The sequence below is a fragment of the Anser anser genome, assembly GCF_964211835.1.
Source record: "Anser anser genome assembly, chromosome: 5".
NCBI lineage: Eukaryota > Metazoa > Chordata > Aves > Anseriformes > Anatidae > Anser > Anser anser.
The window spans coordinates 61408387-61680046 of NC_139725.1; the positions used below are offsets into that span (position 1 = coordinate 61408387).

The window sequence follows — 271660 nt, forward strand, 5'->3', positions numbered from 1 at the left end:
AAACCCTTGAATTGTCTTGAATGTTATTTTTTCTTGGGCTGTATCAGACAAGAACCTGCTTGTGGAGCTGTTGGGCCGCCTTGGATGATAAATTTCACCTATAGAATCACATTTATCATGGTCCCTCTGGTAGGAAATACAGCTTGCTTTCAGGGTAGCTGGATGGATTACAGAGATGCAGAATTGGAACAATTCAGCAATCAGCAACTTGGTGCAAAGGTCTTCACAAAGAAGATGAAGAGATGACTAAGAACAGAATCAACTTGCTTTAGAAGGAAAGATTAATCATATTGCAAGAGAAGGATTGCTTCAAGTGTAAGCAAGGAAATTGTGCTAGGAGTAATAAAGTTTTCCAGATAAAAAGCACCAAATAAACTAACTAGCAGGAGATAGATTTCAAACACGTTTTATCTGGGTCCAGAGCACTCCTCTTTGAGAAGCAGGGGCAGACATATTAAGGCTGAGCAATCCCAAAGGATGGATTCCATGCTAGGGGACATTGCCTCTGGTTATCACTTCAAATTTTCCGATTTCAGAACATTCAAAACTTTCCATTGCTGTCAAGTCTGTTTCACTGTGATGGAAAGTTATTTTTGTCTATTAAAACTGGTTTCTTATAAATAGCCAGGATTGGGCACAGCCTGTGGTTACGGATGTATATCGCAAAAACTCACTTTTGGAAGCTTGAGCTGTCAGATGAGGGAACAAGGGCCTGAGCTTCCCCATTACTTCTGAGGTTTGTTTTAGGGCATTATCTCAACAGCTTAGTTTCAAAGGCTGTACAAATATTATGTTCCTAATAGAGCTTAAAACCTAGAGGTCAGAAAAAGCCATGCACAGATGAGATGAATGGCTTGGGGTGACATAAGCCACAGGAAGAGATCTAATTTGATGTGGAATACTCCACCAGTGAATGCCTGTGGTCACGGTACTTTGCCCTCCTTGCCACTGCCACGCTGCAGTCCATCACGTGCCCTAAGAAACCAGGGGTTTTGAGGAGGGATTTCAGGTGTGACAAAGCAGTGACACTGCTGTGTGGAGGGGATAAACTGTGGCTGATGCTGTTTTGGAGTGAGAAGCTTGTGCTTGTGGCACTGAATGAGGGAGGTCGGGAGAGGGGCTGAAAATAGCTGACATTTTTTGCATGTCACCTTGCTTGGCACTTTTAAAAGGCTGAAAGGTTTGATGAAAAGAGTTTTGGAAGTGAAGTAGGTGTCATAAAAGGGTGAATGTGGGAGCAGCACGTAAGAAAAAAAATGGCAAGACCTCTCAGAAGGATTTTTTTTTTTGATAGAAAAGCTGTATATGAGAAACTATACATCACTAATGTCGGTTTACGTTTGGTGTTTAGTTTTGGTTTAATAACTGGCATGGGAGGAAATTGAAAATATCTGAATGCTATATCTCATCATTTCTTTCTGAAGGAGGTGTTTCATCTAGGAAACGGGTTTTGAGGGAGCAAGTAAAAGAACAAAAGAGAAAATCAAATAAATAAAAAAAAAATCAAGAGGGGGTTTAGAAGAGAGATGACCTAAAGGATGAGGAAAAAACAAAAAACAACAACAACAAAAATGAACCAAAAACTTCACTAGCAAAACATAGATTTTAACATGGATTTTTTTATTTTTGCACAATGTGCCCTAAATTATATTTCTGAAGAAAATAGCTAATAGCTGTGTTGATTTTAAGATGGTAAAAAGACTGTGGTTTCAGACTGCTGTCATTAGAAAGAATTGTCTAGAATTACTACTAAATGACAAAGCTGGGGCAAATTCTGCCCTTAAACAATCCACTCCACTGCTTGCTACACACATAGATTTGTTTTCTGACATCTCTCCTGCTGAGAGCCATAAGTTACAGAATCATCTGTTACAGATCATAAGTTACAGATCACCTACGCTGATAGGTGATCATCATCAGGCGTTGAAGATGGGCAGGTAAAGCAGGGGTAGTGGCTGCACATGGTCTTTGTTTACGCTAATTCAGGATAAAGAGCCTAGTGAAATTAGACAGTTGCCAGTATACAACAAGTCAGTAAGTCAAACTAAAAACAGAGCTCTCTTCTCAGCAGGGTGACTGCCTTGTCTTCACTACAAATTCACGTATGCTTAGATTAAGTATTCTCTCCGCACTCCCCTGACCCCAAGAGGATTTAGTCTCTTTTACAAAATGAGGGTATAAAAAAATGTTATGCCACTGTAACAGGTACAACTATCTTTTGAATGAATTCAAATCACAGAATGGTTGAGGTTGGAAGGAACCTCTGGAGATATCTGGTCCAACCTCCCTGCTCAAGGAGCTTCCCCTAGTGCACATTACCTGGGATTGTGTCCAGATGGCTTTTGACTATCTCCAGGGAAAAACAGCCTTTCTGGGCAATTGTTATTCTAGCTCAAACTAAATTAAATTAAATGACACAAAGAGTAGCTTCTGTAGTAACATAAATATCACTTCAGACTTTGATGAATCCAGATTAGTATTTTTGGTTGGAAAGAGATATAATGAAGCCATGGCTACTTGGAAAAATTCAAAAGATAAGCTACACCTTACTTAAAGGGAATTTATTTTGATCCACAACTTTTACTGTAGTTTAATAGCCTCTGCAAACTTCTCTCAAATACTGTTTTAAAAGATTATTTCTGCAGAATTTAACTTACAACCATTTTATGACTGAAGAATTTATCAAGTCCCATGGACCTCATATGCCACGTGTGCATTTGCCTTTTCTGTGCACGAGGAGGAGTGTGAAAGACACTGACAACTTTAGAACATGGCAAAAGAGCTTTAGTAAATAATTTTAAAACAAATCCTTATTTCAGAATTATTTTCACAGAACTATAAAGCAACACTTGAACCTTAAAAAACATACATTTTTATTTTACTGTATTTTCAATTTAGAAAAACACGTGAAAAATGAAGACTATACATTCAGTGGGGAAATCGTGCAGCATCTTGAAGATACTATTACTGCTATTAAGAAATTGGTAAGAAAACATCATACTTAGTTTTAGATATATGGCAGATAAATAGCTTTTAACCATGAGATCAGTCTTTTACAGTTGTAATTTTATGAGTATTCTCTTACGTAAGTTATATTCTACCTTACAAGAGAGAAGGGCAGTTTGGGGTGAAGCTGGTGGGTGCCCACATGCACTTTGCTGCCTGAGAAGTGTGGCTGTAATCGAACAAACCAACCTGAGTGGAGTAGACCACACAGCTCGTCCAAGCCTCAGCTCACCTGCTGGTGTTTTAATGTGGGACCAGTAGATGCCTTTTTTCACTAGGGGCTAGTGAAATTTGAGGCCTACCCAGACTTGTGTTGAAGTCAAAAGAGGAAGGGGTCTTATACTCAGCGGAGTAAATTAGGACTTGGGGTAGGAGTGTGTTCCAAGCTCTGTCCTGTCTTCATAGGTTGCTTTTGCTCAAGAGATGGAAGCTGTAGACCCCCAGGGGCTTGGTAGTAGCATCACAAAAATCACCTGAAGGCAGCTTGTATGGAGCCTTTTCATCCTAAGGGCCTTAATGCCATCTGTGCAAGGGAGAAAATGAATGCTTCTCTCTTGGGGATACTGGGTGCATACACCCACTGATGTCAGTGAATTCAGCAGATGGTACAGGGTCCAGCAAGGAGGTGGTTTGCCCAGTCCAAAGGGATTGTTTTGGAACAGCTAGCCTTTCTTTGAAACAACTGCATTGTATATGGTAGTAGTAGATCTTACAGCAATTATCAGCTAAGGGTGGCTGTTCATGGATAACTAACTTTTGCTGTAAGACCTCAGAGGTCATTAAAGCCAGAATAGCTTCAAGCAGAAGGTTTTTTAACAAGTATCTCCATAACGTGTTTGTCTAGGTAGGTGTAAATCTTGTAAAAACTCTCCCTTCTCCTTCAGTAGGCCTCTAAATCATCTATTTCAGACCAGCTCTGCATTAGTCTTATGAGTGTTTTACATAACATGCTGAAATCATAAAGCTGTTTTCCTTCTCACTGCTTCAGCTAATTGAGGATGTAATTCATACGAAATTAAAAACCTTCTACACATTTATTATATATCTCTAAATATTTCATCTTCCCAAGGAAGGGCTAGTAATTTATATGCATGCGTATAGAATTTGCTCTGCAGACAGCAAAATTCAACAGCATCTTTTCTTCCCACAGTGTCTTAGCTGGTGATTTTAACTGCTAGTAAAAATGAAGGAGAAAGATAGGTTTAGTTTTATGCATAAGCTGTGGTGCCCTTGGCAGCATCCATTTAAGAACTGATTTATTTTCCCAGACATTGGGGGGCTTTAACAATCCACCTACAATTCTCAGTCACACACCTTTGTGGGTCTTTTTTCAGTTGTTTGAGGGCTCCTCTGACCATTGGTGCGGTCTTCAGGTTTTCTCGCTCCACCTTCACCATAAGTGACCCTTCTCATACCAGCAACTATGAACCAGAAGATGACTTTTCTGGTGTTTCTGAAGGCCAGCTATAGTCTCTGTTCTTCAGTATAGCTTCAGGCCACATGGAAATAAGGCTCTTCTGTTGCTTTAATAACACCCTTCATTCACAATGGCAGAAGCTGACAGCTAAAACTTTCCCTGCCAGCACAGCTTTTGCAGCAGAGACGTGGGCAACAGCTTCCTGAAGACTGTTAACAGCCAAGCGTTTCTAGAGCTACATAGGTTTGGTCAGCTACCTGTGAAAGAAGTTACTTGTTATTTTGAAGCGTGAAAGAAAGGAGGAAAGAGAGCAAGTATGAGGAAGGGAAATAAAGTATCTAGGTGTGGAAAATATTCAGTATCAAATAGCTTAAAAACAAATATGAAAAAAAATGGTTTTGTAAGGAAGAAGTGCTTTTTCATCTGCTGTTGTATTAGTTCTCATTTGTGGGTTTGTTAATTGTCAGGAAGAAATTCGAAGGCACACCATTGAATGCCTAGAAGAAGAGACTATAAAAAACAGCAATCTTCGCTTCAGATTGCAGAATTTTCCAAGAGAGATTACTGCAGAGATGACAGGTAGTACTGACCCAACCAGCTGTGAGAAAGGAGAGAATTGAATTTTCTGTACGCTTAAACATGTTTGAAGTATTACTATAAAATGAATCTTACTGCTAAAGGTAAATTGCTTTCAGTAACTTCTTAATGAACAAAGATGGGTGTTGGTTGATGTGTGACACCGTAAGGGGTTGTTCTCTTACAAAACAGTGTAAATGAGAGACATCTCCACTGAAGACCATGCGTGAGCACTGGAGGAGTGACTGGGGAGCTGCAGCATTCAGTTCTGATCCCAGCTGTGCTACAGCCTTTCTCTGGTACTTGTGATAGAGCACTTGAGTGCTCTGTGCTGCGAGTTCCCTCCTGTGGGGTTAATAATGAGGTGACATTAATCATAATCATAATAGTGATCCCCCACTATTGGGTGGGGTTCATCTGGCCAAATGCTAATCAATTGGCTCATATGGTTGGTAAAGAGAAAGAGGCACTTGGAGGCATGATTCATCTCATCCTAGAATAGATACTTAAAGCAAGTCAGAAGAATCATGAACTTGAAGTGCCTCATTCTCTCCACTGGCTATGAAGGGATGCTAAAACAATAGCTCAGATGCAGGTGTCTAGAAGAAATAAAGGTTGAGTTCTGTTTATCTGTTCTTTTTCTCAGGTGTGGTTTCACTTTTAAGATGAATATGCCAGGGCATGCTTTGCTACCTCTTTCTAACTGCAGTCCCAAGGGATAGTGGTCAAGTAGCTGATCTAGATGAATACTGGGATTTCTTCTTTTGGGTAGAAGCAAGGGAGTTGGGTTTGTGTATCTGGATAACCACAAGGCTGCATGGTTACAGGTGTGGGGGCTCAGGGGGAGGGGTGGCAACGAGGCGGGGGAACAGGACTTCTTTTGGTGTACTATGGAGTTATATCAGCTTTAGATTCATCGTGAAACAGCAGCCAGAGCTTTGGTATTTATTTTCCAGCTGCATTCTGTGTTTGTTGGTTAGTTTCTTACAGCAAGTTTCCTCCCTCCCCTTCTCTCTGCCTATAGCACCGGTTGCTATGCAGTCGGTTGTTTGGACTAGCTGCAGCCATTCTGCACCGAGTGTTTTTTGCGTGGGTGGTTGTACACTAATGTGGCTGTTATCTCAGAAGCTGAAAAGATGCTGTAGTACAACGCCCATGCACAGAAGAGCTTTATCCGCAGCACCTCTTCATGCAGGCTCTTCAGTTTCACAAAGCAGTGGCTGAGGAGAAATGCTACTGAATTTCGAGCAAGGTGCTCCTGTTCCTTCTTCCTGGCTGCTAAAGCTGGTTGTGCAGGAGATATTTTTTTTTTCAGTGAAGTAATTTTTATCAGCTCACCGTATGTCTAGGGAATTTTGTAGACATATAGTATGAAAAAGAACAATTGTTCTCTGAGAACACAGTAGATTTTTTCTTGTTGATAGATGCAGATGACTTAGGGAAAATGTGATAAGACTAAACTGCTGAAATAAAGTGTGTGATTTAGGGGGATGTTATTGAGTGAGTGTCTTAGAATCACAGCTATCCCTTGCCAGGTGACGGTATCTATAGTAGTGAGCTAAAGATTATGAATCAGTCCCTTTATGCATTACCTCTGATACGCCTTTTTATATCTAAGAGGCTTCTGTGTGTTTGCTATTTATTTTGTAGCTCTTGTTAATGCAGCACGTGAATCTAGTGCAGCTCAGATAAATCAGCTGCAGTCTGCATTGAAGAGCATTGCTTATGAAATTGAATTACTGGATGAGAAGCAAACCCTTTGTGAAAGACAGAACGCTGCACTGTGGTATGTATTTATTTGAACAAGGAAAACCATACTGGCAAGATGATTAAGGCGAATTGAAATGTTATCAAAACATGGTGAGTAGTGCTTGTCCCTCACCCCTGCAGCTAGCCGCAAATGTTTCTAGGCAACTCTTCACTGCAGCAGCAAGCCTGATTTTTAAGATCTTGTTTCTTGAACAGCAGAGCCTGCTTGCTGCTGCCTGCCCCCTGTGGCCCTGATAAGCTTGCTCAGAGAAAACTGGCTGCAGCTTTGCTTCTCACACTGGCAGGGAGAATTTTCTCTTTCAACAATTTATGTTAAGGAACAAGTACAAAGATTGTAATTTTCAGGTTTGAAAAAAAAATGTGGAAGGAACTCTGAATCAGTAACTGTGATAGAGATCCCTCTTCCTCTTTGAGAGTTATCTGAAGAGGATGCAGAGACTTGGGAGATAGTTGTTTTCTCCCTGCCAGATTTCATGTTACTGTCACCTTCTGGCATGCTGCTATAGAGCTGTTCAAAAATAAATCACAATGCGTTTTCTTAGGGGAAGTCTTCTTCATTCGTTTGGTGCTTGAAAACAGCCCTTCCATTTTTAATAAAACTCATGGAAAACAATCACATTGGAAAAAGTAAAACTGCATACCTATTACAATAAATAACTGAAAGCTGTTCCATTAGAATTAAAGGTCTTAGATGGTGCCAGTGGGTGCCAGCCCTTTATATAGACAGGGCTGTAGCTTGGACTGAGTTGCCAACATATGGATAGACAAGTATTATTTCAACAAACATTTGAACCAAATATCTGAATGAATAGTAGGAAGTATTATATGCATTTTATTTTTTTCAGTGAGGAGCAAGAGTACTTGCAGACACAGCATAAAAGAAGAGTAGACTTGCTGAATGAAAGGATGGCAACAAAAATTAACACAAATGTTCTGTTAATTGAGACTTACAATAAAACAAGGGAGACAGAAAGAGAAATAATCAGAGCAAAGGCAGCATTAGAGGAATTAAAAGAAAAAATAGCTCAAAAAATAAGTAAACTTGAGAAAGAGAATGAAGAATGTGATGGAAAGGTAAAGGTTTTGAAATGTATTTCACGGTTTTACAGATGGTTATATAGTGCCAAAAATGAAATGCTGTTTGAAATTGTGCTGAATGTTGGGTTTAGCTTTCTCATACAGAGCTAACTTAGATCTCCATAGCAGCCAAACACAAAAACGACTCTTGTCATTGGGTGTGCACATGCACAAACTGACTGTTTTGACTTCTGCATACATGTGCTTGTGTATTTGTGCGTGAGGGGTGTATATGTACACGCAAAAATGTGCACAGCAGAATCGAATGGTATAAGGAATTTGTTTCCTAGTAGCGCATCTCAGAATGTCGTGTCTGTACTGGTTGTTTTTACTGGGTGTTGGATAAATAATCATATGCTGGAATTTCACCCCTCCAGACACACTTCTTAAAATAAAGGTACCTATATTTACCAGCAAACTCTGTGATAAGTTTTCACTGTTTATTTATTTATTTTATTCTGCCCTACTTTCAGTTGCATATATTTGGTATCGTTTCTGAATGCTAACATAAAAATAGATGAATAGATTAAAAGAAAACTTCCAAGTAGAAAATATTTTTTCTGCAGAACGGAACTGTAGCTGTGTTCCTAGGATGGTATAATCTTTTTCCTACACTGAAATAAAATCACAAAAGCTTTTGAGAGAACAGATGCTAATTTGCATCTTTTATTAATTATTGTTTCTTTTTCTTAAATAATTTATTCATTAGGTACATAGCTGTGTTTGTTTGTTTGTTTGTTTTACAGAATTCTTTCTTCCACTGTAAATTTAGTGCTTGCTTAATTTTGGAAGGCTCCAGATGCTTTAATATTAAATTTTAAACAATGCATAGTTAATTGCTCAGGGTGAATTAATTGTATTATTTTTAATGTAGAACAGAGAAATGAAGAACATGCTTGATATTCAGGAGGCAAAAACTTCAGCAAAAAAGGATGAATTTCAAAACTTGAATATAAAATTAATGGACCTACAACATTTGATAAGTCTGAATTCAACAGTAAGTTAAATGCAAAATAGTTTTGGTTCATTGTTAGTGCAAAGATCAAAATTTAATTTCATAACTGGTCAAAGTGAGGGGAATTTAGAATAAAATGCAAACTACCTTTTAAGAAGAAAAATGAGCTTATATGGTATATAAGTGACTGGCATTATTGACTAATTACTCAGTTATAAGTCTCTGTTAAAAATAGAAGATCCATATAGAATGTTTTTACCAACAATGAAATAGTTTGCTGCTCCCTGTGCTGGTTGATTTATTCATCAGGACAGACTTATGGGGAACTTAAGAAAAAAAAAAGAAGAGGGGAAGGGAGGGGGGAAGGGTTCAGTGAGAGGGTTACTTGACCCTCAAGTCAGCTATTTGGAGCTAGCTGAAAAAGAAAAGTGGCAGTTGAGATATTTGGTGGGCACAAATGTGAAAAAGAAAGGTAATTATTTATAGTAGTTCAAGGCCGACATCAGAGAAAGAAATTTAGAAAAGACTTTGCTCAACTGTTATGAAAGAATTTGCATTGGAAGGTGTTGTAGGAATTGGAATGAGCAAGGAGCTCGTGGTGACGGCTGCACAGAACTTCATGTGAATGCGCTGACTAGAATAAGGCAGTCCACAGTGGTGGACGTGATAACTTTAAGGAGGCTCAAGATCTGGACAGTCAAAGTTAATAGTGCTAAAAGACAACTAAGCTTTCTTTGTCTGCCACTTATGTAATGTTGGCTTCCAGACCAATCCTGCCTACTTTGGAACCGCTTTTCCCTTTTCGGTGGGAGAACTTATCAGAGAAAAGTAAGGATAGATCAGTGTCCTTATCTTTCCTTTTATGATTTCTTGCAGTGTTAGCTCAAACTGTGTGCGTTCATTTTAACATCTGCTGAGTTACCTGAGCACTACTGATAGCAACCATACTACAAAACTTAATTTGTGTGATGGGATGATCCAAACTGAGACTAAAGCATCATTTTCTGCCCTAGCTTTGCCAGCTTCTGTTAGAAGCATTGCTGCCTTTCCAGTAACAGTCATTTCTGCCTATCACATTGGTGAAAATAACAGAATTGTGCACTGAGGTGCCCTTAAATGACAGATTTCACAGGCTAATTTTTTTGAAGTTTCTTATCTTACCAACCTGCATTGATTTATTTTTTTTAACCCTTTAAGTGATTAAATGCAAAAAATGCAGCCTTAACCACTGTTTCCTCAACATTCTTGCAGGCAGTAGAAATTTTGACTATGAATATGTCAGACTAGCTAGAAAATAGTAGAGGAGAATCACATTCAGATGTTAAGATTTTTTTTTATTTTATTTTTTTATTTTTTTTTAAAAGACCAGTGGTAGTAAAGGGATTCATTATCTGCTGTTTTGAAAATTATTTTATTTTGGTATAGTCTGTTTTTTTTTGTTTTGTTTTCTTTTCTTTATAGGCTATATGTAACGAGAGAATTCTCATAGCAAAACTGAAAAAAGAGAGTGAGCATTTGGAAGAGAAAATGGAATTTAAAAAGAGAGACATGCTGGGAGCCTTGGAAAAGAAGTAAGAATTATTAGATGATTTGATTTGATCTTTCTGCTCTACCTGCATCGGTGTTTTCACTGGAAAAGTTTGCACCAGCCATGTTCTATAAAGCATCTGAATTATTTATCCGTAAAATAGCTAACAAATCCAAGGTGTCTCTTGATAAATATATTTCTATTAGCTTTATTTCTATATTAATTATTTCTATATTCTAAACATATTTCTAAATATATTTCTACCATAAAGACTCAGAGGATGGCTGGGGTTAATCTGAATTAGCTATCAGGGAACAAATATTCACTAACAGTGTCTTTTGGACTAGAGCTGTGTTCAGTTACACAGTGTATGTGGTGGATGGGTCAGCTGTTGCTCTCTGCACATGCTACCATCTTCCTGTCAGCCAGAATACTTATTTGCTATGGCACAGAGACTATTTTTTCTGTATGTTCCCTGAGGTGCAAAGTGTAGCAAATGATGTGAATAAGCAAAATAATCTGAATGTCAGTCTATGGGCTTGTTTACTACACACGTGGAGCTCAGTGTGGAGATCCTCAATTTAGCATTATGCAGGCTAGCTCCAGTGCTGCTTCTCCTCTCTTCCTCTGTATCAGATTCCTTTCTTGAAGCACTTCTTCAGGTAGACTCGTGCTTCTTGTGTGACTCCAAGTTTGTATAGTAGACAAAGGAAATGGGTATCACTTGTACTTACTGCATCCACTAAAACATATTTGCACAATGTGCATCAGAAGTAAGAATGTAAATCCATGCTCAAACTTTCCCTTTTTAACCTGTAGAATGTTGCTGGTAAAATTTATTTACCAGAAGGCCTGCCCGCTTGCTCTTTTGAGTACTTTTTCTATCAGTTTGTGTATAGAAAATATTGCCCACAAGCCTTCCTTGGCTTGTCTTTTAAGATCTAGCAATAGAGAGCCTAGTAGTTCTGTATGTCCTTACCTTCTTTCCAGGTTTTGTTCTCACCAGATAGATTAGAGGGAAGTAATGAATAAGAATATCTGAATGGAATAGAGCTCAAATGCATGCAGACATTGATGTAACTTACATTCACGTGAGGGGCCAGAGAATAAGAATGTGTGATTTTTAATATTCTTGTTTTAATACCCCCCCCTAAATATGCCTATGTTGGCTTTGTTTAACAGAAATCAGCTTGATTCTGAATTATTGCTTTTACAATCAAAAATTGCACAAGAAAAAGAAGATTTTGATAAGGAACTTGAGAAGGTAAGAGATCTTCATTCTGGCTCAGAGTTCTTACTAGGCTAGGTCTCAATAAAGCTTTCAATAACAGGCCTGTGCAAAGTGTGACATGAAATACTTCAGGTGCTTTGTTTTGGCCATACCTCTGTGTTTGATAGGTGCAAGGAGGTAGAAGAGGCACAAACATTTGCAGGACATGTAGCCTTCTGCTCCAGACTCTGGGGGTAGTGCCGGAGGTAGTGGTGAGATCTGCTCTTCAACCGAGACCATGGGCAGGTGTTGAGATACTTACGGGGGCGCTAAGAGGTGGGGTGAACTTGAAGGTGTGGTCTTGTGAGCTGGGATGCAATGAAATATAGAGGCTTGTGAGATTAGGATGTTGATTTGAGAGCGAGTATATGCACAGTAAGAGAACGGGCAGGCAGATGTATGCAGGAGGATGGCGGTGAGATTTGCTTACAAGGATGAGGATGGTATCCTGATCTGGAAAGCTGCGTGAGGAGTTTCATAGTGATTCTTGCTGATTTACTCCATGATTTCTTACATTGTTATTAATTTATACTGCCTGTGTGGAAAAGGCCACTAGTGGTGGCACTCCATCTGCCAGACCTGTGAGGGAAGGGCAGCTGCCTGAGACTATTGTTATGCAGACTACACACATCTTTCTGGGGATGGTTTCCAAGTTACGTTCACGAACTCTCCTCCAGATGTGCACACATCAGACAAGGTGTCAGTCCATTAAAAACTCTGCCCTGCTGGCATTAGGCAGCGCTAATTCTCCCCATCCCATACACACCTCTCCTGCACTTTACCGCACTCCTGCCAGCACAAGCCAGGACCCCAGTCACCTGCTTCCTACTTGCTTTCTTTCTTGTCTTCCTGCCCATTCTCCTTCAGCCATGCCCTGTGACTTCCCTCCACTTTGATATTGCATGCCCTTATTCTATGATATGCATGTCCTTATTTCTAGGCTAAGGAGTATCTACAGAACGCTGAATGCCTGAATAAAAAACTTAAATCGGAAAATAAAACTGCACGCCAGAAGTTTGAACAAGCACTGAAAGAAGAAAAACACTGGGCTAGAAAAAGGGACGAGATGGAGGCAAAGTAGGTTTCAACTGTCAGCTTTTGGATACAGATTTTTAAGTTTGTCATTTTATGACTAATGCTTTTCTTGCTACATTGTGAGATCATGTTTCGGATGAAGAATCTAACATTTTTTGTTTTCTTCTGGTAGTTTGAAGAGATTATCCACTTTGTTGGATGAAAAACTTGAATTTCTGGCAAATCTTGTGATGGAAAAGAAGAACCTAGAGATGGAAATTGAAAATCTTGAGGACAGCCTGCTGTATGTAATCTCTCAATATTGACAGTATTAAATTATCTCAGTGCCATTTACTCAGGAGCAAAGCTGGTGTGAGAGATTCAGAAATGTAACATTCAGTAGGGAAGCTAAATGGCTTTATGAACTATACAAGCAGACTGGTGTGAAACTTCATGCAGCTGCCAGTTATACTAATTCAATCTGTGGTTTCTAATCGCCAGGTGAGGCATTATACAGATAACAATGAATACTGAAGCAGTGCAGAATGTAAAACTTCACAAACAATGGCTGTGACTGCAAACTCTATATGGTGGTACCAGGCCTTGATCCAAGCCACTACCATTTTATGGTGGTATCTGAGAAAATCTGCTTTTACTCAGAAAAATCTAAATAAACACAGATTTGCACCACGCACAAAAGTGCTCTGAAAAATAAATCTGTGGGGGTGTGGTCAGAGCAGAACTGATTTCCTGTGCCCTATGCAGTGATGTATGGCTGGGAGGAGCATGGTCAAAGCACTGTAGCTGGTGGAAGAGATTTTGGACTTTGCTGCGATAGGTGATGGCATGCTGCATTGGATCCGGTTTGTCTATTTGCTAGAGAATCAGGACAGGAAGGCTGAACGTTATACTCTAATAATCAAATTCTCTCATGTAAGAAGGGTAAGGCTGGCAAAGGGGAGAGCTTTTCTTTTTCCCTCCTCTGGAGAGTCATCCTCTGCAATATAAAGGGAAAAGGTTCAGCCAGTTAGTGTCCCCCAAACATAGCAGTGCCAAATGTTTGCATACACTCTGTATTTTGTGTGCCACCAGTTGTCCTGGTTCTGTGCAGCATTTCATAGTGTGGCACTACAGGGGCTGTGCTCCTAGGGTCTTTCTGTTCTCTCTCTAAATCCTCCTGAGGAATGTTTTTGTTAATATGGAGTTGTCCTACTTATGAATATAATTATAGATGAAATGTAAGAAAATAATTGCTCACCTCCCTTTTCATACTGAACACGAAAACATACAATACATTCATTCTGCTTTGTAGGAAAAGAAGTACATTTCTATTTTGATAGGAGCAGTGTCTTCATTTTTCCTAACAAAGGAGATATTGTTGCCATGTAAATGAGGAATACAAATAAGACCATGAGGTAGCCATACAGTGCTGAAGAGGATGAGAACTTGTAGTGGAGTGCAATGAACTCTACACTATATAAAACTAAATTAAAAATATACTGAGGTGAATAATCATCACATAGTATCTTGACACTAATTGGATATCTACAGTAACGATAGGAAAGGAAAGGGTTTTAAGAGTTTTCTCCCAGAGTCAATCAGCTCTTAATTTCAGACTTTTAAACTGGAATACATCAAACTATGCAAAATGTACCACAGCTCTGACCTCTTAGAAAAACTAATTGAAAAATCCCCTTTTCCCAGTCCCTGTCATACATTTTTAGGTTTTTATTTTATGTTTGTATATAGTAGACTTGTTATTTGACTCTTCACTGGCCTCATGAGAAACAGCATCTCAATATATCAAGTCCCAAATAATTTAATTTCAACATACAACACACAGACCTCCCAGTCAATTTTACAGGACCACCAAAGAATATTTGGGGCACATCTCACTACTGTTAAAATGTCTTGGAGTGCTGGTTTGATACTTGTAAGTTTTACGTTTGGAACAATAAGATCTTTGGAAGAAATCCCTATACAACTTCTTCGTAAATGCTTCTAGGGTTTGGAGCAGGTGCTTCCCACCACCTTTGTGTCTTGAAGGAGTGAGAATCACTGTTTTCACACTGCTGACCTTTTTTACTGTATTGAACTCCCTTGGAATGTATTGAATACATATAAAATTCATGCATTTTATTTTTTACCACACATAATACACTAAAAAATGCTCACTAAGAAATTAAAATAAATTGTTTTGCCCACCTGGATGAAAGTTCTACTTCTGAACATACTCTTTTTTTATTATTTACTACTAATACATTAGAAAAATTGTTCATTTCTGAAACTTCTGCTCTTGTGCTTTTGGATTTGTTTATTGTTTCTGACTTGAAAAAAGTCTCCTGGATTTGCCTCCTGGATTTGCCTTGGTTCCAAGACACTCTTAATTTTACGTTGATGTTTCTAACCAGAGAAACAATATGTAACACACACCTATGGTTGAACACTAGGATGTATGTATTTTTGAGATATGACCCACAGGTACTATCTCCAGCTTGTAAGTGTTGCAGGTTGGTTGGTGGGAAGGAAATTTTGAAAAACTCCACTAAAAATTTGAGATAAAGTGCTCTGCAAATGCTCAGCATTATTTCTGAAAGTTTCCCTTTTTTTTTTTTTCCCCAGAATATCAAAGGAGATGTATGCAAAGGAACTGGCATCTCTAGAGCAAGATTTGAAGACAGAAAATAAGATGAGGTACAACTAACTAGTAATTGGGCATTGTGTTCTTAAAAACATAGCAGCACATAAATGAATTACTACACCTTGTTACTGCTCTTATATCACTGATATAAACCCAAGGCCTCACTCTGTAAATATCCAGTGATATAATGGCAATAAAAACACATCTCCTCAAATATACCCATGGTTTCATTTGAATAGTATCGCTCTACTGCCAAGTGGTGATAACTACTGAACTTTGCTTATATGTGGCTCTTAATCATTGTGTCATTAAATGTTCTACTTAATTTCATAATCTATTTGAGAGTTGCCAGCGTATGGGCACTTCTGAAAACTGTAAAACTGTTCATTGTTTATTTTAATTAAAGTGTAATTAATATTCATTGGTAGCTGAATTGAATATTACACCATACTTTTGTCACCAAAAAACAATCATGCTCAATCCAAAAAGCTGTTTTTGCTTTTCCCTTTACTCTCATTAAAATGTTACTCTAAAATCTTTCTCTTTTGATAGCCAAGAATATTTTTTTCATGACTTCTAGATTGCATTTTGATGTAGATAGTTGTTTCTATATCAGTGTTGTCATTTTATCCTTCTCATAGTTTACAAACCCTAGGGATTTATGAACATGAAATCATGTTCTTTCCAGCCTTGCAACTTGCTAAGCAAAATTAGCCAAATTATATGGTCCAGACTTACATAAACTAATTTTAAGTACCTTACAGAAGCACTTAAGTGAGAGTAGTCACCTTAAGATTCCTCCTGTGTGTTCAGTGCAGACAATTTTAAATAGAAATTCAGAGGTGTTTTTTTGTTGTTTTATGTCTTTTTATGCATCTCTGCTAGATTCTGTCAGGATACCAGATTTCTTGCTGAACCACTTTGATCATAGTCCTGAAGTTACAGTAGATATGTTTGAGTTTTTCAATATCTTAAATTAGGCTCGCTATGCCTCTGATAATGCTAATGTCTCCCTTCAGTGTTTTTCACCCGGTTTCAACTTATTTCTGCTTATGTATCTGTCACTAGAGTAATGCTTCAGTGGAAGCTACTGTACTTAAAAAAGCAGAGAAAACTCTTTTTCTCAGAGGAGGAGAATATAAGCAGAAAAGCGAGTGAAAGGATAGAGGCTGTTAAAAAAAGGCATGCTGAACTACTTCTGAAGGTATGTTAAACAGCAGATATCATAACCCGTTACATTCAGTGTTGTAGTGAGTTCATGCTGTACATTCGGAGTAAACGGGTACCTAAGTAAGTAGCCTCTAAAGCTCATTGCAAGCTATTAAACATGATATCAGGTCTAATGATCTTCAATATCTAAAGACAGGTCTGGACATAGTGCTAGGCAACGGGCTTTAGGCGGCCCTGCATGAGCAGGGAGGTTGGACAAAATCACCACCAGAGGTCCCTTCCAACCTCAACCATTCTGTGATCTGACCTTAACTCCAATTGATAACAATTCAAAAGCAATTATTTATCTCAGCAGATATTGTGCTTTAAATGCAGACTGCTGTCATTTTGTTCGGATTGCGTATTTCCTAGTGGTCCAGGTAGACACTATGTATTTTAGAAATTACTCACCTTTGTTTTGTTTTCCGTTATGAGACTGAAGACCTTGAGAAAGAACTTCTTCAGTCTGAAAACCGAATCAAAGCACTGAGAGAAGCAGCAAATAAGAGGGAAAATGATTATAGGAATTATAATGAAGATTTCACTAACAAAATAAAATGTCTGGAGGTAAGCTTTGCTATTTTTATTTATTTAATTACCTTTAATTTTAATTTTATTTAATTACCTTTAATTTAATTACCTTGGAAAGATTTCTGGTGGATGAATTGGCAGTGTTTGATGTATCACGTTGGGGCATAGCTCCAATAGCTACACTCCAATGTGACCCATCTGTCAGTAACTGTTTCAAGACATTTCTTTATTTTTCTTTGTTTGTTGTTGTTGGGAATTTTTTTGATTGTTTATTTAATGCTCAAAAGCACTTACGATGAGACCCTCAGATTATTGAGACCCTGGAAGTAGCACACACCCATATGTATATATTCATGTACAATATAGGCACCAATCTCAATAGAATGCCATGCAGTGAATATTCTTCTCAGAAGGGTTGCCTCCCATTTTGAAATAAATATATGTGCAGGACTAATTCAGTCATGAGATGCATCCAATTTAGCTTTATTGTGAGCTGCCCAATGTGTAACTTGTTAATGTAGAATTTGTTCTGTCATTTTTGGGTAAACAGGCCAACATATGTAGAAATACGACAGCTTGGTTTTAGACATTGTTCAAATTCTACTCTGAATTATTGTTGTTGCAAATCTATCGGAGTGATTGGTGGTGTGCGATACATAACCTGAGGCTACTTACTGTTGGTCTTCTTTAAAATACTGATGAGCTTTCTTTCCCAAAGAAAGTAGGGCACGGAAATGCTGAATATGAACTATGCAGAGCTTTCAGAAATTTCAAGTGCTTCTCCGATCTTTGCTATGCAGCGTATGCTCTGTCCCCAGGGAAACTGTCTGACTCTTGGTCAACAGTGTGATTTGAAATAGGATGAATCTGATGCCAGGAGTGTAGGAAGTATCTATGTATCTTATGTGGGAAAGGTATATTTAGAGAAGGCCTTGGGGATCTTCGTTTTTCTGGTGGAGGGTTACGACTCCATATCATGCAAAACAGTTAGGGCCATGTTGTTACTGAAGCTTCCCTAAAAAACAGGCCTGAGACTGTCACTGATAAGTAAATAGTTGTGCCGGATTCATTCTCCCACTCTTTCTGGCAGTTGAACTATTCAGAATATACAAAGTCATTGCTAAATATACATTGACTCCCATTCTGTCTTTTCTTTAATATAATCTACACTAAAAGAGTTTTTCCTACATCTAATACAGTGCTGAGGAAAACATTATCAGAGGGTTGCCCTTTCCTTCCTGGCCTGGACAAAGCAGGTTTGGAGTAATTGTAACTTATTTTCATTCAATGATACGCTCTACCATTTTCTCCTTTTTTTTTTTTTTTTAACTGTTTTTCTGCTATGCTTTCATTTCCTACCATTTTGATGAAACAATTGTAGCTGCTTTGTTTTTTTTCCCTATTTTCCTTTTGGGGAATAAATTCCTTTATAAATGCTTTCAAGCATTTTCTTGCACTTGTAAAATGACTGTTTGACTGTTGTCTCATGGAGGCAGTCTGTGTAAGGGGAATAATTTCCTTTATAAGAGTAATGACAGATCCTATGCTGATTTATTCTGCTCTGTCAGGAGCATCATGGTGATGCATGGTGTCAAAGTACTCTGTAGAAATGAGGCTTAGATCACCTTCCTTTCTCTGCCTTTTTAATACGCTAAGGGTGCCATTTCCATTTCGTCTGTTCTCCTCCTTACTATTCATTTTTTTTGCATTCTTTTTATCCATCCTTCTGCTACAGTCCATTTAAAAAAACAAACAAACAAAAAAGCAAACAAAAAAAAAAACCAGCAAAAATCACCACCACCACCAAAACTTATGAGCATATCCAAACATCAATACTTTGAGATTTTTCTGGTATTTCTACTCTTTGATCGCACAACTGGATATGATTTTCCTGACTTCAGAGTCTCACAGGGACCAAAAACATGTAGTGCAGCATTTGACATGAATGTCGTGTAAATAAACAAGTTCAGTGTCCCAATGTTACTTCACATCCTGGGCCCAATTTAATTTCTAGTATGGCTTTATTTCTCGTGTATCATCTTGTCTCTCTCTTAACATCATTCTTCAAGTCCTTCTGTCTATATAGGATGTTCCTGTTCTCCCTTTCCTTGTTTATACCTATTGCAGCAAAAGAGAATAGATGTATTTTTCTACTGAAAAGTAACTTAACTCCTGACTTGCATTCCTTTTGCCCTAACCAAGATGAGATTCCACTATGCTGATGGCTGCCCATACCCAGAATTAGTCTTTTTGTTTTGCTTTAAAACCAAATGTCATTTAAAAAAAAAAAAAAAAGCTAAGGAATGAGGCAGAAAAGGATTAAAATGTACACATTTTTAATGGTATTTAGGTGATGATCTGCTTAGTCTTTTAGACCTGATAGTCCTCCTTCCCCATACTGGTGTAACAGCGCAAAGATTTCCAGGCTGGTAAACCCTATTGGAGGAGGATGTACACCTCAGATTCAGGAGCAGCAGCATTACGTTTGTCTTTAGCAAACATTAATATGAATAAAAAATAGGCTTATGGTTGTGCATGAAGCAACATGTAATATGTTAAGCTGCAGAATTAAATACTGCCAGGAAAGCACCTGTGAAATAAATGAAAGCACTCCATATTGATGATAAAATGAAAAAAAAAAAAAGTTGCATTTGTTTTGCTTCATTGATGGGTTAGCAGAATCAATTGCCTAGTATAACCAATGCCATTTAGTATAAATAATGCTAGTATCAGAAAGATAACACCGCAGGCTAGGATAGGGAAGGAACCAGTTAGCAACTGTACCGAGAGGACTCAGATGTCTTCAGATCATCCAAGTCTGACAAAATTCACTTTCAGGTAGTTAAGTTGCAGAAGCCATTTCAGAGCTGTTCATGATTTAACTGCACATCAAGAACAGGTGAAGCTCAAATTATCTTCAGTTCCCAGAATAGCCATGCTGGGTAACACACAAAGTTGATCCTACAAGGAGCCTGTCTTCTGCAGTGAACAATAGAGCTGCTTGGAAAAGTAATGTAAGAAGAGTCAAATATAGAACGGCCCTTCTTCTGTAGTATCTCTATGACAAATGAAGTGTCAGGAACTTCTTCGGATGGAGATGATGGTATCTGCATTTAATAGCTTTTGATGGAATTTTATGCTGTCCTCGATCTCCAGAGTAATATCCTTCTGTCACTGATTGATAATTTTAGCTCACGTATACATTTATCCTCCACAACATATAATTCGTTTAATAAGGACAAAAAAAATTCTTCAGTTTTAAACCTGCTGTCTTAAACATTTATCGTCATCTTGCAGTTTTATGTTCTGAGAAGCAGTGAATAGCTGCTGTCTACTCATCTTCTCCAGCAAAGGCATGTGATTTTACACACCTTTTATTGTATGTCCCCTCAGTTGTCACTTCTCAGGGCTGAAGAATCCTGGGTACAAAAACGGCTGGAAAAATCATCCTACGTAATAGTTACCCATTGTTTACTGACCGAACAGAATAATGTTCTCAGTTAGTTTGAGGGAGTTTTCTCTCAGACTGGAATTAATCTCTATTTTCCTTAATGACTCAGGTGATAGGGCCGAGTGAATGCTTATCACATCTGCAGAGGACAGACTCGATAAGAGTGGGAGCACCCTCTGCAGGACAGAACTAGAATTCAGAATGATTTTAGCAAATTGGAGCAGTAATTTAGGGGAACAAAAAGAAGGCAAATTAAAAAAAGTCATGATAAAAAATGTGTGTGTGTTTAGGTGGAAACAGTTGTTCTTTCCAAACTCATCACTGGGGAAGTCTTCAAGCTAGCAGTGATAAATAGGATTAAAGCTAACAATTTGAACATAAGTCAGCAAAGACATGTGGTAACGAAAAAGAGAAATATCGAACTGGTCTCTACAAAGTGGCATATAGACTGGCATGGCATATAATGCAAGTTTGCAGCTCCACACAGTTTTGGTAGGACACAGGTGGAGCACATCATCTGGTACTGATCACCTAATTTAAAGGAGGATGTAGATTACTTGGAGATCCAAGGAGAGTTCAACAAAGATGATCAGGAAAAAAAATGAAGAAATGTGCAGTTCTTCCATTGAAAATAAGTAAATCTAAGAAAAGACGGTAGCTGCCAAACAAATAAAAATTGATAGCAATATGACATCCTTGTCCACTTGTTGAGACAAATAGCAGGCAACAGAGTAGATTTAACTTAAGAAAAAGTTAGGGCCTAAGAAAACACTGACAGCACAAATTGCAAAATCCTGGAATCAATTGTGTGAGACACGGTATCTCTACCACTAGGGTTTTTAAGGACAAGTCAAACATCTGTCATGGGCACTTAGGTCTAATTGATTCTGCTGTAGAGCAGAGAGATGGACTAAGATGACCTCTTGGGATCACTTCCAGTATTCCTTTCTCTGTGTTTTTTTTTTTTCCCCTTGGTTACATTGAATTATTTATGCATTAAATGCTGCTTAGAAAGATTATTGATTGATATTTAGTTTCATTAAAGAATGACATCAAAACTGCAACTGAAGATCTGCTTAAAAAAGAACAAGAATTAAATGTAAGCAGGCTAACCTTGGAAGAAACCCGGAAAGAAAAAGAAGAGAAGTATACAAAATATGAAGAACTGAAGAAATCATTTTTAGGTAAGCATTAAGTAGCTCCTCTACATAGCTGGGCTTTCTCTTGATATTTCTGAAAAGAGCATGTCATAGCCCTCTGTCTGCGTGTATCTCATGTAAACTATGAAACAAGTATAAACCGAGCTCTTGGCAACAATTAGAATCCATAGACATGGCTATAACGTAAATATGAAGTATTTTGAAATGCCAGACCAGTCAAACAGCTCACTTACTGATAGAACCTAGTTTTCTTTATATCAGTTTAACTTTAATGTTCAGTCATTATACTGTCTTAAAAACCCTTTCCCTGCTTTGTAGAAAAGAAAGATGAAGAGTTAAGAATCAAAAGAGCCATTCAGCAGTCAATCAAGACTACTAGGAAGCTCAAGGAGGACATGGTAACAGCTTAAAACTTAACTGCTAGTTCTGTAAAGTTTCCACCAGCAGCTTTTTCCTCCCAGTAAAAAACAGGCACCCATGGCGATGGGAAGACAGGCTGCGGGTGCACCTTCCTTTGTCTTGCCATGTTCCTATCCGGTGGATGCCTGAGACCTCAGCTCAGCGTGTGGCCCAGCATTTATATCAAGCCAGCCTTAAGCTTGAGTTTGCAGCCCCTAGGCACACGAACAGGCCAAGAAGAAGCCGTTGAGCTTCTGCAGTTGAGCAGTGTCCCTACAGAGCTTGCACAGTGAATCTGCCTGTCGGCCACCTTCAGACCTGTACAGCTGATGAATTTGAGCACAGTACCACAGTGCACATCAGACCTGCAGAGCCCTCACTGGCCATTTTCACAGCGCATGCACAACCAGTCTCAGTGTGTAGCAGGGCCACTTGTCTAGGGCTGTGGGCCTCAGGCAGCCCGGCCAGAGCTTCAGGTGAGCTATACATCCTAGTCAGATTACTTTTGCTTTCTGTTCCTCTGGCAGAACAACACTTTCAGGTGGAAAAGGAATGTAGTTGCATCTTCTGGTGTTAATGGGAAGAATTTAAATGTCTTTAGTTACTGAAGGGCATGAGAGAAACTTGATAAACTACATAAAAGGCTCTGTTTTGAAGTTGATCAGATTGTAGGATCCATGCCCAAGTAATGGGCAAATCTCTCTGACAGCTGTTCCGTAGAAGCCATGTGAACACAGAAACTGTCTCTGTTCAGAGAAGGGAGACCTCTTTCTCCAACCATATTAGAATAGCGAAGCACAACAAAACATTTGTGTACACCCAAACACCCAGTGACAGTAATGTGATGCTTCTGTCATTGGGTGGCCTTGCAGCACGAAGGTCACTTCATGTCAGAGCAGGTTCCTTTCTAGAGGACCATGAGCTCTCTCTTACCCTCTCTGTATCTCTTCCTACTTGTTGGTAAGAGAATACAGATACCTATCTCAGATGTTACTTTGAAAATTTTAAATGAAAGGTGCCATGTAGTAAAAACTCTTTTCACTTTAAGTACAAAAATCCTGTATAAAGGTCAGGTAGCAGTGAAGATTTTGTTATTTACAGCTGGAGCTAAGGAATAAGCTGCGGATCAAGCGTGATGCTGCAGTTAGTCAGCTGAAGAATCACACAGAGAGTATGAAGTTGCTGGAAAGAGACATCTATGAGATCAATAGAAAACTTGACATTGTGAACACGGAGAACTGCAGATTCAAATTAGTGAGTATATTGAAGCTTAGCAGTGTTTATTCCCAATATGAAGTTCTCTGTTCATTGTTTATTTCACAGAGAGCTATCCACGGAAGCCAATGAAACACAAAAACAACAGGGAAAACATTGTCTTGTAAAGGAATGCGTAGATCTGTGTTTACTTGGGAGGGAAACAAAGAGGAATATCCAAGCACAAGGCATCTGCCTAAGACATAATCAATATCATGTATCTGCTGCGTTCAGTCAGGGATTGTAGGAAAAAGCCTTCCTGTCACATGAGATGAAAGTGAGATGTAGAATAGGCCTGTGTTGTTTGGAATACTTGCTTTTGGAAGATTTCTGTATACCTTTCAGACCCTGGGCCATCAGAGTAGTAGAGTCTCCTTCCCTGTAAAATACGTATAGGATCGTAAAAGTGGTCTTATTGCCAGCTGTTTTCAGGCTGCCGTCCAGACTTGAACCCACATTTGCGCAGACATGTGGACTGAATTTCTGAGATGATGTTAACCCTGTGCACTGTTTGGTGCCTGTGAGCAGAGAGCTCTACTGCTGCAAGTACTGAATCTGTGCATGCTAGCGCTGCAGATGCTGGGTACAAGTGACTCTGTAGCTCTGATTATATCCTCATGGACAAAAAGGCTTCACTCACAGGCAAACCCCCCTGGTTATGCTATAAATCTCCCTCTCCTTATGTTCAGTTCACCAACAGAAGCTGAGAAGCTTTTTCTGATGCCTGTATCGCACCAGGAAGTGCCATTTATTGTGTCTGACCTGGGCTAACTCATTTCAGCCAAACCTGGTAGAGCACAAGCTGAGTGCCAGTATTGATCCAATGTGAATGAGTCCACCCAATTTTGGGGAAGAGAGGAAGAAAGCGTCCTGGTTTGGATGTTACCTGGGCTGTTCTGGCTGTTTTCAGCGTCATAGCCCATTTTACTTGGTAGCATAGACATAGCTGGCTTGTATTGATTTTGACAACTGTTAAAATTTAATCAGCAAGATGGATTGGATGCTATTGTTGAGAGGAAGCATGTCCAGAGGAATACATCAACCTTTGTATTTCTGTAAGTTAAACATCAGCTTATTCTTGCTGGCCTCTTCAGACACAGTGAAACTGTTTGGAAGTTATTTAGAAAAGTTGGAAACTGTGGCAAGTACTCAGTTGTAATTATTTTTTTTACAGTGCAATGTGCAGATGAAAGAAGATATTTTTGCAATGAATTCTGAAGCAGAAAACCACAAGTCAGCAACAGTCAAAATTCTGAATGACCTAGCAGTGCTTCATGGTAATGTGTTAATAACTATGTCAAAACAAAAAGTAATATTTTTAAATAATGTCTTTCAGTCCTTGTGTCTTTTTCGAAGAACGATCTACCATAGTTTAACTGTTGACTCTGTTGTAGATCTTCTTCTGAAGGCATGGTCAGAGGACAGCTTTATTCAAAAGGTGAATTTCAATTTTCTATCGTACTATTTTGCATAAATACATTTCACTTGTGATGTAAAAATGATTTCATATTGCAAATAGGGCACTGCAATTTTTGAATTCAAAGGGGGGGCAAAGTATTAAACCTGTGGTTTCTAACGTTATATAATTTTTTCCTGGTACTGTTCTTTTTGCTTGTCTTTTCAATCCTTTCTTAAACCTCTGCAGTCTCCGTGTATCTGCTAACATTCTTGCTTCTACACGCTGATCATCAACCTTGTAATTTTTTTCCAGTTGGAAATGGGCTTATTTTCAACAGGAATTAAACCAAACTATCATGTAAGAAAGTTTTTCACAAGTTCTTCCATCAGAAAGGCAAACTTTTTTTTTCTTTCTTCCTTTTTTTTTTTCTTATGCAAGGATTGGATAATTATTGAAAATTTCCTTTGGAAATGGTGGTCTGGTGGCTAGTCAAGCTGTGAGAAAACAAGATAAGATAACTTTCTCAGCATTCTGTGGTTTGTGTTTTTGTTTGTTGTTGCTGTTGTTGTTTTTTGGTTTTGTCTTTTTCATTTTGAGAAAAAAGGAGTTTTATCCCATGTTGTTACAGGAATTTCTGGAGAACGAGCAGGAAATTCTGAATGCAGTGACAGCCCTAGCAACAAAAATTCAACATCGAGAGGAAAAGATTGGTGATATTAATAGCAGGTTACAAAATAACCTGGAAGGACTGGATTCTCTGTTTGAAAAAAAATCTAGAATGGATGATCACTGTAAGATACATCAAACTTTTTCCTCTATTTTTTTTCAATCCCAGAGGAGTTCTGTTGAATATGTTAATTTTTAGTAGCCTGTGACAAAATACAAGTAGTACAGCTGTGTTAGATCAGCTCACTCTGCTGTAGATTCAGATTTAGTGGAACAGTTAGTGCATTTTTTTTTTTTTAGGAGAACTAGCCATGCTTTATCACACAGCCTGGATATTAACTTTAATTTCCTCTTTCTAAAGGGTTGTGATAACAACGGTGAGGGGGCTGTAAAATTGTCTGAGCATCGCTGATCTTTCCAGAATTACGTTTGCTTTTCCACAAAGGATAAATAAAACTAACAAACTCCAACTCCTGCAGCTCGTTGTCATATGGTTACCACTGTAGGACTACGTGGTTAATTAATGTTTATGTTGTCTAGAATTTTACCTGTGGGCAATTTGTGCTGCTGTTTCCATTTAAATGAATGCCATTCTATACTGCAGTCTAGCAGAGGTATGGGGTGGTGTTATTACACAGGGGCCTTAGATGCATACATGCCAAATTGCTTGCTTCAGGTCCTTGTTTTAACTCAAATCCTGTAAATTTCTGCTTTTCTTGCTGGTTCATTGAGGCCTCATTTGTAATGAGTCGCAGGTTTGGTCACTGTATGACATTGCCTTGGTACTGAATGTTGTAAATCGGAAAAGCTACAGCGCTCAGGATGCTTTGAAGTAATTGGGTCTGGGTTATATGACAGGAAGCCAGGAAGGGGGGAATTTATAGAGGAAGGGAATCTCCCTGGAAGGAAGCCAGGCAGAGGGGGGGAGGATGGTGAACATATGGCAGAAGAGTCCCCCAGTTCATCTGAAGGCCCATGTCAGTATTATTTTGTGGGTGAAATGTGCAGGGCAGGCTTCTTCATAAGGAGCCTACAGAAACGCTGCTTGATCCTCCAAAACTGCAAGTATTTATTTAGCTGCATCTGTTGAACCCCTTGACTGCCATTACTTTTTATTTTAATTTAATTTTATTTTATTGTTTTTTAATGATAGTGAGAGAAGAGGATTAAAAAAAGCTATTAACTTGCCTTTTACATTCCAGGTTTTGCTGAAGGCTAAAACCCCTGAGGCCAGAAGGAAGGTCAGTGCTTGGTAATGCCACGCATGGTTTACAGGCTTCCTATAAACTCTGCTTTTAATAAGTCCCTGATTCTCCAGCCTTTAAAATTAGTACATGATTCTCTAGACCGATCAAAAGATGTACTCATTAGTACAGCTAATGTTACCTCAGAATCATCATTACTTTTCTTTTTAAAAATGTAGGGTCCAACTTTTAAACCTAACATATGTAGTCTGTATGTGGAAACGCACACGGAAGCATACAGTCCTCAGTACTGCAGAAGTCTTTCCCTGCCTGTTGCTGTACTGGCTGCTCACATGCTCATATGTACTGATGTGGTAACCATGCAAAACTAGACACAAAACTGTCTTTAGGACATTTTAAAGAAAAACACCCCCACGAATCTGTTATGTACGTGGTATCTTAACACATGGATTTGAAGAACATACTTTTAGTTCTGTCCTCTACACCTGTTTGGCTGCAAACTGCATTTTCTATGTAGCAGTGTAGATAGAATTTGATTTCCTTAAGGAGATCAATTATTTCCTTAATCCCTAAACAACCCCTTACTTCTGCATACAAGGTGGGGTTTGTTTGCACTCAATTTTTAGAAGCAGCAAACCTGTCAATTGGCAATGCACAGAGCAAAGTTATCAGGAAATGCGTATCAGATGTAAGAAATTAAACCTATGGAGAAAGGTTCCTGAATAGAGCAGCACGTGACCTTGAGGCAGGCTGGCTGAGATGGCACCCACGCAACCCCTAGGCTCTCAGCAGGCTCTGTCCCTTCCCGCTGAGCCAGCAGGGGCTTTACTTGGGGGTGGGTCGGCCTTAGGACCGTGGGTAGGTAATAGACTAGAGAAAGGGCACTACTGTCACAGTTAACTAGCGAAAGATGCGCTGCTATTTCCGCTGCTACAGCCAACACATCATGAAAAAAGCTGCCTGGAACTATTCCTTCAATGTTTAGTCCTTCGGTGCTGCTCTGCTTCTTCTGGACCCTCTATAGCACTAAGTGTTTTGTGACTAATGTACTGTATATGTGCTTTGGGTGTCCTCCCATACAACATACATAGACGATAAATGGATGTAACAGGCATGAAGCATTCTCATAAGGGGAAGTTAAGATGTCTCTCGTAAAAGATGTGGAGAAGGGGAGAAGGCTCCATCCATTTGTAGTTGCCATAGCTCAGACTTAACCTGCAGCAAGAGCTTTGCTGACAACAGGTGTAGACTACTAGGAAAAGAAAATCTTTAATCTGATCCTAGATGGAAATTTATAGTCAGGATATAAGAAAATGGCTTTAGTGGGAGAAATGCTACTGTTTAATCATTTCCAGGAGTAGGAACATAAACTACAGAGAGCTTCACAATGCATTTTGTCTCCTTTCTCCTAGAAGTCAGAATAAAGTGCAGTGAAGAAACGAGGAGATGCTTCCATCAAAAAAGAACATCTTGAGCATGATTCTAGTGCTTATCGTCAGCTAAGTCTCTTTCCCCTCACGGAAGGTAGAAGCTAGAACACATGATGAAAAAACCAAGTGCTGTTTCATTTAAGCTCTGCTGTTCAATGTTCAAGTGCTCTATGTTTTATCTGAGCTCTGTTTGTTTCATTGAAACTCTATTGAAAAATAAAATATTGTTATATTCAAACACCACCTAAAATATTGTAACAGGAAATAAACATATACAAGCAAAACACTGTACTAGAATGTGTCAGAAGCTTTTTATGCAAATTCAGGGCAATAAATACAGACATTCCCTTTGATCTACACTAGATGTTTGTGAAGAATACAAAGTGCAGCTTTTAAATATTATACAGTCTCAGAAATGTTTCACCCAGAAGTCTTGTACACAAATAGCTTCTGCTAAACCAGAAGTTTTCAAATGCATACCAAGCACGAAACTTGCTTACTCCAGGTCGTTGCAGGACAGCACTGTTGGCACAGGATCTTTCTAATGCCCATTTCCCCCCTCTGAGAGTATGCGTGATGGCTCCGTGTACTTGGCTGTCAGCACGTAGAAGAGGGCAGGCGCAGGGACGAGGGCAAGCAGCGGCAGGTCCTGCTCCAGCTTGTCCAGTTTGGAAATGGAGATGATTCCATAGGCGTGGAGCAGCCAGTGGCTGACGAGGACAACCAGCCTTTTCTTCCTGACAAGGAGATCCTTGAAAGACTGGCAAAATAAACACAGCATTCTGTTAGGACGCTGTACCTGATGTTTAAGACACGTTACAGGTAGCACACAGAGACACTGCACGAAGCCTCGGGGATTGAAGCCTTTCCAGCACATAGCACCGTTTCTCAGTACGCCACGAGAGGGAAGTCTCACAGGAGCTTCCTCCAGCTAAGAGGCAGTCGTAAAGGAAGAAGCTTAAATACACGATACGCTGCCAAGACAATGCAAGAGAGCGGTCTCTGCTCATTCACGTATTTTGTGACGAGTTTCGATACAGAAAGCACGTTTACCTACCTCCACTTCAGAAGCAGACATGTAGACAGCCAATGTGACCAACGACAACACCAGTATGATGTATGGAAAGGCGTAATCTAAAGGCAAACATTAAACACGTTAGCAGGAAAAATGCGTCGTTATACATTCAGGGGAGACTGGAGGACACTAAGCCACTGCAGCCCACCTACTGTCAAACATGTAAGCAGGAAGGCTCAGGCAAACGGAACTAATCACTGCTTCCATCTTAGGATCCCAAATTTAAGCTAAATCAAAGACCAGCTGAGTTCCCCAAACTTTAATTAATTTCCGAAATCAGACGTACTCTACCTTAGCAGAAAGTCAAATTAACTCCTGAATTAACTTCCTCTCGTACCCGACTCTGTGCCTTTTTGGGAAAGGGGCAGCCTCCAGCTGCACAAGCAAAGACGAGGCAGTGCTGCTCGGGAGCCTGGTTAGGACAGGGCTACTAACCAGCCCCCTCTTCAGCTCAGGCTCCTCACAACCTGCAGACACCTTAAACAAAACCCTCATTCACGAAGCAAGAAGTATCACGTCCCTTCTCTCCCTCCTTTAGGTCATTTGTTACTGTGTTTACAGGTTTGTTTATTAGCGTTATTAGGACAGAACTCACAGAGCAGGCCTCCTCCAACCGCCTGGAGCACCGTGAGGACAGGGAAGAAGTAAAGTGCTGCGTAAATACTTTTAAATCGATCGGACTTCCCTAAGCCACAGGCAATTTTCTTCACCAGCAGAGGTCGGAGTAGCATCATTAGCACAAGGCAGAAGGCGTAATATATGAACACGATGGTGTACCTGCAAACAACAGAGAAATTCTTTAAAACGTGCAGTTTGCTTGTCCTGCAGACTCAACTCAGAACCAGGAAGTTTGGAGTTAGGTAGGGACAACTCCGCAGAATTTACAACCAAAGGATGTGACAGGAAGGGGGCACAGAGACACATAACTGGACTGACTTTGCTAGGGGAGATTATCAAATGGGGAAAAAAATAAGTCTCATGCTTCATAGATGAATGCCTTAGACTGTGTCACCTTCTTTGGTGGCAAGAAGGAACAGATCACAAAATGCTCTCTGAAATACTTATTTGTCAAGCTTCCCTGCTGCATGTTGGGGATGTAGCAAGAGGAAAACACGGGACAAGACACTGGATTCACAAAGTCATTCGGTGTTGGCAACTGTTTCACACAAAAACCAGCTCAATGCACAGAAAGACTTCAGGGGTTTTGATACTCATTGGTCCAGGTTGGGTACATTGGAACAATTTCTGCCGCTTTGAGAAGAGGCATGGGCAGAAACAAACACATACAGAAGGAAGAAACAGCTCTGAGGACAGAAACCTTTCCACTCACAGGGGATAGACGGCTTCGTGGGTGCAGTGCACTGTGGTGATGTAATCGGGGCTCGGATTGTAGAGCATCGTGTACCAGTCCGAAAGCTTCTTCACCTTGCAGGATCGGATGTGCAGGGAGCCAACAGGGTCACTGACGAGCAGCGTAACAATCGCCGCAACGCTGCACTCGAACAAGGCAGTGATGTGCTGCAGCAGCGCGCTGGAGCTGAGGAGAAGAGGAATTTGCTTCTGTTTTATACCATTAAAGTAAATCTAAAGGCTGACCGAAAAGTGTAGGTGTGTACTGGACAGAACCTTCTGGCGTGGTTGTGACTTGCTGTGACCAAGGACAGGACAAATAATAACAACATTCTGCTTGAATAAGAAAAAACAAATATTTTAAGCTGAGTGTGAAAATTCATTCATAGTATTCCAAAGGATTTAATGTGTAAAATAACTGGAAACCATTCCAACTTCTTCCACCAAAGCCTGCTGTAGCATGGATAGCAGAGAATACAATGAAACCATCACAAGAAGCGTTCTCCTAGGTGCACTGATGCAGGAATGCTGGAAGCAGGAGTCGTCTTCCAAGAAAGCACACGGCAGCATCAGATTAGAAGCACAAAAGCGAACAGCCAAGGCTAGCACAAAACACAGCCTTCCTCCTCGTGTCCGGTACTCCCCAGAGCTGAGCTATTCCCTCCTGCAGCAGCGCAGCTTCCCCGTGCCCAGCCCAGAGACGCTTACAAGTAAATGCAGCACAGGCACGAGCCTCCTGTCAGCTGAGGGATATCAACGCTCACAGTGCTGCAGTCTCAAAGAACGCCTGAGTAAGAATAAGGCACCACGCATCTCAGCACAGATAATATCGTGACATACAATACAGGCAAAGTTATCAAAGCTGAAAGTCATTGGTAAAGATGGCACATATCCAGGCATTAAACTCTCTCAGACCCTTGTTTTCAGGCTTTAGTATGCTTTAAAAACGTTATTTTTTAAAAAAAACTACAGACAAGCTCTTAATGGCCACATGCAGCTGTGATTTTAAATCCCTGTTTTTACAGAATTTTATTGGTGCACCCCACTGAAGTAAAGGTACATGAGCAATGCCGTCAGGACCAAAACCTGCCATGCACATTCCTAAAGAGAAAAGTCAGAAGCATTCTTTGTGCCTCTGCAGGTGGTGGGTCAGTCTCGTGGGAGAGGGGGTGACACGAGGCAGCACTCTGGCCTGCCACGGGGAAACCTGATGTGGGTTTCTCTGCAGGCAGAGATGGGTGGGAAGGGCCGAGGTGACCGCCGTAAATAAAAACCTCAGCCACCTGCCCAGAGCTTCTGCGCTGCTGCATCAGCTCAGCCAAGAGGCGCTCTGCGGGGCAGCTCAGTATCTCAGACCACGCTCACGGTTACTGGATTTCCTTCTTTAAACGCCTTTTCCGAAGGAGGGGAATGCTAACCTCTTTTTTCCTGAATACCACTCAATAAAGAACCAGTGCAGGACCAAGGGCAGCATGGCCATGAAGCCGAGGTACAGCCAGTCGTAGCGGTCGGGAGACCCCACGCATTCCCGGCAGATTTTGTTCTCGTCGGTCCGCTGGCCCCTCGGGCACACCTGCAGGAAGCACAGCACGGGGGTCACGGGGGGAGCCGAGCCGCGAGGCGCTGCAGCCGCCGGGGGCGGCTGAGAGGACAAAGGGCGGCGACCCGGGAGCCCCCGCACCTACCCCGCAGTCCCCGTAGGTCTCCACGGAGCCGTTGACGGCCAGGACGGTGCGGCCGCAGTACAGCCCCAGGCAGGCGGGGTGGATGGCGACGGCTGCGGGGAGAGCACGGGCGTTGCGGCACGGTACGTTACGTTAAGTTACGTTACGTTACAGTTAGGTTAGGTTAGGTTAGGTTAGGGCCCATCCCGGCCCTTTCCTTCCCCTCCCGCCCCGTCCGCCCCGCGCAGCCCCGTCCCTACCGGAGCGGATCATCCCGGTATCCTAGCAACGAGCCCCTTCCGCCTACGTCACTTCCACTTCCGCCGCGGCGCCAAGCCCCGCCCACCCGAGCAACCCGCGGCGGGCGGGGTGCCGCACCCCTTGGGGGCGGTGACGTAACCAGTGGGCGTGGCTACGGGCGGTGGGCGGTGTCACCCGCCCGGTGGGCGTGGCCACATACCGGACGATGGTGGGCGTGGTCACAGCAAGGGGCGTGGCTTACCGCGCGGTGGGCGTGGCTTACCGCGCGGTGGGCGTGGCTTACCGCGGTGGGCGTGGCCTCCGCCGTTTCCCGCGCTGCCCGCGCTGATGGCGGCCGCCGCGGGTGCGGGTGGTGGCGGTGACCGCGGCGAGGAGGGCAGGGCCCCGCGGCTGCCGCCCCGCTCGGTGCCGCCCCCGCCGCTGCACACCGTGGAGATGCACACGGGCGGCGAGCCGCTGCGCGTCGTCCCGCGCCTGGAGGCGGCCGAGGCGGCGGTGGCGGCAGCGGGGCTGTCGCTGCTGGAGCTGCGGCGGCACATGGCGGCCGCGCAGGACCACGTGCGGCGGGCGCTGATGCACGAGCCCCGCGGGCACCGCGGCATGTACGGGGCGCTGGTGGTGCGCGGCGGGGCGGCCGTCGGCGACGCCGACCTGGCCGCTCTGTTCCTGCACGGCGCCGGGTACAGTGCCATGTGCGGCCACGCCGTGCTGGCCCTCGGGCGCTTCGCCCTCGACTACGGGCTGGTGGCCGCCCCACGCCGCCCCGAGACCGCCGTGCGCCTGCGCTGCCCCTGCGGGGTCGTCACCGCCTTCGTGCCGTGGGACGGTCACCGCAGCGGCAACCCCGTCCGCTTCCACAGCGTGCCCGCCTTCGCCGCCGCCACCGGTGGGGCTCGAGATGGCGGCATCGGTGTTTGGGAGGCTGGCGGGGCCGCGCTGGGGTGCTGGGCGAATCCTTCGCCAGTTCTGATGTCCCCCAGAGGTGGGATGAGGCCACCGGACGTGGCATACGGTGCCACTCTTGGGTCATCTCTTTCCTCGCTGGGCAAGCTCGCAGAGCACGGCTGGGTGCCCTCAGCCCATGAGGCCACCGCTCAGCACCGTGCCCCCTTCTCCCCGCCCTCCCTTTCTCTGCACAGACGTACCCATCGATGTCCCCGGTCACGGGAAGGTGGTGGTCGACATCGGCTACGGTGGCACTTTCTACGCCTTTCTCAGTGCCGAGCAGCTGGGCCTCGACGTTTGCTCCTCGAAGACCAGAGACCTCGTCAGCGCGGCGAGCGCGGTGACGGAAGCGGTGAAGAAGCAGGTACGGCACAGCACTGCGGTACGGCTCTGCTGCGCCTGCTGCTGATTAGTAAGTGCTGCATGTGTTCACAAACCTTCTCTCTGTGCTGTTTCCAGTTCCAGCTCCATCACCCTGAGAGCGAAGACCTGGCTTTCCTCTACGGCACCATACTGACGGACGGGAAGGACGCCTTCAGCGAGGAGCCCACCACCAACATCTGCGTGTTTGCGGATGAACAGGTACAGGAACGGGCTGTTCTCAGGTGCACCGGGCACCGCCTTTTTCCCTTCATACCCCAAACCTGCATATTTTGTCTTTCTGTTTGTGATATATCCTGATTTTTACAACCCCCTGGGCTAGGAGGACTTCCCCCTAAGCACAGTATAAAGGTGAGAGAAGCAGAGCTGGTTCATCTTCTCTTGTAGGTTGACCGATGTCCGACGGGTTCAGGTGTGACAGCTCGCATCGCCCTGCAGTACCACAAGGGGCTCATCCAGCTGAACCAGAGCAGAACCTTCCGGAGCAGTACCACGGGGTCCTTGTTCACGGGGAAGGCAGTGAAGGCAAGTGCTTTGTGCTGGAGTTTCCCCCTGGCTTGAGGACTGCGGGGAAGGTGCTGTTGCTGTGGCTCAGCGGAGGGGCAGAAAAGCCTTTCTGTGCCTGGGGAGGGCTTGTGGGAGATGCCTGGGGCTCTTTGCACAAGCAAGGATTTTTTATTAGGGAAGGATGTAACGGTAAGACCTTGTTGTGTTACATGGCTTCACTGCAAATCCTCACCCATCAGAAAAGGCCCGGGTGAGAAGTATCTCTGATGCTGATGTAGATAAATCCATGTGGTTTATCCTCTGTGTCAGCGGGGGGTGGATTCCTCTTCCGTCCCCTCTTCTCTGCTCCAAGTGAGCGTGTTGCTCAGGGACGTCCTGACCCTAACCCTCTCTGCAGGAAACCAAGTTTGGGGACTACAACGCTGTTGTAGTGGAAGTCTCGGGAGAAGCCTTTTACACCGGTACGGCCACCTTCACAATGGAAGAGGAGGACCCGCTGAAATACGGCTTCTTCTTCAAGTGACCGGAGCCTCTCAGTGACGGTGCTGCGCTTCACCTGCCTGCGCATTTCTGTTCTGCTTCTCCCCGTGGCTCGCTGCCATGTGCCAGAGCAACGGGACCAGCCTTCGGTGGCACGACGGTGCCTGCTGTGTTCTGAGATAACAGGTCGTGCTTCTCTGCTGTGGCTATTGGTGGAGGTCCACGGCTGCTCTGGGAAGCCACAATCTTTTTTTTTTTTTTAATAATTTTTCACAGAAAATGCAACTGATCTTTGGAGAGCTGTCTTCAAATTTATGTGCCTTCTCTGCTTCTGTAAATTAGTAATTTCTAAGCCAGATTCCTATTAAATGCCAGCTGGAAACACTGCCTTCCCCTCTTGTTCTTGCTCCTGGAACCCATTTCCAGGACTCTGCCAAGCGTGTCACTGCTGGTAGGACTGCCTGACCCTCCCTGATGCCTCTCACTCAGGTGACAGCACTGCTCTGCCGCATGCCCCAGTGTCCCCAGTCCTGGATCCTTTTATCTGTGCCCTGGTTTCATCCCTGACAGAGCCCTCCCGTCTCCCAGGTCTGGGCACAAATGTGTGCTCAGGATTCCCAGCCTGCTGCGTGCTGTGTCCTCGTCACACTGCTTCCTAACCCCTGCCCTCTTGCTCATCTCGGACCACGGTCTGCAAACACCATGGGGTTAACTTTCAACGGGAGTAGCCGGATTCGAAGGTTGGAGCCACTATGACCTTTGATTGCAAACTTATTTACTTATGATTTTGTCTGAGCGCGGGGGCAGCTTGCCCAGCAGAGCACGGCCAGGGCTGGCGCCGAGCCCCGTGAGGGATGGCTGCGGTGAACAAACCAGGCAGAGACCGGGCAGGCCGTCACGGTGGCAGAAACGGAGCTTCAGGCCGCTCAGGGCCCGTAATTTCCTTTGTGTCTCTGGACAAAATGGTGTTCGTTTATTGGAGACGCTCATGGGAATTTGCCTCATTAAATTCTTCTGAAAAGGAGAACGATTATCTCCAGGTAGCCCGTGCAGTAAGTCAGGCTGGTGAGCTTGGGAAAGGTTAGCATGGGGAGGACTGCGAGGAATTTCTTCTGTCAGAGTCAAATTGAAAATTACAGCTTTGGAAAGGGAAGAAGCTGAAATCCACAAGTTCGGAGAGCAGCTGTGCTGCCAGTGTGCTTTTTCAAGGCTGGCGTTTGGGACTTTTGCTCCCAGCTTTGCTGCTGATTTCCTGCAGAAGTTCCCCTGCCCCGATGAATCCTGTGCAGCCTGGGGTGCAGGCGGGCAGCAGAGACGAGCACATTGTCTGTGCTTGCAGGAACAACTGGGGGGGTTTGGGCTGGGGAAGAGGAGGCTCAGGGCAGACCTCATTGCTCTCTGCAGCTACCTGAAAGGGAGGTGTGGGGAGCTGGGGGTCGGTCTCTTCTCACAGGTAACTGGTGACAGGACGAGAGGGAACGGCCTCAGGTTGTGCCAGGGGAGGTTCAGGTTGGAAATGAGGAGACATTTCTTCTCAGCAAGAGCAGTCAGGCGTTGGGACGGGTTGCCCAGGGAGGTGGTGGGGTCACCGTCCCTGGTGGTGTTCAAGGAGAGGTTGGGCCTGGAGCTTAGGGACATGGTTTAGTGGTGACATTGGTGGTAGGAGGGTGGTTGGACCAGATTTGCTGGAGGTCTGTTCCAACCTCAACGATTCTAGGATTCTATGAAAGACACCAGCGTGTTTATAGCTTCTGGAAACATCCCTTGGGATCTATACCTGTACCCACACTCCAGCTGGGTCTTGCAGCCCAGCGCATGTCGGAAGCACTTCAGCCACCAACCTGCTGCCTCCATTACCCATTGCCCTTCCCATCCCCAAAAAACATTCCCCGGGCGGGGGGGGGCCGGGCTCTCGCAGCCCGTGAGGGGAGCAGCCTGAGGCCCTGTAACCGTGAGGGGGAGCGGGGCCATGACGGGGAGCGGGGCCATGACGGGGAGCGGGGCCATGACGGGGAGCGAGGCCATGACAGGAGCGGCTCCGCGAGGGGACCGCTTCCCCCGGCTCCGCGGCCGTGGGGCCGCCGCTGCCCCCGCCCCCGGTGCGGTGCGGCGGGGCGGGCCGGGCCGGGCGGGTTTCCCCGGGCAACGATGGGCGGCCGGGAGGACGTCAGCGGCTGGCGGCGGCGGGCGGGCATGGAGCCGGCGGCGGCGGCCGCGCCGGGCAACCTCTCCCGAGGCGGCGGCAACGAGAGCGGGGAGGCGGCGGCGGCCGCCTCCGGGGCGGGGTGGTCGGCGGCGGCGCTGGCCTCGCAGGCGCTGGCTCTGCTGCTCATCTTCGCCCTCTCGGCGCTGGGCAACGGCGCGGTGGTGCTGGTGATCGCCCGGCACCGGCAGCTCCGCACGGTGACCAACGCCTTCGTGCTGTCGCTGTCGCTGTCCGAGCTGCTGGGAGCCCTCCTCTGCCTGCCCCTGGCTTTCCTCAGCCTGCTCAGCCGCCCGCCCGGTGCCTGGCTCTTCGGGCAGCGCCTCTGCTTGGCCAGCGCCGCGCTGCACGCCGGGCTGGGCATCGCCGCCACGCTCACCATGGCCCTGCTCTCCTTCGACCGCTACTGCGCCATCGTCCGCCAGCCCCGACACAAGATGGGCCGCCGCCGCGCCGCCCAGCTCCTGGCCGCCGTCTGGCTGGCGGCCCTAGCCCTGGCCGGGCCCTGGTACGGGCTGGCGGGCGAGGGGCATCGGGAGGCACGTCCCGGGGCGTACCGCTGCGTCTACGTGCTGCCCTGGGGCTCCTCGCGGCTGGGGCCGCCCTACGGAGCAGCCCTCATCGTGCTCTGCTACCTCCTGCCCTTCGCCCTCATGTGCTTCTGCCACTACAACATCTGCCGGGCCGTGCGGCTGGCCGAGAGCCGCGTGCGGCCCCTCACCACCTACGGGCACCTGCTGCGCGCCTACGGGGAGATGCGCACGGCCACCACCGTCCTCATCATGATCGTCTCCATCATCTGCTGCTGGGGGCCCTACTGCATCCTGGGGCTGGCTGCCGCCGCCGGCCGCCTGCCCTTCTCGCCCACCATGGACGCCGTGGCCAGCGGGATGGCCTGGGCCAACGGGGCCATCAACCCCCTCATCTACGCCGCCCGCAACCCCAACATCTCCGTGCTGCTGCGGCGCAGCCGCGAGGGCGGCTACAGGACTAGGAACAACGTGGCCGCCTACCTCTCGGCCCCGGGCCGCCGGCCGGAGCCTCGCAGCCGGGCTGACCGCGTGCGGGAGCGCTACGTCAACCGGCACAGCGGGCCCCCGGGCAGCGCCCCGTCCTCCTCCAGCCCAGCGAGCGGGGGAGAGGTGGCCATGTGGGCCTGCAAGAACCCAGCCGTCCTCTTCTGTCGGGACGGGCAGCCGGACACCGTCTCCGAGGCCACCATGCAGGCCAAAGCGGACACCGTGGACACCAGCCTCTGACAGGGTTGAGGTCCGGGATGGAGGCGTTGGGCCCCAGGGCTGTCTCCCTCGGGAAGCAGCGGGAGCCCCAGCACTTGCAGCACTTTGCAGCCAGGCTGCCAGGAAAGCGGAGAGACGGGACTGCAGGAGCCATAGTCGGATTTCTTCGTCTTGCGAGCTCTGGTTTGGTGGCCCAGTCTGCAGGCAGCGAGAGATCCCGGGGAAAGGGTGTGCCCCTTCCATTTCAGCAGGCCTGATGCACTGGTGATAGCTGCTGGGCCAAGCCAGCACAAGAGTTTGGCTGCAAGAACAAAGCAGCGATTGCTCCAGTCCTGCAGAAAGCGCCAAACTGAAGCTGAGGAGCAGACACACAAACACAGCCCAAACCGACGACTGACTGTGTGAGCTGTTTGTTAAGTGCCAAAAGAGCAATTGAAAGCTGCACACTGGCAGCGGGAAGACACTCTAAAAAAAACCACACTGTGAAAACTGCATCATGGCAGGAAAATGTTGCTTTAACCCATTATATGTGGAAGTGCAGAAAGTCACAGAATGTTGGACAGGCTAAAAAGTGATCTATTATGATGATTTTTACTTAAACTCCCATGCATAACAAAACAGTAATTGTTGTGACAGCTGTCTACGGAGAGGGAAAATGTGTGATACTGGGAGGGAGGGAAAGGAAGATTAAACTTGTCAGCATTTCAGCAGCCTTTTCTTTTTCTTCACAGATACAGTCAGCTTAAAATACTGTGAATGTGAGAAATGAGAGCTCTTCAGAACTGAGGAAAAGGGTGTGGGTGTAGACTTTGGTATCACTGAGCTTGTGCACAAGGTGTACACTTTCTTTTTGAGCTCGTCAGAAGTGTCTCACATCTCTAACAGTTTAACCGTATTTAGAGGAGTCATGCAAGAGAGGTGAGCATCCACAGGAGAGGTAAAGCAATGCCATGTGTTCTTTGTGTGCTTAAGCATGTGAAAATGTGTATATGCAGAGAACAGATATCATTGTACCGATGGCAGCAATCTGATTCTGGAATGTAATATTTAAAAACCAGCTCTGACACTGAAACAAAATGAAAATTACACCAGAAAGGAAATGGAAGTGCAATTGCACAGCATAAATTCGTATGAATTTATCTGTATAATTTCTTTTTGCCCACAGGCTCTGAGGCCTAAAGCCTTAAATTAGTATTTTGAAATTAGTATTTGAAATTAGCCTTAAATTAGTATTTTGAATCAGAACCTAAGATTGTCCTTCTTTATCTTTGCAGGAGTTAAATGTGAAAGATGGGCAGTGTTTTTCTTGTACTGTCTTTAAAATTATAATGTTACTGTTTTACCAGCTTTTTCAACTGTGTGACTCAAGTTAACATACTATCCTTATTTTGCAACTGAGACAAGAAATAAATTGTCTTTTATGCAGGAGATTAAAGTGTCTCAGCCTGGCATCATTCTCAACCCAGCCTTGAAAAGGGAACTTCTCTAAAAAAATTGCTAGATGAATGAGGGTAGACAGAAACCTAATTGTGAAATGCGACCTGATTGTTTGTGAACTTTTAATGCAGCCATTTTTTATGCTGTAAGCGTTATTCTAAACCTCTTTCTGTGATGCTCCTGAAGTCCACAAAGAAAAGATACGACCCTTGGATACCTCTCAGTACTCACATTTTCCCCTGTATGTCTTGGATTTTGCAAGTTGAGCAGTGCATTTGTACGGTTTCAGGGAGAAGCTGGACTGCTTTCCATGGAAGCTGTTTGACAGCGAGCGAACACTGGTGACTTGTTAGAAGGGTAGCACAGGAACTGCTTACATTTTTATTTCTCTGGCCCTCCTGTCTGCAGCGAGGTATGGCTCAACAGCTTCAAGAGCTTTTGCCTGAGTCCCGCTAGTCACTGACACTTATATTATCTACAGAAAATTCAAACTGTGATCCAGGAGATGGCAAAGAAAACCCGTGGGGATCCTGCATTCCCAGAAGGGACGTATCTCAGTGGGTTCTGGCAACGCTCCCTAGTGTAAGCTCTTGTGCTCTGTAGTGCCGTGGGGAGGACAGAAGCACAGGAAAACTGTCCAGGCTCGATAGTCATCACCCTTAGGCGTGTGAGGTACAGACAGCAGGCACGGTCAGACCGCCTGTAGTTCATATATCGCCTGCAGAGCAGCACCCTAACGCCAGCCCTCTGGCTGTGGTATGACTGGTGTGTTCTGCATGCATGCTTACAACCACAAAAAGGCCATGTAGCATGAGAGGGGGTGTTACTGCTTGCCACCTGGACCCTCTGCAGCGCTCAAGCAGAGCCTGTACTTTGACCAGAAATTACCATTTTGAGCCTTTCTGGTTTTAGTACCGCTTAGTTTTTTTCCTGGCACCTTTTGCATGCAAGAGCTTTTCTACCAAATGGAACACAGTAAGAGCAGACAAATTATGGGATAGTTCTTGGCTTGAGAAAACAAGGAAGGTGAAGGTCCAGCACTGCTGTGCTTGGCTCTTGGTGTGCTGTCCAATGTTAGGCTGCATTGATCTTGCTGCTCAGTGTCCCTGAAAAGGGACCAGCCCAGCCATCCCAGCTGACTCTTGCTAGCCAGCTCAGGCACTGAACGACAGAAAACCATCGATTCCCTCTTTCGTATGCTGGCTGAGGTTTCTACTGATTTAGTGCCCTGACTGGCTTACCACAGGTCAGAGAAGCAGCCCTGTGGCAGTTGCTTCTGGCCAGGGACAAGACTGGGGCAGCCAGGACTGAGGTCAGCCATGAGGCATCGCGGGAGCTGCACCAGGAGGGAATTAACAGGGCTTTCTAGGAAGGTGGAAGTGACGCTGCACCAGCACAGATTTCCACTTATTTTTAACAAGCACCGGCCAGTGCCTGTGCATTAGCCTTGTGTGTGCAGAGCTGAATGAGGGCAGCTGGCCTTTGAGCTGTCCCAAATAGCCCTTTTCTGTTAAACGCTGACCTGGGGCATAGCAAGGGAAGATTATTGACCAGATCCATTTTGCAGGGGCTGATACAGAGCTGATAATCACAGCTCGGTTGGGTAATTCGGGTACACGAGTCTCTACAGCCACATTTTTCAAAGTGTGCTTTAAGAAACAAAACCGGAGGGTGAAGTGTCTTAACCCACAAACAAGAAAAACACCAACACACACAGAACAAAGGCCAGAGGTTGCAGGTTGCCCGCCAGAAGGGCACTTGTGCTGCTGCAACCCAGCTGTGCTGAAGGTGGCTGCTGCCTCACCGACGGTGCGGTGACGGGAAGATCTCAGCCATGCTAACCCAGCACAGCGTGCCTCTGTGCCCTTGTACCCCGCGGGAGCTCTGTGTCTTCTTCCAGGAGAAGGAACTCTGACGGCCACCTCGCTACTTCACCGCAGCTCTGAGAACTGTGCCCATCGTCACAGCTCGTTCCCAGGGAAGAAAACATCGCAGGAGGTGGCTCCTGGCCAAGCCACTATGGGGACATCAGCTCCACATCCCTTATGTGCCCGTGCTGGTGTGACCCCACTTACAGATCCCTTCTTTGGGCTGGAGGGGCACCCAGATGGCAGCGAGGCACTGGGGGTTTGGACAATGCAAAAGCAGCTTTGAGGGGCCAACACTCCTGCCATGGCTCAGCAGTCCTTCTGTCCTTCCTCCTCTGTTGAGGTGAGGCTGGGGGCGAGGCAAGCCCCAATCTTGTTTGCACAAGGCTCTGTGAAGGGAATTGGGACACCTTTTAGCAGCCTGGTTCAAAAATCACGTGGACAATTTGGTGCAGTACACTCAGCATAAACGAGAGAGCAGTTCACGTGGCTTGAAGACCAGCTCAGCCCTGGATACCAGCGACAACATTTGTCTAAGTCAAATCTAAAAATTCGTCCTTAGGCTCCTTTGTCACTCAGCCAGCACTTCCCGGCATCCTCACCCTTTTTAAGAGTGCCATACCATTTGTGCATGCCACTGATGTGGCTTACGCATTACTTCTTAGAAGGGAAACGTTAAGTCTTTAGGAATGGGAAGCATTTAAAGGGTACCGTTCCAACTGGAGTCTGGAAGTTTTGCCATTGATATAATCATCAGATTCATTCATGTCATTACTCCCCACTCCCTTCCTGATCCCTGGATGAACGCTGCATTCAAAGGCAACGCTCTGTGTACAGCTGATGAACTACAAACAATTAGCTTGGAAGTGACAGCCTGATGGGCTCTAATAGCTGATAGCGATCACCAGAACAGGGATGAGATCCAACAGCCCTTCTCTTTCAGCACTAGCGTTGGATTGTGTAGCCAGCAGATGCCAGCAGAGCTCTGAGCAGCCAGCACAGCCTTTCTGCTAATGAGCATAAGAAAAACCTACTTCTGCTAGTGATTTCGATCGCTCTGCCTTCAGGACTGCTGTGCCTGAATTAAGAGCAAGGGCTGCAATAAATGCAGTGGAAGGTCTACGTTTACCCCTCTGGATCTTTGGAAGGTTTGTCATGGAGGCTGAAATGAATAATTCAGAAAGCACATCAGAAAAGCAGCATTTTTCACAGCCTCTGTGCTGCGTGCTCTCTGGAGCCACACAAGCTGCAGCCCTGATGCTGGCAGTGCCTGGTTCATCAGTGGTGCCTCTTCCCTCTCACCTTGGTGTTTTTATTTGGTGACAGATTATTAATAAATGGCTGCTCCTCTAGAGCTGCTTGCAAAGCAATACACAGGCACACGGTGCAATAAAATGGTCCCAAATCCCACAGGAGGAATCACAGGCAATGGGATACAGGCCTGGGTGACCTGTGCCCCGGGGCTGCTCTGCTGCTGCAAGCCACGAGCTCTCCGTGATCCGTGGGTGATTCCCACGGGGGGTGCAGCAGGACAAGACATGGCTGTCCCACAGCCCTCTTGTGCCCAATGGACTTTGCAAACGAGCAAAGATTTGCTAATCCCACGCCAGGGGCAGCACGCTGCCCGAGTCTTGGAGCATCTGCATCCCCCCAGCTGAACCACTTGGGGAAAAGCACTCTCCTTCTAGATGCATTTTTATTTTCTAGGCAAGCACCACTATGGAAAGCGGGAGAAGTGACATGGAGAAACGAGCTTTAAGTCCCTCCCTGTGGCACAAAATGGATGAGTTAAAAAAAAATAAAAAATAAAGTGAAAATAGCACAAGCCCCAGGGCATGACACCCAGGGCCTGCATTAGTCCAGCTGGGGAGAATGGATGCTCCACTCTGCTCAGCCATAAAGTCCCCAGGAGGCTGTGGCTGAAGCTGGAGATTTAGGAAGGGGGGGCTCAAAGGTGAAGGGAACATGTGCACAACGTGCTCTGGGAAGCCACGTCCGACCCTGAACCGCCTGCAATCACGCAGTCCCCTCCTGGCCAGGCAGCGGTGCAGGAAGGCAGCTGGTGGCAGCCACCAGCATCCCTGTCCTGGGGGAGGGTGGCCAGCTCTGTGCTCGGCCCCACGCTCCAGTTCTCACTCAGGGGTGGGTTTTTGGCTAAGCCTTAGCCCCAGGCTCTTCTCATGCAATCTATAATATCGACAACCGAAGACCAGTCTGTATTTTTTTTTCTTTTTCTGCAGGGATTATCGTGCCCATCCTGCCACCCAGCCTGGAGGGGCTGTGCTGGTACTCGCTGCGCAGGCAGACACCAAGCCCCGGAGCCTTCTTCGGGATGTTTGGACTGGGTGAAGCAGTACAAAAACATGCCCGCGGGCTTGTGCGGTGGTTGTGAAAGATGAGCTGGATGCAGCTACAGCTCGGCACGGGAAGGAAATGTGCTCTGAGAGGAGCCATTTTTTTCCTGCTGTTTCTTTCCTTGCTAGCGTGGAGCTCCTCCAGGTTCAGCTGCTTTTGAAATGACAGGCATTGGCAGAAGCCCCCAAAACAGAGTGGGGAGCGTTTTCTAAATACTTTGGAGCCTTCATTTTATGCATCTGTTATCGTTGCCTTTACAAACCATGGGAAACAGGGAGCTGCAGTCAGGGAGCGCACAGGCAGCGCTATAGCACGGCGTGATTTTGGGGATGTCATTTTGGGACATGATGGGACTGTCATTTTGGGACTCCTCTTCTGGGGGAGTCTGGGAGGGGAAATGCTCAGCATTTCGAGGAACATTCCTGCTTCTCGCAGGGGCCACAGCACGTCTTGTTTAAGGCAGCAGGGTGAGAATTTCAGCAACACCCCTGCAAGCTGGGGAGCTGCCTGTGCTACGAGGAGCAAAACCCTCGGAGGAGTCCTGCAGATTAAAAACCCTCAGGGTCACGGATGTGCACAAAAGCAGTAGGTGGCTTCCTCGGAAAACCCTCACCCAGCCATTCCCTCATAACCACGTAAGTGTAATTTACTTACTCAACCTAGCAACTGCTCTCAGCATCAGGGGAAAAATGCCTGAGTAACCAGGTCACTAATTTCTCTGGCACAATCTGATGTGCCGTGCCAGTTTGTGCTTCCCTGACCTGCTGCCGGGCTCAGCCTGGTGCATTTTACAGAACATTGGGCAATTTGCTGCCCAGAGGTCACGTCGCGCTCTCAAATCGCCCATCTGAATTGTGCACGCTTTCCAGAAAATGTAACTCAAACAGCATTCATCTCCCCTGCCATTAAACGGGGAAGATTCGCCGTAGAAAGCCCATCTCGGCTGATTGCTTCGCTCTGAGCCCTCCAGCCCTGCTGTCCTGCGGCTCCATGCTGTGGTGCACAGGCAGGAATGAGAATACTGGACTGTGGGTTAGTAAATGAAGTTGGAGAAAAAGGTAATTTAGTGACTGATCATCACAGAGCCGCCCTGGAACCAGGAAACTGAGCTTTAATGCTGAGCTCATGCTACGTGACAACAAAATCCAAAAAGAGCTGGGTTTTAGCAAGGAGAGGCTGCTCAAAACTGGCTCCCAGCACAGACCCAGCGCTGGGACAAGTCCTGGAGGTAACCATAGTGGAGTTACTCTCACCACTTACCACGGCATCGCTTACCAGTGCCATCCAGATCACCCGCAAGGCGCTTTGAGCTAGCTGATCTCCCGCATGCAAGCACTTGCACTGCCCGTGTGCGCACACGCTGCCCAGACCGGTGCTCAGGTGAAGGAGAAAACGTCGGCGAAGCCCCACGTCGTGACCTGTGGCTGTTTGACACAGTAAGTGATGAGGGGTAGAATTAAAATTATCCCTCCTCAGCTACGTTGGGGGATATTAAGTGGTAGCATTTTTGACTGTTGCATGGCAGAAAGGCACCAGAGACAGCTTGGGCTGGCTGTAAAAACGCATAGTGTGGCCAGTGCCAGAAGCTGCTGGTCCCCAGGCTCTGCCAGGGTTTCCCCTCTCACCTGCACCAGCCTTGTTCAATTCTAAAAATATAAAAAAAACTCAGAGGTTTGGGGCCAGAGCACTTCTGGTTGAAATGGGGACCTCGCCTTCTCACAGGTGTTTGCAACCCCAAGCACCAGCCTACTCACGCCTTTCCTCCAACATCTGTCCCAAACCTCAAAAGCCCATTTTCCCCCAAATATTCCATTTTTCTCCCATCTCCAGTGACACTGAGGAGAGGCTGCTGTGCTGCTTTGCACAATAACTCGTGGCTTCGTGCTGTACACTCACCGGAATCGCTTTTCTTTATTGCATATTGCCATCTTAGAAAATGTACAGTCTCATGACATTACACAGCATTTCCCGCTAGCTAGGACTAATAACATTCTTGCACCTAACAGACTACCTTGGTCACTACGAAGCTACTAAGGTCCAAGACATATACTTCAGTTTACAAATTATTATGGATTTTTTTTTCATTTTTGGCATTATTAAAAAAAAAATCATCTTTAAAATACACACCCAAGAGAAAAGAGTGGCTACTTACACCAGCACCAATCTAAAAGTAGTTTTTGACAATGGCACATGGAATTACCTGCACACAGCCTTTGTATTTATATATATAACATTTTTTTCTTTTCTTTTTTTTTTCTTTTTTTTTCTTTTTTTTTTTGAAGAAAACAAAGAAATGGCAAACTCAGCCCAACAACGAGGCTGTTGTAAAACAAAACAACAACAAAAACCAGGTCTGGGAGGGCAAGAGGAAATTTGTCAGAAAGGCCCCGATGGGGCCGCGAGGCAGGAGCAGGGGCCGGGACCCCAGCAGGCGATCGCCCTTTCCCATCCGACCGCCTTGCGAGTTTGACATGAGAAACCATTCCTTAAACCATCAGAGGCCAGACTTTTTTTCTTTTAACCTTTTTCATCTTTTTGTTTTGTTTTGTTTTTAAATCCCACCCCACCCAAGTCCATTCCCTCAATTGTACCAGCCCCGTTTTTTCAGCCATAAATAAAAAATATAAATAGAGGCACTTTAGTTAAGGAATAGTATTATCATTACCTTTTGTCTTTATTTCCCCCTCCTTCTGAAAGCAAAGTGCTTAACTCCACCTTTGAACATAACCCGCAGGTTGCGCAGCTGCTTGGAAACGAGGTGCTGGACTTTTGCGCTTACCTGCTTGATTTATTACTGCTTTAATGCTACTCAGAAAGTCTTTTTTTTTCTTCTTTTTTTCCTTTTTTTTTTAAATCTACAGTGCGTCAAAAGTTGCAATGAAGAAAAGAACAAAATGGTAAAACCACAGCTCTTGACAACTCTGTTTAGAGTGATATTTCACAGCTTTCACACAGCACGCAGACCCCGCGGCCTTCAGGTGCTTAGAACCATATTTTTATACAAATTAGTTTAAACAGCACTTTCGCTATACAGTACATATAGTTCACTGACATCCCATACCCCATCAGCAATACCGATTATCTGACAAAAAAAAAAAAAACTTATTTCAAATAGTGTTAATATCTAGTGCAACAGGGACAAACTCATCTCTCCACAGGAAAAAGAACAAACAAATAAAAAAGGATCACAAAAGTATTGGTGGTATAAAAAGGTTTTGTCTTGTTTCCTCAAAAAACACACCACAAATAAATAAAAGCAAAAAGTAACAGTCCTTTATATACTCAGCATAATTTAAGAATAGAAATGTTAATATGTTAATGGCGTTTGCTTTTTATTCTCCAATTTTTAATTTTCTAAACCTTTAAATTATTACTCCCTGAGAGCTTTGAATTCTTTTTATTATTTTCTTTTTTTTTTTTTGGACTGACATTTTACAGGTAGTTCTGCTTACAAATTTGCAAGGACATTGAACAGCAAACCAGTCAAAAAAAGGACACCGCGAAGAGACACGTTTCTTGGCATCGTTGCTTCTGGTGTCCGTTAAAAAAAAGAAAAACAAGAACAGAAAAGAAGGCGGGCGCAGGTGCGAGCCCGCGAGTTTTGCACCGGCCCCGTTGTACGCCGGGTGACCTTCCGTCCTGACCGACATCTACAGAGGATACAGTTTGTCCCATTGAACAGAAAGCAAGAATAAAAATTACAACACGAAAGTTTATGCTCCTCGTCGCGTCCGAGAACCAACCCTTCCCGCTGTCTCGGGCCAGGAAACGTTATAAAAGTATAAATACACCTGGGTGCTGTGTGAGCAATAAGCGCACTCGGGGAAACTTTTCCTTTAGCAAGGTAAAAGGAAAAGAAGAGCGTTTCCCAAAAACGACGGGAAGAAGAGCATCGCTGGGAGCGCTCGCGGCCCCGAGCTTGGGGACCAGCATGTAAGCACAGAAGTGCAAGTTTTGGGAATAACCACGACAACAAAAAAAAACTCATCAAGTCCAGTCAACTTAGCTTTTTCCTCTTTTCTGCTGGGGTTGTGTGCAAGGCGTCCCAGCAAATGGCCCCGCTCAGTGCCCAGGCATCGGGGCGGGAGAGCAACGCGGAGCAGCTCTCCATCACCTTTGTGGACCACCACGAGGAAGGCGGGTGTCTCTGTGCTCAAGTCCTCTCTTTCTCCACGGACGTGACATTGTGCTTGTGCCTTTGGAGAGCCACTTGTCGAAGGGGACAGAGGGGAGGGGATGAGCACCCGCACAGATGCACAGCTCCACCTGACCCGACCGTACTCATGGTACTTACACACACACTCACCCGCAGGCAGAAAGAGCGTGCCACTGTTTCGCTTGGAATCGCAAGGCAGTATAACAAAAAAAAAAATTAATCCTAGCCACTTCAAAAAAGACTGCTAACCAGGTTTCTAAACTCGTGGTTTTCGTTGTTTTCCGTCTCTTCTGCCGCTCAGAAGTTGAGCTTGGTGACGGGCCGCTCGCGGCCGCTGTCGGCCAGCTGGTTGGCGATGCGCTTGCGGTTGCGCTTCAGCTTGGAGAGGTCCTTGTCGAAGACCTCGCCCGAGCGCAGGGCTGAGACGAGGTCGTCGAACTCACCGCCCTCCTCGCCGCTCTCCTTCGCCTTCCTCGCCTTGCGCTCCCGCTCCCGCTGCTCCTTCAGCTGGCGGGGAGGAAGGACATCTCACTGTCACGCATGCACCCGGAACCCCAAACCATGAAATGACAGTAGTTTCCTACCCTCTTGCTTCATTTAGCGAGAGCTGGGTGCTCTACGAGTGCAGGAGCACCTTGCTTGGCCATCAACGCTCCCTGTGCCACCAGGGACGGCACAGCAGGGCTGCTGTCCCCAGGTGTCCCCCGCCAGGCGCTGCTGGACCCGCGGATGCCTGCTCACCTGGGCTTCCATACGCGCCCGGCGCTCCTCCTCCTCCTTCCTTCTCCTCATGTTCTCGTTCTCCTGCTTGGCCTCCGTCACGGCTTGAAGGAACTGATCGAAGATGCCGAAGAACTCGTCGGGCTGTATTTTGTCCGTGTCTTCTCCAAAGTGCTTCACGGCCTTGGAAAACTGGGGAGAGAGCAGACAGGAGGCTGTCAGGCTGGGGGGAAGACCCACATGGAAAACCTTCATGATGGAGCAGAGCGGAACATGTCCAATGGTTGGTCATGACGGAGAATGGAATTAACAGCAGGACTTTGATTAGTCAACCCTTGGCTTAAACATGACACGAACCATCTAACGTCTTGTTGTCTGTGCATTAGCTGACCTATAAATCCCCCTGGAGAGGTCCCATAGCCCCCTCTCTCAAAACACCGACCCTTCGCACCTCTGGCTCTGCTCAGCCCCCTCGAGCCCCCAGCTCGACTTCATTAACCAAGCAGTAGTAAAAGCAAGGAAGCAAAATATTGTGGGACTGAAGACTGAAGACATAAAACTAATAGTAAACACGGCAGGGGAAGGGAAACTCGCACTTTTAAGTTTTCTTTGAAGTATTTTTGGGGTATTATTTATCATTGCCACATGCTCTGCTATTGAAACCAAATGTGTTGGTGAAACTTCTAAGACATTTCTGCCCAGGCTCAGACACAGCACTGGGCAGGGAAATGGGAAGTTTTCCAGCCTTTTGTGCTGTTTGCACAACATTAGTGTAAGCGAGTCAAATAAGGTTGTAACAAAGGTCAGGACAGGAGATCCACTCTCTGCTGATGCATCCCAGTCCCCAAGGAGCCCACAACTCATCCTTGTGGGCTGAAATCCTTTGTTCTCACTTCCAGTTTGAAGGAGACTCTGTGCACAGAAAGTTCATTAATATGGAGATGGCGCGGTCTGGAGATAAGCAAGCTTTAAAGAAAAGGAAAACAAAATCAAAGCACAAACAGATTCATAAGTTGCTTTAATTTTGCTCTGCGGACTAAGCCTGCCTGGATAATTAAGTTTTATTTTCAGGGGTGTCTCAGGCTCTTCAAAAGACATTTAGGGCATTTTTATTTCTTTATTAATGAGACTTAGCACTTCAGGATGCAAGAGGGGATCTGAAAGGTGCCCTGTATCAATCAAAACCATCAAGTTTATTCCTGTTGATTTTCATTAAAATACTGATGTTATCTGCCATTTTTCAGGAGATTCTGGTAGGGGAAAAGGCTGAAAATGTTATCCTCATGGGATATAAAATTTCTAACATAATTATGTTTCTGCTTTCCTAAGAGAAAATAATAAAGAGATTTGAACATGTGTTTCAAAAATGAAGAGCTGGTGCATTTTCCACAGCCCATCCCATCTGACGACCATGGGAACAGCCACGCACTTGCTTCAAAGTAGGCTTTGCTGGGTTATGGGGGCTGTGACCAGAGCTTCTCCTCCAGATCCAGCCAACGTAAGATGACACAGCTTGTAGACACTTGTCGCCATCTCCTAACTGACTGCAGGCCAGATCTGCCTGGCTACCACCAACAATTCTGAAGGGTGGCCTCACCTCAGGGTGCAGGCACGGCCTCAGGAGGGCAGTGGTCACTCACGGTGCCAAGCACGGGTGGTCTGGAGGACCCCATCAGGTCAACACTGGTATAACCAGGGAGAAGGAGGTGGTGGCATTTGATAACTTCTGTCTTTGGAGAGGTAGCTCATGCAGTGGGATAAGGATGGGACCTCTCTCTGTTGGGTTCTCCCTGCCAGGTCAGTTAAGATGAAAGCCAAAGCAGGGGGGAGGTACTGGAAGACAGTTCTGCGAGGGCACAGAAACCAGCTGCATGCCCCTTTGCTGAAAGAGGGGAAGCAAAGGGTACCTGGGAATCATAGATGTCAGCCAACGGCTTACCAATTTGCTTGGATTTTAGCCAGCCTGCTGGGAAGAGAGGACAATGTGGCAAGAAGTCACCGCATGTGGCTCCTGGTGGCTGCAAAGTGCTCACCAAGGCACTGCCCTGGGGAAGCTGAACCTTTGAAGTAGCATCTCTAAGCAGGCCTGGAGCTGGCCTCAGTTCATGTCACTGAGCTCCTCAGACACAGTGATGAGCAGCCCAGAGTCTTCATGCCAGGGTCTCAGCAGGACAGCCCTCCTTCATCTCTTGGGGGATATCCGAGATGTCAGCACGCAGCACATGCTCTGGGAAGGGCAGGGCTGTCCCTCCCCTGCTATTCAGATCTCAGGGAGTTTGGTGGCCTTACCAGCTCTTTCGCCTCTGCCAGAAGATCTTCAACATCTGAGAAGCTGAAGCTGGCTAACGTGATGAACTGGCTGACGACAGACACAAATTTGTCTCCTGTTTGCTGAACTTGAGACTTCTGAAAGTCCAGCTCCTTTGGGGGGGAAAAATAAATAAATCTGGTCAGGCCCTGGCTGGTGAGGGACACGAACACCACCGGCCTCCATCAGTGCCGTTGTGTGTGTGCCCACCTCAGTGCCACAGGTGCCACTGCACCACTACTGCCTCCTGCCACGCGTGAAAACCTCAGATTACCCCATTTTACAATATCATGGCTGCTCTATGCTTTTGAGGCCAAATCCTGCAGGAGAGTTGCTGGGAGCAGCATTATCAGCAAGACAGCGAGTCCTTCAGGATACTTCCACTGCTTCTTCACCTCTCCAGGTGAGCTGCCCAGCCCCAGCCCCTGTCCTCTGAGGTTTTCCAGCCAAGGAGACCCCACAGTACATTCCAGGACCTGCTCCATCCACGTTGTCACTAGATTTACTTAGCCTCCCCGGTGTGTCAGACACAAACCATGCACGTGCCCAACCAACATGCAGGAGCTTCAGTGCCAAAACGGCCCTGGGAGGACAGGCACACGTGCAGAGCAGGGAGGGAGGACCAGCAGATCTCTAGGAAATGTGATAAAAGCAGCTTTGCTGGGAGCCCCCCCGCGGAGGGATGCCGTGGTGCTCAGAGCCAGGCTGGACTGTATTTGATTTAAATAATACTTACAGCCTCCACCGCTCTCAGGCCGCTCCTCAGCGTGTTTATTTCTTTCTCCAGCTCAGTCATGCTGTTGGAAATGGCAGGACGTCAATTTTCAGCCTTCCCCAGCACATTCTACAGCTCTCCCACCAACACGACCGTGCTTTTCCACTGCAAAGCCCCCGGTGCTGCAGACGTTGCCTCCTGTTTGCAGGCTGGCGTCTCTCGAGCAGCAAATCATCCTGACAGCCTCGCAGCGAGGGCAGCTGCCTATCTGAAAGTGGCTGCAGCTGCTTGTTTTAAAGCAAAGCACTTTTCTGTGCTTTTAATCAAAGGGGCTGTGCTAAAACACCCCGAGCAGATGCTGATGGTGTAGCAGAGCAGGCGGCGGTGGGATGGAGGAAGGGGCACTCCTCATTCCTGCCCCTTCAAGGTGCTGCCTTGCAAAGGCAGCTCTGCAGGGCTCAGCCCCAGGACTAGGAACAGGAAGGCTGAGCAAGCTCACCAGGCACAAGGAGAGCTCAGGAGAGCTCTCAGTGCCAGCAGAAGGTAATTGTCCCATTGCACAGTGGGCAGTTTTTGAGGGAACCACGATTAGGCGAATACCCCAGAAAGCATCCTTCCCTACGGACTGGAGCAGCAGTCCTTAACAGTAAGGCAATAAAGGGAGACAACCCAAATAAAGAGAAATAAAAATAAATCGTGTCTGGCGCTCAGGCTGTTTACATAAGGCTCAAGCCCCCAGCGAGCTCTGAGCTCCAGTGCTTACGGGTTTCTACCACCACGTCTAAGCGGGAGCTTTCTCACAAAGACTCGATGACCACAGGCTTGACGTCTTTCCAGGGGTGTCTATCCTAGGGCTGGGGTCCCTGGAAATGCTGACGCAAGGTCACGGGGCAAGTGTTCCTGGCAGGTCTAGTCTGGGAAAATGAAGTTTTAGGAGCCCTGTGCTCCAGCAGTTCATTAGCAGTGCTGGGATCGACAGAGGCGGCAATTCTGCTTAACAGCTGCAGGGCTGGGGGGAGTTTAGGGTTTTCCAGAGGGCTAGAAACTTTTTGGTTTTGCTCTAGATTGGACCAAACCCAAATCTTACATATGGTGTCCAGTTTAGAGCAGAACCGATAAAATTCAGGGAAAAAACCCCTCTCTGCAGACGCTTTCTTTCCCATGCGCGTATCTGTACAGCAGCTGCGGAGGCAGGAGCACGAGGAGGAAGGCGCCTGCGGCGGCCGGGGAGCGCACCCCGGGGCCGCCTTCCCACCCAGCCTCAGCGACGGCCTCAGCTGATGCCTACAACCAGCAGCCACCCATTCCTCGGGCAAATATTTCGTCTAACCCTTACAGCCGAAAATTGTTGTGTTTTAGACACAAAATTATTGTGTTTTAGACACGGGGACGCTCGCCTCCCCGAATGTTTTTCACATCACAGATGTGCAGCGAGCAAGCCGCCCTTTGCTACAGGAGCACTTTGAAACTTAAAAAGACCTGCAAAGCACCGCAAACTCCTGGCACGTTTGCTGTCATCTCCAAAAAGGTGCCGTTTAAGGCCCTTTTCATGTCCCTGGATTATAAAGGTGAATGCTCCCAGCCGCAAGCATGCTGCCTGCAGAAATGTAAGATCTTTGACTCCCAGTCACAGGCTCAGATCCCGGGAGCAGCACAGCACGTTCCCTCCTGCTGAATTTTAAAGCTGAAATAGAGCCCCCATTGATTTCGGAGGGACTTAAGCACATACTTGAGGGCTTTGCAAAGCACCAGCAGATTCCTCGTGCACTTAACCCCAAGCACGTGTTTAAGGGCCTTGCTGGATGGGGGCCTCTCCAGACGGCAGCAGCCTGCTCTAAACAGGTCACAGAGAGGCATGCAGGGTCTGTAAGCACGTTGTGGACACCAGGAGCTCCACGTTGGTGGCAGAAGAAGGGCCAGGCAGGACCCCTCCCAGCAGTGCCCCACACAGCAAAGCCCCCCCGCTGCACGCAGATACGCAGCTGCCCTTTATCTGCAGCCACACCACAACCGCTTCCTACCAGATTACTTGACGTACCATTAGAAATTAATTAAATGCTTCTGCGGTGAGATAACAGCAGGAAACGGCTGCTGCGAGCAGCTCTCCTCCCTCCGGAGGCTGCCTGCCCTTTAGCTGCAGGAGCTGGGATTTAAAGCTATGAGGTGATGCTTGCTGCAGCACCAACTTTCCGCTTCTGCCTCCGCGGCTGCCCCGGCTGGGTGCAGAGGCACGGGGGTGCGATGCAGAGAGGCAGGCTAAAGCAGGAGGAGATGCACCCGCCGTGGACCATCAGTGCCCCCAAAGTCCCTGCTTACTTGACTTTGGCCGCCTGCGGGATGTCTCGCAGCTCCTCGTGCAGGCGGAGGACTTTGGGATATTTCTTCTCGACGATTGTGATGAGATAGTGCAGAAGAGTAATGTTCCTAGGACAGAGGAGCAGCGAGGTTAGCGTGGTGCTGGTTAAATCCCAACCCTGGTAACTGTTCTGGGATTTCTGCAAGGATGCTGCTCGCTGTGTGGATCCCGGAGAAGGGGATGTGGGTTGGCTCTGTCCCACCACAGCCATGGTGCAGAGCAGCTTGGTCCCTGCAAGCAAGGGGGCTGCAGACCACAGCAGGGACCCAGGGGAGGTGCCCTGAACATCAGCATCCCCTTCCTCCATCCTTTCTGTTGATTTGTAAGGCTGGGCAGGTTTAAGACCTGACCCAGCTCCTCTTGCTCCACACACGGAGCTCAGCGAGGTGGAGTGGCCGTAGCAGCTCGGGGTGGCTGCACAGGGGTCCGCACAGAGATGAGCCCTGGGACCCTTCCTCTGGCCACTGAGCCACGGCACAACAGCTTCTGGCTTCTCCAAGGGGAAAAAAGCACTGGGAGGAAGATCCTCCACACTACAAAAGACTGCGTGGAGCAGCCCAGAAAGGAAAGCCCCCATCCAACCCCATGCAGACCTCAGCTCAGTTCCCTGTAAACCTTTCATGCTCCAAACCCAATGGTTGTGCCATCGGACATGCTGGCCAGGCAGCAGGAGGGAAGGGATTCCTCTCACCCCCCTGAGTCCTCAGGGCAGTGCTGAACAACCTCTGCATTCCCCCAGCAGGGCTGGAGCCTGCAGAAGCTACCGAGGAGGAGGAGGGCAGGGGCTGCTCACTTGTCAATGCTGGACTTGGTGTCCGCGATCTTGTTGAGGCTGGAGATTTTAAACCCGAAAGCGTTTCCCCTCTGCCCTTTGTTCATGTAGTTGCCGAAGGCCAGGACCACCTCCAGCAGCTGCTGGAGGCTGCTGCTCTGCAGCACCGCCTTGGAGCCGGCGCGGATGGCTGCAGGGAGAAAGGTGAGGGACGTCACCTGCCACGTGCCAGGAGCCCTCGTGGCCAAAGAGCGGCCACCAGCTCCCTCCCTCCCTCCCGCTGCATCTCTGCCATCTCCACGAGGAGCAGCCAGCAGATTGGGTTACTTGCCTTCCACCTTGGGCTTGACTTCTGCAACTCTCTCCGCAAACTTCTTCTTGAAGTAGAGGGACTGCAGCCTTTGCTGATAATGGTTTATCCTGCCAGGGGAAAGCAGAGGTGCAGGCTGAGCTTTGCGTGCTCCAGGTGGAGCTCTGCTGCTCAGCTCTTCACAGATGGACTTACAAAGCATTCCTGAGCCACAGTGATTGAAAAATAATGACCACATTTCTCCCTGAAACTATGCTAGGATGGAAAAAAAAATGACAATTGAAGCTGCACCCGTCACGGGGCGGATCCTGATGACTTCTTAAGCACATGACTAAGTTACCCTGAACTCTGCAGGTTCAACAAGTGCATTTTTACATCCTATTGGTATGAACAAACAGTTCATTCATGACCACTCCTGAGCAGAGGCTGATGAGATCCAGGCTCCCAGTGGCTCTGCAGTGAGGTGGGGCTGGAGGAACCAACACATCCCAACCAAGCCCAGTCCTGAGCAAGTTTGGGATGGCTCTGCTCATGTCAGTTGTATTTAGGCTAAACAAGATCTCACTTGTAAACAAACGGCAGCCTGATTTGAGTTATTTGGACCAGGATCCATGGGAGAGGTGCTCACAGACAAGGTCACAGGCCAGGCTGACGTTGTACTAATTAGTGGTGGCAAAGACATCACACTCAGTTACAGACGACAGGGCAAATTAAACAGCTATGCCTGAAATATATTTGCATTAGCACATTGAGCTTTCTGGAAGATGAAGGCACAGAAGCAACATTTGGGCAAGAGACTGTGAAGACGAAAGGTGACCTGCAATGGGAAAGCTAATTCTGAGCATCTTCCAGCCCCAAGGGGTCTGAACTTCACAGCTCCGTCCTGCCTGCCTTTGACACTCAGCAACCACACGGTGCATCGCCGTGGGACTCATTGGCACGTTTCTCAGGGAGAACAGGAGCGTTTCTATTTTTGATCTCCTGGAATGATTTTGGATTGTAGAACCCTCTGACTTTTCAAACGAGTGACTTGCTCCAAGTTCAGCTAAGAAATTCCTTGGAGAAAATTTCAAAGAGCTTAATACTCAGTTGGATTTCAATAAGGAGCTTCAAGATTTTAAACCAGTACCCCTGGAGGATGTGCATGCAAAAGATAAGGTTATTCATCTCTCAAGACCTCTAAGTCTTAAATGACTGCTGCCAGGATCAGGAAGAACTGACATTTGCTCTCTGTCTCATATATTCTTGTGAGCCCCAGGGCCGAGTCATTTCTGAAAGTGAGGAGGGACTTACCTACACAGCAGGGCAAAATTTACATACATCAGTCTTGAGTATTTGCTAGGATATTAGTGTGGAGGGGAAAGGAGCATCACTGAGGCATTGTTATCATTCACGCAGCACTTCCCACCTGGACCATAACACAGATGATGCACTGTTTTGCAGAGCTGTGCCAGACTGAGCTTTTCTTCCCCAGGCGCGTGGAGAAGTGTGTCGGGAGATGCCCTGGGAGCACACCACCTCCCCAGAGCACCCATCTCCCATCCCTCACCCTGCTCTGTCCAGCTGCTGCTGGTCTGGGATGCACAACCCTGATTTGGGGAGCGCGGCATCACGAGAGATCCTAATGCACCTCACTTGTCCTCCCATCCGTCTGGCTCGCACATTTCTTGATGTGAAAAGCAGCAAGCAGAGCGTATTTCCCAGCCAGGCTCCATGAAATCCCACGGGCCACCCCACCTGCTCATTTCGAAGAGGAACCGGTCAGCCTTGGCCATGCGGTCCAGCTCATGCTTATGCTCCTCCAGCAGGTCAATGTCACCCTTTTCTGGAACAAACTTCAGGAGCTAAACAAGGGAAAGCACATTTGTAGATATGAGCTCCATGCACAGTTCTGCAGTTTTTCATACAAAATGGTGATTTAGTCACTTGAAACTACTATTTTTCAATATGCACAAAGTGACCCCAATGCACCTATTGCACCTGTTTCAGCTGTCCCTTTGTTCTTCCTCCCTCTGCCCCATCACATTGGTGTCTCTTGCTTCTGCCCTGGCACTACTCTGGCTTTACAACAGCTGTACTATGTCTATACCAAGGTTTCCATATTAACCCTGACACTTGAGATTATAAAGGATTGCTGCAACTCCACATATTGTAGATGGAAATTTCGTGCAAGGAATCCTTTCATGCTTCTGCTGAAGGTGCTATTAGCAGCCCAGTTTTAAGGACAGGTGAATCAAATGCTACTAAAGGGACTTAGAGGGGGTGAAAATTTGGATTCCGTTTTTGAGGACTGAACAAGTTTTCAAAAGTAATTCCCACCGGGCATGAACTTCAAGCTTCAGCCACCAAACAGCTTTGCCTTCAGGCCCCAGGACAGATCCAGGTACCGGCATGGGATGCAAAGGCCATCCTGCTCCCAGACTCGATGCTACAACCTAGCTGCTTTCCTGCTTCTCCAGCCAGCCCCTTGGGTGGTTTTCAACACATGGTTGGCAAATAACTCAGGGCACAACGCGTGTCTCAGAGCCACAGTTCGATCCCAGGCACCACATACAGTGTGCTTGCATTTGCAAGGCACGATGCCTACAGGGAGGAGCACGGGATGCGCTGCCCACCTGCTCCAACATGTCTTTCGGGAGGTCCTCCTGCTCGTCCATCGTCAAAATGGCTCGTTTGATCTCCTCGTTTGAGAGTTTCAGCCTGGGAGGAGGAGAGGGCAAGAGGGTTAACTGCAGCCATGCAATCGGAAGGCTTGAGGAGCGTGTCCTCAGCCACCCACCAACACGGCCAGGAGACAGGGACAGCAGAGCTAATGGTCAGCAGCAGGGTCACATCGAGCACATGGTTTGAAGCACATGGCTTGAAGCAGCACATGTGAGACGCGCAGTGGAACAGCACCACCCCCTATATTTCACAATATTTTATATAAGTAATACATTATATATGTATTTTTAAAAGCATGCATGTGTAACTCTGTCCCGTAGCAGTGCTGCTCTTGCAGTGCCAGCATCCCCGCTGGCTGTGGGGACAGCAGGGGTGGCACTGCCTGTCACCAGCACGGCACAGCTGGGCACAGGGGCATAGCTCAGTGCTGCTTCTGATCCCACTTCCACAACCCTTAAGGAAAATTTGGCCAATTTCTGCTGCCTTCTTGGCTGTCAGTGCTGCCTCCCCTACACCTCCTAACTGCCTTGGGATGGAGTCTTCCTCTAGGAAGAAGAACCAAAAAGAAACCCAGAAGTTGGGCAAGCGGACGCTCAGCAGCCTGCAGCGAGTGGAGGCAAGAGATGGAAAGATGCCCTTAGCTCCTCCTGGGCTGAGCAGCCATTAATTACAGTTTAATTGGTCCACAGCACTCCCCGTGACCACTCCCTGCAGGGACTAGGATTGCAAAACCACAAATATTTTCCTTCATGTTTTTGTACTGCAGTCAATAAAATAACCTCGGTGTGAAAGAGGAGAGCCTCTCCTTACCCCTGCCCCCCCCAGCGGCTCTCGGCCAAGCATCGCCATCTCAGACCTGGCTCCTTCTGAGGCTTTGTCCAAACCCTCAGCCGTTTTTTCTTCATCTTGGAGCACTGCTGCAGTTTCTAACAGCTCTGCTTGTGCTCACGCAGGTAAGACAAAGCGCTGCTTTCTGCAGCCTGGTGGGTATCCCCGAGCAAGAGGAACTGGGCTGAGCGCTATGAGCACCGGGCGGTAAGCTCGGATGGTTTCGGGTGCTGGTCTTACAGCCAGCCCCAGAGCTGAGAGGAGATGCAGGAGGAGTGTCATATGCAAGGAGATGTCAGAAAACGGTCTTGCACAGAAATTCAGAGGACAGCATTTGAAATCCGAGCTGCACAAGCCAACAGACCCAGGTATCGCTGAGTGCGGTGTGGCAGGGAGGGCTTTAATGAAACCCATCGCCCCAGTTTTGTTGACCAGCACTGCCAAAGGATGATGAAATACTGATATAGCTCAAAGGAGTGAGCTGAAACTAGAAACACAGCCTGCGGTGGGATGTGAGACCTCAGGGGCTGTCCTGTTCAGTGGACCAAAAAGAAGATCAGGAGTAAAAAAGATCTTGATCAGTCCAGGTAATTAGAGGAGGAGGGAATTTTTCATCCTCGCAAATGCTCAGGTAGCAGACCAAGACCTCAGAGCCAGCTTTTGAAAGACGAAGCTAAAGCAGAAAGGGTGCTGGACCCTCTTAGACCAGGCTAGTGAGGGCTTGGCTTAACTTGAAACTTTTTGTTCAAGACTGGAAGTGAAGGATTAGCTTCACTGAGGTAGGTGGAAGAGAAGCGCCAAGCAAACTTTGGTTCCTTCTGAGCTCAGGTTTCTCATCCCAGTCCTCCGCAAACCTCCTGCCCCTGTATCCAGTATTTGAGGGAGTCCCACGAAAGAGGGTTTGTTAAAAGAGCAGTGAGATAAAATCTCACCTGAGCCAGGGACGAAACCACAAGGATCGCACTGAGCAGCGGCCAGGACAATTGGTAGGGTCCCAGCACAAGCAGCAAATCCAGGATCTACACACCAGTGCTGGAAACTGTCCCCTCTGCTGCTTGCAGTGATGAGGGCGTCCTGGAGATGCCCTCCTTGTCCCATCCGATGGTGATGGCCAGGATGGACGTGAGCTGACATTGGGTATGAAGTCTGCACCCAAGCAGAGGTGCCAGGGCACCAAGTATCTATCAGTCCTCACCCAGTGAAAACCAGATGCTTGCTGGTTTGGAACATTCAGGAGATCCCTGGGAGAAAGAAATGCTCCCAGGAGAAGGCAGCTGGTGGGCAGTTACCTCTCCCCAACGCACAAATGAACCTGAAGCTCCCCTGTGACTGTCTGCGAGTGGGTGGCGAGGGGCGAGGGTGACTTCTGTAAGCCCTGCTCATTAAAAGCAAAGTCAATAATAAAATATACAAAAAAAAGGCTGAAAAAAACTTTTCTCAGAAATCACCAAAACACCACGCCAAGAACAAGAGGCTGCCTCAGGATCGGCAGAGAGCAATCGCGGGGCGCCAGAAGCAAACAGCTTCTCAGACAATGTGATGGGAAAGGGGCCAGTGAAAGCTAGAAGCTTATCTATAACCACAATAATTATCATTGTTGGCAGCAGCTGTCGAACGCGAGCCGTCTGAGAGGAACGGGGTCACAGTGCTTGCTGTCACGGGGATTTAAGGCCAGCGGCTCGGTGATGCGAAGTGACAGCCCGCCGGGCCAGCAAGCGCGGGGCTCGCTTGCGTGGCTTTTGTAGAGCCCGGCGAAGGATGTAATGTGTGAAAGGGAAAAACAAATTCCGCCGGGAAGGGGACGCGCCCTCTTGAAAAGCCACATTCAGTTGAGAAAAATGCTCAACACTGCCTCGCCGGAGAGAGGAATCAAACGAGCCATTCAGCGCCAGCACGCTCAGAAGGGGACGGAGCACGGTCCTGATTTGCATCTCGCAGAAGGCAGCGAGCTAAAAATACACACACGTACACCCGCAGCAACGGCGAGGACGGGGTGGTTTCATTGAGCAAGACCCAGCACTGCACTGACGTTGGCATAGCCGAAGTGCTCTTAAACAAAAAGAAAAAAAATCAAATGTTAAAAATATTCTTCTGCTGCATTACAAGCTGAAGGAAAATCCAGTGATCTCACTGTGCAGTAATTTCTCCCAAAGCAAGGGGAGCAGGCAAAAAAATAAATCTACAGAGAGAGATAAAGTATCTCGCTGGCTGTAATCTTTCCACGCTGCAAGCCAGACAATGGCTGTGCAGCTTACAAATGTCTGGGCTAAGCACGGGGCCAAGCGGGCAGGTCTTTCAGATGTCAAAGTCTGCTCGCCCCTGCTTCGCCCAGCCCCTGCAGCACGGGGAGCAGGACACTGCTGCTCTGCCCCACTCAGAGACGGGCAAAGGGTTGGCTGGAGAAGTCTGCTGGAGAAGCAGGGGCTGAGCTGAGCCGGCAGAGGTCCCCGGGTGCAGGCAGGATGCTGGGCAGGGAGCTTCATCCTTTCCTTTTTTGTCAAGAGAAAATCACCCATTTTGGGGAGAGAAATCTGCTTGTGGTCACTTGCAGAGATGGGGAAGGAATAACTGGCTGCCGCTGCAAATGCTAGATAAATACCCTAAGTCCCCAGCAGCGTCAGGTTGGCAGAAGCTCCTGCAGCAAGGGATTAATCCCGAGGCACCTCCAAGGCCGGGGTCAGTGTCTCCTCTGGGGCAGGGCAGCTGAGAGCCCGGGTGGGTGCAAGCTGCTGGCGATGGCCACAGAAACCACAAAGAGAGCAGCTCGGGATCTGCTGAGAGTCAGGGCTCACTCCCTGTTGGCTTGTTGCACATTTATTTGGCTGATTATACTGGTGCTTAGGAAATGGTGATGCTGGGCAAAACCATGCAGCTCCACGCCCCACTCGCTGCTCTCCTCGGGAAGGACCCAAAGGGCAGGGTGGGCAGGCAGTGGCCTCCCTTTTTGCCCATCCCTGTTGGACTAATTACTGGTGACTCGTTTCCAGCCACTGCTGGAAGAGAAGGACTGGCTGGTGAGACGAAATGAAGACCTTTATTCAGCGAGGCACCTCAGACACCTTTGAAGTTAAGCACTCGAGTGGCTCTCCTTCACACCAAAGGGGCTGTTCGTGCCCTTGACCTTCAGCTGCATGCTCAAGCATCTTGATGGATTACACCCAGTCCTGCTGTGACTGTGCTCAACACAGGGGAGCAACCCAGGCAGTGCCCCAGTCCAGCTGCTGTGCTCTCTAGCTGACATAAATGCACTCATTCACATGCTGCTTTAAACTCTGCTCACTGTAATCCTTCTCATTTTCACTACTGCATTTGAGGAAGCAAGAAAATCCCCAGAAGCAACCCAGAGCAGAAAGCAGGCACCGTTCCCCACCCGGAGGTGCTGTTTGAAGGCACCTGCCTGCAGCTTGCCAGCAAGAAAGCCCTGTGGGCTGACCCGCTGTCCGGACACCGCAGGATTTGGGAAAGCCCACCCTGCCCACCGCACTGCTCGGGGCAGGCTGGTCCTGGGTGCCACAGAAGCAGAGCAGCTGCTTGGTGCCCCAGAACGACCACTTTGAATGGAGCTGGATTTTACTGCTGTTGGATTATTTTTTTTTCTGGGTGAGCCAGAGAAAAGCTGCATTTTCTGCTGGTTTTGTCTTTTTTTTTTTTTTTTTCCAAGTACCTGTGCTGCTGGTTCATCCTTCCACACCACTGCAGGCTGGTTTATTTTACCTGGTGAAAAAATGCCCTTCTTATCCTCTTGGCAGAAATGAGATTTGGGGCTTGGATTAAATGACTTGTAACAGCATAGGGCTGCCCTGGCTGGAGCGGGACATACTGGAGGCTGTCATCCTGGCAGCTGCCAACAAGGCAGCTTCTGTCCCAAAGCCATGCATGGCCCATGGCACCCACGCAGGACGTCCAAATTACGCTGCCAGCTGTGGCAGGGAAGCTGCTTGCAGTCCCCAAACACTGCACACACACACACAGCATTTTCCCCAGCATACAGAGACCGTATTTAGCAGCCACCAAAGCTCAAACAAAGCCTCAGCCCTACCTGGAGAGCAGGATGTTGCAGTTCTGAGCTCTCCGGCCGTCTATGACCGAGAGCTCCTTGACTTTGTGTCGGGAGCTCAACGTGTCGTCGATAGCATCTTCCTTCTACAAAAAAATAGGGGAGAAAAAAAAAAGCATGGAGAAAAACCCCGGAGAAGACATTTAGTACTCTCAGCACATACCAATGCGATACACAGCGGGCCCCCATTAATCAGGAGTGTCACCACGGGTTACGGGTAAAACCCATAGCCTGTAACTGAAATACAGTGAGCTGCTTCAGAAACCAGAACTGGCTTTGAAGCCACTGGCTAGAAATGTAAATATTTTCTCAGACAGAGAAGATTTAAGAATCTGCAAACACACAGGCGCTGGTGAATAAATAAAGCAGGGCTTTCTTAGCGTACATATTTGTGATACTTCATTAAACCCTCGCATGAAATGTTTCATTACAGATGGCTGCACACACTCAGGCCCACTCTTGCTCCGCACCCCAAACATTTGCAGGCGCCCTTCACGCACCAGTCCGCAATAACAAGTTTACCAATGAAAACGACCAGCCTCACAAATGCAACTTGCTGCATTCGCTTCTCTTTCAGGGAAATGCTTCCAAAACAAGGGATCTGAAAGCACAAATCCTTGTGGCATGGGCTCCTAAATCTCCCAAGCAGCTCGAAAACATTATTGTGTCCAAATGAATAACAACGTGCAAAGGTGCGGCTGCACACAGACGGGCAGATCCAGGTAACAGTGATCTTGCAGGGTTGTCCAAGGAGTTCAGGTTGACTCTGGTTTTAATTTACGATATTGCATGTTGTAGTCAGGTTAATAAATTAAAACCTGGCTATTCAATCCTTCTGTCAGGAACATAACCCTGCGCTGCGAGGTCCCACGTGCTGCAGATGAGCACTAAATGTTTCCGAGCTCAGGAGACGTGGTGCACAACCACCCTACAGGTTTACGGTGAGCAAAGAAGTCTCCATTTTTCACTCCTTTTCTTGCACTGACCAAAAAAAAGCACCTATGAGAAGAGGGAAACTGATGGGATGGGTGGTGCAGGGCTCTACTGAGCCCCTCCTGCAGGTACAAGTTTATTTATCTCAACCTTTTGTCCCTCAGGGCAGGGACTCTGAGTGATGCTCAGTAGCTGCAGCTCCCCTGAGTAAAAATCCAACCCCCGGCACGCGTCCCCGTGTCCCCAGCCGCTCCAAGACCTGCGGATGCTCACTTACCTGCCGGGAGTTACTGCTCACAAAGAAGTCCTACAGCCATAGCAGAAGCATGGAAAAAGGCAGTAAAAACACATGCAGTTGAGTGACCTCCGCAAAACCAAAAGGAATCAAAGCACAGTTAAAAGGAGAGGGGGTCACGCAGCGGGGTGAGCAGCAAGGGGGAACGCGCGGGGTCTGCCAGCGCCGAAAAATGAGGGATGCAGGTGCGGGCACGGTGGGGATGAAGGGAGGAGGAGGAGGAGGAGGTGCGGGAGGGGAGGAAGGGGGATGCTTCGCGGCTGGGTCACGCCAGGGTGCTTCTGCGCTTTGGGGACGCAGGGGACCTCCGCCAAGCCCTGCCAGCGCTGGCCCCAGGCAGCGCCACTCAGCCCGCCGTGCCGGGGGAGGAAATTGCTGGGTTTTTGCGAGTCTGAGAGGACGAAACATCACCGCCAGTGCCAGGAAAAACAGGGCTTTCAAGTGGAAATAACGAGATTCTCATCCCGGAGCAAATCTCGCCGCAGCAAAACTTTACCATTTGCCATGGCAACGCGTTTCCCCTTCGCCTTTCTCCTCCTTACAGGGAAAATAACCCTTCTGCGGGGCTCGGCAGCCTGGCCAAACGCTACCCTGATGCCCAGCCTGCACTTAGCTCGTCCCGAGACCCCGTTTGCCTGCCGGGCTCCCCCCACCCCGCAGCCCTGGCCGGCAGACTGGAAGCACGTGCAGCAAAGCCGGTACCGCGAGACCACACACACACAAGGGAGTTTTCCCTCCCCGTTTGCTGGGCTGCGCCTTTTGTTGGTGGTTTTTTTTGGCTTGGCTCAAGGTCCAGCAGATTGGTGATGGGAAGGGAGATAGCAAAGGTGCATAAATTGTTTGTTGCTGTTGTTTTTTAAAAAAAAAAAAGAAATTAAAAAAAAAAAAAAGAAGGCACGCAGCGGCCAGAGGTCCTCTGGAGGTAGGTGGACTCCAAACCCAGGTCATTTAAAACAGCGTTTCCTTCCAGCCCCTCCGCTCGGAGGTGACAGCCGGCCCACGTGCCTGCTTCGAGTTAAGTCTTCTCCAAACATCACCACTGCCTTTTGCAAGGGAACCTTGTTTACGCAGGTTTTCCCCTGAGCGGCTGCCAGCGCTTTATCAGCCCGGGAACCGTGCGTGGGTTTGGGAGGGAGGATGGGAAACGGCTCTGTCGGACATCACGAAACGTCCTGGGCTCGACCTGCAGGGGGCTGAGCCCAAGCCCCCCCTCGCCCTCTGTCCCCGTGGCTTTTTGTGTGCGAATGGCTCCCGGCAGAGGTGCAGGACGGACAACGTGTGAAGCTTTCCTGGAGAGCAAAAACGCTGCGGCCGAGAACAAAAGCAGAACGAAACGTGCTGGGAGACAACGAAACATCAGCCAAGGAAACAAGGAACCAACCCGTTCCCGAGTGTCCCGGGACAGCGGAGGTGCCAGGGCTTCCTTCAGCAGCGGCTTTGCAAGGAAAGGGGGGGCCGACAGACCTTAAATAAAGACACCCGAGCTGCTATTGCCGTACTTCAGAGAGATCAGATGAGAAATGCAGCCCTACAATTCAGCTGGACACGAGGCTGCTGCCAGGGCAGAATTGGACTCCACGGGCTGGTCGAGGTGGTAAAGGAGCAGTGCTTGATACAGCAACCTCTTCCGAGGCAGCTCCTTCGTGAGACAGGCACGAAGCTCTCCCCCAGGCAGGGATGGGTTTGTTGCTGGCCATTTAGCTGGCAATCAGCCGTCCTTCTATCCCCATGCTTGCACCTGCCCCAAGGTACTGGAGAGCAGAAGGATGGGGTGGTCCTTCTGCCCTCTGCCTTCTCCAGGAGAGCTCCCAATGCACAGAAAGGGCTCATTATGAAAAAAAAAAAACACCTCCCTCTCTGCCTCAACAAGCCTCATCCCTGCCTCTTTCTCTTGCACAAGCCACAGTCCAGCCTCTGCTGAGGGATGGCAGTGAAAGGAGGAGTAACTTTCAATCTGCTGCCATTGTCCCCACACACATCCCCAGCCCCCGCTGCCCCAGCCCATGTGCAGGTCGCTCTCACCTACATGGAGCAGATGTAAGTTTCCTTCTTTCATCCTTTTTTTTTTTTTTTTTGAAAACAAACTTTCTTAGCTCACTGCTAAGCCCCCAGTTCAACTGGTATTTTTCCACTTGGCCCCGGCTCTTTTACCACGCTCGCTGTGCCTGCCGTGCCCCAGGACTGCCCCAGCCACGTCGCTGCCGCTCCCCAGCATCGCCCCCAGCCTCAGCTCCCAAAACACCTCCGACAGAGGTGCAGACCCCTGCGCGGGGATCTGCTCTCCTGGTAGGTTTGGGAAGCAACCCAGCACAGGGCAGGGATGCTCCCAGGGGTGAATCCAGGGCGCTCCCGTCCTCTCCGCGGGGAAGGGCCCTTTCCCCAGAGCCGCAGAGTTCCCTCCAAAGCCTGCGTTAACCTCCCAGCCTGGGACGTGGGAAAAGCGTTCAAGGAGATGCTTGGAACTGAGAATGTAATTAAGTCTGTGCACTGCTCAGACGGGGATTTCCAGGCGCCACAGCAGTACAAGCAGCCAAGTCCCATCCGTACCGGAGCCACCACAGCTACTCCAAGGGGGTCTGAGATGTCCCTGCCCCACACACACCTCCGCAAGCTGCCCCCAACGCGCTGGAGCATCAGTAATGCCGTTCCTCAACAACAAAAAAAGGGCAAATGCTGATGCCCCAAGCCCTACCGACATCATGTCTCAAGGGAAGTGAGAGATGTGGTCACTGAGTCAGTGACTTTCAGTAAAGGGTTCAAGACAGGGAAGGAGGAGGAGAAATCCCTGCTCGAGCTTGAAAATGCTGCAAGTTATTAAGAAATTAGTTTAACATCCTTCCCCCAAAGGACAAGCAATTCTCATCGACTGAACTTGGTGGCCCAGGTGATGATGAGCTCTCCCAGCTCCCATCCAGCAGACACCTTCCAGACACTAAATCTTTTTAGTGGTGGCAAAAAGCAAGGAGTATTTATTACTTTCATGCATCTGTAATCATTCCAGGGTGCGTACCCCAATAAAAGAAAAAAAAGTGACTGACTTGCAGAGCTGCATTTCTCATCTTAACAGCCCAGCCTCGCACACTCGGGAGGTGCTCTGCAGTCTCTGGAGAGAACAAGACCCTCGTGGAAAGCCAGGGATTTCCACAGGCATCACCTGTGTGGCACTCTGGGGACTTGCAGATGGGCGAGGACACGAGCTGGGGACCAGGGGCATGGTCCCAGCACTCCGCTCGCACAAATGGTGCTGCTATGAGGTGCTGGTGGGACACAATGAACTCTGTCTTCTGTCAGTCCCACCCCAGTCTCTGGCTCCCACGTTTGGCTCCCTTTCGGAGCCTGGGACACAAACCCATGCCACAGCTCTCCTTGCAGCGTGCAGCATCTCCCCCTCCTTGCTGGCCCCACTTCACCCAGCAGGACCTCAGCCAAGCCAAAGTCTGTTTGGATTTCTGCCTGGCAGTAACCTGCAGCACACCAGGTGATTCACTGACTCTGGCCAGAGGGCAAGCTGTCCCACGGACACGCTAGGTTTCGATTCTTGCCTCCTTTCCATTTCCATCTCCTCTTCAGATGGGCCCTATTCCCAAAACACACCAGGGCAGCACCTATTCCTCGGGGGTTACTCTTGATATTTGCACCGCTCTAATCCACCCTGATCTTGCCCTCCATTAGCCTCTGGAAGAGATTAAGCTCTCACGTTGTCTGAGGAGCTTACATGATGGGTCTGCTCCTTCCCAGCCCGTCCCTCCTGAGCCTGGCGAGAGCAGACAGCCTGGCCTCTCCTCCCCGCAACGCAGCCAGACGTTCAGCAGGTGAGCACAATGTTTGCAGCCTCTCTCTTACTTTCTCCCCTGCTTTTCCTGAAAAAACTCATGGCTTTTGACCACTAACGGTCCTGCCTGGGGTAAAACAAGTGTCTAATTTTCTTCATTGGTTTTGATGCCTTCCAAACTGGGGCCATATTGCTTGAGAAGGAGATTAAAAAGCAGAGACTTTTGTCTGCAGTGTCATTATTTTGGTTTGGGACTTGCTTTTTGTTCAAAGCTCACATTTTGCTCTGGGCTCACTACAAAAATAAAAGAAGAGATCCACCCATGGTAGATGTGGGTAAAACTGAGTCCTTCTTGGCCAGAGAGGGATATAAATTTTCCACCCAATACAGACATGAAGCAGTCGCTGTTAAGAGTGATCCCAAAATTACTCAACCGTGGCCACATCTGGGGGCTATTTTCATGCATTCCCTGTCATTTTTGTTTGTTTCGTGATCCATCTTGGTGCTGGCGCTGCGACACACGCGGTCAGGTACGTGGGCAGGGGCGAAATCGGTCACGTCTGGCTGTGAGCTACCATTTCCAGGCAAAGGCACTGGCATGCAAATGAGAGGACAAACCAGATCGAGTCGATCTGGCAAACGGAGTGAAATAATGGCAGGAGGCGCGTCCCGAGACCACACGTGAAACCGAGCGGCTTCATAACCACGGCGTCTGCCCCAGAGGCCTGCGCAAGGCCCCGGCCAGCCGTTACCTGCTGTCTTTGGTAGGCGGAGAACGTCCTTTCCAGGTCTTCGAGGTCCAGGATTTTAAACACTTTTGCATCATCTATGTCGGTCCACACGGTGCCTGCCAGCTTGTTCTGAAAGACAGCGGGAGCACAGCAGGTTGGGGTGCCTCCTTTGGCACCTCTGGTTTTGTTGCCTGAATTGTTCTCCTTCTGCAGAGCACTGTGGCCCTCTGAAAGCACAGATGGGAACCCCTGGCTTACCTCTGGCAGCTTGGACCAGTTGAAGGACTTGAGGGCGTTCGTCGGCTGCGGGATGCTCTTCTTCTTCAGGGCAAAGCCCAGCGGTGCTCCTGGGGGGGGCATCACCCCATCCAGGGGCGGGGGGCCAGGGGGTGGAGGGGGGCCACCCGGAGGGGGCGGTGGTGGGGGTGGGGGTGGGGGACAGCCCCCCGGTGGTGGCGGTGGTGGTGGAGGAGGGGGAAGGAGGGATCCTGGTGCTGGAGAAGGTAAAGGGCCACCAGGAGCTCCTGGTGGCAAGGGAGGTCCTCCAGGGCCGGCAGCACAGATTGCTCTCTGAGAGAGAAAGAGAGGAGGAACTGGTCACACAGAGGGAAGGCACCATCCAAAAATGCCTTTTTTTTTTTTGTTTGTCAGAACTTAATCAGCATAGGAAGTCACTAAAGGCTTCAGCATGCTTGACTGAGGTCCAATGCAGCCAGAGAGGTGAAATCACCCCATTCCCAGGGATGGACATCTTGGGGGCCCTCCCAGCAAGCACCTTCTGCAGCCCTCTGTGCAGCCTCCAGAAATCACCCCTCAGCACTTCCCGGGGATCTGGGACATGGGCACAACGAGGAAGAGGTTTGGGGCCTTACCCTGCTCATCTCATGGAGCTGTGCTGTGAGATCCGCCACCTGCTGCTTGACCTGCTTGTGCTCACTGGACTCCTTCTCCAGCTTCTCCTTCATCTTGTTCAGTGTCTGCATCATTTCTTCCTTCTCCTGGGCCTTGGCATCGCACTCCCGCTCCTTCTTCTCCAGCTTCTGTTGAAGCTCGGTGTGCTCTGAAACAGTCCCCAAAAGCAACCCTTGAATCCACTTTTGGGTGATGAACACTTCGGTAGCGCAGAAAGCAAGCAGTGTGCAGGATTATAAACCCTGTGCTACTTAAGAGAGAAGTTGTGCAACAGGAGAAAGGGAGTGTGTGTTGGGCACGTTAGACTCTGGCTAGGGCTGCCCCTGTGTTGCGGACCCCATGAAGAAATTAATATCTATTTCTATCATAAGCCCCATAGCATGATACAATCTCAGCCACTCACGCACAGTCCATCCAGTTAAATAAATAAATGTGAGCTGTTTAGCTTACCGTGCACGCTCAGGTTAAAGTTAGTGCCTTTCATCTTTCCACCGCTCACCTTTTCGCATTTTTTCCGCTTGCTCTTTCCACTGTTTGACTTCATTTTCATTGACTAACCTAAAAGGAGGAGACAAGCAGTGCTATGAGACAACCCCGGTGCAGTCAGCGAGCAAACACCACCAGGAAGAAACACGACTGAGGAGCACTGTGCAGGGGAGTTGGGGCTGCGTGGGGTGCAGCTCCCGTGGGGGTATTTCAGAGAACTCCGCTCTGCCCCCAGCGGCTCCTGGCCACGGGGTTTGCATGCTGGGATGCTCTGCTGCCTCCACAGCTCCAGGGACCCCGACTTGTCCAACCGAGGAGCAGAAATGTCACTGTGAGAGCAGTGAGTGATGAATAAGGAACAGTGACAGTCAAGGGAAATAGCTCACTGAGCATGTCTTCTTGAGTAGGTCAAAACGATCCGAGCCTGCCAGGGATGATTCCCAAACCTTGCCTCGCCTGCCCTCCGTCTTGAGCAGACAAAGTCACGGCAGCGAGCCCCGAGAGAGGAGGACGAGCACTTACATTCGGACGACGTTTTTGATATTGAAGTTTTCCAGGGGAGTGGCGTCGGGGTCCTGCCCTTTGTCACTCTGAATGACGATCTGCTGGACGATCCTGTCCAGCAGCAGCCAGTACTGGACAGTGTTACCGCTTCTTTTATCTGGACGGGAGGAAGGGAAGAGGCTGGGAGAAGCCGCAGGGACATGGCTGCCACCCGGGCAGGGGACTTGGGCTGTGAGGTGCGAGTTTCTTGCCCCCCCAGTACTCACAAGGCATTTGGAGACAGTGGTGCAGGATGGACATAAAGTGCGGGTAGGCCTCTGTGTGAGTCAGCCTCTTCCTCGTCAGCTCAAACATCTGAGTTGCGCTTTTGGTGTCTATGTGAACCTGCAGAACAGAGCGCAGCGTGCTCAGGCCACTGGGCTGATGTGACCCCAGCTGGATCAGCCCTGTGGCGAGGGACAGCAGCACCAGCATCTGCTACCGCACCCAGCCTTGAGATGCTGCCAGAAGCTGTCTGAATACGGCCCTGGTCTCCTACGAAGCCTCTGACCTGAGCTTCCTGAGTCTCACCACCAAACCCTGTGAGCCTCTTGGCATGGAGACAGCCCCAAGTGCCCCATGAAGGGCACAAGGCCAGCAGGCAGGGGAGAAGAGGGATGAAGCAAATGAGCAGCGCAACAGGAGACAGATTTCCAACCTCCAAATCTGACCCAAAAGCCTGCACTTTGTCCTGGTCTACGCAGGCATTTTTTAAAGGAACCATGACATCAAGAGCCAGGCTCTGCAGCAGTAACATTCACACTCACCAGCTCAAATCTTTTGGCAAATTCCAGTTCATCTTCATTTCTAAGCATTTCGAAAAAATCTAAATGCCTGAGGAAAGAAAGGAGAAAAAAAAAAGCTGTTAAAAGTAGATATGAATGTGGCCATGCATAGCAAGCAGCCAGTTTGGAACAGCTTCCAGAGCATCCCACTAACAGGCAGTGGTCCAGAGACAAGCAAAACTTGAAACACCAACAGGATCTTCAGCCTAGAGCTCCTGGAGCTCCACGTGTTTGTCCTCACCCTTGCCAACTCGAGAAACCAATTCAAAAACACAGAGGGCAAAGTAATTACAGCCCTTCCAAGGACTCTTTTGGAAGAGGAGATGAGGAGGAGGGCTGACAGCACCCACCAGGATGGCACATCCTTCCCAGCTCAACCCTGTGCTAGAGTGCAGCAGAGCCAGGGTTCTTCCCCTCCCTCTTTGGTGACACCAAAGCATTTCCTCAAGAGGAGCCAGATCTATAGTCTAGACACACGTGGCTTTCCCCAAATGCCATGTCCAAAAACCAGAAAGCGTGCACGTAACAAAAGGGGAAAAATAACCATCAGGCTGCAGGTCACCACTCACCGGTCTAGGGTTGAGTTTTCATGCTCTCTTAGTTTGTCAATGACTGGCTGGATCCCAAGCATGAGAAATTCGTATCTCAGGTGCAGTCTGAAATCCAGGCTTTCCTGCCAGGGACAGTTGTTGGGTCAACACAGCAAGGTGCATTTCCTCAAAAACCTTACTGAAAAGCCCCGAACCCACCAAAAGACCACCCTGTCCAAAAGACCCAGAGCTCACCACGCCTGCTCCCTGGCTCAGGACCGCGTTGATGAAGGACATGATCGCTGTCTTGAGGCTCACTTCATCCCGATACCGCCCCGTGCTCTTGTCCAGGTCATTGATCAGCGTCTGTCAAACCCACAATGTTAAGTTAAGGGCCCAGGTGCTGCATGAGCTGCCAGAGGACACATGCGTGCACAACTTCTCCTGGTGCTTCCAAAGCCCCCGCAGCAGCTCACTGGTGATGCTTTCTAGACCAACAGCTGCTGCCTGATGTAGCCCAGCCCATCCCAGCACCTGTGTCTGCAAAAATCAGCCCACCCAGACGTGCTGCAGCCTTGCTGCAGTGCCAAAAACCCTACAACAGCGAGCATGCTGGGGGGGGGGGGGGGGGGGGGGGGGCGGCCCTAAATAACTGTTTTCCCACTCTTTGCTCAGCCGTGGCTCTCGTCAGATAGGGCATCGTTCTGGGGTAATTCCCAGAGTATCAAAATTACAAATGGCCAGGACAAATCGCGCACACGTGGTGTTTAGATACCCAGGAGGAGGAAGGGCCAAGAACTCCAATTTGGGCTGTCTGGCGAGGTCCCCTCTACTCTCAGCAGCGGCTGATGATCCACCCAGACCCAGAGCCGAATTTTGGGAGCCGAGGGGTGAGTCAAGAGGCACCCACCTGAAAACGAGTCCGTTCGCTGGCGTATTTCTGGTAGTGCAGCATAGCCTCCAGTACCTTTTTGTGGCCGCCGGGAACCAGGCACACAGCGCCCATGATTTCCAGCACTGCCACCTTCGTCTTAATATTCTCCGTGCTCAGACTCTGAGCGATTATGTTAATGCTCTCCGAATGGGCCAGGACGTGAGCCCGGCCCAGGGAGTTGTTCATTAGTGCTTTTATACATCCAATGAGCGAGGTATGTATTCGAGACTCTGCTGTCTCATAGTCCATACTTTTGAGGAAGTTCAGAATACACGACAAGCCATCCAGGTCGATGAACCGGGTTACAAACCTGCCAGAAGGAAGGACATTTTAAAATCAAATGCTAAAGGAGCACTTAACCCACAAACAGGGCTGACTTGTCTGCTCTTGCAAACCCAGAGTGCTTTCACATATTTTTTCCTGCAACGGATTTTGCATAGCAGAAAGCCTGCAGGACTTCTACTGGTCCTTTGGGACCAGTTTTGCACAGGAGGGGAAGAAGCTCCCTGGTCCTGGAGTTGTCTTCTTACCCAGTTGCAGCCAGCCCACAGAAACCCCAACGTCATGCCCACAACACCTGCCAGACCTGCTGCCTCACCACCCGCACCCTTCTCCTCTGCTGTACACATCTCACACCTTTTTAAGCAGGGATTTCACATTTTGATGATGACTGATATAATTCTGCTAAACTGAATGCAGACTGCGAATGCACGCAGTGCCCGATGCAGATTCAACAAAGCATGCAGACATAACCCACCCTCCTTCATTGCACACCTCTCGTGCATTTTAGGACCTCCCTGCCCGATGCCACCCTGGCTGGGTGTATTCTGTTTTGGAAAAAGGAGTGGGCTTGGACAGCAAATGATCTGAGAACATCCCAGCACTAGGATGAGTTTAATTTAGATCCACCAGTGCTTATGTGCAGCAACAAAAGGGATAATTGCACTCCCAGTGAAAACTGATTTCTCTGCTTGAAAGCCCGCTCGTACGCCAGCCAAAGTCAATAGGAAATTTGATGTTCACTTCCCTGGAAACAAAGGTAGGTCCAGAAGGTAAGGTTTTCTATAGAAACCTGCTGCATCCCTCTGATTTCCAGTGAGATGAACTCACAAACCACTTTTAAGCACTTTGGAAAGTTTAATTGCAAACTACGACAAAGCTGGGTACCGCCCCTGCTCCCTGGGGACGGCAGGAGCCAGCGCCCAAGAGGTCGAGGCTTCACGGAAATCGGGTGCTCACCCCGACCTTGGGAATTTCTGACCAAATCCCACTGCCAGAACCATTGCAAAAGAGAAATGGAAGAGTGCAATGCATTTGCAAACAAGAGCTGTGTCTTCCATAACCAGACTGGGCAATGCATTTCTTAATGAAATGTTTTCCCATCCGAAAAGTCAACCAGAGGCATCTAAAAGATTTTTCAGATGTGTGCATGCAGACTCCAGAGAAACTTAGGAAAAACTAAAGACTTTTAGAAAGAGCCCCACCCTTTCTTTATCCTCCCCATCAATACCTCCTAGCAACTTTTTTTTTCTTGCATTCCACTAAGGCCTGAAGATTCATACGATTTTATTCCTTCAAAAAGCGCAAGGAGAGTTAACTTGAAACAAAGGGCTTGGTTGACCAACAAAATTCAGATTTTTTGGAAAAACTCTGGAAGGCATTTTTATATTCTGTAGCAATTAGAATGACAGCTAATTTGAGAGGGGGAAAAAAAGTGGTCTGATTGCTCTGAACAGACGTGAAGGTGCTGATGGTTCTCAGCCACTATAAAGGCTGAAGAAAAGGAACAAAATGACAAGACGTGATCCAAAAAGCAAGTGCCATTTCAGGGTCCCTGCCTCCCAAGTCCCCTCATCCTCAGCCGGCCCCATTTCCATTTCTTTTCTAAAACCCCCCTGCCAGGGAACACAAATCAAAAGCCATGACCAGCGCAATAAAGCAAAGAAATGGAAGAGAATTGCCTCATTGGTTTTGTCCTCAGTGCAGTCTTCAAACTTTCTATTGTTTTGTTCCTCTCCTCCTCGTCTTCTTTTTCCAAAGCAATCAGCGATTTCCTCTGCAAAAGGAAAAAGAGTGGCAAAAATCTCAAAACATCCCTGCGTCCAGGGGATGGTCCTGGGGCTGGATGGGGCAAGGAGAATACAGGGAGCTAAAGCAACACTAAATTGGGGTGAAGGGCAGAAATGAGGGGTCTTTTAGCCTTCCCCAGTACCCATGCATCCCATGTGCCCTTCCCGGGGGGGTGTGGGGATGCCCTGCAGTCCGGAGGGACGGGATACGGCATCCACGCCTGGGGTCACCAGGGTGGGTGCCAGGTCTTGCAGCACAGCCTTGCCCTACAGGAACTGTATTTCCTACAGAAAACAGCACTATTTTGGTCTCACCCAGCACAACAGCAACCACCCAGCACAGAGGGTGTTTTGGGAACAGGGTGGTAGCAGGGATCCCGCTCTCATTGCAGCAGCCACCAAACAGCACCGAGGCTGTTGGCCTCACCACTATCACAGCAGCTCGATGCCCTCCCTGCTGGCACTGCACGATCAGACAGGTTCCTTCAAAACCAGCCTGAAAATTGCTGTGTGCCTTTAGCCTCGCTGCTTCCTGGTGTGCAGGGAGAGGAAAGGTCCCCGTGCCTTGGAGAACGTCTCCTTTCTCCAGTTGTATCCAGTGGTCCAGTGGACAAAATAAACTCTCCCTGCATTTCACCTGGCTTAAATAACTTCCATCAGTGTGCTGGGGGGTCTGCAAACTGGAAAGGCTGAGAAGTGCCACATTACAACATCGTGGCTTCAGCACTCGGCTCTCTCAAGCACAACACTGACCGTATCACAAACTATCACGATATCACGACTGCTCTGCTGCCATTTACAGTTTTCACAAGTGCCAAAGCACTGCAGAAATACTCACAGCAGCCATGGAGTTCAGCTGGTCGATATAAAACTCTGGCCAGCTGGTGGCTCCTTTATTTTCTTCCTGGTCCTGCAGAGAGGGGGGAAAAAAGTGAAACGAAGAGAGTGGATTAGAAGAAATTGCATTAACACCTCCTGCCCTTCAAAACCAACCACCTATGAAGATCCCTCGTGCACTTACATAAATTTATATCAATATAAGCTAAATTTTCTGCACTCTGAACTCACCACTGACAGCTCCAGATATGGGAACATTACCTGATCTACTGAAATAGCACATTTTATATGCAATGTATTACACCGTCTGCCTGTGACTAAGCTCTGCCCCAGTGTCAGTGTATCAGTTTGGGAATTTTACACCCAGATTTCTCTTGTATTGAGTCTACCGTGCCCTTGAAGTTTTGGCCATACAGCCTCGATGATTGTGCTTTGAGGGAAAAAAAAAAAGAGTTTTTACAAGCTATGAAGGGTAAACAAATGTGATGTGAACAAGGTTCAACTCCTGGGGGAGGGCTGTGACTTGCCACCAAGGGAGTCTCTTGGCACAACAGCCAAGAGATCCTGGGGGTTCATTAGTTGTTAGGAGGGAACATGCACACGGCAATGTCCCCCATGAAAGGACATCCCCCCCCCAGCCCAAAATCTATGACAACGATTGAGGCACAGCCTCCTTTGGTCATGCCGGTTTACAATGTCCTGTCTCTGCTGAGACACACAAGTCGTTTTCAAGTTCTACCATGTTCTTGTAGGACATGACCAGTGGACTGCTGAGCCCAGGTCCAAAAAATAACAGGTAGTATGCGTATTTTGAAGGAATAGTTCAAGACCAACCCTCTTCCCCACTGTATTTTCCCAAGATTTATACCAAAAGAAGAAAAAGGATAAAATAATAAATCCACTTCAAGTTGGACCAGGAGAAGCAGCCCCTCCCAATGTATCAGATGGAAGTTGAGATGTTTGTAGGGGTTGTCCCTCACTGCAGCTCCCTGCGAAGGCCAGGGACAAGCCACCCTCCTGCTCCCACGTCTGTGCGTGCAGACTACCAGTAGTCTGGCTGATTCCTGCAAGTCAAAGGAGCAGAGTCCAAAATATTTACTGTGGTTCAAGAGGCATAAATGGGAAATGTTTGTGCATCCAAACTTCCCAAGCTACGGCTTGCCAAGATGAGAAAAAGAGAGAGTTAGCAAGCCTTCAGCGTGGGTGGCTCTGGGATGGGGACAAGAGTTGAGGAGCACCCAGGTGGCAGCCTGGCATCTCCCGCAGCGTGCCAAGGGCCGAGAGAAGCTGCTTAGCCATGCCTCTGGTCAAGTTTAAGGCAAATGAAAGGACTTTCCTGAGTGAGACGCCTGTATTTAGACCTCCCTGCCCTCTGCTTTATTAGTCTGGGCTGCTCGCCCCTCCTTCTCCCACCAAGAACCCAAGTTTTGAATGAAACACTTGATTCACCTTCCCTCGACATTTATTTTTTTTTTAAACCCGAATGGGAATCAGCAGAATTTTTTTTTTCCGAGATGTTAGAAAAACAACCCAAAAATGTGTCCTACCAGTGCCAAACCTAATAAACCTGCAGGAGGTCCCAGCGCCTGCCTCTGTGCCGCCGGGAGGACCGCTAATATCCATGCTCTGCCACTAAGTTTTTGCTGGCTACGAGAGGTCCCCCGGGACCATTCCCGACTCTGAGCCTGCTCCAGGGGCAGAGGATGGCAGGCAGGGCGCCCTCTGTACCGGTTCTCAGCTGCCTGTGGTTAAAGCTTCCCCCATGGGATTTGGAGAGCAGCACCCGCTGCGCGTCCGCTCTCCCTTGCCGAAAGGTGCCCGGGTTGTTGTTGTCCCGTGCAGATGGGAGCGCAGGCACCAGGCTGGGGCCACAAAACACCCCCAGCCCTGACGGAGCTGCTGCCAGACGCTTCGGGTCAGCCTCCAGCACCTTCTCAGTGGTGGGCCCAGCACCGTCTGCATGCACAGGACACGACAGAGAGCACGACCGTGTGCCCAAGGCACTTAAAAAAAGGGAAAGGGGCCGGGGATGCTGCAAGCCTGCGAACATCTGCCGGCCCACGCCTCCAAGCCACCCTGCTGCGAGAAGGCTCTGCAGCAATCCTGCACAGCCTGCGGGTAAAGCTTTCCATGTTGCCAGCGTTCCCAGCTCCTTTTGGAGGCTGGCAAGCAGGCTTCGACCCAGGGACTGGCGGAGCTGGAGCGGCCACGTGCGCCTCGACCACTGCCCAAAACGGGACTGGCTCCTGTCACCTCCTGGAGACATCCCTGGAGGTCCTCCCCATCACCCCAGCACCCCCGTAAGGAGCACCCCGCTCCTACCAGCGCTCCCAGCAGCAGCACCGAGCCCAGGGAAGGATGCAGGGTCCCCGCCGTGGCACAGCACCACGAGGTGACCGGCTGCACCAGCACGGCCCCGGACCTGCTGCAGGGTTGGGGCTGAAAGGAAGCGGCGGAGCGAAAAACACCGAGGTCTCCGGGGGGCGGGAGGGGGAGGCTGAACAACAAAATTGGCTAAACTGCTCATTTATAATTAACTTGCTGCATTATAAATATTTCCCTTTGCTCGGCTCCCTCGGGCTCTTGCATTTCCTCCCTGAAACCCCCAATTTAAGGAGCGCTCTCAATTAAGCGCGGCAGAACCTCATTAATTCACATGAGCAGCCGGGCAGGCTCGTCGGAAGGCAGCTTCCCATGCAGAAGGGGAAAGCACAATAAAGCAGCCAAAGATCAGGGCAGGGGCTTCCTTCAGCTCGCCGCAGGACGCTGCTCAGCGGTAATTATTGCGGCTAATGGTCTACAGCACACCGATAAGTGTCTCTGAGTGCAGTCGGTGGCAATAAAGGAGCCACCCGGCAAAGCGGGGAGCCCGGAGGGAAGTGACTCATGCAGCTTTGCTCGGAGCCAGGATGAAGGAGGAAGCTCTGCGGGCACCGAGCTCTGACGGGGTGAATTCACAGAAGTTTTCCCAGCACCCGGGCTGGGCTTTTTGGGGTGTGCATTTTGCAGCCGGACCTTAATGAGGATACTCCAGATTCAGCTCTCCGGGAGGGTCCATCCTATCCTGCCCTGTGGGATATGGGACACAAACATCCCCCAAATTCTTCTCGGCACCAAAGCCCTCTCCTTCCTCTCTCATTGGGAAGCTCGGCCAGGAAGGGAAAGGTGATGTGAGCAGGTAGGAAGCCACAGGGGAAGGAAGGCAGCAGCTGGCAGGCACCAAGTGTGGCCGGTGTGTTTCCCTTCCCAACGTACAGGTCTGAATGACCTTCAGGGCAGCTCTGTGCGTGGCACAGCTAAAAACAGCCACCGGTGAGCCCAACGGCCTTGGGAGAGGGGAAAAAAAATAAAGTCCAGTTCTGCAGGCTGCCAGACACTGCTCTGCATTATAAAGCATCACTGTCAGCCTACTGGGCAAGGAAACATCGGCCAAGCCCAAGGCTTGGGAAACCTCCAAACGTGTTCCCTGTGCTTGCTGTCTTCTTAAGAAGCACCAAAACAAGGGCTGATCTGAACCCAACATGCTGGATTAAGTTCTTCGAGGTGAACCCAAGCCAGAAAACAAGAGCTGGCTTGTGACAGCCAGCTCCATGCCAACCCCAGGGACACAGCTCTGGTGGGTCACCTCCCTCTTGGGACACCTTGCCGAGCTGGCGTGCTCCAGAGAACTTCCCACCAGGACAGCCGTAACAAAGGGTTAAGAAGAAACTCTCCCAAAAGGGGCAGGGGCCAGACCATCACGAGTCTGGGATAAGCAGGCAGCCTCTGTCCCCCGTGGAGATCTGCTCGGGAATACAGCTGCCGGGGCTCACCAGGGTTCAGTCCTTCTAGAAACCTTGCTCCTGCTGCAAAAACAGAAACAAGCGCATCCATTTTCAAGCAACCTCCTGACGATGCTTTTATTTTGCACCCGTCTTTCTGTTCCGTACCAGCAGAGCAAGGTAAAGCTCAGGGCCACTGCAGCCCACCCAGCTTCAGCATCCCCAAGGCTAACCGAGGGCGCTGTGCGAGGAGCAGTCCCTGCTGCCCAGCCCTCCTGCCAGGGCGATAAACACGGGTGCTGTTTGCAAGGTCGAAAAAGAAGCAGGCAGCAGCACGGGTGGGTTTAAGCTGCCGGATTGGGGGCGGGTTTAAACCGCCAGGTTTGCGGTTCCAAACCAGCACAGCCCCACCGAGATGGATGAGCCCTCGCCAGGTGTGCGCCGGCAGCGGCATCCACGCACCAAAAAAATAAATAATGCAGCTAATGCCGCTTCCCCGTGCTCTGCCAAACACTTGTGGAGCGACCCTGGCAGCCCTGTGGCTGCTGGGAAGGGCTGTCATTTAATACGGTTCTATCAAAGCTGCTATCTCGGGTCCGAACCATCCTGTTGCAGCACAGGCTGCACTGTTTTTCCGTAATGCTTCCTACTCCCTCTCCTCTACAGACGCACACATGCCCTTGTACGCTTTTCCCAGGGTTTAAAAATTATGCTAACAATAAGCAAATATAGCATGACCAGATGCCTTTCATAGTCAGATGGTTCATTGTTTAAAAAGCTTCACTTTAAAATCCAAAAAGATTGCTAACAGATGCATTTTTTGGCTGGAGACAGAGAAAAACCTCGCCTGAACAAAAGCGTGTTGTGATTGGAACTAAAAAGGGAATTACCTTTAAAGATAAAAACTGTAAACATTTCCTATTGAGAAATACCCCCAGCCACGTACACAGCCTGGTTTCTCCACTGTTCGGTGGGAAGGGGAGAAGTGTCAGCCCGCCAGCCTTACACCCGGGACGGCGTTTCAACCTGCCGCGGCCACAGCCGCGGGTGTTCTCCGGCTGCAGCGGGGCTGGGAAACACCGCTCGTGCAACCCAGGGGCTGAGCGGGGCGAAACACCAGGCTGTTTATACCCCTTCCCCTGGTGCGCCACCTCTGTCAGATTTTGCTCAGCTCTGTTACTGCAGAAAAAAAAAGTATAAAGAAAAAAAAAAGGGTTTAAATGAAGGAAATGGATATCAACGCAAGCCCCGCCGCGGTCGAGCACCGGGACAAAGATGCACGTGGAGGAGCGAGCTGGAAAGCGGAGCTCTCCGGAGGGGCGGGTGGAAGGCACAGTCGGACAGGAAAGAGGCCATCTGGCTGGGAAAAACAGCATCATTGGAGAGTCATCACTCACTTCCCTATTTCTCGTGTGTTTTCCCCTTTCTTCCTGCAAGCACACCGGTGCTGCCTTTTCCCAGTGCAGAGGGACCCTGATGTTACCTCTGGCACCTGAGAAAATTGTAGATGTAACGCCGACTTCGGCTTGCCACGGGGACAGCTTCATACAGGAGAGAGCTACACGCCCTGCCAACAGGTTTTCAGCACAGGCTTAAAAAATGTGCCATCGTTTGTCATCTCTGCGGGTCATTTGTCATCCCTGTACAACCTCTGCCGGGTTTTACAGATGTTCAACATGAGCAGAGAGTTTTCCATCGAAAGGAAGAGGGGCACAGTCAGACCCTGTATGTATTTTACCTGATTTTAGCTATCAATTCCTTCTGCACAGTTATTTATGATGACCTTCTGCCTGAATACCCCTGAATCTCCATTTATTTTTGAGGATCTTCAAAATCACCCAGTGAGCTGCCCCAGCAGCGTGACATTACATGCTGGGGCTGGCAGGAGCCAATGCTCCTGCAACAAAGAGGTGCTGCAGAATAAGTGCTAAGTGTTATTTATTAACTCCTTTTGGAGCTTGGCCTCTGTTTAAGAAAGGCCATCCCGAGTCCCCCTTCGTTTTCAAACTGCTTCAGACCCGCAGCCAAAGCCACGCCAAACCTGGAAACCCTCCGGCTTCCTCCCCGTGCTTCGGAGCAATTTCCTCTCCCGGAGAACAGGAGCAGCAGGGAATAAAATGCTTCGGGATGAGGTACGGAGCGAGTCATCCTCCAGAAATACCACTCTAAAAGCGGATCTTATCCCGCTGTTAATGCACCTCCACTTTTGCATTTCCTTGCTTGATTTCAGCCGAAGAGGAGGCTGACAACCTCAAAGAAGGTCTCTCCAACAGGCTTTAAATCCCCCTCCAGGTGTGCGCACGGCAGGGCTGCTGGATTTAAAGGAGGCGACCTACCTGCCTGGGTCACTGCCTCCTGACTGCCCAGCCTCCATCTCAAGGTGCTTTATCTCTCTCTGCCCCCAGAACATGCCAGGACAGGACCTCAGGCAGTTTATCTAGGGCAGCCCTCAGCTCCGAGCAGGGCCAGGGTTGTGCCCCTTGCCACAACAACCCAGCACAGCAATGTCTCGTTCTGGCCAGCTTTTAGCAAACCTTGCCTCCCATGGGAATACAGGAAAATGGGTAAGGACTGGGATGCGCCCTGCAGAGCAGACCTGAGTAAGGCTGCTGATGCTGGTGGTGCTGGGTACAGGGCTGCAGCAGGGAAAGGCACCGTCTCCCCAGGCCAGGACGCGCCAGGACCTCCTGCAGCACCGCCTCTGCACCAAGATGTGCCAAGGAAGCTCCTTCCACAACACGTCATTTGAAAGGGGACAAGCAGGCTGCCCCAAGGATACCTCTCCCCTTCCCTTTAGGAGGATGGGGACAGAGGTTTTGTAGGATGAGCATGGAGAAAAAGTGTTGGCATCATGGACTGTAGGCACAACATTGGATATTTTGCAGCAACTGCAGCTGGGAGCACTGCAATCAGCAGGGAAACTGGTAAAAAAAAAAAAAAGCTAAAAATTAAGATTGCCCCAAACTGGGACTTTCTGACTCAAAGTCCGACTGAAGTCTTTTGACTCTTAACAGCTTCCCTCGAGCGGAATCCAAAATTGGCAGCAGAGGAAAGAGCAAAAACTGCTCAGAGGAAAATTCTGGACCCTTTGCAACTCACATAACTGCCTACGACTGATGTCAGCCTTCGCCGGCTCCCCCAGGACCCACCGGGCGAAACAAGGGCTTACAAGTTCTTGTGTAGTTCAAAAAACGACTTGCTATTAACCACGGACAGGCCAAAATATTCTGGCGTATCCCGAATTTCCTACATCACAGCTGCTGAGGCAGCAGCCGAGGCAGCGAGGTAGAAGCCCAGCCTTATCTCCAGCTCCGCAATTACTCAGCTGGAGAAGTCCAGCCCCTCGGTGCCAGATGTTGCAGGCTGCCCCGCAGGTGGTTTGTCCTTGTAAAAACAAAGAGGTACACAAGTAGGATTTCCATAAGATGCTACGACAGTCACAAATGTTCCTCTTGTCCTCTATCCACGTCCATCACGTGGGAGCATGACTGCCTGGAGCCTGCCCCGCGCAGGGAAATGTTCTGCAAAGCACCTGGCTCCCCACGCTCCCCGCCTGCTGAGCCGCTGCTGGTATGGTTTTGCTCATTTTTAATTAAAAAGCAGGACAAAAGCATTCGTCTCTCCTGCCAACCAGCCACCCAGCACATCTGCATGAGCCCTGCAGCTTGCCCAGATGGTTTCGTGAGCAGGGCAGGTCCTCCGTGACCGAGGACCGTGAGCAGCAGAGCAGCAGCCAGCAGCTGGCCTTGCATGAGCACGAGATCCAAGGACTTTGGAGGACGACGCGGGGCACTTCTGCGGCTCCTTCCTTCAAACCCACCAGGGAGCAACGACGTTCTCCATTTTTAAAAAGCCTTGCAGTGCCTGTGTGAGCGCAAATAGGCGCTGGAATGGGAAATGGGGAATATCGGTCCCATCTAAACCCTACCCCAGAAGATTAGATAGCACGTAATCTCCCCACACAATAATAATTACACGGCTCTGCTTGATTTAATTTCCTATTGTCTCCGCTTATTTAGACACACTGGAGTACGGCTACACTTATCCTAGAGGCAGTGAAAAGCGAGCATCTTCTGCCCATGTTCTCCTTGATGAAGAACAGTGCCTGTAATTTGTTACCATCTCTTCGCCCCTTCAATTTAAATCTCGGACACGCCAGGCCTCCGTATAACAATAATACATGGATTTCAGGGGCATTTATGAGAGGCTTAAAACTTAATCCTACATGAGCAAGGTAAGCCTGCTCTTGGCCTGAAATGAGGCTGGAAAATCTGGTGCCATTGCTAGAGCAGGAGAAAACGGGTATTAATAGCAGCAAGTGCCATTTGAGTGGGGCCAGGCCACCAGGAGCATTTCAGAGACAACTTCTGCAGCAAGGTGGGAAGCTTAAGGGATGCAGCAGCAGCTCTGGGAATGGCTTGCACTTCCCCCCAATGACAGAGATGTTGCTGCGATGCTGAGCTCCTGGCACTGCTTTGCCCTGGGTGTGCTTTGATCAGTTTCCAAACTTTAGTATTTTTGCCCCATTTCTCCCCATTGCCATAAGACCTGCAGGACCTCTCTGCTTTGGGTAACACAAGGAAGGAAATGAGTCCCAACACAGTCAGATGAGTTGAAAGTGGTTCTGCAGCCCCCAGGGCATGCACTTCTTTGCAAAGATACGGGGCAAAAATCTTTGGTTTACTGGGAAAAAAGCTGTTGGGGCACAGAAAGCCCAGGCCTTGAGTGAACACAGATCTTGCAGGGGTCAGCCCGCTCCCAGTTTGGGAAATAGGGGAAATTGCAGGGAAACTGAGCGCCTCACAGAGATCCAGCGCACACCCAGGAGGGCTTGGGAGGAAGGGCTCTGCATTTTGGAGACGTGGGTCTGAGGACCTTGCTGGCCACCCCCACTTCCCTAGGAGCACCCCAGGGAACAGATGCATTCCCGTGATGCTCCAAATACCACTTTGCATCCCCAGAGAGTGCCGCCACAGAACTTCCACACCTCCTCCTTTCTAGTACAGGTAAGAAAAGTACGCTCAGCCCCGCCGGCAAGCAGACGCGTCTCTTACTTTTTTCTTGCTGCAGTAGATCTGCCACTTCTTCTCCGCCGGCAGCGCAAACATCGCTTCTCTGTGCTTGTCCGTGAGGTCAAGTTCATCCTGGAAAAGGGGAAAAAAAAAAACAGCACAAAAGAAGCAACGTGAGTGCACAACCCAGAGATCACCCGGACACAACCCCCCGGGGAACTGATGTCCCAGCTCATCGCCCTGCACCTATCGATTTGCCGGGTCAATGATGCTAATTATCATCTCGCAGTTGCTGACCTCTCCATGACTCTCGGGCAACAGCCGGCTGCCGGGAGGACGGGGCTGCAAATCTCTGCCTCATCCCTCCCAGACATCCCCTAAATTACTTGATAAGGCAGCAAGCCTTTCAGAAAGGACCCTCGCGACGCCAAGCGCCCCATACACTACGGATGCCTGCGGGTAGCTTCACACAGAGATCCGAAGCTCCTGGAGGCTTGCCCAAGCTTGCTGGGCTCGAGGGCTTTTTTTTTTGACTTTTGGTTTGTTTGCTAATAATTTTAAAAAGCTCCTAATATCTACAGTTCATAAAGATACCTCCTCCCCATCAAAAGTATGGCAGTACGTATGGGCTCCATACTGCTCGGCAGAGGTAAAGCCATTTACTGATTGAGGCCTTCAAGGGTTTATTTGATTTCATTTTAAAGAACACATCCGTTTCGCACTTTGAGGTCTCTGTTAGCAGCGTGTCCTCCGCCGGGATGCCCGAGTATTATCAAAGCCCTGCTGCTTCCTGGTGCTAGATGTAGGTCAAAGCTTTTAACAGGGAATGAACTAAATAAAGCATTCAGGCAGGGCTGTGAGGCTCGTTTCTAAAGCCAACATTGATCCTACAGCCACGGATGTCTCTATAAACCACCCCCGTCGATGACAAGCCTTTTGCTGGAGGGGTGTTGGTGCAGCGCTGGGAGTGCTGGAGATGCTGCAGACGGTCACAGGAGAACCCTGACATGGCCTCCAGCCAAATCCCAGTCAATGGACTTAATTAAGAGGATCCCCATTAAAAATTACACACTGAATTCTAGCAACTAAAAAAAAAAAAGAAACCACATGGAGACCCATTAAATTCTCCTTGCCTGAATAACGGTGCTTAAGAACTAAAGCAATTATGTTCACACAAAGGTCTGCGTGCTGGTGGCCCCTGGTACCCCAACCAAAGGTAAAAGCCCCATTTGGTGAAGGCTGAACAAGACACTCACGGGGAGACATGGTCCCTGCGTGAGCAAGCCCACAGGCCATGAGGAAATTCAGCTGATCTAATTAAAACTCATGTTGCATCTAGTATTCAAGGAAGGGAGCCTTCAGCTATCGTGTAGCCCAAACCAACACAGCACACCGCGACAGAGCCCTCAGCATCTCGGAGAGGACTTCGCCTATATATCCACTGCAGGCAGTGATTTCACTTCCCGATGAAATTACGCCTTGAGAAGAAAGGCGCTGTGGAGCTTTTTTAGTTATGTACACATGGAGGAGCTTCGCCTCTTCCTTGACTTCCCCCACCCATGTCGACTGACCTTTCAAACCGATGTGTGAGTGGGCACCCCCCGCCTGCCGAGGACGGCCGATGCTCGTGGAGCTCTGGAAGCAGGCTTGCGAGGTGACCTTACATGGGAAATACCCAGCTGCGATTCAGCCTGTCCAAACACAGCTCTTTGGAAAAGGGCATTTGGGCATGTGAGAGAGGATGAGGGGTCCGTGACGGATAGCCACCTCCGCAGTGAGGGTCGCCCCAGCCAGCTTCCTTGCCACCCGAACCCCGGAATCACATCTGTGCCGAGGTTCTTAGAAAAATATTTATTGAAACTTGTAAAATGCCCAAACCCTAAAAATAAGACTTGTACAAACACGAAGATTTATTAACCAAGAAAAAAATATAAACTGAGCTGAAGCCTCAGCAGGAGTAAGAAGGAATAAAGCGAAGAATGTAGTGGGTGCTGGTATATGACAACGTGCAAACAAATCCAAAAAAGGTGCAGAAATACTGCTAAGCCTCACACAGCATGTTTCATTATGCCCCAGCTCTAACACGTTCAGTCATCACTCAGAAACACCTACCTAATGATAACTTGCAGGATGCTTGGGAGAGGTGTTTAAATAAATAATATGTGGCAACTGGTGAATACAAGGATCCTCCTAACCAAACAGTGACTAACCGCTGTCATTCTGAGCTGTAGCAGCGACTTAACCGTGAAGAATTGGGTCTTTGCTGTTACGACGTGCATGGGCATTCCTGCACCCACCTCCAGCCTTGTTGGGCTTGAAGCACCACGTGTGCTCGTGGATGAGTATCTCCGTACGCCTTGGCCCTGAGTGGGCTGCTCAGAAACTGTCCTTCAGACTCCAAAAGACCAACAGAGGATAGGAAAACCAAGCATTTTCCAGTCGTTCACAGACAACCGTACCAATGCTGGTCTGACTTAGTCTTTTGCAATCGCACTGCAGAGTCGTAACACGGCCGAGAAGCTGTGCACAACCTCAAACCCATATGCACCTTCAATTAAAAATCACCAACTCAATAATTAGGTGATTCTAACTGGCAGTTAATTTTATAGGCCATTTGCAAGCCAGGCACTCCTGCTACAGCACACGATGCTGGCGGCTGTCGAAGAAGACGACCCCTAGGTCAGTGTCCATCCCTATCCACCGTGTACACACGGCACTCACCCCTCAATTCAGCTTCGCCTTCACAGCTCTGCCCCTTTGCACCTGGCTGTCTCCCATGGCCAGAACTGCCAACTTTACTATTTTAAATATTCTTTTGGAATCAGGTCAAAGGCACGTAAAATAACAGCCTCGTTTTGCCACCAAAAGGAAGTCTCTGCCCAGGGTGTTTTTACTGGAAAGAGATACGCTGCTCTTAAATATTTATCCCGTACAGTTAAACTCTTAACCTCTAGATCAGGAAACATGTTTCCACATTAAATCTTCATTTGAATATGATTTAAAAAAAAAAAAACTCATAGGGGAGATTTGACTCTCTGAGTTTATGTGCTGTTTCTAGGAGGTAAAACACATCCGTGCTGCTTGCTTTGCTGACAGCTCACGCCTCCCTGCTCAAGCCAAGCAAGCCTCCCCCCCTCTCCATGAACAAGCAGCATCTAGCGAAGGCAATTCCATGCTGCTCTCCTAAAGCTACCCGAGATACTCGTGGTTTAGCTCAGCACTCTGCGAGCAGGATGCCACAGGCTGAACTGAAGTTTTCATCCCTCCCTACACCTTCGCCCTGGAGGATGTAAAGTGGTGCTCGGGAGAGATGTGCCCATGGTCCTGGCCTCCCCAAGCCAGCACGAGGAGCCCAGGTAAGAGGGATGCACGTGTGGATGGAAGGACCAGGGCTGGTGAGCAAAAATCAAAAAAGAGTCCTGCTGAGTGGTGCGGGAAGAAGACGACAAGGCAGCTCCTCCAAGCAGGTGCTCGCTTGGATGTCTCCCTAGCGGGAGCTTGCCAAGAAAAGAAGTCAAATCCCAGCCTGTTCCAGCAGTGACAGCATCGACCAGGCACGGTGTCTTGTGTGCAAGTCGGAAAAGAAACCTTCCCTCAGAGAGGCCTGGAAAGCTGGAGGAAAGCCTCGAGCCTGACCTCCCTGTAAAGAGAGCTGCGAGGTTGTAGGCTGGCTGAGGTGGAGGTCATCTGCTCCAACGCCTTGCTCAAGCAGGGCCACATAGAGCTGCTGCCCAGGACCACGTCCAGGTGGTTTTTGAGTATCTCTAAGGCGGGAGACCCCGCAACCTCTCTGGTTTGCAGTCAGTGCAGTCTCTGACCACCTCGTAAACGCAAACCCAGATCAAAGAGAAAAGTGAGGCGCTGTGGCTGAATTAACCGATTGATCCTCCGAGCAGAGAGGGCATCAAAGTCCAGCCCCAGGCTGCGGCAGACGCTCGTGCCACGGTGGAAATTGTAACGAGCATCCTCCATGGCTGAGAGCCATCAGACTTTCACTGCGGAAGTGGCAGGAAGCGAGGAGCTGGCTGGGGCTGCTGGCTCCGTAACACGGGGTCAGAGGGGAGAGCAGCAGGGTGAAACAGCTTTAAGGGTCACGCTGGAGCACAGGAGTTTGAACACTAAAGCTAGGCAGGACAGCCCAGGCACGAAATTGCAGAGCTGGAGCCTGAAGTCTGAGTTCCTCCCCTTTGTTATTTCCCTTCTCCATGGGCTGGGAGAGGTGGGACATGATGTTGGGTGCTACAACAGAGAGGACAAGCAGGTGGGATGCTGCAAATCTCTGACTTCAGAAACAAGCCCCAGCATGGGCTCCCAGAGCCCAAACACTGCCCACCCCGGTGCGACTGCCACTAGGTTTTCCCTTACAGCCCACAGATCCCCTGGTTCAAAAACCTCTGCCAATAGTAGGGTGCTAGGATCATATAAGGGACGGTTCACTAGGCAAGGGCTGGTACCCCCGTAGTATTTTCAAAAGGTGGTAGGAAAAAGGATGAAAAATTTATTAGTCTGATGTACCTTTCTGGCTGATTAGTTGTGCAACTGCAATTCTTAGAGGAGGCAGGGGAGAAAGGACGTTGTTCATTGCCATAATTGAAATAAAAAATCATGCAAGGGCTGCTGGTTTTTTGGGGGTTCATATATACATATCTGCGTGTGCACATACATATATGTATATATGCACATATAGAAAGACATCACAATAAATAAACAACATAACAAAAAGCAAATGAAATAACTCCTGAGGGACAGATGTACAGAGTTTGGAAGCTCCTGTGTAAGGCTGCAAGGACACCAGTGGGACTACAGCACACAGCCAAGGTCTCCTGCATCCTCAAGCAAATACAGGGAGATCCATGACTGCTCAAAAAACAACCAACCAAAGCTAAACCTAAAACAATAACTAAATAAATAAATGAAAACAAAGAAAGAAACAAGTGGGAACTTCCTGGCAACATTTGGCACTAACTGGTACAGCAGGAGAATAAAATAAATAAATCGCCTGTTGAAGTCTGCATCGGCTTCCTTTCTCAGGGGTCATAATCTCTTTTTCACTCTCTTCCAGGCATTCTTCTCCAAGTTCATCAATGTGATTTATCCAAGAATGTTGCAGTGTCAAGGGAAACAGCAATCAGCATTTTTCCTCCCGTCCCTCATCTAATCTTCTTCCGCTGAGCGAACGCGCCGCCTCGCAGGGAGGCTGCTGCACTCACACTGGCGGTCCTGGCTGTGATTTATACCGGCGTGCAGAAAGCCTCGGCCAAATAATCCACCCTATTTATCTCAGTATTTTCTTATTAAGCTCTTTTCTTCAAGAAACAGACCTACTCATCGGTGGCCACTACGGCGTGACTGCATGCAAACACGTAATCACCTTCGAAGGCAGCCTGAAGGTAATGCACCCAGCAGCACAGCTAACGATATTTGGATGACTACAATTCTCAACACAGGCAGATTTAGCTCAGCTTTTTATTTAAAACAGGGAGGGATTTCCTTTTTAGTATTCCTGCTAAGAATATCTCCTCTCTAGCATATGTATTTCCATTCGCAGTGCCCTGAGAACATAAAAGCAACCCCCCAGACAAGCTGACCCCAGCCAGTGCCATTGCTGTACATTTTCAATTTATTTGTGCCAACCTGCAGCGGGAACTGCAGACCGTGACCAAAAACCAGCTATTTGTATTTAGTAATGAATAAGCATAACGGATAGAAGATTCGTATTAATTTTGCCTTTATCATTTAATGAATTTTTTGAAGAAAGGAAATTGCCTACAGCAAGGCAATGAGCAGCAGCAACAAGGAATAATGTCTTCAAAGCCCTAGCAGCTAGTCGGCCTCCTCCCTCATTTAATTTTTATTTCTAGATTAGAAAGGACAGACTGCAATCCATCCTGCTTTGCAGCTTTCAGTTATTGACCTAAACACGTTGGATAGACGTAAATAAAATATGTATTCCTTTCTTCTCCAGCAGGGAAGATTATGGCCGTCGATATCTGATTTAGCTCCTCAATAAGCTCCAGCTGCGGCTGGCTCACACTCCCATCGGTTCAAACACCTACCTGAGGCAGACAGCACGTACTGCTTTAACGCTATTTCATTTAATTCATTATTTTAATTATCTAAACTAAGTTTAGATTTTAAGGGTGTTCATATTCCAATGCTGATGTGTTTTAAAAGAGAAATACCTACTTAGTTGTCTCAACCTTTTGTTGTTGTTGTAATGTATAACTGCACACATACATAATTTGTTATTTATTGAGCTCAGCCTTCTACGACCTTTTCACCGACATCATCTGGAAAACCTTTCTCCCATTTTAATTAAACACTTCTACATCTTGAATTATTGTACAAAGCACTCTAAAAGTGAGGACTGTGTTGATCTAAGCAGTTTTACCCAGACAGGCAAGCACTCTCAGATCTAAAGCCCTGCAGGTGGATTGCCAGAGCGCTTTTTCCACACAATTGGACATAAGCTGTGAAAACAACAAAATAAGATGTATTGGCCCATTATTTGTTACTGTGATCACTACGATGGTTAAATTGAAGTCAACCTCAGCTGAGCATGACTGCCCTTCGGTGGGTGCACCTCATACTGTAATAAAGCCTGGTGTTGGCAAATAAATAACAGGAGGTTTTCAGATGTGCATTCCCCACCTATTTATGGACACAAAGAAGCAGCTCCCTTTTCAATCAATTTTTAGATATGATCTCTGTTACTGAAATCTGTGAGAGCTACTGAAGTCAGAAGTCAAGCCAATGGGTCAAGTGTCGCTTCAGATGTTCCCTGCCTGAAAGGGATGCTTACCTATGAGTGCTGTGCATGGTTGGTTTGGGGCTAAACCACTCCAGGGTTTCCTCAGCCCTAGGAAGGGCATTGAAAAGGGGCCCCTTATTTACCTGTGGCTTGGAGATACATATATATATCTATATATGCATGCACACACACATATATATACATATATATATGTACAAGGTGGATCCCCCCCAGCAACCAGGCTCAGATACTTGGTCTGCTCAGTAGCTGCCCCTAGATCCCAGTCCCCCCAGTTGCTGGCACTGGGATATATGAGTTCCTGCCTGCCACTGTGCCCCTGTGCTCCTCTGAGCCTGTGCAAATAAACCCGTGATGGGCTGGTGGCCCCCGTCACAGGCCTGGGTGTTATTTGGGCTCTCCCTCCCACCACTGTCCCTCCGAGCTCCTCTGCGGGTGTGCTGATGAGCTTTAGCACACAACCTAACAACAAATGTACTCATTTGTCTCTTGTTTAACCAGTACCTTCTGTAAGTTAAGCTCCAAGCCAAGCCTGGGATGCTTTTCATAGGAAAGAAATGTTGTCCCTCCGCTTCACATTGCTGATGTGCCACTTATCCTCCCTGCAAAGCTTTGCTTGCAAGGAACCAAAAAGAAAAGCAGCTGATAAAACCACTCGGTTTTAGGAGTTTTCAGGGAAGCTAATCCCCTCAAATAGAGGTACTGGTCCATGTGCTGGAGTCCATGGGATTCAGGGCTGCCAGGCACACAGGCAGGACCCTGCAGACAGCGCGGGGCTGCACAAAGCCTCGGAGGCACAACCTGACCTTGGCCAGGGCTCCACACTGAGGAAGGCACAGACCCTGCTTTCGGCAGATACCGCAGCGGCACGGACAGCTTTCCTACCCATCTGCAAGCAGATACGGGGCAGGAACGGGCTCTTTCCAGTGGGAATGCTTCCCACTAAGGTTAGCAGTGAAGAAAAATACATGTGGAGTTCAAACCTGCCTGTAATTCCTGCAATATCACTCAGTGACAGCACGATCGGGACAAGCAGAATGTGGCAGGTGCCACCAGGCTGGCACCTCTGGGGTGACTCCTACCAGGAATGCTTGGAGCTGGCTCAAACCGAAACCCGAAATGCCCTAATTAACGTCACTGAAGCGTTACCAAACGAGCTATGCAGGCATCTCCCAGTGATGTGGCCTCCTCTTTTACGAAGTGCAAAGTGGAAAGCACTTTGCAGGTAGACCATATATTTTTCCACTTTAGCTGTGCTTCTCACGGAGACAAAGGGTTTTCTTATTTGCTCTCTGCCTTCAGCTGGGGCTCACATTGTGCTGTAACACGGCTCCTTCATAAAGTTACTGCTCGGGAACAGTGCAGCCTTTAGGGCCGGGCGAGCCCCCACGCTGGTTGTAGCTGTAACAGATATTACAATTACGCGAACGCTTCGGCTGAAACATAGTGCTCCTCAGTGAATTATTTTGTTCAAGTCTGTAGGACATGCGTGGGCAGAAAATCCCTATTTTCTTGCTGTGCGACGTCTGTACCAGACGCTTACCTGCCAAAACACAGGTTCAAGGGATTACGCGTGAAGGCGTAACGCCGTGAGGCGCCGAGAGCAAGCGGGGTGGCTGAGGGGAGAGCGGGCGGCCCGGGGAGGCCCCAACGGCTTGGCCTGCTCCTTCCTGACTGAAGGGATGACCAAATTGCTTGGTTTTCTTCCTTACAGGGGGTTCATACGCTGGAGGGAGCTTCTGGGTGAAGGAATTGGGATAGGGTTAGGAGGTTAGGGTTAGTAGGCCGGTGCTGCGCCCGGCCCTGGGTGGGCTCTGCAGAAAGGGAAGTGTTGTCCCGGACATAGGGCTGTTGCAGTCCTATCTTTTCTGGGTACCCGCAGCACGTTTTCTGTGGGGATACACTGGAAGACGGCTTCAGCACTGCTCAGTGGTTCTCAAAATCCCGAAGTCCCTAACAGCGCAAAAAGACCAGGCAGCAAAAAAGGACAGCTGACCTGCGAGCGTGAAATGTGAAGCCCTGCTCTGCAGCTGATCCCTCAGCTGTTCCTTAAAAGCCATGTTGTTTTGCAAGGCCAAAAACCTCATGCATTCTCCTTACTGGATTAGAAGCCGGGGGAAAAGCACATTACTGAAGTTCCTAAGTAAAACCGAGTGATGAATTCCCTCCTGGGCACGGCTACCACCACACTGCAAGTGCTCAGGCTGACCGCAGCACCCCTTAACCCCGTGGCAGCTCAGCACCCACGGGGGTGGCCGGGCTGCTCCTGGCACCCACTGCTCACCCCGAGCATTTGAGGCACCACACCAAGCTCAGGTGGCCGAGCAGTGCCAGAGCAGGTCAGCCAGGCCTGGCCTGATCTCCTCCTGCTGCTCCTGAAGGGCCTTCTTTATCGGACCAGGGGTGAGACCACACATCTGGTTCCCGATGCTTTCAAAAGAACTTCAGGCAGGAGTAGATGTTACCAAAAATAAAAATGAAAAATAAGGAAAAGACAGTTTTGAAAAAGCACAGACTGCAAGGGCTAGAAGGGAAGGCAGCACACTTGTGGAAGCGTTTTACCTCCAGACTATTTCTGCTCGATTTGTACTTACAGGCTCACACAGGCGCTGTTTGTCAAGCCGTACAAGAGCCCAGGTTCTGACAAAAAGACCATACACCTGTTCCAGTCAAAGAAGCAATAAAACTGCACCTGGAGCATCTCAGCCAAGTGCCCTACATTGTCAGCCACAGACAAATTCCCCGCTTTGAGCATTTCAAAGGCAACATGGAGTTAATCTCTGCGACCAGGGTTGCTGCCTCCTAACAAACAGCCTCTACCCAAAGACCACCTCTGTGGCCTCTGATGAAATGCATCAGTTGCCACAAGTACAGCAAAATACAAACGCTGTAACAAATATTCCAAACTACCAGCATCTTTTCTTTTGTTCCCCAGCCTCCCAAGTTTCCAAAACTTTCACGTTGCAGGAGGGGAAAGCATAAATCACAGCACGTAGAGACCACATGTTAGTATCCAGCAGACCCCTCTGAAGGCAGTCACAAACACCCTGCAACATCAGCCAGCTGACATGTCACAGGGGGCTGGGGACACTGCACAGCCACCTGCCTCCCAGTGCCACCTCCACAAGTCTCCAAAACCCTCTAACTGCAAGAAATTGAGAGGAGGGACCCAGGGGGGGGTACCTGCTCTGGTTTTGTAGGCTGTGACTGAAAACGGGCTGCTGCACGTCATGGATGCAGGGTTAGGTGGAGACTGCACAAATTTCTTCTGTATTGCTAAAGATAATGCTAGAGGTGAAAAGTCTGAAAGCCCAATGGGGACCAGTCACTGGAATTTCCTAAAAGTCCAGTTAATTGGGAGGACAAGTCTTGAGGGACAGCCAAAGCAGCATCACCCCTGAGCCCTTCCCTCCACCGGCAGAGATACAGGGTGGGAGAGAGTTTCAAGACCTGGGAGAGGTGGCACCTTGTGCTCCAGGGGTGAGCAAAGCTCTGGTCTGAGGAGCCACCAGAGCACTGCCAGGATGATGACACCGCTGCAACCTGCCCTACTGGGAAGAGAGCCAGGTTATGGGGCAGGAAGGTGGACACAGCAACGGGTAACTTAACATGGATACTGGTTACAAACAGGCTGCCTCATCCGACGAGAGTGATGGAAAGCACGTGTCCAAAGGTGTCCCATCCTTCCCACCCCTCGTGCCCTCCAGACACACCCGAGGGGTCTTGGGCCCTCCTGGGGACTGCCCAGGCTCGCGCTGACCTTCCCTGCCCGAGCCGTTCAGCCCCTCCGCTCCTCCACCCAGCCGTGAAGCGCGCGCCCCGCGGGGCCGGGGCACAGCACCACACACAGCGCTTCATTAAAAGCCTCAGAGTGACAAGGGGTGTTAAGCAGATATAAAGGACATCAGTCATTTACCCATCTGGTGGAAAGTCTAGTTGCTGGCAGAAAATAGAGAGGATTGTTATGGCGAGATCCACCATATGGCACCATTATGCGGAGCTTTGCAAGTGCTTTCTCTGAGCATGCAAGCAAGATTTCAGCCTTTGAAGAAACGCTGTATTGTTAGCCTGGATACACAGGAGCCTCTTGAAAGAAGCTGTGGCAGATGGCACAGCTTTGTTCCCTGTGTTCGAAGGCAGCTCGTCGGGCCGCAGACGTTTCTCCTTGGCGGCACAGGGGACGGGCAGCTCCAGCGCTGCGTCCCAGGGCTGGTGTTGGCGTCACTCTGAGGATGCGCCTATGCCACCGCGTGCCATGGCACGCCATTCTGATGGAGGGCTGCTGGCTGCTGGAGGCGTAGAAACGGCCTAAATCCAGTGGATGCTGCCAGGGAGTACCATGCTGCTGCACGAGCCCTGCAAGTGCTGCTGAACCTGGGATGCAGCGGTGGCAATGCGAGAAGAGCCGTGCAAAGCTGTGAAGGCCCATCCCAGCAAAGGGAGCTGCAAATCACTAAATCCTGCAGAATTTCTCTGCTTTTGTCAGTGCCTCCCTGCCAGCACCTGCTCCTCCCTGGGTGGCTGAGCCTGGCCGGAGCCCCAGCAGGACAGGGGACAAAGGGAAACCTTTCAAACGGGGTCGGCGCCTGCTTGAGCGACATCCCGACAATACCCCCACGATAGCCCATTCAACCCTGGTGGGGGGAAGGAGGGGAAAGGGAAAAGGATCGCTCCGGGAGGAAAGAGTGATCATTCACTGACCACAGCAGCAGCATTTGCATGCACTCAGGGGCCAGGGGAAAGCCGCCGCCTGCTCCTGTTGCTGGCTGGGATGGGGCACCCCATCCCCGCAGCCCGGGCTGCAAATGGGGCACGTTTCCCAGGTGCTCCTCTACGAGAAGCACTTGCAGGGCCACAGAATAAAAACAAAACTATTCTGCAGAAGCTGAAAGTCAAGCAGCTAAAATCCGAAGTGTCCATAGAATACAGGGCAGGCCACAAAACACATGGTAGGAAAGCAAATCGAGCTTCTGACTAACCCTGGGGACATGAGTGCTGTCCTAAGCCCCTCGGGCAGCACAAGCCCTCATCCTCTGCTGCTGGCACAGGGCAATCACGATTTCTCTCGATGAGGATGCTTCCAGGCTCAGATGAGCAGGCACACCTAGAAATGCCCCGACCTCCAAGGAGTTTTTGCAGGATGGCTCAAAAAACAAAGAGAGTTTGCCCTTCGATGCCCACAGCAGCCTGGGGTATGCAGAGCAGGGACCTTGCTGAGTTACTGGTCTCTGTGGAAGGACTGTCCCCACGGGTGACCAAACCCAGGACCGAAATCCACCCTGCATGGCTTTCTAAGCCCGGGCTGAAGGGAACAAGTGGTGCAGAAAAGTCGCCATGAAGCCGCAAGGGAAGAGTTGGCCAAGGACCAACCCGAGCTGGCAAAGCCTCCAGGTCCCCTCCAGCCCTTTTGACTTCCCTCACCCCGATGACCGAGACCACCAAGCACTTTTGAGGCAGCCCTGGTCCCGCAGAGCGGGCACAAGCCGCCCTGCCCCAGTTGCTCGAGTGTGACGGGGCCGGCAGCGCTGGGGCCACCAGCACGGGCTCCGCAGGCAGAAAGCTCAGCCCAGCGCCTCTGAGTGCTTTCTCTGTCTCTCTTCCAAACGTTACACAGTGGGTTTATACAGAAACAGTGGGACACTTTCCAAACCATTTAGCTAATGCTGAAATTTAATACCCGGCACCAACAGGTTACGGAGAGCAAGAAGGAGCCGGTTGTAATGGGGAGGGGGTTTGCATCTTCACTCCCCAAAATGCCATTTGGGGAAATCTGCCCTCCTACACCCACAGGGGTCATCTCAGACTCTCTCTCCTTCCCACTCGGCACTGACGCAGGTAAAAATTTGATTTTGGGGGGGGGGGAACCCAGGATTTGCAGCTGCTTGCACAGGAACATGGCAAGGACGCGCTGCATGCCCTCCCTAAATGGCTTCAGGTCCCTGGGGGGCCAGCACAGCTCCTGCTGACCCCAATCCTGGAGCAGCAGCTGCCTCCCAGCCTTCTTCTCACCCACAGCTGGGAAAAAAAGCAAAACCTTGGCAGCACGGAGCAAGGGAAACACCACAGCAAGCCCGGGTCCAGCTGGTCCCCACCGCTGCTGCTCTGCTCCCGCCTCGCTGCACGTGCAGCGATGCCCCGCAGTGCAACCTGTGCGAGAAGCATCTGCTGAATTTGGGGGAGATGCTTTGAAAATCATCCGGCCCCCAGCATTTTGCTGCAAGAACACGTGCTGTGGTGCAGGGATGTCTCATCCCCACTGGGATATGCCATGCGCTGGGTGTCCCAGCCTGTCCTCTCCTATCGCCCGTGGAGGTTTCATCTGGGCAAAACCTGCTCGCGAGCAGCGTGGATCACCAAAACCACACTGCCGGGTGTCTGGTGGGACATCCTATAGCATGAAGTGTGACCTCCCGGATCCTGTTACACAACAAAACACCGTGGAGAAGCACCATTTTCTCTGCTGAACCGACTCAAAGTGGAGCATTTTTGGTCCATCCAAAAAGCCATGTGGAACCGACAGAGGAAATTGAAGTGTGTTTTTCTGAAAATTTTCAGAAATTTTTTATTTTTCTGATCCATCTTTTTCAGAGTTTTGGTGCTGAGGGACAAAGAAACAATATCCTAACTCTCTGAACATCGACTTAGACCATACCCAAGGACTCCTGCAAAGCAGACTGCCCAGCAAGGAAAGCCACTTTGCACCTAGAGGGGACAAGCTGCTTTTCCAGCTCTGACACTGCATCACCCTGGACCCCAGGAGGCAGGCAAAGCCAGACTAGCCCCCAGCTGCTGCCTGCTCTGAGAAATCAATGATTTCCACCAAGAAAGGGAAAGCACCCTGTCTGGCAGTACTTCAGGGAGGAGCAGCGCTCAAGGTTCAGCACAATATCGTTCCCAGCAGCAGCCCCTGATGCATCTAAGCTTGCCTGAAAACACAGACCCCTGCCTGTCCTCACTGGGGAGGCTAGAAAGAGGGGGAAAAAAGAAAAAGAAAAGTGAAGAAGTGTTCTACTTACCACCAGCTCGGTGAACATGACATCCAGCTCCTCCACTGGAGGCATGGGCAGCGCGGGCTCCATGGTCTGCAGGGCGAAGCTGCTGTCATTGCGCAGGCGGTACGTGATCTCGGGGTGGTCGCTGCTGCGAAAGCAGCAGAAGATGAAGGAGATCCCCCGACCGCTCCTCTTCCTCGGGGCCATGGCCGAAATCCTCCGCGTCCCTCCCTGCTGGGCACTAGATCCTGGGGAGAGAGGAGAGAGGAGGCTCCAGCAGCTGCCCCGCAGCACCGCGCTCCCGTCCCGCGGAGAGGAGGAGGAATCGGAGCCACCCACGCGCTCAGCGCTGAGGGGAAGAACGGAGACGGTTTACATGCCAAATATTTCTGCTCAGATTTGACATTTACAGTCCTGGCAACCTTGAAGACCGCACGAATTCAAAAGACGCCTTTGCTTGCCTTGTGCCGACGCCGTCGGAGCGGGCAGCGGGGCAGGGGGACGCGCCGGTGTCCCCCCGCTCGCAGCCCCGCAGCAGGACAGGTCCTGACCCCCCGCCACCGCTGCAAAGCCCTGCAAATCCCGGCACAAATCCCCGCTGACGTCCCCGTGCTGTGCCGCTCCTGCCTGTCCAGCAGCCCCACCAGCCCCGTCACAGGGGGTGGCAGATTTGGGGTGCTGCGGCCAAGAGCAGCTGGATGTGCTTGGTGGCACCAGGGACATGGCCCCCAGTGCGAATGGCTCAGTGCTCAAAGACCTCGTACAGCTCAAGAAGCCCTGAGCTGCAAAGCACAAAAATACCCTATATACCCCCGGCCCGCTCTTAAACGTGTCCCTAAACATCCACTGGCAGCTGCTGGTTGGGTGGCTCTTTTTCACGGAAAGTTTTACTGGGCTTTAATTAGATAAACCCTACTTGGAATTCCAGTAAATATTTACAAGACGTGGATTCAGCTGATAAAAATCACACTGCACCGGTAGCTCAGACTTTCCTACGCAGTGCTTGCGTGGGACATTACTCACGCCGTTGGTTCGGTTGGTTTGGCTGATTTCTCAAGCCCGCGTTGGGAGCGATGCTCGTAGCAGGAGGATGAATGTGCAGCAGCGAGCGAGCCCGAAAGAAACGCCAACCTGTGCCCTGCCCGACAGCTTACGGCAAGGACCAGCCAAACACTGCACCAAAACCATGGCCATCAAGCATAAAATTCAATAATACAAGGGGAGGACCAGCTATGAGGAGTGAGGACAGCGAAGAAACACCCCAAGGAGAAAAGTCAACCAGCAAAGCACAGTGGTTTTTCTTTACAAAACTTAAATATTCGACTTCTAAATCGACACGTTAAACGCCCACATGTTTTATCTCTGCGAAACAAGACACTGAGATGTTCGGAGAGAGGACAAAAAGCTGCACGCTGCCAAAGTTAATGCAGGAGGTTGAAATATGGATGACTTGGATCTATTAACAACGTTAGGAAGAGACTTGGACAAAAGGTCAGCATTTCGACAGAAGTCTCCATTTCCCTGGAGAATTCCCATTTCCATCTAACTACGTAAGTGTCAAAATACCCAAATGCCCCAAAAAACAGCTGCTGGGCACCATGGAGAGCCACCGCTGGAGGCAGGTTGGCATCAGACCTATGCTGGGACCCTGCACCACCACTTGCACAGCCCTGAGCAGCAAACGCTGCCTGCCCAAAAATAAGAGACCTCGGAGAAAATTCAGGCTTTACTCCCATAGCCTTAACTCAGGACCTGACCCTTGAAATTATTCTCGACTGCATATTTTTAGCACATGGTGTAATCATCTGCCGAAGCGGGAACGACGGGAAATATTTACTCGGTCTTCATGTGGGATAATCTCTGTGCCCAATCTGGAGGGCCTCCCTTCTCAGAGAGCCCTAAATCTCATTCCACATTCGGCGTCTTGGATTTGGGAAAATGCAGCCACTGGAGGAATTTCAGCTGCCGCGAAATCTCGCATCGCAGCTCCCAGGCAGGCAGCACCGGAGCAAATCCATTTGCAGTCCGCTGGCACCCACGAGGCTTTAGGAGGGGTTTGACACCTGGTGGGCAGTTTCTTTCCCAAGGGGAGGGAGGGAATCAAAGAACTAGAGACACGTTTTCTCCAACAGGGAGAAAATAAAAAATGCACTGCAGGTTTGGGTCCTGCAGGGCCACAGCACAGAGGGAAATGAAGGCAGGGAGGTGGCTGCACACCAGTTTGTGCCTTGCATGGGAGCTCGGTCCCAACCCACACGTGCTTATCTGTGCAAAGCTTTGTTACTCGGTCTTCCTACTGAATCAGGGCACAATTCTGCTCCCACAGCCAGGGTACTTCACGGACTGGACCAAACCGACCCGTCCTCCTCCTCCACAGGGCGTTTTCCAGCCCCTTTTCAACACCACGTCAACCTCCTCCTTGCAACCTGCTGCTGCCTACAAGCTCTGACTTGGGCTTGCAAAAATGTACAGAAAGCTTTTATCAGGAGAACACCTGCTCTTCAGGGACACCCGCTCCTGTTGGTGTTTTATGAGGAGCTTGAATGACAGACCAAAAGGCAAGGTTTTATTTCGGGCTTTAAAGCAGACAGCCGTGTAGTAACCAAGACAAGGTGTTTTTGAGCCGCTTCCAGCTCTGGAGCTATTGAGGTTCCTAATTTTCATCCCTAAACAATTAAATAAAAAACCGCCCTGTAATGCAGGCTGAGTGGGCTGTGGGTTATTAGCAACAAAGGCTAAAAATGGTTGGGGAAAGAATATGTTAGCTACCAGGCAAATAGCATTAAACCTCGAGAACACTGATGAATATTCATTAATGCGATGGATAAAAATCAAAACACTGCTTCCTGGCAGGTCGGCGGGAGCGCTGCAGACAGCCCAGATTGCCTCAGCAGAACACAGTCCAGATACACAGCCTCCTCTTTTCCCTGTAAATTCTGCAGAAATGGGTTATTCGAGGAGAGAAGAAGTGACAATTTCTTGCAACCCAGCGGCTTGCACTAAGGAAAGGGAAAGGAACCAGTTCCATGCGGCGGCACTTGTTAAAACAGCCTGCTCCCACCTCCCATCCATACGTCTGAGCACTAATTACATCAATAAATTCAAGTCAGATTGTGATCTAATGGTGCCTTCTGGCCTTTACTACTGAGCAGGCCAGAATAAATTAAATTTAATTGCCCCTGTACATATAGAGCCAGAGAAGATAGGCTGGGAAGGGTCATCGAGGGAACTTCTCGCCAAGCCCCAAATCCCAAGACAGGACTGCTGGGGCTGAGTGGTTTCTAAAACTGCTCTGATTTTCCAGAAACAGGTAGAAATGTGCGTGGGACAAGCTCGGCCAGGAAGGGCCAGGAGAGGAGGATGCGGGATGGAGACCAGTCGTGCAACCTGGCTCTCGTGCACCGCCTCGGGCCAAGGTCACCTCTGCTGACCTGCCTCAGGTGGGCACTTGTGCAGGTTTGTAAAGGATGAGCTTTATTTCTACTGCAGTTGTGCAAGTGATGGGGATCGCCCCAGCTCACCGAGGGCTCCGAAAGACTTCTACTACAGTATTCATGGAGAAAGTACAGCCACCACCCTAGGGGGCGACTCCCTATGTCTCTCACCCGGGCCCTTCCAAAGTCATTTCCACTCAAACCTTGCCCAGCAACACAGCACGTGGACAAAACCCCGGTTTTGCCCAGGAACCTGCACAACTGGCAGCTGTCAGCTCGAGCTGAAGCTGCTTTTCTGCAAGCTCGTGCCCTCCGCAGGAACCGCGCGCTGCATTCCTGCTGCCTGCTCCCTCCATCACGGCCCCACGGCTGGTTTTGCTCCCCGGGGGAGGCCAGATGATGTTTGGGAAAGATACGGACAGAACCTAATTAATTACAAGAGATTTGCTTTTGGCAAGCTGGAGGAGATAAAGGGAATTTGTCTTCTCTGAGCTAACGAGTCACTCATGCAACCAGACGAGGGAATCGTGCCACTCTCCCCCAGTCACAGGCACTGGTGGCCGATAACAGGGTACCTGTGGCAACACCTTTGGCTGGCACCACAAGACACTGCCCCTTTCCACGAGACCTGAGTAAGTTCTGGCCCGTTCCCAGGGTGGGGGGAAATACAAGCTGTCTGTGGGGTCGGCTCATACAAACTGTGGGGCTGGGGAGCACGAAGCAACACGTGTCCCAGGACAGGAGCCAGAGGACAGGAGAGGAGCCTGGGAGGTGTCTGACCCTTCGGCAGGTGTAGGAGGAGAAAATCCTTCGTGTATTACTCGGGTGAAACCCTAACACTCTGCAAGGGAATGGCTGCCAAGAGCATTTGCTAAATTTGGAACTGACACTGGACAAAAGGAGAGCTTTTGCTCTGATACAGTGACGTGTCTCAAGCAGTGACTATTTCTCGAAACGAAGACAGCTTTTGGCTGTGGGGTCGTAAAGCAGTGATTGAGATAGGGATCTGGTCTTTGGGGTCTCTCCGCAACCCAGTAAAACAACGACTTCAGAAGCATCTCTCATTGGCTTGTGGTACCCCTGTTACCTGGTCGCCTCTTCTCCCACACCTTTGGTAAGGAGATGGGGGTCTCTGAGCTCCAGAAGCTGCCCTGGGGTCTGTAGCTGGCTCCTTCCAGGTGGGCAGGGAGATGCCTTGGCTGCATCCCGAGGCGATGGGGCAGGTAAGGGGACGGCTTCCACCCATCCCGTGCTGGTTTCTGCTTGTGCAGGCTGCTTGGGAGCCACATCTGCGAAGGACTGGGTGACTCCAGGGCAGGGCGCTTCCTGGAGGCTGGCACCTCGTCCTTGTGAACCGTGCCAAAACCCCGCACAAACGTCACGACGGAGTTTGGACTGTGATAACAGAGCCCGGGGCAGGCGAGGCAGCAGGATACGGCCCTGGCTGCGACCGAAGCAGGCGGGATCCCAGCCCTCCTCCTCCAAAACTCCAGCGGTGACCTTGCCGGTGGCTCCGCAACGCCTGCCGCGCTGTTTGATCGCGGTGCCAAGCTTCAGGGAGGTGTTTTAATCCCAGCACCTTCCCCTCCTGTCCGTGCTGTTGGGCTGGCTGTTGTACGGCTTCTTTTAAAAAAGCCGCAAAGGGCGAAGCGAAGCTTCGGGCAGGAGCCAATCCAAGCGCTCCTCGCGACCGCTCCCTGCTTTGCCAAACAGCCATAAACCGGAGATGAAGGTGGGTGCGGGGAGGCGATGCTCCTTCGGAAATACGGCACAAACCCAAAACAACAGCAGCAGCCACGGCTGCCAGAGAGGCAGCAACAAAGCTCTCTGAAGCCCACGTTTGGGACCCTGACATGAGTGCCACCATGACCGACCAGAGCATGCTGCTGTTTCTGGTCCCCCCCCAAAACACCCCACCGCCTCGACATTGCCTTAAGCAGTGCTCCAATGAGATCGGTCGTTAGGAGAAAATTGGACCCTGGTGTCGCTTCCGCCTTCGCTTTAAGGAGAGGAGAATGGCAATTACTGTTTGCATATTCAGCAGCCTCCTTGGCAAGCTCAATTAGCCCGCGTGGAGCAACGTGCTGCCGGAGCCTGCCCGCGACCGATGCCCCAGCGAGCTGGTTTGAAGCCAGCACCGGCACTGCAGCTCTGCGGTCTGCGGCACCAAAACACCCAGCGAGGGCACAAACGCATGCAAAGGAGCGTGCACGCTCCTCTTCGCGCCCGCCTCCAAACCCACACGGGAGCTAGGAGCTAAATCATCAAATATGAATATCAGCTTGCTGTTTTTCTGGCTCCTCTCCCATCCCCTCCCAAAACGAGGATACAAGCGAGCTCTTTCCCAATCGGGAGCTGTATTTCAGCGCGTTTCACAAGGCGAAACTCTTTCCGGGCAAGTGCGGCGATGCTCGCTGACCGGCTCCGCCGAGCCCTGGCCGATTTCGGCACCTCTCACCCCGCCAAATGTCTGCCCCCGCCCTGGAGTTTCGGGCGGCGCAGGGTGCTCCTGCCTGATGGGCATTTTTGGACAATTCCCCATCACTGCCGAGCGGCCTCGCTTGCTGGCGGTGGCTGGGAGAGGCTCTGCTTCCGCGGGTGATTTTGCAAGACCCCCCCCCCAAGCGCTGGCGCTGGGTGTGCTGCGCCACATAACCACTTGTTGCAGCACATCCAAGGCAGAAATTTGGCACCCAGCACGTCGCTCCTGTTGCTCATCCCGTCCTGCTGCTGAGCAGTGGCACACGCTCTCTGCTCTTCCCCGTGCACACAACAGCCGCGCCGCGCGGCGCTGAGACGCACGTCGAGCGCATCAAGTGCCTTGCATCACTTTTCTTTAAACAAACTGCTCGAGACGATTTTCCTCCCACAGTCCGGCGAGTCTGGACCTCCGCAGAATGAAAGCTGGATGCCCGTTGTTCAGATCGGCTCTAAGTTGGAGGCATCCCCCCGAGAAACGTCAAAAACACGTTCTGATTTTCCACCTTACAGAGCCCGGACTGCCGGCACCCTGCGTGGCTCTGCTCGCTCATTTGACTCGTTCTCGGCTTCGGTGCTGATTGCAAGCCCTCTGAAACGTGTGTGTGATGCAGTGCCCATCTGATCAGACGGCCCAAGCGTTATTATTTATTCGTTTGCATTATTTTTAAACTCGGAAATCAATCCCCTCATTGGAGGAGCAGCTAAGAAAGAGGATCGCATCGGCGGGAGCCACCTCCCCACCCACTGGGCAGCCTGGAGGACTGGAGCCCGTCCCCAGCACCTCCAGCACGCAGCCCAGCGCCGCCCCGGTGGTTTCTATTAAAAGCAACCAGGCTGACTTTTTGGCCACAAACTCCCACGTGCGTTTCCTCAGACCCCTTTCTCAGACAGGGAGCCGTTTTCACGCGCAGACTGCATAGGAGAGGAATGTTTGTGTTTGGTTAAAATACGTGCGCATCGGCAGGAGCTGGTTTTGATGTCATAGGGGAAAAAAAAAAAAAACAACAAAAAAACAACAAACTTAAACCCACAAAGCATTTGGCCCCAAAGCCTTGAACCATTTGATGACTGGCTTTTTTCCCCCTGAATCCTCCCATGAGACAGGGCTCGGGAGCCCTCCCGTGATGCCAGCGCTACACCTCCGGGAGCAGAAAGGGGCTTCCAAATGCCTTGCTAGCAGCGTGCCGGCCCTGTACGCAGGCACACCTGGACGTGGCCTTGCTGCTCTCGGGGAAAATTGGCTGCCAGAAGGAGCCTGACTCATCATGAAATCACAAGAGCTGTAATTCCCAGCATAAGCAAATCTCAAATTCTTCAGTTTCGTGGATTTACATTTATACGCCAAATCCTAAATTAACCCAGATCCTCCTCCCTCTTTCCAGAGATCCTGTTGTACTCTGTGACCCAAAAAATGAGGGGTTTGCAGCTCTGAATTTCACTCCTGCTGCACAATACCAGCGTGATAGCTGCACGCCGCCTCTGACTTTGGCAGGAGCCGGCTGCAGTTGCAGGCTCCCAGCCTGGTCCCTGTGTGTCCCATCTGCCAGCACTGCAAAAAAAAACAGCACTCGCATAAAACGTGTTTACTGCCTTCTGTATTCTTTCCTTTTATTGTGGCATTCATCAAAAAACGGAGCGTACATCTGGGCCTGCTGCCTCGCAAGAAGACATTTTACTCTGCTCCCATCCAAATGAGCTTGCAGAGGCATTTCGGGGACTTGATGGTGAAATTCAGATTGCAGCATGAAAAATTAAACCAGTTTATTCACCGAGCCAGCACGCAGTTATATATGTTCAGGGGCAGGGAGGGGATGGGTGACCTGTTTCACACATTTGTAATACGCCAAGAAAAGCCTGCTTTTTTTTTTCTGTCTGTACTCTACTCGACGACGTTACTCAGAGAAAAGAGCAGCAGCTTCCACTTGAGCTTCCATGCGAGTGTTCGCCTGGCAGCATCACGGCACAGCTCGAGCCGCTTCTGCTGCAAGCGAGTGAAGCGGAGCGCCCGGCCCAGAAGCACACGCACCGGGGGCTCCACAATCCGCTTTTCTGGGGAAAAGCATCCGCACAGCGGGGCGAGACACGATCCGCCTTAGAGCTCTCCAGCTGAAAGCAGATCTCGGAGCAGCGCCGCCCGCTTTGGCAGCCCAGCAGAAATGCAGAGCAGGGGCTGGCTGCTGGCTGCTGGGGGACCATCCCTGTCCCGCACACGGGAGCTTTGGAGAGGTTGGGTGCACGGAGAGGAGGCTTGCAGGGGTGCCCGCACAGCCCCTCGCCCCATCGTGGCTGCAGGGGTTGATGCTGCTCAGCGCACAGATGCGTCCTTCCAGGGAAAATGCTGCTGGAGCAAAACTTTTAGTTTTCGAGGATTAAAAACAAACCTTGCTGGAAGTATCCCAGACTGCCAGACAGCGGGCGGTGCGGCAACACCAAAAGAGGTCACAAGTTCTCCATTAAAAGGGGAAACGTAACCGGGGGTGAGCTCAGCACCAGATCCTCTAAATGGCTACAGACCGCTTCTGACTGGAGCTCCATCAGATACACGAACACGGGCAAATGCCTTTTATTTCAGGAACAAGGACAACAGGCGCGTAACCCCCGACAAGACCCAGTTTGGGAGCCTATATAAATATATATATATATATATTTCCCAATACTCACTAGGGTGCTAAGCGACCCATTTCTACGAACGGCACGTGAGCCTTTTTCCAGCAGACGGGCAAGACCTCCGGTCCTTCTTTCGCTGAAGCAAACATAAAAGCAGGTGGGTTGGTGGCGGGAGGAAGAAGTATATTTCAACTCCCTTATTACACCACAAGATGCCTTGGGCAGCTCAGAGGGACGTGACAGCTCCATCGAGCATCCCGGGGCAACAGGAGGTCCTGCTGCTGCCTCATCCCGGCTCCATCCTCAGCACCCAGCGCTGTCACAAGCTGACATCCAGCCCCGCTCCATCTCCACCCCTGGTTTTGCCCAAACTCAAGGGAAAAAGCTCACACTAAGCTAAAAAAACACCTCCATGGGGCTGATAACATGAGATATGAAGCCCACACCTGCATATCATGGTGACCAGAAAGCTCCCGACGCAGCAGGACCACTTTCCAGCCAGCCAAAGCCTTGCCTGCCCCCAGAAGGAGCGCTCCCATCTCAATATTTCTCTATTTACCCCCAAAGGATGTGGATCTAAGTCTGTGCGTTTTTGAGATCACTGCAGGCTCCACCAAGCACTTACTTTGATGATGCAAAGCTTTTGTCAATAAAAGCTGAACAGCCTGGCAAGTGGGGAGAGAGGAGCCGCACTTCCCACTGTTGGAGGATATTTGTTTGCCAATTAGCCTTTTCCTGGAGAACAATAGTTCAATAAAAGCCTTGCTTTATTTTAATTCCTTTTTTTTTTTTCCCTTCCCCCCCCTCAAGCCCTGCTCCTCCAGTGAATATTTGGGCTCTGACTTTGATATATCGTATGCAAAGCCTCTCTGCTGAACTTTCCATTTCGCTGCTCCCCATTTCAGCGGTAATCCCTAGGGTGAGACGGGCTCTCCCGCTGTAAAACGGGGGAAGGAAGGCAGGTTTTTCCTCTCTTAAGCCTCTTAATTAATTTGGCACCACACACGGGATTTTTGAAGCCGTTCAGCTGCAAACGCCTGCCTGCAGTACAGCAGCTCAGCAGCGTCTGGGGCCAGCACCACGGCAAAGGAATCGAGGAGCTACCAGCCAAGTCCCCGCTGGCCAATTTTGGGTCACGTTTGGGGATTTGGGGATTATCCATGCTTAAGGTGAGGCAACTAGAGCTGCTGGGTTTTATGCAACTTGCGGTGTGCAGCGAGCTGGCTTTTGTTCTTTTAAAATGAAAGTGGGTTGAAGCTGGTACAAACAGGAGACCTTACTGAAAGGGACCCTGACAGGCAGGTAGATCTCCGAGTAGTTCATTAAACTTCTGGTCCAGAAAGTGCCCAAACCCAGCCAAACAGATTCATTAGATCTATCAATTGCCCTACATGCCACGAGCCATGTGAAATGCTTATTTCCCTTTAAAGATTTTAAAATACTGACAGTAATCCAGAGTGATTTTTCCCCCTGAAGTATGAATTTGGGGTCGAGAATTCTTTGATAAAAATGTCTGAGAGCAGAAATTCCCCACTGGCAACTCTCCTTGCAGCACGGCACTACTACCTCCCACTGCTCCAGCAGATGAACACTGAAAAATAATATACGTGAGCTCGCATCAGACACGACATGATGCTGCACAACTGCACAGAAATGGCTCGGGGAAATGAGAAGGGCTCCAGCATTACGTCTGCTCCTAACCGGCCTGCTAAAAGCAGCAATTTTTATCACATTACACTAAAAGGCTGCTTGCATTTAAACATTAAAAAAAAAAAGAAAATAATAATAAAATAAAAAAAGCAGGCAAAACCAACAGGCGAGTCTAATTGGAAGGCTTGATTGTATTTTTTATGCAACACAATCTAGATTACAGCAAAACCTCGGCTTTGAGTAGGAGGGATGCAGGCTTCCCATCAGAGCTCAAGCCCATCTCCTTATAATTCAGAGGAGCCAGCTTAATCAAGGCACACTGTTTTAATTGCCTAACTACCCTCCTCTCAGCGACTGCAGAGAGCAAGGGCTCGCTCTGAACCCAGCCAACCCATCCACCTCTGGGGATAGATGGAGCGATGGCCCTGTCCCTGCAGAGCATCCCGAGGGGAATGTCTGTCCGGTGGAAATCCCAAGGGGATGCATTTAAAAATCAATATTGGCCATTTTAATGCTTAATCCAGGGAAGTATCAGCATCAGCAGCATCGATATAAACCAAATTTAAACACACTGAGTACATGCACAGGCTTTGGTGTTTTGTGCACTGATTTAGCCAAATCTGTTTCTACCCCATTCAAGTCCAAATGGGGCATCTGCAGCGCTGCTAATGCTTCAGACATCCTGTCGGCCTCATCTCTGTAACTTCTTTGATGCAATGATGCTGTTTAAAACCCAAGCCTCTTCTCTTCGTGAGCAAACACTTCCAGTAAGGGACCCCCCCGTGAAGGTGCAAGATTGCAATGACAGCAGCCACCTCCCTGCCATGGCTACATACAGAATTTTGTATTATTCTTATTATTACCGTTTTTGCAGGTTTTCATGTTGCACTCGGCATAAATTGCAATACAAAAGTTCTCACTCACTGTGTAGATATTTACACAGTGATCTCCCTGTTCATTAAATCTGGAAAACAAACAGCCTCATGACTGCAAAGAAATGCTTGAAAAAGTGACCCAAGGGTACCCCTATGAAGCTCAGACACCCTGAGAGAATATAACTGTGCTTGAAGCTTTTAATTTAATCTCATCTTTTGGAGATAGAAGACTCAGTGTTCCCTTCTTGGGACCAGCACCATTCCAGACACCCCACAAGCGCAGAGAAACCTTTCCAGTCACCACCGCAGGCACAAGCCAAAGCTCAGAAAGCCACAGTATCACCAGTTTCTCAAAGGACACAGCATCACATTCTGCCCTCATCCATCACCCTGCCTGGGCAAACGCCTCTTCAGCTCTGCAGAGATGCCCCGTGGTGTATCACCCCCACTTTGCTCATCCTCACACATCTTCAAACCACGTTGCAGGTGCCTTCTCACTTCGGGTTAGAGTCCAACTCTCTGGCCAGCAAAGCAAAAACCCTTCTCCCCATTGATACCAGGCCAGTTAACTCGCAATCCAAAGCGATGAAGCTTCTTTGAGGGCTTCCACGCCCTGGTGGTGGAGGGGTATTGTTGAAGTCCTCACACCTGCCCCCTGGGTAAGGCTTCATGGTACCACTGGTGATCAGGAGCTTGGCGACATTCCTTCAAATTTCAGCAAGGATTCCCGGCTTTAGGGTGATCTGTTGACTGACATCAGGTCTAGCCAGCTCTCCAGTGAAAAAGGGTCTCCCCAGCACCCCAAAACACTCCCCATATATTTCTTTAGCAGCTCTGAAGCAAAGCATCTCTCACAGCAAAGGCTCTGACTGAGCTTCTGGCTGCAGCTTTCCATTCACTGGCTCACCAGATCTTACATTACAGCCCAGACAACACCGCTCATGATGAAGCAGGGCCCAGCAGGTCTAACCGAGCCTGAAACCCAGCAAACTGACCTTTATTCCTCGATCTGAGCTTCACCGTGCCCACGCCACAAGGGTCAGGAGCCCGCCATTTGCTGCGTTCGCCCAGCTCACACCACAGTTAACGGCCCTAATAACAAAAAGGCCCAGCAAAGCGAGCGGAGACGCTGCTTCCTGGCTCAGGGGCTGTAACAGAGCGACACCATCTCTGCTCAGATACCCTCAGGTAACGTTTTTGACGCTTGGCCAGGAGATGGAGGTCGCCACAGGGCCTGGCTGGGTGCTGCTGCTCTCTGCTCGGCCTAGCACCAGCCCGAACGCTGCCTCCCCCTGGGCGCCGCTTGAGGCACCGTGCTGGGAAGGCCCAAAGAGCCTCTGTCCACCCTCTGCTGCAAAACAGGCTTGTATTTACCTCAGCCTCAATGCTTTCCTCCACGACCAGCCTCGGCAGCCCGCTGCACTGAATTCACACTGCAGTTTGGATGCCCCAAACACTAATGACACACCTCAGAGTGAGAATTACCCTGAGATCAGCCACTACCTCAAGTCGGTCCACGGGGGAAGTAAATTAAATGGCTTTTGGATAACAAATCTTCACAGCATTTTCTAGCACAAGAGCTGTAACATCACCATGAGAGCTCAAAGAAGCTGTCCATTGGATTTAGGCACCTGAAAACTCCAGATTCACTCCGCTACAGCCAGAGATTGCCACAGGAAGCCAGCACACCCTGAAATAACTGCCTCTAAAGACAAAATCTTTCAAAATCCCATTAGTGCAGGTTTTTAGAGTTGGCAGGAGCTGCCTGTCCCCATCAACTGCAACACGAGCTGTAAGAGCAGCAAGAGGGAGAAAAAGCATCTTCCAGGCAATCACAGGCAATTTTTGCAGAGTGCCTCGTGGGGGGAGCAACCTCTGCCCCAAGAGGAGCACCCAAAGCACACCAACACCAACTCTTTATTAGATTTCAATAGTCTTAACGACACGTCACATGGATGAGGAATGAATGCTATGCAAATCCAGCCTGAGACGGCTCCCTGCCTAATCTACCTTTAGATTCAAATGCTTATTACCACGGCGTCTAATCAGGTAACGCGTAATAGGTGGGTTTAGTTTGGGCTCCAGACCATCGGCTGCGTTCTTGTTTAGGAAAATGAGGTACCAAACGAAACAAAACAAAACAACACTGCAAAGAATTCAAGCTGTGGTGGAAAGCAGAGAGCAAAATCCAGGTGAGGAACAAAGTATTGACACCTACCAGTAAAAACCAGGCAGATAAGCAAACATTTGGCGGCTCACCAACACCACAGTGAGCACTGATCCCTGCTCACACCCCGTGGCATCCCTGCGGGGATGCAGGTGGCTGGGCTTTGAGGGTCTCCCCCCTTTCCCCTGTGGGATGTAAGGTGATGCAAGGCTCTCTCACACCCACGTGGAACCCAGCTGCTGGCAGATGGCTCCCAGAAGCAGTGAGCCAGTCACACCGTGACTTCCAGGCTACCAAAGCACCTTATGGCTGCCCTGGGCACCTATGTCAGGGCCGCCACAGCCTGGGTAAGACGTGCCAACCTTGAACTGTTTGCTGGTTTGGGGAAGAAGGGGTTCCCTTGCTGCATTGGGACCTGCAGCAGGGTGCAGGGACCATGGGGATGGCATTCCCAGAAGCCACCATCTCCCTGTTTGCTGGCAGCAGTCGTGCAAAAGGGCTGACCAACATCCTCTCTGCCCTTACCTGAACCAGGAAGCAGATTCATTTCACTTCCAAATCTGCATACAGCCAGGCTGTCCAAGCTGTATGCCATCCCTGCTACCTCCAGAACACAGCCCACACCCCAACCTCTCACCTCCACCGTGTGGCCATGACACGCACCAGAAGCAGCCCTGGGACACAGGACTCGAGCTTGACAGGTCCTCCTCTCCATCTGCTGCTCATCAGCCACGCTAAGCTTTCCAGCGACGGAAGGTGGCAAGATTTTCAACGCTTGTTTTCAACATTGTCATACAACTTCCACCTTCAAGACGCCAACTATCAGCAGCTTGTCCTCCCCTGCCTCCACAGCGTCACAGGTAATGGGGATGCAGGACACGCAGCATCCTTTGTGAATGTGTCCAACACTGCATGTATTAAGAAGCTCTCCTGCCAACAGCTGCTCTGCCTGCCTTGACAAATGGCACACAAACCTGCAACCAGCTCCAGCAAATGGGTCAAGAAATGCAAATATTGTTACCGTTCTCTAAAGTCACTACAAGCCTGCATTGACCCTGCCATGCTAAGGAAACCACACCTGGCAGGGGAAGCAGCACCACAAATACCAGAACTAACAAAGAGGAGGCTTGTGTCTGTGAGCCCAAGCAACATAAAGTACATTTATATTAAGGCTGCAAGATGAACTTACGTTTATTAGGCATCAGAGAACCCACACGGGCAAACATCCCCCCCGCAACACCTACGTGTCTGTGCAGTCCTGCAGCGTGGGCCCTCCGGTGTCCTGTAATGTGGTAAATCCAACTAAAAGCACTCTTTATGGCTTGGATGTTCATAACATTTTTGTGTGTTCCCTGGCGTCCAGTACAGCCTGAGTTTTCATTGCATCCCTTCCCTTAATAAAAACCTCTGCAACACCCTGATTGCTGTTTTGACAAAACTTGTAGCAGCTCTACATATTGGAGATGAAAATCAATCTGGAAGCGAGGACAAAACCCGCCGATGGACTTCATGAATTGTCAGTGGGGGAGGAGGAGCAGATGTACAGAGCGACTTTAAGGCTTCCTTTCATTAGGAACTACACTAAAACCATAGGTTAATTTTAAATGATGCACTTTATTACCGTGGAAAGCGAGGCAGCTGATATTCTGCCTCGCAGGCACATGTGCTCTGTGCTTCATAACTTACCAACTGAATATTCAAATGCTTTGAAAGGAGAAGAATAACAAACCCAAAGGAACCGGAGGTTGCAGCTTAGAGCATTTTCACAAGCCTTTTCAGTGACCAAGCTGGATGGTGGTGAGGGCTGGCCCTCCAACTCTGCTCCTCACCACCTCCTCCAGCTCATGGCAGCACCCAGAGCAAATCTGGGGGACTTTTTTTCCATGTTCCTGCAATTGAGGTGACAGTGGGGAAGGCTGGATGTGCTATGCTCCCACGCAGCCCAGCCCATGGCACCGATGGAAGAAAGCCTTTGCTGGACTCCCCAGCCAAGGATGTGGTGGAGATGCTAGTGGGGACTCCTTCCTAGCACCAACAAACCACACAAATACTATTTACCTGGTCATAGAGCCTAAACACCCGAATGTCATACCTATTTGTGAGCCAAAAAAGAAAGAGCTGACATTCCCATATTTACAGCCAATTCCACTTCTGGATCTCTGTCTACAACAGCCTCTGGGACCAGTTCCTTCCCAGAGATGACTGTCTCAGAGAAGTTCCTTCATCCCACTGCAGCACGGGACCCATGGACAGTCCACACACACGTATTTCCAAGGGGAAAAAAATCATTCAAAGCCTCCAAAGCTGCATTTTTGATCATTTATTGTGAGGCTGTGGATAACACACATGCGAAGAGCATGGTTTGCTCATGTAAAAACAGGATGGCAACCTACTTGAGATGTAAAAATAATTTGATGAATAAGTATATTTAGATTTATAACCTCACAGCAGCTTTATTTATAGGGATGCCAATCACTTTTACATGGATATAAAACGGGCTGGCAGCATGCCTTCCACTATATCCAGAAACCCATCTGTAACAAATCTAAGCCGTGATATCTCTGCATACATTTGGCCAAACAATAACACTGCCTGCCATCTTGACTTTAAATGTACAGATGGACCGGGGGGTTTGGCTCTCCAAGCCTGCCACATGGCCAAAGATGGACACATTTTGCTTTTACCTACTAGAAACCAGTTGGGGAAAGTAGGAGACGAAGGAAAACCAGTCACCATCTGGGCCACGTGGATATTAACACTGACATAATGCTGGGTGGAAAGCGAGGTGGCGTGCAGCTGGGTACAGGTGAACCTCTCGCTCAAATTGGAAGCAATAAGCTGGGAAAAAAAGACCCACTGGAGCTTTCTAGCATCTTTGAAAGGCGAGGGATTAAGCTTGGGCTCTTGTGTATCATCTTTTCAATCCACCACTTGAGACACAAAGCTAGGACGGAAGAAGATGCACAAGAAACTAATTGAAAGCCATCGCTTGATTTTCAATCTCAAAGCAGACAAGGATTTCTCCTGATGCTCCTCCTCTGCCACCACTGCAGCTTCATCTAAAGCCTGCAGACGTCAAGGAGAGAGGCTGCCATTGATTTCCACGGGTTTGGCACCACAGCCAGCTGGGGATGCGAGCCCAAGGCATCCCAAACTACCCGGTGTTGTCATGGTGGGGTTGGTATTTTTTCTCGTTGCTTTTACCATCTGGAGAATGGCTTTCATTCTGAAAACTCACGTCTGCTTCACAAGAAACAAAGCAAAAACTGCCCTGCATCCAGTGGTACTTCTGGGATCTGGTTGTCCCAGGCACTGGGAGAAGCAAGGGATGGCTCCCCACAGGATACCATTCCCATGGAAGTTGCAGTATTATGGCAAACGCCAAGGCAGAAAATGTTACTCTGCACTATCACTTTGAGTGGCTCTGGGAACAAACCCAGCATTCATTAACAACACTTATTCAGCAAATGATTTGAACAAGCTGAGAAGGGCTCTCTCACAGCCTGACAGCATAAGTTGATAGATTTCTGCCTCTGCTCCTTAAAAAAATGATGAGAAAACAACGCCCAACAAACACGATTGCCTTCCAGTTCAATGAGCAGATTTACTTGACACTGCTGTGGGGATGAGGCAACCTCTCGAGGTCCCTTCCATCCCGATTTCAATGCCATTTTATACCACAATCTGTTTACAGGCTGGCATTTGCTCTGATTCATACTCAGAAATAAATATGTCTAAAAAGTAATTGATGGAAAGGAAAAACAGAAACACAACAGCAGTTTTCTCCCCTCTCACAAAGAAAAAGCAAAGGAAAACAACCAGACGTGGAGCCATGACATCCTCAATTCAAATGTTTTCCAAAACATTTCCAAATGTTTTCCAAAACTTCCAGCTGAAGCTCTCACAGCTAAGCTGCGACTCCGTCAGGGCCCGGGGCTACGTGTGCAGCTCACGACATGTTTCAGCACAGCGTGACGGTGTGCCGGGGCATGCACCAGGATGGTTGGAGATGCCTTTTTGGCAACTCGCTTTCCAAAACACAACCAAGACCCCTGTGCAGAAAATGCAGCGTTTCAGAGGAAAACTGCCACCGCTTTCTCCGTGGGGCCTCTTCCATCGTGATGGAGCTCGATTGCCACGCGGACATTCAAGAAGGGTCGGTGGATGCATGTAGCCAGATGTCCTCACCTTTATGGCAGGCTTTTGGGTTTATTCCGAGCACCTTAGGAAATCATTTCTCTGCCTCTGATCCTTTCAGAATGTTTAGAAAATGAAAAGAGAAAAACATGCATTTTCTACACTTCGGCAAGAAACCCTGAGGTTCCTTCTGAACACCGATGTGTGTGTTTGTGGTTATCACACAACCAAAGCTAAGGCGTTTGAGGGAGGCGCTGGTCTGAGTGCCATGGGAGGAGGTGATCCCGCTCCTGCAGCCAAACCTCCCCCCTGCTGCCACGCCAGCTTCCACCCGTGCCAAGAACCCTGTCAGAAATGGCAGGGTCCATGAGCCAGAGCCTCAGAAGTCCTTCAAAGTCCAAAGCTGATTTCCATCTCTTTCAACTTGCTTCTGGACACAATCAAACCCCAAAGGAGGCTGCTTTCCAAAGGAGCCCTATCAAGTGTACGTGGGCTTTAGATTAGACTTTCTGTAGAAAAGAAAAAAGCCTTGCTCGAGGATGATAAAGTCTAGACACCACAATATATTTTCCATCTGATGCAGCAAGCCTAAAAAGCCCTCCCTTGATCTCAGACTGCCATGATCAAAGCCATTATCCCATTCGGAGCCCTTCTGAAACTTTAGCTGCCAAATGTGCAAGTTATTTTTAAAATCTAAACCAGGCCAAGCCTCTTGTTTGGAGTTTTACGAGGAAAACGGGGTGTGCTCGTCCCAAACCTTCCCCCCACATCTGCGAGCGGCCGGCGGTCAGCCCGCACGCACTGGGGGGACACAGCCCATCTCCCCATGGTGGTCACCGGGGGGAATATTCCCCATCCTTGATCGAGATGAAAGTTTTTGGAGAGCACCCGCATCAGACGGTGCCGTGTGGTGAGCACCAAGCCTGGTGTGCAGCAGCCACCGCTGCGGAGGGGACCCGTGGTCAGTCCCCACGGCCAAGGCTTGCAGCGGCCAGGTTGGGAGAAATCAAGGGATGGGAGTGACGAGGAGCGTGGGGACAACTGGAAGAGTATTTTAAAAGCACGCAGGTACCAAGCTGCATCTCCCGTGTCCTGAGGCAACGATGGGTCTTAAAACAGAGGGGGACAGGAGGTGACTCCCTCCATGGAAGGGAAAGGAGCAGCACAGAGCACTCACTTGCTCCAAAGCTATTTAATAGCCAAATTTATGTCCCTGGTGAGTGCTTCACTCAACTAGGCAGCTTATACAGCATTAACACTATAAACGAGCCGAGTTGCCTCCATTTGCTCCCAGCACCCACTTTGAAGGCACTGCTCACTTCCCTTCCCTCTTCACTCCCCATTTCCACTCTTCCTCCACTCCCAGCACCTCTGCGCCTCCTCCCACCTCTCCCTCAGCCCAACCTCTGCCCAAACGCCACCACAGCAGACCTGGGAAAGCCACAGTGAAGCAAGCAGGGAAGCATGGAGAAGGGCTAGAGACCCTCCATCCCCACTGGCCTTGGGCAGCCAACAGCAGCGCTACGCTTCGCATGTTGTGGGTGCTTCAGGAGGTGGTGTCAGAAGGAGGAGCCCTCCAGAAGCTTTCTGCCTGGGTCAACATCATGGAAAAATTCTGGTTGACAGCCTTCCTTAAGGATATTTCCATCACACTGGACATTTCTCACCTGAGCAGAAAGGGTGAGGGCAACAGCAACCCAGCACCGGCTGCGAGAGCCGAGCAGAAACCCTCTAACGTCACTGACACCTCTGGTGGGGAAACCACGGCCATCAGGGCCAGGATCACGCCAAAACTACACAAAGAGCAACGAGTTAAAAGCTGTCAGAGGGAACAACTTCTCTTTGAAAACTGGCCGTGCTGACAAGGAAATGGAAATGCTTACCCCCAACACTGGCTCTGCTGTGGCACAGGGCCCAACACATGCCCCAGTGCGGTAGTTTGGGATCATCTCAGAACCACAGGCTGGTTTGGGTTGGAAGGGACCTTACAGTCCATCTCATTCCAGCCCCTGCCATGGGCAGGAACCCCTGCCCCCAGCCCAGGCTGCCCCAGCCCCATCCAGCCTGGCCTTGGGCACCCCCAGGGATGGGGCAGCCACAGCTCCTCGGGGCGGCCTGCGCCAGGGCCTCACCGCCCTCAGCATGAAAAACGCCTTCCGTATAACCACAGGAATTACAGCTTACCCGAGTTAGTGCAGAGAGGAGATGGACTTTGAGCTCAGCCTGCCCATGAGCAAGTTTTCCTAGCTCTGAAGCCACCGAGGCCGGGCAGATGCTGACGGCCCCACCTCGCACTCGCACCGGCCTCTTCCCTTGCATGGGAAGGCAGCGAGCGAAGCCACGCCACGCATCCGTAATCCTCGACAGGGGCTAATTAAACTGCAGTTACTGACCTCAGGACAGAAGCCGGCCAGAGAAAATTTATGGTCTGCATCACACGGGCGAGCGGAGGAGCTGATGGGACGGCGGCTTCGGGGTTTAAAAGGCTGCAGGACTACATCCATCACCGGGAGCAGCGCGCGCCCCGCACCCTCGGCCCCGAGGGTCACGCACGGGATATCTGATGCGATAAATTAGGCGGTCGGCGAGCCAGCATCGTGACTCCTGACTACTAACATGGTTTCCCAGGAAAGCGAAACCAAGAAAAAGAGGCAAATTATCGAGCCCCACGCATTGTCCTCTGTGCCACTGCCAGCATCGCTTTGGCCCCTCTGCATAGGCTGCTCTCGGGACCACAGCAATAAATATTGAAGGAAAACAGGGACATCATTCATTTAGGCCCCGGGCATGAATCGGGGGTGGCCCCAGCACCACACCTGTCTCGTGGTGAGGTTTTCCAGCCCTCTTTTCCTGTTTTTCAGTGTTTCTTCTGCGTCGTTCTTGCATTAGGGAGGGGGGAAATGTATACCCCACTGTCTTCCCTTCCAAAACCCTATGTGCAAATAAAAGCTGGAAACCAACCGGATTGCCAGGCCTGGCAAACTTGTAGCACTAATTCCTTTCCAGGCAGAACTGTGACTTTTATAGGGGACACCACCGAGTGAAGGAGGCAAAGGCGTAACTGTACAAGAGAAAGCAAACGCCCTTTATTCCTGCAAAGACATTTTTCCCCCCTCCGAAATGACCCTGAGCAACACAGACCCTGCCAGTTTACAGGGGTATACACGAAGGCTTGGCTGAAAGCAAGCTCATTAAGCTGGCTGGGTCGTTAAGCGCCAATCAAAACAGGCAGTCCTCTGATCATCACATGAGGGGTTGGGAACCAAACACTTAAATCAGGGAAATCACCAGCAGGGAAAATCTTTCCAACCCCCCCCCCCCAGGCAAAATCCACCCCCATCCCCACCCCCTTTTTTTATTTACTTACATAAGCAGCATGACAGATAACTTGGAGGAAATCAGATGCTTAATGATTAAGCGACACTCAGGCAGCACTCTGAAAGATAAATACGCCCTTTGGAAACCCTGCAACAAAAACAGAAGGTATAAACAGACAGTAACTAATTATTCTGATTAAATCTTGGAAGACCTGAAATACCCGACCCGGCCAGACTGCAGCAGAACAAAGCCAGTGTGTGCCTGCGCTGCTCGCGAAAAATCAGTCACACCCTTTCCAAAAGAATTCGCAAAAATAAATGCGAGTGCTTTTTGTTTGCATGCGTGTTCCTTAAGGTCTGCGCCGATAGGAAACCTCCGCAGTACCCCGGAGGGATCCGTTGCCATCAGCTAAAATTAGACATCAATGAAAGCAAAGTTCCCCGAGCGGGTAAACACGGGGTTGTTTCTCCAAGGTGTGAGCGGAGCTCCCACCACTCGCTTTGGGAGTGGCACGCTGGGCTTTTCCTCCCCTAAAGGCCATCGAAACCAAAAACGGAGCTTTCTTTTCGGATTAAAAGAAATTAAGGGAAATAAATAAGGCGTGCTCCCGGGGAGAAGCAGAGGGGGCAGGAGGTGTGCCCTGCTGCCGGGCTCGGGTGCAGCTGAGCCGCACGGATGGGATGCGGCGTGCTGGGATGCGATGGGATGGGATGGGATGCTTGCTGCGGTGCCGGGGCACCAGCAGAGCCCCCCAGCAGCTTGCCCAGCACCACGGGCACAGAGCGAGGCTCCTGATTTATCGTGGTCCATGAGCACAGCACCAGGAGGAGCCTCTCTTCCAGCAGACACGGCACCCAGAGCAGGGCAAGGGGATCTGCTCAGCAGACATCGCCCTGCTCTCCTCGCCTCGGAGGAAAAACTTCATTTTCCTTCCCTCTTTCTCTCTGCCCTCCCCCACCACATTAAATACCAGCGAAGCTCGGGGGAATATTTAATCTCAAACCTCAGTAATCAATCAGCTCGCCCTTGCACGCGAGAAAGAGTTGCAGCACTAAGCACCAAATCCCTTTTCTATTCACTAATACCACGTTCTAATTACATACATAAAATTTGCCTTTTAACATAAATCTCGAACGGATCCCACCAGCCCTGGGTGGCGGGTGGGGAGGGACACGGTGCCAGGGGAAGAACACGGGGACGGGGGGAGGAAGGGGAGGAGAAACCATGGTGGCAATTATTGGAAATGACAACTTCAAACGGCTGCTCTGGTTTGCCGCGGGCACGACGATGCTTTGACCTTGGGTTTGCTCCTCACACTGTCGCAGAGGATGGGCAGCAGCCACCCCAGAAACCTGCTGTGATCCCACAGCCGGCCCCAGCACCACGAGCTGCATCGCTTCCATTGCCACACGCCAACACGTGTGGTGGAAAACAGGGACAGCAAACAAAAGGTGGGCATGGATTAAAAGGTTTGGGCCAGGCTGTGATACAAACAACGGCAACTGTGACTCTCCACCAGTGCTGGGAACTTACTCAGAGCCTCTCCAGCTAGGTTTGAGGAGGTTTAGGATCACTCCCCGCTAACATTTGTTCCTTCCCAAGTGCAAGCATCGCCAAACCGACAGGACCATTGCACGGCTGCCAGCACAACAGGCAGGCATCCCTCCCTGGCACCACGTCCCAAGTGACAGGGCTCACAAACAGGGATGTGAAAAACCTATATATTTTAAACACAAACACACGCACAGACTTTTCCAATACCGAGGAACAAAAGACGGGACATCCCGCTGAACCATCGTGTGCAGCTCAGCCGCTCTCCGCAGCGACGAAGGAAATCAGAACCAGAGCCCACGCGCACACCCGCTCGCCGCGGCGTGTTTTGGCGCTGGGAACGTTTCTGGGTCCCCCCAGCGCAAGCTCTGATCTGCAAGAGCTGCAAAATGATCTCGCAGCCACCCCAACCAAGGAGCAGAAGGTCCCTGGGTGCACGGGCAGCCCAGAGCAGGGGGCTCACCAGCTCCGAGGTGGGCACCTCGGACCTCAAAGCAGCGCCGCAGCACGAGGAGAGGACAGAAAACACGTCCTGCACATGGCAGGGAGCTTCTGCCCCTCTGTGCAAAACGAAACACCCCAAAACCCCACAGCGTGCAGAATGAAGCAAGGTCAGCTCCTAGGGCTTGGCCATCGGATGAACCCACCCGTGACCGCCGCTCCTGCCCCGCTTGATCGCGATGCTCAGATAAGGCAACAGAAACAAGCTCGGGTTTGGGGATGGCGGTGTTATCTTTGACTTCCTTACACGTAGCAAAATTGTGGTTTTGAACCCTGTTCTCTCAGGCACGTCCCACGGCAGGCTCCTTAAGCAAACATGCGTGTATCGCTTTCAAAAGATGCACGCTCCCTGGCTCGCAGAAGTGGTTTTCGGAAGGGGATGTGGTGCGGCGCAACGGGAATTTTCCAATTCCTCCTGACAGGAAATGCCACGCTGAGATCTGAAAGGCAAATTTACCTGCAACCGAGATTTCTGCGCCCCGGTTTCCTTCAAAAGGCGACCGCTCCCTCCCCCCTTTATTTTTGGCTTCGCTTTCCCCGAGACTTGTAACATCAGGAATTGCTTGGCACAGGGACAAATTCCTCAAGCTCCACACGCATACCTAGAGAAACTGTTTCACTTACAGCCGCCCTGATCCCTTCAGCCCACGCTGGTAGATGCTCGTTTGGGAAGGACCAGGCAGGGCCGGACACCCTCAACGTGCTCCCCAAAGAGGATGGTGCACCAGGGCTGGTGCAGTTCGGGATGGAGACACTCGGTATCTGGAGCAAGCAAGCTAAAGCTCCCAGGCACAGAAGCAAGGATGAATTCATTGATTCATGGAAAACGTCCTTCTAAATTACTTCTTTTGGAGCAGAAGGACTAGACAAAATGAGGGCTATGATATGGCAGCAGCGCTGCGGGAGCGCCAGCTCTGGAGAGCACTCGTCTGGCTTCAGCTTCCAGGTGCACGCTCCTCGTTGGGCTGAGAGCTGCTGGATGCTCACCGCCGCCTCCCTGACAAAGCGACGTACTCTTGAATTTTCCAGTTTCTCGAATAAAAGGCAAGAGGAGCTCTTGTATTATCCGCAGCACAAAGCATTTTCCCCAGCTCCCGTGCATTTGCGGCACTTCTGTGCACTCTTACATCAGTAACGTCAGCCCCTTCCAACGCCGATGCCAGGACCCGTGGGACCGGCACAGCCCCTGCTGCCAGCCCACTGCGTGCCCACAAATGAAGCTGCTGCCTTCCTGGGCAGATACAGCAACATTAAAGAGCCTTTTGTAGCAGCGACTGCAGCTTACCGAGACTCAAACCACCGTCTGCAGCTCCAAATCACCTTCTGGATCCATTTACCGAGCCCCCCATTTTCAGCTCATCTGCCAGTTTATAAGTCAGCATCAACCTGAGATCTATTTTTACAGGCATCGGCAAAGTCACTGAGTAACGACGGATGTGCTCCCGCAGGATTACACCTGCAACAAGTGCTGCGGGAACACCCCTGCCTCTTACAAATTCCCCCCGCTGGCGATATTAAAACCACCACGAACCCCAGCGCCCCGTTTGGGGATGGTGGGGAGGAAACGTCGCCTTTACGTAGCGAAAATGGAAAACTAAATGCATTCGTAGCAGTGCAGCATGCAAGCTCTTGCACGCCTGCTTGTTCACTCAGGCGCTTCCTATTGTGCTGCCTCTGAAACCACTCTCACCGTGAACACCTGCGAGACAAAGGACAGCAGTGTGCCAGGCCATGCCTGGTAGCCGTTATGGGAAGACGAGGGTGGAAATAGCAGAAAAAGGGATTAAAGACGGGGAGGGAAGTGGCTTCGGGGAGGAAAACCGCAGCGCTGGGCTCCTGCTGCGCTCACAGAGGAGGGCACCAGGGACGATCGCGCTCTGCTGCGTTTCGGAACTGAGCTCGGTGCTCCTGATGTCTTGAGCGGGTACCCAGGTGAGGCGCACGAACCTACACACGTCCCCAAGCGCCACGTGTTTCAGCGCACAGCCGAGGCAGTGCACGAGAGGCAGCTCTGAGCCTGGAGCCGCGCCAGGCTGGAGCACGGAGGCGTCGTGCAGGGACACACAACGCTGCACGACAACGTGCAGCCTGCAAACACCAACTCCTGTGCTCGCCGCGAGCGCTTTCCAATGGCACGGGGGAAAGGCAGAGAGTCCTGCAGCAGGGACGGGGAGGGACGAGGACGGAGCACGAGCCCCCACCCGCTGCGGGTGGCACCCCGGCCACGAGCTGCTCTGCTCCCAGGCACCTGCAAAGCACAAACCATGCTGCTCTCGGAAAGCCGCCCCCCTTGTTTTCTTCACCACCTAACTCACACGCCATCGAAGAAGTCAACGAGTTGACCTTTCAAGGGTAAAGCCGATTCCCCCCGCTTTTATCTAAAATTTGCCTCCCCCGCCTACTTTTAAGCCAAATCAAGGATAACGCCCTGCTCTCTGTTCAGGTCAGCGGCTTCGTCTTTAGGTACCATGACGTGTATTAATATCATCCATTTATACGACATCCGCGGCTCTTATTGCCCCGCGTGGCTGCTGGGAGGGCCGGGGCTGGCACCGCGCTGCCAGCACACACACAGATAAGGGGGACCCTGGCCGCCGAGGACGAGCGTGGTCACATACTCCAGATAAGCAAACGGGAAACTGGGTTTCAAAGCACAACGCCGACACGCGGTGCATGCAGTCATGGACGGCTCGCAACACTCTCACCACTTATTTAGCTCAGAAGTTGCCTCCATCGGAGACCCCGAAGCTGTTTCGTCGAAGCCCTCCCGCCGAGCTGCCTGCTTGGCCGTTCTGAAACCTGCAGTGGAGAGGGTTGGAAAGAAACGGCAGCTCTCTGTTCTGAGGCTGGCCCTGGTACGTCTGGGGGAAGATGCAGCAGCACTTTTCACCTGCTGTGAATTTTTGGTCTCTCTAGGCCTCCTGAAAGCCCAAATGCAGAGGAATCTCAGATGCTATCCCACAAGACAAGCCTCAGGAGGTGAACTATATACACAATATTCCCCCACTGGTGTTTAATTTCCCTTCTTACCTTCCCAGACAAAAAGGCCCTATCTCTGCTCAAGCTGACCAACAGCTTTTTATTCCTTGGCATCCACAACTACTCCACTGCTACCTCTGGGAGGCCTGCGGCAGCAGAGACCTTCTCTCCATCCTGCTCTCCTCTCCATCCTGAAGCCTCCAGCTGTGCCCAGGTAGCCGCGGCGTGGCCACCAAACCCTAAAACATGCCAGATCAACAAAAGGTTATGGCCACACGGCAAGGCCAACTGCTTCTAAAGCCCACATCCCCCCGAGCTAGAGATGTCCACGCCGCTGCCTATCAAGCACCCCACATCTTGGCCACCAGCACGGCCCAGCCATGGGCTATCAGGAGGCAGCAGCACCTTGCCCGTGGGGTGTCCTCTCCCCACCAAGTCCTGGCATGGGATTCTCCTCCTGGGCCTGTTTGGAACCGCTCTGCATAATCAAAATCAGAGCTGGCCGCAGTAACCACATCTCCAAGGGTGTATTTAACTCAAATGGAAGACAAAGGGGTTTGGGCCCACCGCAGATTAAAGGAGCTCAGCCTGGTTCCATCAGGAGCTCCCGGCCGCCCCGAGCACGTCTCAGACACACGCGCTCCTTGCGGCTCCGCGGCTCGGTGGCCTCCGGAGGAGGAACAGACGGGCTCCTGCGAGGCTTTGACAGGGGAAACGCACAGCGAAGAGGCGGTGGAGTAGGTCCGACAGGTTCTCCAAGCCTCGAGCACGGCGCAGTCTCACCAGGGTTGCTGTCATCCGTCTGGACCCCGTGATGAGGCGCGGTGACCTCCACGGCTCCTCCAGCCCCAGGGGAGGAAGAGGAGGAGCCGGGACCGCGGGAGGAGGATGAGGACATTTCCCTCCTGGTCTTCAGCCGCTCTGCTCCAGGGCAAGGCTTGTTTTCCCTGCCTAATTCCCACCCATAACGTTTCATCCCCTGGCTCCTCCACCGCAGTCACAACACGCAGATGCGACCGAAGACACGGTTATTTTTACATTTCCCCCCCGGGAAGCCACATCAAGTGCCACGTCACGTCAGATCACGGCGCGGCAACAGCTCAGCCGGCAGCACGGTGCCGCCTCGCCCCCAGCTCCATCGCAGCCCAGCCGAGCACCAAAACCATCTTTTTTGGGTCTTTTTCTTGAGGTTTTTGGGTTTGGCCACGCCAAGATGCACCGAAGCCCACGTACCGCGTGGAGGAGGACCGCTGTGCCAGCATCAGGACAGGAGCCTGGCACAGCCAGGGATTTCTTTGAACCCTGATCTCTGGGCACTTTTACAGGGGGAGGAAGATCCCAACACTTCCACAAGTAATTGAAGAGCTTCTGGGCTTTAAAGAGCCGTAGTGCCGTGATGCTCCCGCTCCGTGCCAGGGCAGTGACGTGGTGACAGTCGGGTGGGCACCAGGCGGGTGGGGATGGGGAAAGCCGGGTCCTTTTGAACAAAGGGAGCAGTTTGCCCCGAGTTTTATTCCCCTCCTTCCCTTCAGGTTATGCTTCCCACCATCCGGGCGCACCAGAGCAGCCTGGTGTTCACCAGAGAAGGTAGCAGGTTCTGGGCTGCTTCTCCGCAGTTGCTTTACAAATAGAGTAAATAAACAAAGAAATAATGAACGTCTGCACCCTAAAAGCATCCCACAGCCCTTCCCCCGCCAACATTTCCCCAAGCAGAGCACAAATCCAGCTGCTCCACAATCTTATCTCGACGCAGAAACAGTCTGGGACGAGATACAAGGGTTCCCTGAAGGCACGGTTTATTAAAGGCATCTTTATTTAGCTGCTTTTCTTCAAAAACCCTGCACGAAAGCGCCGCTCCCGGATGGGTTTTCATTGCAGCAGCAGGGCAAGCCAGCAGCAAACCCCATCGAGGCAGGGATATGGGGACGGGTCCCCACTGCTGCCTGCCACCCACACACGGAAAGCTGCTGGGCTCCTTCCCAGGCTAAAAAACAGCCCAGGACCAGAGAACACGGCCAGTCCACGGCACTTCCAGGCATTCAAAGGCTGCAGCAACCCCGCTCAGAGCCACCCGGAGCTCAGGGGACGTGCGCTGATGGGTGTTTGGGCTCGCCGCGCTAATGCAGCCCATGGAAAGCTCCCAATCTGCTCAGCAGCTTTGCGTCTGTCCCCTCGCTGCGTATACTGTCACCGGGCTTTGCACACCCGTAGCCAAACGCACTTCATGCCGGGCTTCAAGAAACACAGAGCTACAACACCACGGAACAAAGAGGCACCGGTTTGCACACATCCCCGGGAACTTCCCTGCAACCACCGCTTCTTATTTACCCAACACGCGATCTTTACACGTCGAGCTATTTTAATCCCACCCGCTATTAATGGATGTAAAAGGCGGTTGGGCAAGGCGCTCGACAAAAATCTCATTCAGAGATCAAGACAAGCTTAATTGGTTTCTAGCCAGACCTGCACAAAGATGGGTTACTCCACGAATACAGTTGCTAATCTGCCCATTATACTCCGTAAGCCCCCACTGACAAAGAAAAAGGGAAAAAAAAAAGAAGAAAAAAAAAGACAAGATGCACAAAGGAACGCGGGGTTTTGAGCACGCCACTTGGAACAAGGAGCAAATTTGGGGAAAAAAGCTGGGGATCCTGCAGGAACACGGGGTTTGCTCTCCTTTGAGGAAAAGGAAGAACCAAGTAGTAAACAAGACAACAAAACCCGATCTAATGCAGATCAAATGTGTGTTTTCCCCCTCGCACCACGCGCAGCCACCGTCCATGTCGGTTCGGTGGAGAGCGTTCCCAGCAGCTATTGTTCCTGCAGGTCTGCAGCAGCAAGGGGAAAAGCCAACGCGGCCGAGGAAACGTCACTTCACGAGTGACGGAGCTGAAAGGACGGAGAGCCTCGTGATTAAAAAGCGCACAGGACCGAAACCCTGGAGAGCTGAATTCACTTCCTCGCTCGGCTGCAAAAAAAATAATAAAATAAAAAATAGCGAGTTTCCTGTGTGATCACATCCTAGATGATTTATTCACGTATCTGGTGTTGAAAACCGAGGGGAGGGGGGGGAAGGAAGCAGGAGGAGGAAGGGGAAGAGTCGATCCTGCGGGCTTTTAATAGGCTTGGGGTTAGCTGTGCGCCGCAGCGGCTCAGCTCCCGGCCCGCGGCGCGGATCCTGCTCTGGGAATCGCCAGCCAGGGCTGCGACGCCAGCAGCAGCAGCGCAGGTAGTGAGGTGATGAGAGGGCTCTTTGCTTCCAGCCTTGTGCAACAGCCCGAGACTCCCTGCTCCGGCGTAGGAGGCCTGTTTATTTCTTCGGATGCCAGCCAGTTTTGCTGGGTGGGAAGAGCTGCACCCCAGGGAGAGGGGAGCTCCCGGTGCTGCGGCGGGCTGGAGCCCTGCGAGGAAGGCGATTGAAAGCTTTAAAGGGCTCGGCTGATGCCCCAAGCACCCACTGTCGTGCTGGGACCTTCACAGCACTGCCCTTGGGGCATTTCTGCAAGGGGCAGATTGCAATTCTGCACAGCTCCGCAGTGTGGGTGGGCTCGCTGTAGGGCAGAGAGCTGCAGTGCGACCCAGAGGCTGGATCCAGCCTCCCCGAGGCATTACCTAACAAGGCGAATGTTGGATGTGATTTTTATCCTCCCCTTGGAGAAACGAGCACCCGTTTTTCATGGGTCCTTCTCTCCCCGCCCCGTGACGGCTCAGCCTTTGGGCCCCTGGGTCCCCAGCTGCTCTGACACCCCGCGGCACAGCGACGCCAGGCGCAGCCGCAGTCTCTCCTCCAGATGCAGCCCGAAACACGATGCAAAGGGAACAAAAAGAGGACATGAGGCAACCGAGCGACAGCCACGACACACGGCAGCACCCTCTGCATTCAAACTGCTTCGGCGTTAGGTCAAAGTACAACAGCAGGGTTTCCCCACGCGCACCGCAGCGCCGGGCCATCACGCGGCCGCGCTCTCGCACTCCCATCAGCTGGTCCAGCCTCGGCCCAAAGTCAGCGGAGTTTCATCTGATGCAATTGCTGGCACCTTCTGGAAATCCACCCGGCGATTATTGCAAGGTTAAAGTCCGTCTTACTCGCTTTTTGCTCATGCGGAAACGCGTCAGGCTATAGGATGGCTTGAAGGACCAGGGACAGGCTGTGTTTTATGGACCTTTTTAAGGAAGTCGTACCGTGCCGGCTAGGGGAACCGCTCGGCCTCGTGCCTACACAGTCCACGGCAGACCCCGTCACACGTCGCATCTGAACACACCACGATCACTGCTGCTTCGCTCACGATGAAGAACTGGCAAACGCTGAACTCGGTGAGGGGAAGAGCAGCATTTAGTACAAAAGTAAATGCGTGAAAACCATGAGCACCAAGACTTGCCTCCAACTCCAGATCCAAAAGTAAGCTGTCTGTAGGGATTACAGCGTTTAGCGCGCTCCAGAAAATTTTCCTGACATCTTGTTGCTCTGTGTAATGGGGAGGAGGGACTTCTTGCAGCTCCAGAGCCACCAGCGATTTCACATGTGATTTCCCAGACAGCAGTCTGCACCAAAGATGAAAGGAGCTGGAGTTTAAAAAGGGAACTGAGTTGTCCCCGGGGAGCCTCCAGCCGCTTTGTGGGACGCATCCGTAACGAGGGGACGGTGACGAAGGGAGCGCCGTGTCAGGTCTCAAAGCCAACCTCTTCCTGCCAGAGAGTTTCAGTAAGCAAATGCCTTACGTAAAATAGCTGTCAGGACAGACATTTGAAGCGTCGCCTCATGTAAACAGGGTTGCTCTGGAGGCACGGGGGATTAGAGCAGTTCAAACAGTCCTCGGTGTGACTTACCGGAGCGGATTTGCAGCTTCGGCTTTCCTGCTGCCCAGCTCTCGCTTGGCCCCGCCGAGCAACACCCAGGGTCCCACCCCGAGACCTTCGACCCCACCAACATCCCCACACGCGAGGAGGGGTAGGGACAGCGATGGGAGAAGCCCCGAATTCCAGAAGAAAACCCCAAGCAGGGCAGGGGCACGGCAGTCGTGTGCTGCGCACGGTGCGAGGAGCATGGTGCCAACCCAACAGGGCAGCCAAAAACCCAAAATCTCCCCATCCAAAAGGAGGGGAGAGCTTGGCACAAGCAGACTTGCAGCCCCTTGCAAGCATCCTTGAAGGAAAGAGCTGCGCTGGTCCTCACCTACCACAGGCTCTCCAGGACGGAGCACCAGAGCCCACAAGGGTGCTCCTCTAAGCACCGGTCGTTTAGAAGATGCTGAGGCCAAGCCAGGAGCAGGCATCCAGAAATAAAATAAAAAATTGCAGTTTTGCTCCTCTCCAAGAAGCATGCGTGTGCTACTCCTGCCTGTTGATAGCTCACCCTCAAAAGCTCATCGCTGAGGACGTCCCTGGGCAGGCGAGCTGACCCTCACTGCCGTAAAGCAGTGAAGGAACCCCCACCCCACAGTGATTTCCCCCAAACTGACACACACACAGCGAAGTTTTGCTGTTTGGTAGGGAGCCCGGCTGCTGCTGTTTGATGCAGAACCCCCCCCAAAGCCAGGCTCTGAGCGGCACGGTCCTGGGCTGCCTTTCCCCCGCCTCCCGGGGCCGATGAATTAACTGGGTCTTCCCCGTCTTTATATCACCAGCGTTTGGCTGCTGATGGGTCGCTGGGAGCTGTGCACAACCCATTTCCAGCCAGGGCTTTGCTCACACGCAAGAAGGGACGAGGAGTCCCATTGCAAAACTCCCGGTGACAGCCTGGGAGTTCACCCTCTCGTAAAAATGCTTGAACCTTGCCGGCGCAGCCCGGCGCGGGGCAGCCCGGGCTTCGGGGCAGTTAAGCCGTGCACACACGAAGACATGATTCAGGTGAGCAGCACGTAGCTGGGAGTGCATAGCTAAGTAATGCTCACCCGAAGGAATGCGGGAGGCGCAACAAGAAGCCACTTGTCTGGCACGGCGAGGAGCCCTGCAATAATCCGCGCGGCCCCGCCAGCACCGAGGAGCCCGGCGCTCTGCAGGACGAGGCCAACAGCACCACGATCCCACCAGGATGGGCAGCGGGCAGGCTCGGGAGGACGAGGACACCTCCAAACCAACAACGCGCCACCCCTCCCTGAGCACTTCACGCAGGCGCCGCCGTGTGTCCTCAGCGCCAAATCCGGAGGAGCTCAGAACCAGAGCTCCAAAACAACTTGGAAGCAGCCAAAAAAAAAAAAAGCAAACCAACTACCCTGTCCTTCAGGAAGGCACAAGGAGTGAACAAACGAGCACCAGCAACCGAGCTCCGATGCTCTAACGCCGTGCCACCAGCCAGCTCCGCCGCGGTGACGGACCCGCGGTGGCACGGACCCTGCCACCACGACGGCCCCTCCGGCGGGTGTCGGTAATGTTTTGCACAGTCTGTCAAAGCCTGTCAACGCAACTCGGTCACCGAGCAGCTAATTTATTACCTTAACGAGTCACGACAATAATGACTCATCAATGAGCGCCAGCAGGTTGGGCCACCCCATCCATCTGGCTGATTTAGGAAGTGACTTCCCAGCGCAGGTGCTCCCGGCAGCACAAAGCCCTTTCATTCAGCAAACTCAGAACAAAAGCCGGAGGCCGAGGACTGAACGCCAGAGGAAGCACTAACGAAGCAGGGTGAGCGGTGATTCATGCGGAGCACGCAGAGGTTGCTCCGGAGCGCGGCGCGGCGTGGGGCAGGACACCCTTAGAGTGACCCCACCTAACTTCACCACGAGGAAAGCACGGGCAGATGCTGCTCGGATGATTTCAGGCATTATTTTGTGCTGCTGTAATGCAGGTGGCTGGCGTTCAGACCACACCGCTCACAGAACAAAGCCCTGTCAGCTCACCTCATGAAAGTCTCCAGGTAACCAACCCCGTATTTATGGTGTGCCAGGCTGCTTCTCTCATCTCCACCTCCTTTGTTTTCCTCTCGGAGGCCACAAGGATTTGAAAGTTTTATGACTCACTGGGCTGAGATTTTCCACGCTACCCCAGAACTCCTGGTTCTTCAACATATTCCAGAGCACTGTGACACCCCACGAGGACAGCAGGCACCGGGCAAAAACCATCTCCCGAGAGGGCGGGTGGGAGACATGGCACCGACACAGCTTTATCCCAGCCAGGCTCAGACCAAGACAGCATCAGGAAAAAGAAGAACCAAAGACAAATTGCAAATGCACTATGCAAAAAAAAGCTACAGCTGGCATATTTAACTGCTTCCCAAACTTCTACTAGCTGTTCCCCTCATCCCCTAGTATGGTAAGCATGCAGAGTAACCTATATGCTAAGCCACAGAGATTCAAGTCAGGATAGACACTCAGTATTTTTTCCCTGACTTGCACCCTTTTGTTCAGATCTCCTCCTTTCTCAGCGCAGAGCTGATGTTTGTCACGGTGCAGAAGCGAAAAGTACACACATCATTATCTTCTAGAGGAAGGAAAAAATCAATATGGACACGATTTGAATTTTACAGTGTTCGACTACCAGGACTTGCAAAAAACCAGCTGTCCCAGCAGGTCCATGCAAGCTTCATAGGACAGCTGTAAAATGCAAGATCTTCTTTCCCCTTTTAAAGGAGATTTACTTATACAAAAATGTGTGTTAAAAAGAAAAATACATGCAGGCTGAAGCCCTGTAGTTAAGGCCCACTCAATTACAGCAGAACGAGCGCGCCCTGCTTCACAGGGCCTCACCAGTCAATCCACGAAGCCGAGCTGAGATATTTAATTACCAGCATCAAGTCAGAAACCAAAGCACCCAACAAAATCCTCATTTGTGCGAGAAGCCTGCAAAAATCCCGTTGAGCAGGCTTTGGCAATCTCCAAAGCTGACAGCCGGATGCCCTTGCTTATCTCCCGCTGAAGCGCGCGCGGAAAAGCCCCGAATACTTGCAGTGCCGAGTGAGCCGTGCAGGCAGCCTCGCCAGCCTCTTAGAAAGACTCACGGAAATAGGCGAGCTTCATTTATTAATACTTCAGGGATAAAAGCGGCTGTGCAGCAGCAGCTCGGAGCGTACGAGTGCAGAGGGAGGATGGGCAGGGGACGGCCACGCAGCGCCCACCGCCAGGCACCCTCACAGGTACGCGCGCTGCCTGCACGGGTGCTGGGCTGCCGCAGCCCCTGCGGGAGGGATCGACGCAAGGGTTGTTTCCTTCAGTGGGATCCCTCAAAGAAAACCTTTTAAGCAGAAGCTGGGAGGCTGCTGGTGACCAACAGCATCGTCGCACCCGCTCGGGCGCCCCGCCGCCTGCCCCTCGTGTTGGATTTCAGCGGTTTTGAAGCTGGGAGCGAGCCAGCGACACGATGGTGGGCGCAGGTGGGAACGGGGGGGCTCCGGGCCAGCAGGTAAGCCCCACCCGAAGGCTTTCTGCAAGGGAGGAGTGGCCCGGCGGCGGTGACAGCTCAGGAGAAGAGGGGGAAGAAGCCAAAACAAAGAACAGAAGCAGGGGGAGATAACCACGACCCGGGGCTGAGTGGCCGTCGTCCCCTGCTCTTCCCATCCGCGGAGCCCTTCCTGCTGCCTCCCGAAAACAAAGGGTCAGATAAGGAGCCGGCTCAGGTCGAGACCGGTCTGACTCCGCTTCCAGCCCAGGGCAGCGGATTCGGGGCTGCTCCTACACCTCACCCATCCTGTTTGCCTCCCCGGGGCAGAGGCCGGGACGTGGAACCGGCTGCGTGCCCGGCCAGCCCCAAACACCGCAGGGCCGCACGCAGCGACCCGGCCGGACAAGGAGGAGGACGAGGAGGAGGAGAAGAAGAAGGAGGAGGAGGAGGAAGCCTCCACGCTTCCTGCTGTCCCACCTTGCGTGGCCGGAGATCCCAGAGTCTGGCTCTCGCTCCCTGTGCACGCAGGAGGCGGGTGGCCGCCGGCAGCGGCTGGCTGGTCCCCGAGGAGAGCGAGTCACTCATTAACCGAGGAGCGGCCAGGTGGAGGTCCGGCCCGCGGCCAGGAGGAGGTCGGGCCCGCGAGGCCACGCAGGAGGCCGGCAGGGGAAAGGAAGCCGGTGGGGAAGAGGCTCGCAGCCCGCGGGGCCCATCGAGTCCTCGCTGCGGGCGGGCAGGGAGCGCCGAGCGCTCCGAGGTATCGCCGCGCAGCTGGGCCCAGGGAGGAAAGCAGGGCTGTGCTGTGGTTTGTGAGGCGGCCTTAATACATAACACCGCCGGATTTTGTGTGCAGTATCAGGATCAACCTCTAGAGAGGGGGAAAAAATGGGGGAGAGAAAAAAAAAAAAAAAAGCCTCGCCTGCTGTCCTTCTCGGTGCGCCAGGGTGAAGCTGGCTCGTTGCACGGTGTCGAACGTCTGCGGCACTCGGGGGCCACCCGGGGGCCCTGGCACCCTCCTGCCCACCTCCGATTTGCACACTGAGCTCCTCGCGCCCCGCTTTGCAGCGTGCGGCCCCTCGCCCGAGCTGCCGCCCAGCCGAGCCGCTCGGCTCCAGACAGCGGGAGGGCTCTGCTCTGGCTTTGCCTTAAATTAACCTTGATGCGAAAGGGATGCCCAAAGCACCGAAAGGATGCAGCGGGGCCGTCTGCAAGCAGACCCCGAGGATGAAATCCCAACGCTACTGCTGATAGCTTTTCACCCACCCAAGCAGAATCCGACCGCAGCCACCAAGCGCTCGCCTGCAGCGGAGGCATCGCCCTTTCTGCACGCGCCCCCGACCCAAATCCCCCGAAATCCCCCCCAAACCCCCATCCCAGAGGGTGCCGCGGCCGGCCTGCCCACCTCACCCGAGCCACAACCCCGCTCATCCCCGGGGCGGCCGGACCCTGGCCGACCTCCTGCCCCCGCAGCACAGCACCGCCCGCACCGGGGGGCCTCAGCACCCAGCACCCCCGGGGGGGGGCAGCCCCAAGCCGGCCCCCCAGCCCCAACCTCGCACCGCGGGCACACACCCACGGCCGGGGGGGTGCCCGGGGGCCGCATCCTGCCCCGGGGAGGCACCGCAGCAGGGCAGGAGGCGGTGTTGCCATGGGGAAGGCGGCGCGGCGGCAGCCCCCCCCCCAGCCCCCGGCCGCGGGCGGGCGCCCCCCAGCCCCGCTCCCCGCTCCCCGGAGGGACCCCGAGGGGGACCCCACGGCTCGGCACGGCTCGGCACGGCTCGGCACGGCGCACTCACCGAGCGGTCGCGGACCCCGGTACCTGCCGGCGCGGCGCGCAGCCCGCCCGGCCCCTGCCCACAATGGGCCGCGGCCGCCCCGCCCCGGCCCGCCCCTCGGCACGGCCCCGCCGCCATGGCGTCACTCGGCCCGCCCCGGCCGGGGGGGGCGGTGAGGGGGCCGCGGGGTTGGGGTGGTGCTGGGCGCTGCCGTCGGGGGGTAGGGGGGGTAAGGGCAGCACCGTGGGTAGCAGGAGGACATGGAGGGCATGGGGCGGAGCTGGTGAAGGGCCTGGAGCACAAGTCCTGTGAGGGGCGGCTGAGGGAGCTGGGGGGGTTTGGGCTGGGGAAGAGGAGGCTCAGGGCAGACCTCATCGCTCTCTGCAGCTACCTGAAAGGGAGGTGTGGGGAGCTGGGGGTCGGCCTCTTCTCACAGGTAACTGGTGACAGGACCAGAGGGAACGGCCTCAGGTTGTGCCATGGGAGGTTCAGGTTGGAAATGAGGAGACATTTCTGCTCAGCAAGAGCGGTCAGGCGTTGGGACGGGTTGCCCAGGGAGGTGGTGGCGTCACCGTCCCTGGGGGTGTTCGAGGAGAGGTTGGGCCTGGTGCTTAGGGACATGGTTTAGTGGTGACATTGGTGGTACGGGGGTGGTTGGACCAGATGATCCTGGAGGGCTTTTCCAACCTTAGTGATTCACCAACAGCCTCCACAGTGCAGAACGGGTGTGGGAGCACCCAGAGGAGGGCACCGGTGCTGGTGGAGGGGCTGGGAGGCTCACCCTGCGGGTCTCTGCTCTGTGGTCACTGATAGTGGGCACATGGGGACAGCACGAAGCTCACCGGGGAGTGAGGACAAAGCCCCAAACCATGCGGGTAGGCAGGCACCGAACGGGCTTCTGGCGAGGCACCCAGTGCCCTGTGGCTTTCAGCACCCAAGGGACCTTTGGGCAATGTCCTCAGTAATGGGCTTCAGCTTCTGGCTAGCCCTGCAGGGGTCAGGCATTGGACGGGATGATGGTTGCAGGCCCTTCCAGCTGAACTATTCCGTTCTGTACTAACCCATTTTGTTCTGCTCAGCCACCTGGGTGATGCCAATCCGAGAACCGGAGGGTGGCATTCCCTCCCACAGAGCTCCAGCGGATGAGCCACGGAGATAAAGTTTCATCAGGCTGGTGACACGGGTGGTGACGGGCATGCAAGATCGGTATCCCAGCTGCTTTTACAATGCATGACGATGTTCTCCCAAGCAACATCATTCCCCGATTGTCAGCTCGGACTTAATAAATCACTTTTCCAGGGGTTCCTGTTTCACGTAAAGCGGCACGGCTGCCTGACCGGCTGTACGTGGCTGGACTTCCACGTGCACTCGCATAACCCCTGTGTGGAGATAAGGCTGTGGGCTCCCACCCACTTCATGCATAGGAACTAATTATTGCTCTTGTTGCAAATCAAAACTCAAGATCAAATTAATAGCGTGTAACATTATAGCCTAAGTAAACTTTTCCTTTTTTTTTTTTTTTTCCTGGATAAGAGGTCAAGCTATTTATATCTTGTATGAATTTTTTTCTCAGCAAGAACTGTGTGGGAAGCTCTGATGGGCTAGGAGGGACTTAGAGGGATTGCTCATATGGGCCAAGCACAAATAATTACTAAGACAGCAGAAGGGCCAACGATGGGAACATAAAGGAAGAGCATCCTTAAGGGAGCTGACACCAAAGTGCGGGACGAAGAGTAACATGAGAGCGACTTCATGGGGTGGGCTCTTTGCAGCTGCAGCCAGACGGACTCCTAGGTGGCCATCTGCACGAGGGAGAGACAGGAACCAGTGCGTGCACGGGGTCCACCAAGTGCTACGCAGGTCAGCCGCTTACAGCCCTGACAGCAGCTTTCCCTGCCCATCCAGGCACCATCATGGAATTTATCTGCAAAATAAACCAGGGTCAGACCCAGAGTTTCAATCCATCCCATATAGTTTCGGTCCAAGACGCCACACTGGTTCATGTTTATGACCCCTTATTCCCAAACAAGTCATCTGTACCCTCCCTGGAGGAAAAAGCATGTTGGGAATGATAAACCCATTACAGACATTTGTTAGGATGTCAGCTAGGCTTTTTTGGTTTTAAAGCAAGAAGGTACATTTATCTCAAGAAACCACACTTCATAAAGCGGATTTTCTCCTCACTGTGCCCAGTCCTTTTCCTAGCCTCTTGTCTCTTGTAGCAATGAGCTCCATAGGTAAATGTGAGTTGCCAGGAAAAAACATTATTTCGCTTTACTGGTGGAGAATTTCAAAGTCAGCTGTATTCCCTGTCACTGCTACTGGGCTGGCCTCACCTCTGAATGGTTTAAATCTCTCTCCACAGCCTAGCCTCGGGCAAACAAGCCCCAGCCCTTGAGCTGCTATCCCCAGGGATGAATCTTTCTGCAGGGAAACTCTGACTGGTCAGACCCTGAAACAAGAAATAATTCCTTCTGAAGCCATCGACACCTTTCCTTCACCGTGCTTGTCTTTCCAAAGAGCTAGCGCTCCACACAAGAGGCAGATAGGTCCAGGTGCCCAGGACATGTGTCTGTGGCAGCCCACAGCAGAAGCAGCAGCGTGGCAATTCTGTCCTAATGCTTTGTAATGCAGTGGTTGGCCCGCGTGGATCTTGGTGAGGTCTGGGGGGGGTTCCTAGTAACGGGGCACTTCTTTGCAGAGGGATGCAGAGGCAGCATCCCAGGCCGAATGGTCAGCAGAAGGGCTCACAGCACATGCTGGCAAAACGAATCGTTGCAAATTGCCACCGCCAGCTTGCTTTTGCACAGGGACCCCTGTGGAAACACCAACGTGCAGTGTGCAGGTGCTCTCCTAGCGGTACCTTGGTGTAGGAGCAGGGGGAGGTGGCAAGTATGGGGGCTTTTTTGGTGTCAGGGGCAGGCTCTGAGGAGCAGCATGCCCAATGGCAGTGCCGTGAAGCTGGTGGAGTGCGTGGACAAGCGCATCTCTAAATGTGCTGGGGAAAAGCCAGCACAGCTTTTGGAGACAGAAATTATGACTCACGAAATCTATCGCAGTCCTTGGAAGCAGGCAAAGATTTGGAGGACAACAGAGATCTAATGGATATAATAGATATGGATTTCCTAAGGGCTCTTGAGGACAGTAAGGAGCCATGAAAAATTAAGCTGTTTACAGACAGTAACCACAAGGGACAGACAGGGATGGTCGGTCCCTGCGGTAGAGGGATGCCCAGGGGAGCTGGGTGAAGATGTGTGCAGGGGCTGTGCTGCTCAGCATCTCCATCCGTGATGCGGGCAGGTCGGGAGGTGACGATGCAGGTAAACCCTAGAAGGCCCTCAGGATGCTCAGTGAGAAGATGACAGATGTGAGGATAAATCTAAGTGATGAGCTGCAGGAGAAGCACTCATGCGCACCGTGATGGGCTCTGAGTGACCCTCACCCTGCGACAATGGGATCCTGGGGTTAGTTTTAACAGGAAATTTGATGAAAGCATCAAACTCATTGTTCAGCAGCAATCAAGAAAGCAAACAGGTAGGAGTTAATGAGAAAAGAGGAAAAACAACTGGACAGATTCCTAGTTTGCTCTCATCTTGAGTATGATGAGCGGTTCCTTTCTCGTTTCTCACTAGAAGACCAAAGATGGGGAACATCTAGGTAACCAGCCAGGATTATTCAATACAATATTTCTATATAAGCTTTGGGCTCAGGAAGTCCTGGAGCTTCATGCTATTGCAGCCTTGGAGATTTTACTGGAAAATACCCCTCTACGCTTCTCATGCCCTTTGGAGAGGATGCTGGGTGGGATGGTCCCCATGTCCGACCCAGCATGGCTGTCCTTATGCTCCTGCCTTCACTTTTTTTCCTCCACAAAATGTCCTCCCAGGCCTCCCCTTCCCACCTCTCTCAAGGAGACACGTCCGCCAGGCAGCGGTGGTTTGATCTGGAGGCTGCCAGCCTGGGCAAGCAGCTGCAGAGCGGCTGGCACCTGGAGGGGCGTCTTCCTCGTGGAAGCAGTGCAGCCATTTTCTTGTAATTGCCTCCTCGGAGCTTGTTTGGAGGCTGCTTATCAAGCCCCATTGTGTTGCTTTCCTGCTTGTTTTTCCAACAGCCGCCTATTAAATTAAGCTCCTGTATTCAGGCAGGAAAGCCCAGTAGCCAGCTGCCCACAGCCTCGCTGGCTATGTAGGACACATGCAACAGTCATCCCGGGAGACAGATGAGCAACCAGCCCTCGGAAGGGGACAGCATGGGCACCCAGCCTGCCTGGAGGATAATCCCTGCAATGTCCTGTAGCAGGAGGTGTTCGATGTGGGTGGTTTTTTTTTTTTTGGTACAAAACTGAACCAGGACTTCCTCTGAGCTGAGGGAAAGAAAGTGAGTTTCTTGTCCTAAATATCACAGAATCACAGAATTGTAGGGGTTGGAAGGGACCTCAAGAGATCATTGGGTCCAACCCCCCAGATATGTAAGAATATGCTTGGCATTGTTCAGATAGCTGCTCGCTGGACCTATAAATGTTCTCTGAGCTCAAATTCGTGTGAGATCGATACCGTGTTGTCCCCTGGGGGAGAGCTTTTGTGTGTCTGCTCCAGTGGAACTTGAAAGGACACCCTTGGTCCAGCGGGCAGTAACGGAACAGGGAACCCATCCCACCACAAAAATGAAATAAAATTGATTTTGGAGGAAAAAAAGATGTCTCTCGTCAAGGTTATAGTTTTTTGTGTTGTACAGATGACCTGCTCAGCAGAAAAATGGGCTGTAGCTTTTATTTCATCACTGTTTTGGTCTCGGCAGCAGAAGACTAGCGCCAAATGAGCAAAACCACTCTGTGCTGCTACCGTCATCCTGCTCCGCCGGAGCTTACGGGAAGGTTTCCATCGACAGCAGTCAGGGCTGGTTTTAGCTGAGAGGTAGGAGACAGCGCTGTGCTTTGGCTGTCTTTAATAGGGGGCTTTTAGAGCACATAGAGGCCCTTTTGTGGCTTGGTATCTGAGCAGGGAGGTTCTGCTTGAAAACAAACCGCACCCTGAGCCAGCCTTATCTCCAGCAGTGCCGAGCCCGATCTCGCCCCAGGGTTCACAGCAGCTCCCAGCAGCTGGCAGGGGAGGCAAAGCTTCGGTGTGATGTTTTGCAGCCTCAAAAAGGAAAATAAACACATTCCCAAGGCAGGGCTCAGCCGAGCCTGTTGGCTGGAGGTGCCAGCAGAGACTTGCTGGATTTAGGTCCTGATTCTGCAAAGTCCTTAAGCTTGTAAAGAATTTGTAATTTGCTTGTAAGCAAATTCCCCTGCACGTTAATGACATTTAATCACTTGCATATACGTGCTTCACGGCATATGAGGGGGTCCCAGCTGCCGGCCACAAGTCCCACCTTTGGAAGTTACTTTTCTTGTACTGAATTGCCATGAAAGGTGCCAGACTAAAAAAACTCCCTGTTTCAAGGCAGAAAGATGAAAGTTCAGTGCCCCGTTACCTTCCTTATACCCAGCGGCATTTATAGCAGCCAGGGAAGAGGGGAAGCCTACATGGCAAGCTTCTTGATTTGCTCACATCTAGCAAGGGCTGAATGTATTGCCTTTGCAGAGGGGCTAGTGGGAAGCCAGGTCATTTAAAGCCTCAGATTAGGGCAAGAAGGGCAAACAGGAAGATGAAAATGGTCTGGCCAGGTGCTTGGGGCGGTGGGTGACAGGCCCACCTCTTGACTGCCAGCGAGCTAAATGAGGACATTGCTTTGTCAGGAGGGTCCTGTGCCCCAGAGTGTGGTGGAGACAGAGCAAGGAAGTACCAAGTCTCCTTAGGCTTGTGCTGAGCCCCCATCCTATTAACGGGGCATGAAGCAGCTCACCCCCAGGTCTCCAGGTAGGTCCCAGCCCAGCTCCACCACCCGTTAGGGAGAGGAGCTTAACCAAAGGGAACTGGGAGCCCTCACGAAGGGCCTAGCTGTGCTGGAAATATCTCAATCCTCCTGATTTTGGTAGGAGTCAGTCTTCTAAGTACCTACATTCCTTTTGCAAAACGAGGACTTGCCTGGCTAAGCCAATTTTCGGTAATTTGTCCTCAGTGACCCAGGCGGCGTGACCCCCGCAGCCTGTGGTCACCTGGGGACGGCAGCCAGACACCCCGAGACCTGGCCGAGCGCGCTACATCACAAGACAGGCTCTGTCCTGCCGGCTATTTTGGTCACCCTGATTTGTCCCACATCATTAAATTTTTACAACGCCTGACTCCAGACGACTTCGAGTTTGTCTCCAGTAAGTGCAGAGCTAAGAGGTTTTGTTCCTCCGAGCACGGGGCTGGAATGTGAAGACTCAGCGACCAGCACCGGCAGGAACATTTCCCTGCTCCGTGAGGGCCGTGCAGCTGGCCTGAAGTGCCCCCGCTATCTTTCAAAGCATTGCTGGGGCTTTCACAGGTCCTGGGGGTGGATTTCTTTCCAGCGAGCAGTATTTGGGACAGACCTGATTGATAGGAGACCTGTAGAGCTGCAGGCAGCAGAGCGATGGGTCCTGGCGAGGTCCTGTCAAGAGAGCTCTGTGCCGGTGCCCTGCGTGGATGGAGCGCGGTGGGATCGCTGCAGCCCCTCCAGCCCATCCCCTGGGATCTCCTGTGGTCACAGCAGCACCGAGATCATCTTCCCAGGCCAGGCATAGCCGCTCGTGGGTCGGTATCCTCAGCATCACAGAGCTGGCAGAGGGAAATCCCGGCCACACTGACAGCAGCGGGGACGTTCCCCGTTGCAGCCTCCTTAGTCACAGCCGGATTACTAACCCCGTTCTTATATTTTCCACGGAGGCGGCATGAGTAAGAGCTGACTCCTAGGGCTGGTTGTTGCCTCCAGAAGGCCGTACGGAGGGAAGTGCTGACGGGACTATCAGGCTGTTCCAGGCCAAAGGGGAGCCAAAGGGTTGTGCGAGGAGTGGGATGGGGATGGGGCCTCTGGGGATGGGATGGAGCCACCCCACGGGGCCAGGACAGAGGGGGCTGCCCCAAGGGGACACAGCATCCTCCGAGCTGGTGTCACTAGAGGAGGTTGGTCACACGTAGCTATGCCTTTTTCACCATCCCTGACACACCTCAACCCCTCCAGAGAATACATTTGGTGCACGGCCTGGTCCCTGAAGATGAGACCACAGCTCCTGCTTCGAGCCATGGCAAGCTGTGGGGAGATCAGGTCTTGGGAGCTTTATTACCCCTCCTGGGTGCCCGGCTCATGTACAACACAAATGATGAGCAAAGGCCATGGGTTTCAGGAGTGTGTATCCCATGGTTGGGGAATCGTAGCTTCACCATGCTCCTGTCTTGAGCCTTCCCGCAGCCGACCGGGTGTTTGAGATGCTGTAGGAGGGTGGCAGCAGCCCCCCAGCTCCCTCCGGGGCCATTCCCCTCCCTGTGCCGGCGTGGGGAGGCGAGGCAGGGGGAACAGGAACATTCCCGCTTGGGCTGAGACGATGGGAACGAACCCTCGCTCCCCCCAGCACCGACCCGCCGAGGCGGTGGGAACATGAGCTCAGCCCCGAGGCAACTTAACGGGCTTTAAAAAAATAAATAAAAAAAAAAAGCCTTTGTATCAGCCCCATTCTTCTTCCCAAAGCCGGCTGGCACCGCTCCAAGGGGAAACCTTTCATTCTGCGAATGCGCCACAATGATCACCCCGAGCAGGCTCGGCTATCGGGCTCCCCCCCCTCCCCGACCTCCCTCCCCCTGGAAGATCAGCAGGATGCAGGAGGGGTGTTTAAATCAATTCACCCCCCCCCCCCCCCCGAAAAAAGAAAAAAAAAACTTTGGGCTGCAGCAGCTTCCCCACTGCTAGGAAAAAGCCTCCCCGTCCCAGCAGCTCGGCCCCGTTCTCCTCCCGGCGATGCTGTGGCTGGCGGAGCAGCCCCCGGCTGTTCCAGCAGTCCAAGGCTGGGGCTCGCCGGGATTTACGAGCTTGCAAGAATCTCACCATTGGGTTATCTCCCCCCCTCCCCGCTTTTTATTGCTGTGCAGATAGGGATTCGGCGATAGAGCCCTTCTGGGTACCGCAGCAAGCTCGGGCTGTTTGGCAGCTGCAAATATTTTCCCCAGCACTGCCCAGGTCCGTGTGTGCACACATCCTGCCCGCGCTGCTGCTGCCCCACACAGAGCAGCTCGCCCCAAACCGGGTGTCCCTACAAGCACAACACCAAAAGCTTGCCAAGCAGAGCGCCCGCTCCCTACTCCCATCCCTCGCTCATGTATCCCCTAATCTATCCCCATCTACCACAAAGTAGGTTTTTATCGCTTTTAAATTGCTACTGATTTTTTTTTCCCCTGATTTTTTAAAATTTTCTTCAGATTATACAAATTCTGCCCTTCTGCAGTGCTCTCCAGTCCAAGGCCGGGATTTCTGAAAGGGATGTCGGGGAGTTAGGTGCTGCACCTCCAGTGGGAGCCAAGCACTTTTCTCCTTACCGAAGTCCCAATTTAAGTAGGTCACCAGTATTCTTGTGCAGCTGTTTTTTTTAGGAGTCTGAGTAAAGCTTTCAAGTTACAATTCACTGGTGCGAGGCCAGATTCAGAGGCTGTCAGCTCCTTTGTGCGTCCTCAACATGTCCGGGGCTGTTTGGTTTTATTTGGGATCGCTGGCTGCTCGCAGGGGTTGCTGCAGAGCTGTGCATTTAGCAGCCCCCTCCTGCCAACAATGGCACGAGCTGGCAGCGCTGCCCGATCTGGCCCCTTTGGTGACACACAGCCATTGCCACGTCTCAGCTTGTCACTTAGGAGCGGGGCCGGCAGAGGCTGGAACAGCTCAGCATCCCCACCCACATCCCCAGCACGACGGTGCAGCTGAGCTGGATGGATCCCTGGCCAGCCCAAGGCGAAGGTGATGGGAACACAAGGCTGAGCCACTCCTGCCACCAGAAGTGGTGACACACAGCTTAGGGACGATACAAGCAACGGGCTGCCACCAAAAATCCGCTCCTATCCTTTATCAAAATCAGTGCCGCTTAGTCGGGACGCTCCGGGCATGATTCAACACTCATTATCTCCATTGTGCTGGAGATTAGGCTGCAATCTTCCCAGATAATAGCGTTATTAGCTCAGTATTATTCTTTCTACATTATTTATTTACTCTCAGTCCAGAACACTCAAAGCTTCCACTGGGACACTAATATTGGTTCAGTGGACAACGCACACCGCTTTTTACTCTGGCAAAGCCAAGATAGCTCCTGTGTAGGAACAACCCCAGGCCAAATGTGCTCTTGAACGAGGAGCTCTCTCCGTCTGTAGGAAGCTGCACGTGTTATGGACACCCCACCAGGTGCTAATAGGGACAGAAGGGGGTCCTAGGGCTTTGGCACAGGGAAGGAGCTGTCATGCTCCTTTACCCCTACACCAGGTAGGAGGCTCTGCTCCCAGCCAAGGGACAGCCAGCAGCCAGGGTGCGGCTCACCGCAGCTCTTCCTTGGGGTCCCAAGGCCCTTCTGCCTTCACCGTCCACCCTGGCTGGCAGCAACCCTCTCGTGTTGGTCTAGCCCCTGAAACAAGGCCTGGAAAAGACATCGGAGTCCACCAATTACTCACTTAATGGTAATGGCATGGGTTCCTGACCGTGGTCTTGCTCGTCTGCAAAGACAAGGAGCCCTGGCTCACGACGGCGCATGGGGCACAGCGAACCCGTGGCAGCCCAGCAAGCCGGGCTAGGTCCGAGGGCTGGTTTGAGTCACCCTTGGTGAAGGCTGTCGAGGGTTACTGCTGGTGAAATCACCCAGCCATGATTTTCTTCTGAGTTGGCATCACGGAGGAGGACTGCTGTAGATGAGTCTTCCTTCACCTTTTCCCTTTCCTTAATGACCTCGGCACGAAGACCAGGAGCTGACCACCTGATCCTGCCAACAGCCAGCTCTTCTCAGGGACGCTATGTGCCGTTAGCACACCACCCAGCTGGGATTAGAGGGACCAGCTCGAGGCTGGCTGTATTTTGGGTCACTCTCCCCATGGGTTTTGGTACCCATGGCCTTCAGCATTGAGCTCTGCCCCGTGGTGCCACGCAATGCTCCCCGGGGAAGAAGCTCCAGCACCATCCTACCACCCACTGGAGCAAAGCACACCTCGAGATGGCTGCTTCATGAATGCTCTTGGTAGCCCCAAGCAGGCTTGTTTTTCCTCATTCACTCCTGTAGAACATCACAGCAGAGAGGTTCCCACTCCAGGAGTGAGTGCCTGCGACCTGCCCGCGACACCCCAACAACCCTGGCAGATGCTGTGGGCTACCTTTGATGTGTGTTTCTTCACTGTTCAAACCAGTCCCCTGTGGAAAAGCTTGGACTGGAGGCTCTTTGTAAAAGCTGCTGTTGTTATTGGGCTACCATCCATCTGTTTGAAACTCAGGTGCCCTGAGTGACTCTGCTGACGGGAAGCAGAGGCTGGAGGCTCCTTTGGACGTGCTCAGAAATCGTCCCCACATCCAGGACTGCTTTTAGAGATGTTTAACGCCATCCATCTTCCGAGCCTCTCAAAGCACAGCCTCGTCCCTGGGGTCTGGTGTAAACACCCGGCTTCGGAGGCGGTGAGAGCGATCCGGCGGCGCCGTTACGAGCAGTCCTGTGTCAGGAGTGGTGCAATCAGTGACTGCGTGGAAACGCCCCAGAGGAGAACCTGTGGATCTGGCGATGCATCTCTGCATTCCCAGCCCAACCCAGGGGCATCCTGCCAGCCCCGTGCTGCCACAGCCCTCCTGCCCGCTGGCCTGGGAGAGCAGGGATGGAGTACAACAGGGAACGTGCCTGTTTGTCTTTGCTTGCTGCCTGTACTCTACATCAAGAGATGTCTGGAAACAGGCTCTGGATAATATTTCCTGGACTGCTCCCCTTCCCTGCTGACAGCCCAGGTCCAGCTTTCTGGAGCTGCCAGCAGCGCAGCACCCAGCACTGCCCCTAACTGAAGCTCTAGTGAGCCCAGAAGGGATGAGCTGGCTGGTATTAAACATGTGCCTGCACCTCTTGGTGACCACAGGAGGGGCATCTCATTCCTCTCCTGCCCTGGGGGCCACTTGCTGATATCTCACCTGGACTCTGCCACCCAAGAGCTGGCCAGCACCGCCAGCTTTGCTCTGGCTTTGCCATCAGGACTCGCCTTCCTTGGGTGCTGATGTCCTGGCAGCACAAAGTCCTCCTGATGCTTCCTGGGACTGAGGCAGCAGCTAGCTGACTTGCTCAGGACCAAAGCGTGGATCCGCACCAGAGCAGGGACATGGCCATCCCTCGCCGTGCTGCGCTGCTGGCCCGGCCTCCTCCCAGATGAAAAGCAGCCCAGCACAAGGCTGCCCACGGCTGGGGCTGCCAGGGTGTTATCGGCTGCTCTTGTGGCTCTGCAGAGAAGCTAGGAGTCTAAGTGAAGGGTTACTAACTGCATCGTGGCCCTGGGGAACCGTGCTGGATGAACTGCCGTATAATCACGGCCCAGCCCAGCCTGCAGGACAGCATTGTAATATTTTTCTCTTATCACTGCGCAGCTTTGCAGGCTCTTACTTGGTCTCCTTTATCCATGTGAACGTGGCCAAGAGCAGAGCAGCCTCTGCCTGCAGAATGGCTCCTGGTGTTCCCTTTGTCTGTGGGCTCTGGGCTGTTCCTCTGTCTCCTCTCTCCCTTTCTGCCAAGAGACAAGCTCTGCACGGTAGGATGTACATTTACAGCTTGATCTCGGGATGAGCTCAGCCAAGGAAAAGGGCATAATTTCCTCAATATTACAGATACTCTTTCTGTGAGCTGGAGCAGTGCAAGGTGAAGAGCACCCTGAGCTCACAGGGTGGGTTTGCTGCGTTTAACTTCAGCCAGGATCTACTCAGCAGTGCCCACTGAAAGCTGCTCTGAAATAATGCCGAAAGTAGATGGCGTTGGATCATCTTGGCTGATGTATCTGTTCCTCCTGAAGAGCTGACCTTTTTTGTTTGAATAAATCCCCAGTAAATCAGCTTGGAAGAGAAACAAAGAATCTGAGGGACATGAGAAATGCAGCTCTGCATTTCGCTTTTCTTTTCTGCTGCTTCTGATACGAACGCTCCCACATGACTTCGGGCTGAAAACAGGCTGCAATTGGCTTAGATTTTAAAAATATTTAATTCAGGGGTGTTGCTTTGTGTGCGTGGAACTGAATTAAATGATTTTCTAAACCAAGCCCCCAGCTTTGCAAAAAAAGTCTCTCCACAACAGATGAGCCCATTTCTAGCCCAGCCCTTTCCACTTCTGGTTTCGGACAGGTGTGCAGCAGTCACTCCTAACACGATTTGCACACCCTTTACACCCTGTTGACTAAGTAGTTTCAAAACAAACCCCAGACGAACCTCAGCTCCCTCCGAAAAACCACCTTCTCTTCATCTTCCTCAAGGAGAACCCGTAGGAAGATGTAAAATTATCCAAACGAGAACTTTGGCATGGCTGGGGTACGGCAGGCCGCGTTAGTCATCAAAGTCACAGCTGGAGGTTGGCAACCCGCTGGCGACTTGCAAGCGAATTATTTTTATTTTCTGTTTACAAAATAAGAGAAGGAGATTACTGGGGAGGCCTCGAGGCGGGCTGCATCTCTGGTGGTGGTAAAACCGAGATGACACAGAGCTGGCTCGCACCAGATGAAGGTGTGCTCCTTCATTAAGCCTGACTCATCCCTCCCAGCAGCAGCAGGGCTGCAGGAGGATGCGCGGAGGCTGCGCATGCCCTGGAGCCGCTGGCTGCCGGCAGCTGCCAGGGGCTGGGCAAAGCCCTGATCCTGCACTCGCAGGGCTCCGGCTGCCGCACACACAACTGGTGAGACTGGTTGGAAATCGCTGGCTCAGGACTGGGTGCGTGCCCTGGCTTTCCCGTCTTCCTCGCTGGGAATTGCTCTTTAGGCTGAGCTTGTGTGGGCCGGATAATTTTTTTTTTATTTTTGGTACTAAATTAAGCTGGAGGAATCATTTACTGCTGTTTGAGACTCCTGGACACACAGCACTGTTAATGTCAGACTTCACAAATTGTAAATTAAGCTTCCACAAATTACAAGATTTTATATATATATATATATATAAATAACACACATTGGCTCCTTCACTGGGGTTTTGTGCTTTCAGAACACATCTGGGCTCTTTTCCCTGCACACACAGCAGCAGAAACAACACCTTCTGCAAAAGTGGAAGCCTATAATGCAACTGTCCAGCTACAGATGCAGGAATACACGACAAAACTGCTTTCTGCAGCGCAGCAAGCAGCAAAACCCTCCCAGTTCTGCACTTCTGGATTCAACCGATGTCAAAACGAACCGTCCTCCGAGAGGACCCGGTGTGTGTGTTGGTCCCTCGGTTTCTCAGTGTTCAGGTGCCGGTGAGGAAGAGCAGCACCACGTTCCCCAAACTGGCCACTTGAATGGGACAAAGGAGCAAATAGCCATCACCCTGCAAAGCCCCGAGTCTTTCTGCTCGACTCGCAAAGCAAGCTTGAGGAACAAACCTCCTTCCCAGTCCCTCTGCCTCCTCAAATCCCTCCTCATTAGGGAAAGAAAAGGTCAATATCGAACGTGTTGAAATGAAGCACAGGGAACGAAACACCTCCCTCGCCTGCCGGAGGGTGCTGAAAGAGCCAAGCGTGAACCTATGTTTTCCAGAGCCTCTATCAGCTCAGGGTGACTATTTTGGCTGGCCAATATGCAGCGAAGGAGCCTGATTTCAGGAAGCAATTTGCAATTGGAAGTAAAAGAAAGCACCTGCGAGTGGGTCATAGCTCGGCCTCCCCAGACAGAGGTTTGGAAATTGTCTGGCAATTTGAGAAATTCGAGAGGAGGTGCGCAACCTTACCATGAGGATGTCAAGGAGATCAGAGGCTCACCACACCAGCTAGCCCTTGGCGAGACTTCCCCAGCTCTGCCCAAGGAGCCTGCTTCCCTCCTCGCAGCATGTCTTTGCTGATCCAGCCATGTAGAAAAGCCCCACCTGGGCCTGTGCATTCCTCAGCACTACCCCATCTTTTCAAACCCTGCACAAAGAGACAGTCTTTCCCATCCCACTGCTTCACCCAACTCTGCGCCTCCCTGCTGGCTCACCTCTCTCCAGTACATCAGAGCTTCTTGCTTCATCTCCACCACCCAGCAGATGCTCTCCAAGCCTAGCATGGATGCAATCAATGGTCACCATCTTGCTCCGCTTTCATCCCACCACCTTCATGTTTTCTCCAGTGCTGCCCCTCATACCTCCTGTTGGCATCTCACCAACCCCTCTGAGACGTGCCCACAGAGATGCTCTCTGCAGGGGTGGCTGCAAAGACCGTGGTGAGGCCGTCTCCTCGTGGAGAGCAGCCTCTTCTGCGTCCTTGTGTCTGTCCATCTCTATGCATCATTCACCTGTTCTCTCAAATCCTTCAGTGCCCTGGGTGGAAGGAAATGCCCCTTCGGTCTGTATGTGCCCAGCACTGCTTGCGATGCCATCCTGGGTCCCATGCGGAGCTGGCTGGGCTCTGTGCAATGTGGACGTCAATGACATGAAATGGTGGAGCAGCAGGCTTGAACGATTGCACTGGGTATTGGCTGGAGCTTGCTTTCTCCTACAGCTGGTCAAGGACTTCCTGCCGAAAGGCAGCTGTGAGGGAAATGCCTGCTACTGCAAACAGATACATCCGATGGGACTGTGCCAGTTCTGCTGACATGTCCTTATTCCTTATCTTAACACAACAATAAAACTTTTTTTTTCTTTTTTTCCCCAGAACTTTTGTGACAAATAGAGTTCCTTGATAAATATGAACACATTCTCTTTTGATCAGATTTGGTTTCAGACCAAGTGTTTAGACAACCTGATTTTTTTTTCCCTAGGAATGGAAAATTTGATTTTTGACCAACCTGCTGCTTGCAAACTTCAATCTGTTTTAGAAGGAACCTTTATTATTATATATATATATATTAATTCAGTGAAAACAGACATAATGGATATGCACCCAAATGCTCCTTTCTTGTGTACCAACAATCAAGACAGTTACCTTGGTCTACCAGGTACAACGGTGCCCCCGAGGGAGGACATACAGTTCATAATGCTTCCCAAATACAACCACAGTGATTTATGACCACTGAGATCACAACGATTTTGATGGGTAGCAAGGAGTGATGGTTGATGTCCCTTTAAATGCTTATCATCTCTGGCAGCTTAATTGAATCCTGTTAACAGATGCAGTGAAACTGAGAAACCTTTCTCTTGCTAGCAGTCTCCACTGGACCAGTGAAGCCTGGCATTGCTGTTATTTCCCTGTTTTCAGCTCTTTTCGTCTGAAGTCAGAGGGTGTGGAAATGATCTTCCTAAAAGAAACATGCTACAAAAGGAGCATATGATTCATGTAGTCAAGGGTAGGACAGCCTGTGTGCAGGAAGAGGCTTTTTAACAGGGTTCATCTGTAGCAGCAAACTGGATGTCCACAGTCTGGAGTGACTTTTAGGAAAGATTAAGGTATGCATGCGACAGGTCATCTTGCAGCAGCAGAGCTGGGCTAGTCTGTCATCCAGCCCCATGCACCAGGGTGTTATCTTTTTGTCGGGAAAGCCATAGCACTGGGTAGAGCTTAAATTATACCCCATGGAAGCTGGCTCACTCCTCTGACAGAGGTCATAATGAGGGAGTCAGGATTCCAGTTATAGCTCGGCACAGCAGATGCAGCTGGTTTTGCAGATGATAAAAATACAGCCTTGTCTCAGGAATGCTGCAGAAGTGAGGCGCGCGTGCGGTTTTTGTCAGAGCAGTTCTTTAACTCTGGCAGTACTGTACAACAGTTGTTCCCATCGGGAAATCAATATTTACAGAGTAAACAGTGATGGGACGTGGGCTGGGTGCCATCCAAGCACGTAACAGGACCTGCTCTGTCCAATGCCTGCACCTCAACCCCTGGAAAATGTTACTGTTCTCTCCTCTGGGGTTGGAGTAGTTTTGCATTACCAGAGATGAATACTATTTTATTTTTACTCTGCACTGTATGCTTCTCAAGGCCTGCTTGTGAGGAAGAAGGCAGCTATTGGAATATAGGAAGTTACAGTGTATACACTCCTATAGCATGCACAGCTCACCTCTTCTGATCAGAATTCAAGGCCTGGTGCACAGAATTAGCCATCTCCTCAAATAAGGGCAATTTATCACATAATCAGAACCATCACTTCATATATGGTATCACAGAATCACAGAATATCCTGAGTTGGAAGGGTCCCACAAGGATCATCAAGTCCAACCCCTGGACCATCCAAAAAATAAAACCCTATGTCTGAGAGTGATGTCCAAACGCTTCTTGAACTCCAGCAGGCCCGGTGCCGTGACCACTGCCCTGGGGAGCCTGTCCCAGTGCCTGACCACCTCTGGGTGCAGAACCTTTCCCTCACACCCAGCCTGACCCTCCCCTGTCCCAGCTCCATGCCGTTCCCTCGGGTCCTGTCGCTGTCCCCAGAGAGCAGAGCTCAGCGCCTGCCCCTCCGCTCCCCTCGTGAGGGAGCTGCAGGCCGCCATGAGGCCTCCCCTCGGCCTGCTCTGCTCTGGGCTGAACAAATCAAGGGACCTCAGCCGCTCCTCATACATCTTGTCCTCCAGACCCTTCCCCATCTTTGTAGCCCTCCTTTGGATACTCTCTAATAGTTTATGTCCTCCTTATACTGTGATGCCCCAAACTGCACACAGTGCTGGAGGTGCTGCACCAGCACAGAGCAGAGCAGGACAATCCCTTCTCTTGACTGGTGGGCGCACTCTGCAATGGAGAAGGGGATCACATACAGAGGGGTTTCCTGAGCCAGGGAAGCTTCAATATGATCAGGAAGACCAAGCAGAGGAGGCCTTCTATAGATAGATCAAAGCAGCCTCATATTCACAAGCCCTGGTCCTCACGGGGACTTCAACCACCCCTGATATCTGTTGGAGGGACAGGGCATAGGCAATCCAGGAGGTTCCTGGAATGCATTAATGATAACTTTGTTTTCCAAGTGTTAAAAGAGCCAACAAGGATAGGTGCTATGCTGAACTTCCTTCTCACCAACAAGGAGGGGCTGGTGGGGAACATGAAACTCAAGGGCAGCCTTGTCTGCAGTGACCATGAAATGGTGCAATTTAGGATTGTGAGGGCAGCGATGAGGGAGAACAACAAGCTTGCTAGCATGGACTTTGGGAGAGCAGACTTTGGCCTCTTCAGGGATCTGCTTGGTAAAGTACCAGGGGACTGTAAAAAAAAGAAAGGGGTAGATTTAGATCAGATATTAGGAACAAATTCTTTGCTCTGAGGGTGGTGAATCACTGGAACACATTGCCCAGAGAAGCTGCGGATGCCCCATTCCTGGAAGTGTTTAAGGACAGGTTGGATGGGGCTTTGAGCAACCTGATCGAGTGGAAAGTGTCCCTGTCCATGACAGGGGGGTTGGAATTAGATGATCTTTAAGATCCCTTCCAATCCAAAAGGTTCTGTGATTCTATATACCAGAGATGTCCCCCAACTCCACTGCTTGCAGAGACCTTCACCTAGGGGACAAATCCTGCCCTGCGAGGAGCTCATCATTGCTGGGCTGAAGCCCAGCTGGGACCAACACAAACCCAGCCACACAGGTACTGTACCCAGCTGGCCCACGAGGCATTGCTGATGGAGGAGATAGCTGCAAGCACGGCAGGACGTGCTGTTCTCATTTGCCTGGGTGCTACTAGGAGTATACCCCCTGCTTGGCAGCAATGCTCAGAGCTGGCTGTGTAATACTGCCCGGCACTGTGTTCCTTCACGTTTGCAGAAGCAACTTGCAGCTGTAAGAAAAATGTTTTTTCTCTAATCTGTATTTACACAGAACGGTGATAAAGAAATTCCTCAACAATCACTTAATCTCTCTTTGGGCTGACACCACCATCTTCACTCAGCCCAGCTCCAAAGCAGCAACACATGCAAACACAGCACGCTTCTCTGCAGCCCGGGGAAGGACTATCACATGAAAAACGAGGGCTGTACCCAAGTCCTCTGCACTGCAAACATCCACTGACACAGGCAGCGGGATGCTGAGAAGAAGGGCAGCCCCATCTTCTGGAAGCTGGCATGTGTTTGAAGCTCTTGCATGTTTCTGGCATGTGATTTGGAGCAAGAAGCCTGCTCTCAGCTTGCAGACATGCCATCCCTGCCACAAGCCGCCCTACTCGTGCAAGCAAGCTCTCAGCAAGCTCTGCATGAACTAACCGCCTGGCCCTTAAGGATTGGAAAAACAGGAAGCCCTTTCAAAGGTGTCTAAGGATTTGATGTTGACGTTCGAATTTCCCTTTCATATCACTGTAACTTTTTTGTGCACATGCTGTATCCCTGCACTGCGAAGTTGTCGTTTATTTCTAGTCGGAGATTTTGTGCTTTTGAAAATAAAGCCACGGAGAACAGAAAGTAAAAGTGTTCGAAGACACTTTAGTGCATTAGACAATGATTTAGTATGAGAAACTGAGCCTTTCCAGCCCTTAGGGGAAAACGTATCTTGTATACAAATAACTTAGCAAAGACAAAACTGTTCTGCATAGTGAGAATTTTGGTACTATATAGTTTCAGGAAATAATATAACGTATTCATCAGTAAAAACAGAGTTACAACACCATGACGATGACCCAAAAGAGTTGAAAGGGACTGAGGACAACATAGGCTTCATGGCACAGCACTGGGAAATCAGCGTCCCTGCTCAGCCAGGCCCAGCAGCAAGCAGATGGGCTGATAAAACACAGCAAAGTTCCTGTGGGGGCCTCTCCGGCCACAGCCCTACCTGTGAATCGGGCTCTGCTTGCCACCAGCATGTGGTCATGGAGGCTGTGGGTGCAGGAGCAGGCAGAGTCCCTCTTGTAGACAGGGGGCAGCTCCTGGAGCACCAACTGGCAGCAACAGTTCTTTAAAAAAGCACCCTTGAAGCTGCATCTGGAGCTGGCCACATTTTCCTACAGGCAAATTGTGCACTGGGAGGAACTGTGAAAAAATTTCCACATGGAGTCTATGAATGTAATCCCCTAGGTGAAACTCCATCCCACTTGTAACCCAACTCAGCAAATGTTAATGCCCTGTCCGTGCATTCACATTCCCATTTTCCCGAGACAATGGCCTTCTTTCCCCTGGTAAATACAGAAAGTAAGCATTTCCTCAAAGGAAGTTCATTTGGATTTTTAGACAACCCCCCCCCCAAAAAAAAAAGGAAGAGTGGGAAACAAAAACCATTTTGGTAATCTGGGAAAGTATTATCAGACACGACCTTTTCTGCTGAAGTGAAACACTTTCCCTAGGCCACTGAGAAGCTAAGGACCAAAGTGTTTCTTTAACATAATTTTAACTATAAAGGAAGAAAATTAGGTGGCCTTCCAATTCATTTTAGCAGCACACATATGAAGACTTTTACCAGCACACATACTAAAGACTCCACACATTGAAGACTTGACTTTATTTTAAAAGAATGATTCGTGCATTTAGCTTTTGGTTCATTTCTGTATTAGTTTTGGAGCCATAAATCTCACTTTGGAGGTGTAGAATGATTAATTTCTCAACATCATTTTTGCTTTGAAGTGTCCATCAGCTGTTAATAAAACAAGCCCTGTTACATTCTCTTCAAAGTCACAAAACAAACACATGCAGATGTTTTGGGCCAAGGAGGGAGCTGAAGATCTGTCTGTCAGTGACTATTTAGCCAAAATGAAGAGGGTGCTCCTATCTTGACACCTTGGAGAAGAGTGGTGTGTTTGTTCAGCCAAAACCCCCATGCACGGAGGCAACGGGAGAGTTGGGACTGGGTCTCCGGAGCTCCTGATTTAGAGGGTGGAGTCTAGGGAATGAATATTACATTTTGTTAGAAAAGCACTAGTGTTTCTACAGCACAGATTTAATAAAGATAATTTATGTCTGACTGAAAGTTAAATACCTCACAACCCTGCACTTGGTGTTTAGTGGAATATACTGTATAGTCTGTGTCCAACCTACAGCTGAATTAACAATGAGTCTACAAAGACTCGTGCCTCTGAGACATGGAGAAACATGAGGCAATCAGAGGAGCAAATTCCCGGCTGGTGTAGCTTGGCAGCCACCCTGTGAAGCCAGCAGAGGTGTACCAGCTTAGGCTAGCCAGGAATTAGATTGAGGTGTTTGGGGGTTAGCTTTTTTATAAAGGGATTTGCAGACACGTCCCTACACCTGAGTAATCCCCGCTTGCTCTGTCACCTCCATGGGTCTGCCAACTGCCAGCACAAGTGAGAGCCCTTCCCTAGCCTTTGCATTCAGCAAACCCTAAATTTAAGTGTGCCAGATTTACACTGGTATGAACAATGACGACAGAGGGCAGGCAAGCTCAACGAGCTGCTAAGGCAGTACAGCTTAGGTTTCAGCTTTCTGCCTTTGTATCTCTGGAGCCTTCCAGTCAAAGCTTGGCTCATATGTGGGGCAGACTGATTTTCATCAGCTAAATGCTAACAGCACAGGGTGCCCAAAAGGCCTTTTGTCTCACCTGGTGTCTCAGCATGGACGTGAGACTAACTAAACACACGGCAGCTCTCTCATTTGTGGTAGTGGGAGCATGGAACAGAGCAGTGCCAGCAGAAGCAACTGCAAATGGCAGCAGATGCTGAGCCCCACTGCCAAAATTAACCTAAGTGCCTGTGAGAAGTGACTGTACGAGATCCACGCACCCACCCTGCTGTTTTGATTTGCCCACTAGGTCCTCTCCTTGGCCTCAACACATCCAGCTGAGGGTCACATAGGGGATGGGTCCTAACCTAGGTGATCCAAGAAGCCCCACAGCTGAGCTAACCAGAGAGCCTCACCCAGTTCTTACACTCAGGCACCAACGAACAGCTCTGGAATCACTCAGCAGAGAGCAGCCCTCTGTATCAGCCACTGCAATTATTCAGACGCATCAGAGCAATAGCAGCTTGCACCGTGTGCTGCAGGACCATCTCAGACCTGTAGCTGGGGAGGCGGCAGAGATGACAGGGACGTTATTTATTAGGGACAGAGCCAAAAAAAACATCCTCCAGGCCCAAATGTTTAGTTTGTTCCACTGCTAAAGAGAAGACACCACTAATGACAGGATGAGCAACTCCACAAAATACATACTATGGAGCTAAAGGCCCTCATTACAGAGAAAGCCAAATCCCCTGTTGCAAAGCAGGGCCTGAATACACATTACCTGTGCTGCTGCGGGTCCAGCAGTCTTTCCCCAGGGAGTCTCCAGGATGCTTCAGCCTCCTGCCTGTCTGCCAGGGAGGACACAGGTTAATTCCTCCCCTACCTTCACAGAGCTCTGAGCCAGGCGAGGAAGCACGGCGTGCAAGGAAGAGGCCATCAGAAATGTGCAACACCTTCTCATGGCCATAAATCTCAGAAATTACAACCATTTATTATTGTTTGACAGTAACTTGGATTTGACTTTTCCTCTCCCAGTCTCTGCCTAGATCAGTCTCAAAAAGGTGCCTCTTCCCATCTCTTTCCTCTGTTTTGGTGTGTGATTTTGAGGGTTCTTATGGGTAACACCCATTCTCTCTCCTCAGACTTGTGCTCAGGGGCTGGGAGAGCAGCTGAACCCCACGGCTTTACCCTGAAAGCAGGCAGGGTGGTGCAATAGGGTAACCGAGCTGTGGCATACTGCCCATGTGTTAGCTGCCAGCACCAATGCCAAGGACATGTCTGGTCCTACCTGGAAGACTCATCTGTATGGCTGCAGTCAACTCACAGCTGCCAGCATCTGGGCTATATCCTGCCCCAAGTTCATCCTGCCAACAATTCGGAAGGCTGCAATGGGGCGGCAGGGTGGAAATCAAAAGGGACTTCAGACATTCAAGTCCCCTTCATGCCAGGGCTGTCTCTGTCTTCCTCTGCTCCCATGGCCAGCTTGTTGAAGCCTTGACCTGCATAAACAATATTGAAATAATATTGTAATAATTTCAATAATGCATATTAATATATAATATTGCTATTGTAACAATCCTATTGCATAATAAACAACATCTAAACAATGCAGAGTCATAACACTTGCACAGCAGCTTCCATTAATTGTTACAAAGAACATGCATGATTCCAGGAAGCATGGTGTTTGGGAATAGCAAGTTTTCCACCATTCCCTACCAGTGTTTTGTGTACATGTTGTTTTAATCTGCTTGGCAAACACAGGCTGCGATTGATGTGGCTAGGAGAGCTCTATGTGACTTTATCCATTCAATCGCTCACCCTGTTTTTAGATCTGCGTTTTCTGTGATCTGCCTTGAGCTGGCCAAACATCTCTTGCAGCTTTTAACTCTTAACTCAGAGCAGGCGATGCATGTGGATAGGTACTACAGGGATCACAGCATTTTCTGGAGAAAGGCCTGGCTCTGGCAAAAATAAACCCACTCACCACTCCCTAGCATGAGACTTTCCCACTATCTCTGACACCCACCAAAGCCTATTCTCCCATCTGGAGAGCAAGGGTAGAAATCAAGATGAGGAGAGCGCATGGAAAAGGAGTTTCCTAAATCTAGCATCAGTGAAGTTCCTACTAAGGGCTTTATGAAATGACTCTACAAAACCTGCTCCCTATCATGTGTCTAGCTCTCACCCAGAGTTTGCCAAACTCACTGGGAAAGCTTCAGTGTCATCAGCCATTGGTTTCAATAGTATCCTGCACAAATATGAGGACACATTCACCTTTGGGGTGATGCTTTGGCCAGAACTTAATCCTGTGGGGATGGCTAGTGCCCACAGGCTGCAGATACTGTGGACAGCTCAGTCTATCACAGTGAGGAGCATTTCCATATCCTGCTTTGCACAGAGAGAGCTTTGGGCCACAGTGGCTACATTCAGGCCAGGATTCAGGATCTCTGTCACTTAGCCAAACTCTGGAGGCATTGATCTGGTTCAAGTTTGTCCTCGGGACCTGCCATTCATGCCTCCAGGGGCACTGACTGAGGGATGACCCAAAGTCCTTGGTAGCACATATGTATGCTCTACTCCTTCCCTGTGCTGGGGCAGTCAGGTCTTTCTTGTCACAAGCATGTTTCACTCTGCCCTGCCCTTTGCAAGGGATTAATGGATTAACCCCTAATCTTTGCAGTGACCTAACTCGTAGCCTGATTGATGGCTCTACTCGTTTTCTTGCATTTTGCATGAGCAATACAAGAGAAGGGGTAACCATACAAAAGAAACAGCTGCTGGAGAGAAGGAAAGAAACTCAAGACAGTTGTTTATGTGTAATTACTGTCCTTTGTCCCACAGTAGGTGTGATTTGGGGTAGCACATATTCAAACATTTGGAAACGTCTGTTTCCCCTCCTCTCCACTACCATGGGCTTGTGTTTTTTAACAAGCCTAGGGACCAAGTACAGGCCATGGAAGACTGATGCTTTGAAAGGGGCATGAGCATCTTTAGCCATTCACTTGTTAGACTGCTTCAGGACCACAGTGGAATACACAAATCTCTGGCTCCAGCTAGAGGCTAGTTCACTGCAAGGCTTCTAACCTGAAAGCAGCATATGGCACGGTATTGAAGTGCATGACAATACATATACTGAAGAAAAAGGGAACGACAAGAGCAGAGACCACAGAGATTTTCACATGCTGTCTGTCCCAGAGAGCGGGATTTTCCTCCTTGTCTATCAAGCAACGAGATGGGCTGCTGTTCCCTTCCCTCCATCAATGTCATCAAGTCAATGAGCCTTGTAATGTGTTAACCCTACTTGACGTTGTGAAACAAGATCTGTGTTTGACTGAACTATTGCCCTGGTGGTTAAGCGCAAATTCTGGCTGCTCAGTTAAAGGTAAAGCCCTACAAATACAGGGCCAGTCTTCCCCAGCTGGGCAGGAAAGGAATCAGGTGAGACATGATTCCTGGGCTACACTTCTGGTATTGCTCAGGCATCTCTGCGTGGGGTGAGCTGGGTGCCCTAGCAGAGACCAGCATCGTTATGGAGGGCTGATGGCCAGCCACTTCAGCCCTGTTTCTGCCCTCTGGTGGGCAAGGCAGTGTTACGAGACGAGAGATCCAGATGGCAGACCCAGAGGAAGAACGAGTTGTCCACGCCAATGCTGAGAGATGAGTCAGCTCCTTGAGCGCAATGAAAATTATTTGAAATTTTTGGAGGGCTGGGACCCCGGGAGTGTACCTCACCCCAGTCAGTGTGATGCAAGCACCCTGTGACAAGTACAGGTGACTAAGGCCAGCAAAGTAGGAAAGACGTGAAAATGTCCCCTACCTACCAGGGGAAACTGTAGTTTTCCTTTATATCCATCAACATCCCTCTCCCAAAATACCAAGAAAAATTTATACCAACTGTGAAAGCCAGCAGGAGATGACTGGGATTGTCCCTCTTACAACTGGATCATAGGCAGGGTTTGCAGCAGAGTTTGTGGGATCTGACGCCATGTGTCTGGATTTTCCTGAGACATCCTCTGTGGGTTATATGTCTGGCCACTTGGCAGCAGAGTGGTCTCTTCCTTCCACACCTGAACCCACATGAAGTACAGAATCACAGAATCGTCTAGGTTGGAAGAGACCTCCAAGATCATCTAGTCCAACCTTCGTCCTAACACTAGGAAGTCCTACACTAAACCATATCACTAAGGGCTACATCTAAACGTCTTTTAAAGACCTCCAGGGATGGCGACTCAACCACCTCCCTGGGCAGTCCATTCCAATGCCTAACAACCCTTTCAGTAAAGAAGTTCTTCCTAACATCCAACCTAAACCTCCCCTGGCGCAACTTTAGCCCATTCCCCCTCGTCCTGTCACCAGGCACGTGGGAGAACAGACCAACCCCCACCTCTCTACAGCCTCCTTTAAGGTACCTATAGAGAGCGATGAGGTCTCCCCTGAGCCTCCTCTTCTCCAGGCTAAACAACCCCAGCTCCTTCAGCCGCTCCTCGTAAGACTTGTTCTCCAGACCTCTCACCAGCTTCGTTGCCCTTCTCTGGACTCTCTCAAGCACCTCCATGTCCTTCTTGTAGCGAGGGGCCCAAAACTGAACACAGTACTCGAGGTGCGGCCTCACCAGAGCCGAGTACAGGGGGACAGTCACCTCCCTAGACCTGCTGGCCACACTGCTTCTTATGCAGGCCAGGATGCTGTTGGCCTTCTTGGCCACCTGAGCACACTGCTGGCTCATATTCAGCTGCCTATCAACCAGTACTCCCAGGTCCTTCTCTGCCAGACAGCTTTCCAACCACTCATCTCCCAGCCTGTAGCGCTGCTTGGGGTTGTTACGCCCCAGATGCAGGACCCGGCACTTGTCCTTGTTGAATTTCATGCAATTGACCTCAGCCCATCGGTCCAGCCTATCCAGATCCTCCTGCAGAGCCTTCCTTCCCTCGAGCAGATCGACACACGCACCTAACTTGGGGTCATCTGCAAACTTACTGAGGGTGCATTCGATCCCCTCATCCAGGTCATCGATAAAGATATTAAAGAGGACCGGCCCCAGCACTGAGCCCTGGGGGACTCCACTAGTAACCGGCCTCCAACTGGATTTGGCTCCATTCACCACAACTCTTTGGGCCCGGCCATCCAGCCAGTTTTTAACCCAACAAAGCGTATGCCAGTCCAAGCCACGAGCAGCCAGTTTCTTGAGGAGAATGTTATGGGAAACAGTGTCAAAAGCCTTACTGAAGTCAAGGTAGATCACATCCACAGCCTTCCCCTCATCCACCAAGCGCGTCACTTGCTCATAGAAGGAGATCAGGTTCGTCAAGCAGGACCTACCTTTCATAAACCCATGCTGACTGGGCCTGATCGCCTGGTTGCCCTGCAAGTGCCGCGTGATGACCCTCAAGATAATCTGCTCCATGAGCTTCCCTGGTACTGAGGTCAAGCTAACAGGCCTATAGCTCCCCGGGTCTACCCTCCGACCCTTCTTGTAGATGGGCGTCATGTTTGCTAGCCGCCAGTCGACTGGGACCTCCCCTGATAGCCAGGACTGCCGATAAATAATGGAAAGCGGCTTGGCCAGCTCCTCCGCCAGTTCACTCAGTACCCTTGGGTGGATCCCATCTGGCCCCATCGACTTGCGTACATCCAAGTGTTGTAGCAGGTCGCCAACCATTTCCTCATGGATAGCGAGGGCCACATCCTGCTCCCCATCCCCTTCCACCAGCTCAGGGTACCAGGTATCCAGAGAACAACCGGTCTTGCCGCTAAAGACTGAGGCAAAGAAGGCATTGAGCACCTCAGCCTTTTCCTCATCTTTTGTAACTAAGTTTCCCCCTGCATCCAGTAAAGGATGGAGATTCTCCTTAGTCCTCCTTTTTGCCTTGACGTATTTGTAAAAATGTTTTTTGTTATCTTTAATGGCATTAGCCAGATTGAGCTCCAGATGAGCTTTGGCCTTTCTAATTTTGTCCCTGCACAGCCTCGCAACATCCTTATAGTCCTCCTGAGTAGCCCACCCTCTTTTCCAAAGATTATAAACCCTCCTTTTTCTCCTAAGCTCGAGCCACAACTCTCTGCTCAGCCAGGCCAGTCTAGTTCCGCGTCGGCTCGTCTTTGGGCACGTGGGGACAGACCACTCCTGAGCCATTAACATTTCCTTATTGAGGAGTGCCCAGCCTTCCTGGGCTCCTTTGCCCTTCAGAACCTCCTCCCAAGGGACTCTGCCAACCAGTGTCCTGAACAGCTCAAAGTTAGCCCTCCGGAAGTCCAAGACAGCGGTTTTACTGGTCCCCTTCCTGACTTTGCCAAGAATAGAGAACTGAACCATTTTGTGGTCACTCTGCCCAAGACAGCTCTCGACCACCACATCTCCCACCAGTCCGTCACTGTTTGTGAACAGAAGGTCTAGCGGGGCACCTCTCCTGGCAGGCTCTCTAACCAGCTGCGTCAGGAAGCTATCTTCCACGCTCTCCAGAAACGTCCTAGACTGCTTTCTCTGGGCTGTGTTGTGCTTCCAGGATATGTCTGGGAAGTTGAAGTCCCCCATGAGAACAAGCGCTGACGATTTCGCGGCTTCTGCCAGCTGCCTGTAGAACTCCTCATCAGTCTCCTCATCCTGGTTAGGCAGTCTATAACAGACCCCCACCAGGATGCTTGCCTTGTTGGCCTTCCCTCTGATCCTACCCCATAGGGACTCAACCTTATCATTCCCAGCCTCAAGTTCCTCAACATCTAAACACTCTCTAATATAGACAGCCACACCACCACCCCTTCTGTGCTGCCTGTCCCTTCTGAAGAGCCTATAGCCAGACATTGCAGCACTCCAGTCATGAGAGTGGTCCCACCACGTTTCCGTGATGGCAACCAAGTCATAGCCTTCCCGCTGCACAATGGCTTCCAGCTCCTCTTGTTTGTTACCCATGCTGCGTGCATTAGTGTAGATGCACTTCAGTCGGGCCATTGCCTTCTTCCCCGGCTTTGCCATTGTTCCCCCTGGCACAGCTCCATCAAGCCTTCTTTCAGCCCTATCCCCCTTCTTTCCTAGTTTAAAGCCCTCTCAACGAGCCCTGCTAGCTCCTGGGCTGGGATCCGTTTTCCCCTTAGAGATAGGGACCCGTCTGCGGTCACCAGGCCGGGTGCCGAGTAAAGCGCCCCATGGTCAAAAAACCCAAAATTTCCGTGTTGGCACCAGCCTCTGCGCCACGTGTTAATCAGGTGGGCTTTCCGTGTCCTCTCAGTACTCCTCCCTGCTACTGCAGGGATAGATGAAAACACCACCTGTACTCCCGCTCCATCCACTAACCGTCCCAGTCCCCTAAAGTCCCGTTTGATAGCCTTCAGGCTTCTCTCTTCAAGATCATCACTGCCAGCCTGGACTATCAAAAGAGGGTAGTAGTCAGAGGGGCGAACCAGGTTGGGAAGCTTCCTGGCAACATCCCTGACCCTGGCCCCAGCAGACTTCCCTATGGGTAGGGTCAGGTCAACAAACAGGGCCCTCTGTTCCCCTGAGAAGGGAGTCGCCTACTACGATCACCCTTCTGTCTTTCTTGGTGGAGGCAGTCTTGAGGCGTGGAGTCGGCTTCCTCGCCCTAGGCATCCTCCTGGGTAGACTTTCTACCTCATCCTCACCCACCGGTCTCTCAAGCTCCAGGGCCTCAAATCTGTTACGTAAGGGCACCTGGGAAGGTGGGGCCGGTAGGGGGGGGCGTTGCCTGAAAGGTCGAGCAGGGACCTGTCTCCATCCCTCCTCAACTTCTAGGTCGCCTCCCTCTGCCCGACAGCGACAGGGCAGGGGGTCCATCCCCATTTGGGGTGTCTCACCCCGGTACCTCTCCTTCAGGCCCTGCAGGGAGTCACTCCACCAGTCTATCTCCCGCTCACACTCCCTGATAGCCCTCAACCTCTCCACCTCCTCTTTGAGTTCTGCCACCAGGCGGACCAGGTCATCCGCCTGCTCGCACCTCACACACACGGTGCCTCTGCCTCCCTCAGATGGCAGCAACAGGCTCAGACACTCCCTGCACCCAGAGACCTGAACTGCCGCATTGTTGAGCAGGCGGTCAGTCTGGGTGGCCACAGACTGTCTAGAGAGAGCGCTCTGCCTGGTGAAGACCATCGCAGCCTAGCTAGGGGTCGACAGCCCTTAAAGATGTTCTTATGGGCGGGGGGGGGAAACTCCGCCCTCCCTGCCCTCCCTGCTCGCCCTGCCCTCCCTGCTCGCCCTGCCTGCGCGAACTGCCGCGCCCCGCCCTTCTGAGGCGCCCCGCCATGTTTGCCCGCCCTGTTTGCCCGCCCTTTTCGCCGCGCTCCCTAGGGGCCGCTTTTGAACGGCCGGGGAGGGGGCGCTGCTGGCTCCGCCTACGGCTCGTCAGCCTCCCTCACGGGGGTTGCCGAGTCCTGGCGGCTCCCTCGAGCGGCCTCGATGTCGGAAAAAAAGCCCTGCCTGTCCCGATCCCCCGCTCCGCTGCAGAACGCGTCTGCCCCGGAGCCGATCGCCTCGGCAGTGAGGTGATACACCTCATTCTAAACACAACCCAAACAAAAGATACAGCTGAAAATCCTAAGAATTTATGAAGGTTGAATATAATATCGTGAGATGACCAAATGCTCCTTGAAAAGTACAGTCCTATCAGAGAGAAAAAAAAAAAAAAAAGAAAAAAAAAAAAAAAGCCAGTAAAGTCAGCCTTGACTTACCAAATGCACAGGAAGACATCTGAGTCACCTTGCTGCACCCAAACTTCTCCTCAGGCAAAGTCTCTTTTCCTAAGAGGAAGTGGTTGAGGTATTTATCCTCCATACAACAGCACAGGTACTGCAGGATATCATCCAGTCTCCTGTACTAGCTAGACAGTGGTAGGAGGTACATGACAGGAGTCTTGAAGGCATATGTAGAAATACCTGTGACCACCACGATATGGGTGACAAGTTGCAGACATCTGATGGAGAAGCTGTCATGTCAGGGATGCCTGACCACATGCCTGAAGAACTTCATCTCTGCCACACTGCAGCTCTGTGGCCAGCTCGTGCTGGGGGTAAAGCTGGCCTCTGCCTTCTGGCTGCTCAGGAAGATGTTTGAGTCACCTTGCTACAGCCCAAACCACCTAAATGAGGATGGTTCTATTGAAGGCATCCATTAGCTGGAGCTCATCCTCAGAGTAGTGCAGGAAGCACAGCACCTCTCCCACAAGCTGCTCCGCAGTTCCACAAGAAGATCCTTGTGGACATCTTCCCTGCAGTGTCCAGCTCCAGGTGGAAGGACAGGCCAGCAGGAGGCTTCAAGGACACAAGCAGGTGGTGGGCAGCATCATCCTCGAGGGGTCTCGAGCCTTGAAAACCACTGCCCACCCTGATAGCTGGCTGCAGCAGCAGAAAGAAAGTAATCAACAAGAGCAATCAGAAGACACACAGGAGTTCTCCCACCAGGTCCTCTATGATGCATGTCCAAGTCACGGCCCTGGTGGACACTGACGAGAAATGGCCAGGTTGCCTGGAACCCCTTGGAGTGTAAGCCTACTGCTGTACTGAACGTGCTTTGAAGCGGATTACTGGCAAAGTCTAAATTCATGGTGCTAATTGTTGGGGTGCAGAGGGCTGTGCAGATTGCATTATTGTCTTCATGAATCTGGCCAGTGCCAGTTCTTGTCTCTCATCCAGACCTCCAGCTCTTTCAGTTGCTTGGTTAACACAGATTGATCTTGAAAAATCCCTGGCAAGAGCTGAGGCACCGCCGTTCAGGGCCAGGCAGTGACACTGGGGGATGCCAGTGGTGGAGAGGGGGGGGGGAGCAGCCCTGACAGGGGGAGTAGCAGTCCCAACAGAGGGACGGGGGGAGCAACAGCCCCAACAGCCCTGAGTGGTGCAGGAAAGTTCCTGACAGGCCCCAATGGCCCTAAAGGGAGCAGGAACGTTCCTGACAGGCCCCAACGGCCCTAAAGGGAGCAGGAACGTTCCTGACAGGCCCCAACGGCCCTAAAGGGAGCAGGAACGTTCCTGACAGGCCCCAATGGCCCTAAAGGGAGCAGGAACGTTCCTGACAGGCCCCAACGGCCCTAAAGGGAGCAGGAATGTTCCTGACAGGCCCCAACGGCCCTAAAGGGAGCAGGAACGTTCCTGACAGGCCCCAACGGCCCTAAAGGGAGCAGGAACGTTCCTGACAGGCCCCAATGGCCCTAAAGGGAGCAGGAACGTTCCTGACAGGCCCCAACGGCCCTAAAGGGAGCAGGAATGTTCCTGACAGGCCCCAACGGCCCTAAAGGGAGCAGGAACGTTCCTGACAGGCCCCAATGGCCCTAAAGGGAGCAGGAACGTTCCTGACAGGCCCCAACGGCTCTGAAGGGAGCAGGAACGTTCCTGACAGGCCCCAACGGCTCTGAAGGGAGCAGGAACGTTCCTGACAGGCCCCAACGGCTCTGAAGGGAGCAGGAATGTTCCTGACAGGCCCCAACGGCTCTGAAGGGAGCAGGAACATTCCTGACAGGCCCTAGTGGCTCAAAGAGGACACTCACAGACAAAGTGTTTGTTCAAGCAAGACATTTATTGGAATCTTTGCAGAGGCCAAAGCTCCCAATGAAATGGACAGTCCAAGAACCAAGCCCAGTTGGTATCAGGAGTCTCTGCGTCAAGCGTCCATGAAGCAGCCTCTGGAGCCGCATGAGGTCCGGCTCCCCACAGAGTGCTAGCAGTTCATCATCTGCCGTCAGCAGAGCGCTCTCGCTGTGCACGACGGTCTCTTTCATGTCCGTAGATCAGCAGTCTTTTGAGCCGATCTCGCACCACCTCGAACTTCTGCAGTGCCTCAGCTTTGGCATATGGATTCCGCTTCAGGTGCTGGAAGAGGTTGACTGGGCCAGAAAATTGGAAGGCTGGTGGCAGGACAATCACATCTCGTTGCCAAAGAAGTGGTTGAGGCATTTCTCTTCCATACAGCAGCGCAGGTACCAAATGATATCATCCAGCCGAAGCAGAAAATCCATCTCGTGCCACACTTCCAAGGGGATGGTGGCAGCAAGTGTCCCTGGCAGCAGGGACTGTGGCCAGCGCCAGTGGCAACAGCTGCGAGCCCTGCCCTGAGCAGCTGGGCCCTCGCTGCAGGCTTTGCAAGCCCTCGGGGGGCCAGCTTTTGTGCCCCAGCCCTGGCCTGCCCAGCCTTCCCCCTGCTGCTGCACTCACTGCACCGATGGCGCAGGCCAGACTGCTGCAGCGGCTCTGAGGGGAGCAGGGACATTCCTGACAGGCACCAAGGGCCCTGAGGTGGACAGGATTGTTCCTAACAGGCCCCAGTGGCCCTGAGGGGGGCCGGGACAGTCCTGACAGACCCCAGAGGCCACAGCAGCCCTGAGGAAAGCAGCAGTGTACCTGATAGGAGATACGGCTGCTTTTCTGGGGGTTGCGAGGGCCCAGGTAATGCTCCAGCACATGGCAAAATGTAGTGTGATTATAGCCATTTTGCAGCAAAACAAGCATTTGTGAAAGAAAGGATGGGTACGGAAGGCAAAATGCTGGTATAGAAGATGCAGGGAGAGCACCTGATTTCAGTTTTCACTTACGATTTCCAGTATCCTAGAGTACGTGATGGGGACACTGTTTCATTTGCATGTCATGGAAGAACTGCCTGTGTTCTGCAGACCCAGAACAGCTGACCCAAACTGGCCAAAGGGGTATTTCATACCATCTGATATCATGCTGAACAATTTATATGGGGGGGCTGGCTGGGGTGGTGGGACTGGCTGCTCGGGGATAGGCTGGGCATTGGTCAGCAGGTGGTGAGCAATTGCTTTGTGCATCACTTGTTTCGTACACATTATTAGTAGTAGTACTGTTATCATTACTATTATTATTTGCATTTATTTTCTGTCCTAATAAACTGTCTCTATCTCAACCCATAGGCTTCATTTTCCTGACTCTCTCCCCCATCCCAGAGAGGGAGGGTGAGTGAACGGCTCTGTGGTGCTTGGTTGCTGTCCGGGTTAAACCACAACAGTCCTTTTGGCGCCCAACGTGGGGCCCGAAGGGTTGAGATAAAGACAGATCTGACCAGAGTGTGTTAAACGAAAATTCTTATAAGCGTTACATCAGTTTAATAGTTGCTAACCGTAATGCTGAGTTTTGAGATCTCAAGTCTGCTGTGCCTGTTTTCTGAACTGAGTTATATAGCACATTCCTTAGTGTTACCTGTTGTGTTGCTTACCATTTCGGGGGGTTGGTATAGGGTTATTATTATGCTGTACTGTGTAACACTGGCTTATGATATGATAAAATTACTGGCCGTGAGACTAATCTGGTATTTGTACTCAGCATTGCCGTCAACTCCATACTTTGGGAACCCTACCTCAGAAACTATTAATAATTACACTTTTCACACTTTTCCTTCAGGAAGACTATCTATGGAGGGGTTAGGGGAAGATGTTTTTTCCCATTTGTTCACTCTCCCTTTCTCCTCTACCCCTTTCTTCTCCTCCAGGCGAGTTATGGTAGCCTTCCAAAAGTTCGAACATCCTTGGGATGTTCAGACCAGCATGTTCTTATTGTTATGTCTCCTCAATGCGCTTCAGGTTTTCTTTAAGGTTAAACAAATACTTAAGAGTGTCATCCAGAGATCTGTCCTGAGGCAGGATAGTCATGAGTGGTAGGGAGAGTGGGAAAATATGGGCAGGCATCTAGAGCAGTGGGCACCTCCAGTGTGTTGGAAATTCACCTCTGAACAATTGCAAAATCCTAAAAAACTTGTAGAGTGCTTGAAAAAGGTGTGTTGTCACCCTGGCAATACCAGAGACACACAAATCACTGCAACGTACTGGGGCTTGGCCTATACTAACCGAGCTGCATTCAATGTCAATATAACCCCAGTGGCAGACCCTGCGGCCACTTCAACCCCTGAGACAGGCCCAGAGGCCACTCCAAGCCTTACAACGGGTCCCAACACTGGGCCAAGGAAACAAACTGTACCAGTGTCAGTTGTACCCATAACCAAGAGGAAAAAATGGTTTAGAGAGTCAGATCATTTAGAACGCAGAGAAACTCCTAATAAGACTAGGTATGGAGAAGACGAGGCCGGGTTATCAGAGGAACAGGAGGACAAAGATGAAGATGTCGAAAAAACATCAATAACTACCTGAAACCTATACCAGCGTGAGCTATGAGATGTGTGAAAAGATTTCAGTCATTTTCCACGTGAGTAGCTTGTCACCTGGCTGCTCTGGTGCTGGAACACTGGAGCCAATAGTTTGGAATTAGAGGGAAGGGAAGCCAGGCAGATGGAATCCCTTGCTAGGGATGCAGGCATTGACAAAGCAATTGGAAAGGGAGCACCAGGCTTCAGCCTTTGGAGGTGTCTCCTGTCAGTCATGAAGGAAAGGGATCCCTTCAAGGAAGAACTTGTATGTCTACCAGGCAAGTGGACCACTATAGAGAAGGGAATCCAGTTCCTGAGGGAATTGGCTGTACGGGAGGTGATTTATAGGGACCTAGACAATGAACAGATATCCAAAGATCCAGATGAAGTCAAGTGTAGACAACCCATGTGGCAGAAGTTTGTACAGAGTGCACCATCATCATATGCCAGCTCATTGGCAGTAATGACCTGAAAAGACCACGAGGAACCCACGGTGGATGAATTGGCTAAATAACTCCGGCAGTACGAAGAGTCTCTCCTTTTCCGTAAAGGCCTGCATATCGACTGTGGAAAAACTTTCTCAGGAGTTCCACAGACTAAAAGAGAATACTTTGGAGAAACATTCTGAAGAGGTCCACCAACTCAGAGAGAATTTATCTTCCTCCCCACCTGTACAAAACAGTGCCTCAGCTATCAGGGGTAAACATCCTTCTGTGCAAGGAAGAAGATACAGTGGGTACACACCTCGTGCCGGCCTGTGGTTTTACCTACGTGACCATGGAGACAACATGAGAAAATGGGATGGAAAATCTACCTTGACCCTAGAGGCACGGGTACATGAGTTGCAAGGTAAAACAATTGGAAAAAAGAGGTTCTCTGAGAAACTTGCTGCTCCAATTTCCAGTGGGCAGTCCTCCAGACACAGAAATGAAGATTCTGACCAGGATTAGAGAGGCCTTGCCTCAAACCAGGGGGAGGAGAGGCACAATTGGGTTTATCGGACTGTGTGGATTCGATGGCCTGGCACATCAGACGCACAGAAGTATAAGGCTTTAGTAGACACCAGTGCACAGTGTACTGTAATGCCATCAAGCTATATAGGGGCAGAACCCATCTGTATTTATGGGGTGACAGGGGGATCCCAGCAGTTAACAGTATTGGAGGCTGAAGTGAGTCTAACTGGGAGAGAATGGCAAAAGCACCGTATTGTGACTGGCCTGGATGCTCCATGCATCCTTGGCATGGACTATCTCAGGAGAGGATATTTCAAGGACCCAAAATGGTACTGGTGGGCTTTCGGCATAGCTGCCTTAGAGAAAGAGGACATTAAACAGTTTTCTACATTACCCAGTCTCTCGGAGGACCCTTCTGTTGGGTTGCTGAGCATCAAAGAACAGCAGGTGCCAATCGCTACCACAGCTGTGCACTGGCAGCAATATCACACCAACCGAGACTCCCCGATTCCCATCCATAAGCTAATTCATCAACTGGAGAGCCAAGGGATGATCAGCAAGATTCACTCACCCTTTAATAGTCCCATATGGCCAGTGCGAAAGTCTAATGGTGAGTGGAGACTGACAGTGGACTATCGTGGCCTGAATGAAGTCACGCCACCGCTGGGTGCTACAGTGCCAGACATTCTAGAACTCCAATACAAACTGGAATCAAAGGCAGCCAAGTGGTATGCCACACTTGATATAGCTAATGCATTTTTCTCCATCCCGTTAGCAGCAGAGTGCAGGCCACAGTTTGCTTTTACTTGGAGGGGGGTCCAATACACCTGGAAGCGACTGCCCCAGGGGTGGAGACACAGCCCTACCATACGTAGAGTACATGATAGGGACACCATTTGATTTGCACGTCATGGAAGAACTGCCTGTGTTCTGCAGTGTATGACTGCAAAGGGGAAGGACCCTGGGCTTTTAGAGCACTGGGACATTTACAGCTCTCTTGATATGACAGTTACAGAAGAACTTGCAAATGTTTGCCCATATAGTGCAGGGTGTGGAAAAGGCTCAGAACCAGCAGAGAGAGGAAGATTGCCACAGCCATAGCATGGGAGAGATGGGAGAGAAGAAGATTATTAGATCAGTTCCTCAGCAAAATGCTCCCCGATGCTGTGGCAGCCCAGCTGTCAGCACCTCATGCCCGCCTTTCCTGATCAAGTGTGGTACAGACACTCACGGACAAAACATTTGTTCAAGCAAGCAATATATTAGCATTTTTGTAGAGGCCAAGCTCCCGGAGTGAGTGGACACTGGGCAAGAGCCAGATGGTCACCGTCCAGCTGGTAAAGAAGTCTCTGCTTCAAGCCTCCCTGCAGCGGCCTCTTCAGCTGCATGGGGTGTGCCTCCCCCAAGGGTGGTTTGGCTGTGGAGAGAACACGGACGAGCAATTCCCACTGCCAGCTGAGCAGCATCTTCTCCATGTCCAGCACGCTCAGCTCTGCAGCACGTGGCAAATAGTTATCTTTGTAGCCACCGTAGTCATCACTGGTTACTACGCTTGGTAGACTGTCCATACAAGGACCTTGCCGCACTTGGCAGTGGGTTGCAGCACAGAGTTTTCCCATCCTTTTCTGTGTCCTGCGTTCTCCCGTCTTCTTTCTGTGGTGGGAGGTCATTGCCTGCTGTCAGCAGAGCGCCCCGCAGAGCTCTGTGCATGAAGGCCTCTTTCAGTTCCCAAAGGTCAGCATTCTTGTGAGCCGATCTTGCAGCTCACGGAATTCATGCATCGCCTGGGAGTAGGTATTCCTGTCCTTTGCCATGTGCTGGAAGAGGTTGGGTGGTCTGGACGTTTGGAAATCTGGGGGCAAGATGATCTCTTCAGGCATTGCCTCGTTTCCAAAGAAGAAGTGGTCCAGGCGTTTCTTCCTCAGGCACGAGCGCAGGTACTGCATGGTGTCATCCATCCGCTGCAAAAAATCCCTCCTGCGCCAGCTTTCCAAAGGGATGATGGTCAGCAGGTGCATGACAACTGTCTTCAACATATACGTGGTAAAATCATTGCCCACCAGGATACGGGCACAGAGCTGCATGCATCTGAGGTGGAAACTGTCCTGCTGGGCATTTGCGGCTATGTGCCGGAAGAACTTCATCTCTGCCACAGCGCAGCTCTGTGGCCATATTGTGTCTGGGGTAAAGATAGCCTCAGTGTTCTCGCTGCTCAGAAAAATGTCTGAATCGCCTTGTTGTACCCCAAACATTATCTCAGCGAACAGGGTTGATTCGGTGTCATCAATCAAATGAAGCCTGCAAGAGCGGCTGGATGTCAGCACATTTACCTGCCATGCACCTGATTCAGGCAGAGTTTTCCAGGTTGATTTCACCAGTTGCTGGAACCAGTAGGAGGTTTTACGCACATCCAGGTAGGAGCCAGTGCACAGAGTTTGTAGGAGGCTGGGCTCCGGATTTCTTTTCAGCTCCTCCTCAGGTTGGTGAAGGAAGCACACCATGTTCCCAAAGTCCTGCTCCCACATGCACGTGCACTCCAGCTCCACGCGAATGCGAGAATTCCTTGATGGCAGCTCCCATATGGAGTTCTGCTCCAGGTGGAAGGAGTGCCCACGAGGAGCCGTCATGGGTGCAAGGAAGCGGTAGACAGTATCATCCTCACGGGGACTCCAGCCTTCAAAGGCACAGCCCACTCCAATGGGTGAATGCAGCACTGGAAAGAAAGTGTCTGTCAAGATCCACTCAAATACAAAGAAAAAGCCGTGCACCAGATCCTCCACAAGCTGGCATTTGGTGGTCAGGTCTAGCTGTCGCCATTGGATGCTCTGTGCAATAAACCTGCCTGCATCCAATGCATCATTGATCACTGGTGCTTGTCCTCCCCTGTCCTCATCGTTGCTGGAGCTCTCCTCGTCGCTGCTGTCGTCAAGCTCCTCGAGCTTTTTATGAAGCAGAAAAAATAGCCAAAAGGAGAGGAGAGTAACACCAACACAGGCCCAGAACTGCCAGTGCTGCAACGCAGATAAGAGCAGGGCTCCAACATGCACCCAGCTCTGCTCCTTCTCCCCCTCCTCCATTTCCAACAGGAGCTGCATCATGCGTTCTTGCAGCTCCTCCGCATACTGCCGCATGCGCTCATTTGTAGCGTCATCCAATTCATTGCCGACCTCCTCTGGGCTCTGGATTAAGCCCAAGAACGTCAGGAAAAAGAAAGTTGCCGAAACCATGGTATGAAAGAGGTGAGAGAGAAGCAGGTCAGTGGGGCTGGGTGGGAGATGGATGGTGGCTGAGGGAGATACGGCAGAAGCCACAGGCCCCTGGGGTCAGGTAGGAGAGGGGGTGAGGGAGCTGGGAGGCAGCAGGGACTGTGGCCAGTACTTGCGGTGACAGCCACGAGCCCTGCCCCGAGCGGCTGGGCCCTGGCTGCAGGCTTAGCAAGCCCTCGGGGGGCCAGCTTTTGTGCCCCAGCCCTGGCCCATCCCAGCCTTCCCCCTGCTGCTGCACTCACCTCACGGATGGCTCAGGCCAGGCTGTTGCATGGCCTTGAGGGGAGCAGGGACACTCCTGACAGGCACCAAGGGCCCTGAGGTGGACAGGGATGTTCCTGACAAGCACCAACGGCCATGATGTGAGTAGGGATATTCCTGACAGCCATCAATGACCCTGAGGGGGGGGCTGGGACATTCCTGACAGGCCCCAGAGGCTGCCACAGCTCTGAGGGGAGCAGCAGCGTACTTGATAGGAGACACGGCTGCTTTGCTGGGGGTTGCAAGGGCCCAGGTAATGCTCCAGCACATGGCAAAATGTGGTGTAATTATAGCCATTTTGCAGCAAAACAAGCATTTGTGAAAAAAATTATGGGCTATGGATGGCAAAATGCTGGTATAGAAGAATGTAGGGAAAGCATCTGATTTCAGATGTCACTTATGATTCCCAATATCCTAGAGTACATGATGTGGACACCGTTTGATTTGCACATCATGGAAGAACTGCCTGTGTACTACAGTGTATGACTGCAAAGGGGAAGGATCCTGGGCTTTTAGAGCACTGGAACATTTACAGCTCTCCTGTTATGATAGTTACACAAGACCTCTCAAGCGTTTGCCCATATCGTGTAGGGTGCGGATAAGGCTCAGAACCAGCAGAGACAGGAAGATTGCCACAGCCATTGATTTGCGGAAATCAGACTCTATAACCTCGGAGTAGTTATAAAGCAGGTATGTTTATTTGGCACTGTGCACACATGCCAGGCGCAAGGGGGATAACTCCACCTAGCTTGCGCACCAAGGGTTACTGGCAGTGTGCTTATATTAGTGGGATAAATACATATTCATTTCATTTCCCATGCGTCTCTTGCATATTCATCAGGTCTCTGAAGAACCATTAATGTAGGTTCCCGCCCCTATTTGCATGCATACTGGAGTCCTTGGGTGGTCGTCCGGCATACTCTGGTGGTCTCTTGATGAAGGCCAGAAGTCTTCCTCGCTGCTAAACTTCTGACCTTTCCTGTCTTTGACAGACTTCAGCAGTCAAGACAGATCTTGCTGGTTCCATTACCTATGCATACAGTCTTTTATTCCCTTATCTTTGGGTCGTTAATTGTGCTAGCTAAGACCTAAGGAATCAACATCCTTTATCTTGTTCCCTGTCTCAAGTCCCCCCTTTTCTTTATCCTAAGGCAAATTCTTTTGCTTACAGCACTCCTTGACACTCCTTGATTCAAAGTTTTCATAAAATTCTTACCAGTTTCTACATGGTGCTTGATTCGGTTACACTTTCAGGTTTCATAATCATCTAGTCCTTTTATACAGCACCAAAATGCACACTGTACTAATACACTTAAGAATACTAGTAAAGAACTAAGAATTAATTTTCAGTTAAGAATACTAGTTAAAGTGAGATCAATATTCCTATAAACAATTACTTAAGTCAAGAAGTTGGGTAACCAAGAGATCATTTTGTTCCATAATTCTTGAAAACCCCACAGGTGTCATCTTGAACTACCTTTTGTAAGATCTTGGTCTTTTCCAAACTTCTTTTTCTTTTTTTTTTTTTTTGAGATCAGTCTCAATTCGTCCTGCCTCATTTACATACATACAGCAACTAATATTTATTAAAGTGCATATTCCCCCTTGGGAGACTAATAAAAGGTCTAGTGCCTAAAACGTTCTTATTGATTTGTTCTAGTTGCTTGCCCAAAACTAGAATATGTTGTTGCAAATACTGGTTTCCTACTTGGGTTAGATCTTCTCTTTTGTATGGCATTTGGTAAGACCTGCCATACAATGTCTCGAAGGGTCTTAGTTTTACCAACGCATATTGGTTTCTTGACAGATTTTAGCAATCTGTTGTTTTATCAAATGATTCATTTTTTTCCACTTGGCCTCTTGCCTGTGGCCTATACGGAGTGTGTTGTTGCCAATCAATCCCCAGCACTTTGCTGACTTGTTGGGTCAGTTCTGCAGTGAAGTGTGGTCCCCTGTCAGATGACATTACTGAGGGTACACCAAATCTTGGTATAATTTCATCCAACAATACTTTGGACACTTCTCTGGCTTTGTTAGTTCTACACGGGAATGCTCCTGGCCATCTGGAAAAGGTGTCTGTTAGTACCAATAGGCATTTAAACGCCCCTTTTCTTGGGAGTTCTAAAAAATCAATTTGCCACTGTTTCCCAGGAATATTTCCCTTCCCTATTGTTCCCATTTGGGGTTTGATTCCTGTCTGTGGGTTATTTTTAAGACGTATGACATATTGTTTCGATACTTGTCTGACAATGGTATACAAATGAGGTCCAATCCATTTTCTACTTAAAAACTGTTATAATATTTCAGCTCCCCAGCATACTTTATTATGTTCTCCAATTACCATCTAATATAATGTGGTATAACAATTCTCCCATCATTTATTTGTGTTAAACCTGCAGGTAACATTTTCCATTTACATCTTCAATTAATTGCTTATCGATCTTAGAGTATTCTACTTCATTTTCTAAGGCTTTTGTTAATGCATCAGAAAATGCCTTAGTTAATGCCTTTGTTACCGGGAAAGAAGGAGATTATTGGATCACCTTCTCAGCAAAATGTTCCCTGATGCTGTGGCAGCCAAGCTGTCAGCATCTCATGCCTGCCTTTCCTGACCGAGAGTGGTACAGACACTCACAAACAAAGCATTTCTTCAAGTAAGCAATTTTTTTTGGCATTTTTGCAGAGGTCAAAGCTCCCGGAATGAATGGACACTCCCCGAGAGCCCAGGTGGTCACTGTCCAGCTGGAAAGAGGAATCTCTACTTCAAGCCTCCCTGCAGCGGCCTCTTCAGCTGCATGGGGTGTGCCTCCCCCAAGGGTGGTTTGGCTGTGGAGAGAACACGGACGAGCAATTCCCACTGCCAGCTGAGCAGCATCTTCTCCATGTCCAGCGTGCTCAGCTCAGGGGCATGTGGCAAGCAGGATGTCTGTCAGTCATCTTCGTAGCCACCACAATCATCACTGGCTTTGGGGCTGGAAATCCCTCCTGTGCATGCTTGCCAAGGGGATGGTGGTCAGGAGGTGCGTGCTAGCTGTCTTCAAGGCATGAGTGGCAAAGCTGGTGCCTAACAGGATGCAGACACAGAGCTGCAGATGTCCAAAGGTGGAAGGTGTTGTGCCAGGCATGCGTACCTGTGTCCTCAAGAACTGCATCTCTGGCACAGCGCAGCTCTGTGGCCACCTCGTGCTGCTGCTAACAATGCGCTCTGCCTACTCGAAGCTCACGAAGGGGTCCGAGTTGCCTTCCTGTACCCCAGGCATCATCTCGATGGAGAGGGTTTCCTTGAAGATACTGGTCAGCCTGAGCTTGCAGAAGCGGGTAGAGGGCAGCAATATTAGCTGGAGTTCAGGTGACTGACGCGTAGCCACCCAGGCTTGTCACCAGTTCCTGGAACCACTTGACTGTTTTCTGCACGTGAGAAACAACGTGTTTTTGCAATAGGTGTTTTTGCAGTGGAAAATTCCACTAACCTTGCGTATTCAAAAATGATTGTGCAGGCATATGACAGTAGCATAGCAGTGGGGAGCATGTTAAGTAGACAAGGGGAAGCTCCCACTGTCCCAAATAAGGAGGAACCAAGCCCAGTTGGTATCAGGAGTCTCTGCATCAAGCGTCCATGAAGCAGCCTCTGGAGCCGCATGAGGTCCGGCTCCCCACAGAGTGCTAGCAGTTCATCATCTGCCGTCAGCAGAGCGCTCTCGCTGTGCACGACGGTCTCTTTCATGTCCGTAGATCAGCAGTCTTTTGAGCCGATCTCGCACCACCTCGAACTTCTGCAGTGCCTCAGCTTTGGCATATGGATTCCGCTTCAGGTGCTGGAAGAGGTTGACCAGGCCGGACAGTTGGAAGGCTGGTGGCAGGACAATCACATCGGGCACCATCTCGTTGCCAAAGAAGAAGTGGTTGAGGCACTTCTCTTGCACACAGCAGCGCAGGTACCGAATGATATCATCCAGCCGAAGCAGAAAATCCATCTCGTGCCACAATTCCAAGGGGATAGTGGTCAGGAGGTGCATGACAATAGTCTTGATGATGTAGGTGTGAAAGCTTGTGCCCACCACCATACGGGCGCAAATCTGCAGGCACTTGAGGTGTATGCGGTTGAACAAGGCTTCTCTGGCCACGTGCTGGAAGAACTTCCTCTCTGCAACAGCACAGCTCTGTGGCCATGTTGTGCTGGGGACAGAGGTGCCCCTTCTCATCTGGCTGCTCAGGAAGATGTCTGAATCATCTTGCTGCACCCCAAATATTATCTCAATGGTGAGTTTTCTCCTGGCAGCATTTCTCAGCTGGAGCTTGCACGTGCGGGTGGAGGGCAGCACATTTACCTTGTAAACCTCCGACTGAGGGATAAGCACCCAGGCTGTTTTCACGAAGTTCTGGAACCACCTTGCAGTCTTCTCCGCATCTAGGTAGGAATCGGTGCAGAGGGTGTCTAGGAGGCTCAGGTCCTGTTTTTTCAGCTCATCCTCAGAATGGTGGAGGAAGCACAGCATGTCCCCAAAGTCCTGCTGCCTTGCGCACGTGCACTCCAGCTCCACACGGATAGAGGAGTTCCTCGCCAGCATATCCTCTTCATTGCCCAGCTCCAGGTGGAAGGAGTGCCCATGCGGGGCCGTCATGGGCACAAGTAGGCGGTAGACAGCATCATTCCCATGGGGATTCCAACCTTCAAAGGCACTGCCCACTCCGATGGCTCGTTGCAGCTTCGGAAAGAAAGTATTTAGAATGACTGAGTCAAAGACATGCAGGAGGTCTCCCACAACCTCCTCCACCAGTGGGCATCTGATGGTCGGATCCGGGAGTGGCCAGTAGATGCGCTGAGCTACAAATTCACGCAGATCTCTTGCATCATTGGGGAGTGGTGGTACTCTTTCTTCCTCTTCCTCCTCTTCTTCGCTGCTGGAGCTCTCCTCACTGCTGCTTTCATCTTCCGGGATATCTCTAAGGAGCAGCCACAAGTTCCAAAAGAACAGGAGAGCAACACCAACACAGGCCCAGAACCGCCAGTGCTGCCATGCAGATAAGAGCAGGGCTCCAACATGTGCCCAGCTCTGCTCCTTCTCCCCCTCCTCCATTTCCAACAGGAGCTGCATCATGCGTTCTTGCAGCTCCTCCGCACGCTGCCGCATGTACTCATTTGTAGCGTCATCTAATTTGTACCCAACCTTCGCCAGGCTATGGATTAAGCCCAGGAACGTCAGGACGAAGAAAGTTGCCAAAACCATGGTCTGAAAGAGGTCAGAAAGAAGCAGGTCAGTGGGGCTGGGTGGGAGCTGGCTGGCGGCTGAGGGAGCTATGGCAGGAGCCACAGGCCCCTGGGGTCAGGTAGGAGAGGGGGTGAGGGAGCTGGGAGGCGGCTGAGGGAGCTACGGCAGGAGCCGCAGGCCCCTGGGGTCAGGTAGGAGAGGGGGTGAGGGAGCTGGGAGGCAGCAGGGACTGTGGCCAGTACTTGCGGTGACAGCCACGAGCCCTGCCCCGAGCGGGTGGGCCCTGGCTGCAGGCTTAGCAAGCCCTCAGGGGGCAGGCGATTGCGCCCCAGCCCTGGCCCATCCCAGTCTTCCCCCTGGTACTGCACTCACCGATGGCTCAGGCCAAAATGCAGCAGTGCTGCCTGCGGCTGCCTTAAAAGCCGCCCCCCATTGTGACACGTCTTCTTCCCCCATTGTGACACGTCCTCTGATGTCACCTGCGCCCCCGCCCTGTCACAGGACCCCCGCCCCACCCTCGGTCCCCACCGCGGCATAGCGACTCCCAGCTGCCCTGGGCAGCCCAGGCCCTAGCGTCACACGAATGCAGAGGCACGTGGCCAGACGGTGCTCCCCAGAATCCCTTTGCATGTCCCACAAATGGTGCCCAAACAGGGACAAAACCAAAAAAGGAATGAACAGGGACAGGCTAGCAGAACAGGCACCAGGACAGGAACCGGGACATTGATCGCCTCATGAAGATAGGTTCGGCCAAACTCAGCAAACCGCTCAAAGAAGCTCGTATTGAAAGTCGCTGGAAATAAGCGCACCAGAGCTGGAAAGAAGTTCATACTGAAAGTCGCTGGAAATAGGCGCACTGGAGCTGAAAAGAAGCTGAAGCTGAGAGAAGCGGACCCGCGCACACAACTGCCCCTCACTGGCCGAAGGTAAGCAGTTTCGCGCTATGGGGAATCGTATGACCTTAGAAACAAAAAATGTCCTGGTAACCTTACAGCTTATTCCCTTTATTACGAATCAGACAGTTTATGATCCTGAAACATGGGACCAAACTGAGGTCAAGCTGTGGGACTCTGCTACTAAAAACAACAAGGTTGAGGCAGGATTGCTCGGCACCTGGCGAGCAATATCTGAGGTCTTAAAGAGCCATGTGGGACCACAATCAGGGACATGTGGCCAGATAGCGAGGGAGCTGCGGGCTCATTTACTGATCCGCCTGCTATGCCATCGGCCCCTCCGCTGCTACAGCCAACGCAGGCCTTTGCTGTTACGCCCCGTGGTGACCTGAATGTTCCTTTTGATCCAGGCTCTATAGGCCCCGAAAAGGAGCCGGATCTGTTTCCCTTCGATCGGGGAGGAACAGGATACATAGGGCCCGAAGGCTGAGTTGCTTAACAACTTAAAGCGAGATATATTGTTCCCATGACTAGCCCTGGAACTCTCCGGTGTTTGTAATCAAGAAAAGGAATGGAAAATGGAGACTGTTATATGGTCTGAGAAAAATTAATGAAGTCATGGAAGATATGGGAGCACTTCAACCGGGATTGCCATCTCCAGCTGTGCTCCCCCAGTCACGGACATTAACAGTAATAGACTTAAAGGATTGTTTGTTAAACACTTGCCAGAATTTGGAAAACTTTGCTATGTTTATGTTTCAATTGATACCTTTCTGATTGTATTTTTACATCTGTTCGTGCAGGAGAAAAGGCAAAGGATGTGTGTAAACATCTTCTGTCAGCTTTTGTGAAATTAGGAGTTCCAAAAAGGATTAACACAGATAGTGGGCCAGGATATGGGGCCCATGCACCCCACTTTTTTTTTTTCAGCAGTGGGGTATTCAACATCTGACGGGTATACCTCATTCTCCCCACGGGTCAAGCAATTATTAAACAGGCCCATGGTACCCTAAAGCTATGCTTCTAAAACAAAAAAGGGGGGGTAGGGGTGTGACCCCCAGGGAAGGACAGCTAAAGTATGCTATGTTCTTAAATTTTTAAATCGATGGACAGAAGGAAGTCCTTGCGTCTGTCCATGCAGGAGAGAAGACAACAGACAGATCTGGGAGACAGATCTGGGAGAAACTCAGTTAAAGAAAGGACACAAGTCATGGTAAAAAATTAAAGCACCAATCATTGGGAAGGGCCCTACACTCTAATAACCTGGGGCCGAGGTTGTGCTTGTGTTTTAACATGAGCCGGTCCTAGATGGGTGTCAGCAGGATAGGTCCATCCGGCCTCCTCCGCGGTTTGTACTCCAGCTCAAACAAAAAACAACGTATGGGAGGGTCCTGCTGGCATATGCAGGACCCACAAACAAGGACTCCAGGAGCTGGAGGGACAGCCAGAGCCCCGCCCGGCTGGGCAGCACTCAGTGCCTGCCTCTCCTAGGGGTGTGGTTACAAAGTTTGCTAAAGACAGAATTAGTATGCCTGGTAGTTTTTCTCTGTGTTTTAGTTTGTGTTAATCGTGCTTTCCTAATTTGCGTTAATCGCGCTTTTTTATGTTAATAAAGAAGAGGGAGATGTGGGAGCGTGGCCATGGGGGTCGACAAGCCCCATGGTTGGTGATAACATCAGACTCTTAACGATGAGGCCATCAGGAATGTAGTTTAGAGGGAACAAAGAAGGGGGATTCAGGAGCCGCCTTGCCTTCTCGGGTTGATTGTTCTCCAGCCATTAAGGCATGGAAGTTGCTGGGTGTTGACCAATGAATGGTTAGTGGAAAAGAACTGCTGTGGGGCGAATGGTATGAGAAGGGAGCCTGTCCTCAATATGGGGATGCGACAAGGATAATTAAGTTATGTCCTCAATATGAGGGATGAAGTTAGGCCCTCAGTAAGAGAGAGCTGATGTTATGTCATCAATAAAGTAGTGGCAGTTCCTGATCCTAAAAGCACCCTGGTGTCCGTGTGGTCATTATGCCACATCGGCTCCCTTGGTGCTGGCCTCAGAGCCTGTGGACGTGGGAGTGCTCTCGGTGCCTCCGTGCCACTGGCGGCTGGGTCCTGGTGGCTGTGCTGGTGGTGGAATGGGGCCTCTCCCTGGCCAGATCTGTGTGCCTGCTGGGCCAGCACAAGAGCGCAGTGCTTCGAGGGAGACACTTCTGAATGGCAATGAGGGTGTGCGGGAGGGGAGGTGCCCAGCGCTGCCGGACGCTCACTCCTCCTCTTCCTGCCTTAGCCCCACCTCCAGCTCTTGGAGACGCTGCTCTGCGTTGGCTTGTGACTGAAGCTTGTACTGGTGCAGCAGCCAGTGCAGGCAGAGCCCCAGTGTTCCCTCCCTGATGGCACTCACCCCTGTGCAAGGGGCTCCCCACCTGGAGAGCGTGACCTCTGCCTCCCCGCGGTCATCCTGGGCAATGCCGTTGGACTCCCAGGGCATGGTTTGCCTCAGGTTGCACAAGTCCCCCCTTTAGACCTCACACAGCACACCAGCAACAGACAGCACTGTGGAGGGTGCTGAGCTATTCTCATTGCCCTGCTGGAGGAACAAGGACAGGCAGCAGAGCTTAAGCTCCGGAAGGAGCGCAGTTGGAGCCCACGGAATCAGCTCCACAGCAAAATGCTCCCCGATGCTGTGGCAGCCCAGCTGTCAGCACCTCATGCCCGCCTTTCCTGATCAAGTGTGGTACAGACACTCACGGACAAAACATTTGTTCAAGCAAGAAATATATTAGCATTTTTGTAGAGGCCAAGCTCCCGGAGTGAGTGGACACGGGGCAAGAGCCAGATGGTCACCGTCCAGCTGGTAAAGAAGTCTCTGCTTCAAGCCTCCCTGCAGCGGCCTCTTCAGCTGCATGGGGTGTGCCTCCCCCAAGGGTGGTTTGGCTGTGGAGAGAACACGGACGAGCAATTCCCACTGCCAGCTGAGCAGCATCTTCTCCATGTCCAGCACGCTCAGCTCTGCAGCACGTGGCAAATAGTTATCTTTGTAGCCACCGTAGTCATCACTGGTTACTACGCTTGGTAGACTGTCCATACAAGGACCTTGCCGCACTTGGCAGTGGGTTGCAGCACAGAGTTTTCCCATCCTTTTCTGTGTCCTGCGTTCTCCCATCTTCTTTCTGTGGTGGGAGGTCATTGCCTGCTGTCAGCAGAGCGCCCCGCAGAGCTCTGTGCATGAAGGCCTCTTTCAGTTCCCAAAGGTCAGCAGTCTTGTGAGCCGATCTCGCAGCTCCTGGAATTCACGCAGCGCCCGGGCATGGACAGTTGGCTCCTGTGCCATGTGCTGGAAGAGGTTGGGTGGTCTGGACATTTGGAAATGTGGGGGCAAGATGATCTCCTCAGGCACTTCCTCATTTCCAAAGAAGAAGTGGTCCAGGCGTTTCTCCACTATGCAGCAGTGCAGGTACTGCATGATGTCATCCATCCGCTGCAAAAAATCCCTCCTGCGCCAGCTTTCCAAAGGGATGGTGGTCAGCAGGTGCATGACAACTGTCTTCAAGACATAGGTGGTAAAATAATTGCCCACCAGGATCCGGGCACAGAGCTGCATGCATCTGAGGTGGAAACTGTCCTGCTGGGCATGCGCTTTTATGTACTGGAAGAACTTAATCTCTGCCACAGCGCAGCTCTGTGGCCATGTCGTATCGGGGGTGAAGATAGCCTCAGTGTTCTCGCTGCTCAGAAAAATGGCTGAATCGTCTTGTTGCACCCCAAACATGATCTCAATGAAAAGGGTTCTATCAAAGACATCAATCGTACGAAGCCTGCAGGAGCGTCTGGATGGCAGCACACCAATGTGACTTCTGGCCGACTCGGGCAAAAATTTATAAGCTCTTTTCATCAATTGCTGGAACCAGTAGGAGGTTTTATGCACATCCAGGTAGGAGCCAGTGCACAGTGTCTGTAGGAGGTTGGGCTCCGGATTTCTTCTCAGCTCCTCCTCAGGTTGGTGAAGGAAGCACACCATGTTCTCAAAGTCCTGCTCCCTCACGCACGTGCACTCCAGCTCCACGCGAATACAGGAGTTCCTTGATGGCAGCTCCTCTTCATTGCCCAGCTCCAGGTGGAAGGAGTGCCCACGAGGAGCCGTCATGGGCACGAGCAGGCGATAGACGACAGTGTCGTTCTCATGGGGACTCCAGCCTTCAAAGGCACTACCCACTCCTATGGGTGGATGCAGCACCGGATAGAAAGTGTTCGTCAGGGACTGCCGGGTGAAACGGAGGAGGTCTCCCACCATTGACTGTACCACTCGACAGTTGACTTGGATGTTCTGCACTGGCCACTGGATTCTCTCTGCAAAAATCCTGCCTTCGTCCCTTCCTTCAACAGGATTTCTCTCATTATTCTGCTGCTCATCGCTGCTGGAGCTCTCCTCCTCACTGCTGCTTTCATCTTCCGGGATATCTCTAAGGAGCAGCCGCAAGTTCCAAAAGAACAGGAGAGCAACACCACCATAGGCCCAGAACAGCCAGTGCTGCAATACAGATAAGAGCAGGGCTCCAACATGCGCCCAGCTCTGCTCCTTCTCCCCCTCCTCCATTTCGAACAGGAGCTGCATCATGCGTTCTTGCAGCTCCTCCGCACGCTGCCGCATGTACTCATTTGTAGCGTCATCTAATTTGTACCCAACCTTCGCCAGGCTATGGATTAAGCCCAGGAACGTCAGGACGAAGAAAGTTGCCAAAACCATGGTCTGAAAGAGGTCAGAAAGAAGCAGGTCAGTGGGGCTGGGTGGGAGCTGGCTGGCGGCTGAGGGAGCTACGGCAGGAGCCACAGGCCCCTGGGGTCAGGTAGGAGAGGGGGTGAGGGAGCTGGGAGGCGGCTGAGGGAGCTACGGCAGGAGCCGCAGGCCCCTGGGGTCAGGTAGGAGAGGGGGTGAGGGAGCTGGGAGGCAGTAGGGACTCACTCGCGGTGACAGCCGCGAGCCCTGCCCCGAGGGGGTGGGCCCTGGCTGCAGGCTTAGCAAGCCCTCAGGGGGCAGGCGATTGCGCCCCAGCCCTGGCCCATCCCAGTCTTCCCCCTGGTACTGCACTCACCGATGGCTCAGGCCAAAATGCAGCAGTGCTGCCTGCGGCTGCCTTAAAAGCCACCCCCCATTGTGACACGTCTTCTTCCCCCATTGTGACACGTCCTCTGATGTCAGCTGCGCCCCCGCCCCGTCACAGGACCCCCGCCCCGCCCTCGGTCCCCACCGCGGCATAGCGACTCCCAGCTGCCCTGGGCAGCCCAGGCCCTAGCGTCACACGAATGCAGAGACACGTGGCCAGATGGAGCGCCTCAGGCTCCCTTTGCACGGCCTGTGGAAGCCCCAAGGGGTGTTCTCAAGAAGAATTTCATCTCTCAAAGCATTGGTTCAAGCAGGCAATATATTGGCATTTTTGCAGAGGTCGAAGCTCCCAGAGTGAATGGACATGCCCCAGGAGGCCGGTTGGTCACTGTCCTGCTGCTAAGACAAGTCTCTGCTTCAAGCCTCCCTGTAGCCTCTTCAGCAGCACGGGATCTGCCTCCCCCAAGTGGGAGAGAGAAAACGTACAGGAGCAACTCCCACTGCCAACTGAGCAGCAGCGTCTCTGTGTCCAGTGTGCTCAGCTCTGCCGCACGTGGTGAACAGTCATATTTGTAGCCACTGTAGTCATCACTGGCTCTGCACTGGGCAGACCGTCCATATGAGGACCTTGCCGCACTTGGCAGTGGGTTGCAGCACAGAGTTTTCCCATCCTTTTCTGTGTCCTGTGTTCTCCCCTTTATTTCTGTGGCGGGAGGTCATTGCCTGCTGTCAGCAGACGCCCCGCAGAGCTCTGTGCATGAAGGCCTCTTTCAGTTCCCAAAGGTCAGCATTCTTGTGAGCCGATCTTGCAGCTCACGGAATTCATGCATCGCCTGGGAGTAGGTATTCCCGTCCTTTGCCACATGCTGGAAAAGGTTGGGTGGTTTGGACGTTTGGAAATCTGGGGGCAAGATGATCTCCTCAGGCATTCCCTCGTTTCCAAAGAAGAAGTGGTCCAGGCGTTTCTTCCTCAGGCACAAGCGCAGGTACTGCATGGTGTCATCCATCCGCTGCAAAAAATCCCTCCTGCGCCAGCTTTCCAAAGGGATGATGGTCAGCAGGTGCATGACAACTGTCTTCAACATATACGTGGTAAAATCATTGCCCACCAGGATACGGGCACAGACCTGCATGCATCTGAGGTGGAAACTGTCCTGCTGGGCATTCGCGGCTATGTGCCGGAAGAACTTCATCTCTGCCACAGCGCAGCTCTGTGGCCAGGTTGTGCATGGGGTCGGATGTTCTCTTTGTGTCTTCCACACCACTGATTTTCCTTCTGTGTACAAACCTTCCCAGCACAAAAAAGGTTTGCTGCAAAATGATCACAATAACATTGTGTTGTGCTCTTTGCTTGTTCAAAGAGCTAAAGCTCATCAGGATTTTGGTATATGAAGGCAAAAGGTGAAATATGTTACTTGAGTGAGATCTTCCATGTGAAATTTTTAATTGGAATGTATCCATGATGTTCTCATTTAGATATCCGCATCACTCCACCTTCAAAGAGCAAGCTCAGATCTACAGATTATCAGTGGAATGATCAGTGATGATCATCATAGATGAGAGATCAGGTTTCCAAAGTCATCATATCATCATAGAATGGCCTGGGTTGAAAAGGACCTTAAAGATCATCTAGTTTCAACCCCCCTGCTCTGGGCAGGGTTGCTAACCACTAGAGCAGACTGCCCAGAGCCACATCCAGCCTGGCCTTGAATGCCTCCAGGGATGGGGCATCCACAACCTCTCTGGGCAACCTGTTCCAGTCTCAGGGCTGGTATTTGGGGTATCTCACCCCGGTACCTTTCTTTCAGACATGGCAGGGAGTTACTCCACCAGTCTATCTCCTGCTCGCACTCCCTGATAGCCCTTAACCTCTCCACCTCCTCCTGTCCTTATCTCAACCCTTGAGCCCTTTCCATCATATTTTTTCTCCCCTGTTCCTTTGAGGAGGGGGAATGAGAGTGTGGTTGTGGTGGAGTTCAGCTGCCACACAGGGTAAAGCCACCACCGGGGCCAACCCAGGAGCACCCTGCAGGACCTGCCTAGCAGCACTAGCAGCTTGCTGCCAATTGTCACCCTTCCTTGAATCCCTTGGCTGTCTTACTGCAAAGACAAGATTCCTCTTGGGATGGTAATTAATACAGTCCAGAACTATGTCCTGGGGAGTCCCAAGATGCCACAGTAGGAGAGCTGGCAGGAGCAGGCAGCATAAGGAGGAAGGTTGCTGTCAGCTTTTCTTTGCAACTGTGAAGACCTTTAAATGCCAGAAGCCTGTAACCATGAGCGATATTCAGGTAGCAAGTTTCCAATAGTAAGAAAAGCTCACAATGAAAGAGGTACTGCAGACAGTACAGAAACCCATCCATGCCTGACACGCTTCACTGAGTAATGGCCAGGTTGCAGCTGTGAGTCTGTAGGCAGTGAGCAAGAATGCCAAGAGGTGGAGATAGGTGCAGGGGTGGTTAAGGACAGCACAATGTCTGGAGAGGATCCTGTAGGTTATCCTGTGCAGGGAAGCTGCTTTGTGTGTAGTCAACTCGATGGGGTGGGTGCCCTGCCTTGGTGACAGCCCAGTGCTGCAGCTGTGTCGATGCTGCATGGCACCCATGTACAGGGCCATAGTACAGCTGTCCAGCACTGTTGTCTCTCCAAGAGAGAAGGCCGAGGGAGGGCTAATTGCTGTCTTCCGCTACCCAGAAACTGTTTTTTCTCAGAGGTGCACAGTGAAAGAATGAGAGGCAAAAGTCACACGTTGCACCAAGGGAAATAGGCCATGAGAGCAGATGAGCTCTGGAAGAGGTGACAAGAGAGGCTGGGGAATCTCCATCCTTAGCAACACTAAGAGTTCATCTGGACAATACACTGAGCAACATGACCATATTTTGATGTTAGCCTTGCTTTGACTAGAGGGCTGAACTAGACACCTCCAGAGGTCTCTTCCAAACCAAATTCGCTATGATTCTCTGACTGACAATGAGGATCCAATGGTCTTGGTGACCTTGTGGTGACCTTGGTGAAAGACCTTGTGTTAATATTGCTCTGGAGGCCTTCATGTGGAGCTACAATGTGAAAGCATTGCCAAAAGACCGCTGGAGGAGCACTCTTTATGGTGAGGGAGTCTTTTCTTTGAAGATGAAAGCACAGATAAGCTTGCAGAAAACTCTGTCACATCAATAATGTATATGACAAACAAACAGTGAGCCAGGCCCCCAGATGAGCTATTAGTGATGGCATATATATCACCCAACAAAAAGAGGTCCTATTTGCAGTTGCCCATCACTGTCACCAGGAGTCACCCCACAGTTGGGCAGTTTCCCATGCTGGACTGCCTGGCACAGCAGCCCTTAGCTCCTGCGTACTACAGCTCAGTGACAGCTCAGTGACTAGAGCTTTTAGCTCAGTGACAGCCAGAGCAAAGACAAGTGACCAGCTGCAGCATTTTCTTCACTCGTGGAAATCAGCCCATTTCCTTGACAGTTGACAGTTATCCACAGGAATTTGGCTTTGCTGGTCCTAAATAGCAGGCTAGGAAGTCTGAAGATCTCTGTTGAAGAAAGCTTTAGAATAAGTGTATAATAGCCTGGCATAAGATCACAGAATAATAAACAAAATGACTCACACGAGGAGACTGAATGTTCTGTCCACAGTTATGAGTAACAGATATTTATAGGAGAACTGTAAGAAAGTGTAAAAATGAGGGTCATCTAATAGTCTAATCTAATAGTCCCAAGCACAACAGGAAGTACGACCACAATCACATGGCAAGGCATTTCCATGGCAACTGATAACATTTTCCATTAACCTGGAGTTAAATTTCAGACTATAATGAGCCTAAGGACAGAGAATGCAGGAGGATGCAGCAAGATAGCTAATGCCATATGTAGAAAAGTGATATGTTTGTACTGTGGGTATGATGGGAGCAGGAGGGAGCGAGAGCAGGACTGGAATAAGGAAGCCTTGTCCCAGCGCATTGTCATGGACAGGAAACGCTCTCTGCCCTCCATTACCACTGGATCTCACTGCGTGGATTTCCCTGCAATGGTCTTGGTAAATAGTGCAGATGTGAGAAGTTGCATCACTGCTCTTTCCCTGGTCCCATAACTGCGTCATTGGTCTGTCCTGGCTTTGGAACAAAAGACATTAACTACCTTACCAGACATGCTGCCTCCATGATTACCAGGGCCCTGGCCAGCCCCTCTGGGGCTTCCTCTCACCCTGCCCATGGCCCAGGAGCCCATTTCAGCCTAACCCCATTTCAGTTCAACCCATGGCTGTCAGTCCCTGCCCCAGCAATGCTGCAGGTTGTCAGACTTCAGCTACCTGCAGCCCTGCTGAGCCAGGTCCACTGGCAGGCCAATGTCCCAGCCCATCCTTGGTCTCTCCCTTTGTCCGTGGCCCTGTCTGACTGTCCCTGGACATGACTGGGATGTAGATTGACCTCCTGACTTGAATTCATCCTGCCTTGTCACTGTGAAGCTGCTTTACAATCTGCAGGCATGGCTGAACCTGTCAAGGATCTCCACAGCTCCCCTGCTCCCTGTCTGGGAGTGGTGGGATGGGTGTTAGCACACTCAGCTCCCAGCTCCCAGTCCCTCAGGGAGCTGCTGGCCCTCACTGCACCCTGGCACAAGTGTCCATGGTACCATAACACCTAGGTTCTTTTGCAGGTCCTTGCCAGAAAGCTACACAGAAAGCCATGCACAGCGTTTGCATCCTAATCCTGGCCCAATGACTTGGAGGATATACCAGAAAAGCTGCCTCACCTGCAACTTGTTTTGATGAACTAGCATTGAGGAGGATTGTATTAACTAGCGTCTAGGCAGGATGTATTTATGATCTCCCAGTGCACAGGGATAATGGTAGCTTCTTCATCAGATAGACTGTCCCCATTTACCTTCCCAGCTATCTAGCCAGGTTATTACTCAACTTATGAAACAGGTGTGAGGTGCCAGCATCAGCCCTTGGCTGAAGGATTGCCCCTTTTTTTCTCCCTCAAAGCCCTTTATACTTGAAGATCCGAGCTGTGAGCAGGTACTGTGCTTTCCCTCCCTTTTCTGCTCTGTAAGTTTCCACCCAAGCACGAACAAGATGTTGTGTGATGGGACACTCCTCTCACGTCAGGACAGTCTGTAGTGACTATTAAAGAATCACAGGCAGGTATGAAGAAACAAAGCTGATGTACGTTCCCTGCTCCAGAACTAGAGGAAAAACAAATGTCACCGGTCTTTGGAATACTTTCTTGAGGTCAGGGGCTTTTTGGGATGCATGCACAAACAGTAAACCTGCTGTTTCAGGGATGGGGCTACAAAGAAAGCCAGCTTATTGTATATACTCTTCAAAGAGAGCATGAGAAAGACATGGTTTCCTGACACCTTCCTTACTCACCCTGCTTAAACAACTGCAACCAAATTCAATGTCAAAATTCTCAGCACCTTCCATGAGTCTCATGTTTTTCCTTCTATTTTCCCTTCAGATGTACTGAGGAAAGAATCCCTCTGTGTTACCTGCAGGTCTGTAGGCGAGCAAATATTGCATTTGCACATGCAAAGGGATTTGTTTAATCTAGCAGCTGGGAGTCTGAAAGGTAAAGCCACAGGTGCCCTTATTTGTTTAGAATTAGTTGAGATCTGAGGAAGAAACACACCTTCGACACTGTAGTTTCAAAAGAAGTGAAAGGAAATGTGACGCATCCTGTTCCTACAAACCCTTTTCCAGTAACTTAAAAGAAAATCTTTACACTTTTGAGGTTTTGCAAAGCTATTTACCTTCCTTCATAGTTTTCCTGTTTTCCTCTGAGGTAAAACAGATTTATGTGTGAAAGGACAACCTGCACTTGACAGAGTGGAGCCATCTGCCATTTCTTGATAACGCCCGCTCTGCAAAGCTAATCTCAGAGTCTCTGCATTTGCTTCTATTTTCAAACTTGGTAAGAACACAAGGGCTTGAAGAGCAGAATAGATGGCACATTTAAATGCTTTGTCAAAGGCTGATTTGTATCAGTGTTTTCTTATGATTAAAATCAGACATCTGTTGAACTAACAGAAATTGTACACAAAGCAAACGAAAATGATGGAAAATCTAAGGTGAAGCAAGTTAACACGAGTGTCTATGAATGGCCACGGTACAGCCAAGCTCAGATCTGTCTGATATGTGTTCCAAAATCAGAATATTCATTCAAGGACTCTGCTCTCCCATTCTACAAATTCCTCTCAACCACAACAAACCTCTCATCGAAGATGATTGGAACAAGCTCTGACACATACACAGGTGAGTTTCCAACAAATGGGAACCATTCTTCTGAAATCAATAGAGGCTACATTACTGTAGGTAGCAAGCAGTGGTATGGCCAAGCATTTCTTCCTGAGAAACTAAGTCTGTCTTTCAAGATGCTCTCTCGAACACAGCAAGTCATGGACAACTCATAATTCTTAAACCAGAGACAGAAGACCATCTGGGGGACCTTAGTCTGAGAATCCCCATAAGAGAAGACTTAAAGCATTTAAACAGCACACAGAGGGTTTGTTAGATTCCATTGGAGATCTCTTAGATTGGTGGGGAGATGGGAGACTGGTGTGCGTTCAACGCATAGGAGATATATCAAAGCTTCATAGAAGCCACAAGTTAACTAAGAAGTCCTGACAGTGGTGAAGTAGGGAGAAGTCATACTCCAAGCCCAGACCAATGAGTATGAGCTTTGGAGTGGGTCTCTTGGTACGTTCACGTGCACGGGGAATGAGTCATCAGCCTCTTGGAAAGGCAGAGATTTTTAGCCACTGAGTGGACTCCTCTCCTAAGAGAGCCAAGTGTTTCATGGGAAACACTCCAGGGAATGATTAGGGAAACAATCCGGGCAGCCTCATAATCAGCAGCATTAGTGATTGGCTGCAAGCAAAGACTCTTCCATACTTGTCATCTGGTCATGTCAGAAAATAAAAATAAAGGCTAGGAATTAAGAAATGCAGACTGTTGGGTAATCTACTGTTCCTGCCACTTGAGAGACAAATGGGCAGGCCATGTCAGGTATGCCTTAAAATGTGGAAAGAACTTCAAAACTGCCATAACTTTTCAAATATGATGGAGAGAGGCTTGGCAACACCCTCAGCCAGTTCCCTCAGGACCCTGGGATGAAGGTCATCAGGCCCCATAGACTTGTACCTGTTTAATTTCATCAGGTGTTCTTGAACCTGTTCGCTTACAGTGGGATGGACTTTGCTGCGCCAGCTCCCACCTAGAGGTTCAGGGACTTGAGAGATTTGGGAAGCCTGACAGGCAGTGAAGACTGAGACAAAGAACTTGTTGAGTTCCTCAGGCTTCTTCATGTCTGTCACTACTTCTCCCTTCTTGTTTATCGGAGGAGGTGTACTCTCCTTGGCCTTTCTTTTCTAGCCAATGCACCTACAGAATCCCTTCTTGTTATTCTTGGCATCCCTTACCAAGCTCAGTTATATCTGTGCTTTGGCTTTCCTGATCCCCTCCCTGCACATCTGGACAGCATCCCCATACTCTTCCCAGGCCACATGTCCTTGCTTCCACTGGCTGTGCATTTCCTTCTTGCACCTCAGTCTGACCAGCAGATCCTTGCTCTGCCATGCCAGTTTCCTGCCTTCCCTGCTCACTTTCTTACACATGGGGATGGAGTTTTTGAGCTCTAATAAAAGTGTCCTTAAAGAATTGCCAGCTCTGTTCAGCTCCTTTGTCCCTAAGGATTGTGTTCCAGGGGATTTTGCCCACTAGTTCTTTAAACAGCTGAAAGTCCACACTTCTAAGGTTCAGGGTCCTGACTTTGCTCTTTGCCAGGCCCATATTCCTTGAAATTACAAACTCAACCACAGTGTGGTCACTGCAGCCCAGACTGCCTCTGATCTTAACTTCTTCAATGAGTTCATCTGCACTGGTGAACACAAGGTCCAGTAATGCTTCTCCTCTGGTTGGTTTGTCTAATATCTGGACCAGGAAGTTATCCTCAGTGCACTCTAGGAGTCTCCTTCATTGCTTACAGCCTGCTGTGTAGCTTTTCCAGCAGTCATCTGGGTGGCAGAAGTCCCCCATCACAATGAGAGCTTGCAAGCCTGATGCTTCTTGTAGTTGAAGCAAGGCCTCATCAACAGGCTCCTCTTCAGGTGGACTGTAGTAGATCCCAACCACAAGGTGTCATTTACTCATCTGATCCTTAACTTTTACCCACAAGCTCTCAACCTGTCTGTAGGTATTTCTCAGAGGAATCGCTTCACAATCAGTCTATTCCCCAACACAGAGGGCAACATGCCTGCCCTTCCTTCCCTATCTCTTCTGAAAAGCTTGTAGCCCCCTATTCCAGTGTTCAAGTTGTGTGATTTGTCCCACATTTTTGTGATAGTAACAAGGTTTTCTAATTGCACTGTGGTGTCCAGCTCCTCCCGCTTGTTTCCCTTGATGTGTGTTGGTATAGAGGCACTTTAGCTGGTCACATCACTTTGTAGCTTTCTTGTATTATCATGCATGTAGGCCCCAGTTAGGCAGCAAACCTCTTTGGAGAGATTTCTGAGTGGCAAATGGGTGCCTCAGTGCCTCTCAGCGGGGAGTCTCCCATTACTAACACCCTTTGTACCTTTTTTGTGGCACTGGTTCTGATGCAGGTGGTCGACTAGGCCAGCTTTTTATAGCTGCCCTTTCCTAACTCCTTACCGTTACTTACACACTCCTGTTTTTCAGCCCAAAAGCATCATACCTGTTCTGTAGGGGCACTGCAGGGGCAAGGGCCCAGAGAGTGGCGGTGAATGGAGTTAAATCCAGCTGGTGACCAGTCATGAGTACTGTTCCCCCGGGGTCGGTGTTGGGGCCCATCCTCTTTAGTATCTTTATTAATGATTTGGATGAAGGAATTGAGTGCACTCTCAGTAAGTTTGCAGATGACACAAAGCTGGGGTGATCTGTGCTGAAAGTGCTGATCTGCTGGAGGGTACAAAGGCCCTGGAGAGGGGCCTGGACATGTTGGATCAATAGGCAGAGGCCATTGGGATGAGGTTCAACATGGCTAAGTGCCGGGTCCTGCCCTTTGGACACAACAACTCCATGCAACACTACAGGCTTCGGGGAGAGTGACTTGAAAGCTGTGCAGAGGAAAAGGACCTACGGGTGCTGGTTGATGCTCGCCTGAACATGAGCCAGCAGTGTGCCCAGGTGGCCAAGAAGGCAAACGGCGTCCTGGCTTGTATCAGGATTAGTGCAGCCAGCAGGACCAGGGAGGTGATCATCCCCCTGTACTCTGTCTGGTGAGGCCGCACCTCGAGTACTGTGTTCAGCTTTGGGCCCCTCACTACAAGAAGGACATGGAGGCCCTGGAGCTCGTCCAGAGAAGGGCTACGAAGCTGGTGAAGGGCCTGGAGCACAAGTCCTATGAGGAGCGGCTGAGGGAGCTGGGGGTGTTTGGCCTGGTGAAGAGGAGGCTCAGGGCAGACCTCATTGCTCTCTGCAACTTCCTGAAAGGGAGGTGTGGGGAGCTGGGGGTCGGCCTCTTCTCACAGGTAACCAGTGATAGGACCAGAGGGAATGGCCTCAAGTTGTGCCAGGGGAGGTTCAGGTTGGAAATGAGGAGACATTTCTTCTCAGAAAGAGCAGTCAGGCGTTGGGACGGGTTGCCCAGGGAGGTGGTGGTGTCACCGTCCCTGGAGGTGTTCAAGGAGAGGTTGGGCCTGGTGCTTAGGGACATGGTTTAGTGGTGACATTGGTGGTAGGGGGGTGGTTGGACCAGATGATCCTGGAGGGCTTTTCCAAATTAATGATTCTATGAAGGGGCTTGTTTGGGTGTAGGCATCTGCCGGGGAAATTGCAGCCCCCTCATTTGGGTTTCAGCCTCAGCCTGGCGGGGCAGGCAGACGCCATTTTTGTTTCAGTCAGAGGCTCCCAGAACATAAGACGGCGACGGCAACGCGCTTCCCACTCTCCCTGCAGCAGCTGCCGTGAAAGCCGCCTGCTTGACACGCTCTGCTTTTGTATGGGGGGAGGGCAGCTGCTGCTGGCCTGGCCCCAGCCTTGTCAGCTGCTCCCGGGGGGGCTGCCGGCAGCTACCTCCACCCCCTGGGATTGCCTCACTGCAGGAGCCGCCCCGTGCGCCGCCATCTCCCGCTGCGCTGCGCAACGCGCTTGCCCCGCAGTCGGTCGCCTCGGTGGGTCTTTTCCTCCGAGCTGCTCTGCAGTTCATCAGCCTGTATCCTTGCAAGGGGTTCCACTTGCCTAGGGGCGTGCCTCTGCGTTGATCCTCACTGCTTTTCATCGTTTCGCTGTTGGCCCGTTCCCCCGTTCCCCCCAAACCTCGGCTGGTCCTTCCAGGCGGCAGTCCTGCCCTCAAGCACAGTGTCTGGTCCTCCCAGTTTGCTCTTTGCATGTCTGTACGACCTTGCCCTGGGCTGCAAGCAGGCGAGTGGGTCCCAGGAGAATTGTCCCTGAACACAGAGCAAGAACTAGCTTCTGGGATCAACGGGGCTTGCCCTGGAGTCCAGTTCTAGGGGTTAGTGGGAGGCAGAGGAAGGGAAGCGCTGTTTTTCCAAGCAAGCTTCTCTATGGGGCCTTTGCAGGCTGTCCTCACCTGTCCCCAGAGCCTCTGGCGAATGCTTCTTGAGCAGGAGGAGATGGCCACCCGCCAGCTCCTCACATCCTGACCCATTTTTCCTGAGAATTCAGCAAGGCAGAGTTTCACAGACAAGAGGAAATCCCTACACAGCACGCAGCCCAGAGAGTGGAAAGTTAGTGGCGTTTTTTTTTTGTTGTTGTTGTTGTTGTATTTTGTTTTGCTTTGTATATTAGTGGTTTTTTTTCTTTTTTCTTTTTTTTTTCCCAACTTCCCCATGAATGTATTTGACAAATCACTGTCCCCGTCAGCTCAGGATCCCAGCGGAAACCCCAGCTGGGAGGGCTCTTCCTGCCTGCGGGAGGCTCCCCAGGAACGCCAGGGATTTACTAATCGCCACCTTTCGCTCCCCATCCCTTGCCGTGTCCTGCCGAGGGCCATGTGCAGTGGCAAGCTGCAGACAGGTTTGCTGGTGGCCGGCTACTTCGTCTACTTGCTGGTGGGTGCAGCCGTGTTCCAGGCGCTGGAGAGGACCGCTGAAAAACAGCAGAAAATGGCAGCCGCCCAGATGAAGGAGGCATTTCTGCAGAATTTCCCCCACCTCACAGTGGCAGAGATGGAGCAGTTTATGAAGGTGAGTGCCAGCCCTGCAGAAGCCCTTTCTCCCATCAGATGGTAAAACAAGTGTGTGGGAAATAACAACTGATTTCCCTGACAGATGTTATTTCCTACTCAGCCTTGCTACACAGATAACTTTCTCTGTGTTTCCTACTGGTGCCTTCATTTGGATGATTTTTACAAACCCCAAACCCATTCCCCAGTCTGAAGAGGCAGATCTTGCTGATGGTAAATATAGTTTGTGTGGCGTGACAAAACGTTGTGTGTTAGCTGTTAACATCCCTTGCTCACAATGGCCCCATTCTTCGGGTTCTTGCCTCCTGCCGATGCAGCTTTCAGTGGGGCTATGCTCATCTACAGCGGGTGGCATGGCAGGAAAAATGAGGCTGTCTGAAATTAGTGGGAATGGTTGCCACACACAGCAGTGCCACAGATAGCACAAAGGAACAATACATCGAGGTCTGAAATAATCTGCTGGGGGAAAAAAAAAAAAAAGAGAAGCCCAAATCACTGCAAGGAGTGTGGCATAGTCAGGGTTTATTTCTTGAAGATGCTGCAGAAGTTAGGCAGGCAGCCCAGCCAAGAAAAAGGAGTTTCTGGTCATGACATGGGAAGCTGATAGTGACTGGGGTTCTCTATCCATCTTAGGTATTTTCTAGCTATAGCTGCTACATTGCAGAGAAGATGGGAAATGCAAATAGCCTTGTAAGCATATTTGCATGGGAAAGTAATAGAGCACTTAACGGCTCTGTTTTCAGGATAAGGAGATGAGGGGGGAGAACCAGTATTTCTCACAATGCAACCAGTGGACCAGCCCACAGTTCACATATGCATGAACCCTCTTCAATGTAGTTTTTTTTTATTTTTATTTTTTGAGGGGGAAAATGGGTGAAAGAGAAGAAAAAAAAGGAACTTTTTCAAGACAATGAAATCCTTGTGCAAGGGCTATGAAAAGATTTATGCTAGTCTTTTTTAGGCTAGTTTATTCCAGTTAGTGCCTTGCCTCTGCTAGGGCTCAGCCTTGGATTTTATCTCAGCTCTTTTTGTAGAAACCAGCTTGCATTCCAGATGTTCAGTTAAATGTCCTCTGTTTGCTAAAACCAGGGTTGGCTGAATACTGGTGTTGTTTTGGTTTTTGGTTTTCTTGTTTGTTTGTTTGTTTGTTTGTTTTAATATGCTTAAAAAAAAGTCAGCATCACTTAGAATTAAAGCCATAGAAAAAGGAAGAAGTCTGATAGTGCACAGAATTATAGATGATGGGGCTGAAAGATCTTGGGAGAAACACCTAGTCAACACCCTGCCCCAAGGCAGTCTCAACTCAGCCCAAACCACCTCTAACAGATGTTCATCTAACCTCATCTCAAAGGCTGCATTGTAAATATTGTGCATGCAGTTCATGCATGCAGTTAGTAGAAAGGCGTACATATCAGGCTGGATTCTGATTGTGATTGCACCACAATTAATGCTTTGCAAACCATATGACTTTCTCTGGATTTAAATTTGTACTCTAATGAGGCTACGGCCTTAAAATTACGTTTCATGTACATGTCACATGTGCCATGCTGTAACTGACTGATGCCTTAATGGGGGGGAACAGAGTCAGTGCTCAGTGTGCCTGCATACAGATGGGTGATTAGATCCCGGTTCCACCACTGCCATCTCAATGGAAAGCTCAAAACCAGCAACCAGGCACCCCATCACTTAAAACAGTGGGCTGCCTTGTTCTGCCATGTCCTAGCCTTCCGTAGGATCTTTTTTCTCCAAAGTACTTAACCTGAAAGAATCGAGGACTTTAGAGGTGAACTTCACACCCAAGCAAACAAGTTGTCCTAACACCCGTGAGAGCACTTAGCATAACAATAGGGCGAAATACTAACCTGCAAAAACACTGGCTGACTGCCAGCTAACCTTGGTGGTAAAGGTGTGAACGGTGTTAAAGTATTGCCGAGGGCAGGTGAGTACTGTTCACAGGAAAGGATCAGGAGCTGGCTAAATCCGTACTATTCTTTCAGCAAAAACTTGAGAAAAGCAGTCAAGTTGATTAAAAAATAAAAATTAAAAAAAAATGCCTTCCCTTCCAGAACCTGACTGAAGCCATTCAGAATGGAGTATACCCTGTTGGAAATGAATCACAAACTGAAAACAGCAACTGGGATTTCAGTAACTCTTTCTTCTTTGCAGGCACAGTGGTCTCCACAATAGGTAGGATTTATGCTTTCCATGTTTATGAATGTGTGTGTTCGTGTGTGTGACACTTATGTCTGCTTATTAGGAAGTAAACAAATAATACTTTCAAGGATAGAAAATCCAGCCCTTTATTGGCATGGATGGGAAGCGGCAACCAATATGGTCCTGAGACCTCACCAGTGCACAACTTTTTGTGCATTATTTTGGGTTTTGAAATACCAATGGCCTTTCATGCTCTTGTTTCTCACTTGTTTCTTCTTTTTGAGCTGTCTTCTAAAATCTTGGCTCTGATGTCAGTTGTGGGTAGAAGATAAATTTGACTTTCCTGATCTTTATTCTAGGGTCAAACAGGCTTTAAACCTGAGAGTGCTGTAAGAATGGTAGGAAATAAGCGAACTCTGCTGGGAATTGGACACCATCTCAATAACCTCTGATGAGCTCTTAGTGCATGTATTGGATTAACAATACACCACGGGGGAGAAATGGGAAGGGGAGAAGGCAAATGCTGAGACTTTCAGACTGCTCCTTCGAGCTGTTCTGACCATTTCATGGGCTGCTTGCCCCTGCCTGCCTCTCCCTTTCCCTCAAATACACATCCCAAAGAGTGAAGGCCTGCCAAATTTGAGCATGAAATCCACACTGTTTTCTACTGCTTCACACTGTCACGCAGTGAGAGTTAAATATATGTTTTCAGAAGCTGAGGCCTCATTCCCACTACACGCTAGGCACAGCTGTGCTAGTGATCTGTGAGTGTGACATGTCACAGGGGCACCAGTGGTGTCCCAGCATCATGGCAAGCATGTAGGTGCTATATGTGCTGTGGAGACCTCCTGCTGCAGAAGAAAGAAAATGTAGAGCCCTGAGTAAAATTCTTTCCAGCAGTCTCCACTGATCTGCTGGAACCCTTTCCGTGCAACACAGAAAAAGTCTCTAGGAGGATTTGGAGAGGAGAATGAAGGATCACTTTCCTCTTTTGATCACATTGTCCAAATACCACCAATGAACTTGAATTAAAAATCACGTCTTCATATTGATTTCTTGCTTCACAGCAGTGCAGGACTCAGAGCCCATCACTCTCAAAGAGGTCCTTTTGTTACAGAAAAGTGCTGTGCACTTTGAAAGGCCTTTGACCCTTCACATCCATGACAAACATCTCAGGGAAACTAGTTTGTCAGCACACTGCTACTAGCCAGTCCATTCCTTGCCGCCACCAGTGTTCATTATGGCATTTCTCCACCCAACAGATTGGTTGCATCAAATTTGTTTCCCTGGTGAGGAGGAAAGGTTGCCCCAGGAAAACTACAACTTGCCTGTTTCTCTGCACCCTTGCTGCAGAATTCTGTTTGTGAACAACTTCCACCCACCTTCATCAGGTTTTGCCGTAATGAAAATGCAATAGTTGTGTGACAGGGAGCATAAGACAGCTCAAGCACCTAGGGGGCCAACAGTCAATAAATCACTCAGTTGTTTTGTTTGTCTTTTCCCCAGAAGAAAACATTGCATCTTCCAAGTAATAGATGCCTTGAGATGAACTGTGCTAGGGAAAGTGCTTTTTCTCAGGGTCAGTGATAAAATAAGGACATACACAAAGTACAGGCCTCTTGCACTTAAAGATATACCTCACGGGGTCTAAGAAGAGCAAAGTCTCCAGTCCATTAAAGGACATGTTTGGAGATCTGCAGCCATTATTCCACTACTTAGATAAATCCTCTTTTAATAGGGTTTTAAGACAAATATATCTGTGGTATGAATAGATCAGCCACCAGTAAGGTCTGGGCTAATTAGAACAAGCTATTCTAATGCACCCTACGCTGTCCCCAGGGCTGGAGCCAGTATCTGGACATACCAACCTACTGGCATTTAGCCACGGAGGTCGCTAACACACAGGCATATCAACAAGAAGGCAGATTGTGTGATTGTGGCATGGCAAGCAGCCTGGGACTCCAGCCTTGACATCTTCCAGGTCCCCAGCTTTCTGGTTTCTGTCTTTCCATGTATTTGTCACAGGACAGAATGTGTTTTCCATAACTGCTTTCAGATTATGCTTTCTTTCCCATTAAGTCTAGGCTGGGAGCACACAGCACTCTCTGCATCCCCCAGAATATGCAGGGTGAATCACTTCATCTGCTTTCTGGTTTGACCAGAGAAAAGTGAGCACACATGGGCTGAAAAGTGCTAGCCACATCTTTTGGGGTCAATGGCAAGCCAGGCTGGGGTAGGTGTGAATGTGACCATGGATTACTCCAGCTCTTTGAAATATCCCCCCAACCCATCTTTTTTCATAGGCTATGGCACACTGCGTCCTAAAACTGCTGGGGGCCAGATCTTCTGTGTCTTTTTTGCTCTCTTTGGAATCCCTCTGAATATTGTTTTTCTGCACCGTGTTGGTAAGATGCTCTCGCTGCTGTGTAAAAAGCTGGGGAAATTCCTGTACGAGAAAGGAATGAGAAAGGTAATTGGTTTTACTTTCTCAGGCACAGTTATATGCTAGTTTCTAGACTTTTTTTTTCAAGATATACCTTGGCATTATCCTTTATTACTTTTGATCTCATGCTGTGTTAAGCATTGTGTTAGGAAAGGGGAAGAGATGTTCTTCCCCTGCAGACCTAAACCAACAAGGCAATCATAGAGTAGGTATTCAGATGGGATGTGTTTTGCCTATCCATATAAGCAAATTTACCTGTATGCCAAACCATGTATATTTGGCATATGCCTTCTATGCCAAATCATTGGCGGTTCAGGCTGGATGTCAGGAAAAGGTTCTCCACCAAGAGGGTGGTCGGGCACTGGGACAGGCTCCCCAGGGAAGTGGTCACAGCACCGAGTTCAAGAAGCGTTTGGACACTCTCAGACACATGGTCTTATTTTTTGGGTAGTCCTTAGGGAGCCAGGAGTTGGACTCGATGATCCTTGTGGGTCCCTTCCATCTCAGGATATTCTGTGATTCTTTGATTCTATGATTCTGTATAAATGACATAACATCTAGTCCACTTCAGCAATCAATGGAGAGAGTGGGTGCCTCATCCCACTTCTCTAGACACTTATCCCAGGAACTAGCTCTAGGGAAGTACCTGCCTTTCTTTATTGCCAGTACCTCTGTAGATGATTAAGCATCCTATCTTTAGGGAAAGAGAGACAAGCTGTAAAGCTGTAAAAAGGAGGTGAGCTGAAGGGGTTTCAGTACATATTGACTCAATGCCTAGCACGTCACCCCTCCGTATTCATTATGCAGTCCTTTAATCCCTCTCCTCCCTTCACTTTGACAGAAAGGAAACTTCAGGCTCATTTGAACCCAGCTGCTGAAAGATGAGGAGGCACTTGTAAGGGGATAAAGACAGGATGTCTCTTGTCTGGTTATGCTCCAGGTTATTTGGAGCTCCTTCCATTCTCTAATCACTTCTGAGGAAGTGAGAATAGCTTTTTTTGTGTCTCCTACTGTAATCCTCTTTCAGGACAAGGTATAAATGCTATAGACAACCCCAATCAAATTGTTAAATATCTCCTTATGTCTTAAGACTTAAACAGAATGTAAGGCTTAATCAGATTGACTCTAGAACAAGCACAATGCTTGAAGGCATGAAAAATTTTCCAGCAGTTGCCATTCATTTCCAGACAACCTGGACTTGTAAAATTCTGTGCATAAACTATATGTGTATCTGAGAAATCTTACTGTACAATTAGTCTTTTTCTTCAGCCAAGCTTCTTCATAGCTGCTTGTTGGTAAGATGGTTCAAAAGTCACTGTCCAACCACTTCTTCATCAGGAGCTCATTTGTTAAGGATCTTTGTGTGGTCACTTACCACTGGGTAGGAGTTAAGTTATGACACTATTGTAACGAGAAATAGTCAACAAATCAAAAGTCAACAATCAAACTCTTGGAGACAACATTGTTGGAAATGATGTAAACTATTTTTTTAAGTATCTATTTCCCTAAGCAATTTCAAATGTTCTTTGAATGCCATACCTGAGTACTTGAAAACTAAGTATAAGTGAAGCAGTTTGGTGAAAAATGGAAACAGCTTAATTCTGGTAAAAGTCATTGTGAAAGTGCTTTCCCATACTCATGGTCATTGAACGTTGATAGAATCAGAAAAAAAGACCACATCTCCCAGGGTTACTGTGAACGTGCAAAACCCATATGTGTGGCTTCCCCCTGCCTCAGGTCAAGGTGAGGGTTTTTCGAGAGTGAGAACACTCGGTACAAAACCTTCATCACCCCGGTGATTACAGTATGTGTTCCTAGATAGCTGCCCATTATGAATACCCATAATTATATATGACCTGCTAGCATGTCAAATCATGATGATAATTGAGTTGGTTTCTTTTTCAGAAGAAGATCAAATTTCTGACTCTTTTGTTCTTTTTGGCCACCGGGATCCTAGTGTTTCTGTGCTTGCCGTCACTCTTCTTCCAGATAACAGAGGGTTGGTCCTACAGCGAAGGAATTTACTTTGCATTTATCACCCTCAGCACCATTGGCTTTGGAGATTATGTAGTAGGTAAGGTTGATTTCAGAGAGGAGATGCAGCAAAGTGCCAGGGTTGCAACTGTAATTACTATGAGTTGACTGCATGGGCCACCAATGTACCGTAGAGAAAAATCTTCCATCTGGGTCTTTGACCAGTCTTTGCCTTATACAGTTCTGGGGGAAATACTTTTCTCTCCGGCATTACATAAGCTGATGAAAGCGTGGAATTGTCTAAATATAACGAAATGGGGTGCTTTGGGGTGCAAAGAAGCCAAATATTTGGGGGAGGGAAGGGGAAAATTCAAGGAGCCTAGGAATTTGTATATACCAAAAGAGAATAGTTTGTGTCAGACACAGTAAGATACATATTCCTGCTTTAGCTTTGACTTGTGTTTCAAAGCGTACAGTAAAGAAATTAGTAGTCATGTTTCAGAAGACATGATTTTACACAAATCTAAGAGGTGGCAATCATAGTCATGGGGAAATGGGGAAATGTACTCACTCTATGAGAAATGTGGCTTAAATACATATATCACTTCAAAAGTGGCCTTCTTTAGTCTTGTTATGCATGACTGGATGCTCTCTGTCTTCACAAATTCAAGCTTAGTAGTTCCCCTGATGTTCAACTGTTTAAGCTACACTCTAGCAAGATAGAGTGCTTCTCAAAACACTTGTGTGTTCAGAAGTGTTCAAACTTTTAAAACACTTCAAAATACTGCTGATCAAAATACACTCTCTATGGAATCAGCTTCTAGAGCTGCTTCCAACTCCACAGTGAAAACCAGGAGTCAAATCAGTGTCCATGGAAGAAGCAATTGAACACATGGACTCCAAGGACACTCAAAGATTTCTCTACAACAACCTGTCCTGCTGGCATCTCACCAATACAAGATTTTCTTCAGCAGTAGTAGGAGAAGGAAGCTCTGAGCTAATACTTGAGCACATTTTACAGTAACAAAAGCAAATTACAACTTTAAAACAACTACTTCCATAGTACTTCCTCCTCTGCAGCCATGTTATTTTACAAACACAGCTAAAAGTTCAGAATTAGACAGGCCTCCTGGCTCTGGGATTTCATCTTCATCAGGGTGGCTTAACTGGAGCTGCAGTATTTTTTCCTGCAGTGTTTATCTCTTTTGGTGTTAAACAACGGTGATAAAATGAGAAGTTTAATGCCTCACACCTTCTCAACATAACAAGCAGAGTGAATGTTCTGACTATTATGTATTTAGAATTGATTACAAATGACAAGTGATTTTGTGCTAGCCAAGTGGAACAGAACAGGTCTGAGTTTATTTGCATTTTAGTAATTCAAAACTGTATTGCAGCTCTTGTACTTCAAGCATGAGATAAAGCCTGTTTTGTGTGGGGAAGGAAGACAATATCCTACGAAGATGACAGAGTCTAAGTTCAGTTCTTTAGAGTACACGTACACATAGGTAATACCTCTAGTGTGAAACTCCCTCTGGGCTGTAAACCCCCTTTATACCCTATTGAAGTCCAGTTTTGGCTGGACTTTGACTGGACTTTATTAACATTACAAAGATATTACTAGTTGCTTTGGAAACAGTGTTGAAGTCCTAAACTCATGTCGTGAGTTTCAGATAAGAGCACAAAAGGAGTTGCTTTGCAGAAACTCTGGCAACTTCTATGCCAACTCAGCCCCAGCAGAAAAAATAAAACCAGCTGTTCGATATCTGTCCATGAGGACAAGCCAACCCACTGCTGCCCCACTTCCAAAGCTCTTGCATGAGGAAAAAACAAAAATCCTGCAAATTGATTTATGTAATGCAAAGCACTGCAGAATCTGAAATGAATTTCCAGCATCCTGACTCCTTCTGGGCAGCTTCATAATGGGAAACACTCCACCAGATCTGTGGTGACCTCCCTGTCCATGCATGTTGCTGTGTTATCTGCTGTATGGATTCACCCCTAACAGTGACTTGCAACGCTCACTAAGCAATATTACCAAGTTTTCATGTAGATGCCAGGGCCATACCTTGCTAATAAAGTTGTGTGGAACTAGATGGAGTAGGAGCAAATACTCTCTGAATGTAGTTGGTGGGTTGCTGATATTTAAGGAAACAAATCAAATGACCCATGCAGTAAAGCAGGTGTGCAATACTGAGTGCAGCTAAGAGGTTTGGGCTGCATGAAATAAGCTTCAGTCGACTAGTTTCCAACACCAAAACTTGTGGTCTTGGCATGTGATGGCAAGTTCTCAACAGTCACCTACTTTTTTAGTGGAGGAAGCCCTTGAAGCCATTCAAAAGTAAACTAGGAGTTGCAATTTCAATTAAGGATACCTATAATTTAAAACAGTTATTTATTATCATATAATGTCATAATCATATTTTATAGAAATAAACAGAATCACAACAACCTGCTCTGTTGCTAATCCACCCTGGCCCCAGTATATCTTTTTGACAGACCAGTATATGTGTGCTGACAAAAATCTGTTGCACAAGACACTGGCTCAGCCTGATCTTAAAGCATGTTTTCCTCTGACCTGCAGTATTTCTGGGGAGGTGAGAGACTTCACCACAATGAAAAAGCCACCTTAAATTAATCAATGTAAAAGACACTGATGGATTCATTAGGCTTGCCCATTTTACACAGGCAAAGCAATTTTAACTTACTAATTTTCTTCTTTCTCTCCCCCTACCTGCAGGTAAACAACCTGGCAGGATTTATTTTTCCTACTACCGAACACTTGTGGCCATTTGGATTCTTTTTGGCCTTGCCTGGATTGCTCTCCTATTTAATTTATTGACAACAGTTCTAGAAGATACTGAAAAAATAATTGTCAAGGATCTCCACCAAATTGTAAAGGTGAGTAAGGACAATGAAGCAAGCCAACCAAGAAGATGCTGGCCTGCTCATTTTTTACCAGAAGAAGAAGTAATACCACCATGTGCTGGAGGGGATGCACAGAAAATGGAGTCATTAGCATCAGGTTCTGAACAAACAAAAAAATAAGAACAATGTTTTTTACATATAGCCAAAAATATTGCCATAATATATGGAGATTGAAGTCTTCAGTGGAAAATTGCTAGTGCATTATTCTAAAGAAATTCCCATGGAAATAAAATTTCTCTTACCTTTTGCTGAAATGTGACCTTACCAAACCCGAGACTTACAGTTACACAGACACACAGTATTAATGGTAAGAAATTTGCTCTTCAGTTTGCAGCCATATTGTGCTAAAACGTGACAAGTGCTCTGATTTTGCAAGGCTTTTTTAAGGTACCTTCATAAAAATGCAGAGGAGGGTCATGGCAGAGCTAGCTGTTTGTGTTTAGATTTTTCTGCTTGCAAAAAATCACGTCTCTTCCAGGAACTGACATGCACAAGCTTTTCTGAGTCATTGCATAGCACTAGGTTGGAGGAAGAAATACAAGCATATAACTGAATAGGTGCCTGATTCAAACCATGATATTGGATAAACTGACATGATCTGAAAGACATGTTTGAAGGACAAGACCTGGGCTCAGTTCAGAAACACTAGAGGCATCTAATGAACAGGGTTAGAAAAAGGTTAGCTGTATTAGAAATTATTCATTCTACCTCTTCCTGTTTTATATGAAGATGAATAAAGATGATTCCAGCTTCTGCCCCTGTGGCTTTGAAAAACTTTTCTGATAGCGTTTATAAAGAAATATATATTTACGTTTTAAAATTATTTCATTTTATAAGGATTTTACAAGATCAGAGAGTTGTTTGAATGGAGGAGTCCTCGCTGCAGCAGAGCTTTTCTGCCGCTATGTTTGTATGGCATAGCTCCTATAACGTCCTTTAAAAACAATCCTATTGGACTGTGCTAAAGTAGCTTTCGAAGTGCAACTACTGTCTAAACAATGCATCCTCACCTTCCACCACGTACAAAATGACATCAAATTTGAGCATGGTTTTTCAGATGTACCACCTGGCATGCAGGCTATCCCTGGGTGAAGACCCTGGCATTTAAAAGCTTGATCTACCATTCACATGCCTTATGTGTGTCAAGAGTACAGAAAAACCCCATCGTGAATTGCTTGCAAAGCTGCTGTGGTAGACACAGCCACAGAGGTGAAGAGTCTCGTGGATGTATATGGTTCCAATGAAAATCAGTCCTGTCTCTGGCCATGCCTTTTAGCACACCCTTCAAAGTAAGGTAGAAAGGAGGCAGCTCTGCCATCCTCTGGCCCCAGAGTGCCATCCCTCTTCCAGGAGCTGGTGCGAGAGGTGGGATCTCTGTAATTCAAAGTCCAGGAACCTGCCCAAATGCTGAACTCACATCAGAACCCTCAGGACCCCCCCAAGGCAGTCCCTAGGTTCAGTTCACGAAGTGCCTCCTTTTGTCGTTGCTGAACCTGTGGCTTGACAGGTTTTCGTGATATCCTCGAGTTTCTGTTTTGTCAGACAGTGAATAATTGTTCTCGGCTCACCCTCCGGGTGTTAGTTACAGCAAAACCAACCCTTGCCAGAGCTATTCTTGTACAAAAGGGAGAATAAATTACAGCTGTAAAGCAATTTTAGGCCATAAAGATGCAATCAGCCTTGAAGTTGAACTCATAACTTTTTCAGTCAAACAAAACCACACTTCTTGCCAAAACAGATCTGCTGGTTCAAGACCTGGCATGTAGACCTGACCAAATATGTACTTTCTTTCCCTCCACAAATTATTTCCCAGTGTTGCCCTCAAGGCTAACTTCTCATCTAACATCTCTCCTTCTCAGGAAGCCTTTCTGAGGCAGCAGGAACAAGAACCACATGAAATCAGGGCAGGGTGGCATGGATGTCACACCACACAGCAGCTCCTGTGCAAGCTGTGACCCCATTGCTATCACAGGGTGACACCAGAGCTGGGGAGAAAAAGCAAGCAGATGCTCCCAGGCAGGGATCTTGTCACGTTTCCATGTTCACCTCTCACCAAGCCTGCCTCACATTATTATTTTCCAGGCATCATTTTTTTTTTTCTTCTGTCTTTTCCCAGCCCTTCCCAGAGGGACCATTAACCCCCTGTCTCTGTTGCTGGGGAGAAAGAAGAGCAATGAGAGAACCATGCCCCAAGAAGCATCTCAAAGTTAACAACCTTCTGAAGGGTTTTCTTCAACTTTTTCTCACTGTCCTGCTTGCTCCCTGTCATGACAAATAACACAAGCATCCCTGAAACAAGCTGGTGATGTCCTGCAACGCAGAGCAATCTAGGATGCTTGTTGAGGGAATTCAGGAAGGGCCGGAGCACACTCATGAGGGCCAGGGGATGTGGAAAACACGAGCTAGGCACTGCCATCGTGGGGCTGTCCTCCTTCAGACACCATACACTGAGGTGTCCCTTCAGCTGTGGATGTGGGCCTGCATATGGACAAAGCACAGCCACAGGCATAAAAATCACAGAATATCTCAGGAGATATTCAGATGGCCTATTCAGATATCTGAATATCTCGGGAGATATTCAATAAGATAAACAATATCTCAGGAGATACTCAGATGGCCTCCCTAAGAAAGCAAGCTGGCTCTTAAATTCCCAGAGCTGCAGCAAGGCCTTTTGAGGAAGGGTCTCAGCTTTGCTTCTTGTGCCCTCTCGTGGCTGTGTACCACAGACCCCATTCCTCTGCATTTCTGTCGACTTCGGGCAGTTTTACTCCACCTCCTCCTCCTGTGCAGTCTGGTTGGCATGGCTGGGGCAGCCATGTGTGTGAACCGCAGGAAGCCAGCCTGCCTTTGGTACAGTTCCTGAGCTCACTAGGGACTAAAACATGCTCTGTCTCAAAAGAGAGGCAGGGATGTGCAACCTGAGCCGTTTTGGCTGGTATTCCTGCCTTGTACCCACGCTGACACAGCCTGACAGGGATCGGTGGGGGATGTGACAGCTTTCTGTCAGCAACCCGTCATGGCAGGCACCCTCACACATGCCTCACACACCGGCTCCCACCAGACACATTCGCTGCAGGCCTGGCGCACCCATTCACCCCCCTGTCCCACAGGGGAAGGGATTGGTCCAGTAAAAACCGGCAAAGGTGAAGGTGCTGGTGTCAATACGAGGGCCAGGACATGCTGGCCTGTTCTGCAGCAGCCCTGGGGACAGGCCACGGTGCCCCAGAAGGGGTAGAGGGAGAAACTGCAGATACATGGAGAAAGAAACCAGCACCAAAGGGTGTGTGGTACTCTCTGCTCAGGAAGGAGAGGGAAGTCCAGGAAAGCTGCAAGCCAGGGTGAGAGAAGAACGTTTTTGGATGTGATATTGTTCCTCATGTTTATGCTGAACAATAAGGTTGTCTCCAGAAAGGCTTAGGCACGGCAACAAATCTCTCTGGGCCGAAGCAAGCAGCCTTTTCCAGCATTATCATCCTTCAAGCACTGCACAACCATGACAGATCTTGTCCTCACATCACCCGTAAATGAAGGAGCTGTTGCTTTCTGTGCATATAGTAAGGGGCCCAGAGAAATTTAAGTGTATCACCTCAGTTCAGGCAGGAAGTCTGACCTGACACCCTGGTCTGGTCGCTGACACCTGGTCTGGTGCTCTCTCAACCAGAATCAAGTGTCCTAGTATTGCTTATTAATAAATTGGACCTAGGCAGTGGTCCTATAGTTGCTGAGGTTAAGTAAGATAATCCTGAACTGAGAGCAAAGTTAGAACAGAGCTTCTCCTCCAAAGCCAGAGATTCAAAATGATCCCGAGACTTTTAATTCAGGAGTGTAAGCCAAGCTCTGGGTCTTCTGCACGTTCCCCTCGCCCAAGGCACAGAAAACAGGAGTCAAACCCAGCCTGAGCTCCCCGCTGTGCTAGCAGTGACCTTCTAGAGGGACTTTTCTATCGGCGGGTCTGCGCAGCTTGGAGCCTTTCCCAGGAGCTGCTGAAAAGCCCTCGCTGCCACCCAGCCCCGCTGTGCCACATGGGGAAACCCAGTTTGCACGGAGCAGCCTCCACCGCAACCTCCAGCTCTCCCACTGCAGCTTGTTTACAAAGCAGGAATGCTTCCAAGGCAGGCCGAACTCTTTCCCATACATTTAACCAGCTGCTGGAAAACTCCGGGAGTAGGATCATGAAATATATTATCTTGGATTAAACAGCAGCAGCATGTTACTGCATTACCGTACAGGCTGGGCTGCTCCTCATACATCACCCACGGCTTCGCTGCCAGCTAGCAAACAGTGCGCATTTCTGCATTCAAAACCAAGGAAATGCCACGAGAAACGATCTTTCTTTCAGAAAGAAGCCCCTGAGAAATTCATTTGCCTCTAGAGAGAATAAGAGAAACTGCACTTTGATCTGTCTTTAATTAGTATATGGGATAGTTTAGGGAACTTCTGAGGTCTCCTTCAATTAATAGCCGGTTCATTTGGAGAGATTAATTTTATTTTATCTTTTTCTGGAAGCAGAAAGACTACTCAAAGCAATGGAACAGCTTGGCTAATGTAACATCATATAGCCAGTGGGATCATTTTTTTTTACAGAAATTACTAAACTTGGGCCACACACACGCTGTTTTCCACTCCGTCATACTTGGAGATGTGCATTCTCGCCTGATTCAAGCCCAAAAGGCTCTGCATCCAGCTCAGAACTGGTTCAACAAACATAACTCATCACTCTCCAGAGGCCTATTCTCCATCCCTCTCAATCTCACCCAAAGAAAAAAAAAATAATCAGATTTTTGTCATCAGCCAAATCCCATTGTACCATTCCAGCTGGATTCAACCTGGCCTTGTAGATGTCCTGCGAGGTTTTACACCAGCCCTAATGTTGTAAGGGAAGGGGAACCCTGGGATCCCCTAAATCTATGGAGGAGGGCTGGCCTGGGGCAACATTGCATGTTCAATGAACTCAAGCAGTGCCAAAGCTGCTTAGAAGATCCAGCCATTTCTATCGTGAGGCATTCTGGACTTGATTAGGGTAACTCTCCACCAGAGGTTTGGAAAGGCTCGTTTTGCTGAGTTAAAGTTAGGGCAATTATCGAATCCATTTAATTGCTGGTTCAACATGATTTAGGAGACATGTCTCCTGAATAAATACTTTCCCAATTTCTCTTTCAATTATTCTCACATATGTGGTTGGAAATCATAGCTGTGCTTTTGTGGTGAGATGCCGAAGCATGAAATAATACATCCCCAGAAAGAGAGATATACTGATAAGCAGAAGGATAATAACAACAAGCATGCGTCATTGAAAAATGAAGGGAGGTACAGCTTACAATTTAAGTTAATGGCTTCCTTGAGAGGGATTAGCCAGAAAGACACTGATATTCTCAAAGAACAAATGTGGCTTGAGGTAAATCCAGCTTCTCAAAGATGATTGTTTATCATAGCAAGGCATGGAGAAAATCATGCATCAAAATCGGAGAAGAATGTGTCAGAATTTTTGCTGAAAATCCCCCAGAATTCACCATTCCTGTTCATTTCAATGACTCATTGAATGCCTTAAAAACAAGGCTAAGGTCTTAAATTTAAAATGGCATCAGACATTCACTGGAAATCAAGGATGAAACTTGAGCAGAGACCTGTCTATTCTCAACTTCAGAAGTCCAGGCATTTGTCTCAAAATATAATACATGCTGGCTCAGAATGGAAAAGCTGCAGGAAGCCAAGTACAGGCATCTTCCTCTGTTTCTCCTCCTAGATGTCAATTTCCCCCATTCAAGAAGTTTGCCTCTTCATAAAATAGAGATGCTTTATTCAGTATCTCTGTTGTGGAAATCTGTTGCGATGCAAATGCTGGAATCAGGGCATATATATTGTCCAAAAGTAGATAGAAATCGATGAGAGATGAAATGTCCATCTCTGCTGACTTGAAAAGTTTCCCAATTGCCAATATAAAATTCTAATAAGTTAGTTTTTTTTTTTCAATAGGTCTATTCCCGCCCCCCTATTTTTCTTTCTCCCTTCCGGCCCTCAAATTGGTGATGGGATGAAGAAAGAATGAAGCAGAGCTCACCAGGGTTCGTGAAATGTGTGGGCAGCTCCTAGAGAAGCCTTGCCTAGTAGCAAGGTTTACCATTTGGCGGTCTGGATGCCTACCTGGGCAACCTGCTCTAGGGAACCTGCTTTGGCAGGGGGGTTGGACCCGATGATCTCTTGAGGTCCCTTCCAACCTCCTACAATTCTGTGATTCTGTGATTTGTAGGGCTGGTGTCTGGCAGTGACACCTCCTGGTCATCAACCCACAGCCCGCTGGGGGGCTCAGCAAAGGTGGAAAACCTCCTCTTGGGAGGCAGCTGCTCATGCTAAGGGAGAAACATGATTTCTGGTGCTTGGCAGTTTGCATACTGGTATTTGTAGTAATAAGCAGAGATAAACCATACCAAAGTGGGCAGGGCTTTGGTGTCATGGCCAGGGTGCCTTTCAGCGACATTTCTGGGAAGCTAAAAAAACACGACTGGAAATTTCCATATGAAAAGCCTTGCTTTGGCACACAGTTTTCTCAATTAAAGTAGATCATGGGTAAAAGCGGAGAAAGGCAACCTCACACTAAAAACCCTCAGAGATGCCAAAACCAGAGAAGTGATTTCCAGAAACGTTTTCACCCCAGCACCAGGCCCATCCATCACACATGGTGACAGCGTAGCACAGGGAAGTGGCACAGGAGAAGGAAAAGCAGAACATCCCTGTGGGATTATGGATATGGGCTCATTTTGGGGGTCTGCACTGTAAGACAGCCTGCACTGTAGGTGAACCCCCCCTGTGGACATCAGTGATGCTCCAAATATCTGTCAGCTGAAGCAATAAGTCCATTTTCCATCATCTGCAGTCCTGCCTCAGTTTTTCCCAACTCTTTAACTGGGTCAAATCAAGGTCTGCTTTGCATCCAGACCTGTTGTATTCGAGTCTGGGCTCGTGTTTGCTGTCCAGGTCACGAGCAGATGTTACTAATGCAGGGAACCGGTATAAACATGCTAAACACTACCCAAATCAGCAACAGGACTTCAGCAAGTATATCCAGATGATTAGGAATGCTCTGCGGTCAAATCACCCTCGCATAGCAGGATAGCTAAATGGTGCTTCTTACATGGCATGGCCATGAAAATGAGCAAAATGCCATGTGGAAATAACTGCACGTAGCCATAAAGATGTGCAAAAAGCCATAAATACGTGTGCGCACACTGCTGCGGCACAGCCTCCAGATGTCAGCATCAACCCAAGCAAGAGAGAGGCACAACGTTAACAGTGCAGAAAACTCACTTGCCGGCTTTGACTTCCAGAAACTCTCCTGCAGTCCCTGCTCTCCTGCCTCAGACAGACAGACAGACACGCAGGAAGGTTTCTGATTCACCTGGAAAAAGTGCTCAATTTACAGAAAAAATACAAAGACGGTAGTTTGTAGCCATGCATGCAAGCATTTTACATGCGCTTTATATTGACGTAGAGTGTGTAGTGTGCTTGTGTGCATATAGATGCATGCTCATCATATTTATATGCTTATATATTTATATAATTTTTATATATGTATGTGCATGTATATATAAAATATTGTTTGGTCTTGGTCTTTTTCAGCATATAAGAATAAAAGGTTCTTTGCCAACAACTGTACCTGAAGGCAAAAGCAAGGCACACCCTCCAGCACCTTTTCCACCGATGTGTATATTCATTTCAGCAGTGCACATTGCTGTGTGCCATATACCTGGGGAGCTGAGGAACACACCAGTCAGCCCTGGGTAAGGGATCTGAGCACAAAGGCCCTGACCAGATGCCCGAGTGGTGTAAGGCAGCATGCTTTTCAGTCTGTGTGGTAAGGTCAGTGTTATCTGATCAAGAAATTCATCTTCTCTTCTATTGCCCTTGGTCTGGCAAGTTCATTTTCTGCCACTCTTTTAGTAATCTATATTTATCTAGTAGGAAATAAAAAAGGCTTTAAAAATCCCACCTCTACCTCTTCTTCCCCTTAACTCTGCCCCCTCCTTGCAGCCCGCAATATTTAAACAAATTCGAAAGATATTGGGAAGGAAAAAAAGGCCCCAAATTCCACACAAAACAGGCATTTGCATCATCCCTGTCACGGAGCAAAGACAGAACGAAGTCACCAGCGCTGCAGCTCTGCCCCGATGCTGAGCCCTGGCTGGTCACCCCGGACAGGCTACAGAGCTGCCAGGTTCCTCAGCTCTTGTAGGCCACCTTTTTTTCACGGTGTTTCCACATGAAAAGATGCTCAAGATCCTCCCTCACCCAAGTGCTCGTCCTGACAAGTGCACAGAGGGAAGCTGGAGCGGGGCAGGGGTGCTTGGGGTCCGCGACACAGAAGATAAATGGATCTCTTCCAGCCGAAGGTTGTCAGCCCAGCCAAGCACTGCTAATGCGGGCTGCTGTCCTGAGACCTCTGTTAGCACAATGACGAAGCTTTTTTAAAGTCCTCTGTGCAAAAGGCGTAATCCTCATATGCCAATGGATCATATCCTGGAGATCCCTGGAGAGCGGGGCAAATGTGGAAAGAAAGGGAAAGGAAATCCCTTATTTCATAATGGTGCAAACAGACGTGTCAGGAGAATTACATCAACATGCAGCACATGTGAAATTTAATACTTCTCCTAATGCATTTAGATGAGGCAAAATGCAAAGTCTATACTGCCTCTGGGAATAATTCTGGTAGGAAGCTTTCACCACGAGGAACCAAGGACTTTCTACTTACTCTGGAATTTGAGCTTTTGTTTTCAAAGCCTTCCTGAGAGACTCCAAAATCAAGTTTGTTAAGTGTACATTACCCTTTGAAGATCTGTCTTCCAGAATGAAACACCAGCGCGCATCCCGGCAAAGCTGGTGTAAGTCAAGAGTTGTATGCTTGAAAATAAGCAAGCCTTCGCAGGCAGTTTGCAATAGAGAGCCTGAGCCTTTGCACTGCAGAAAGCCAAGACATGCAAACAGATTCATCCCATATCCCCTGCCTAGTGTCAGCTGGCAATGCTGCAGGGGTGCGTCAGAGCTCTGTGGATCTCCACCAGGTTTGACTGTGGCCCATGGGGTTCTCAGAGGCTGACAAGCCCAAGCAGTATTTCCTTTGGAGTCTTCACAGCCAGGAGGAGCCTGAGATCTTCTACTTGTTGTTCTCCCCCCCTATATCAGACCATAGAGATAAGATTCAGCAATGGATATAGCTCAGATGTGGCTTGAATTCAGACAAGTGACTTGAAGTGATGATTTCCCCCCCCCACCATGCTGCAGATGATCAATGTATTATGCATGAAAATAGTGCCAGGCACAGATGGGGTGGGAGTAGAAGGTGTGAGCTGATAATGACAGCAGCCAAGCTTAGCTAGAAAAGGCTCTACAACACACGAGCATACTAGGCAGAAAAAGGATGCAACATGCATGAGAGACCAGCCATGGTTTAAAGGGCCAAACAGTTTAATTATCGCCAAAACTGAGGTTTATGCAAGGATTTGGGCAGCATGGTTGCCAGAGGGAGCAGGGGATTGGCCTCAAGGATACGGGGAAGTGTCTTCCTGTCCAGTGTTCTTGAATAACCATAGGGAGATGAGTGAAATACTTATTTCTGGGTTTTAAAAGCTGAAGACAGGGAATCCAAAGTGGTGACATGGTGCTGCATCAGATACTGCCTCCAGCAGGATCCTGGCTCATACCCAGTGCAGTGCTGAGAACCTGGCACCAGATCCAAAGCTGAAACAATCAGGAATTTCTCCATGGACTTGCCTGGGGTTTAAATCCAAGCCCTTGAAGACCAGCCTAATCCTGAAGAAGCATTGGCAGTTTGTATGGGTGGCATGTCACTGACTTGGGGACAGGGGGGTACAGACATCATCGGGAGGATGAGCCTGGAGAGCTCCAGCAAAAGGCCCTGGCACTGCGAGAAAAGAGCTTAGCAAATGTGCCATCCATCAAGGCCCATGCGGAAGCAGTGGTGGTCCAAAGAAAATCCCATGACTTCCTTACTCAGCCTTGTAGCACTCTGGAGATCCTTGGGGTTCGCACCTGAGAGCAGGCAAGACAGTCTTGTCTTTTCCAAATCTGACCACAGCTGCTCCCCGATGCAATAAAATGTTGAATCACCAGGGGCTGAGGATGCCTCTGCCTGGCAAATTGTGACTAGCTGGCAAATTGTGATGCGTCTGCCACTACCAGGCTCTGTGGAAGTGTGACCTTCCACAAAAAGATCCTTGTGTGAGGCCACTCTTTGCTCTGCTCATGGCACCAGTGACTTAAAAGCTACAGGAAATCTGCGTCTGAGGGATGTGAGCTGCCCATTCATAGACACCCAGCAATCCTTGCAACACTGGGACAGAGTAATGTCTTGGGAAGTCAGGCTAGGAGATGCATATTTGGCATAGCTTAAGGGGCCAGAGCCCTGTGAAATATAGCTCTTTCTCTGTGCAGAAACTCTACGTACACCAATCTGGGCAAATTTCTTCTGAACAGGGCTCAGGTGCTCAAATTTGCCTGTGGGAATAAGCATTTCTGACAGCACTGCCCAACTTGAGCTCACAAAGAAACTTCCCATAAAGAGAACATCACAGGGAATAAGGTTTCAACTCACATATTTCCCATAGCTCAAAGGGTTGCAACCCACTCAGGGCTGGTAACTCACCTAAAACCAAGAGCACGTGTGTGATAGAAAGGGTACAGTGGGGTTAGGAGACTGGAGGGTCCAGTACTCACGATGGCTCATGGCAGGATGTGTTGCATCTGGTGGCCATGGGGCTGGGATCCACATCACTGAGGCTGTCTCTGCTCCTCCTCCATCTCCCATCTCAGTGAACCATCTCCAGAGGGGTTACCTCATACGGATCCTGAGACACCTTGAAACAAACATCCCTGTCCCACAGCCCAGCACAGTCTCCCTAAATAGTAGGAGGACCTCAAGGACTTCAGTAAAGCCAGCTTTGTTAGCTTCACAACCAGCCCAGACCCACCACAGACCAGGAAAAGCCCCCCTCATTCCCACTCAAGGTAACTTTAAAGTCACATTTTGTGGTTCCAGCACCTTCAAGACCTGTGCATCCGTCAGGATCTGGCCCCAGTCTGTGCTGCGTGGCTGCCCTTGTCTCATGCATTTTCAAGGAGCTCAGCAGCAATTTATAGATCAAAGCAAATCAACAATACTAGAGCCCTTTCACCATATTGCTTTCACTAAATTACTGCATCCTTTAAAAAAAAAGAGAGATCGTAGCAGACCGCGGTACAATGCCAGACAGACTGTCACTACCAAATTATGTTTATTTATTCTCTCTCTGGCTCTTGGCTGGCCCCATTACCAGCATATCTTAGTGTCTCTCAGTCATCAGCATATTTGCCTTCCCTCCCTCCCCCTACCCCGCGGTACACGTCTCCTCTCAAGTACAAAGCGGACTGACACGGCAAGTTTTTGAGCCTATTTAACACCGGCTTTATCTGAGGAGAACTAGATCCAGTGACAGAGCCTCAGAATTAATTACATGAAGGTGAATTGCTGTCACAGAGCCCGGCGCAGTGTCGCAGCAAACATTTTAACAGCCAGGCCCTGGCCTTGGGCTGCCGTTGTGCAGTGTCAAGCAATGTTTTGTGCCTCCTTGGCTCGGAGATGCTGCAACAGAGCAAGCATGGGCAAGGAGGGCACAGAAAGGGGTCTGTGGTCCATCCCTGTGTACGTCTGCGATGCTGTGCTCACGGCCTTCAGGGCCGTGACTGCAGTTATTGGTGCAAGATCAAGGCAGCAAATGCTCTCCGGCAGATGAGATGCAGCCAGGCTCAGTGGTTTGACTAGAAGCAGAAAGGGGACTTGAGACCGAAGAGGTGAAGTTGTAAGTTCAGGTCTCAACCCCCAGAGCATCCCTGCTGAGCCCCACAAGCTGGGAGCAAACCAGAGACCAAAGCCTCTCCTACCTCCCTCTCATCAAGTGTCTTCTACCCCTTCCACCTCCCCTGCTTCCCCAGAAGTGCTCCTTGTTACATCTGATAAGAATAATCTGATAATGTTGCTCAGCTGCATCGTGCAGTGTTCCTTCATCTTGGGTGTGGTGGAGAGCAAAGGGGGCTGATGTGGCACTAAGGGCTAGATAGGGCTTAGATGGGAACCAGTAGGTCATGTTGATGGCTGGACTTGGTGAGCTTGAAGGCTTTTTCCAACCCAGGTGATTCTGTGATTCTTAGAGGTATCAGGGCAGGGAACAAGCTGTCATGAAGATGTCTCTGCCTTTCCTGGAGGAAAAAGAGCTGTCTGCAGGTCTCAGTCTCTCCCTCCACTGGGGCCAGCTGGAGCTGTAAGGTTCTTTTAGGAAATATTAGAGGCAGATCAGATTTGCCCAGGGGCTTTGGATTTTAATCAGAGCTCCTGGACCTCCAAGAGTTGACTGCCAGCTGTGGAGGCCCTTAGGGTCACCTGGAGAAGAAGTGCTGAAGAGACCAAGCCGCCCCTGGGCAGAAAGTCCCGTAGGCTGGCGTGCAGTGGGCTGAGCTGTCTGCTGGAGGGGCCCAGGAGATCCCCAAGGGAGGAAGTTTTCCAGCAGATCGGCAGGAAAAAGGGGCAAATCTCTGTGAAAGCGGTCGCAGTGCAAAAACAAAGTCCTTCCTCATCAGGGAAGAATTCGACAGGCCTCGCTGGTAGCCAGTGCCGTGGCATGCAAAAGGTCAGTTCTCGCTCTGGAAGCTTTTCCTCCTTTTCTGCCAGCAGGAAAAATCATTTTAAACAAATTCCCCCAAAGAAGCCCTCCTCCACCTCCCTCCCTCCTGGCCAAATGCAAAAAGAAGAAAATCATCTTAGTCTGGGGAAAGGTGCTGTGGTGGGGACAGCCAACGTCCCTGCCCGGTCTGCTGGCCCAAAGATCCCTTTGCATCTGACAGCCTTGTCACTAAACAGCCACATCTAATTAGGAGGGGGAGAAACAATGGGTTCATCCTATTCCAACGTCAAGTTGCAGAGATCTACACATCTGTGAAGACCCAAGCCAACCTTAAGCATCGCCATGGGGCCGGTTGCATATGGGACTGTGTTAGGGGAAGTTCAGCCTGTTTAGGTGTCACCTCAGTTCTGCAGGTGGCCTGGGTCTGGCTGTGCCAACCCCAGAGGTCAATTCACCTCCTGCAGTGGGCTTCAGACTCTCATCTTGGGGTGCACACAGAAGAAACCAACTCTGGCAGGCACAGCCATCTCAGCATGAAGGATTTGCACCTTCACGACCTGTCACCATCACCTACTTCTGCCTTCTGTAGCTTCAGAAGAATCAGGTTCATCCAGACCCACGGAGGACCATCTTCACGTCCCATAGCACAGCACATCTGAATCTTTCTTGAAACTATTTTGTGCCCTTGATTCATGGGAAAACTGACTGTTGTCTGTTGTGTATTGTAATCTTTCTGCACCAGCTCCATTTGCCTCTCAAATTGTTTCTGAATATGAATTATCCTTCTGCAATCAGGGCTAACTGTTTGCTTAAGATAATTTATTGTTACTCTGAACTCACAGAGTACTTATATGGATTTTCAGATGGACTTGTAGAGAGCAGTGGTCACACATCGTCCAAAACTTAGGACCCAAGCTGAGTTTTGTTTCAGCTATCATCAGCTGCAGAGGTCACAGTTAAGTAAAATCGGCTTAAACTGGGATTGGAAAACTGTCTGCTACATTAGCAGAGAGATCAGATGACAGATTTGGTCTGGCCTCATTATCTAGCCATAAAAATGTAAGGGCCTGAAGTATTTGGGGAATGGGAATGCAGAGAGCAGGAGGGATTTCTGGAGGATCTCTATGCAGTATTTGCTGTCTGAGCAAAGGAGCCCGAAGGACCCTTCCCCCCCAGAATGTCTGATGTGAGCTCTTATCTCCAACAACAAACTGAAACCAGGAGAATCAGTCTCTTCCTTTTGCAAACAGTTGGGGGAACAGGGGCTCCTGTGTGTCTACAACATCTCACATTTATTTTTAGCTTCTTCTATTTGGTTAGTGAGGTCACTGGAGCCCAGGCTTAAACATGTTTTAAGCAAATGTTACCCTGACCTTCCAGAGCTCTGAATTTCCTGTAGCTATACATACCCGAAAGAAACAGAGCTAATGGTGCAAGGGAATGTTATATTAGCATTTTAGGCTACAGTTCAAATTACTATGTATCCTCATTTATTGCAACACTTTTTGGGGATATGAAAAGTGTAAAATACATTTCGAGCAGTTTTGATCCAAAATACATTTGGTGAAGCTGTTTCCTGGCTGAAGTAGCCTCTGTGCCTTTTCCAGTAATTCTGCATTTAGGATTTTATTTACACAGTTCAGGGATTAAATCACAATTTCCACTCCTTAGTGTAAAACCAACCAAACAAAAAAAAAAACCAACAACCCTCCTTCCTGCTGGAGCTGGAAGCATTACCCGAATCACTGCAAGGAAACAAATGTCAGGGTACCCAGAGCCACCAGCTCCCATCCAGCACCATGCAAACTAGAAGAGGGGTTTGTGGGGGAAAACCTTCTCATGGAGCTGCAGAGAGATTAGCAAACAAATGCTTTTTTTTTTTTTTTTTTTTTTTTTTTTTTTTTTTTGTAATGAGAGCTTGTTCTGCGAATGCAATAAGCTCCTGATGGAGTTTGCGAGCCTGGTGCTGGAAGCAGGCCAGCACAGAGGTGCGGGGAGCAGGCAACGCTCATCGCTGTTCCAGATGTGAGATGAGGCTGAGGAGGCTGTGGGAAGCTCAGTGGGTGTTAGGCGAGCTAGCGCGGTCCTGGATATTGCAGGGGGAATGCTTGTCCTAACAGGCTTTTGGACTGCTCAGCTGGGAATCACAAGGGTACTGGTGGAAACCCAGCTTCTGCACTGGCTGGAGACCCTGCCCAAAGAAAGACGTCCCCCAAGGACAAAACAAAAAAAAACACCTTCAGAAGTCTGCATCTATCCTTATTTTTAGTCTTCAAGATGAGTCATTCAGGAAAAAGTCCTATTCTGAACGCTGATATAACCATCTCTTCCCTAGGGATATATTCATGTAGCTGCAGGTGACCAAATTAGGGAAGCTCAGCAAAAGTTACTGCTAACGAAGTAAGCTATGGTGACTGCTCATGTGCAGACTTTTAGCCTCCTGTGAATGCAAAGCAAAATATCCCTGCAGGGTGACTGGAACTAATACGCTTTACTTTACATTTGCAATTGGCTCGGAGATGCACATGGCTCCTTGCCGAGGCTCAAGTGATAATGAATTGAGCTCCTGTAACTCAATTGCTTGCAAGCACTTGCTGTGTCACTGGTGGAAAAACACTGTAGAAAAATCACAGCCCTCGCTCATATGTACCAGAAAATGTTAGACTTGGTTCAGCTCTCCTGGCCAGTCAGCATGTCTGAAGTTCACACATTGAGACCAAATCCCTGTTTTTCTATTAGCAGAATACTGAACATTTTCTGCAAGCAGTGTAGTTGAACTAGAGAAGCCACGGTCACTGCAGTAGCAGGCTGTATGAATTCTAGAAATTTATATATTAATAGATTTGCCAGAGAATCTAGACAAGCATTTGTGAGCGTATAAAAAAAAAAAAAAAAAAAAAAAAAGAAAATCCCCTGATAATTCATCTGCGGAGGGTAATTTCCTAGGTCTAATCAGAGCAAACATCTCTATGGCTGGAATGTTGAAATAAATTAAATACAAAGCCTTCAAGGTCATAGTTTCTAATAATGCAGCCCTGCTGTAGTCAGGTGGATATGCCCAGGGCAAAACCCTCGTGCTTCGCTGTGAGAAATCTTTATCACTTGGATGTAGCGGGAGTATTACAAGCAGCAATTAGGCCTGCCTGACAGAAAATGGAGTAAGTAGGGGATAGAGAGGATTCAAACTTCAAACAAGGATCCTTGATGTTCAAAGCAGGATAGGTGCTCAGACTGGAAAGACAACGTGGGTAAAGAGATATTTGTACTGGGGGGATGTGGGAGCAAGGAGTGTTTGGAGGGTGTCGCTAGCAAGACGCAAGCTGGGAGAAGCAAACCTTGCTGTCCTCCTCCAAAGCTGGTACAGAAGTAATCAGATGTTGCCGGTATGGCTGCATTACATGTCACCTCTCCTGCTGTGACCAGTCCCTGCGGTCAAAGGTTTATAGCCCCCTCTCAGCACCACCTGCCCCAGCCAGCCAGCTGGAGGTTACTGCCCTGCCAGCTGTGCAGCACAGCCTTTTCTCTGCCTCCTGCAGAAATCTGGCTGCAGAAACAACAATCACCACCACCTTAACGTTGAATATGTCCCATCCAAAGAGCAGCCACACAGCCATGGACCAAGCAGGAGCGAAGGCAAGCATGAAATTCTGGAGACCCCAGGCACTGCAGAGAGCAGTGCATGCCCCGTGCAGGAGATGCCCTAATATTTCATTGCTACCATAGGTTATTTTTGTGCTGCTCTGATGACTTTCCTGGCAGCAGAGTATCTTTTCATAGCAGGATTAGAAAATTCCCCCTGTTGTTAATTTAATTTAATTTTATTTAGTTTAGTTCAGTTTTCCTAAATAAACATTTCACAGTCACCCTCAACTCCTTCACACTCCTTGCAAGAGATTTTGCTGTGAATCTTGCTATTAAAAATGACTTCCATCACCCTAGCTGTTAATTTAAGATTAGATCCTGTACATATACACACACGCGTGCCCGCTTTGATTTAGCCTCCTCTGTTTATGCTATAATATGGTCTAGAAAGACATGATCCTAGACCTATCCCCCTGCCCTCCATCAGTCCCTGCTTTGCTCCCTGCATAGCGATCCACATCCCCAGATGAGGTTGTTGGTGCCTATTTCTCTCCCTGCTCATCAAGCAGCCTCTTGTTTTCATTCACTTGCATATCTGTGAAGTGCTCTCCCCTCAAGCCTGGAAACCTCGCCAGCACTAATGGATGCGTTTTCAGCGGAGCCCTGTGCCACAAAATGACACTATTATCCCCATTTTCAGAGATGAGGAAGAGAATTGCAGAGGTAGGAAGGTCAACATTGTTAAAAGCATCTGCTAATATGAGATATCACAAGGCTTGATTTTTCAGAGTACTTATTTCCATAGCACTTTGTGTGGTCACAGCACAGTTCCCCTTTGACTGCTTTTGCAGCCGTGAGAGCTTCACCCTCGTGTCTGGCAGAAGTGAGCAGCAGCCCATAATTAGTGCCCATCGCTGAGGAGTCTGACCTGACCAGAGACACACACGACAATTCCTGTCTGAAGCAGACTGGGCTCGAAAAGCTCTAAAAACCTCAGTGCTGGGTGTCACCTCTAGCTATCAGCTTTGGTCTAACAGCTCTCAGCTAGTGGCCCATCCTGCAGGCCTGAAGAGAGCTCCTGGGGGCTCCACCCGAAACAAGCAACCTTTTTCTGTGAATTCAGGCCTACTGGAAAGATGCTTGGGTTGCTGTAAAGGCACTCACGCCTCCACCAGAAAAAACTGAGTGTGAAAATTAAAGCCGTGGAAAACACCAGATTTGGCACAGATGCTGTGACGGGGAGCAGCTCAATGACGAGGAGCGAGCACAATCCCTGATGTTCAGACAGCGATATGCCAATGGTCTGTGTCTTCAGCTGGAAAGGAGATGCTTAGCCTCCCTCTGCAAGAGAATCAACCTCTTTCCCCTGTACATGGATTTTACCTGCGTGCAAGAGATCTTTCTGCCTTGTTCAGAGGGGCGGGAATGTTTTCTTCACCCTGAGTTTTGGCATGGCTTAGGCTGAGGTCCTACGTGGTGGGGATACCATTTCTTCTCCTCCTCCTCTGCTCTTTACACCAGCTTTCAGCCAGCAAATCCATCAGCTTAGGCACAGTTATGGTTATCCTCAGCATCTGGATGCCCCAACAGAAAAGTCTGAGTTGTGTCCTTTATGTTTGAGGAAATTATTAAGAACAAATTGATTCAAAATCCACGGGATGAGAGGGCAACCTTTGCCCTCTGCCTCCCGTAGTCCCTAAAATCCAAGCATTTTTTTAAAAAGGTCCATAATTTTCTGCCAAAATTCCCATTTTTTCTTTAAGCTGGGGTAAAATTCCAGTCTTGTGTGTGTGTGTGCATTTCTTTTGTGTCTATACTTGGCAATAATTGCACCCATGCATGTTTCAGCTGGTGTTAGCCCAAACTGCCATCTGATCAGATTTATGATTCGGAGCTGTTAAACAAAACTAGTCTCATCAGGCTCCACATTTGATAAGGGCACGTGCTCGCACAAATCCGAGACCCCGTTGAAGAATTTCATTTGCAGGCTTTCCAGCTGGTTGCCATTCTGCACAAATCCAGTGGGGACCGAACAGAATCCACAGAAAGCAAACTGGCTTTAGTATTTCCTAAGACCCATGCTTCTCACTTGGAAAAGATGGATCTTTTTCCCCAACTCGAAACACGTGGAACGGGTTGCAATTAAACAGGCCACAAATGACACAGAGTCCTGGTTCTGGGCCAGGTGCTTCCTGCACTGGTTCCCCTTGGGGCAGTGGTTTCCCCTGCATGATGCTGAGCCTTCAGGGACGTTCCTGCACTGCAGACATACTTTTGCAAGGTGTCAGCCACAATTCCTGCCTTCGTTTGCTTGGTGTTGCCTTTTTGCAAAGCCCAGCAGAGCCGACTTGAGAATTATTAATCGGAGGAGCCATACACATAGATCCCAGTTTATAAAGCCGTGGTGGAGAAGAGAGGTGCTAAAGGAGGTGAGGGGAGAGATCTGGTCTGGTACTCCAATAGGGAGTAAAGTGCAGGAAATTAAGATAAATGTCTCCAAAAGCATCCACTTAGGTCAAAACGGATGGGTGATGCAGCTGCACCCACTGGGAGCCACCCCACCACTATGGGGCTTGGAAATGCAGGTTCTGGTAGCTCTCCTGGGTGGGAAACCAAGCAGATCTCAGTGAGAAACCTCTCCTCCAGCACAAGGGGGTCTCTGCCTGTGTTTCACTGACCCTTGACAAGGTCTGGCAAACACAGCAGGATGACCAGTTCTGCCCAGCCTGCTCATTCCAGCAACCAACGCTAGTCCGGTCCCAAAGAAAGAAATCTGAGGGGGGGGGGGGGGGGGGGCAGCGAGCTGGAACTGACAACAAAAAATCTGTATTTAAGCAACTAATGAGAAAAACACCTATCTGGCTTTGGCACATGCATTGCTTAAGCCACCAGAAAAGAGTAAGGACTTTGTTCCACCCTCATCATCACTCATATCTAGTAAGCTGGCAAGCAGTTAGAGCGCTGCCAGTATTTCCACACATGCAAAAAAACACACCAAACCTCCCCCCCCCCCAAAAAAAAAAAAACAAAAAAAAAACCTACGGTCTATTACTCACATCCCTAGAGAAATCACAATAAGAGACGCAGAGTTTACCACCTCCAAGCAGGAAATAGCTGCCTTTCTAATGCTTGCTAATTGCTTCACTTAAAACTGGTTTGATTACTTGGCACCGAGACAGTATTTTAAAGCTGAATTATTGCTTGGAACTTTTCCTTTCACCTACCAAGAGCCCAGGTCATTAAAAATGTGTAGCAAAGGTCTCCCCGAGAGGTGCGGGATTGCACGTTAACTCTTTTATAAAGCATAAGAGATGTTTGCTTCTGGGACAACTTCTTGCTGTCTTGCCATTCATGCCGTGAAACCCAAGGTGTTATTTATTAATACCACAGCAGGCAGGCCCACGAGTGCATGTGGAGAAACCCAGATTACCGAAGCAAGTAATGCTGTGGAGCTATCAGAAATATTCCTAAAAGCTGTGGCCTGGGGCGGGATCATATTTTCACTTTCCGAAATCCATAGGCCAAATCTATCACTCTAGGGTTCAGGTGAAAACAAATTATTTCTTCACTTGGCTTGACTTCCCAAAGAAGAAATTACAGGGCTATTTGGGGGGGGCGAAGGACATCAGGACAGCAGCAGTGGGAGAGGAGTTGTCCACTGCAGGAGCAGACTGGTTTTGGGCTTGGCTCTGCCAAACATTGGCATTAAAACTGCCTTTGTCACAGCAGTTCTTTAGGATCAGAAATTAGCTTGCATTTTGTACTTGACAGGAAGTTATTAAGAGATCTCCGCAGCTACAATAAAACTGATGATTAAATTGCAATCTTTCAAAAAGAATTTGAATCTGAATACGAAGCATCAATAAGGTAAGCAGCAGCTATGCAGTTGGCACATCCCTGACATGTCTGTTCCTGAAGCTCTCCCACCAGATGAGGCTCAGGTCTGGGTACAAGCCACGTTTCATGGCCGAGGATGCACAGGACACAGCGATCTGCCTCCCTGAACCCTACAAGAAGAGCTGTAGGGGGGATTTTCGACCATCTCCCACACCAATCACGTTCTCCACCAAATCCGATATGGTCTTTCTTTATCAAGATTTCACCGCTATGCAGGAGCTGTCCCATGGGATGGAGAACAGTTGGGGCTTTCTCCTTGTCCACAGCACATGGGATCTGCGATGCGGGATCTGTCCCCTGATGTATCCCCAAGGATCTTGGCAGCTCACAGCTTCACTTCAAAAAGCCAGCAAAATAAAACAGAGGAGAAAATGCTGGTGTGAAATACAGCTGGAGTCTAGCACAGGATGTTTTGAGGCAATTAGTCAAAATATGTGGAAGAGGGTGGGCTTTGCTATCGTGCCATCACTTTTTTTTTTTTAAGCAGCAGGCATCCAGAATAAAATTTACACATGAAGAAGTCTTAAGTGCAGCTCAGACACACACAGAGAAAAGGCTTCCACTTTTGGGGGGTTGTCTATACCTGGCAGAGCTTTACAAAAACACCCAGGTGTAACTTCTGCATGGGGATGTAGCATGTGCACCCACTCTCCATGGGGCTAGGACTGTGCTGCCTGTTTGTGCTCTTGCCAGGGCATTTGTTGGAGTAAATTGGAGAATTTCTAGTGGACAGGGGAACACGCTGGAAACTGCCGCTAGCTAAAATGTCAGTCTATTGATCAGGAGGGAGGGAATCAGGTCAAAAGGAACAAGAGAATCTGGGTCTATGTGCAATGGGAGAAAAATAACACATTTTCATCTTAGGAAGCTGTTTGCAAAGCTTTCCATGCTTTTTTTTTTTTTGCCTTTTTTTTTTTTCTTTTCCATGTCAAAGCAGACAGATGGAATACGCAGATTTACGCAGAAGAAATGCTTAGTGCTATCAGCTGAGCAATGGCTCAGAAGGTGTCTTTGCAGCTGGTGTTTTTAACCATCTGTGTCAGTCAGAGAAAAAGGAAGCCATGGGCCAGATTTTCAGTGGACGCAGGTGACCAAATATTATTGATACCGGAGACTCCCAGCTGAGTGTTTGTGTGTCACTCCCACCAAAACTGAGGGCAGGAACTGAAGATTAGCACCAAATAATCCTCTTTCTGAGAAGATGACCCCACAAACCCCTGGAAAAAGATGTTTTTGCCATGACTGCCCTTGGTTCAGACCACAGGATGGCAGAGAGAAGGACGTGAGACACCAGCCACTGGTGTCCCACCAGCCCCTTCCTGCCCCGAACCCAGCAATGCTCAGCATGACACAGGACATGGAGGTAAAAGAGCTTTTGTGCTCCAAATATACCTTCTTGCATGCCTCAAACCCTGAGAAATACTATCTGCTGCTGAAAGGTGGGCTGGGGCAGATTTGACAAAAATCATCCTTTAGAAGGAAAATGTCACAGATAAATAAATAAATAATATAATTTAATAAAAGCAAGGCAACATCTAGTAAAATACCAAAGACAGGCTTCTAACATGAAATCTCTGTCACCGCACATATGGGCTGAGAGATGTTTCATCTGATCTCCAGCATTAATACTGTTTTGGTAAGAAAGGACACCAGTTGGGCAGAAGGTCATACATGTGCCACTGCTGACACGGACGTGCCTGGAAAGCACCAGTTCCAGCTTCCCAAAGATTAGTTTTGGCACCCACTCTGGCCATAACATGCAGGATTGGTTGAGTACTCCAGACTGCAAGAGGAGCCATTTGCTTGTCAGTGTAAAAAGCCACCCCATGCCTCTCGGATAAACATTTGTGGTTTTATGATCTTTTCTCCTCTTCAGTCCACTTCCTGCCTCCTTTACCAGTCCCCCTAACTCCTGATGAAAGACATATAAAGATCATGGCAGGAACTGAAACTTAACATTTTTGTTTTCAAGCTTCAACAATATTTCCCGACCATCTCTTATTCCTCTACAGGAAATCCCTTTAAAAACATTCTCCAGTGAGCAGTTAAGTAGTTGAACTGACTCACATACCATCTCAGGTTTCTGCTGGTGATTAATAAACCAACTGAATATCTGACAGGATGGCAACTTTTATCATTTCTAGATAAATGTTAATGCGTCTGGTTATTTCCAGACCTTCACTGATGCGATCGGAAAAGCAAATTAGACAGTGTTGTAGCAGTCTGCTTAACATTCCTTCTTTTGTGCTATTACTGTTAATTTATTCCTTTAAGCCAATTTTTGCAATGTCACTACTGTGAAGGTTTTCTCAACATTTTAATTATAAAAAAGAACCCTCCAACATTAAATTGCTACAGGATAAAAATCAATATTTAAAGTGTCAGCTTAAAAGCAGCTCATATCTTTTGTGTGTGTGAGGGAGAACGTGTGCACACACCCATCAAGCCTATTTGAACATATAAATTTATAAACTCTCCTTTTTTTTTCTTTTTTTTTTTAAAAACATTTGCCTTGATGCTCTATAGTTCTTAGAACTGAATGTTTCTAAGTTAATTGAATAAACATTTCTGCATTGCAGAAAATAAAGAGAAGCTATTATCCCTTAAAAATCCCATACATCTGAGGAGGTCCAAGACTTTCTGAGAACCCAACATTTTATAAAGAATTTTGAGCATGCATAATTTTTTTACCCATAAATGCCACCCACTCAGAAACAAAGGAACTAAAGTAGGCTGTAATTACTTCCCTACACAATAGATTCCAATTGCTCCTATCAAGAAATATTACATAATTATTATAACTTAGGGCTGTGATTACATATTTGCTCAAAAGAGAATCATACATAATAGAATGCAGTAGGACTCATGGCTCTTCGTCTATTGTGTCAACTCACACATTGAAATTATTTGATTGGAAAACTAAATAAAGACCTTGAGTCCTAAACAACACTTCCACATCAGCTGTCAGGAGTGAAGGAAGTAATAAATGAAGGGGCATGCATGTTTCTATAAAAAAAATACTGGAGAAGAGCGAGAATAGATGTGAGGACATGTTGTATGTCTGCTTGTGTCCATCCAGCCATCCATCGGATGCTTGCTCATCCTCTCTGCCTACCTCTCACAAGGAGTTTGCAAGTTGCTGATAAAAAAGATCTCTCCATAGAAGATGAAGACAAAGGTCAGCCCATGGAAGACGTTGAGAAAAATCAGCTCCTCCTCATTTTCTTCATGTTCTTGGAGGCTCACCCTCTCCCCTCCCTCACTCCGGCTGGATTTCCAACTATTTGAGCAATTTTCCATCGGGGCAGGGGCTGCATGCACTGGGATGTGGGAGGACGGCGAGGAGGAAAGGCTTCACAAGGGCTTACCCCATTTCTTGACAGTTTTGCACGTCTGATTTTAAATCAACTGTTTTTCATGCTCACAACTCATGCCTCAGATAACCTGCTTGTCTTTGATGCTACCAGCACTTAGAATAAGTCATCCTGCTTTGTATCCTTAGATAACCTGCACAAAACAAGATGCAGATGGCTATCAAAACCAGAACAAACCATTAGCTAGAGGGTCTGAAGACCAGATGTAGGACTTTTGCTGGAGAAAATGCTAGAAGATGACTTTCCCCTTGCTTTACCCTCAGAGAAACACAGTCCCCTTAGTTCTGAACAGCAGTTCTCTGAACAGTCACCTGGGCTTTGCTCTTACAGCCACATTTTCAGTCTCGGAAAAGCAAGAATTACAATTTAAAAAAAAGAAAGAAATTTTTTTGGGGGTCTGCAAAATGCCACACCATGTCTCATGGGGGACACTGAGTCAAATTTTGGCATGGGGTCCAGCCATCGTTGTGAGCAGACGGGTTCCAGTGATGTGGAGAGCTGCACGGCGACTGCAGCCGTGCCTGTGACTGCTGGCTGGCGCCCAGCCAGGGCGACTTCAAAGAGAAACGCCACAAGAAGCTGATTTTTCACGTGTGTGCTCTTTTATTAGGAATTTTTATATTTCTGCCTAGTAATAGCAGAAGTAATATCCCGATTTCCCAAAGTGTAACAAATCTAATGTGTCGTACATATTGGATGGAAGTAATTTAACATGAGCGCTCTTTAATTTCACAGATTTCTATTGCAAGCAGTTCCTGGGTAATGATCGGGGTTTTGCTGTTTTGCCTTTTTAAAGTTAAATATTTTTAAGTCCAGATGGAGAGGGTTTTTTACAGCTGTGCAGAACAGAGACACTAATACATGCTGAACTCTGCAGGCGGTATTAAAATTCTGACATCTACTTTAAAAGGATTTTTGAAAGTCATTTTAAAGGGACATCATCAACGTGAAAATCACTTTGGATCTCATAATATTACAAGTAATATTTCAGATTAGCATATGAAGCCAGCTGGCAGGGGGAGAAATAAACGCTCCATTCCACTACACCAAATAAGCCTGTTCACTTTGCATTTTGACAACTTTTTACATTGGATCTTTCAAAGCTTTCAAAGCTGCTGCCCGATGAGTTGTCCTCATTGCTACCGGCTGGCCAGGGAGCACCAGCACTGGTGTAGGCTCTTGCATCAAGCCCAGTGCCTCCAGCAGCAGCTGAGAACAAGGACGGGGTGCTCCTGTGCTGCTGGGGAACTTTTTGACAACGGCCAGAATGGGCAGAAATGCCAGTGTCGATTTTTCTTAAAACTCAACAGATTTTCAGAAAAACCAGCAAATGCAAAAATGTATTTGGGCACAGCGCATTTGTTATGTGAACCCCCATGCAGAAGCAGTGAAATGGAGTCATTTTTCAGGAATTCCTACTTGGGGAAAGAAAGCAACTCTCCTTCTTCAGATCCTCTAGAAATTTCTAGTTTGCAGTGACTGAGCATTTCTATTTTTACACCTTTTCTCATCAGAAGGGCAATTCAAATGCATCTGAAGCCCTTTCTCCTCCCTTTTGCAAGAGCATTGATTTCTCCGCCTTGTGCATGTGCATGCAAGAGTGAACAAGGGGCATTTTCAGGTCCTGCTTTGCAGCAAAGCCAAACTTCAGCACCTGCAGAAGAGAAACACTGCATGCCAAGGAGAAATGGACAATTCTGATCCTCCTTCCCTGGGCGTGGGAGATACTGGTGGACCACAGCCCCACACCCACCAACTGCAGCTGTTTCTTCCCTCTGGTTGTGGCACAGGGAGGAGAGCATCATCCTTTGCAACGCTCCTCAGTGTTAAGGGAGCATGTGAAGCCTTCTGGTTCCAGCTGCTTTTTCTTCCACTGTGACCTCTTTCGGTTTTTATTAAATCTTGGGCAGGCGTGCTCATTGTTCAACCTACAGACCTCCAGTTTACACGGGGCTGGGACTACACTTCATCCTAAGGGAACAAAAACACTTCAGAAAGGGAAAGTTCTCCCCACCAGAGCAACTCCTGGAATGGAAACAATGACCAAATAGCCTGGAAAGGAAAAACCCAAAGCAGAGAAATGCAAGCCAGGTTGTGGCCTAGAAAAGGTTTGAAGAAACTTTGCAACTGAAGGTGTATTTTAAGGCATCAAGAGTCAACATAATTTAAGCTCCTTTTCACAATCACTTCACCTGCTGAGCTTCATTTCCAAGCCCAGCGGTTTTATGAGATGAATCCTTCTCATCCATCTCTGTTAATTCACACATCAGCTTGCAGGAGGAATGAGGCACCTCTGGGCATCGATGGGACCACGACAGCCTGGGATAGGGCTGAATCCATTCTTGTTGGCATCCTCCCTGCAACCCAGTCCCTAGAGGTCTGAACCTTGCAATGTTTTCTCTTCACTATATATATATATATATATTCTCAAGGATGATGGGCCTGAGCTAACTCTGGCTCAGTTCTCTTTTACATTCATTATGGATATTCCTACAGAAGCATGGAAAGGTCCTAGAGGAGACCAAATTGTGAAGCCGACACTATTTCAAGTTGTGGCAATTATTATTTTTTTCCCCATTAAGAAATGCCAAACCAGGGTGGCCCTGACAACAAGAAGCACTGGCAGAAGAACTGAAGCGCGGTTGCCTACAGATGTGGGGTTGTTGAGGTTTCTCAAATCATCTGCTGCAAACAAATGTCAACAAAATCCCCAAAGTGCCTCATTTTCTTCTAAATCAGATGCACACAGGAATGGCCAATGTGTCCTCCTCAAATACTGGGGTCAGATTTACAGGGATCTAAGCCAGGGAAAAAACTTCAAGCCTACAACCAAAGTGGCACATTGGGCTGTGCCTTTGGTCCCCTTCATAGCAGCTTGTCCCTCAGGAGATCATGAGGCCAAATTAATTAGGAGATTGAGGAACTGTCAGGTATAAGAAATTAATGTGATGGTGAAAATCCCAAATTATCATTTACTGCTCTGTTATGTCTGCCATGAGGTTTGATACCTATTGATCAGCTAGATCCTAGAGGCTGATAGCCAGTCCTCAGTATCTATTATTTCTTTAGGATCTATTTGTAGCATATATTTTAAAAATAATCTTATATGTATTGAAGTCTTTTTACATGAATTTCAATAACTGGATTTCATGCATTTAGTCAAAATTGTTATCCAAGACACATCCCATTCAGCGTTAGAGATATAAGCGTTAAAAACTTCCACCAGCTTCTTACAAAAATCTCCCCCAGTACACCACAAGCACAAAGAGGGCCACGGGATCAGTGTTTTGTGCTGAGCTGGGGAAAGGGATCCCCAGCAGGCACCAAGCCCAGCTTCTGTGCCAGCTCCAGGGGAACCCCGAAACTCCCCCAGAGGCCTTCACTCCAGGTACCTAGAGCAGATGGTGATGGGGATGGGTGCTAACGCACAAGCCAAAACAGCATGGGAAGGACTGGTGGTGTGGGATGAAAGCTGTGACCAGAAGAAAGCCTGTGGGGTCAGAGCTCCCTCTCCTGATAGCTCAGCACCGGCCCTTTCAGGACTGAGGCCTCCACTTGTGCCCTCCCGGTGGATTCAAAATGGCAGGAGCAGCAGGCCTCCTCCATGTCCCTCAGCACTCTGGGAAGCACCTGGCTTTACGTCCAAGCTCCTCTCTGCTCAAGCAGCAATAAAAGAAAAACATAAAGCCATTACACACTTCTTTAATTAAATTCAATGTAGCACTGGTGTTGCCCGATCTGTCGAAAATAGCCTAAAGTTGCTATTTCCCTGATGGCTGGAATTTCATGCCAGCCTGACCGGGCGATACACTGCAGCCCTTCATTCGGGGAATGGCAGACTTTCTTCCTCTTTTCCTTGCACTGGCGATCCCTCTTTAATTTCATTTAGTGACGCTGCTGTGCTGTGCTGGCTCGAAGGGAAAATCCTCGCACGTACAGGGCTGATCCGGAGAAGTGGTTCCTGAGGAGCAGCCAGACATCTCCAGCATCTTGGCATATTAAGGCTTTCTAATTTGGCTTTATATTTCCTAGCATTTTTTGAGCAAAACGTGTGTGTCAGTGGGGCTGCAGCCCCGGAGGGAGCACCCAGCTTGTCACCATTTATTTTATCCTCTGATTTCATTTGGATTTCAATTAGACTCATCGTGGGGGTAAAGAAACAAACCAAAAAATCCCACTCAATAACAAAGGCCATAGATGCATTCTAGAGCCATTGCATTTTGCAATCTAATTACTTTAACATGTCGGGACGGGGGGAGGAGGTTATTACTTACAACACCGGAAAGCTTTCATGAAATAACACAGAATTATTAAACTTTTCAGAAAGAATCCAGTTTGCAGTTCCCACTGCACATATACCTGGGCTATTTTCCCTTTTCCTGCGGCTGAGAATCACTTTGTATTACACTTTTCCATCTGTAAAAGCAGCCCTTGTTCACAGCTGCCCTGCGGTGCTTGTAATGTTATTGGTTCTGTGTGGAGAAGCTGGGGTTGCTGTGAATTCCTGCCTTGTGGCTCTCTGCTTCACAAAAGTAAATACATTTGCTGAGCTAGCTAGGCCTCACGGTGCCCGAAATCCCGTGGGGAATGAAGCGTCCTATCGAAGGAAGCTTTGAAACCCTAGTTGCTCTAAAACACTTTTCTCGGGCAGAACACACAAAGCACGCTTCTGTGCCATTTTTACTGCTTTTTGTGAATCCCGTGCATAAGACTTGTATTGAGCCTTTGCAGAGCTCTCCCCTCAGTAACATGCAGAATGCAATGGGAAAAAATCAGTGATTTTGCTTCGTGCTGCCTACCTTTTGCTCCACATGCAGGTAGCTGCCTGAGAATGAGAAAACGCTCATGGATGAAGAGGGAACAGCCAAAACAGTAACTTTCCTGGCTCACATAGACTTGGTGAAAAATAAATGTCCCCACTAACAGCACTGTTCAATGGCTGAGTGCTCTGGGCATTTGCCACAATGCTTATAGCAGGATGCACTGCAGATGCGGGACACAGCCTGCTCATCCACCGCGTCAGCTTTCTGCAGTGAATGCCAATAGGCAAAAGTGCCTTTGAGAAATGCCTGTTGCTGACATTGCTTCCCCAATGGGTTCTGTTGGTTTTCTTCCAGCACTAATTAGAGCCAGGTGAGAGGAGGTGGAGCCTGGTTTGGGGTGGGGGTGCTCAGGCAGAAGGAACAAGCTGAGCGCCTGTTTATTTAGCTTGGGAGGTGTTTAAAAGCCATCAGCAGTTTGACATTTTTGTTTCTCTCTCTCTCTCTCTCTCTCTTTTTTTTTTTTAAGCCCTCTCCCTATGCAAAACACACAGGACTACAGGACAACCTCCTGGGGTGGAGAAGACCAGAGGGGACACTGATTCCTGGAGACACGGACAAGGTGACAGCATCCTAAATTGTAAGCTGGTACCCCAAAGGCCGGACTGTCCTTTCCTTCCTTGCATGACAGTAACTGCAGGGAGCAGCATGGACAGCTGGCATGGGACTCTCCTGGGGACAAAGGCCTTACTAGTGCTGTTTTAATGCCATCCCTGCTGTGGGAAAGCAGTACCACACCTGACAGCTCGCCCGCATCCCTGCAGTCGTGCATGTGCTCAGGACACATCCCTGCTGCTCATCATTTCCGATTGTGGAGCATTGTTGGTTTTGCTTGTGCACTTGCACACGCAAAGCACATGCAAGCAGACAGCATAAGCAGCACACTATTTCCTCACTTGTAATGAAAAGTCCATGCTGCCTTAGGGTCCTTAATCTGAAATTAAATTCTGCATCATCTGCAGCCCAGAGCAGGGCATGTGGTGGCTGCGGAGCAAATCCAAGCTCAGCACTCCAGACGCTTGCGCTTGCTCCCAATGCCCATGTCATGTTGCAATCAGACACATTCCAGAAGTCCTCATTTTCTAGGCATGAAAACATTTAACAATAAACAGAAATTCTTCCGATTACATGGTTATGTTGGGCTGCTGAAAACAGACTCTTATTAAGCTAGGCAGAGAGCAATTAATGTCATGTAGAGAGCAGTCTTCCACATGGCAAAAAGCTGGACTAATATATCTTTCCCACCTCCAGCAGCTGGGACCATGAGTTAAGGCTCCAAGTTTTCAAAAGCTTATTAAGACGCTTGGTGTAAGCATGTGAGCAGCTCCACTTTATTTGGAGCCTGGTGAAAATGTGGCTGCAATGAGATCCATGATGGTTTTGGCGCTGAATTTAGTGGGAACAGCATTTTATGTCTGAGTTACATTTCCAGAGGATTTTATCTTCCTTTCAGTCCTTCACACCACTAGCTACCCTCATGGATGTTTCTTCATTGCCACTCTGGACACTGAACTAATATAGCACTGGATTTCAAACCTGATTGGAGCTGCAATATCTTCAGCAACTGAAATCTTTGAAGTTCCTTATTTCTACCTTTTTCCAAAGGAGTCCTGGGGCTGATTTCATATCTTATAGGTCTGCAGCATGCTGCAGCCTCTAAAGTAAGAAAAAACAACATAATGAAACTAAGCCATAAATTGCTTCCCAATTATTTTTTACCACTTAATTTGGTGCACAAGGCTGGAGTCTTGCTCTCTGAGTACTGCAGTCCTGCCACAAACTCAGGAGCAGCCAAAAGGCCGCAGAACAGACTAGATATTCATTATCATCTCTCTTGTGCTGCAGCTGTGACAGAGGCCCTGGAGAATTTGTCGAGCATGATATTTGCAAATGCCTGCTCGCCTCTGTGTTAGCTCAAGCAGAGAATTGCTGCTGGGGATGACGTTCCTCCTACCACCCCGCTCCCACCCAGCGAGCACAGCCGTGCTGCCTGGAGAGTGCAATCTGGACCGACTTGCAATAGTCCCTCCATCCACGCTTGCTGATGGTACACCTGGGACGTGACGAAATAATCCCACCACTTGGGCTGGAGTCAGTCACCCTCAGCAAGTCAAAGGCTCAGGATGTTCCAGCATTTACAGATTATTATTTTTTTTTCAGAGAATTATGGTGCTCACTGATGAGACAGGGAAGTTACAGTGAAACCACTAACTCCACAATGAAAGGGCTTTTATATGCTCTGCTGCAGTGGTGGTTATGGCTGCCAATTTTGCACAATTCACTTTCAAGCACAAGAGCAGCACAAACTGGTTTAAGACGATTTCTGAATGATGAATGCTGACTTGAAAGGTTTCCAGTACAACATAATTACTCTGCATTAATGTGCAATACACAATGGTCTATATGTATCTCAATGGGAATCTCAGTGGGGCTTCGTGGGCTCCATTCCAAGCAACCTCCGCCGGGAGTCACGCTCAGAGTCCCACAGGCTGAAATGCAAATAGATCCCATATTCATTCCTGAATTATTCCTGTGCAGAATCAGATGTGAGAGATCCAGGGCCATATTCACTGGTGTGTGGCAACACACAATTGTACTCAGCTGTAGTGAATACAGCCCATTTTATTTCCTCTCCTTGGCCTGGTGTGTTTTGCTTTGGCTAGTGCACGCACACCTTAATCTTTAGTTGCACAGAGGCAGGCACCTCTAATGAACTCCCTACGGCTTTAAACAAAGAGACATTTTCAGTAAGTGAGGTCAGGGTGGGGGGATTCAACCACTTGTCCGGAGCAAAGGCCAAACCGAATGAAGAATTCATTTACTTATTCCCAGCTAAGCACCACTCACTTCGAGATGAACTGCAGTCCTCTATAATGACTGTCCTTCTGCAAAGGCAGTTCTGGTCATTGGGTGGATAATAAAACACTCAGGTTCAACATCACATCATCCTGATCAGCTTTTGAATACTTCAGCATTTGGTGGGTATTGCTTTTGTCACTGCTGGAGGACTTTGGGGTGCCCAGGTACCCTGGCAATGAGGAGAGGACACACATGTTTGGGGAAAAAAAAAAAAGAAAAAAAAAAAAAAACACAAAAACTTTCCTACTCAGTTCTTGGTGTGGAGTTAAAACTTCTCTCCAAAGCTCAGAGCTACTTGGAGCAGAGCTTTTCACCTGGGCTCATTTCCAGCCTATAATGGGGTAGCTGTTCTCATTTTGTTCTGCCATGCTGCTCTGCTCTCTGGGTCGTGGCAGACTGATGCAGCTCTCCTCATGGGAAAGCGAGCTGGTGGGACACCAGGCGAACAAAAGCATCCCTCGTTGCAGCCAGTAAGGCCTCCTTCCAGAGCCAGTGACTCCAGCCGACGGGATGGAGGGGGAATATTTTATTAACGTTACGGGTATCTCTGCTTCCCTGTTTGGTATCGCAATGCCAAATGCCTGGGGTGGAGGCAAAGGCAGCTGTGAAGGGGCTGTTAAAAGGACCTGGAGGAGTAAAGACAGTGGTGCAGAGAAGTGCACTGCAGTCAGGCAGCTTCAAAGGCATGAAGATAACAATGGCTGGACACATCCCAGGTGGAGCGAGTTATTCTTCCCAGAGCTAAGCCTTGGATCAAAGGAGACCTCCAACTTCCAAGACCCTGGAAGGCAGAGCAGGTTTGGGTGGGTGGTGGTGAGGGACAGGGAAAAAGAGGTGGAGAGAGAGGAAGATTCCCTTTGACACAGTCAGGGCAGGCCATGAACAGAGGAGTTCGTTACTTGCTGCAAGCAAATAGCTGCCTGGGAGATGGCAAAGGGAGGTTAAGTTTATGCAGAAGGTGTAGGACCCATTTTTAGCTCAGGAAGCAAAGTTTATATGAGGATAAGGCCTGTGGGTTCCTCTCCACCCTCAAACTTTTGAACCAGCTTGCCAATTTAAACCACATTCAGAAGAGGGGTAGATGCCTCCAAGATAACGCTCCTGCTGATTTGTTTCTCATGAACAGACAAAGAAAAATTCATCACCCGCATAAAGAGGAGGCAAACCCAAGCAAGCACCTCTGCAAAGGAGAAAGAGGAGGAATGTCTTTATCTGTTCCTGTTGGCCCATGGCTGGCTGCTAGCTCAGCATGCCCTTATCTCCCACCTGGCCAGTGCTCATAAGGGCAGAGAGGTATGAGCAACAGAGGTTTCTGAGTCACTTTTCATCAGTTAGTGCCCTAGGCTTCAATGCAAATCCTTTTCCCAAATTCACACCAAGGGTAACACAACAGAGTCAGTACCCTGGGCTTGTGAGTAGGTGAGGAACTGGGCCTGGAATAGGGAACATTTGAACCTAAATACCAGGAGACAGCTCCAAGGGAGACCTCAAGGATGGTTCACCCTATAATGAGGCAGAAAACCACTTAAAATAAATAAATAAAATGTTGTAAGTAATGGATGGAGCTTAACAGTTTGGCTCCTGCAGCAGGCCTTCTGCTTCCTGCCAAAGGAAACTCAAGGATACTCCAGCAATTAGGACATTCACTCGGAGATTAGGACACCCACATGCAGCCTCTCTGCCACGTATTTCCTTGGTGGCCTTGTGCAAGCTGCCTGTCCTCTGCCAGCTTTCCATTCGTCCAACCTCCCCTCCCCAAAACCATCAATAAACCACACTGTTCCCTCCTGATCTTATCATGCTCGAGGTCTTTGGGTTGTTCCTGTTAGGGCAACAGAACTGGCAATGCAGGCACTGACGCAATGGTGCTTTTACCAAAACCAGGCAGCCGTGCAGCTGTGATCCCAGGACCGAAGCACTCCTTGCCCAGCAGCACCAGCCTCCTCCAGCACTCTCAGCCCGCAGCACTCTCTCTCTCTCCCTTGGCTGTTTTTCAGAGCTGCGGAGCCGATGCTCTTTCAACTGCATCCCTGGCTTCCTGATGTGCCTCCGTATCTGCTTTCAGGGTGTTTTTTTTCAATTGCTCCTTCCTTATCTACCCTGTCCCCAGTGGTCATACGTAACCGTGCTGTCACCAGAACTCTATTTAAGCAAACAACACCTGGTGAAAGCCCTTCTCATGAGCATGGTACATGTGGGGAGAGGTCAGGACTGTCTCAAAACCCCTGTCCTTTGGGGAATGGTTAGCATTTCCAGGCCAGGTCCATAGGAAGGGATAACATCATTGTGGAGCAACTGATACAATTTGAAAGACTTCGATCTTTGTCTCAGGAACAAACCCTTCCTCAGGCTTGAAATATTAGCACTGCAAACCACAACAGCTGAGCACTTTGTGATTTTTCCACTGACGGGGAGACTGGCTGGGAAAGCAAGAGCTAAGGTCCCGTCTCCCTATCATGCTTAAAGTCAGAGACAGATATTTTGGTGTTCAGCCCAGTTTCTCAGCGCTGGGTGTGGTGAAGGGCTGCAGCCCCAGCAGCCCTCTGAGGATTTGCAAAAGAAGCAGCCTTGCACAGCCCCATTTGCAGAGGACAGGATGGGGGTGAGCCTCCTCTCCAGGAGCACAGCAGCACTGGTGCCAAATCCTAATTCTGAGATGCCTGAGGACCCCACTAATTGGGCAGGATTGTTTGCTCAGACAAGCAGGAAGTAGCCTTTGGCCAGGAAGAGGAATTATTGCGGCTCCCCGAGGACCTCTGCAGTGTGGTTTCTGGCCTGTCTCCACTCTGCTTTTTGTTTAAAATAGTCTCCATCGGCACTTGCCTTCCGTCCTCCCGCCGAGCCCGGCAGCCAGCACGCGCAGACGTGCTAACGGCCCCGTCAGCAACCCCGTCCCAATACCTCTAAATGCAGAGCAAAGCAGCAAAACCCCACATGCACTTGCTTTAAAATGAAGCCACTCGTCTAGAATAATGCAAAACCATTGGTAATGCCACCATCCTTCTGGGTCTGTGAGAATTCAATAGCCTGGCAGTGGACTTCATGTCCTCCAGCTCCAGGATGGATCCACGTGAGGACTTCCCCAGGGCAACGTGGTGAAGTGGAGCAGGGAAACAGCAGGGAGGGTTTGTTGGTCCTGCTTATTTTTCCAGTGTGTGCTCTCCCAAATATATTTCTCCTGAAGTTGCTCGCAGGAGTTAAAGATCAAATTCTGACAGTGCACCCAGACGCTGAGGTTTTGTCAGATCTCCAAAGACCTGCCTCCACTACTGCAAAACAATTATATTTCTTTTTCCTGGAGGGTGACAGTAAATGGCCAGCAGCTCTTTGGAAGTAAACAACGCAGCCAAGACGGAGTTTTACGGTGAGTAACCTCACCAAGGTCAGGGCACAGCACTGAAGCTGACCCCTGCACATTTACCTCACAGGGCACTTCAGTTTTACTGTCTCGTTTATACTTTTGCCTCAGGATATTGGATGAGCGCTGGTTCCCCGGGGGCTGAGAAAAAGATAAAAAAATTTAGCGGTAAGGACAAGACCAAACAATCCTCTTCAAGGGGAAAATACCTCTGTAGGGACTAAACCAGCTGTTCTTTGTATAGGTTGACCAACACAGATGTCTATTCTTTTCCCCACTAGCAGAAGATAGTGTAAACCATGGAGACAGGCCTGCGCCCTCCAGGAAATGCTGTCACCAGAAAAACTGTGTCACTAGGAAAGTGTGTTAGGCTCATGTAAATCTACCAAGTCCTTTCACAGCAAAGCTATGGAGGAGGAAATGCTTATAATGCCAGCAAGTTAACAACATGTTTATAGGAGACATTCTACTGCTGGTAAAAGCCCAAATACAAAAACACAGCTCAGGGTTTGGGGCCAGTAAATTTAATGTGAAATCAGAAACAAACAAACAAAACAAAACCCAAACCCAAAGTGCTTGCAGAAATACGTTGTTCTTTATTATGAATGATTATATAAGGAGATGTAGATTCTTTTTTCTTTTTTTTTTAAGAAGCCTATCTCCAGAACAAAACTGCTTAAATCATCAACCATTACATCTTAAAAAACGCGGTTGAAAAGCAAACTAAAACGCGTTTTGCATTCTGCCATGCAAACCAAAAGCTACAGCTGAAATGAGAGAGTTGTTGGCTACTTCCCAAAGCAGTTGTGGAGATTTTGGCCAACCAGTATTTCAGGACAGACCCTGAAGGGATGCAGATGTCCGGCCTGTGAGCCCTGGTGTTTTGAAATACAGTCGATGAGGTCTGTGGAAGAACTGGTAGCGTTTTTCTCTGCCACCACCCTTACATCTCCCCTGCCAATGAAACAAACAAGTTTAGATAATGGTTTCTTTTACCTACTGTCTGTTGAATTTTCATCAGGAGACTTCCAACTTTACACACTGTATTAATTTCACCCGAGCAAAAGAAGTTAGAGTTGAGGAGAGCAGAGAACTCCCAGCAGTTTTCCCTCTCCCTATTTTTTCTTGTATATTTAAAAAAAAAAAAAAGTAAATCTTTTTCTTTTTTCTTTATTTCAGAGAGATTTTCAAGCAACAGAGTACTACAAACACAACTTGAATCTCTGATGTGTGTGGGGCAGGAACTTATATTATCTTCAGCTAATATAAGTGAGCATGAAATAACAGCAGTCTTTGGATTTACATAGCTACATATCTACCCTCTGACCACCCGTGCCCTCCTCTCTTTCTGCAAAATCCCCTTGGGCTTTGAATATACATTATGAAGAAATTGAGAAGATGGCACAAGCCCATTATTTCAGCTTGCGTGTCACTTAAGGAATGAGGATATTTTCTTTAATAAGGTGTTTGCTGGCTGTTTTCTGAAAGAATCGTCTCTTGCTGGAGGTCATTTTCAACTGCACTGTGAGATTTGCTTTACCAAAGGAGGAGGCTGCTCAGTGCAACAAAAGCAGTGTCCGGAAGGTCTGAAGAATCGACTTTCCAAAGGGTTTGTTGTTTTTTTTATTGTATTTTATTTTTTTCACAGAGGATGTTGCTTTAACCTAGATATCTACTCAGAAAACATATTTTCTGTTCCTAGGTTGTTTGACTTTAGGAGAACAATAAATTCCCAAGAGTTCTTACAAAGATCAGTCATGCCTCATTGTTTTAATGGCATATTTTGAAGTTTTGCCTCCAGAATATTGATAAGAATCAAAGTAACTTTTGATATATGGCGTTAGATATGCTCCAGGAATAAGATCCCTCTCAAGTCAGACTGTCTGCAGACAACTCAGACCACCCACTTCCAGCTTAAGCGCAGCCTGTTCAAAGTCTGCAGCAATTCACATCAGAGCAGTAGCTGTCTGCTCAAACTGTGGGATCTTGGCATTCATCAGACATGTCCAGCGCACATCTGATAACACAGCCTAAACTGCCCAGGGCCATTTGAAGGCAGGTGAGGGAGAGCTAGGAAATATCAAAGTTGGAAACAGCCTAATCTTCAACTCAGCGCACTGCAGATTTTGAATTTCACACGCATTCCTCAAAATTCCCCAAGTCCCAAAAGCTTTAATCCAGTCACTTTGCAACATATGTGTGTTTTATTTTAAAATAAATTATTCGGTATTACTTTTCCTTTCTTGTGTCCAGCTGGCAACATTTTCGGTTAGTTCTACAGAAGCCAACATAACCTCCTATTAGTTACAGCATTGTCCGTTTGTCTACATCTTTGACTAATTTTCTGCAAAGCCTCTGGACAATGCATGCAGTGGACTCTTCAGGCAGTTGCCCCAGTGCTCTGGGGACTTCCCCGATGCTGCCATGACTTTTGCCATGCGTCTGCTAGGCTCTTTGCCAACGATGTGAGGAGATGGGCACATAACCTAGAGGGATCAAGTTGCCTACAGCAGCTCCGAGCTTCCACTCAGCAGCTGATCTGGGGGCTCAGACTGTGGGAGAGGCTGTTCTAAAAGATGAAAGAAATACCTTCGAGTCAGTATGAGCTAATGCAACCGGTGTGGGCTAGGATCAGACACACAAAGTAGCTGCTGAAGTGCCATTTAGGGATGGTAACTTCCTTTTCAGCGGTAGATCAGTTGAATCCCTGTAAAATCTACATTAAACTAAAGTGTAAGTGACACCACAAAGGGAAACAGGCAACTACATCAGACAGTGCTATGGAAACGTCAGCGCCAAGCTTGGTTGCTGTCAGAAAACCCCGTGCAAGGAGAATGCTAAGAAACATTTGATCAGGAGCAGAGAGTCAGCCAGCAAGCCTCACCAGACAGCTACATGAGACTGTGACAGGCTCCACCTTGAATATTGCATTCGTTCATCTTTTGCCATCTCAGCAAGGTGACAGTGAACCAGGCACGGCACAGACAAGGGTGGCCAAGAGGTTTGCAGATACAGGACCTGCTCAATACAAGGCGACAGAGCCTTGTTAGCTTTGGAAGGAGGAGAAAAGGGATAAACTGAAGCCCGCGAATGACCCAAGGGAGGTGATTGGGAGGTTTTACTCATGACTCCCCATTTAGCAAAACGTGAAGAGCAGCCCAGGGAATTGTCAGTGGCAGGTTAAAACAACAGCAGCAAGCAGCCACAAAAAAGAGTTGCTTCATTGTGCACCATGGGTTTAACCATGGTGCTCCTCACCCCAAGGCACAGAAATGGCTGGAATATGGCCCCTTGCTTATGCAATCTTTGGGCCATATTCATAGGAGAAATGTCCTTCAAGGGACTGTTAAAGACAGACATACCTCCCATAAGCTCTCAGCAGTGAGTCTGCTGGGCAGTCATCACGACATGCCAGTTTTGTCCTGACACCTGACACTTCTCCCCAGGCTCCTAACAAGACACCTCTTTTTTTTTTTTTTTTTTTTTTTAATCTCCACTACAGCAGTGAAGGAAGTAATTTTTAAAATGTTCATTCAAAATCTTTTTCTTACTTCCAGCTTCATGCTTATCTTTCTTTTCATCAGCTTTCTCTCCATTGTGTTGTGATTGGGTGGTGTCTTGAGTTTCACACCCTAATGGGGAAAGCAGGAGGTTTGAGGTGCTTTGGTGAGGCTGGAGAGAGAAAAGTTGCCATGGCTCCAACTGCACAGAGCTGGGAGGTGAGAAGATATCACCCTCTGAAGTCAGAGCAGAGAGATGGGGACAAGTGGGCTACCAGTAAGATGGAGGAAAGGAAAGGAAAGGAAAGGAAAGGAAAGGAAAGGAAAGGAAAGGAAAGGAAAGGAAAGGAAAGGAAAGGAAAGGAAAGGAAAGGAAAGGAAAGGAAAGGAAAGGAAAGGAAAGGAAAGGAAAGGAAAGGAAAGGAAAGGAAAGGAAAGGAAAGGAAAGGAAAGGAAAGGAAAGGAAAGGAAAGAGGAAAGAGGAAAGAGGAAAGAGGAAAGAGGAAAGAGGAAAGAGGAAAGAGGAAAGAGGAAAGAGGAAAGAGGAAAGAGGAAAGAGGAAAGAGGAAAGAGGAAAGAGGAAAGAGGAAAGAGGAAAGAGGAAAGAGGAAAGAGGAAAGAGGAAAAAAAGGAAAAAGGAAAAAGAGAAGAGAAGAGAAGAGAAGAGAAGAGAAGAGAAGAGAAGAGAAGAGAAGAGAAGAGAAGAGAAGAGAAGAGAAGAGAAGAGAAGAGAAGAGAAGAGAAGAGAAGAGAAGAGAAGAGGAGAAGAGAAAAGAAAACAAGAGAAAAGAAGAGAAAAGAAAGAAGAGAAAAGAAAAGAAGAGAAGAGAAGAGAAAAGAAAAGAAAAGAAAAGAAAAGAAAAGAAAAGAAAAGAAAAGAAAAGAAAAGAAAAGAAAAGAAAAGAAAAGAAAAGAAAAGAAAAGAAAAGAAAAGAAAAAATAGAAAAGAAAAAATAGAAAAGAAAAAATAGAAAAGAAAAAATAGAAAAGAAAAAAATAGAAAAGAAAAAGTAGAAAAAAAGAAAAGAAAAGAAAAGAAAAGAAAAGAAAAGAAAAGAAAAGAAAAGAAAAGAAAAGAAAAGAAAAGAAAAGAAAAGAAAAGAAAAGAAAAGAAAAGAAAAGAAAAGAAAAGAAAAGAAAAGAAAAGAAAAGAAAAGAGAAAAAAGAAAAGAAAAGAAAAGAAAAGAAAAGAAAAGAAAAGAAAAGAAAAGAAAAGAAAAGAAAAGAAAAGAAAAGAAAAGAAAAGAAAAGAAAAGAAAAGAAAAGAAAAGAAAAGAAAAGAAAAGAAAAGAAAAGAAAAGAAAAGAAAAGAAAAGAAAAGAAAAGAAAAGAAAAGAAAAGAAAAGAAAAGAAAAGAAAATGGAAGAGAGGGTGTAAAAGTACTTCAGGTAATGACAGCTCCCCTTGCTTGACATCTCCTTCTGTGGCCTTTTCATGAAGGAGTTGCTCTCCTGCAGCTGACCACATGCTGAGCCGCGGTGCTTTGGAGCAGGATTAGCTCTCCCCACTGCTGTACCCTGCAAGAAGTGTGTCTGAGGAATGCTTTCTCCCCCATTTCACTTACTTCGGCTTCCCTGCAATGCATTGCACATCCTGGCTGCCCAGGGCTCCTTTCTTGTGCTCGCTGCGTATGTAAATGTAAGGGGACGACGGCAGCGTGCAGTGATGAAATGGCTGTTTCAAGAGGCCAGCAGTGGCGCTGAGAGTTATTGCAGCTCTCCCCCATTTATCTTCTCCAGCTTCACATATTTTCAATAGCTGCTCAGCCACATCCTTACCTATAACACAGGGCTCCTTTCTGCAGTGCTCAGGGGAGGGAGGGGTTGCAAATCAGATGTTGCTTCTGAGGGAGCTCTCTTTTGCTCCAGGGTGACCCAGCTTTTACTTCTAACAGGTTTTCTAAGAGGGTTTCCATCTGTGCACATCAGGAGCCCTGGATCCCAATGGCCTCTGGTGGCTGGCACATGCTGACAGCCATGTGTCCTCCTCCACCAAATCCAGTGGCCGCTGGGGGCTGGAGGCTCCAGGTTGCCACCACAAGCTGAGGACATCACCCGGTGAAGGATGGGCTGCAGGACCACGACAGCACCTGGGGACCTAGAGGGAAAAGCTCCACGGCGTCCTGCTCCCAGATTTCCCTGTTCGGTTCCGTGACAGCATCCAAGAGGCTCCCTCCCCATCTTATCTCTGGTCTTGCAGTTGTTAATGAAGACAAACAGGAGTCCCGGCGGCCAGAGCACAGCAAACGGGAGGCAAAGTCGCTTTGTGCCAGTGGAGAAACAATTCTGGCTCTCTGCATTCTGGAGAAAAACACCATAAAACCACTGAAAACTAAACCCAGAGAAACACCTCCTGGCTGCAGTGTTTGACCATTTGCCCCAGCAAACCATTTTTGGGGAGTTATTTTTCATATGTGACAGGAGTGCCAGCTGGAACATAGACCCAAACTGGAAGGTGACTGGTGGCAAGGTGGAAGGGCATCACGGGGAGCTCAGGGGTCCCTGGGGCTGCGCCAGCTCCAGCAGTGACCCCGTGCTGGGGTTTGCTGCCTGTCCTCACACCCCACTGCGAACCCCATCCCTCCTCACACCGGCGTCTCCTCTGCTCACCATCACTTTGTTCTCCCCGGTGTAGAGCAGTCTCTGTCTTCATAGAGAATTGCTGTTTTTCCATAGGATGCCACGGTGGAAAATATCCCTGCGTTGGATTTCAGGGTTGAGCTGAAATTACAGAAATATCCAGCACCAATGTTAAGCAGATGATTAAATATGAAAATGAGAGTTTTTCTAGAAAGAGTATTATTGATCTCACATAATGGAAAGCAGTTTCCGTGTTCTAGCTGAAAAGAAAAAAAATCCAAATTAGACAGCCCCTTATTAAAAACCTTCCACTCTATTTCTTGGTCTAGTGAAATTCCCCAGTGCAATTTTTATTCTGCTCTCTTAAATGATCATCTCCTTTTAATCATCAGAAAGAAAATTAACCTGCTGAACAAAGACACTTTCAGCATTTTCATATTCAGTAGCACAAGAAAAGACAAACTTACGTTAAAACATCAAAATTGCTGTGAAACAAAAAGAGAGACAAAGACGTTTGGGGGGGGGGGGACGGAATGTTTCTCCAAAACACAATGCACAAAACTTCCCTGAATGCCCACCTGCGCAGCCCTTCGCTTGTCACGTCCCGTCCCCACCCTAACCAGAACAGCAATTTATCACCGCATCGCTTCGTTGCTTTATTAGCCGTAAACACAGCAAAGGCCCACGCCTATTAAAAAAGCAGGTTTAAGGGGGTAATTAAAGCAGAATAATTGACCAGCTTGAGGCTGCAGCAGGGAGCGGAGTGCCAATCTGGTATTTTTATTAACACGAGCGCGCCGTGACAAATGAAGGCAACAGCGGGTTGGGGCGGGGGGCGCTCGGTGCAAAACCACTGCAGAGCTCGATTCGGGAGCCTGAGCTCTTTAATCTCCCCCTGCTTGGCTGGGAAGGTCCCCGGAGAGGCTGGGTGTTTGTAGATTAATCAGAGGCATCTATTTGCTCCTGAGCGCACGGGCTCCCTTCTTCACACGTCTGAGCAAGGTCATCGCTCGGTGCCGGGAGCGCTCGAACGCGCCGCGGCGCCCTCCGCTCGCTCATTAGTATTCCACACCTCGCATGGGTTAAATTTGCCATTTCATTTAGGAGGCTCCTGTTTGCATTTTTCTTCCATATCGTAGGCCTCATCAGAAGAAACAGGTGCTACTGGTAAAGATCCAATAAGCATTTATACATATTTATAGCAAACACCGGACACGGCCTTTTGCTTAAAATTCTGAATATTCAACGAGCGGTTCGTTGTGTGCATTAGAAAAGAAAGAAAGGGGAAAGGAAGGGTAATTTGGAATTAGTGCTGTAAATATTTGCAGAAAATGAGGGATAAAAAATCACAGTAGAAAAGACTCCTGCTGCATGCATGGGCTAGGGAGAGAAGCACAGATGCACACAGACCCAGAGCCAGCCTGGATCTGGAGCAGGCTTTGGTTCACCTGGGTGAAACTGAAGCCCGGTTTTTACCATTATTTATTCCAAATAAGCAATGAATCGAGGTACTAACGAGTTAATGCTGATGACCGGTGCTGTCCAGAGCAGCCCATGAGAAGCTGCTCGCTTCCTGCCACAGCTTCTCCTCCACAAACCCAAGGCGCGGACCCAGCCACCGCCACAATGGAGAAAACCCACCCTGATTCCCGCAGTGCAGGAACTGGCCACGAGCTCATCCTTTTTTTTTTTTTATTTTTTTATTTTTTTATTTTTTTATTTTTTTTAATAATAATAATTACAGAGGTCTTTCTTGCCGACATCTATTTCTAGGTCTAATTCATTCTGAACCCAGTCCTGTGCCATCGAGACCATCAGCCATTTTTACTTTTAATTGCCTATTCCGAGCATTAATGTGTACCCATGTTCTTAGGGAGGCTGTTAAAAGGTAAACTCTTAAAATTCCCAGGCTCTCGTAATAACACAGAAAATGTCATTCTTAACACCAGCTAGACTGGTGCCACAATTACCCATTGACTGGCTTGGCTTTAACGTTAAATCGTTTCCTGGCATTTGAAATATTCAGTAAAAAACATATATAAATAAATAAAAAATCTGCTCTCACCAGGAAACAGAGAGAGAGAAAGCCCCAGAGCCTCTGAGCGCTCCTTACAAAGAGTCTCTTAAAATCCTTCCATGAAAAAAAAAAAAAAAGAAAAAAAAAAAAAAGGAAAGAAAATAAAGGAAACTCAGCTAATAACACTTTTCCACATAAATAATGTAGTTTGTAACTGGCCTTTGGAGAAGGCTGAGCCCAACAGAGGTCCCTTTGTAAGGTCGAGCACTGATTGCCTGCTGCTGGGCGCTTTCATGATGATAGCTTTTCATGCAGCGGCATTGCAGCGCACTAAAAATTAATAAGCCAGGCTGCCTCCTCCCGGCAGCCCTGCGCTGAGATGGATGTAACCCCGGCAGATGTCAAGCAGAAGGACCACAGTCCTTCCCCAGTGGCTTTCTGGGGGGCTTGCAGGCTGCCCCTGCCCACACGAGTCCAGGTCCCCACTGATTTGCCTCTGCCCTCCTGCAGTAATAAGGGATTAGATGACACGGCTACCTGCAATGGCAGGAGAGGGGATTCGGTGACCCTCGAGGTTGCCCTGCTCCTGTCCTTAATGAAGCACCGATATAAATCCTAATGCACGTGTGTCCTCGGAGAGCAGATTGCTATTAAAGCCCCTTGTGGGGGCTGCAGTCCCAGGGGTGGCTGGGCCAGGCTGCAGAGGCATTTAGAAAAGATTCTCCCTTCCCGAAAAAATAGTCCCCCCCTGTTCTCCCTCCCCATACATTAATGCTCACAAAAATAACCATTAAATCTTTCTTTTCCAGTTCCCAACAGGAAAGTGTGGATGCGAAGTGACACCTCTCAGCCCTGGTGAGCACCCAAACCTCTCCTGCTGCAACTTCTGGTCTTGTGAGCCTGTTTTTGGGGTGCTGGGGACTCCCTAAGTTCTTGTGGGAGTTTGAGACAGCCAGCATAGCTGGGTGGTACCCCCATGCACAAGCTTCAGGGAGCAAATAGTGCTGGTGCTTGCCCAGGACAGGGCAGGGAAGCTGATGGAGGCAGGATTCACCAAAGGCAGGCAAGGGGGAAATTGCACCTACAGCCCCTCCTAACAAGAGCTGCTCTCCTGGTCTTCAAGCCTGCGATGCTCAGCTTTAGGCTCACCCTCCATGAGGCACGTTGCTCCTCTTGGCTCACTGCACAGCGTGGTGGCAAAGGGCACGGCTCCTTACAGCACATGAGGAACCCCAAGAAGACCGAGTTTCGTGGCATAAATGGAAAGGCAGAATGCCTAAAGCAGAAGTCAGGGGCTGAAAGGCAACCGAGTGCCCAGCTAGAGTGCTTGGCTTACAGCTGCATTTTCAGAGGGAATGAATGAAAATGTGCATGTTATTTGGTATCTCATCTTTCTTAGCAAGAAATCCTTGGCAAAATAATCATTGTAGTCTGCAAGCAGAGACAGATCAGGCTCTTAGATGCATGTTGAACGTGTAAGTGATAGGTTAGAGTCATGAAGAAGCTTCAAATCTAAGAGCTGAGAATATCTCCCTTTTAAATGCGAGCACGAACCTTGACACCAAGCACAATATTGCTTCCCTGAGAAAACCTCCGCAGAAGAGCTCTATTTTCTGACAGCCAACATCCGAAATTAAACAGCTTCCACGTGTGTCAATAAAAGGAATTGGCTTCATTATTTGCAGTCCCTCAGTGATCATTTCTGGTCCCCTTTGGTAAATGTCATTACGCTTCCAGACAGCCATCTGCAGCGTGGGCAAACGGGTTGCTGGGGGAGGGAGCCAGAGGGACAGCAGATGGAGATGGTCCCAGCCCCCATGCAAGGGCAGGAGGCGTAGGCAGCCTCTGGTGGACTCCTGTCATCTTAGATGGTGTTTAGAGCCTGTTGGATCCGCACAGGGTGCTGAGTGAAACCAGCCTCTGGCGTGTAAATACAGCCTGGTGCAAAGTCCACTGCAGCCAGAAAGGCTGCAGGTTCCTGGTTCCAGTTCTCCCTCCTGTTCACTCCCCCAGGTGGTTTCCGGGCCTTTTCCTTGTTCTTTGCACAACCTGCTGAGCCTTGGATAGGGCTCTTCCCTTTTCTTCCCCACCAAGCTGAAGGTTGTCGATGGCAAACCCTGGGAACTGCTCAGCCAGCACAGGAGGTGGGCAGCAGCAGGGCGAGCTGTGCCCAGCATGGTGCAGCTGCAAGCACGCATCGAGCCCGGCCCTAACTCCGTGATTAGCTCCCAAATGCAGCCTCTCAAGGAAACCAACCCTCTTGGCTACATCTTGGGGCTCTTCTGGTGCGACAGGACCTGCAGCTCTAGAAAACACCAGCAACCATGCAGACCATGCGTGAGGGGAGGGTCGTGCTTCAATGACTTGTCTCTGAAATGTCACGGCCCTTTTCCTGCTCGTGCCCTGGCACACGACCTTGTTCACAGTACTGTGCAGTAGCTACCCAAAAAAAGGTGTGAGGCAGGACTGGAGGAACGTCTGATCTTGGCCCAGGTCTGCTGGCAAGCCTTTCGCCGTACATTATGAATGCGTATTGAATTGAATAGACCCTTGCTGGGGCCTCCCTCCCATTCAAACAGCCTCGCACGCAGTAAATCTACCTGGATAGTGAGAAAAAAAAAAAAGAAAAAAAAAGAAAAAAAAAAGAGGATTTTAGTTCCTTTCCAAAATGGCAAATGTTGGTTTTAAAAAAATTAATTGCTAGTCAGTTTGTTGGGGCTGCTAATTGGCAGCAGAGCTGTCGCTAACCCAGAGCTGCCTGATGTTCGCTGCCACCGCACCATGAGGAAAGGTACAAGAGAAGAGGTAGGACCAGCTCCGACCCCGCTTTCTCCCCTGGCCCAGAACTGCTTCCTAATTCCCCGTCCATAACTAACAGCAAAAGCAGGCACGGCATTTTCTGTAGCAAAACTGTCTCTGCACTGAAAAATTAGCAGCTAACCTGTGCTTTCCAGCAAATGCCAAACTGCTTCTCATTCACCCCAGCACTGCAGCTTTTCCTAGTTCATTATTTATGCCTCCTCTCAGAGTTTCCCACCTGCACCACCTCTATCAATGGGCATGAAATAGAAATCAATAGCAGCTGTGGGTCCAGCAGCGCTGGCGTTAGACCCCAGCCAGGAACCGGTGGATGATGCTGCTGAGAAAACAGGAGGGCTTTGTGCATGCCTGGAGGTCAGCCCCAGCTCGCTCCCCTGCTTAGGGTCATGGGCAGCAAGCTGTAGCCAGCTGGTCCTAGCCACCCCCTCACCCTGGTGCACATCTGCCTCACCCGTTCCCTGCTGAGGTCTGGTCTTCCAAACTGCCAGAAACAGGGATTGTTACAGGCAAAACATGGGTGTTTTATCCCCCTTATGACAAAGCTGTTCCTCAGCTCAGGGTTTGGAGCAAGCGAGCTCTCCCTGTTGGCATCCCGAGGGTCCAGCATGGCACAGAGAAGCTGCACGTGGAGGTGGATGGCTAAGCCCGCGTGAAATAACAGTTCGACTTTGCAGAAGTATTTCTGCTGTCGATTGGTTCATAAAATTTGTATACCACACAGGAAGAGTGATCCTAAGTCTTCAAAAGGAAGGGGGTGCATGTCCTGCAGAGAATGAGAAAGAACAGAAGGAAAATTTGGCTCCTGCTCCTAACAGAGACACCCCGAGGAGGAGCTGGGCACCTCTGGTGCATCCGATGCAGTACCCAACTCATCATCTCCAGGAAAAAGGCAAGGGTTTGGCTCTCTATGCATTTCAATTTTAGACCCAACAGCTTTACCTCTTCTCCCTTGGTAGATTCAAGAGCAATCCAATGGGTCTGCCATGGGTCTGACAGCTGGCCAGAGAGACTGACTGCCCACAGGACTGGAGGTGGGTTGTACTTCTGGGGTACTTCCATGGGGTTAAGGTGGGTTGTACTTCTGGGGTACATCCATGGGGCATTCAGCAGCATTCCCTAGTGCATGATTCTGCAGGGAGCAGCTTGCTGAAACCTGGTACCTCCAGGATTAATGGTGAGGTCCCATCGGGTTGCTCTGAAAACACAGTGGAAGGAGGGTGGTTTCAGACAGCTGCTGGGCTCCTGCCATCCAGCACCCCTATTGCTAGCAGCATTCCTGGTCCCCGTCGTCACACTTCATCCCCAGCTGCCAAGGACTTGCCCACAGCTTGCTGTATGTCTTTGATGCTTGGTGGTGCAAACAGGCTGGAGAGGGCACTGCTGAGAGACAGCAAAAGAGCTGTAAAGATGGAAAAAAATTAGGGAAGAGAGAGTGAGAGCTGCTGGAAGCACCCACACATGGCTGAAGGCTTTTGTGCCAGCCCATGGGCACTGGGAGTCCTGGGGCTGCACAGGCTCTGCCCCACAACTGGCACAGAGAAATGCAGGTGAAAATAGAGGATGGAAAGCACAGAAGACCTGAGACTGCATTAAATTGTATCTAAATGCAAATAACTCCTCTGTATCAGAAAGGAATGCTGAGAGCGAAGGCTCCTGAGCTGCATCCTTGAGGCTGCACGTGTCCTCTGCCTCCTACATATGGAAATCTTCGCATATCCTGCTCTGAGCCATAGGGCTGGGAGGAAGCGGGGCTCCTCAGGGCCTCTCCGCCAGTTCCCACCCCAGGGCAGGAACTGGAGGTGCGAGTGCTGGGAGGGTTGCTGCGTGCGGATCGAATTGCTCTGCAAACAGCCAAGGGGAAGAGCTTCCCTCCTCGTCAGGGAGAAGCTGGGCTCAGGCAAGAGAAACATAGCTCACGGGTGCGTGATGCTGAAGGCACATCCTTCCCCAGCAGGTATTTAGAGCACTAGTAATTAGTCTACCAGACATTATCCTCCTCTTCTGTTTAGTAGTGAAACACAGAAGAGTCTGTACAAACCTCAGGTTCAGGCAGGAGGCGTTGGCCTGAAACCATCCAGGTTTGAAAGGCGATGGCCTGACAGCCTGTATCGATGGCTGCAGGAATTTCTCTGTGGTAGGAAAAGGAAACCAACACCTTTGAAAGGGGCAAGGAAAGCATCCAAAGACACACTCATGAAATGTGAGAGAGCAGCAGAGGCACACATCCATCCCTGGGGGGTTTCACCCCCAAAAGCAGCATCCCCTCTCTAACTTGGAGAGCTGATTTAGCAACAGCAGGCTCAGGCTTTTTTGACTTGTGAGCCATATTCATCCCCAAGAATTAAAAATATGTATGTTTAAAAAGCCTCATGTCTTATAAGGCAAATGAATAGTACAGCTGGGATCTGTTTCTCATTCCTTGTACAGAGCACTCCTGCACTGTGCTGTTTCCACATTTAGGATAAATAAACCTGTGCTGTGTTTGCAAGAATCCCTCTGCCATCACAAGGGAGAGAGAAAGGAAAGACTTGTAACAAAATCCCACAAATTCCACACAAACAGCACCTTCCTAAGTGCTGGAGCTCAGCGAGAGAGATAGCAGCTCCAGGGCCTGCAGGAGCTGCAGCAGAAGCAGGCTGACCATGCTCGGAGCTGCCAGGGCAGCAGTGCTGCTTCTCCACATGCAAAGCTCCCAAATTGCACCCAGAGTTTGGTTACGGACAGAGAAGACCCACAGGTCCCTGCTGAGCCACCTCTGCCAACCAGCCTTTAAGGGAAAAAACCCCGATCCCAGCAGCAGAGCCCCACTGGAATGAACACAAACCTGAGAAGCCCCCCAGTAATGATAGGAGGAGAAAAACACGCACAGAGGATAACATCAATCTTGTCAAACCCTGAGGTGGGGATTCGCTGGCTGGGTTGTGTAAGTCAGACTCTAGCTTGAAACAGCTCTCCCCTGATGGCTTTGGTGCTCTGGCTTCAGCCCCTGTTCCTGAGCTCCCAGCCTGTTTCCAGAGTCTCCACACTTGGGGTAAGGTGTACAGGGGAAGTTCTTACCTCACCCCAAATGTTTATGCCTGGAGGATGCCCAGGAGCACCTCCCTAACTCCAGGGCAGTGGAAACCAATGTCAGGAGCAGGTCCTTAGCCCTGGTCTCAGGAGAGCCCCAGGAAGGCAGCGGGGTGGGCAGCAGCTAGGTGGGACGGAGCAGTGACACAGCCAGCTACAGGGCACAGCTGGTGAGGGGACTGTAAATCAGGAACAAAATATGAAGCACACATGAATGCAGGCCCTGCTGCCAATAATTTCCACTCTTGGCTCAATTACCGTTGCTCTTTTTGCAGCTGCACACATGCAGTCATTACAGAGCATTTTGGCTAAACACATTTTGTCTTCTTTTTATGTCTGCCAGCTGAATCAAAGGTCTCCATGCAAGTAGTGTGCTCCATGACATAATCCATGACACTTTCCTGGGGAGCTCTGGTTCCCATACAGCAATAAATTGATTACAGCATGAGAAGACATGCAAGATCCTCATCTGCCTCCAAGGGAACAGAGGCACAAATGTTGTCCTCAGCAAAGGCTACACTTCCTTATTTCAAAGGGAAAGCACTGCCTTAGCAGGGATGAACTGAGATGTGGTTAACTTGATGAACTAGTGTCATGGGCAAAAACTACCTTCCCTCTGTGGGACTTTTCTGGCAATGTTATCTGAGCACAGACCTCACACCTTCTTTCCTGGTATGTGCCGTGCACAAGGTTATGCAGCAGGGTTGTTTGCTTCTGACCCCATACACTGGGTGCAGCAAGGTGAGGAGAGGGACACAGCAAGGGGACTTTGCTGCCCCCAAAGCCCAAGTGTGGCCGGAGGATTGCAGCGTCTCAAACCATCAGAGTGGCCGTAGCCATCAGGCTAACCCATGTCATGCCTCCAGGGATGACAGAAAGAGGATGGCTAAGAGGAAGTCTAAGCTCAGGGAAGCAATGACCGATATTTCCCCAGCTTCTAGTCATTTTCAGCACGGGGGCTTCTCAAGATGGATGTGGTATCTGAAAGCCAGAAACATTACCTGAAAGCCAGACCTGAAGTCCAAATCAAGAAAAAGAAAAAAAAAGAAAAGGAAAAAAAAATGCTGCTCAGCTTGCACGACATGCAGAGCACTCAGGAGTTTTATGGTCCACGTTTTTCCTTCTGCCATTAAGTCGTCCAGAGTCAATGTCTGAGGTTACCCAGCTAATAGAGCTAGAAGACGTGATTGTCCTGACACTGATAAGCACATCTGTAACCCCAAATCTAATTGTTCCGTGACCCCTGTGATATTTAGTCGTGGGAAGGCTTGCTGTTTTAGAGTTCCCTCAGGTAAAACCATGCCAGACTCCCGTTGAATTGCTGCCAGCTCATGTTAAGGCCTTCCAAATGAACTTCTGTGTTGCCAAAAATAAATTCAATTAATCTCAAAATAAATCTCGAAAATCTCAAATGGAAGAATTCAGTCAAAATCTTAGTCCATTTACCGCTGAGAAACCAAGGTATTTGTAACATTTTAAAACAGAAAACTCCCAAACTGCCTGTCAGTCTTGAGGCAAACTTTGGCCTGTCATCTTCACTCCATGACTCTCAAATACCAGGTAGAGCTGGTGACTGGCTAGGGACCCATGGATTTAGGCACGTGAAATCCTTTCAGATTCCAGACCAACCTCAAACAGAGCCAGAGCAAAGTGATTCCCTGATGACAGCTGTAGCGTGCAGTGCATGGCGAGTGACCCTCAGCCCCTGAGCTGGCATGAGCTGCAGGACACCCCACAAGTGAGACTCTGGCCTCACACGTGCTTGGCTCTGCACCTACAGGTGTAGAAAACCAAAAATGATGCAGGAAAAAGTCAGTCCAGAAACCTTTCTGTACACACCAGAGGTCACACATCAATATTCAACTCTTTTTCCACGAAGCCAAGAAGGCTTCCAAGAGCCGTTTGGTAGAAACAGGGAGAGCATGCCAGAGGAATGCTCTCTTTCTCATCCAGACCTGGTCTTAAGGAAAGGTTTTGGGATGTCTGCTGTTTCAAGACCCGCTTTGCAGAAGTATCTTGATTCTCAGAGCTGAATTCACGCTTGGCCTGTTCTAAATTCGGCTGTAAGAGCAAGGTGTCTAGATGCAGGCTTGGAGACTTTCTTGAAACATCTTGGCTATAAAAGTGTTCTGGAAAGTGACTTACTGGAGGAAAAAAGGATAAAAAGGATGACCTTACCAACTCACCAAGATTTATTTTTTTCAAGTTAGTCCCCCAGTGATTTTTATTTACCTCCTGGTAAATAAAACTATGTTACCTTTCAGGACAGATTCAAGCCCACAATTTTCTGTTGCCTGTTCACAATGACAACAAATGTTCCAGCCACAATGGCAAAGGTTTAAAATGTATATTCATGTGTTTATCAAGCTTATCCAGCATTATCCTGATCAGTGCTAAGTGGTTTCAAGGGGACTTTTACACCCAAAGCTTAACCCAGCCTCTGTTAAGAACCAGAAGGGAACCAACCAGCAGGAGAGCTCCTCTGCAGGTGAGCACTGAGATGGCCCTGCAAGGATGCCCAAGCAGGGCCAAGTGCTCACAGGTGTGCAGATCAGCATGCACTGGCAACAGCAGCTCTTTGGTGCCTGTGCTGCATTCATTTTGGCTTGCATTGTCTCTCTGGGAGGGGTTCTGGTTTTTCTTAGCTTTCTGCCTCCTTCTGCAATGGCACATTTCATCTTTGGGTCTTTCTTAGGAAATGCTGTGCCACTTCCAGGGACTTTCACTGACCAATATCCCAGTTCCTTGTTGTGCTCCCTTTATCTTCTGCCTTCTCATCCCCTTTCCAAGACTACAAACAGACTGTTGCAAGGAAATCATATTCTTCCTGATTGTTCAGAGAGCAGCTAGTCTCAAGGTCACTCTTGTGCATAAATTGCAGATATCAGCGTATTAGCACCACTACTCAGGCATTCAAAAACAAATCTTAACAGAAGAGCTCATCAGTTTAGCTGTCTCATGGCTAAACCTCACCTGTACGCATGGCTTCCTTTCCTTACTGATTAGAGCACAGTAGATTCATTATTATTATTTTTAATTTGGTTAAATACAACTACACGGTGTCTTTTAATTGCCTTTTTTTTTTTTTTCCAGTCGAGCTGCCAAGGGATGTAAGCAAATTATATGGCTTTACAATTCTGCCCGCTGCAGACAGACTTGTGTGGCCAGCGTACCAAAGACACTGTGAAAACACTACCTTTTACTGGAAGTGTAAACTCAATAAACCCCCAGGAGAGCAATAAAAATGCAGTAGCCAGCAGATTTAACAAGGACATGCTCAGTGCACAGTGTAATCTTATTATGTGCTTAATGCCCAGTGGAATTACAGGAATTTGATTTAGCAACATCAGATTTCAGTTTCTCAAATTATACTGACTGCTTATAAATTAAGACCGCGATTTGGGATAATTGCTTTTCATTTGCATTGGCAAAGCCCATCTATTATATTTATTCTCACCACACTGTTTATATTTTGGAAGTGTCATGGAGCGTTGCCTTTGGGACATAAACTGGGGTGATGGAGGGCTTTCCTTTGCATCAGTGACACTCATGCTCCTTCCCCATTAAGCTGGAGTAAACGTTCTACCCTAGTGATCTTTATATACTTGAAAGGTCTATTTTACGGTTTCCCAAACCTGACTGAACACAGTGAGAGATGAGTGAGTGTCTGCTGAAGGACTCTGTCTTCTTCTCCATCAATTTTGGGCTGGGACAGCATTGTTGGACAGCCCACGAACTGCAGGTGTGCGGTGCAACGGCATCTTCACAGCCATTCCAGCATTATGCTCTGGAGTGGTTTCACTTCGCATGATCCTTCTTGGAGCTCTGCCACTGCTGTGTGTAAATGAACTGGAGAGAATTAGGCAGTGAGTGATTAATTACCTCTGGGGAGGAGGCGTGCGGTCGCTGAGTTAGCAGGTAACAGCAGTGCTCACAGGGCTGTGAAGCCGATCGATGAGCGGCCATCGAGCTGCGTGAGGGCATGATGAGCACTTGAGCTCTGGGACAAAGCATTCCATCTCTAGAGGAATGAGAGACATAATTAAATGTAATGGAACGAGCAAAGGGCACAGGAATACCTCTAGAAGAAGACAGGAAATACCTTTGCTGCTGACTTTGGCTCCCATGCCTAAGACATCCGTATAATCTTCAGTGACTCTCTGTGCAAACCACGGCGTGCCGTAGCATTACTTGATTTACTGAGGATCATTCAGACCAGCTCATATAGCAGTAATTCCCCGGGATATTAACATATTCTGGACTGGAAAACCTTTACTGCTCCAAAGTCATTAATAGATCCTAATGAGTTGATTAAAAAATTAACAAGGTAACAATTCAATTAGGTATTGCACCATCGGGCCATGCATGCAGCTGCAATTGGCAAGCACATCAACAGACTGCTAAACGAGAAGTACCTCTGTTTGCTTCCTGCGTGACAGAGAATCCTATGGCTCTCGCCCATGGCTGAGGCAGAAAGTGTCCTTTATGCATTTTCTGAGAGATATTTGCTGCGATACGCAAATATCATTCTTGTTTTGATTAAGTAAAACTGAACCAGCAAGCCTTTCAGCCTGTGATCGAGGCATTAGGTGGCAAGTCAGCTGGAGATAACTCACAGACAGCTACAGAATTTCCCTGACTCCACACTCATTTGGAAATTTAACTCATTCCTTAACAATATTATCTAAAATGAGGTCCTCTAGCATTTGCCCTGGCTTCAACTCATAAGTGCTGAGTGAACAAAAGCATTTGAGCACTATCCCAGCAGCTGCTGCGGCAAGGCTCAAATGGGGCTTTCCTGCAATGCTGGAAAAAGATTCCCTTTCCAAGATGTGAATATGAGGTCTGAACAACTTTTCTGCAGCCCTGAGCTCCACCACAGGTGCTGTGGGATGGCTCACTGCTGGCTAGCAGTAGTCCCAGTGCCATCACATATTCCATGCAGAGGTCCCGCAGAAGTAGGGCTCCTCCAGGGGTGGACAGGGCCTGCTACGGCCATGCAGAGCCTCACGGATGCCATAAAGCCCTGGAGAGCCTAACCAGGCACGTTCGAGGAGATACGTGCTCTGGAACTGGTCTTTCAAAGCACAGAAGGGTTCACCCAGCACCAGCAAGAGAGAGACCCAAAACACCACGCCGCCGCTCAGCGCTCCCCAGCAGCTGAAGCCAGGGAGAGCTGTTACGGCCCCTTTTAACATCTCTCCAGCTCTGGTTCCTGGAAGGATTATGTCCCGAGCTGTGCTCCTGGCACCATTTTGCGTGCACTTTTAATCTGCCCCTTCTGCACGTCAGGAGGTGCAGCTCAGTCACTGTTTCTAGCGACAGATTTATGTGTTGGCTCTGCGTGACCATGCTGCACCGTGCTGTTAACCTTCATTAGGACATTTTAATAATTGAATATATGATGCACCAGACATGTAGCCAAATCTTAGAGTGTAACAAAATAGAGGACAATGACATTAGCTGCAGCCTTGGAATAAATACCACCATAAATATCACTAAGCAGGTATCACACGAAAACACCTGTCCTTGACATTAAAAAACAATCTTAACCACACTGAGAGGGGAAAACAATGCATAATACATTACATCTTATCTGCATCTCAATACCATTAGATGAGCATGGTTAATGCTTTAATAATCTGCCAGGGAACACTGTGGGCTCTGCATCTGAGCTAACCCAAGAGAGAGGAAATGCTCTCATCTGTTGCCTTGAGCAAGAAGAAATACCCCAGGCCACCCTTGGCAAAGAGGAATTTTTGTGAGCAATGGCACAGAGAGGGATCAGGAGGAGCCAGTTCTGGCACTGGCAATACTCAAAGAGTGGCATCACACAAGGGAAGGAGGATGGACTCACAGAAGCACCTATTTCCCCCCGTGAGAGGAGGATAAGGGAGCCCAGAGGAAGCAGAGTGGTGTCTCACCACTTCCAAACCCACTGATCATCTTTGGCCTCCACACCTTCAGGGTGCAGCAACTGCTCCTTCTGCTGTAAAGGAATGTTTCCTTGGGGCTCTGCACCACCCTGATTTGGGGACAGCTGGGTTTTAGCAGGGAGCAGTGCTCCACACACTACCACATCCCTTTCCCAACCCTCCGCCATTTGTAGCAGATATTATACTGTCAGTCGATGAGAGTGAATCCATCAAAGGCATTCAGTGCCTCCTCGCTTGCTCACATCCAGATCTAGGGTGGGGTGGGTAAAGGAGACACTTTGAGCTGGGGTGACCAGCAGAACAGGGCAGGAGGACATTCAGCCTGCCAGAGTTCCCAAGGCAGGTTGGAGACTAGTTTTCCAGCTTTTAATTTATCCTTCTCACCCAGGAGTTCAGTGTTTTCCCTTTTTAAAATAAATATTTTTTCTTTAGCTTATAATTTCTGTGTTCTAATAAAACAGCTTCAGAGATCAAAAGCTCTTGGGGGGTCTTTCGGCACCTTCAAGGAATTATAAAAAAAAAAGAAAAAGTGTTGGGTTAGAGGGGGCAGCCCTACCTCCTAGCAGCTTGCACACACACTTTTCCAACTGATGCTTTCATTTTGAAAAAAAAACTAGGAAACTGAGTTGAAAGTCAGTATTTTTCCAATTTTCTTCTGTAGAGATTGAAAAAAAAACAACAACAACAAAAAATCTCTGATGAGGAATTGCAATTGAAGGATTTGGGGAGGCAAAATCCAGGGCCTAGGCCAGGTAAGATGCTTTCTTCATTTGCATTTACACCTGCTAGCAATCAGACTGGAATTTACTGATATCTAACGCTTCCTGATCCCAGTCAATTTGCTGTAAAAGACATTCCAGATGTAGGCACTAAACAAATTCTTTACCTGTCCCTGTTGGCAGTAAGGTTTTGGGACCATTTCTCTGTATTTGCCCATTACTGGGGCTACTGGTCCCATGAAGGAATTCAGCAAAAGCCAGCAGAAACCAGCTGAAAGAATTAGCTGAAAATAAAAAATAAAAAATATAAAAATCAGGGTCCCTTTGGGAAAAGAAAACTGCTGGTGCCATTGAAACCCACATCAAAACTTGCAGTGAGTTTAATAAGGGCACGTTTAGGCTCTGTGCCCAGTTTTGCTGGCAAAGGAGCATTATCAGTAAAACACTAAAGGCCCTCAATGGGGCCTGATTTCAGCAAGAAATGAATATGCAAGGGTGCCCAGCCTAGCTAATTTTGGGTACTGCAACGTGTGATCCTGATCCAAGATGGGAAGAGAACTCCAGAAGTCCAAAACCCATTTCGCTCCATGTTTAGAAACAACCTGGCGTGGCTGCAGCGTAGATTAAGACCGAGCTGTGCTTACCCAAAGGAGTTTTCTGCCTTTTACAAGCTCCAGCAGTGTTTCTGCTGGGACAGAGTTGCTTTCTGCGCTATCGTTGGCCAACATGGGAAGCCAAAACCCTGTCGGTGTTTCCAGCTCTGAGAAGGGCCAGTCCCAGTCCAGCTTTGGCTCCGAGTGGATGCTTTTTAATGTGCTTAAATTTCTGTATTTCATGCTTTCCCATGCCATTCCTTCACTCATTATTTATCATTTGGCAATCAGGATGAGCATCCTGCTGGCTTTCCCCTTCAGCCATGGAAAGGACAGCCGCGCTGGACACATTGCTGAGGGCTGGAGCAGGAGGTGCAACACAGCTGCAGAAGGCAGAGGAGGACTGCTGCCTCCTGGCTCCACGGGCTCTCCCTGTCTCCTGGGGGCTTGATATAAGGATGGGATTAAGCAAACCACATAATGAAATGTCCTACATCTCCATGAACAGGGATCATAGACTCGATCTGGAAGGACAAAGTGGGGGGTCATGCTTTACCCCCCCAGCACTGTTCCTCTTTCTTGCACCTACCAGCTTGGGATTCCCAGGGCTTCTAAAATAAACCAAGACTGAGCATCTTCTGATGGATTTAAAGGTAAAAATCCATGTGAGAACAGGCCCTTTGCTTCGGCAGCTGATTCTGCAAGCTACCGTCGTTCAAGAGCCCCTGCTGCACCTTCTACCTGGGCCAGCCCCTCCAAAAACCTGTGCTTTTCTAAGCCTACAGGTTCTATATAGCAAAGCTAGAGTGATGTTTTTAAAGCAGAGAAGACTTAGCAGGAGAAAGGTTAAAACGAGGCTCTGCAGACCTCCCGCTGCCATGCAAGAGGGTGGCAGCCTTTAGGGCGCCCCTGCTCCTGCTGCATCTCCCTCCACCTGAAACGCAAAGAGCTGCCTACACGCGTGCTAGGAACAAGCAGGATTAGGCAGAATTTAGCAAATACCATCTGCCACCTCTGCTGTGAGCGGCCAGGAAATGTGCCTCGCACTGCCAACACCGACAGAGCGGGTGAAACGTCAGGAGGTTCAGCGAGACAGAATTCGGTCCACAAGCTCTAATGTCATCACGGCTGTGCCAGGCAGCTGCAAAGCCTTGCTGGGCCAGGAAAGGTGCAGTTCCACAAAATAAGTCCTTCCAGGACTGCAGATTTTCAATATTTTAACCGGTGGAGCTGAAGTTCCCGGTGAAGGTCATCAGCTTAAGGCAGTGGTGATTTTAGGGAAATGGTTGAGAAAATCTATGTGAAACTGATTTAGTCAAGTTTGGGAATAATCTGGGGGTTGAAACATTATTTGTCCCATGACAGAAATTCATAAAATTGTAAATTTCCACAGAATTTTAAATGAGTAAAATGGTTTAAGCAACAACCTCAGATGCCACTTCCCAAATGCCAAGTGTTCAGACAAACTGCAACCCTTGTCTCACAGATAGGACACACACAGGACTCTGATGGATGAATGATGACCTGAAGAGCAGCTCAGACATCAAGTGGCCTCACAGCCCCATCTTCCCTGAGAAAAAATGACCAGGTCCTCCAAAGGCAAAGGAGCACAGGCAGCTTGTAGAAGAGCAGCAGCTTTTATTAGTGTTTCCCAAGCAAGACCCAGATATCTCACTTCTGCTGAAAAACAAAAATCCCTTAAAAATCCAGAGGAACCGTTGTGTTCACATGGTCGCTTCTCCCATTCTCTTTAATGGAGTTTCACTTTGCCCAGGACAGAGCAGGAGGTGCAGTATTTGGCCTGCCATGCCCTAAACTCTGCAGATTTTGGATCCAAGCATTTAGCAGGACTATCCTCCAGCTCTACTGGACTTCACAGGTTTCCATTTTCACTGCAAACACAAACACACCCAAGCACAACAACACTATTCCCCGGGCCTGCCTATTTCTAGCTGCCAAAATCGGAGGGGAAGGCGGGATCTGGTGTGGCAAGCGGCTCCTTTTAACCACCTGATGCCGCATTTCCTAAGGCATCAGTGGTGCTGTTACCCATCAGTAGCAGATCTGTTCGGCTGGTGTTACAGGGAGGTGCCTGGTTTCAGGGTACAAGGGCCCTTCTGCTTTCCAGCCAAATAGCTGCAGCTAACAAAAACACTGCTGGTAAACCGTGTGTGAGCAACATATTCCTGATATAATCCGACCAGATTTATTGTTGGCAGCATGAAGATTTCAGCAAGGCTTGGTATGATTTTTTTTTTAAAGACCACACCTAATCAGCTGTATTTAAAATAACATTCATTAGTCCTTCTTCCACAGCAGAAGCTAAACAAACATGCACACTGAGCAGGCAGAATTGATATTTTTTTCCTTGATTGCCTTCTGTATCCAGGCGGCTGAGTTTTGCCATTTGTTTTGGATGAGTTGACTTTACGCAGGCTGCATCCTCTTTGACTTCACATCCCCTCCAAAAGCTCTCCATGCAGACGCTCTCTACTGTTTCCTTAGGGAACTCTTCTGAATATCAACATGCAAATGCTGAGATCACAAGCCTAATATTCAACCCACATAAAGAGAACATGGAAGAAAAGCATCCTCGGCATCCTACCCTTCAGTACCTGTCCTGCTACATCGGGGTTAGTGCCTTGTAGGAAAGAAAGCTGTTGTTAACTGCCCTGCTTGCAATCTGCAGGGCCAGTGCTTTTATTGCGAGAGAGCTGCATCTCACCCGAGCACAGCCTCTCTCCAGCACATCCTATGTCGCAGCTTGGTAGGAAAGGCTACATCTGGGTGCTTTTGTCACTTCACTAGAAGCATGAGCTTGCAGAGATGATTTATTTAGTCCCAGATAACAAACAGACACCCCACTGCTAACATCTCTAATAACGCTTTCATCCTTCGGTATGTTACCAAGAAAACACTTGTACATCATTGCTTCTGTCTGAATCTCCTCATTTGGTAGCACCATTGCTCTCTCTCCTAAAAATCCCCCAGGGCTCTTTAAAATGCTAATTAATCTGTAAATAACTTTTTTTTTTTTTTAACATCAAACCACCATATATTTGTTCTTCTTATTCTCCTATAAATAGGAGAAAGCTGTGCTCCCGGCAGATAAATGGAAAAGACCTCCAAAGCATGGCCTTCCTACATGCCTATCCCATCCCTTCTCCAGTTTGGTGATGCACTGAGATGCTGGCACGGGACCTGCACACTCGGCTGCTGGGCTGGGCAGCCCCATGGCCAAGCCACCGGCCTCGCTGGAGGCTGTGGGGATCATGAGAGTCCTCACGGCACCGATTCCATGGAGGTCCCACGGGCAGGAAGCATAGCAGTGTAATTGCAGCTATGCAGATGCAATGCAGATGTTTGTAACCATGTGGGATGCTGATTGCCGTGACTCAGTGCAAGGTCCTCAGCCAACTGATAGCATCACGGCACAAAGGAGGATAATCATTCCTGATTGCTGCAAGGTACTGTAACAAAAGCTGTCTCAGGACTCCTGCTCCATTTTGGCATCTGCTCCACGCAACATTACTCATCATCTACAGAGACCTCGTGGTCTATTAATTGAGGAAGTTGAAGACCATCTTTTCTAATCGCTGTACCACCTCTGAGGCTTGAGTAATGAACACTCAGCCCAGCTCCCCTGTCCCCACCCAGCCTGTCCTCCCCTCCTCAGGCTGAATACATTAGCTATGCCAGAAAATATTTGCGTGCATCAAGTTTGGTGGGGGCCAGAATCCAAGCCCCTAAATAAGAAAAACAAAAAAAAACAAAACAAAACAAATATATATATATATACATTAAACAATAGAGACAATCAAACATTCTGCAGCTTGGAGCCATGTAGCATTCTCTCATTAAAATTTAAACATCAAATAAATTAATTATATATTACAACATCAGGAACTAAACCTGGTATGTGTTTTTAAGGCAACCTAATTGAAACCAGACCTGGGCTTGCACTTCCTTTGTGGTCCAGGTGGACGCTCGTTGTCCTATGAATGTAATGAGGGTGCAACAAAGGCTTTTCCCCAGCCCTGCAGCCCCTGTTCAAGATCACAGCAGCTTGCCCAGTTTGAGAGCTTTCTTCCTCTTGTTATACAATGCAGGGAGAGGAAGCAGGGGTTGTTATTGCTGCAGTGAGCTTGGGCTTTTGATAATATTAAACTGTTTAGGTTGGATGTGAAACCTGACTTTGTCGAGAACCATATGGTGCTTAAATGATGTTGCTGCCTTGCAAGTCTGCAGAGTGGAAAAAAGGGCCAGATCCCACAGTATCTGTAAATTACCAAAGCTGTGAATTTAATGAAGAAGGAAGAAAGATTAAGGAAGTTCTGTCTTTGATGGCAAAGACATGAGCACAGGAATACCCAAAGGGGAGAGAAGAGGCTACTCGCAACAAATTACAGCACGCTTAGGTATGGATTTACCCATCAGCATTAAGGAAGGATACTTCGAGGAGCTCAGAGCCCGAGAGCTTTAAACAGACACATTCATCTCTTGCAGGCTACAGGGAACAACATCACCATTAATCTTTCTACGTCAATAATGATGCCCTGCGATATTTTAAAGCTTCCTTGTGCATGCATTTGCTGCATCCTTGGTAGGTGACACTCCATCCAGAGAGTGCACGGCACTGCAGGGGGCTCAGCTGGGGCTCTGTGGGACCAGCACACAAACAAGATGATGTCTTGGAGCACTCACTTCTTTCTGCCTCTTCAGCAGTGCTGTACGTAGTTGATGAAGTGCTCCAGCATCCTTCAGGATGAAAAGTGTCGTATAAGTGTAAAATAATACTGTTTAAGCTGAGAGGAAAATATGCACTTGTAGCCTGGAAGCAACAGCAGGAATCATCAATCCAGACTTCCTGAGATGCAATGAGAACCATGGGAGTGTTTTTTTCCCAATGTGCCCAAAATTATACATTACTTTTCTGCCACATCAAGGACTTCAAAAAAAAGAGAGATAGAGAGAGATTTTTTAAAGGCTCTTTAAAAATTCTCTTTTAATTTATTCTATTCATCTCAGGAAAGGCAGAAGTACTGGAATATATACCTTTGAAGTAAGGAAGTCTCTACAACAACCAGGGCTGGCAGCTGAATTCATTGCTTTCCATGCTTGGATCATGGAGAAAGCTCTCAGGAGCTGTTACCGTAGGACAGGGATGACTTCTTAAGGCCTAAGCCTTCCAAGAGGTGGCTTAACAATCAAACCTTGTATCTGTTCAGATAGTCTTATAGCATCAGCATCCAGCCCTGGCAATACGGCTGCTGAAGGCAATGGCTCTAGCAGGATGCACCAACTCCTGCTGAACCACCTCGTTCAGCCTCTGCTGCTGCAGGAATTCACTCGATATAACCCCGTGGCAAAGGTCTACCTAAAGACAGCCCAGGTATTTTGCTCTGCCAGATGACAGTTTCAGTTCTCCAAAGGTTAAAAGTCGTCTCCTACTTTTCAGCCTAAATTACTGGTGATCTATTTGTATATTCTCGTTCCTTACAGCCAGCAGATTCAATGTTCCCCTGTTGTGCTGCTGTTCAAGCTGAGATACGTTCACAGAGTGAGTCCATATCTCCTCAATCACTGCTCAGCAACACCAGGTGAGGAGAGCGGAGTGTTTTTAGGCTGCTTCCCATAGGATGTCTCTCCAGCTCCTGTTGTCCATGGTGTTACAGCTCACTGACAAGTAACCGGAGCTTGTTCAAGGACAACACTTGAGCGACTTCCCCAGGAATTTCTTCCCGCCCCCAAATTCTCCTTTCAGCAAAATCCATTAGTTCTTTCTTTCAGACATTTTTATATCCCCTCCCACTCCAATTCTTGTATTATTCTCCCCGTCAGCTCACCTAGTCATTTTTCACAAGGCACTATGACAATTACTTGACTGAATCCAGCTAGGAAATGCCATAGATCTAATCTATGTCTAGAAAAAAATGCATTATTTTATCAAAGATATCAGATTCGTACAACACAATCTGCCTTTGCTAAATCCAGGCTGCATTCTCTCCAAGTTCCTGTTTATCACCACGCTTTATTTTTCTCCCCGAACATCCATTTATATCCACATAATTGGGGTCAGACTGATGGGCTCCAACCCTTCCCTCTCGCTTTCTCTCACGGCAATATGCCTTTCCCACTACCTTCACCACAGCCTGCTTCCCCCAGTTTGATCCACTCAAGAGCCACCATTGCTACTAGATTTGCGATCCAGCATTTTCTGTGCTCTGGTCTGGAGATTTTCTTGTTTCTTGTTTCTATCCCCTCACCACCAGCCTGAGTGCACTCAAGTCTGAAATTAGCTCCTCTCCTGAACGCTGTGATTTCTGTACCCACAGCCTCATTATCGCTCTCCCACCTGGTTTTGCCTTAATAGCATTCCCTGCCTCACTCACAACTGGGGCGAGCAAACTGATTTGCTTTCGGGCCACATCTCAGGTTATCTTTAATATCAGCCTCAAGCTCATGACACAGGAAACCACTCCCATTTAAAATAGGGATGTCAAACTGTATTTGCTTAAGTTTTCTCAATGAGCTCCGTGCTGTCACCTTGCTAGCAATGCCTGCTCATTTTGCCCAGAGCCTCAGCACACAGGCTGCTTTGCTGATGAGCCTTACCTCCAGGAGAGGGCCAGGTATTCGTTTTCTTGTAGACATCTCCTGCAAAGGGACACCAATGGAAGATGGCTTTAATATCCAGCTCTATCAAGAGCTTAAATCAAGCCCCATCCACCCAGCATTTGGGACACATTCCCTCCTTGTTATAATCGCAGAACCACTAATTTCTATTTCCAATTTCTACTTCTAAATCCAATTTATAACTGCAAAGCCCTGAGGAACACCACGGTGAGCAGAATAGCAAGTAACAAGAAGCAGCCAGAAAAGGACACAAAAAGGAGGGATGGCTCAAAATGACTCTGTAGGGAAAGGCGTGGGGATCCCTTGAGCAGCCAAAGAGAGGTGGGCACAACCCATCTGCCCGTGCCCCAGGCACTGCTCTTGTAAATGTGTGGGCTCCCAAAATATACCAGGTCATCAGAACCAGCAGCTCAGCCCTTTGGTGGTGCCTGTCATGTTGTAAGGCAGGGGGGAGAGAAAAAAACAGGAGTGCTTCCACTAGCACCGAAGGGGTTTGCCAAGGAAAGAAACAGCTGCTGGCAGCCTAAACTCCTGAACATGTTAAAATGAGCGTTCAAATCTTGTCAGAAAGACAAATTAATGTCCAGATGGGCTAAATCTGGTCCATCCAAATGAATGGAGCTGTTACTGATTGATACCAGTTATGAATATGGCCCACTGCCTAGGACTTGAGAAAGCATGGGCATTCACAGTTTCTATGAACCGTACACTACAAGATGAGTAATCTGGAAAGTCTCCTTCAGTTTCAGAGCTGTTACATTTTTATTTCTGTCTGATGAGGACACAAGTTGAGTATTCTCCCCACTCCCTATTAGCTGCAGACTAAGACATGGAAGCAGTGTTGTTTTTTTATCCACATTTAGAGCCAACACTTTGCTTTGGCATCTGTAATGCTGGAGTGCAGTTATTTCTTCCTGGGCATTTTCAGCCTATCTTTTAGGTCCTTTTAAAGTCAGATGGTCAGAGCTGTGTCCGACAGCAGCTTTGGGCAGTGCTAACATTCACTCCCCTGCAAACTCATTCAGCTCAAGCAAGTAAACAAGCAAGGATCAGCCCTGATCCTCCCCAGTCCATCCTCCAGGAGATCCCATGTGCTATTTTGGGGCTCTGATGGGGTCAGGGAAGACCACAGTGACTTTGGTTGTCATTTGAGATCTCTTTGCAACGTAATAGTGTAGAGGTACTTACATGGCATCCAGGATCAGAGCCATGCCATTATTTGGGGGCTCACAGGATACAGACCGACTTTGGGAAGCCGGACTTGGGCTTCTAGTTGACTCCACTCTTTCCCCTTCACGTGAGCCAGTTCTTCCATCCTGTTCATCTGGGCTCTTTCCTTTATATGGGAAATTATTTCTCTTGCAAAAGCCAAAATCAAAGCAGCAACATTTCTGAAAGCATAGAGGAAGCGCTTAAGTGGGGATCTATAATCCTAACTTTGGTTGGCCTCATTTGAAATGACACTGCATGGCGTGAAAGGCATCAGAGGGAAACGTGAAGCCCATCTCTGGCTTCTGAAGTCACCTATGTGCTGCGGAAAAGCGGATTAATTTCACGCCGAAACCACAAGAGCTGAACCTCCACGCTTCTTGCAGGGAAGAAACTCCCAGCAGGACTTCCTACCCAGCATCTTCAGCCCACCCCAATTCCCTGTCAGCCGAAACATCCCCAATAGCGACAGCAAGACCAGTTTTTATCGGCCTTATTCACTGCTTCCCATTGTTCCTAAAGACTTGTAAATGCTAGGGAAATTTCCAGCATTTCAATTTGACCACAAGCCTTCACTAAAGAGACTCTCGCACAGTTTATCATGAGCCCATTTTATGAAATGAATGTGATGGCAGTCTAATTAATGTCTGGCAGGAATTAAATTAGAGCGACTTCTAATGTGGCTGCCTCCCTGGCTGGCCAGCTCTTCCAGCCCTCTCCACAGCAGTCAGAACTGAGCAGCAGAAGCTGAGGATAAAGTTTGGTCAGAAAATGCAGCACGCCAACACCTCAGTTTGCATGGCAGAGGAAAGGCTGCTTCTGCGGGAAGGAGACGTTGAGAGGACAAACGAGTGGCCCTCCCAAAAGCTTTTCTGCAAGTTTTACTCAGCTGAACATGCGGAACATCTGATGGCTAATTTCACATCAGGCAGCTTTAAGCTAACAGAGCAGAAAGTAGATGGGAGTAGGGAGAGTTAAGTAGCAGCTATTAAAAGAAAAAAAAAATCCAGCCTTTCATACCTCCTTTTAATTTTTTCATACCTTTTTTTTTTCTCCCCCATTTTTTGGCAGGTGAATTTGATGTGTTATATCCATCCCTACTGGGATTACACCAAATTAGCATCTGTATATCAAGAGAGGAGCAAGTTCTGATGGTAAAACTCCAGCTACAGGCCACAAAGGCGTTATGTATTCTTCTGTCCTGCTGCAATGTATCAGGTGAAGACCTGCTTAGGAAAGTGGATAGAATCAGTGAAATGAGAGTGTCTAAATAGGCATTTACCCTATGGAAATCAAGATGACTTCTCTAAATAACTCTTCCTGTCCCCTTTGAAAAAAATGTCTTTTGTCTTTATGAGGAAGCAGCATCCAAGCAGTATCTTCAGAACAAAACTTATGCAAAACACCCTTGCAGCTGATTAGATGAGCACACTATTTTGATTTCAGCTCTGCTCAAAGTTTGCTCTAAGTCCCTGACCTTTTTAACACATGACAATATTCATATGAACAGAACTCTGCTCCTAATGGGTACCTGTGAGACTGATTAACTAACAGTAAGAGTGTGCATTAGGACTGAGCTAAACTCTCTTTGCATGGAAATAGCTTGCAGAGTGTCAGAGGACTTGGCCAGGAATACAAACAACAGCAAGTAGATGAGGAAGAAGTCAAAGCTCTAAGAGTAAATAACAAATATGCCACCAGCTGCACAGTTGTGAGGGGTATTCAACACCTCAGAAGCTGCTCCTTGCATAATTTCTAATAACAAATACAGCCATTAAAAATTCTGATTGAGTTAGAGTTGATTCAAACTAACTTGTACTTACTGGAAAGTCTCAGGTGGCATCTGCACAAGGAGAAAAACACATTACTAGGAAACACTGGAAGTTACATTAACATATCAGACCCTATTTCAGGTTACAACTCTTCTCCTTCATTAACCTATGCTAAGGTGTCTTTGGATATGTTTTCGTAGTGCAACGGTTGTTTCACCAAAAAAGAATCCAACTCCAAATCTCATCAGGCACTGAAACTGCAGTGGTTTCAAAACACCCCAACGGAGGCTGGATCCCACACGGTGCTTTCCTTACTCCGAGCGTGCACTTGGGTGGATTATTTTCTTTGCACTCCCCCTCTGCTCCCTCTCTTTGGGCCTCCAGCCCCGTAAGGGCCGTGTCACGTCTCCTGGCTGGCAGGGTGCTATTTCTGGAAGCACAGCGCCTTGCGGAAAGCCATGGCATGGAAGTTATGATTCATACATTTCGTAGGCGCGGAGGTGTTGGTGAGTTGGGGCAGGTGGTGAGGTGGCACCGTGAGCGCGGGGCGGCACGGCAGATGTCAGCAGGCGGGGGGCTGTGCTCCAGAGGTGCAAGGCGTGAAGAGCTACAAGCCCCCGGGGAGTCGCATCAAAGCCACAGATCCCCCCTTACATCAGGCCTGGGGAGCTGGGCACCGTAAGCACGCCGACATTTACTGCTTGGCCTGCTGCTTTTGCAGCTTATGTCACCAGAAACCGCTGCATTCCCACCATTTTCTGTGCCTGAAACTTCTCCCTTCTCAGCTCCTGCCTGCCTCTGTTTGCTCTCTGCCGTCACCAGCTCTCTCCCTCCTTCCCACACCGCGGCTCTGCGGGACCAAGGCATTACACCATTTCCCTCACAGCTTTCCCCCTCGTCATGGGGCCATCTCCCAGGATCTTCCCCATGCCTGGCACTTTGTCCTGTCCCTCCTGCCAGCACCGTCGCCCTCTTGAATTCGGCTCCTTCCCCAGCAATGCTGCTTTCTCCAGCTCCGGCTCCAGTTTGGGTCATTTTTGACCAATTTCATGTAAAGATGCTTCACTAGGCAGTCACAGCACAATAGCAGCAAGAAATGCTTTGCAACTCTGCTTGGTGTTTCCAAGGCTTTTCAAATCTGAACTATTTTCTTAAGTGATAAGCTCCTCGGCAGCCCTTCCCAGCCCTTGTATTGCAAGTTGTTGAGGTTCGCAATAAATCACAGCTTCCACTAAAGCCAGAGCATGGCCCAACTCCACGGCCGCTTTCCAAAGCATCCATCTTCACCTTGTACTTTGTGCTGCAAGCAGGATTTCCAAACCTCTTTCACACTGCTATAAAAGGTCCCTCTCATTCTGAGGAATGGTCGTAATAGGAAACTTTTCATATACGGTGGAAAGAATGGGTGCTCCTCAGAGGGCCAGGGGAAAGAATATAGCTCCTCTTACAGCAATAACCCCCTGCCCAAGGCTCCTGACCGCACAAGGAGCGGGGGCTCAGAGAAAGAGGAAGGGGAGACTGGCAGGAATTTGGTGGTACAAAGAGGGTCAGTAAACCCACAAGAAGAACCCAGCGCTGGAGGGAGAGCAGACACAAAAATATTGTGAACACCTATCTTAAGAAGAGTGCAGTGGACTGCACTTACGGACCACAGTGCCCAACAACAAAATAAGGCAGCACTGAAGGATGCTGAGCACTGCTCTCTCTCCCTCTCTGCCATGTGCCAGGCATGGTGTGATTGAGAGCCCCAGGGTTTTGAGGGCCAGCTGGACCCCATTTTCTGACGACAATCCGCAAATCCTTCCCCTTCACACGTGTAAGCCCATTCATCTCACCGTTCTTCACAGCGCTGGCTGTCTCTCGTATAAACACCGCATAGTGTGTGTGGCGCGCTGCGATACTTTAAGGACATTGGAATGCACTTTATCAGCACTTTTAAACACTGCAGCTTTATGAGGGGAGTCTGAAAATGTATTTACCATTCCAGACTGTGCACAGATGTGCTTTTAATATAACATCCTGATGTTTTTCTTCTCTTCTCATGACCCCTTGCTGTCCAGGCAAGGGTGCTCGCCCTCCCTCGTGCCACCAGATGCTCCAGGAGCTCACCAACCAACAGGGGTTTCCATCACTTAGAGCAGCCCCCTCTGGGGCTCGTCTCTTGGTGCTGTGAGGTTGCTTTGTGGGGAACCTCCCTCACCACATGCACTTGCCACATGGCTGTTTCTTGGCTGATGTCACCAGCATTTGCATCTCCCCAGGGATCTGCTTCCTCTGCACCAACCACGTGCACAGAGACATCGATTCCTCAGCATCCAGCACGAGAGGACACACAAATTGCCACGGACAGACTGACAAGCTGGGGCTCTTCTGGCCTCCACCCAAGACGCTAGAAAATAGAGATACTGAGGCCTAAGGGGAAATGCCTTCCAGCTGAAGGGGTGTAGAAATCCCTCCTTCAAGGCAGAACCTCAGGGAGGCTCTCCTGGTCTCAGGAGCACATCTGCAACAGGGAAAGGTGGACACAGAAAAAATCTTCTTGGACACAGAAAAATTCTTCTTGGCCACTGGTTGCCACACAGTTCATGAGAAATAAACCATTCCCAACTGAGGGATAAAAAAACAAAACCTCACGTAAAAGAAAACAAGAGGGAACATGAAGGAAAAACCTGCAAGTAAGGACTTCCCTAAGGAAAAGTGAGAACCCGCTTTCATT

At 49.2% G+C, this 271660-nt stretch overlaps 8 protein-coding genes and 1 long non-coding RNA gene across 15 annotated transcripts; 4 read left to right on the plus strand and 5 right to left on the minus strand.

Moving 5' to 3' along the window:
* Positions 1-2813: 2813 nt before the first annotated feature.
* Positions 2814-28096, plus strand: CCDC175 (coiled-coil domain containing 175; the record flags this gene model as incomplete). Its single annotated transcript, XM_083837655.1, has 20 exons — positions 2814-2984; positions 4891-5002; positions 6650-6785; positions 7615-7843; positions 8721-8843; positions 10263-10372; positions 11512-11593; positions 12540-12676; positions 12807-12917; positions 15236-15307; positions 16323-16458; positions 16899-17030; positions 21491-21629; positions 21924-22003; positions 23106-23258; positions 24433-24535; positions 24653-24696; positions 25286-25448; positions 26526-26564; positions 27941-28096. Coding segments are annotated over 19 exons (2250 nt in total), but the record flags the coding sequence as incomplete, so codon positions are not given.
* Positions 28097-28250: 154 nt separating this feature from the next.
* On the minus strand, positions 28251-32411 carry JKAMP (JNK1/MAPK8 associated membrane protein). The gene is made up of 7 exons (XM_083838364.1): positions 32308-32411; positions 32069-32160; positions 31802-31956; positions 30364-30570; positions 29629-29810; positions 29016-29092; positions 28251-28718 (listed from the first exon to the last, which is right to left on the minus strand). Exons 1-7 carry the CDS (start codon positions 32318-32320, stop codon positions 28500-28502), a joined length of 945 nt encoding a protein of 314 aa, XP_083694490.1. The 5' UTR covers positions 32321-32411; the 3' UTR covers positions 28251-28499.
* Positions 32412-32547: 136 nt separating this feature from the next.
* Positions 32548-35003, plus strand: L3HYPDH (trans-L-3-hydroxyproline dehydratase). The gene is made up of 5 exons (XM_083838363.1): positions 32548-33194; positions 33448-33617; positions 33713-33835; positions 34022-34159; positions 34539-35003. Exons 1-5 carry the CDS (start codon positions 32636-32638, stop codon positions 34662-34664), a joined length of 1116 nt encoding a protein of 371 aa, XP_083694489.1. The 5' UTR covers positions 32548-32635; the 3' UTR covers positions 34665-35003.
* GPR135 (G protein-coupled receptor 135) lies at positions 34992-47217 on the plus strand. The gene is made up of 2 exons (XM_083838362.1): positions 34992-35110; positions 35210-47217. Exon 2 carries the CDS (start codon positions 36437-36439, stop codon positions 38081-38083), a length of 1647 nt encoding a protein of 548 aa, XP_083694488.1. The 5' UTR covers positions 34992-35110; positions 35210-36436; the 3' UTR covers positions 38084-47217.
* Positions 45608-133894, minus strand: DAAM1 (dishevelled associated activator of morphogenesis 1). 5 transcript variants are annotated; one of them, XM_083838358.1, is made up of 28 exons: positions 133782-133836; positions 124903-125288; positions 118688-118785; positions 97994-98217; positions 84251-84340; positions 75437-75508; positions 74491-74585; positions 72506-72839; positions 71851-71961; positions 71635-71738; positions 71048-71114; positions 70508-70625; positions 70260-70398; positions 69751-69809; positions 69212-69399; positions 68598-68909; positions 68361-68468; positions 63819-63848; positions 62591-62694; positions 57675-57759; positions 56797-56903; positions 55081-55169; positions 54771-54939; positions 53938-54045; positions 51643-51703; positions 50888-51019; positions 48620-48790; positions 45608-48385 (listed from the first exon to the last, which is right to left on the minus strand). In XM_083838358.1, the coding sequence occupies exons 4-28, from the start codon at positions 98174-98176 to the stop codon at positions 48176-48178; spliced, it is 3246 nt and encodes a 1081-aa protein (XP_083694484.1). In that variant the 5' UTR covers positions 98177-98217; positions 118688-118785; positions 124903-125288; positions 133782-133836; the 3' UTR covers positions 45608-48175. The 5 variants fall into 5 exon arrangements, with proteins under 5 accessions (XP_083694484.1, XP_083694483.1, XP_083694487.1 ...); XM_083838357.1 differs by lacking the exon at positions 124903-125288 and having other exon boundaries at positions 133782-133894; XM_083838361.1 differs by lacking the exons at positions 63819-63848; positions 124903-125288 and having other exon boundaries at positions 133782-133894.
* A 33238-nt stretch (positions 133895-167132) lies between these two features.
* LOC310900165 (uncharacterized protein) lies at positions 167133-180382 on the minus strand. Its single transcript, XM_083837656.1, has 4 exons — positions 177248-180382; positions 175348-176896; positions 174665-174729; positions 167133-171455 (listed from the first exon to the last, which is right to left on the minus strand). Exons 1-4 carry the CDS (start codon positions 177329-177331, stop codon positions 169860-169862), a joined length of 3294 nt encoding a protein of 1097 aa, XP_083693782.1. The 5' UTR covers positions 177332-180382; the 3' UTR covers positions 167133-169859.
* A 139-nt stretch (positions 180383-180521) lies between these two features.
* On the minus strand, positions 180522-183637 carry LOC310900290 (inositol 1,4,5-trisphosphate receptor-interacting protein-like 1). Its single transcript, XM_083838021.1, has 2 exons — positions 182854-183637; positions 180522-182510 (listed from the first exon to the last, which is right to left on the minus strand). The coding sequence occupies exons 1-2, from the start codon at positions 182935-182937 to the stop codon at positions 181002-181004; spliced, it is 1593 nt and encodes a 530-aa protein (XP_083694147.1). The 5' UTR covers positions 182938-183637; the 3' UTR covers positions 180522-181001.
* Positions 183638-192574: 8937 nt separating this feature from the next.
* On the plus strand, positions 192575-204294 carry LOC310900291 (potassium channel, subfamily K, member 16-like). 3 transcript variants are annotated; one of them, XM_083838024.1, is made up of 6 exons: positions 192575-193582; positions 193719-194041; positions 196107-196227; positions 198498-198664; positions 200543-200711; positions 203352-204294. In XM_083838024.1, the coding sequence occupies exons 2-6, from the start codon at positions 193847-193849 to the stop codon at positions 203657-203659; spliced, it is 960 nt and encodes a 319-aa protein (XP_083694150.1). In that variant the 5' UTR covers positions 192575-193582; positions 193719-193846; the 3' UTR covers positions 203660-204294. The 3 variants fall into 3 exon arrangements, with proteins under 3 accessions (XP_083694150.1, XP_083694149.1, XP_083694148.1); XM_083838023.1 differs by having other exon boundaries at positions 192575-194041; XM_083838022.1 differs by lacking the exon at positions 192575-193582 and having other exon boundaries at positions 200546-200711.
* A 34552-nt stretch (positions 204295-238846) lies between these two features.
* On the minus strand, positions 238847-264727 carry LOC310900152. Its single transcript, XR_014584876.1, has 5 exons — positions 263279-264727; positions 255962-256100; positions 244204-244314; positions 243373-243894; positions 238847-239048 (listed from the first exon to the last, which is right to left on the minus strand). It is a non-coding gene; the product is annotated as an uncharacterized lncRNA (long non-coding RNA).
* Positions 264728-271660: the final 6933 nt, after the last annotated feature.

Bases quoted from the DNA above. Each gene is read 5' to 3' on its own strand.
- GPR135 (XM_083838362.1), top strand. From the start codon at position 36,437: ATGTCGGAAGCACTTCAGCCACCAACCTGCTGCCTCCATTACCCATTG.
- LOC310900291 (XM_083838023.1), top strand. From the start codon at position 193,685: ATGAATGTATTTGACAAATCACTGTCCCCGTCAGCTCAGGATCCCAGC. The intron at 196,228-198,497 runs GTAGGATTTATG...CTTTTTTCATAG, and splicing joins CACAGTGGTCTCCACAATAG to GCTATGGCACACTGCGTCCT. The intron at 198,665-200,542 runs GTAATTGGTTTT...TTTCTTTTTCAG, and splicing joins ACGAGAAAGGAATGAGAAAG to AAGAAGATCAAATTTCTGAC.
- L3HYPDH (XM_083838363.1), top strand. From the start codon at position 32,636: ATGGCGGCCGCCGCGGGTGCGGGTGGTGGCGGTGACCGCGGCGAGGAG. The intron at 33,618-33,712 runs GTACGGCACAGC...TGCTGTTTCCAG, and splicing joins CGGAAGCGGTGAAGAAGCAG to TTCCAGCTCCATCACCCTGA. The intron at 33,836-34,021 runs GTACAGGAACGG...CTTCTCTTGTAG, and splicing joins GCGTGTTTGCGGATGAACAG to GTTGACCGATGTCCGACGGG.
- JKAMP (XM_083838364.1), bottom strand. The intron at 31,957-32,068 runs GTAGGTGCGGGG...TGCTTCCTGCAG, and splicing joins AGACCTACGGGGACTGCGGG to GTGTGCCCGAGGGGCCAGCG. The intron at 28,719-29,015 runs GTAGGTAAACGT...TTATTTTGCCAG, and splicing joins TGTCTGCTTCTGAAGTGGAG to TCTTTCAAGGATCTCCTTGT.
- LOC310900165 (XM_083837656.1), bottom strand. From the start codon at position 177,331: ATGGGGGAAGAAGACGTGTCACAATGGGGGGCGGCTTTTAAGGCAGCC. The intron at 174,730-175,347 runs GCAGATGATGAA...GCATCCTGTTAG, and splicing joins GCGAGAGCGCTCTGCTGACG to GCACCAGCTTTGCCACTCAT. The intron at 171,456-174,664 runs GCAAGCATGCAC...ACCTGACCCCAG, and splicing joins TCCTGACCACCATCCCCTTG to GGGCCTGTGGCTTCTGCCGT.
- DAAM1 (XM_083838357.1), bottom strand. From the start codon at position 98,176: ATGGCCCCGAGGAAGAGGAGCGGTCGGGGGATCTCCTTCATCTTCTGC. The intron at 70,626-71,047 runs GTGAGTGTGAAT...TCTGTTCTGCAG, and splicing joins TTGCCAAAAGATTTGAGCTG to GTTCACATAGACACCAAAAG. The intron at 70,399-70,507 runs GTGAGTACTGGG...CCTCCCGTCCAG, and splicing joins CCACTGTCTCCAAATGCCTT to ATAAAAGAAGCGGTAACACT.
- LOC310900290 (XM_083838021.1), bottom strand. From the start codon at position 182,937: ATGGGGGAAGAAGACGTGTCACAATGGGGGGTGGCTTTTAAGGCAGCC. The intron at 182,511-182,853 runs GTGAGTGCAGTA...GACCTCTTTCAG, and splicing joins CATTTTGGCCTGAGCCATCG to ACCATGGTTTTGGCAACTTT.